Here is a 211,662-nt window from a genome sequence, read left to right as displayed (position 1 = left end):
GGTTATTTCCAATTTATCTTTGCTTTGTTCCCATCTGTGCGTTGGTTATGGACGCCCTCGATCAGGAAAAAAATCCACAAAATAAGTTATCCAGAAATTAGTTGTAAGGTTGAAAACTTACTTTTTATTTTATTTTTATGCATACGTAGGCAGATTCTTCACCTTATTTAAAGTCGCCCGCGTGGCGCAGTGGTTAGAGCATTCGCTCTAGAGTCGCGGAGTAAGGAGTTGATCCTTACGTAGCGGGTTCAAATCACACTGTGGGGCGTGGAGACCGGTCCTTCGGATGAGACCGTATAAACCGAGGTCCAGTGTCGTAGTAGGTACTGGCACGAAAAAGATCCCTCACTGCTCATGTCCTCTTGTGGAGTAATTCAGTGTCGATCGTCTTGGTAGATGACTGTGTTCATAAATAAAATGATTATTTGTTTCAGGGATCGACTTTAATAACAATGAACACAGTCATCTGAAACAGTAAATAAGAATTGTGAATTCAATAAGTACAAAATGATGGAATTATCAAATGATATGTAAGTAAATGTGTATACTATGCACACATGTACCTCCTAGATAAAATAAAAGATACATGTAGAACCAGTATTAAGCATAATGTAAATTCCGGGAAAAGTCCGATAATCATCTTTAAAATTATAAAGAATTATAATAAAGTCATAATCAATTAATAGTATATTGCTGTGTAGCCATACTTGATTCAAAGTTACTTTGTCATGGTCACTATTATTTGAAGGAAAAGATTACATGTTTATCTACCCCTCTTTTTTGTAACACCCCACTCCACACCCCAACCCTTAACCCGCCTCCACCCGAAATAAAAAAGAAACACGAAAATTTTGAAATATAAGGGGACATATGGGTAGGGAAATATAAAGAAAATGTGACGCCTTATCCTTGTGCGATTGTAAAACCTCACATGCCTCTTATTTCTTCGATGAACTTGTTTCAATAAAAGGTGTCAATTACTCAGACAACAAAAATTTACATGCAAATATAAATTCAGTGTTCGAAAAGCTTTAATGACCTAAAAGTGACTGATTTATCATGTTTTATAAATGATTTATAACTGATCAATATTCTCCATGATCCAGATGTTTAACAAAATCCTGAATCTAGATCTGCTTTTGATGTTTCGCCTCTACATTGTTTCAGGTTCTCAAGAAGTGTTTTCATAACAAACGAGAATTAAAAATTTTCTTGAATTAAATGATATGGCTAAACAGAGGGTTTCTTTAGATAAAAAATGCAAAGCGTTTTTTTTAAATAAACATAATTATACTGATAAAGGTTGCTTTCAGATGGGTTCACTTGAACAGAAGCAAGACCAAAGTATCTAGTCTATTGATTTGAACAATAGACTTTATTTCTATTATCTTTCTGGTTCACATGAAAAATTATAAATAAAATTTGAAAAACGGTTAAGGTTAAAGCAAGATTTAATTCAGGAAAACAAAAAGAAAAAAGAAACAAGTGAAGCAAAGTAAAACTGTTTTGATCTAAACACACTTCGAAAGTTGTGCAGAGAGAATTAATTTCATATGATGAAAGAAAGAATATATTAACAATCAAACGATTAACATTCAACAGCGCGTTGTCTTTATTTACAGTTTCCGTAGGCTTCGAACTGCCTACAGCATCATATGATTGGCGCCTTTCGTTGCTCTATCCATTGTTGATCGAAGCATTTTCAGCAGTTTCCAGCAGGCGTGTTTCATCTGATTTGGGCCCTGTGGGGCTTTCCTCAATTTCATTTTTATGCAGACATGATTCAATGGTAGGACTTCCATTATCATAACCAACAGCTTCCCGGAAAGTTATATTTCTTAGGATTTCTAACTTTGGGGTCGAAGGTTCAAAATAAGCTGAATTCTGAAAGCAAAATGTTTCCTTTGGGTTAGATTTGGACTGCGATTTCTTTGAGTCCTTTATTTTTGCCAGATCATTTTTCACTGAATTAAATGGGTCTGATTGTTCGTCATCCTTGGAATTTTTGTATTCAATTCTGCAAGAAAAGAGATTGAGAAATTATAATTAGGTATATGTAACTGAGAAGCAATCGTCTTGGATATTAATTGTTTTTTTTTTCTGAAAGCTCGTCGGCATAAATTATACGTGAACAATCAAGAACATAAAGAATTTCAAAAACATATTTCATCTGGAAAATTTATTATTTTTTCTTAAATTAAGCCTCACATTGTCAAGATACACTGTGACGATGTTTATACTGATAAGTTTTCTACTTTAAATTGTGATATCTTATTAACATTCTCATATACATGTATTTCAACATCCGATTTGAAAATATGTGTACGAGATTGAAAAGATCAAAGGAAATTGAACAATTACTATGATTAAGCACAAAAATCTTGTGCTTTGAAATACACTGAAGCCTCGTGAATCTGAACAGTTGTAATTCAAAGCAAATTGTTAGGATTAATGAAGCGTCTGGATTAATGAAATGAACAATTTAGCATTGGTCAATATAAATATAAATTATGTTCCCCATTGTTCATCCTGAAAATGAAGTATCCAGACGATGGAATCCAGATTAATGGGGCTCCATTGTGTATGAATAGATGTCAAATTTCAGACAATATGACACAAAACGTTTAATATCATTTGGATTACAGAATAATAGATACTCACAAACTAACAGTGTTGTTGTCACTGAAAAGAAAAGGAAATTTGGAATGGTTCAATACATGATAAAAAAAGTTACTGAAGCATTTAATGAAAATTTCTAGAAAAAAGTACATGTACTTACAAGTCATCAAATGATTCATCTTGATCCGGTGGCAAAGGAGTTGTTACCCTTAAGAAAACATATATACATGTATTAGTTAAAACAATTTAACATGACAAGAAATTATCAAATATGTTAATCAAGACAGAATGTGAAATTTAAACAATTACCTATATGATTTTGTTTTGCACCTGAAGATTCGATACAAGATGACAACTAGAATTATGAACAGTATTGCAGCAACTATCAAACAAGCTACCTCTGGTTTGAGAACACATTCATAACTATTGACTTTGTCTTCACAGTTGAAAAGATCACCACAAGGTTGTTGCTGACATTCGTTAATTTCGTTTTCACACCATATACCCGTGTATCCAGGATGACATGTGCATTTATAAAAATCAAAAGAATCAGCTCTGGAAATGTCTTGGCAAGATGGAGAGGTGTTGAATTTAGGGGAACAAAAACCATAGACACAAGGAGACCAAAGGATGAAAATATGAGTTTCCAAACGCTCGGTATAATACCTGTGACTATCAAAACCAAGAATGTAGTAATAGAAGTCACCGTGGAAATTTTTATTGATAACCATGTCTGCTTCATATTCTTGAAGTGACCTCATATCCTTCTCACCGAATCTGTCATTTAGAAACCATGCATTATCGGTGCGCGTTATAGTTATATTGACATCCTTGGTGTTAGTGAGGGTTGATATGAAAGAAAGAGTTTCATTGTCATCAACATCTGCGAAACCAAAGTTGAACAGGTGATGGGATGTTGAATTGCCTTCGAAAATTAGGGTTAAACTTTTATTCTCCATAACGTCATATGAAGAATCATTATTATGGAAAGCGAACATCGGCATGTCATTTATTTCATTGACTTCAATCCAAATTATTTTCTCGACAGTTGCTGGATATTTAGCATTGTCTGTTAATGTCATCCTAATGCTATCCTTGCCAAAGAAATCTGTTTTAGGGTAATAGGTCAACCTACCATTCATGGTCAGGTTTGCAAATCCAATATCAGAATTTTGAAGAAGATAAAATTGAACAGAATCCATTTCATCATCGTGGTAAGGTATTTGGAAATCGATTATTGGCGTATCTTCCATTGTCACAATAGTGTCAATATCGACTTCTGGTGGTGAATTATAGAAGGACACATTCATGACTGTTAATGTAAATTGGTAAGGGTTTGTAACTGTTACTGCAGCAGATCTTTTACGTCTTGTTAACATATGAAATGTTCCTTGGCATATCTGTAACAAGCAATAGTAATATGAAGACCAGTGAGACTATCGTTTGTGTAATGTTAGACTGATTTACATATTTGATATTTTCTGGAGAAAATGTTACCTTTGTTTTATAAATATCTCTTTCTATAGTTGGATTTTTTATATCTCCTCCACAGTTTTCCCCCACGTGTCGCCATATACCGTATGCTGTCGGAAATGATAATAAAAATGTCAGTAATAATTGTTATAATACGGTTCCAGATTTTAAACTTTTCTAAAGAAGAAAGAAAAATGCTAGAAGCTTATGGGTTTGGGTTTTTTTTTGTCTACAGCTCATTAATACACACCAATAATTTTATTATGAAATATTCTATATATACAACTCTGTGACAAAATAAAATAATCTCCCTTGATTCAAATGCACATGTATTATGAAATTTGAACTACAAAGGTACATGTATTTCTATACTTCTCGTTTCGGAGTTGAACGTGTATGTATCCCAGGTTAGGAGAGCAGGAACTGTAAAATTATCGAAGTCATTCAAATTTATTCTGATGTGAACATCGATAAATTCCATATCTATGGTGGGGGTGGGTGCAATGAAAAAGTTGACTGCAAGAGGTCTTATAATCCTACAAAATAAATAAAGCATGTATATGTATGGTTTCTGGAGAAAAATGGAATTGATAATTTTGAAACATGCAATCTTTTTCAATGTTTTTCTGTATAATTTCCTTCTTACTTGTCGCTGGGACAGTTTTATTTCCAAATATCCATTACCTATTTCGAATTTCACGTGTTGATGGCCAATTTGTGGTATTTGGATTGATAAGATAAGACATGAACTCAAAGGATGATGCTGTTCCATACTCTGCCTGCAGATCAGATTTGGATAAGGAACCAATGGAAACGCCACTTATTTGACCTGAATGATAATTAAATAAATTCCACACAACAATTCTATGAATAAAATAAATGGATAACATTGAAGTAAATTCAGATTGCTCAATGCAAACTTCATATAACTTATTTCATGTTTTTAGAGGAATAAGTACCTGTTATAATTATAACAATTTCTTCCTTTCCATTTATGCGCTCGACTTTCTCTACTCTGTTTTTAGGGAGCCATGCAACTGTTGTTATATTATCATGTTGATTACTTAAAAATAGGTCGTTGTCCTTTCCTGGATATTAGAAATTTGATCGTTTTATTTTGATATTATATAAATTGCAGTTTCATTGAATATAATTTAAAGCATTTTTAAGTAAATATACTTTATGTTTATACCAGTGTTAATCAATGTATACCACTCATTGTTAAATGCAGTTCCAATATGAAGTGTAAAATTCTTGCAATAATGTTTTGCTATGTATAAGAGTCCGAGATATTAAGAATGTCAACAATTAATTTAATTATAATTAGGCGATTAATGTAGATGGACGCACGTTTAAAACATATTCGCTGTGATGAAATATTTGCCTCTAAGTTGGAATATCCAACAGCAATAAGAGAAAGAAATATGCATCGTCCAGGTTCCATCCGGAAGAGGAAGTCACTTTCCGTTTCCATTATTTCTGATTTAGTTAAGTTTTTCCAAGTTCCGGGGTTGAGAGATGCTATGGATTTACCAGTTTCTTTGCCGTTCAACCACAGTTCACCGCTTACAACTTCTGCTGACCCTTCTTTTGTAAGACCTATTACAGTTGGTGGTATAATATCTCCTCCTCCTTCATATGTTCCCGCTTGCCACTCTTCAAGATAGAGAAATATCATGTAATGTTATCTTAATGGGATCCACATTTATTTTACTCATTTGAAGTAAACTTACTGTAGTATTCGGTATCATTTCCTCTGTTGTTCCAGCTAATCCCTATTCTATCCAAAGAGTCTGCAAAAACTGTACCTGTCGCTTGATCTCTCTCAGATGAAAGCAAAATTTTCGAATCTACATCCGAAACGTCTGGTGGAGTAAGAATTGTCGATACATTGCAACTATAAACTGTGGAAAGTCCGGCCTCATTAAAGATTATGAGGTTGAAAAAATACGTTTTCTTGTCTTCAAAGTAAACGTTATCATCCAAAGATAATTTGATTTTAGAAACTGCGCCTACATCTTTTCCCGAAACCATGTCTCCGTCTTCTGTATACTCTTTATTAGTTTTTTTGGTTCCCACCTTAACATAGGCTTTTTTAATTCCACTTATATTATCTTCACACAACCAGTAGGCTCCAATGGTCTTATTAGATCCCAATTTGTTTGTCGGTGCATCCATTCCAGTTACGTCAGGGTCCAAACAGCGAATATATTCACAAACAGGTGGTGTTTCGTCGATAATGACTGGATTTGTAATTGTGGAAACTGTCTGTCCAGCAAAATTAACCATCTTTACGTTAACATAATATTCGGTCATGTTGACGATTTCTGTCTTTGCACTTGCGTTTAAGCCATCATTAGAAACGATTGTTGTCTTCAGATCTAGATTGTCTAAAGTGAGAGGAATAATATCAAATTCTGACAGACTTTTGTCAGAAAGAGAACAGTTTACATCACAACTGAAATTGCATTCGAATAAGCACGGTGTACACATCTTTTTATATAATTGCATTTTCCTGACATTTCCAGAATTATCTACGTTGTCAGAAATTCCCGTCCATATTTCTGCTATTCCACTTTCACCATCATAAAAACCTTTTCCATTTAAGCAATCAATTGTAGCATTAGTAGGTATTTTTAGTTTTGATAGTACAGCCTGAGACCGATACGGATGAATTGGATCAGTAATTGGTTCTTCGTAGTCTTCGAAATTCCAAGTTTGGATGAAAATGTTTAAGTCGGTAGTTTCAAAAGATAGTCCATAAATATTGGCCTTAACTTCTCCATTAATTAAGAACACTAAGTCCCACACTATTTTGTTTTCAGAAACCCTTTTCTTAGTGTGAACACCATATGTCTGTTCTTTTTCAAATGGGTCATTCTCTACCTGGGCCCATCTATGAAACTCTTCATTATTATCTTTTGCCCAAAACAAACAATCCCATAGCTTGCTTCCTTCTTGCTGATCACCTAATACTTGAAAACCAAATCCATGGGACACGTCCGTATTAATCGTTTTGTAGGAAGGTCTGGTCACATTAACCATGAAATCAACAGAGGACCTAGCCCTTTGCATTGTTGATGTCGGATTTTCGGTAGAGCTGATGGGATACGAATCGTTCAAATTTTCATATCCTGTTTCAGAAAAATTGAAGCTGACTCTGTCAAAGTTACTAGATTGTGGTCGTGTAAAATCGCGTGGAAAATTAGGATTTTCCTTTGAGCATGAAATTGTCAATGAAGTGGATATTTTTTTCCCCTTTGCCGCCGATAATATACTTGAATATATTCCTTCCCGCAATGTTCCTATCCAGCCTGAAATTCCACTTTTCAGTACTTTTGTCAGGGGAATATTATATCCAATTTTCAAAATCAATCGATTTTTTTCATTTATGACATTTTCTGTTGAGAAATCTCCTGAGAAAGGGGACCATGTAAAGTCTTTTTCAGAGGGGAAGAGGGTTTGTGTATTATCACATTCGTATGCATCTTCTGTTCTTGCAATTGCAGTCCAGGCTGTGATTCTTGATGTCGAAGATTGATAAAATGTCTTCTCTCCCCATTTATTTCCAACAATAGCCGATCCTACATATGGTGAGCCAGTATCGAGTAGCATTACTGGGCATACCAATTGCGATTCCAGACCAGCGTTGTTACTTGCTGTTATATCAATGTAATAATACTGCTTGGATTCTAAATTCAAACTTGCCATGCTCACTTTTGTATCGTTTTTGGCGCGTATTTCTTTCACCACATAAGAAGATCTAGTCTGCGAAGCGGGACAATCCAAATATTGATTTAAACGAAAAGTAACTGTATTTATTCCACTCTCAGGGTCGTTTAAATTAAGAAGATTAATGTCTATTCTATTCGGATTTGTCACGAAAAACTTTTCTCTTCCGGTTACATTCCAACCATTTACCATGAAGGTCACATTACTTAGAATTGGTGCAGTAGTATCAACAAGAATAGGCAAACTCTCTGACGAGGAACATTTTCCGATTTCATCACTAGCAATTACACTTACATAATAAGACATTCCATGCCTTAGAGACAGGTTTCTAAGAGTTTGAATGGTATCCAGTCCTATTATCTTTGGTGACATTATGTCAAACCGAGAAGAAAATATTTGAATATCGGAACATTGGTATGTTTTATTGCTTTTTATTACTGGTGTATTAGATAGAGCTACGTAATATCCCTTGATACCAACATCAGAGTAGAATCCACTCCATGAAACTGTCATTTCACTGGTACTCGATTGTATCCCTTTTGCTTCTATCATTCCTGGTATTATATCTAGTCGATATCCAACTTTTACGCCATTTGAATAGCTTTCTTCGAAGGCACCAGTTATACTATAACCTCTAACCGTGATATAATATCGTACAGTTTTCGATGTTAGGTTTAAACCCAAAAATGTGTAGCTTGTATGTAAGTCGACATTTGTAAAGTAGTGTATGTTAGTTCGTGTAATATGGTCTCTTGTATCATCTCCGATAGAAACTTCGTAATGATCAATTTTCTGTGTAGGATCTCCAGAAGCTTCATTACCAAAAACATCCCAGTTTGCCGAAAGTTCCGTAAGAGATTCCTGGTATTTGATGTCCTCTGAACCAAGTCCATCTCTAACGATCCCAGAAACAGGCGGCTGAATTGTAACAGTAATACCATCCGATTTTCCCTCTTTAGTGCGATTTAGAGCGTCAGTTATTACTACTTTAACGAAGTACAGGTAATTATTTTGCAAAGTTAGTTGGTCGTTGTAGAAGAAAAACCCATTTCCAGGTACAGCGGTGTAGTTTTGGATGACTTTTCCCGTAAGATCTTCTACCATCCATTCAGCCTTTATGACCGGACAATTATCAGAGTACCTATAAGACCCTGTTACGAAAAAAAATATGAGCATCCGTTTTTGTCAAATTAATAATGGAAACCAATGTATTTTAAAGCCATAAATAACAGATTCTTAAAGAAAATAAAAGCACAATTTCAATTCGAAATCATCTTTGTTTGTTTCATAAATCATATAGAAACGTCAACTTCCACAAATTGAAAGTATATATATATATATATATATATATATATATATATATATATATATATATATATATATATATATATATATATATATGTTTTATTAATCATAATCGTACCTTGAATTACATTTAAACTTGCTTGGAAATCAGCATCTCTGTCCCCTTTTCCGTCAACAACATCAATTCTGGGATCTGGGCTGACTATTATGGGTTCCGAAGTCAAGACACTGTAGAGTCCAACTTTGTTGAATGCCCTTACAGTGGCGTATAACTTTGTTCCAGACGAGACGTAAATGTTATCGATAGTCATATAATTGTTTTCCATGTCTTGATACGCCTTGATATTTTCTGTTGCTGGCTCGCTTCCTAGACAGATTTCAGTCCTAAAATCAAGATAAAAGGATCATCCTTTTCAAAAAGGTCTATCTAGAAGGGTGGTATAGATATCTGTTTCAAACGTTTCAAAGGAAAACTTATCTAAACCGGCAGTCTTGCACACTGACAAAAAATACCGGATAAGAGGGGTGGTCGGTTTTCTGAGAATTCATTATGTAATGATGGTATGTTTCAGATATGCTTGATGATGAATTTGGCATACTAGTAGTATTTATGTTGAATTTTAGCTTATTTTGTAATAAACAATGCACACAAACATCTACGACGGTGTATCAAAACCAATTTTCAAGCAAAAAATTTTGTTGATTAGTTAAACTTTGAAAATAAAAATACAAGCCGTATCAGTATCTTGCATAGGGTAGATGCACAGTGCAGGCACTGTTCACTTATTCTAGTGATATATAATCGGCGTATTTTATAAAGATCAATCGACATTTAATTATCGGCTTGTACCTAATTTATACATAATGTAAGAAATTCACCTCAATTATTGTGTTATAAGGGATAATTCCAACACTTACTGTTCATTTTTTTTTAAATTCCAAAATAAGAAGAAAAGAGAAACGAAGAGTAGCGCTTCATCCCTTTGCCTAAACACCATAGATGTAAATCGCTTTCATCGTTCAGAATTTTGTTTAAATGTTGTGCAAATTAATGATAAAAAAAATTATGAGGAAAATTTAAGTTCTTTAAATCCTGAAAGATGTATTTTGATACACAGTGTTATTTTTTTCGGTTCCTATCTGTTTATTTAAACTTCATGTTTAAGGCCGCTTATATCCATTAAAAGTATGATTCAATAATTAAGCATACATACGGTTTTTCATAAGGCATTTGATACCAAATTGAATTAATTTATGAAGCTAAATTATGTGTACACATTTAGATTCATCTTTTAGACCGGTCAGGTAATTATTTATCCCTTGACAGCAATGGCCAATGTGTCTAGTTTTCAGGGTTGTCTGTTTTATGAGAATTTATATTTAAAAGAATGTTAAGATTTCTGACAGGACTTTAAAAATTGGCCTATATTTAGGGAGAACCGGTTTTCAGGGGAAGGGGGTGGGGTGTTGAGAAGTTTCATTGTACCAGGTTATACCATTATCTTAACATTATATAGTATAAACTTAATGTTATTAATAAAAGCTCAACCATTTGTTTACCTTTCTATTTCGGATTCTTTGTCCTCTATAACAGACACTTTGACATCTACAAAAGACCATGGCAGCTGACAAATTTGCTTTACACTTTCCTTAATAGGGTTTGTCCACGTGACGAATTGTACGTTTTCTATAATTGGTGCTGTGGAGTCGATTTCAATTTTCAAAGATTTTGTTAGAGAGAGATCAATCACGTTTGAAACAGAAAGAGAGACATAAATATAAGAAAGACTCTCAAAGTTTGAAAAACTCTTCACATCAACAGTCCACTTGCTTTGATACGTAGGAAGAGTGACGTTTTGAATCAGATCTTCCAGAAGTTCTTGGGACCCAACACGGAAAGATATTTGTTTTACTTTACTTTCTATCTCCATAATTGTCCATGAGCATTCAATAGAAGATTTTTTAATTGATATCGTATTTGTGCATGTGAAAACATTAATTGTCGGTGGTGAAATATCTGCAATAATTGGCAGTGAAGTTGAGGAAGTTGAAAATCCAACGTTATCCTTCGCAAAGACATTCACAAAGTATGTTACACCAGCCTGTGGTGAAAGAACACCTGGTGGAATTTTCGACTCTATAGGTACAGATGAAGACATGACATTGTTTGTTAGTGGCAACGACCCAACTGAATAATTTTCAAATTGTAATTCGGACTGATCAGTAACATTCCATTTGTATTCGAAAGAATCGACGTACGACTGAAAGAAGCACTGAGACACTGAATCAAAAAAGTTATTTTCGGTGTTTACTGGTACTATATTTGAGATTTTGGGAGGGCTAAAGTCAGTGGTAATTCCATCTGATGTTGACACAATGAATTCTTCGTGACAGTTATGTCCCGTCTTTGCTCTGACTGTGATATGATATGCTTGATTTTCGTTCAATTGCACATGGGTTTGTGCTTTGCCATGGGTTTCATTGTGAACAATGCCATATTCTGTATATTCATTTATATCAGAATAATAAGGTTTTGATCCGATCGCCCATTCATACTTAACAATATTACATAACTCACTTGAAAACCCTTGGAAATGCATAGCAATACTGAATCTGTCGTTTGTATTATCTTCATCACTGAAAGGCTCTCGGCCATCATAAATAACCCCTGGCACATTTTCCTTCAAAATCTTTATTGGCCTTGAATATAGTGGCAATGATAGAATACCGGCACCATTTTCAGCTTTGACAACGACATAGTATATTTCACCAGATTCATAAAAAGTTAAAAGAGAGGCTTTGATATCTGCAGATGTTTCTGTTTTCATATCAATATATCCATTAGTTGCGCTTACGTCTCCTTGACTTGTTCCTATGGCAACATAAAATTTTTGTATGTGACTCTCTGGATCATCACCAATCCAGCTTACTCTAATAGAATGTAAATTAGCATGCTGCACATATCCATCCTCAACTTCTTCTTCCTCATCCAACAACCCTATGTGTACCTTAAAACAAAATTTTCAGAACACACTGCAAGATTGATAAATTGACTAAACAAGGTAAAATTAACAAACACTAATGCTGGATAACCTCTCCATTAGGCAAAGTATTTATAACCATATTTATAAAGCATCAAATACCAGTTATAAATATACATATAAAAATAAATTTCACCTTTGACATGATTGGAGGAGTTGGATCTATGGTTACGCCTTCTGATTCGTGTTCTGTAGAGAGATGTGCTACATTTATGGCTGCCACATGAACAGAATAGGTAGCACCTGTTAAAAGATGTTTATCTAAATCTATAGCAGTTGTACCAATGCTGGAATTGGGAAAAACTGTCACATACATCTCTGTCTTTGGCCAAAAACGTTTCTTCATTCCATGCAAGGATTCCAAAACTGCATAACGATATTCTTTAATCCCCGACTCCTCATCTTCAAATTGCCATCTCAAATTCAGAAAGTTATCATAAGTCTGATATCTTCTTTGGTGAATATTGTCTAGGATGAATATCAAATTTGGAGGCGTGTGGTCAACAATAAATCCATCTGTAAGAACATTCTCCGAAAGTCCCGCTTTGTTGAAACTGTCAACCTGGAAATGAACTTTATCTTTGTGATCCATGCTGATTGAATGATCTTCGAAAGTTGTCTTTATTGAAGCGTCGAATGTTTTAATCTTCGCATCGTTTATGTAGACAGTTACGGTGTACTTTTCTACTCCAGACTCTGGATCAGTAAAATTATCCCATGTGACAATTTTGGTAGCTGTCTCTGATGAGAATGATATGTCCTCAGACAAATCAGGACCATCTACTGCATAACTCGAAAGTGGTGGTGTTGTGTCAACTAACACTAAATACCAGGAAATAAATGGTATATAAGCGCATTTTAGTCTTGAAAACGACAAGTACTTCTATACGTATAGCGAGTACATTAAGTATCACAAAAGGCAAAAAATTATTATTTCCGCTAAAATAATTATAGTACGTTTCCAATATATATAAACATTGAAAGGTAAGGTTTTTATTTTCAACTTGCCAAATATATATTACCTCCATTGGATGTACCATTAGAATCTTTGGAATTCAAGGCAGCATTGTAGACAATGACAGTGGAATAGTACTGTGTATTGTGCTGAAGGGCAATCTCAACACAGGAATGCCTCGTGTTGTGTGAAAAATTACGAAAATTCATTATATCGTCTTTTCCAGGAAAAGTTCCTATCCCCCATCGGAAACTAAATTTAAAAAAAACAAGAGCAAGTTGAATTTTGACATTCAACATCATATCTTAAGAGCTCAATACCTTTCCAGCTCGAGGAATTTTTCATCTGTAAAATCTAATACGTCGCTTTTATCTCCTAAATTCAATAATTGTTTAATAATTCTTCAATGAATGTATGGCGAATACAATCCTTATTATGAATCTCAAACAATCTGATTGATTGATTGTCTCTATTACGTCCTTTGCCAGAATTTTTCACTCATATGAAATGTCCCAAAATACCGCTGAAAGTCTTCAAATTATGACCTTTCCTCGGCACTCAGGGCCATTCAGCAGTGAGGCTTCTTTATCGAACAAATGCCTTGTGTGACAGGGACCTTTCAAGGACACTAGACTACTGCGACGGTCTCTTAAACAGTTTGAAAAGCTTTTATATAGAATAGTATTGGCATATATCATAATTAAAACATTGTCAATTAAGGTTTAAATGTTTAAAAAAATGAGTTAAAAACGTATTAATTGGGAAAAAATCGATTCAATCAGACTCTTTTGTATTATTACAGGTAGGGAATTTGGACATAGATATCACATAATCTTGTTTTTTTTATCAATGAATGAAAAAAAAAGATTAGTTAGAAGTATCAAAGTGGAAAATCGATTGATGAAATCGATAACATGAGGAGATAATTAAAAAACTCAAACACAATACATGGAACACTAACTGGTTAATCCCTGACTCGGGGTCGTAAAAACCTGTCCACTGGGCACAAATCTGCTTATCACTTGATTGATATGTCAAATCATGATGTAAGATATGACCATCCAGTACTCTTCCTGCCACAGGAGGTGATCTGTCAATCAAAATGGGCTCAGGACCACTGCCAGCTTTAAACAACCCCACTGGAAGAAAATATTTCTGATCATTTTGTGAAGCAAACTTACAGCGAAATGATATAAGAAGCATTAACGAACCAAAACTTTTATCAATCATATTTTAGAAAAGGTATGTTGCGATAATTTCGTTCGTCTAACCTCGTCTTTACGTGCGAGTAAATAGATATCAAAAGAAATAAAACTTGCCAGAAATTGAACTATTTATATTTATTTTCACAGATGTAACACATTACCGCCATTATCAACTCGCACTCGAGGCCAAACAGGGACTCCTTCCTCTAAATCTAGCTCTTCAATGACAAAGAACGGATCATCATCCCCGTTCATTGGCACGTGATATGAATACTTTCTGACAAGAACGTCATATTTTGTTTTCCCAAGTCCGAAGTCTACGCTCCTAAGTAAAGACTCTTTATCACCAGCTTTATAATAAATAGCAAGCATATCGAAGTGCTCATCGAAATAGATTTGTTGAACACCATTAAAGAAAGGTGGTGTTGTGTCCACGATGAGGGGAATGCTGTGACACACAGTTGTCACCAGTGAACCACCAAATACCACGTTGTTGACACACTGGACTGTCATGAAGTATTTCCCATCCTTAAACCAGACATATGTATAGATTGCAGTTAAGCACAGTAAATTAATTTTGAAGAAATAGTGCATAAGAATTTGATTTTTTTTTAAATTTTGAATAAAGGAAAACCATACCTGTAAAAACAGATCTTTCTCATAGCCACTATGTGTCCAGTGTTTAGCACTGTGAAGAAATTCGTGTGGATCAGAAAAAATTACCACATCTTGATTACAAACTGATTTACCAACAGCCCATGTATACTGGTAAATACCAGATTCGTCATCATGAAAGCCATCGAAATTGACTGGAAAAAAATGTCTTATTTCAAGGCATACATTTTTGGCACATTTGTTTACCATGAATCAATTATAAAGACACAGCCATGTCCATTTAATGTGAAATAATCATCTATCCAACATCATTTTTTTTTAACTATCTCCATATTTTGTATTCAGAATGAGATCAACGTAAATGTTGATAATTTAAAAAAAACGATTTTTAAAAATCGCATCTAAATATATATTAAGTACAGATGATACAAACAAAAAAAATCAATTCCTGTATTGATATATATCTTTTTCGGACATAATTTGGTTGTAATAATACGAATATAAATATTACTTCCTATGTTGTTAAAAAAATCTTCCTTTCTGCCTTCATCTTTTTAAATATATGCAAATATTTATGACTTTTTATTAGGACCTTATTGTGAAAATTGAATGAAAAATTTAGCTTTTTGTGGCTGAACATTCATTTCACATATTTAAGGAGAAACAGGACCTTGAGCTGAAAAAATCTAGTCAATCAATCAATTCTTTTCATATTTTGTGTATTACATATACTCATTTAGTATGCTCTTCATATCTTAAAGCAATTCTGTCATCAAATTTCTTGACTTAATTATTTAATAATCATCGCCGCACAATTTTTTTCTCTCTTCAGTGTCTGTATGAGTTCTGATTCCTCATGTTTACTGATCCACTGTTGAGTCTATACTGAGAATTTTTTAAGCTAGAATTAAAAATAGGTATGATGACATGTACCTCTTCGAATATTTTGCAATATGAGTTGAGTTTAAAATTCTGAAAACTTTTTTTATTACACTGTGCTGCATATATATGGATTAGATAATTTGCGCACTTTCAGATAATTAATCAACTGTAGCAATGTCGAAAAGTAAAGCTTACCTCAGTATTGTACAAGGCATTGTTGAACAAGATATACGGTAAGCGTGATAAAACGCTCTTTATCCTTTTAAACTTTTAAACAGTAATTAATTGTAACTGTAATTAAACTGTAAACAGTTTCAAACTTTTATCCGAGTTAATCCGATTTTAGCTTATAATTTGATTTCAAACGCGTATTACATCATTACCCTATTGACAGGGAATCAGGAATAATGATGGGCCCCTTTCTGAAGTTAGGGCTATTTTGGTGATGTAGACTCCCATAGACTTATAATTTGTTGCCTTGTCAATAAACTAGCTGAACTCAAGGGTTTTTATCAAAGCAAACAGTTCAGGGGAAAATTATCTACTGATCTAACCCATTTGAAGGTGTAGTGGTTCTGGAGGTACCGGGCACGGATTGCCGTTGCTGCAGGCGGTGGATAGCATGTGGAGTTCCAGGAGGATGCCTAGGTGTCAGGGTCAGTATGTCAACGAGTTGGTGAGTGAGGGCCAACGCCCTGTAACACATGTAGCTTGCTGGTCGAGTTAGTCGGAGGTTGTGCGACATACTCGTACCGGGAGGAGCCTCTCCCGGATGACGGTAATCCGCGGTGGGTAGTAGCCCAGGGGATCCCCCCAGGAGCCGCGGACTTGATCCTTCAATCCGACATGACCCACGTAGTCGGGCATTGTCGAGCTAAGAACTGGGTAGTAGGAGAGATTGGTCTGCATTACTCCGGTTCAGCCACTTAGATGCATCAGAGGTTTATACTAGCGGAATTATTCCACCAGATGACTTTTAGCACTGGTATGATCTTAGTTATTTGGTAACACGCGGCATGACATTGTGGACGTTTGTGCCCACCTTGGTGCCGTTGTTCTTGTGAAGTTTTTCCGGAGGACCGGAACAGGTGATACTCTGGATAGATTCGGGTAGACCCGTGTTCTTCGGGGTCAGAGGTAGTATCATGAGGATGTCTTGGGTGCAGTTGTCTGGCGTGCGCGTCATCCCTGCCGACAGGTTGCTGGTTGAGTCGGAGAGTCCCGACTCACCATGCGGAGTTGAGTATCCGATGGGCCCTTGGCACATCTGAGGGGTGTATCATCAAGTGGCCGCAGTTAGGGGAGAAGATGTCGCCCGACTCGCGGGACGTGTGTACCAAATTTTTAGGGTGTTCTTTGGGTCCCATTTGAGGGGTTTTATGTAGATGATTATTTTCTTACCTGTAATCCGGGATATCCAGATCCCGGAATTATCCTTTAAATTACCTGAGATTATGGTCACACAGTAGTGGCAGGGCTTACCAGTGTCGGGATGGAGCATTCATGACGGAGTCATGGATGTGGTATCAACGTTAGATACCATGTCTGTCCTGGGTGTTTGTGGATGTCCTGTATGCAAGCTGAGAGGATGATGACAACGTTGGACGACAGGAGTCTGATCAGCGAGGGACCACGTAGTGGACCGAGACGACTCGGGGTGTGATTACGATGACTGTGGTGTGAACTGTGTAAATCTTATACTATTTTAATCATGGACAATAATACGTAATTGAGATTGATATTGTGTGCTTGCATGTTTATGTGTAAATGTGTGGTAGGACCTGCTAGGTGTTAATTTATTTTACTTCGATGTATATTATAGTTTGTCCCATTGTATTACGGGCTGGGACGCCCTTTATCAAAATGGGGAGAAGTGTAGTGGTCCTGGAGGTACCGGGCACGGATTGCCTTGCTACCTCCGATCAGGTGGTACTTTGCGAACCTGTTGTGACGTGTACCCACACTCTGTCTCTTTATGCTGTGAACCCTGAAGGTGTCAGACGCATATTCTGTAAGTATCATCTGTGTTGATGTATGATTGATTGATTGATTGATTGATTGTATGTTGTTTTACTTCCTATTTGAGAATTTTTCACTCATATAGAGACGTCACAATATACAAGTGAAATGCTTAAAATTTTGACCTTTAGTCGGCAATTAAGGCGATTGAGCAGTGAGGGATCTTTATCGTGCCAACGCCTGCCGTGACACGGGGCCTCGGTTTTTAAGGTCTCATCAAAGGGCCCACAACTTTCACTTCAAAGTCCCGAGCGCATGGCGAAGGAACAGTTGCTACCCATTTTTTATCGACTTAGGTCAGTGGAGGCAGAGATTCAAACTCACCGCCCCCCGTTCACGGAACGAGCGCTTTACCAACTGAGCTACCGTGAACGATGTGTTGATATATAGCCGATATAGCTAAGTTGAAATGTACGATTTTACTCAAAAGTATTTTCTCTGTTTTCCGCCATCACAGTAGTAGATGTAAAGCCTAGAAAAATACTATAAAAGCTTTTATCTAGGTATTTTGAAATATAATGGAAAAAGTGATAACCTTGGTACCATTTGGCAGACTATACTAGCTGTATTGATAATAAACGGGACAAAGGACAGACATCGATACCCAGACTTTTTTTCTGGAAAGTGTCGGTATAAATATAAAAACAGATCATTAGCAATATTACTGAAAGAAAATGAAGCTCTAACAAGTGAAATGTAAACTCTTTTCTCTGCGTATACTGTACAGTATATATTCTACAGAAAAATTACCTGATATATAGTGATTAGATCTTGTATACAGTTTATCCCTCAATGGTGTGTGTCCATTGAACACAGTCGATGCCCCTTTCCCATCAATTATGTGTCTAAAACACAATTCAATTACGTGATAAACAAAGATCGTTTAACAGACTTTTTAAAATAATATTTCAACTAGCTAGCCAAGGTACATGTACCAGGAAAGATTTATCATAAAATACTTTTAGAAATCGACAAATTGTTCATTACCTGTGGTTTTCCTTCCACGTAACTTCAACACAGCGTTGTGCAACTGAAGCTTTGCATCCATCTGCAGAAAACGTTTCATTAAATTCTGTGCCTAAAGGTCCAGTACTTGGTGGAGAAAAATCGACCATTGTTCCATGAGAATGCAAGTATCCAACATATCCAAGAACATTAGTTATCCTGGCATTGATATAATAAAGAGTGCCGTGTTCCAAGGGAAGCTTTTCATATCTTTCAAATGAATTGTATCCAACTCCAAGTCTTTCATAATTCACGAAAGTACCACTTCTTCTTAATTTTGTGCTCGGACCATGTACAACATTTTGCAGTTCACACGATTCTGTGAAGAAATCATAATCAAAGGAAACACATTTCTTTCCTGAATTTATACAGTTTGTTGCACAGTCCTCGGGTGTATGGGTAATGTTAACAGCAAAGGGTGTACTTGTAAGTTTGCCAGTTTTAGGAACACTGAAGTGTTTCAAATCATTTGGAATTCCTGTTCTATATGTGGATAAATCTAAGGAAAGATTCTTCCAAGATACTATTTCGCTTCCATACATACCGGAGGTATATCCCAAGGCCTGACTATGAATTTGCTTTAATTCAGAATCTTCAAATACATTTATGGTAGCAGTCAAGACGCTTGGATGAGAGCTGTATATATACGAGGGCTCGACTCGTCCTTCTGGTACAGTATTGTCATACGTAGGGAGCATGCAGTACACTCGAGCATCCAAGCCTTGGCTGTTGACTGCTTTTACAGTCCAATATAAAGGGGTTCCATTTGGCAAGTCATTTGTTTCTACATGCACAGAAAAGCCACCCATTTCTGTAAAATCTAAAACATTTGTACCTCCCTGTTGAGTCCCAATGGCATAATATAGTTTTAAACTGCTTTTGTCATCGTCAGCAGCGATCTGTAATTCATATGCTGGGATTTTATTATTTCGACCTGGAATTTGTCTTATCATACATTTTTCTGTCGTTTTCCTTTTTGTACGACTCTTCTGACCAGGTAATTCAGGTTCAGAAAAAACTGGAGGAGATCTGTCTTCTTCATCTTTTATATTTGTGAAGATATTTGCTGATTCTGGTTTGACAGAATATTCCCAAAGCGTGCCTTTTAATATGGGAATGGTAAATTTTAAACAAACAGTAGGAAAAATGCAGACTTTAAATTCCATATTGCAATATGCTTCCAATATTAGACGAAATGGGGTGATTTTAACATCCAGACTTCCTCTGAAAGGTAAAGAAGCTAGAAAAATTCTTTTGAAATTACTATAAGGTGTTTGATGAGATGTTTTACAGACTTTAAGAAATGCTCTGCAGCTACAGCTTCCTGAAAGACGAGAAAACTTTAAGTAGATAGCAGGATATTGGGAAATTCAACACTGTGTCTTCAAAACAAATAAAAATGATATATACAGTATAATAACTACATTTCTATTTGATAACCATTTTTTAAGTTAAGTGTACTAATTTCTTGACATTTACAACTGAATGTAAATTTTGCCAAATGAAAGGTATTTTTTAAGCAATCTAATTAAAATGATATGTTCCGAATCCGCTACCGCTTCTCAAACATCTAACAACGTCCCATTCGGGGTCACGTCAGAGCGACCTTTCGATTATGAATAAACATGAACATTTTGGCCAATCAGATTCGAGCTTCTGTATACGATTCTAAAATTAGTTCCACGGCTATATCTTAACAATAGTCTGTTTTGCGTTGAATTAAAGTAAGTTTGGTATGAATTGAATATATAATCCGCCAATCTGGCATTCTTACCTGAATAACGCAAACGAAAATGCACAAACTATACAGGGTATCCCGCACGTCACATTCATACATAGCACGGCCTTTGCCATGCGTATTTTGTTTACTACGAAATTCCTCGGGCGTTTAGGTTTAGCTGTGAAAATGGAAACCCATTCGAAGTATAAGTCAAGATTTCGGAGACAGCGATTTCATTGGCTATTCGAAAGGTCTCCCTGACGTGATCCCGAATGGGATGTTGTTAGATGTTTGAGGAGCGGTAGCGGATTCGGAACATCTTAATTTAATTATATTTTTTTTTTAAGTTTAGTGTATTAATTTCTTGACATTTACAATTAAATGTTAATTTTCCCAAGTGAAAGGTAAAGTGTCTGTCCATGTCAATTCCTCGGCTGTCATTTTGTCTGACGTCAGTGGGCGGGAACTATGGAAATTAATTTGAATGTTTCTTGTATTTAAATTCTATTAGACATCATTTTTTTTTTATTTAAATTTACATTTTTATTTCACATAAAATTGTAATAAAAGGAATCACTGTCTTATCATAAGTTTGTTCGGTATGCCAGGGATATTAACAGTTTCAAACGTGCAGTAATTTATGCTTATCGGGCTTCCCTATATATGTACAAATAAACAACAAATACAAAAATGTAGAAAGACGGACAGATATCATGTTCCTATAAACACGTTAGTCTTTCCCGTCTGTCTATTTGATGTAAATTTAGTCGACTGTACATCACATTGACTAAAGATTAAGATAAATATATGTAATAATTACCTCACGTCAAGTGGAAATTTGTTGTATGATATTTCTGCTCTTATGGGGAACTCTGTGTTCAGGAGATAACCTGTAAGTTTTATTCCTGCTTTAAACATGAAGAATTGCACAAATGCTCCACCCCATGCTTTAGCAAGCACCAAGGGATTAAGTGAACCCTGTTGTAAGAGATACAGTCATAAGAGACAGCTGTCATATGATATATATATATATATATATATATATATATATATATATATATATATATATATATATATATATATATATATATATATATATATATATATATATATATTTCAAAAGTCCCTTTTTTGGTAATAGAATTAAAAAAAAACCTTTTTGAAATATTTCGACCCTGTTACCGGCCTTCATCAGTCGTGTTTTTAGAATGTATAGCAACTCAACATCGAACAACGTATCATGACGTCACAACGAACATGCAAACTGAGAGGCAACGTCATGTAATAAAATTGAACCAAAACATCTGCAAATGTTGCGAGAGTAAATATTATACTTGCGTAATACTTGTTGATGACATTATATAAATAGTGCATGTTTTTTAGGGTAACAGTTGAAATTGACACCCAAGGAAAACCATTGTCAACCGACGCGTCAGCGGAGGTTGACAATGGTTTTCCGAGGTGTCTCAATTTCAACTATTACCCTCAAAAACGTGCACTATTTATTTTATTATACTGAATGTCTTATTGATTTCGGATGTCATAAAAAACTTCATAGATCGTCATTAAGTTCATGCTTAGAAAGCTTTCAATCTCCCCGCTTCTATTTTTCTCAATAAGAAAGCTTCTGAAAAGATTTACCAACGTCTTTATTGTTTGATTGCTACTCAAAAAGTCCTTTATCATCTAAAGTTTGCACTCGCAAGGATGTTTCGTCTGTCTTTGTTGTTTTCAAGTAAGCTATATCGGACGCAATCTTTTATTGACCTCGTTTATTCGCACAACTGACGTTTTGAAAATTCTACGGTGAAACGTACGCGCATGATTGAACGCATGTGACATTTTCGTAATGTTATCCGTTGTCAAGTATGTTGCTAACGCTGAGGGTAACATAACGGATTGTTAAATGCCTCTAAACCAATCAGATTTTAGTATTTAATATGAAAGTATAATAAAAGTATAATATTTACTCTCGCAACATTTTCAGATGCTTTTTGGCGCAATTTTATTTCATGACGCTGCCTTTCAGTTTGTATGTTTATTGTGACATCATAATACGTTGTTCGATGTTGAGTTGCTATGCATTCAAATAAACACGACTGATGAAGTTCGGTAACGTTGTCGATATATTTTAATAGGTGTTTAAAAGTTTCTTTAATATATATATATATATATATATATATATATATATATATATATATATATATATATATATATATATATATATATACATGTATATATATTCTTACCTTAGCCTTGTTGCTCACTATGCAGATTCCAATTTCTATTTTAAGACCCAGTGATGCACCAATTCCATACTCTGATAATTCAAAAATTAAAAATAAAATCGTGATTTTAGTAGCACTTTAAATAGTTACACAAACTTTCAAAAAATTTTAAAGTAAGTCTTTTAAGAGGAAATCTTTTCAAAACCAAGAATAAGAATATTTTCCTTAACTAACTCTTCGAAACATCAGTTTTGTAATTGTTTCAGCCCCTTATTATAGATCTTCGCTGATTTTCTCGCAAATTTACGACGTTAGAGAATGTCAGACAAAATTACTGACCTAGTGTCCACATACGATGAATATGTTGTTTTGTCGTCATGAAAAAAAAAAAAACTCGTCCGAGTCGAAGTGTTTAATGATCCTAGGATAGTCGTATTACCAACGATCGTCGGAAGAGAGAAAAACATTCATACGATATTCCTGCAATGCTTAGTTAACGTACAGCTATAATGCGACATGTCCATGAATATCATACGCGTAGCGACGACATCCCTATGATCATGTTCATTACAGTCGCACGACTGTTGTACGAAAAAGAGTTTACTAGGTGATGGGATTTACCTACAACTTTCGAAAAAAAAATGTATTCTAGTGAAACATTAATATAACTCTCGTACATTTCCCGTTTGACAAATCAAGAATTATCGCTGGATATTCTGAGAGCCTCAGATAACCAAAATCAAACAAAATTTGTAGGTCTGACTCGATCAGTATTAGCGCATATCTACATCTAACTAAAAAAAATGGTAGCTGCTAGAAACTTTTGAACATGTCATGTAAATTGACAACAAAATTTTGAGTCTAACACAATGGTACTGCATGTCTACGAAAATTAAGTCTGACTTTAAAAACAATTTAAAGATTTCAAAAAAAAAAAAAAAAAAAAAAAATGAACATACCGGGTATTCAAAAATCAACAGCAAAAGGGTTATAATATTTTTTATGCAATTTCATTATTGTAGAAAGCATTTACACAAACGTCCATATGTGCTAAATACATTATTTCGAGTTAACTTAGCGTTGGGATTTTTTTGAAATATTAAATTTGAAAAAGATATTTAAAATATCGGCGTTTAATATTTTGACATTTTCCGCCAATTTTAGCGTAAAATCAAACAATGAATCAAATGAAATAATAACATTTATAATCAAGCCATCATTACATTGTACTCGTCATATTTTTTTCTATTTAATAAAATGGAGTATCTTTAATATTTTTCTCTTTAAAAAAAATCAAGTTGTAATAATTTTCATTTGATAAATTAATTCAATGCTATTGTCGGGTAAAAATTGTTCATTTATAAGAAAAAAATGATTTTTTTTCCCCCAATAAATAAATAAAATGAAATGAAAAATAAAATGAAAATTAAAAAAAAAAACTGCTGTAGCGCGCAAAAGTTATTATGATATTCTTTTAACCAAAAACCGAAACACTCCGTAAGTCGTAGATCATGGAAAGCGTTTTCTGTTTCATTTATCCGGAAATTCGAATTCAGCATCAGGATTTCTTCTAAAAACGTAATATTTCACTGAAAAATGACTCGTTTATCCGAACGGTAATTTTTTAAGGAAACCACTTTCTCAGACATATCTTGCAGTAGGGATAATCGTTGTAAAAACATTGGCCTTGCAGTTAGTTTGAAGGCGGTTACTTGTGACCTTCAAACAATAGCGTCTATAAATAACGTGTGTTTACCCAAAATAAAATACATGTCTATTATGAAGCTGGAAGAATTAAGCTTATACTGTGCATTAATTAAGTAAAAATCCGTTCAAAATCATATTGCTAACGGTATATTAATTCATGAACACATTTATGAACTATCACATTTGGATAGTTGTAAATAGAATGATCAATAAATCACGAGCGATTTCGGAGTTGTCACGAGTTTAGCAAACAACGATTTTCCATTAATCAGAACTGATACATATTTGAATCACATGAGCTTGAATTATTACAAGATATGGCGAAATAAAATTGAAGCTGATCAAAAATTGGTCAGCCCATGCAGTCACACGCAAAAGAGAAAGCGAGTAAAATTTTTTTGTGTTAAAGAAGTTTCCCGAATATTCAATGTGACGTTATTGCATTGTTGCTAACGTCATTACCATAACATTTAACGTCAAATGTTTAAAGTAAAACGTCTCAAAATTTGAAATGAAAGCTCTAACGTTTTACAACTTGTGTTGTCGTTTTTTTCTTTATATATGTGATAGGGTGATTTATTTCATATATTAATTATTATATTTCAGAATTAAATTAATTCAGTTAAACTATCATATTTATTTCTTTACAGCATTTCATTTATTGAATAAAAACACATGGAATTATTTACATCAATCTGTGTTTATTGAGTTATTTTTAGATGTATGACATCACAGTGGTCACTTAAACCCCTGTCCCTTTTCTATATATATCTTGTGTAGTGTCCAGGCCAACTTGGATTTCATTGGTTGGTTTGTTTCCCTCTCTTTTGGTTTTACCTAGTTAATGACTTTTGTTTGAGATCTTGGTCTGAGCAGACATATTGGTTTCTTCATATTTATTTGTGTATGATGACTGAATTATGACAATGACCAAGACAGGACAGAATGTAAGTTAACTTTTACTTATTTCATTATCTCTATTTAATTGTTTATCTGCTAAATTCCCAAATAATAATATTCTAATATAAAGTATGAAAGTTCAGTTTGTGTGATTATTTTATGACTTTGTAAATATTCTGAGTAATGAGTATATTTTATATCTGTGAGAATAAGTGTGTAATACAGTAAAGTTATATTTATATTATTCATACACAGATCACTGAAAAGAGTACAGCTGTGTTCAGCTTTATATATATTGGAGTTATGGCTCTATATTACATATAGGTATGATGTATATATTTTGAATATTGTCTATATAATTATATTATTCTGGAAGAGTTCAGTATAATTTGATCTCATTGTTTTATCTATATATTCCGGAGTGTTTATACTTTGTACATATTATTGATTAAGAAAGATAACTCTTAATGTTTTATTTATGAGCACAATTAAAGGGAAATAACTCTTCATTTGACCGTGCCATCTGGCAATTAAGTGATCTACATGTATGTTTTGTTATAAACTATTTATGATTGTTTATATATATTTCAGAGCTGTGATAATACTGATTATTTTGAGAGTGAATATATTTATCAACAACGACAGCATGGTCATTATTTTCATATAAACGAACCCCATTTCACACACACACACACACACCTATATATATATATATATATATATATATATATATATATATATATATATATATATATATATATATATATATATATATATATAATTTTGCACCTTATGTTCCTTAGTGAACAATTTCAAGATGTTTTCTTTTAACTCTCATGTTAAACTTTGATCCCCAAGGGGTCCTTTCAAATCCCGGGGACCAATATTTTTATATTCTCAAACCCACACTAATTTTGGAAGCAGAAATCATATAAATTTAAATTTGACCTTTTTCTAGATCTGCTTAAATGATTATTTAGAGTAAATGTTTTGAAGAATAAGTGATAAATTTATTTTGTTCTTTTTCAAAATGACGTGTATGTTGAAGAAATGATTTTGAATATCGTCTAGTTTTAACTTACCAAGAAAGACTGGAACTGGGCCAACCATGATCAATGGTGGAGGCGACCCTTCATCGATAGATACTTCTATTGTTGGAAATGGGATATCTGCAGATGCACAAATATCGATCTTTTTTGGAAACTCTTCGCCCATGATTTCAAGTAAGTTCCTGGGTTGGTCAATTAACTGAAAAAATCAAAAGAATATATAAAAATGAAGGATTTTTACATATTTCTTGAATGGAAAGTAAAAAAAAAAACTAACATGAATAATAGAGAATATACTCTTTTTGAATGGAAAAAAATTCAAAAATACATAAAATATGCACTGTTCAGGGAGTTTATGGAATGACTTTTATGTAGTATTGTTCTTGTTCTCGATACTTATGTATGAATAAGGTGATTTCAGTAGAGTAAATAATAAACTTCAATATTGAAAAATCATAGTCCTACTTCGTTCATCATAGCTTCTCTGATTGTGTCTAAAACTTTAAGAATGCCAGGATCAAGTATATTATTTTCAGACAGTTCCGCAATAAACTCTCCAACCGTCATTCTATCCATACTTGACGACATGTTGTTGCTGCCAACATTTGCTGTAGGAGAGAAATTGAATGATAAAATAGAATCCTAATTACCATAGCTCTTGTTTAACTTATCTACATGGACCGTGATAATTCTTTCCAGTGTTGAAAAAAGCAAAACAATTTTCCTCTTACGTGAAGAACAACCTGCATTAAGTTCAAAGTTAAGCACCACTGGTATGGTATGCAGGCATGTTATATAATCATAAACACAAAGTTCTGCAGATATGGAGATCACCGAAGAGAATTCTTTAGTAGAGACGGACACAACAAGTAAGGCAGTTATCAGGCCAGAAACATTTGCCAGGAAAACTCTATCCTGTACTTCACCTCCTAAAAGACATATAGATATATTTTGCATTTATACGTGTAACCTGAATATGTGTGAGATGCAAATTTCGTCATTTTCTTGTCTTTATCAATAAAAGAGAAAAAGTTTGAAATAGTTAGAAAATATTTTGCCATGAAAATATATGTACACAGATAAGAAGTCAGCATTATAATATAATTTCTAAAGTTATTTCAATCTTTAAAATTTCATACTTATACCTAAGTTAAAGTATTTGTCAAAAAGGGAAAAGAATTGTGTCTCAAAAATCCATTGCTACCGAAGTTTGTTGTCCTTTACTTATAACTTTTGAAAGAAACAAGCATAACTTTCTAAAGTTTACTCACTGTCTTTGAAATTGATAACAGCTGGAACTGATTGTGTTATTACGGTTACTTGTTTTAAACAACCATCCATTTTGATATCAACGTTTTCCATGATTCTATGATTGGCATAAGAAAGTAAAACAGCACAAGAAAGTTCATTACAATTACGATGTGTGAAGCAAACATTTCCAGATCCTTTTGAAAGTTTGTTTTGAAACATGGGACAGTCTGAAAAACAAGATTAACCATAAGTTATCTTTTCCTGGATGTCCAGAAACCTAAAACAATTTCAAGGTACATTATACTATATATATATATATATATATATATATATATATATATATATATATATATATATATATATATATATATATATATATATATATATATATAAAAGAAACTATATATACTCTGTATATACGAGGGGTGATCAAAAAGTTCGCGAACTATCTCTATAGAGAACAAACCACAATTCAGATCAAAATGAAATTTGGCACACATATAGTCATACACATGTTCTATAAATAGCAGATGTTATGTAATGTTTTGCTCCATGTTTGTGACGTCACAGTGTGAAAATGACGTCAATATGTAGGTGACTTGTGACAAAAAATGATTGACTCAGTCGTACAAGAGCAACGAACGGCTGTATCTAGGAAATTCAATTGCAGTAGCACATAATAATTTGTACAAGGTTTATGGAGACAAAAGACTTGCCAGTTGTTCAATCATTAATTGAATTGATTGTTTTATTGAAGGAAGGGAGATGATTAATAATGATGTTTGTTCTGTTGCCGAATGAAAGCAAGCTGGGGATGAGATGTGTCCTTAGTTGAGCAATTTGTTATAAAATAATGCCAAGTTACAGTTTGAAAAAAAGTTGAATATCGTAACAATAATATGATTATTGAATCCCTAAAATATTGTTTACTTTAAACTTTAAACATATCAGATATGATAGAAAGAATGCGCTCATACCATATCAACATTTGAAAAACTACGCTCCCAAGACAAAGGACTCGGGTTTAGATGGTCCCAATACTCATTTTGGGAAAGGATATCCTTATCCAACCATCCTATTGCCGAGATTTGGCCATTTCTGACAAATAAACTGTTCTTATTATAAAAAATAACTTCCATGGTAAGAAAAATAAGACTCAGAAAATTCTTTTAGCTTCCGTGAACAGACTGCTGCGGAGCATGTCACGTGATCGCCTCGATCACGTGATTCGTGCATGGGCAGAACGGTGGCAGATGTGCATTAAAATCGGAGAGGACTACTTTAAAAAATAAGGAACACTAAAATTTAATTTCTTTTATGGAAATAATTCAGTTAGTTCGCGAACTTTTTGATCACCCCTCGTATATACTATATATACTCTGAAATTATGACATTTTATTGTCTTTCATAAAGGTATTTAGTTTAATTTCTCAATACTTTGCTAGTATTTCAAACTGTATATACTCTGTATATATATACTATATATACTCTGAAATTATGACATTTTATTGTCTTTCATAAAGGTATTTAGTTTAATTTCTCAATACTTTGCTAGTATTTCAATAAGGGATAAAAAAAAAAAACGTAGTTAAGATATCTTTTCCCTTCATAACATATTCATATTTATTTTGAAATTCATGAATATTTATCAGATTTATTTCGGTAAAAATATCCCGAATAGATTCTTTATGGGTTTTTGTTTAAATTCATACACATAGAAGGTTTTTAGTTCATATTTTTGTCGATTATTTAAAATCAAATAATAAAATGTGCATTTTCTATAAGAGCAAAAATCATTAATTGATATTTTATGAAGAACATCGTCGCATGCATGGCGCAATGGTTAGAGCGTTTACTCTAGAGTCGCAAGGAGTTGATCCATACGTTGCGGGTTCGAATCCCACTGAGGGACGTGGAGACAGGTCCTTCGGATGATACCGTATAAACCGAGGTCCCATTTCGCAGTAGGTACTGACACGATAAAGATCCCTCAATGCTCAATGGCCCCGAATATCGAGTATAAGTCTAAAATTTGCAGCCCTCTACCGGCAATGGTGGCGTCTCAATATGAGTGAAAAATTCGCGAAAGGGACGTAAAACAAACAAACAAATTACATGTAACAACATTAAGAAAAGATTTATTGGTATTCACGAACCATATTCAGTTGTGCCGAGAACTCTTGACATCATGTTTGATTTTAATCCATAAGTTGCTTTAAATGACACCGGACGTAAAATCCGGAGTTTGGAGATAGGCAATCCTTCAAGATTTTGAGCTCTCATTGATGAACGAAGTTCTGTAAGTTTACCAAAAACTATATTCATCTCTGTTTCAACTTTCCCTCCTAGCAGCTCTTTAATCCTACCAAGTGTGTAACCGTTCACACCCAAAATATCACAAAGATTTGGATCAGTCCTGTAAATATATTCTTAATAAATTTGGATATATTATATAAATGAAAATTATAGAAGTTTATCTTTGTATGATAATGCTCTTTAAAAGATAAACATTTAATGGAAATACAAAGTCCTAGCCAAAATTTCGTATTCTCAGTTAAACCATTTGTGTCTTACTTTTAATATTCAGAGAGTAAAATCAAAGTGAAAAGATAAACAGGACAAGATTCAATTCAGCATGGAATCTTGCTAGCAAGTCTTTCATCGTTTGATCAAGAATGTATGATTCACAACGCCAAAATTAATTTTTATGAGTAAGTTGCATATCCTTACTTTTTTGGATTTTCCAAAGTTGAGTACTCATATGAGGAATAAAAGCTAATGTTAAAACGCCTTTATCAGATATTTTTTTTTAAAAAATGATATCTGCATATAATTTAAAAATTTCATCAACCATATGATATTGTCATTATATATCTTACCTGGTAGATGAAGAAGCGAAGAGTTGCATGGATATACCCTTCAAGTCTGTAACTGACTTTTTAAATTCATTTCTTAACTTGTTCCATGCCATGACAGCACGCGAATCATTTAAAGATACAGTATCAGATTTAAAAGGAGTATAGTGGTACTTAAAGGCCGAAGATTTTATTGTTATTTTTGTTTCTTCAAATTTAGGCCTAGGTATTCCCGATGGAAATTTCTGCATTCCCCTTTTAATAGCATCAGCTGATACCACACTAAATTGATGTATATAAGTGTAATCTTTACACTCCCAGATCCATTTTGGAGTTGGAAGCAGGTGGTCCAAAAATGGAGTCGGATCGATGTAAGTGTAGTCAGAATCGTTTTTGTTAGTTGGACTTCTCTTGCGCACTGACACATGTATGCAGTTATATTCGCAGGGTGATCTATCGGCTTTTCCGATGACATCTTTACCTGCCGTAAAAAATTTTCCATTTGCCAAGACTGGAATAATATTTTCTATTACTATTTCAAATTCTTTAAAATCGTCATCAGTAGGCAAGATCCGCAGTCTTTTGTTTTCACTGAAGATGAAACCATTCACTGGACTTCGAATCTGCAAATGAAGTTAAATTATTATTTTTTGAAATACAATTCATCATTTTAACAGTTTGATTGTATGTTGTTTTACGTCAGTGAAGGTTCTTTATCGTGACAACGACTACCGTTACACGAGACGTCGGTTTTTAAGGTCTCATCCGAATGATCCGTGACTTGCACTTCTATCTATATATACATTTTAGGTTTGACAAATGAAACTCAAACCAGGGCCTTCCGGTAACGAAGCGAACGCCCTACCGCTAGGCTGCTGTGACCAGTCCCTTTTTAGAGATGATCAAATGATAATTTTACCCAAAACACAGTTTTGAAAAATAGATTTCATCCCATTGTGTCACTTCGAAAGAATTCGGGGCGACTTATTGTTATTTCTCCAATTATATTTATCGCAGAAGGAAGTTCTCGTACATGCAGATGGTTGGGGTAGTCTTAATAAAACTTCACTGAAATAATAAGCATCAGGTCTAATCGTGTATTAAATATTAAAAACTTTCCAAATGACGTCTACTGCCATGGAAACAGCGGAAACATGAACATTTTCAATTATAAAGAATGAGTTGACTTAAGAGTCCCGAAAAAAGCCAGAAATTGAAGTTTTATTTATTTCTAATATATAAATGACCGATATCTTTACTGTGTATCTTGATACATATACGAATTTAAAAACTTCTTAAAAAACCTAAATCCCTAAGATTTAATAATCAGGGTCTCGCTTTTTTCAACGTATCAATGCATGGACAGTGCATGTTTATCGGCCATCGTATCATCATCATCGCGCTTTCGTCATCGTCATGGCGCCATAACTTCATTGCCATTGTAGCATCCAAAATTGCGCCATCGACCCTTTAGTCGATGCTCGATGGTACGATACTGAACATGATGTGTAAGGAATCAGGATACGGCCACAAAGTTCATTATTTATTCATCGTGCAATCGAGCTTTGATGGGGATGATGCAATGGCGAGATAACGATAATGCAATGGCGCTGTAATGCGATGACGATGTTGCGAAAGCACAATGGAGCGATAGTGCGATGTCGCGATGGTACAATATGATGCTTAATGTGCAGACGATGACACCATGATGATGAAGCCGATGTTCGCTATCGCTTTATCGCGCCATCGTCATCGCACTATCCAACCGTCGCATATCATAATCATTGCATCATAGCTTCCTCGTCATTGCACTATCGAGTTATCAACCTAGCAGCCGATGTTGGATGGTGCTGTGGTAAACTACTTGGCCCTATCCTGATTTCATTAGTATGGGATACAAAATATGAGGTTAAATCTTTCTTTAGAAGAATTTGCCTTGTAGAGTACTATAGAAGACAGCATTCAAGAAAAATACTAAAATATTTACGTCAGAGTAAAATGAAGCGCGCACATCAACTCCCTTTGTCTGATATATGCCATTCATTGTGGAGGGCCAGACACCAATACCACAAGAAGGATCCTCATTTCTTCGTCTTTTGGGAAATTTTACATGAAATTTGGATCCAAACACCTTTTGCACGATATCCCTTGTCTTTATAAATCTACAATGATTAATAGCAGATACATTCTATCCATGGTATATCTTGAAAGTAAAAGAGATTTGAAACTAGCGTTCTTAAAAAATATTTTAGCATAGCTTGTTATAAAATTTGAAAGACTGATGCAATAAAAGCTTGCATTTTTATATATTCTTGTATATACGTGGGGTGATCAAAAAGTTCGCGAACTATCTCTATATTTACAAAACCACAATTCAGACCAGAATGAAATTTGGCATACATTTAGTCACACGAGACAGATGACAGATGACTCGGGTTGTGATGGTCACCATTCATTCTGGGAAAGGATATCCTTATCCACCCATCCTATTGCCGAGTTTTGACCATTTCTGACAAATGGACTCTTCTTTATAAAAATAAATTGCATGGCACGAAATTTAAGACTCGGAAAAATCTTTTAGCTTCTGTGAACAGAACGTTAGGGAGCATGTCACGTGACCGCCTGGATCACTTGATTCGCGCATGAGCAGAACGGCTACTTCAAAAAATAATGAACACTGAAACCTTATTTTATTTCTTTTATGGAAGTAAACTTTTTGATCACCCCTCTTACATTTAAAAACAATTATTTATGTACATAATACCTACAAATAACATTGTTCAAATTATGTCCCCTGTACTCAAGTAAGAAATATAATTACACGATGAATATTTTATTTACAAAATGTTTAGAACACTAGTTCTTAAAAATGCTATATAATTATAATGAAGTATTATGTTTGATTAAGTTCGACCAAACGGTATGACTATCAATTTAGCACTTAATGAATTCATTCTCTCAAGATAGATGTGGACCAAATGTTTCTGTTATAGTAGCTGTAAACTCATCAGTTTGTCAAAATCCGAGTTATTTTTATGCACTTGCAGTCTTTGGTAGTTGTTGGTTTTTTACTCATAAAATGCATACCAACATGTTATTAATGACACTATCAGTTCTCTAGCAAATGTTAAAAAGAATTACACGTACCCATTTGAAGTATAACAACAATGCTACAGTGTTACAATATTCATAAAAATACCACAGTTCTTCTATCTGATTGGAATGGTAGTAAAAGCTATCAATTGTTGGAAATTTTTTATCGTGTGAAACAACTGAAAGTGTTTGCTTTTACAGTGATTGACATACATATTTCTAACAGAACCATATCCGGACTTGATTTCTTTGACAGCATTCAAAACAGACTGAAAGGCATCGAAAAATGATGATACTAAATCACTCAATGTACTCTTAAATTGAGCTGTTATGTCTCCGAATGAATTCTGCATTTCTTCAATGAATGAATTGGTTTCTTCTCTCTGAATTCCAAATTTAAAAGAAAATTCAAAATTCAAGACAACATGTATTAACATCTTCAAATGTTTTCAGTACAGTCAAACATTTTTTAAAATGTATTTCAATTGAATGGATGAAAGAAATTGCAATTTTCCTTTATATGAATATAATATTTCAATAAAAGAGGTTCATGCAAATTTTTCTTAAAATGCTATAATGCATCTTCTTCACCGTATCTAAAATGCCATCCGTAAGTGCTGTTGAGAGTCCATCCTCAGATGACAGATTCAATGCGCTTTCTTTTTTGTCAGATAGAAGACGAAATAAATCTTTGACATCTTCCAGGATCTCCTTAAAATCTTCCCAGTAATCGATCCAAAATGGTGCAGCACCTAAAGAGAAAACAATAAATTGATAACATACACGTATATGTAAATGCATGTACATGTAATATGTTCCCTTTAACACACACCAAAAACTCTTGATCTGTACAATATAACGGGTACTTTTAGGTTATGTAAATTTTTACTATTTTTTACATAGATTATGAATCCCTAAAATCTAACGCATAAATATTCACAACAGTAAAGTTAAACACATAAAAAGTGTAAAGATTTGCTTAATCCTCATATGAATGTACATTTATTTTGCGGCCCACAGTAGTGTCAAGCTTCCTTCGTTTGTGGCGAACATAATTTTGACTATAGGTTCAGGGAGATCACTTTCCCACCATGGTACATTGACTATTGGATCGTTGAAGCGATGAAACACTGATGCAATGACACTGAAGCGATGCTGCGATGACGAGATAGTGCGATAGCACCCTGAATAAAACGCAGCGGTGCGTTTTGCGATGATGATGATGCTACAATGACCATGACTTGACTGCGATAGCGCATTAAGACGATGCTATGGCGCGATAATGCGATGACGATAGTGCGATAGAACGGTAGTGAACATTGCTTCATCGGTATCGCAATATCGCATTATCGCCATCGCATCATCTTGTCATTGCAACATCGGCCTTCATCACATTATTGCGCCATCGATTCATTGTCATCATTCCTTCACGTTTTCATCCTCGCATAATCACCTAAAACTAGATGATTTTTCATTGCGGTAAACAGATTTTTGACAAGAAATTTTTATTTTGAGTGCTTGTTTGTTTTGAATATATAACCAAATATGGAGATAACGAACAGTAATCAATCTCAAAAGTCCATAGAGGAGTAAGCATAATGCGATTTCTTATGAAGTACCAAAATTTACATCAAGCATTGATAATTTTTTTTTATTTTGATATTGGGTCTGTCCAAAACTTATGAAAAATATTATTTTATGAAAAACTGCGAATAGTCTTTAAACGATAGTATTGTTCTGTCGACTACCTCTAAGTTAAGTTTTCAAAGGCTGTGTTTTAAAAAGTTTTGTTTTTTAATGATTTTTCATATTCATATAGATATTTATATGAATTTTCGAAAAAAAACAAAACATATTTGATTTGGGAAAACAAAGAGAGATAACTCTATAAATTTGGTTAAACTTGTCTTTTTCATTATAAAATTGAAAGCATTTAATTTCTGTAAAACAATTGATTTTGATTGGATAGAAAATTCTTTTGATAACCGCATCAATAGAATCTGGAGTTCATTTGCACTAAGCAGCCGAAACTAATTTTCTCTAGAGTGCAAACTTCACCTTTCAAGTTTTAGCCCTATTCATAGAACGGGAATTTCCAAATAAAATTATTCACATTGTTTTCGTTCGTGTTTGTATTCAATTTATTGTTTGCAAGTAAAAATTAACAAATAAATAAAATAGATCGTAAAACAAAATTTAAAAAAACCCGCATATTGATGACATAAAAATACATCCTTTTTCAATATATCGTCTGTTTCACGATTTCGATGAATCCCTAGCTCCTACCTTACAGTTGAGGAGCTAGGTGACATTGAATCTAAAAAGCATTTTTCGGCAACCAAAGCAAAAAAGGGCCTACAATTAATATACATATTAAACAAACTAAAAATACAAATGAAAATAAAACAAAATGAAATGAAACAGTGTTTGCAATTTGAGATAAAGCATGTCAAATTAATCATTAATATTTTTAAACAAATATGTAACATATAAAAGATCCTTGGAATTAAATTATCAAAACATTTTTTTTTTCATTAGATAAAGATGTATTTTTTTAAAACCAATTTGAAAGATAAATAACAGATAAAAATTAAATCAATTAAATATTAAATTACATGTAAAATGAAAAAAAAAAATGGAGGTACCTGAACAATAGTTCACCCACTTTAAACTGAATAAAAGATATTTGACAAATATACAGAAGAAAAAAAATAAAATAAATAAACAAAACACCAGCCAAAAGCAATGTAATGCTTCATAAATAAGCCTAATTAAATTGAAAATTGGAGTTTAGAGAAATTTGGTCATCCTCGGGATTTACAATCAATTTCATGCGAGGAACTAAATAATCATTTAAGATTTTACGCTGAGGTCCAACCAGACCTGGAAAACAAAGTATCACAGGCCCTGGATCACAAAAACAGATCATTAAAAGTCATACAGTCAGCAATCAACCGCCATCTTAGTGACATTGGCAAAATCTTGAAATAGTCTTGAAAAAGATTTTAAACAAGCACATGGGGCCCTAACTGGAAAGGTTAAACAAAACATGAATCTCGGGTTGTCTAGACCTACTCAACACAAGGCCCTGGTGTCACCAGATGATCTTTCTAGAATGTCTACCTACTTAAACCTCCAGCTTGGGGCCTGTTATTCTGCGTTATCGAGTTTGGTTCAATTTGTCACTTTGTGTCCAGGGATTAGAAATTCCACCATCAGCTGAGTTCCAAGTTATTTCTCTTCCTCAAAGATGAAATGATATGGAATACGTATCTTTTTCACAGAATTGGCAGAGAAGACTTGATAACCAGGAGGCACCCCAGGAAAAGCGCATGCATGCAACAGGCAATGTACACAGCCCTGTTGCATCACATAGAAAGGATGGATTTCTATAAGGTCATTTTCCGGCCTACGATAAAATCACTTAAAAATATGATTTATGTAACTTTAATCATTTTATTTTATGATTCTGTTTTGCAACATCGATCACCCAAGTCACGTGATTTAGAAAAAACAAATGGTGGTCAAGTCATGAAACATTGAGGATTGGTCTGTAAACATCAGGTTTCTATATGTTGTTTCTAAACTTAAATGATCAAAAATTGTTTATTTATTTCGGACATATATCAAACTAAAGTATCAAATACAAAAATAGTTTCATTTAAGGATTAAGATAATTTTTATGACGTGAATTTTGATTCATTCACACTCTGCATATTTTGAATGTAAATCTTTACAAAATGCAGACAGTATGATGTTGAAAAAATGTTTAATCACCATTTAATTTAAAAATATTATTTCATTTAAGTTTTATTTGTAATTGTGTATTGTTTTTATAGATGTGCTACCTATTTTACGCATGAAATGCTCATATAAGAAATTTAGTTTCGAAGTATCTATTGAACTAATACAGTTGTGTATCAAATCTTGAAAACATTGAAGGACTTTGTTTGTGACTGAATAAAAATTGAGTTGGTATTAATAAAAAAGATTCTAAATGAACAAAAAATATTAATGCAAGTACACTGTACATGTTGATTAATCATATAAATAGTGAGTTTATACAAAAACTTAGAACGGCTGTATTAAAAATACATACCGGTATGTAAAATGAGTTAATATCATAAGAATTGATTTGATTTCATTTTATTTCGCATATATAACAATATATTTAATTAAAAATACTATCAAAAATATAATACACAAATGTACACATAAAACTCCCCTTTTAACGACACTTCATAAAAAGAGGAAGATTTTCAACAGCTCCTTTCACTATTCATTTCAAAAGTTTTAGCATATCCATGGACTAACATCCCAGGTACAAAATGGACCCTAAGGGTTTGACGCTTGTTCAATTCTTGTTCCCAGTGCCGCGTCAAAAACTAAGGAATTTAACGTGGTTAGTGACTGTTCCTTTAATTCTTCAACGTTAAAAGTAAAAGTCATTAGTCCTTTTGATATTACCTTAAAAAGGAGGTCGCGTCAATAATGAAACCATGCATATATCAAAATTGTGACACTTCACCGACAGCGGATAATCTCTTCGTTTGGGTGAAAAATTCTAAAATAGCGTAAAGCAACATTCAATTATCAATCATATATGACCTTAGGGAACTCCTCTCCCCCTTGGCATTTCAAGACAAAACTGCTGTTCTTGTAGCTAATAACGCTATCAAAATTGTGTGTTGCTTCCTGAAATCCAAATAGATTGAGTCCTCTCAACACCGAGGTATGTACATTAATGTTGAATTAAATGTATGTATAATGTAGAAGGGAATCGAGAGTTAGTGTGCCTAGTTCTTTAAACTTTGAATCACAGACATTCAACAAACCATAAACTGTAAAATCAATATTTCCGGGGGATTTAATTTTCGTTGTTTACGTGGCACATGTATGAAGAGACCCATATACCTTCCTCAAAATGTAAAATCTTCATAATACAGAATGATATTTTTTCTTTAACCACGAAATCAAATCCTTTCAAACCAATATTTTTTCCTCAAATCATGGAAATTTGAACCCTGAAACATTTCGATTTTACAGTATCACTTGGCCACTTCGTTGAATGCTTCCTTGTAAGTTTCAGCTTTTCTGGCCCAGTGGTTCTTGAGAAGATTTTTCCTATATATTTCAATGTAAAAATTTTGATTCCCAATTGTGGCCCCGCCCTACCCCGGGGGGGGGTAAAATTTTTTAATAATTTCGAATATTCACTAACTCAGGATGCTTCCATAAAAAAATTAGCTTTTCTGGCTAACCGGTTCTTGAGAAGATTTTTTAAAAGGTTTTTCCTTTATATTCCAATGTAAAACTTTGATTCCTCATTATAGCCCCACCCTACCCCCGGAGGTCATTATTTGAACAATTTAGAATCTACACTACCCCAGAATGCTTCCATGTAAGTTTCAGCTTTTCTGGCACACTGGTTCTTGAGGAGGATATTTTTAAAGATTTCCCTATACATTTAAATGTAAAATTTTGATTCCCCATCGTGTCCCCATCCTACCCCCAGGAGTTATGATTTGAACAATTTAGAATTTACACTACCCTAGGATGCTTCCATGTAAGTTTCAGCTTTTCTGGCCTAGTGGTTCTTGAGAAGAAGATTTTTTAATGCAAGAGCATGATCTACGTTTGAAAAATTTCTAAAACGAGGCAAGCCATTGACAAACAAGTTGATGAAACAAGGATATCAACAGTCTCGCTTGAAGTCATCTTTTAAATTTTGAGGTCCTTGTTTGCTCTGCTCCAAAATTGTATCGTTTCATCTTTCGAGATTGAATACTGTCCTTTATCTTCATATTTCATGCTTCCATTTAAATATGACTAGTCATGGCTTTGCTGTACTTGAGAAGAAGATTTTTTACAAGATTTTTCCTATGTTTTCCTATGTAAAAATTTGATCACCCATTGTGGCCCCACCCTACCTCCGGGGGTCATGATTTGAACAAACTTGAATCTACACTACCTGAGGATGCTTCCATATAAGTTTCATATATTCAAGCACAGTGGTTCCTGAGAAGAAGATTTTTAAACGATGCCATTAATTTTTCACGAATTCATAATTATCTCCCCTTGGAAGAAGGCGTGGCCATTCATTTAAATAAACTTGAATCCCCTTTACCCAAGGATACTTTGTGGCAAGTTTGGTTGAAATTGGCCCAGTGGTTCTTGAGAAGATGAAAATGTGAAAAGTTTATGACAACGACGTGAACTAGGTGAGCTAAACATTTCTGTTGTTTGCCAATGTTGCTAAATTTTTAATATCGTAAAGAAATTTCAAATGAACATGATTTAATCTGATCCTATCTTTTTAAAGAGCACACTTCTATATAACCGCTGACCAACTTTTAAAGGCAATGGTTTGGTCCTAGTTTCAAAATTTCCAAAATTCAAATTTTAACTCTTCAAATTTAACTCTTAAAATGTCGCCCGCGAGGCGCAGTGGTTAGAGCGTTCGCTCTAGAGTCGCGGAGTAGGAGTTGATCCTTACGTCGCGGGTTCGAATCCCACTGTGTGACGTGGAGACCGGTCCTTCGGATGAGACCGTATAAACCGAGGTCCCCTGTATAGGTGCTAGCACGAAAAAGATCCCTCACTGTTCAATGGCCCAAATTAAAGTGCCGAGTGTAGGTCAAAATTTGTAGCTCTCCACCGGCAAGTGATGGCGTCTCCATATGAGTGAAAAATTATCGAGAGGGACGTTAAACAATAAACAAACAATTAACTCTTAAAATAGAGTGCTGCTATAGAAATTAAAAGAAAAAAATATGCATAAAAGGCGGAAAATATTTTGTTTCCTTGGGTACGCATCCATGTATGTAGATTCCCAAAGCTAACCTGACTTTCAATTTTGACTACCACACAATCTTTAACTGGATGCAAGAAGTTACCACATTGGGTTTAATATTGCTTCTTGGTACATGTAACCATGGGTGTCATTTTTTAATCAAACTTTAACAATGATGATATCAATGATATTCAACTTTAGTTCTATCGGAAAAGCACAATTCAAAGTGACTCAAGTAATGTTTCTTGATTAAAAGCAGCACAAAGTCACTAGTATACGTTTCCATGGTTACACTACAATGTAGCAATTAATCCCAATTTTTCTTATGTTTTCTGTGTTACAAGGTCCTAACGAGGTATATTTGCCAGTCTTGGTTTTCCATGTTTTTATTCCTTAAGATAACAGCATTAACCAAAACTAAGCAACACATTAATTTTGAGTGGATATACTGTGTTACCATGGCAAGTATGAAAATTATTTTCAGAATGATATTGCCAATACCTTATTTCTTAAGGTCAAATATTTTTATTGTTTTTCTTGTGTTGTTGATGGAGTTTGATCATGTAACCTATCATTAGTGAACATTGAGAGTTACTCAGCATTTTTCAGAATTTAAAATAGACCCATTGTTACCACTTATTTAGAGCTACAAATTCTAAATAGTTTCTTTATAGCATTAGAGGCAACAAAGTGTAATTTTTCGTGAGAGTGTTTTTTGAAAATTATTTTATTTGTCTTATTTATTTAAACGTAATAGTTTTACAACGCAAGATCAGTAAAAACATATAATAGTGACTAAAATTTGCAGTAAATATATGTTATTCCTAGGCTCCTAGCCTTATCAGTTATTTCACGTATTTCCTAAAACAGCCAGTACATGCAAGCATTAACTGAATGCTTAAGGAAAAGCGTAAATATTATTCTTTTTTCTATTCCGAGCTTGAGAATATTATACCTTTTAGAAACGTCAGTGTTTCCATTACTTTTTTCTTTATGTCCATAAACGTGTGAATTGCGACCTTAACCCTGAAAAGCATGGAAAAAAGGCTCAGCAAAAATGTTTATGCAAAACACGAAACAAATACAATGTACCTTAATATGTTCTCAAAACGATTTAGAAATACAGGTATATATTCATAAATCTTACTCTAACAATGATTTTCCAAAAAATGTAGTTGACTGAACAGGATTTGATAAAAACTGCCTCACAGCTGAAATAATTGCAGCTGTAGAATCGAATAACTTCTTTGCTACGTAAGGAAGTGTAACTGTTAAACAGTCAGATATGGTCTGAAAGAAATGAACTAGAGACTATGTTAATTGGAAAAATTGCCCAAAATATGGAAGTTATTGAAATAGAGTGATCAATATTGTATATGTTGTAAGTAAAATCTAAATAATTGCTTACGCTGTAGAAATCTGTGAGGTCTTCCTGAACGTCTTCCACAAAATATCTGGCTTTGATAATTATTTTTTTTATGTGGTAAATCCAACAAGCACCTCCATACTCAGCTACCTTCATAACGGCCTTGATAATTTTATCAACAATATTCTCTAAAAGGATTGGGAAGCTTTTCATCACTCCGATAATGTTGTTGACAATGATTTCAATACCACCATCAAACGATTGAATAATATTTTTGAATTGTTGAACAACTGTTATTATAGGATTCATAACGGTTTTGATAATTCTGTCAAATATATTGGCCAAGCCTTGAATGCCATTAATTCCGAAATGCTGAAATATAAGAGTAGATATATAATAACTCTCTTGTCTGCAGTAGATGTATATACATTTTATTTATTTTCGATGTATGAGACAGCAGTCCATTAATAGGGAAATAGTATATAAAAATAACAGGTTATCTTAAAAACACCCCACTCATTTAAGAAATTTTAAGAGTCATACATTTTTAAAATGAAAGAGATGAAATTAAATGATGTACACATTCATAGAAATCTACTACATGTAAATATGTTCTTTATTTATTATCAAAATCATTTCCTTTGATAAATACATTAATGGGGACCGACCCTCTGGTAAGAGAGATAACTTTTCAAGTAAAAAATCCTAATATTACTCACAGTATATTTTACCAGAGGTTAATAATTTAGACCTTTGAGTGATCAATTCGATCAAACTTGACATATGATGGAAATACTAACTTCTGTTTCCTTTTGTCTATACTTTTCAAATTGTTTTATTACATTTGACAAAAAACATTTAAATCCAATTTTAAAACCCTTACAAATTGTATAAGTTCTATTTTTGATTTTATGGACCATTTCAAAATGCTTTAATATATCAAGTACCATATGTAGAATATTTTTTTCCATTGAAAAAAAATATTTATAAGAAAGATAACTCTTACTAATGGAGGGTATTGTTTTCTAACAAGCACATATTATATTGTGATATTCTGACTTAGGAAGCAGCGCTTTATTATGTTTTCTAATATGAATTTAATAGGTATGACACTAAATATTATTTTCATATACACCTCCTATTTTAAAGTTTATGTTGGGATAATAAATTATTACTCTTTCTATTCTCTGTGTTAAAATGTCTGTTAACCCTAAAAAGGTTACATCTCAATCGGATGAGTAGTTTCCGAGAACAATCGCGTACAAAAAGTACCGGAGAAGAAATTTTTAAAAAAGAAATTAAAAATAATACGTTTCCAAACTTCGTTTGGGGAACGTAATTACATATCCCCCTTACGCCGGTAATTTGATAAATATCGCCTTTATCAACAGAGATCAACCAATGAATCGAACAAAATTTTGCCATAGTTCGGGTTATGTAGCATATGCTTTGGGGATATTAAACATTTTGTTTCAGTTCAACGCTCGAATTCCTGGTTTTGCACATTAACAAATACTGTCTGAAAAAAAACTTATTGAGCTAATATTTTATTATATTCTTTGATCTTTTTTATATATATATTTTGCACCTTCTTTGAGAAACACGAGTTTCTACCCCTAAATACTGTTTTTTTTCTTTCTTTCTTTTTATTTATTTATTTATTTTTATTTTTTATTTATTTATTTATTTATTTTTTGTTTTTTTGTTTTTGTTTTTGTTTTTTTTTTTTTTTTTGTATTTTTTAACTGATAAATTATTATTTGTAGTTTTGCGTAAAATGCTTAACAAAACTCAGTTAAGAGTTTTATCTCAACTTGCCACTTAAAGTTCAAATGTAATATCTTTGTCCGATCTATGCTCAAAATACCAACTTCTAATTTTAATTTTACATATAATCAAAAACATCGGCATTATCTATCGGAAAAAAATGTCGAATTTCTCCAATATACACGTATACCTTTCAAGTCTGATCCATTGTGAAATCACCGTAAAGGAAAGGCCCAGACATTAACATTACAATTTCCAATATTTTTTTTAAGAATTAATTTTATATTCTGAATGAGCTTGAATGGATTTCGATAGTTTTATAAATGGAATTATATATTTCAGCCTTTCTTTAAATTCAGGAACAATGAATTTATGAATAAAATCTAAACGATTCTTTTTATATATATTTATTTTCTTTATCTAAAATATGATTTATGTATAATACCTTAAGAATGTTGAGATCGTATCCAGCATGTCCCCTATAACAAGCATAGGCTCGAAAGAGGTATTTTTCCACTCCAAACCAACCAAGCATAACTTTAGCGTAGGCATCGTCGTAGATATTTAGCATGACATGAGCACTGAGAGGTCCTAACGGTTTTCATTATAAAAACAACTTTAAATTATTTTACTTGAGCTTCAAAATTTTGAAATAGGTAAAGAGAGTTTTTTTTTTAAGTATTTCTGAAATGTTAGATAATTATGTAAATAATTATGTAAATATATGCACATTTTACCATGTGAAAGATAAGTATACTTTTTGCAATTATCCATGACAACATACTTATTTCTATTTCAAATTCATTCGATAAAACGAGTCCAAAGTCCGCTCCAAATGAACTGTCTCCTAGTCGTTTATTCCATTGTATGCTGGGAAGTTTTAAATGAAAAAGGAATCCGTCTTTAAATTGTACATCTAAAAAGCCCCTCTTCACACGCATCAATGTTTGATAACTGTAGTCTCGGCTACAAGAAGGAAAAATATTTGGAAATAACTAATAAAATACCCCCATGATAGGTATAATTTTTTTTACGTCCTGCTCCATCATATATTCTCTCAAAATATATGTGAAGACGCAGATGTTTGCACAGAATTTAAAGGAAATTCTAATTACAAGCATCGAAAATAGTTTCATGTTTGTCACTCGTTCATCATAAGTAAACATAGACAAGTTGACCTGATATCTTAACTTTTGCTTAAGCGTTTAATATTGCCAAATAAATTTATTCAGTAACTATCACCAGAATAAAAAACTTAAAATAATAGGGGCATCACTTTTATGAAGATTGATCCAAAAGTTCATTGAATTTCTTAATATTTTATTAATTTATTAGTGGAGGTGATTGGAAATTACAGATGAAAATATGCACGCTTGTTGAATTTTCTTAATAAAAAATATTTTAAATATTCATGATGATAACACTTTGGCAGTTGCCATTTGAAAATGCGGTGGAGACATTTATTCGTTCATTTTCATTTCAAATCTTAATACTCACTGTGAGAAAAAAACCCGCACTAAGTGGTATATAAAACGAAAACGATGTCATAATTACGATTGCTTGAACTCTTATAAACATTCGTGTGAAAGTTTAATAGCTTTTACTGGATGTTTAGTTTTTCAAACTGATGATTTCTTGTTCATCATGACATCGTTAGATAACGTCGAAATTTAGTCAGGTTGTAAGTTTTGTGACAATCTCGAAAACACTACGATTTAAACGCATATATTAATGATATTGACAGGACAAAAGTGCAGTAAGCAACTGGTTTTCAATTGGCGTGAGAAATTTAAGGAAAACAGAACTTCCGTGGAAGATGATAAAAGGTATGGCTGCCTATTGAAAGGTCGTTTTTCCTCATAGACAAATTCAGAGCGTTAATGGACGTGGACCGCCGATGTACTGTGCATGACATTGTTACTGAAATCGGAACATCATACGGAACGACGGAGTGTATTATGAAAAATGATCGTAATATGAAGGAAGTGGGTGCGAGATGGGTACCCATGCTTTTCCCGAGAGCAGAAATGAAGAAAAGAATGCAGTGTTTTGTAGAATTTCTAGGTCGATTTGAACGTAAGGGCGAGATTCTTCTAGAACGTTACGTTATATACCTAACTTCCCGGAATTTTACAGCCGTCCATGTTTAGAAAGCTCACGTGACCTTAATGGTAATTGGTGAAATTTTCCAGTATTGCTGCACAATGGCTCTTTTTTATAGATATGTCTTTTGTTTGCTTTAATCACATAACAGTAAAATTTTAGAAAGAAAATCCACGAACTTTTGAATTAACCCTCGTATTTCCCTCAAGGGATTCTGTTTCCTCAAAGCCGACTACATTAACAGAAGATTCGACAATAAGTCCAATTATTATACTTTCATGTTAAATACTAAAATCTGATTGGTTTAGACGCATTTAACAATCCGTAATGTTACCCTCAGCGTTAGCAACAGACTTGACAACGGGTAACATTTCGAAAATGTCACATGCGTTCAAATCATGCGCGTACGGTTCACCGTAGAATTCTCAAAACGTCAGTTGTGCGTTTGAAAGAAGCCGAATAAACGACGTCAATAAAAGCTTGCGTCCGATGTAGCTTACTTGAAAACAACAAACGACAGACGAAACATCCTTGCGAGTGCAAACTTTAGATGATAAAGGACTTTTTGAGTAGCAAACAAACAATAAAGAGGTTGGTAAATCTTTTCCGAAGCTTTCTTATTGATAAAATAGAAGCGGGGAGTTTGAAAGCTTTCTAAGCGTGAACTTAACGACGATCTCCTATTTTTTTTAATGACATCCGAAATCAATAAGACATTCAGTATAATAAAATAAATAGTGCACGTTTTTGCGGGTAACAGTTGAAATTGACACCCCAAGGAAAACCATTGTCAACCGACGCTGACGCGTCGGTTGACAATGGTTTTCCTTGGGGTGTCAATTTCAACTGTTACCCGCAAAAACGTGCACTATTTATATAATAATACACTTGTTTAATCAATAAAAGATAAATGCCTGTGTAAAATTATCAAACATTTTTATCAAGCTGATGCCTTTTAAAACAAAATCTTGGGATAAATTATAATTCTTTGGCATTCTTCATGCATACTCTACACTTGCCAAGTACAAAAGAAGACTCTTACGGTATATCTGGTAATTTGGCGAGCTCGAGAACATATGTGATAAATTTGGCGATAAAATAATAGCGAGTATTATCGCAATTTATTAAGTTCTTAAACAGAGTATGGAAGTGAAAATCTGCCAAAATATTATAAGACGTCAATGTTTCAACTCCTTTTTGATATCAAATTTGCCAAATATTCCAGGTTTGATTAAAATCAGATCTTTTGATAGCTACACAGGATCTGAAGAAGGCCCCATCAGGGTCATCTGCTTGTGACCTTTGCAACATAAATATTCATTTAAATTTTGACCAATCAGAGAAATTGTAATTAATCGACATTCGGGAAAATGGAGGTATCAGTAAAAGTAGCTGTAGAAAAGATCCAAACGTTTAGTACAAACCAGAGAGCTAAAACAGTTCAAAAGCAAATATTAATTGCATTTCTGCAAAGAAAAAGACATGTGTGGACATCCGAAATACAGGCTAAAGAAACCATATAACTGTTGCCCTTTCTTATATCATCAGGACTAATCCTTTTGTATTTGAATTTCAAGATACTGTCAGATTCTTACCAGAAAATGCTTGATTGGATAATTGAAAGGTCACATGGAAATGATCTTGAATGGAGTTTCCTCAGATCCTTGTGTAACGATCAAATGATCTGATTTTAATTAGATTTTAATTAGATTCTCGACCCAAAATTACCTGATATACGGTACATCCTGCACCGAATATATGTATATAGATTACAAACTCGGAAATATGTGTCCGCGTAAGAAGCATATGGTTTAAGTGTTATTTATCTTAGGGATATTCTTTTTTTTTTTTTACCTCAAAATGATATCTCGATGTTGTGAAACATTTTGTTTTGACAAAGGATGCCTTTCAAAAAGATCCATTGCCTGCTGTCGCACTAAAGAATATTCGTCGTTAAGAGCCAGTAGAAGTAAAGCAGCTGAACTCTAAAATAAATGCATTCTCATTATTTATACAAAGTACATTCAAGGTATATATAATATATCGAACCCACATCATGGGTAAAATGTTTACTGTCTTCCTTATTATGCTTTCTTTGATGAAATCTTACTAGTATGTTAAGTTATGGAATACCTCTGTGCAGTTAAAATGCCTCATTCCTAAGATAGCAGCCCTTCTCCAGCTGTTGTCTCCTTCGCCAGGTCTCATGTATGTCAGGAGGTGGTCTCTAGCGTTTCCGGAATTTCCCAAGGCATGGATTAAAACCATTTTGGAGTACGTATAATTATGAAGTTCTTCATCAAACCAGTCTACTGAACGGCGCTGTCTCCATTTGACTTTGTACATTTCTTTGTATTTTGCTACAAAAAAAAAAGATTACCTTCATGTATTATGTATGTGTATAACGTACAAAATTGATCAAATAATGTGTTGATGTTCATTTCAAGTTCTTTCTTTAAAGATACCCTTTTTAAAACTTTATACTGTACTGTAGAATAGTTAAAGCAATAATAAATTTAGGTAATTTCAAGACTATTTTGGTTATCATGTGCTTCAGTTGTCAACATTTAACATTAAATTTCTTACTTTGGTTATGTGGAGCCAGCCAATTTTGTAAGGATCCCAAAAGGCTTTCTGTCTTAACATGATGATGGGAATTTGTTTTAAGCGTTCTTATCAATGTTCCAAGGGCCAGACAAGCATGTTTTTGGATGTTTGTCATGGTGATTAAACCTGTAAGGTTATGAAAATATATATTAAAAAATTCCATTATAACGGGTTTGGCTACTTTATAAATTGAAATCGTTAGATATGATAAAGATTTTTTTCCTTTACTATAAATACCTATGTTGGTATGATTTTGCCCTAAGCAAAGTTCCTCAACAGCCTCTATAAATGCCTTCAAGAATAAAAAGTACATTCACTAAACACTAATTTTGTGGGCTGGTTGTAAAAAAAATGAAACATTATCCATAATATTTCTAGAAAATATACTTGAAAATGTGTAACAAATTGCAACATTACCATTGATGGGGATTTTAACTCCGATATATGGTAAAAAATTCTAATAATGTTCGTTTCGTTGGTGTTTTTGCTTTTTAAAAAATATTTGATAATAAGCTTTTGTGTAAGGTTGGATCCCTCGCTGAATAAAAGATCAATGAAAACATTTACTCGACCACTGCACATTGAATCATTTGATTTGCACTCTTTTGATAACTCGCTTAAAGCGACTTTTTCGTAATCAGCTTTCTCAAGATGATTCATTATCTGCACGAGTTCAACAAAACAATCCGTTCTACTTCGGTTACCTAAAAAGTAACGTAAGAGAATATTATTGCAACAAATATTTTTCTGGAAAACCCATTTTTTATTCTTGAAAATATTTTTAGTTTTTATTTTCCAGTCAGCCAACATATTATATCGAAATCTTTCTGAAGTCGTATGAAGAAAGATATTAAAAGATAATTTTATTTGGAAAATTCTGACAATGTACGTAACTAAGAGAAGAGATAGGATAATGATAATAATAATTTTACATTATGTTTAATGATTATGACTTCATTACCTTCGTTTCTGAAAGACTGAATACAAGCAACGTTGGATTCAATATTTTGTCCAACTTCAGACAAGCCAACTTTTTTACTTTTTTCCTACGAATAATGCAAAATAAGAAAAAAAATAAAATGTTATTAGTAAAAGGCATAAATAGTTTGATTTAAAGAATTTTTTTCACCTGCTGAACGACGATGCTTTCTTTTATTTTCACATTCTCCTTCAATGGGGACATCGAGTTCGTTGTTTTTAATATTCTGATATTGGAAAAAAATTGAATTATTTTTGGGGTACATGTTTCTTTCAACAATTACATTTAAAAACGGCTTTTGACTCCTTTTGTCATAAGCCTTGACTTTAACTTTCTGCTTGTTTGACTAGCAAGGCATATTTCCAACGAAACTAAATTATTCCTTGTCGCCCGCGTGGCGCAGTGGTTATAGCGTTTGCTCTAGAGTTGCGGAGTAAGGAGTTGATCCTTACGTCGCAGGTTCGAATCCCACTGCGGGACATGGACACCGGTCCTTCGGATGAGACCGTATAAACCGAGGTCCCATGTCGCAGTAAGTGCTGTCACGAAAAAGATCCCTCACTGCTCAAAGGCGGTAAGTACCGAGTACAGGTTTAAATTTGCAGTCCTACCGGCAAGTGATGGCGTCTCAATAATGAGTGAAAAATTTAAACAAACAAACAAATTTATCCTTATAATTCATTAATAATAAGTAAACTTGACTTCAAAATCATGTAATTTATAAATGTTTTTGATCCTGATCAAATACCCTCTGGATTTCACAAATCTTTGCGTTAAATCAAATGTAATTTTAAGGTGTGATTGCTACTGCACGAAACAACAATTTAAGCAAATCAATAGCATTCAATTTGGCTATACAATATTTCCTTCAAATCTAGTCCTTACCAAGTCTTTGATATTTTTAGTTTAATCAAAAGAATGTTCATACTGTAACGTTTCTGGGTTCGAGGATTCGGTTGCTCTGTCTGAGCAATTAAAGGAATAAATCAAATAATTGTTAGAACTTCTCAATCAAGAATTTTAATCAAATATATTTACAACTATCCAATTCTGTCCTGGAGCGCCTGCGCTTCCTAGCTAAGCAAACAAAAATATTTACCAATTTGCTGAAAAACACAACAAAGTCTCGAAAGCCTTATACAGGCACATAAGACTTTATTAAGCAAGTTTATGTTCCTCACCTTAACTGAAAACCAACTGACTTCTCTCGACTTTAGTCTGGAACTGACTAAGAGCTCTAATATCGCTGCTTATACCCTACACTATCACGTGATCTCTGAGAATCAAAAAGGTGAACTAAGCAGGAAGTAATTATCACAAAGCTTCTAGAGGACAGAATGGGATAAATCAATTTGATTCCTAGTTTCGTTTCAATACCACAAGAGAGTTCAATTTATATAATACTTTTAGGAAGAATATTGTAAGAGTTTATTTATATGGCAAAGGGTGAGTGGGCGTAGCTTTGAACTTAATTTTGTCCAATATGTAGATGACTGACAAAAAAATGAATATGGTATGTTACCTTCTGTATTTATGCACTTACCGAGGTCACAGAAAATTGATACCTTTTCTCCTTTCTTGCATTTTTCATCAATTTTGTAACCATTTGCATCAAACTCCGAACTTGCTCATTTTTTAGTTTTAAACATTAAGATATATTTATGTGTTTTGTTTACTCAGGTACAGTGTATATACATTAATACATGATAAACAAAGTTAGACACGGTTATTTCACGTAGGTTTACGCAGCCTCATCCTCCAAGGTATGTTTTAGAACTTTAAAAAATATTTAAGTATTATAAACCCACATATTTAGTTTTTTAATCAAAATGTAATATAATGGCTTCATATGATATTCACGCAATGTGAAAAACGTTATGAAGTAGACGTCACAACGAAGCAATAATATGAATTAAAAAATATTATTTTAAACCTTATAATTCAAAAACTTTCTAAGCAGCTTGAATTTTGTGAAATATACTTACATTTTGTTAGTAAGTTGTACTTCCGTTGACGTGTTTGATTCGATGTCTTTGACTTCTAATTTCATAAATAAACTTGGGTTACTCAAAATGGTTAAGATACATGTATGTACATGCTTGAGTTGTTTTTATTTCCATGAACTCAAACACGATTAAAATAAACCAATGTGCTTACCGTCAGTAATGATTTAAATAATTTAAGTAAGATATGAAGATTATTTTTCGGTTTAAAAGACTTGAAAAATAACTTTTGTATCAGTTTTATATTCAGTAATAAAAAAAGATTTTGGGATTTACAGTAGTAATAGATATCGGAGAAATTCAAAAAATCTTTGTGACTATATTTTCATTTAAAAGTTATATTTGCAAATTATATTTTTACGGAAAATGCATCGCACCAAATCTGTTTCATACTGTTTTCAAAGCATAACACTGCAATTTCTTTCTGTTCACGATTATTCATAAATTAAGTATAGATATATCTAACTGCAGACTTATTTTCCTTAAACTTCGATGAACTTCATTTTCACCACATAATAAACAAAATCCTTCTAATTACCACTTTCATCAAATTAAATTCTCCAGAAGTATTATAATAATAATAAATAATGATAATAATCAATAAATGGGACAAAAAACCCCGCAATTTTGAAAAAAAAACACCCACCCACCCACAAATCCCTCATAAGCATGCAAATAATTTACAGAATTATAAGTGTTATTCTGTACCTTATTTAAAAAAAATCATTGATTAATTTGTTGTCCATGAGTAAAATCTGTTCAAGTTAGTTATTTTTTAAGAATGCTAGTGTAAAACCTTTGTACTACTGTGGTAAATACCTCATTTTAAATCATAAGCTTGGAATAGAATAGCACAAATCTGTAGCACTCTGATTGAGAATATTCGAACAGACAATCAAGAGACATACAGATCCAACAAATTGTAAAAATCTTCGATTTACACCCCCCCCCCCGTTTTTGTTGCACGCCCCGGGTATTGTTTCTTGTATTATATGCCCCCCCCCCCTGCTAAAACATGGTGTCTATTAATTAACCATATATTTTAATCCAAACTTTGTTACTTTATTTACCTTTCAATGGTCCCAATCTGCCTTATTTGGCCTTGGAATATCAGTTACTAAAAATTGCATTCAGACATCCATTTTGCGGACAGGCTGTTGGGGCCGTTGAAAGATAAATAAAGTATCAAGATTATGAGTGATATATATCTTAATAAACTTGTAACATGCTTTTGGCAGGAAAAATCACACAAATAATAATACCGAAGCGTAAAAAAGAAGCCATAAATCGAAGGTTTTGCAATGCTTGGATCTGTAGCACTCTGGTTTTTCTATCCGAATTTTCTCAACCACAGAGCTACAGTTCTGCAGCAAGATAAGAAATAGAAGACCATTTAAAATTTACCACCGCTTGTTTCCACCTTGATTTCTTTTTCGGCCGGAATGGAATGCCTGTGGATCAGTAGAAGAAAAAATAAATATTAATTTTGGCTTCTCGTATTAGAGGTAATAATTCAAAATAGATTTTTTTTTTATTGAACCCTTCTTTTAAATATATGCAAGTTTTGAAAATCACTATTCTATAAAAGCAATTTACTTTTTTCTCTCAGAGAATGAAATATTATGATGATGTACTCCTTTCCTTGGCGATCTCACAAATACCTTATAAATGAAGTTTAACACAATGAAGTACAAACCAGTACCCAAAGTTGCTTGAATATCAGGTGAAGATATTTGAATGTTATCGAATGCTGAAAATAACTGCTTTACAAAGCATAATACTTCAGTTTTAACATCCCCGTCAACTAAGGTAAGTTCGATCTACCCTACCCACTGGATTCCAAGACTTAAAAAAAAAATCCTTACAAACAAACATTGCCGGGTCCAGCAAATGCTCTACCAATCCCCTTTCTTTACTCCAAACAAAAATATTAACTGCTGTAAAGGAGGAACTTTAGACCTACTGTGCTACAGCATACTAGTATTCGAGAAGTAGTATAAATCAAATGTTGATTCTCAAAAACCCCAAAGAACTTTTAGAAATTTAGAATAACACTTTTTTTCAAAAGTCAAAAACATCGAATACATTAACACTTTAACAACCATTCCTCACACTAGGATTTTTAAATTATAGACAATTGCTTCTCAATAAAAATGGAACTCGGAAATTTTCATATCATGTGAATAGTCATCAACAAAATAACTTCGTTAAAAATCACTCTGATTCTAAACACAAGTACACTGAAGTTAATATTAAATGGATGCTGGAGTTCCTCATTGAACCTATTTGTAGAATAAACTGTTGGAATTCCGATGGGCACTAATTGTGTGCCTCTTTATTAGTGACCTGTTTTACATTCCTATAAAGCCGAATTTATTTAAAAACTTTTACATGAAAAGAAGAAAACATTTGCCGTGGCCTTCAACTCGTCATTCAGATATATCGACGACGTTTTATCAGTCAACAATAGTTGCAAAATTCATATGTTGACTCGATATATCCTAGTGAAATCGAAACTGAAGACATCACAGAGACTACCAGGTCTGTTTCATATTTGAATGTTTTACTGACTATAGACGATAAGGACCAACTAACATTTAAATTGTATGACAAACCGAGATGATTTCAGCTTTTCCATTGTCAACTTTCCTTTTTTAAATAGTAGTAATCCGCCATCAACTACATATTCTGTTTATGTCACACAAATTATTCGGTACTCAAGAGCATGTTTTGAGTACGATCAATACTTTATCCGAGGTAGGCTACTGACATATAAGTTGATGTTAAAAGGATTTCAAAATCCACGTTTAAAGTCAGCATGGCGTTAATTCTTTGATCGTTATAATGACCTTATTAAGAAATATAACCTATCATTGGGTCGTATTTTGACTGCCATATTTCATACTAATTGTTAGACTTTTTTTTTGTTTTTTCACTAAATAGTCCTCCTATCTGATCAATAAATAGGGATCACGGTCGGTATGAGCGGTCGACAGGGGAAGTTTACTCCTCCTGGCTATAGTCACCTATGGGATTATTTGGTAGGGTTTTTTAATCTTTTTTTTTTTAATCGATCACTGTTTCTTTTTCTTTACCTTTTTTCATTATATTGCCCTCGTAATGATCAATACAATCATGTATTTTGATATATAAGTAAAATTGGTTTATGATAAGAACTGCAGAAATTACCTTGCTTCAGGTGGTTTATGTTTGTTTTTATTTTGAATAATAGCTTTATCGTCCGCTTTGACATATTCAATTACTCCATCATGGCTATAATGCAGAACCTGCAAAATATGACTTTATAACGGAATTTCCTATAGCACTCGCTCTAAATAATCTGAAAGAAATAGTGACAAAACCCATCATCAACAATCACAGTACATTGGGTTTTCCTGAAGTTGTGTTGAGAAAATACTCAAATTATTAATCATACAAATATTGAATTGTATTTAGCAGGTGTATCAGTAATGTGTCTTGTGGAGTTTTTACAGTATAGCAGAGACGATTAATTCAAACCAAAAATATGAAATGACAAGTTTCTAGCAGTCTAGGACATTCAATTTATTAAACAATCGATGTAAACAGTGTGCACAAAAAACCAAAAAGTGTTTCAATCCTCATCTTTGTGTTTTTGTCAAAAGGAAGAAAAACCCTGATGCATAATTTAACTCCTTCTAATGTGTTCTTTGAATTAAGTTTCCGTAATTGCGAAAATCGCTGAAACTTTAGCTCATTATCAGAAGATATATACATGTAATTTACATGCATGTATATAGTCCGTACATGTATGCATATTACATGCTTACTATTATTAAAAGGAAGAAGAATTAATTCAATCTGATTTCATTGAGAGTTTGTAAATTGTGTAATACATACTTATTTACGGAAGCCCATTTAAACCTAATATCAAAAAATATTTTTGAATTCGATTTAACGAATGGTCTTTGAATTCATTATAACAAATTAAAAAATTCGTAATAAGAAATTAAAAAATTAGTTATAACAAATTCAAAAATTTGTTATAACAAATAAAATTCATTTAAACGAATTCTAAAATTTGTTATAACGAATTAGATTCGTTTAAATAAATTCTCAAATTCGTTATAACGAAATATTTACATTTGCAAATGTTTTCCTTTATATAAAACTATTAAAAGCAATGTGTATCTATATCCGTATAAACACGGGTTCCTCGCGTCATAAACGCAATCAATAGATCAAACTTGTGCCGTTGAGTTTGAAAAAAATAAAACATTTCACGCGTTAAAGGTTATAATCAGGCTAATAAATAATATGAATAAGTCACAAATGTAAATATAAGTAATAAGGTATAATTTTAAAACGTCTATCGGGATATAAATACGGGTTGGTTCGAGATCAAATTTACCATAAAGCCCTTCGGGCTTTATGGAATTTGATCTCGTGACCAACCCGTATTTATATCCCGATAGATGTTTAAAAATGATACCTTATTTCTTAATTAAATTCGTTTAATCAAATTCAACAATCAGGGCCTATAGGAAAATATATATGATTTCGATATAACGATTTGTCGAATTCTTTTCAACGAGTTTAATTCGTTATAATAAATGAAAGAATTCGTTAAAGTCGTTATAACAAGTTTTAGAATTCATTTAAACTAATTTAATTTGTTATGACAAATTAAAAAATTAGTTATAAAGAGTTCAAAAAATTTGTTACAACAGATTTAATTCATTATAACGAATTCAAAGAAATTGTTACAACGAATTAAATTCGTTATAACAAGTTCGATAAGTCGTTATATCGAATTCAAAAATATTTTTTGATAGATCCTAAATAGGCTTCCATACTAATTTTATGTTATTACTTGTTTAAAATGCCTAAATTGTAGTTTAAATTGACGTTGTTTAAAAGAAAAGTATTCATTGATAAAAAATATTTTGGATTGGCAATTAATAATCTACTATCTGAAATTTATTTTGAAATCATTGTTTAGCACATAACAACCAGAAGTTAAGACTGTAGCTCTACTTGTGCGTATTTGGTGTATCTTAGTATAGGATAGTTCTAGTGTGTACCAAGTCTTAGTGAAATCAGACTGAAACTGTAGGAGGAATAATGCTTTGAAAGAGTTTCTGAGAAAATTCTATTTTTTAATTAAACATGACAACACTGCTTGTTGAAAGCAAAAACCAATGTAAAGAATTATGTACCTAAGTATAGTGAACAAGCTGCAAAGTCTTATTGAAATTGGCCATAAATTGTAAGAGGAGTAGCGTATTGAAAGAATTTCACAGAAATTTCTTTTTTGAGTTACCACCGCAACAGCGTTTGTCGAAATCAAAAACCAATGTAAGAATTATATATCCTAGATATCCTAGTAGATTGTACGTAGAATGATGTACCAAGTCTTATTAAATGGACTAAAAGTTTAGATGAAATAGCATTTTAACAAATATCAAAGAAAACTATTTTAAGTAACAAAGGCAACACCATTTGTCAAAACAAAAAACCGATACAAAGGATTATGTACCTTGGTATGGTGTACTTGTGTACCAGGTATAACTGAAATTGGACAAAAACTGTAGGAAGGGTAGAATTTTGAAAGAATTTCACCGTAATTTCTATATTTAGTAGCAATGGCCACACAGTTTGTTGAATTCAAAACCTGATAAAAAGAATTATCTACCTTAGTATACACTGTAGGTTTTTGTGTACCAAGTCTTATTGAATAATAGACTAAAACTGTACGTAAGTTAGTGGCTGTATTTTGAAAGAATTTCACAAAAATTATATTTTTAGTAATCATAGCAACACCGTTTGTTGAAATCAAAATTTAATATAAAGAATTATGTCTTATTATCTTGTATCTGACTTATTCATTTGCTCCTATTCTTTTGAATAAAGTTCTTGAGAATTTTGTTTTCCTCTGGTACATGTAAAGAAAAATAAAGAAGAACTTGAACAGGAAAACAAAATTTGCAAATTTTCAACAGTTGTATCCACAGTTATGAAAGCGTTCCTGCCCGGCAAGACGAAAATTCAGAAGAACTTCTGTCTGCATATGGTACTTGTGTGTCAAATCTTATTGAAATTGGGCCAAATCGGTAGGGGGAGTAGAATTTTGAAAGAATTTCACAGAAATTTCTATTTTAATAAACATGCCAACACAATTTGTTGAAATCAAAAACTGATATATAGTATTATGATCTTAGTACAGTGCATTGTGTACCAGTATTATTGAAATTGATCCAAAACTGCAGTATAGAAGTAGCATTTCATAATAACTATGGTAACAGTGTTTGTCGAAATCAAAAACTGATTTACCTAATTATGTGTCTTAGTATAGTATAATTGTGTACCAAGTTATATTGAAATTGGACCAAAACTGTAGGAGAAATAGCGATTTGTAAAAAAACAAAATGTTTACGGACGAACAATGGACACCTTACTATTTGACAAGCTCTTCTAGTCTCTGATTAGTACAGTAAAACTGAACCTTGGTTTAGTCTCTTTTGGTGGTAGGTTTTATTACAATCTGGCTAAAACTGTAGGAGGAGTAGCCCTCTAAAGTTTTTCTTTAAAGATTCTATTATTAGTGACAAAATAGATCATCAAAATTAAAATCAATTCACAGAATTATGTATCTTAGTATGGTCTACTTGTGTATCAAGTTCTAATCCTTAATGGAAGAGTAGCCTTTAATGAATTTAACATAAATTTCTTTTTAGTAACCATGGCAAAACCGTTCATCAAAATAAAAATCGATAAGCAAAATTGCGTATCTCATTATAGCCTACTTGAGAAGAAAGTTTTATTGAGATTAGAACAAAACAGTAGGAGAAGTAGCATTTGAAAAAAAATGTCACAAAAAGAACGACTGTATAACTGTGTAACCATGGCAACACTGTTCACTGAAATCAAAAACCGATAGGCTGAATTATATATTTTTGTGTAGTCTATTTGCATATCAAGTTATACTGAAATCAGACCAATATCGTAGGAGGAGTAGCATTTTTAAAAATTGTTTACAGACAAACAAATAGACAGACGGACGACGGACATCTTACTATCGCATTATTTCTTCTGGTCTCTGAATAGTAGAGATAAAAATACACTACCTTCGTGTGCTTTCTGTAAACTTGATTCGTGCTCTCGTGGAATTTCTTTATCCTGTAACCTTTCTTTGTTCTTTGGATTGCGTAATCATGTAGTAAATAACCTTTTAAAAGTATGAAAAGTTAATTTTGCAATACAAGGAGACATTAAGTAGGAATTTAACCTAAACTACAGACACTATATTCACAAAGCTGACAATGAGATGTAGATGGAAATGAATGAAGGAATGTGAAGGCAATTAAAAATCTGGAAATAAAGAAAGAGGTCAATAAATACGTCCGATTCATGTGCTTGGTGCAAAATGTTTAAGGTGACATAATCACTTGTAAATTCCTGGATATTTTTCCAAATATTTACATTTGCAAATATTTTCTATAGATGAACTCATTTAAGGTAAATGAATTGAAATGTTTGAGCTTATTAGGGTCAGAGGTCATAGCGTAACCAAATCATTCGGCGTAATGATTTATCATATATTTCTGTTATAGTGGAACTGGCTTCGAAATTTCTAACTAAACAGCAATGACATTGATTTTTTTAAATTTACATATGCCCATTAAATATTCCTTTGTTGTGAAGAATGGTTTGAATAATAGCATTAATATGAGTCACCAAAAAATCGTGCTTATATTCCGGGAAATCCAAAAAAAGTTCCGAGTTAAATCAGGTTACATTTAAATAAATTTTGCGGAATGCCTCTAGAATTTAGAACTGTTTGTATACATGTAAGTGGCCGGCGGAACTTGTCGTTTTGAATCCGGTTTTACAATATGCACCTGGTTCCGGGAAAGCGTCGAAGCAAAATTTGAAAAAGTGTTAAAGAATCATATATTAGGAATTATTTGCATGACTTGAGGGGTTTTACGAAAAGTAATCAATATTCCAAGATCTCCTGTGCGTAGGCGCAGCGTTATTTTCAAAGAACAAGCCATGTAAACAAGCGAGTGGATCAGACGCCTTTACGGAGCCTGCATACCTTAAAGTTGAATCTTTTAACAAATCAATAGGATACATATTTATAAACCAAAACCTAAGTACCTGTGGTGCTTACTTTTGTAAAACTATACACGCTATAACTTGTGTCAGTTAAAGATGCAGTTGGAAATTTATTTATTTGGTTTAACAAAAAAAAGTTACGAAAATGCTGTAAATTACACAATTGAATTCGAACGCGTTATAAGGATGTCAAATTTTCCTACTAGGAAAGTATTGCCTCTATTTGAATTAATGTATCACCTGACACCGTCGCTACTTATTGATTGATAAACAAGAATGACGTCGAGAAAACGAGGTAGACTACTGTACTGTTTGGTATACAACTACATTTAACATGAATGGCAAACGTCTTTCTCTTAATGACAGCTATCTCTTAAAGCAACCGGTAATAACCATCTACTCTGTACAGTAATGACAGATATTTAACCTTTTTTCATAATCGTACTCAAAATTCAACGTACCTCGTGGTCTGTGATTTCCCGCGGACATGCGTGTTTAGATTGTTTACGCACTTCCTTCATCAATATTCAGGAAAAGGCAGCAATTTTTAATTGCGATCTTTCTTAATTGCTTTGTAATTACAACGACTTAATAAGTAAAATTTTGTGGAAAAACATTTTTTCCATTACACAACGTTTTTCAAATAATTTAATCATTTTGTTTCATATGAAAAAAACGGCGTTTCTATATAATTATAATAGCGTGTAAGGCTTTAACCAAAAATTCCTTTGAACCTACATTGTATGTGTTGCATGTAACTGGAACAAACGTTTCTCGCTGAAATACCACCGCTTTCGACTTCACATTTAAAGGCCTCATAAAATAGTAGATCTAATATCATCTATCAATTTATTATCAATTTAATTATAGATTTCCAGAATTTTATTGTTAATCCAATGTAAACATTCAAATGTTGGGGCTAGGCGAACTTTCATAACCTAACTTCTATGTCACTGCGTGTCACAACACAGTGATACGACGGGTAATTCTTGTAATATTTTTATTCGAACATTCGTCTCAAATGTAAATTAAAGTAATCAAAAACAGGTGTAAAAAGTTCACGGGGAAAAGATGTTGGTTCAGGTTTGTATGGGATCAAATTTACTGAGAAGGATTTTTGATCCTATGACCGGCTAAGTTCTTTTTTAACTTTGATCTTTATTTTCTCAATTAAAACAAATTCAAGACTTTGAATATTTTATTTCTATCCATGTTCTAATAATTGCCATTAGATGGAATATATTTTTTCATAGAACATTTATGCAAATATTGAAAGCTGTAAACTGTTGGAGAGCACTTACCGGAATGATCGTGTTCCCAGTTACTAAACGTCAGCTTGTCATTAAGCCCATGCTAAAAGAAAAAATATAATTGACGCTATTCTTCGACTACATGTAACTTAAAATCCCTTTTTCGAGCAAAGATAATGTCTGTAACACTTTCATTTTTAGGTAATTTAAAAATTTTGTTTTCAAGGTTTTATGAAATTTTTACTTGTTTGATTTATTTGCATATAAAGAGCATGAATTAAAATAAATTAGGTACATGCTTTAACCTCTCGAGCTCGCAATCTCCAAAATTACAGCCGGTGTTAAAAGAAATTGTTTTCTTGGTTCAGTACATATGTAATTAGGTAATTAATCACTATGAGATTTGATGCTCTACTTTTAGAATTAAACCTAGGTTAAACTGATGGAAGTGGATTATTATTTACATTTTTTTCTTTTTCTTTTTTTCTGCTAATCGTATTAGTAAATAAAACTAAAGTCAAAACAATTGAGGCTATACAAATTGAGAAAAATAACCATGGTTTCATATTATTCTCCATTGAAATACAACTATTAAAATGTTTTTTAAAAAAAACGCCCATATTTTAGAAGGATTGAGATGCGATAAAATATTAATAACTTTCATTGTAAATTTCACATTGTGTACACGTGACTAAATACAAACCTTTCCCTTTGCTGACAGAACGCTGACAAGGACCTTCTTCAGATTCAATACGTCCATCTTTTCTTCACGATGGCGTGCTATTTCTTTAATCAAACCATCCTCGGATATAGAAAATTCGAACCTAAATTTTTGATAGTTCAATCTTACAAAGAATTTGAAAAATAAATCTCCGAATTGTTAAAATTGAAAAAAAATAAGAAAAGGTAATAATTTTATATCAATTTGATACCATAAAAATTCACAAAGAAAATACCCTTTTTTGAAGTTATATTCTACTGGATTGGTCTTTCCTGAAATTTTGAATTAAAATAAACAAGGACACTCACTAAATACTATTAAGTAAAAAATTAAAAAAAAAGAAAAAAAAGGCGTTATCTTAAAAAAAAAAATAAGTTGAAGATGATTCAATATTTTAAGATTAACTGATATATACATTGATGTATGTATTAAATGCAACAATTACTGTTGCATGTTTGATATATAATAGAAAACTATCATTCTGATAGATTATAATTATAAATACAAATACTTCTCCCTCCTGCAGACTGGGTGAAGCTATCCACAAGTAGTTGACAGATAAGAGAACCGTTCCTTCTTTCTTCTGGTCTAACACGGAACTGTTTAATAAAAAACAAAAGCATATATATATATATATTGGGGTGGATGGGGTGTCATTTTGTACATGTAGCATACACTGACAGTTATATATCATTTTAATCACAAACTTAAAGAAGTAACGCCAGCGATATTACCGGTATATGCAGAATTGCACTGCAGATATTTTCGCACCGTGGCACATGTCATCGGCGACATTAAGTACACGTACAGCGTGCCAATTTTCGCCTTGTTTTTCCACTGCAGAATAGGTGACAATGTATGTAAGACACGTTATTTCCTACATAGAAATGTCATGAGCACATAACAAAGAAAAAAAGCTCCATCCCAACAGTAGTGTAGAATGACCACAGGAAACAAATGGCTTTGTTAAAAAATATTGCAATATTCAAGTTGGCTGCAAAAAAGTTAACATGAAACTAGTCATACGATATCATCCTGAAATATGATTACAAGATTTCTCGATCTATTGTGTTATTTGTAATAGAAAGGAAGAAACGTATCTTGTGAAAACTGATATATATATATATATATATATATTTTTTTTTTTTTTTTTGCTTTACACTTCCAATTCTATTGACTTTGAACAATGAGAAATATACGTTTATATATAAATTATATATATATCAAGATTCAATTGTTGTATTGAAAGGAAATATTTTCATGCATATGAAAAAAAGAAATAGTTCCTTAAAATAATGTTGTTTTTTTCAAGTTGGTAACAACAAAGTGTGTAAGTATTATATCTTCCTAGTATTCAGGAAACTTATGAACAATTTAAATTGCTAATTTTAAGACCGTTTTTCTAAATAGGTACATTGTACTAGATATTTTCCTGACTAATATGGAAGAGGAAATTTATTAAAATTTTAGCTTGAACTTACAAGCAGAATTATTCAATTTACTAGTATGATATTCAAATGTGGCCCCTGAACTAAGTTTATCTTTGGTTGGATTTCTCATTATGCAAATCTTGATCCCTTTTTTATCAGTCGGTAAACAATTAAGATTGACTTTTGAATTAGTAAGATTCGTTTTTTTTTTTAAATCTATATTTATTTTTTAAAGATCTGTTTCATGGCTCTTCAATCAATGTAACGTAAATTTACGCATAAAGAGTACAATATTGTACTTACTTTCACAATTTCAGATGAATATGTTTAACCAGATATGAATATTTACAATGAACAGTTTTTCTTTTGTTGTGTATACGAGAACAAAATCTTGCAATTTTTGCAAAAACAAACAAACAAAAAATGACAAAAACAAACAAACAAACAAACAAAAACAAACAAAAACAAACAAACAAACAAACAAAACAAACAAAGGAAAAACAAGACGAAAAAAAAAAAAACAAACGCTTAACCGTTAATATGCATTTCTCTGCTTTGTTGCAACCGTTCATTCTGGTTTTAAACTGAAAGCATTTTAAATTTTAATATAATCGGATTTGATCTTTCTTCAACATTCTGAGTGAGACTTTACACAATATTTGTGGTTAAATTAAGTTTCTTTATCGTCCATCCTAAAATATGTGACTGTGTTAACGTCAGAGGGCATGGACATAATTTTAGTAAAAAATTTACTAAGATACTGTATAAAACATAATGACAAAACCAAATTTCAAAAACTGAAGCAAAGTTTTTATGACTTCTAAAATTCATTTTCAAACAAGTTTACGTTTACGTTTTTGACTTCATTGTCACCTGACTGATATGTCACTAGGGTTGACAGCTTTGATGAAGAAAGCAGATGTGCCAAAATCGAAGCGAGACAATTAACATCGAAAATGCAAAAGACCAGAAGAGCGAACTAAATTCAGAATTTAATAAAGGCAGGATCATATGTTTTTACCGCGTGGACAAAGGTTACGGTCCTTTAAAATAAGTGGAAATTCGTCTCACTGTGGATGTAAACAGGGACGTTGGGAGTAAGATTTATGTAAATGCAGAGAGATTTGTATGTGAAAATATTTTTTATCCCAACATTAGATCTTTACTCCTACAAAAAAAATTGCTTAGACATAAACAGATTTCTTAAATAGATGTGATACCGGGTGATGATTTTCTTTTTAAAAAAATTCGTGAAACTTTTTTTTTCCTTGGTGGCGCTTAAAATCAATATGAAAGAAAAAAAGTCAGGAAATTGATAAAGAAATAAAATGTACGTTTTATACTAAAAAATATGATCGGACAAATAATTAATAACATGCACTAAATTTACAGGCTATGTAGCAACTGCTAATGATAAAACGCCTCTGAATGATAGAAATATCTTTAAGCGGTTGTCAACAATTAACATGATTAATGCAATAATTTATGACATTAAGCATTGCATTGCAACGTTTAATGATATTTCTATCATTAAGCGGCGTTTCATCAATAGCGGTTGCTACAAGGCTATGTGAATATTTGTTTTGTCTCACTATATGTCTCTTGATATTGGCAAATATCCTGACATATATTTGATTGATATCTTGAGTGGTAAACAAGTCAGGCCCAAAAAACATGCTAAAAATGTAAGAAGTGCAACACCTTTCTGTGACATAAAAAATTCCTATTTTTGAAGATCTGCGAAATAAATAACAATTATGGTGCATGTTGAAAATAAAGACTTTTCTGATAAAATTCAATATATTGAGCATAAAATCTAGACAATAGTAACTTAAGTTTGTTTTTAACTAGATGTTGAAATAAAATGTTATTCCATGACAGGATAAACAAAAAAATGTTTTGTTGCCAGAAAACATTATTTTTTAAAAGAACTTTTTGACAATAAAGGGAAAAAAATTGAAAGTGTAAAACAATAATTGATATACCGTTTAAAGGCTTTGAATGTTTTATGAATTACAAGCAGCATTTTTAAGACTCCAGTTATTTATGTATACCCATTTATGTCAGGAGTGTAACAATTGATGATTTGCTCCCCAACTTGTAAAAACTTTCATCAGTGTATATTCTTTTTCTTTCTGATATATTTCTGATATAAAAACAAATACCCAGATAACATATTTATTCTATAATTATAAGATCTCTCTGCGTTTGAGATCCATATTTCCCCCTGTCAGGAGTACAAGACCTTTTTCTTAAATATTCAAGTCTAAAGAGGAATTACTTTACATTTATTCATACTAATTATTTATAATTTGATCAATTAGCTGCTTTTTAATTGATTAAAAACTAAACTAATGCCACTGCCATTATTGGAAAGAGTTACTACCTCAGTTTTATCAATTCATAAGCGGTTATACATTTTCTTTTAATTCATTAAATTTAGAAACAAAATACTGAAAAATTGTTATAAATTTAAAAACTTTAATTTAATGTAACAAACAGAGCATGATTTGATGTAACTTAAACGTCAAATTTCTTTTTTAAAGTCTTACATTTGCATGGTCAAAAGTGAATTATCAGTGATCAAATTATAAATACTGAACAAAAAATGAGGAATAGTTCCGGTAATGGCGCCCGAGCGAATAGGTCGCATTTTGTGACAGAGCGGTGGAGTGGCCGTTCTAGTGCATATTTGAAGAAGTTGGGTGTTTGGATGGGATGTTTTGTGGTCAAGGTCCGATCTCAAAAAAAAAAATCTCAGACTCCACAGAACAGTAGTCAAAAACAGGAGAAATCAGAAAAAACGTCAGAGGAAATGCTGTCAATTCAGACGCAACTCACTGAAATAAAAAACGATCTAAAAAAATCAATCAAAGTTGATGACATTAAAGATATCATCAAAAATGTCGTAAATGAGCTATTCTCCAACTATTTAGGAAAATTTGAAAAGAAAATGAACGATCAAATTTCGCAATTAAAACAAGACAATCACAAGCTATCACAGGGTATTGAACAGCTAAAAAAAGAGAACTCGGAGCTTAAACGGGAATTAAATGAAAGAGACGAAGCGCTAAATGATGTACATAACAGAGTAGAGGAAAACGAAAAGTTGGTCAAAATTGCTGCTGCAAAAGCGAACTATAACAAACAATACTCTAGAAAGACAAATATCAAATTTTATGGTTTTCCCGAAACACAGGGTGAACACTTAATAGAAAAGCTTAACGAGGCATTAGGAGAAGTGGGCGTGGCAATATTGGAAACTGACGTGCTGGCTATTCACCGCATTCCATCAGGACAAAAAGACCAGCCTCAACCAATAATCGTCAAAATGCGTAACCCTGAAGCCAAAGCGAACATAATGAGGAAAAGATCCGAAATAAAAGACCTGAAAAAGGGATGGAGAGTCGCTGACGATGTGACGCGGGATAACGCTATCCTAATATCCAAACTCAGTGAAGACCCAAGAATCACCGCGGCGTGGTACTTTAATGGTGCTGTATACGGACGATGTGGAAAACGTAGAATCAAGTTTGATATTTTTGACTCAATAGATGAAAGAATTCGGAAAAAAATGACTTTGATCGAAATTGGTTTGCAACATATATGTATACAGTCAAGAACACTTCCGGTGATGAGTGACATACATGTAACGGCTGGGTAAAAATGCGCTATCAATGAGCCGCTCAGGTGTCTACTGGAATTATGCTACTTTATTTTTTCGTATTTTTGTGTTTGTCTTTGTCAGTGTGTGAAAGATGTATGTGTGAATTAGGTTGGACTAGTATCATAGTAAAGTGTACCAAAGTACATGCACTAAGTCAATCATTTTTTAGATACCTTTTACATATACCTCCCATTGTCTGTACAGTACACTCAGGGTGGATATTAACTGAAAAATATTGTTTACTTTGTCTAAAATGTACATACTTTTAATGAGCTTTAGCATTATGTTTTTAAACTGTAGAGGTCTTGGGGGATTAGAAAAAAGGAGAGATGTACTTAACTACATTAAACAAAAACATTTTTCTGTTTACTTTTTACAAGACACACATTTCACTATGAACGATTACAAGTTGAAGACGAGTATCATTTTATTCTGGTTTGTCCGTTTTTTTCCGATGTTAGAAAAGAGTATATTAAGAAATATTATCACCAAAAACCATCTACCTTTAAACTTGTTCAATTGTTGTCGACAAAAAATGTAACAGAGTTATGTAAACTAGGAAAATATCTTTCTAAATGTACAAGATTGAGAGCAGAAGTTAACTCACACTGATATAACGAGATTATCCTCACTATTACTACATGTATTACCAACTTTTATTATGATGCTTTTGTCTGCTTTATGAACTAATATATATTATGGTGCTTTTGTCTGCTTTGTGAACCAAGAATGAATAGTATGCAAGATCCTTTACTATGATCCTGCTTTACTTAATGTACAAATGGTAATGAAATGTTATATATATATAATGTACAAATTGATTCATGTATATACTTTAAACCTATGAACTGTATGGTTCTTGGTAATAAACAATACAATACAATACAAAGATTTTAGATCTTTATGGGGTTATGATGTTTATTTATCTCCTGGGCAGTCCAATGCCAGAGGCACTGCAATCTTGTTTAATAATACTTTCGAATACAAAATCATAAATGAACATATAGATCAAGAAGGTAATCTGTTGGTACTATAACTTAATGTGTTCATGATATCTTATTAGTTAACATATATGGTCCAAATACAGATAATCCAAATTTTTTTCAGTCAGTATAAGATATAGTTTCAAATTTTCAAGGCGAGTTTGTAATTATGGCTGGTGACTTTAATCTGGTTCAAGACACAAAATTGGATTACTATAACTATATTAATATAAATAATAAAAAGCTAGAGATATCGTCATAAATATGAAAGATATTCATGGTCTGACTGATCCTTGGAGAGTAAAACATGAACAGAGAAAAAAGGTACACATGGTTTAAGACTAACCCTACAAAAAAAGCGAGACTTGATTTTTTTTAGTTTCTAATGAATTGATGGCATTAGTAGATAAGGTGGATATAAAGTCAGGGTACAGGTCTGACCACTCATTGATTGAACTCTACATCAAATTCACTAAATTTGTAAGAGGAAAAGGTTTTTGGAAATTTAATAATTCTCTTTTAAATGACCATGTTTATATCAATTGTGTTAAGGAAACAATTCAAAAAGTAAAGTTACAATATGCTGCCACTCCTTATAACCCCTTAGCAATTAGCTCTGTGGAGGACAAAGAATTATGTTTTTGCATTGATGATCAACTTTTTTTTGAACAGTTATTATTATGCATAAGAGGTGCAACAATATGTTACTGCTCTAGAAAAAAGGAAATAAAAAACAAAACTATTAAAGCTCTTGAAGAAGAAATTAAGTACTTAGAATCCTTAAGAAATGAGATGAGTCACATGAAATAGTTGAAAAATTAAATAGAGCCCAGAATAGGCTTGAAGAATATCGTAAAGAATATATTAAAGGTTTATTTGTTAGAACAAAATTAAAATGGATTGAAGAGGGAGAAAAACCTACTAAGTATTTCCTTAGCTTGGAAAAAAGAAACTATGTTAATAAAACTATAAGCAAAATTTCTCAAAGCAATGGTAGTGTTATTACTTCCCAATCCGAAATATTATCAGAAATTGAAAATTTTTACAAAAACCTATATACATGCGACAACAGGCTAATTGATGTAGACTTAGAAACCATTATCAATAAAGAAGATATATATACTTTGGACGAAAACTTGTCTAATACATTGGAAGGTATCATAACTCAAGAGGAAGCCCTCTCTGCTTTAAAAGATGTGAAAAATGATAAAAGTCCAGGTAGCGATGGTTTCACTACAGAATTTTTCAAATTTTTCTGGAAGGATCTAGGAAAGTTTTTAATAAGATCAATAAATTTAGGTTTTTTAAAAGGAGAGCTATCAGTAACCCAGAAACAAGGTATTATATCCATTTTACCAAAAGGAGATAAACCGAGAGAATGTCTTAGTAATTGGCACCCAATATCTCTCCTTAATGTAACATATAAAATTGCATCTGCATGCATTGCAAATAGACTTAAAAAGGTTCTTAACTCTTTAATTGATCAAAATCAAAAAGGCTTTATCAATGGTAGATTTATTGGAGAGAATACACGAATGATTTATGATGTAATTAATACAGTACATGAAAAACATATTCCTGGTATGTTTTACTTATTGACTTTGAAAAAGCATTTGACTCCATATCATGGAAATTTATGTTTAATACTTTGAAAATTTTTAAATTGGTCCTGACCTTATTAAATGGGTTTCAGTATTATATAATAAAGCTAATCTATGTGTTATTCAGAACAGTATTTTTTCAAAATTTTTTGAAATTGGTAGGGGTTGTCGTCAAGGTGACCCAGTATCTCCTTACCTCTTTAATCTTTGATAAGGAGAATTTTAACAACTGAGTTAAATTGGTGTAATATTTTTTCTGAAATTACAGGATGTAATATTACCAAGTTATTTAGTGTTGGGTCTGAATACAGTAAACAAATGGCAAAAATCACACAAAATATTTTTTGGAAAGAAACTCTATATTATTTTGCAGAATTTTTAGAAAGTTTTAATTTAAATCCATTGTGTGAACCTCTGTGGTATAATAATAAAATAAAGATTCAAAATAAATATGTACTTTGTAAGCAAATGTTTGATAAAGGGTTCCACATAGTACATGACTTATTCGATATAGAAGGTAATTTTATTAGTTATGAAAGTATCACAAATTATTATTTAGTAAAGTTACCATTTACCACATATGAGGGTCTGAAGCAAAGTATTTTGAGTGCATGGCCAAATATCAAGCAATTGTCATATAATACTAATGTCAAACCATATCAACCTGAATTTATAAAAATACTTTGTAAGAACAAGAAAGGATCTAGAAATATTTATGATTATTTAATGTCCAAAACACAGCACAAACCAATTTGTGAAAACAAATGGGCCACTGATCTAAAGTTAGAGTCAAATTTCAACTGGAAACATGTTTATGCAAACTTTAAATTGATAACAAAAGACTCAGGACTTATGTGGTTTAATTATAGAATTATTCATAGAATATTAGGTACTAATAAGTACTTATATTTGTCTAAAATTAAAAATTCACCACTTTGTTCAATATGTAAATTAGAACCAGAATCAATTAAGCATATATTTTTCTACTATCCACAGGTTTCTATGATTTGGCTAGAATTGTCAGATTGGATTTTTCAAAAGTCTGGTAAAAGAATTGAATTTGATGTGAAAACTGTTATTTTTGGTTATCTGGAAAAAGATCACATGGTAATAAATTTGATAATCCTGTTGGTGAAGAAATACTTATTTCAACAATCAAGAAAAAACAATAATATTGTCTTTAATGAAATTTCAAAATATTTAAACAATTACTATACTTTAGAAGAAAAAATGTCAGAAAATACATTTTATGAAAATAGATGGTCCAAGTGGAAATGTCTTTTTAATGTGTCTAATAGTAACTCTTAATACTATGAATGATTATGTATTGTATATCGGGTATTTATGTTTATTTGTGTATGTATATATATATACATATATATATGTATGTGTATGTATCTCTCCAGCAGGTATGAGAGTGGGAGAGAGAGGTGTATATGTTTTGCAATTACATAAACAAATTAAAAAAAAAAAAAAAGGAATAGATTGTTTCTAGTTTGCCTCATGTGCTACGAGGTTTCTTCCATGAAGTAAAATGTCCTATAACAGTATTCCAGCTAGGATGGTGCAAGAGAAGGACACTTTTTCGCAACGTACCGTTTGTCGTGAGCTTTTGATACATTCATGTAGGAGTATCTAATGCCATTACTTAACCATTATAAAACTGAAAACCTTCAGATTTATTAACTCATTATACAGTGGCGCCTCGTTAATCCGGACGCCTCCGTCCCCAACGAAATCGTCCGGATAAATGAATCGTCCGGATAAGTGAATCACTTCTTAAAAGACGTACCCTCTTAAAGCATGTACATATGAACATAGTGGTATCAAATGTGAAGGCAAAGAAAACACCTTTATTTTACCTTGACTTATTGATTTCATTTTTATAGTTTTAAAAGAAATAATAAATATTTAAAAAAGAAAAAAATTAAAATGTAATTTACACGATGAAAAATGGATGGGCAGTTTTATGTTGAGACTTCCTTTTCTAACACAGGAAACTTTACTCGCCTTCTATTTGACGTGTAGTTACATGGGCTGACCAAATTTTGACCTGCTACTGTTTTATTTCGGCACTTTTTTTATATTAATTTATTCAAGCTCATATTAAGTAGAACTGTTCATTATCACCACTGAGATTGTTCAAATGACTAACCGCGTATATTCACTAAATAGGGAAGTGAGTAACTAAATACTGTAATCAGTGTACGTGTTGCAAACATTCAACGTAAACACAAGCCATATTCAGGATTATCAATACTTTTTCTATAAACTCTAAGTTATATATCTTGAAAAGACGTGATCGGCATTTATAACTAACGCCAGTTACGTATTTCTTAGTGCATTAATAGAAAAAAAATTTTCTTGAATTATGTATCATAATAAATTGTCTTATGAAAAGAATAAAAAATGTTTCAAATAATGTACGATCGTATTTTGATAAACTTACGTAACTCGATACCACAACGAAATCTCGTGATTTATTATTCAGTAAAAATTTTATTTACAACTCTCCAAAAATTCTCATAAATTTATACACCGTTAGTAATTTAATTAATGCACAGTATAAGCTAAATTCTTCGGGCTTTATAATATAAAAGACGTGTGTTTTAGCTGAGGTAAACACACGCTAATTATAGACGCTATTGTTTAGAGGTCACAGGTAACCGCCTTCAAGCTGACTCCATGCACAATGTTTTTACAATAATTATCACTACTGCAAGAAAGGTGTGAAAAGTCGTTCCTCGAAAAATTACCGTCCGGATAAACGAGTCATTTTTGAATGAAAGATTGCGTTTTGTAGTAGAAATTGACCGTCCGGATCCGGAACGCGAATTTCTGGATTAATGAGACAGAATAACGTGGAAAAAATCGGTTCCCAAAAAATATCGTCCGGAAGGTGAAGCGTCCGGATTATTGGCGTCCGGATTACCGCGGCGCCACTGTATCTAATTAAGTTGAAGGATTAAGACAAGCATTAATCTAGTATATAAACTTATAAAAAGAATTTAAGAAAAAAAAAATCAATAGACAAATTTCACTTTCTTCAAAAGTCATTTTCTATTCCTACGTAATTTTCAATGAAAACTTCAAAATTCATGAACTGAAGTACATGTACTTAGAAGTTAAGAATTTAAATATATATAGTTGTAGTTCATAGGTGACATATGCTTTTAAGTATTTAACTTACAAATGAAAGCCAATGTTTTTTTTTTTTCCTTTTTAAAATTTGTGGCAGATATATTGTAAATAATAAATTCCAAAAACGTTTTAAACTTCTGTAAATATGACTGTTTTTATCTAAATGGAACCCAGTATATCTTTACTTATAAATGAATAATTTTTGCAAATAAACACCGAAACGAATGCACAAGAGAACGTACTTACTCCTCGAATATTATAGTAGAAATGAGATGATGTCCAAAAACTATATTTACGAGGGTTGTCCGGTAAAATCGTGGACAAAGCGTTTTTCTTGAAAAATAATGGGCGCACTAAGCTGAAATTTTCAGCAAATGTTTACACATCATATTTAAGTGCATCTTAATTTTTTTTTTTTATAAAATATAGACAAAAATAAAGATTTTATTATGCTTGAATGTGCACAAGGTACGGTCCTACGGCGCATGATCAAAAAGCCAGGGTTTCATTAGCGAATACACGAGTGTTATTTCGAAATAAAAGTATTAAATAGATAAGATTGAGGTGAAAATTATCCTATTTTTAATCCACTATCTATTATGTCGTCTTTTGTAAAATATCAAGGCATTCGCTTAATTTTTGGCAGTTTCCCGAGCATTTGAAATGGGAAAGTGGTAAACGCAACACACGAAAAATGGCGACGTTTGGTGACGTTACGGCGCACCGGAGAGCAGTTCAGTTTGATTTAGATGTAGTAATGACGCCTTAAGAAACTTTAAATGACTACAGAAGAAAAAAAATATAAAAATATCACTAGGTCTTTAGTATACAAGTGAAATGGGAGTTTTTTAAGCGGAAGCTTTTTGATCGGGTCCCCGAATAGAACAAAACATACGGACAAACAGCTACTAGCAATAGCAAATGACGCTGTCACTGTAGACCTGTTTAGTTGAATGATAGTGATAGTACTGTCCATAACTTACTAATAAATCTTCAGAAGGTCCCAGCTGGTGTGTGCGAGATTGGTTCCTCGACTGTTTATGGAGGAATAAAGGGAAAATCAAGTATGTGCATCAATGAAATCCCCGAATTTACGTGGGGCTTATCCAACTTTTACTTAGCAAAGAGGAAACGTGACGCTGCGTTAGAGACTTTGACGTTATCATCCGTGCGCCATAAGGCGATACCATACATAACATAAAGTCTCATATTTTGTTTATTTGAGCAGATATCTATTTGAAATTTGCTAGGTATATTGATGAAAAATGTACTAAAAGTAGTGAAAGTTTTAGAACGCAGTGATGATTATTTTTCAATCTAGACAACTTGTCCACGATTTTACCTGACAACCCTCGTAGATTTCACTTGCATAGTAATAATCGTAAATTTGATTAAAAGTCTACCTTTTGTTTTCGATAAACAGCCGTGAAATAGCAAAACAAGAGTAGGTGGTGTTTATGATTGGCGGATATAAGTTGGCAATTTTTAATGAAATTAACAACAAGCAATCGTTTGAATATATTATAAAACGTCATTAGTGATTTAATCAATCAAAACTTTATTTCAGTGATAGTGAGGAAATAAGTTTTGATAACTGATTAAAAAACAAAGTGTGTAAATCGTTTATCAGTGTCCATTCTATATAGAAAGATCTTAAGACTGTTTTTGCATGTATGGATGAAGTGTCTTCTCATTTACTCTCCACTTATTCATTCTAATTTTCTTTTTTTTTTTAAATTACTTTCGGTGTTGATTTTTGGTTAGCTTATGTTATGTTTTTAAATTTCATTTCGGTTTTACCCTCAACGACTTTAGATAAAATCACAGAACCTTCAGCTATACATGTAGTTCGTTTAATTGTTATCATCTCAAAGGAGCGATACACACGGTAAATGAAAAGTTTTGGTATCCAAAGTAAGAGAAAACATGTTAACTTTAACACGCTAGTTTCCATTTCTTATGTTTAAGATTTTATGAAAGCCAAAGTTATTGTGACGCTAATAAGTATGCTTTCTGGAAAATCGGGTAAATGCAGTTGGGGGACTTCGACAAATCTACAATGAGGCATGGACAGAAAGCCGCTTTAAAAAATTGAGAAATGGCAAGATTTTAAATCTTTTTTAAATCTGGTTTAATGCGGCTCAGAAGATTGGTATGTGGTGTCATGAAAGGTTCAGTTTTTAATATTTCATGAAGTCTTTCTTTACCAAAAAGCTTCTTTATGATATCCCGATGCAAGTGTCAAAATGAATGAAAAGTCTTTTATATAACATTTTCAAACCCCAATATAAGCAATAAATGAATCTGCAAAAATTACGGACCATATGACTTTTACGTTCCTTTTTTAAAATCAAACTTGTGAGTATATAAAATATTTTGATATCATCAAAATCTATAAACCACATTACCTTAATGAAAGTAAGTACTCTGAAATTTCCAAGAACCAAGGATTCAGCTTTGTAGGTATAACGATATTCGTATCCTATATCATAATTATATCCAACAGTTTTTCCAAAAAGACAAATCATTAAAAGACTACCTAAAGTGACCAAGTCTTTGTTAATGAGAACCATCATAGTTTGATCACAAGTGATTAATTCATTTTAAGGAGTTGGCAAAACTAAGGAGGAAGTTTTTTAGTATGCTTAAAATATAAGCAAGATGACGGTTGCGCAAACCACTGTATGCAACCTAAAACTATTTGTTTAATGTTTTGTGTTATAATATTACAAATATTTGGTTAAAAGATTATGGATGTTTAATGCAGCTATGCATGCACATCATGAGCTTAAAAAATATTCCTGTTTGTTTGAAATTTTAATCATAACTTTGTATTCGTTTCTATATTCACGGCAAAGAAAGCTACTACATGTAAAAACTTACTAAAAATCTGGATTTAAAGAAAAAGACTATTGTCAAAATGCCAGAACTCACTGATTTTTTTTTTTTTTTTTTTTAGAATTTCTTAAAGTATTACAAATATAATCTTTTTGCTATGTTATTTATTTAATAGGTAGACATTTTCTGAATTGTTGCTTTACACTGCATTGTTATATATTACTGTAATTATTTTCTTGGTTTACTACCTCGAGCATTCTTTCTCAGTCTCTTATGAAATATATGGAAATAACGAACAGTATTCATGCTCGAAAGTCCATTAAAAAATACAAATTTTGGAGCAGGGCAAACATGAACCTCTAAAACATAAGAGGTGGGATCAGGTGCCATGGAAGAGCGAGCACCCCCTGCCGACCGGTCATTCCCGCCGTGTGCTCCTTGTCATGAAATAACGGAAAAATCCGTCGACAATTTAGTGTGTAAATAATGCCTAACAATTAGTATGAAAAAGTCAGTCAGCATTTGACTTAATGATGAATTGTATTTGCTGATAAGGTCATTGTATAGACCATAGCACTTACATGTACGAAATGACGACTTTAAACGAGACTGCTTATATTCTTGTCTCAACAACTTGTTTGTCAACAACTTACCTCGTTTAAGAAATTACTCATACGTAAAGCATGCTCTTGCATATCGAATCAACTGAGAGATATAAAACCCGTATGCAGGTGATGAAGGTATATTGATGAAGAAATAGACTTGTAACGTCATTGTTCTGTTTTAGCGCTCCATTATTTTTGAAAATGGAGAGCTGTAAATAACACGGAGAACAAATATTTACATTATGTTCGCGTTCTCCCTCCCATGCTTCTCGATGCTAAGATTATAATAAAATAATAGAATGGGAATGGTGGGTATGGAACCCGCCACACATAGCTACTGAGACAGCGATTAAGTATTCTGATTTGTATGTTTGTATAAGTAAAACAAACGGTATGTTTAGCCGCATAAAATGTAATGCTTTCAATAAATGCTGGACAACTCGCCCCCAAGACAGGTCGCCCTCCATTTAGGACAACTCGCCCCCAAATCAGGACAGCTCGCCCCCATTTAAGACAACTCGCCCCCAGTTTAAGAAACCAACAAATTAATATTAAATATATTATATAGATATTTGAATTTAAAAATGTTCCTAGAAATTTAAAACAAACAACTGAAAATAAAATTTCTCAATTTTATTAAAAATAAAACACAGCACAAATAATTTAACACTCATATCTATTATAATAATATTGTCGGTACTGGCACTTTTTTGATATATCTTCACTAAATTCACACATTTGTTTACATTTTCATCACAAATAAAACTAAATATATGTAATTTGCAGAGCTTGCATGCTTTAATTCTTCATCACGTTGAAGCTGCTTCGGAGCTTGGATACGGCATGCTATTTTTTTAAACAACTAAATATACGTATAATTTTCGGAGCTTGCATGTTCTAATTAGTCGTCACTTTGAAGTATCCAAATTAATTGTTAGCTTGGGGTGTCATTAAATTTTTGTCTGATGTTTTCATTTAATTAGTAATAATCATTATCAAAAGTTTCTTAAAGCCGTCAGTTAAACTTTAATATCGTCTTTAATTTATTAAGATGTTTTAATACTTAGGACAATGTGCTCTTTTAAAATAGACATATTTTATAAATATGAATTTAAAAAATGATTAAATCAAAATGCATTTATTCACTCTATTTCATAAGAATCAAATTTAAGAAAGCATGGATATTGTGATAAATCTTTTATGCATACATTGTGTTTTTACACAAAAACATGATGTAAATGCATAAAAAAAAACCCAGCTATATTACAATCGTAAATATTGATTATAATTTAAATTTGCATGTAGAGTATACATAATTGAATAACAGTTATTTTTTCCCTTGCAATTCACATGAAAAAATAATGGGGACGAGTTGTCTCTATAATGGGGGCGAGCTGTCTTGACTGGGGGCGAGCTGTCATTAATAGTGTTGGGGGCGACTTGTCTTGGGGGCGAGTTGTCCTGATTTCCTTTCATTGCATTAAGCAGAGAAGAATCATTTATTTGCGTGTTCTTATGTTTCAATTTATTTCATCTCATAGTTTTTATCTGTTCATTGAAAACATTTTCTCAAAAAGTAAACTGTTACAGTATTTTGTGCATTTTTAGGTGTATTTAATTACAATTATATTTGTATGCATATGTGATTTCTTAGATGTTTATAACATGCAATTTTAGCAAAAAAAGAGAAGATATTTCAGGGTTCATCCATGAACAGGCAACTGAAGAAAATTTTCTTTAATATCCGCTATGATATTTTTTCCAAGAGCACGGATGCAACTGATAGCTCCGAAGCATTATTAATATTTCTTGATCAGAAATCAAGATTTTTCTTCCTCTTCAGTTTCTGAATTAAATTTTCTTTATCTATAAATGATTTTTTATTCGTTTGAAAAAAAAGTAGGATTACTTTTATTGCTCTAGCAGATACATTGTCAAAATACTATGCAGCTTGGACGAAAACTTCTCGAGTACGTTCTACATAATTTATACTTGGCAGAAGTTTTTCTTGGCTCAAGTGACACGTATGCAGGTTGTTTTAATCTTTTTTTTTTTATATATATGCATGCAAATTGGTAAAAGCTTATGAAAAGGAAAATACTTCTGATATAAATTTTCTATGTATTCACCATCTGATAAATCAGGCAGATAGTTCATCTTTGTTTTGATTACCGCGTTATGATACACGTTAATTAGGCTTCAATCATTTTAAAGAAGAATACTATAGTTTTTCTGTCTTTTTCTTCCACTGGACAAAGTTTGTTATTTTAAGGTTTTTTTTTTTGTTTTTTTTTTTTTGTTTTTTTTTTATACATCTAAAGACCAATAAATATTGTGATTTAATAAAGAAAAGCTGTTTGAGTTAATAAACCCAATAAAATAAAAAAATTTGCAGAACTAGTGCATATTTTTGCACAAACTAGATCCTAGATTTGCATTCGAATTCTGTATACAGGGTTATTTCCGCCCCGTGTTATTTTCGCCCTTTCGCACTTGCGACAGATTTTTCCCCGTTTTAAATTCGCCCAGTCACAGTTCTGTTTAAAGCGACACTGTGACGCACACACGGGGAAATTTACAACCATAGAATTTTTACATGACCCTTGCAACTTTTGTTCAATTCCTGAAAGTATTAGGTTTCAGAAAATTACAGTTTTCGGAACCTAAAAAATCAATTTTTATGGAAAACAAAATAATTTCTGTATGGCCCAACACGAAAATATTGCCTTACTATTTCCTCCTTATTGTTCGCGTGCGCAGAAAAGTTGAAGAAGTTACCATAGTTTCAAGTACCAACAAGAGGCCCGTGGGCCACATCGCTCACCTGAGCACATTAGCTAGACACAAATCAGTTCAGTATTGAAAAGATTACTGGGGGTTGGGGGGGGGGGGGGTTGAATTTTAAACTACCTGATGATGCTTCCATGTCAATATAACAAATGGCTTTGTTGTACTTGAGAAGATTTTAAAAAAAATTTCCCATACATTCCTTTGTAAAATTTTGATCCCCCATTGTGGCTCCTCCCTATCCCAGAGGTCATCATTTGAACAAACTTGAATCTACACTACCGGAGGATGCTTCCATATCAAAATGACTAAACATAATTTTCATTCTTGAGAAGAAGATATTTTCCAATATGTTCCTATGTAAAAAAAATTTTGATCCCCCATTGTGGCCCATCCCTAACCCCGGGGGTCATCATTTTAACAAACTTGAATCTACACTACCTGAGGATGCTTCTATATTAAAATGACTAATCATGGCTTTGCATTTCTTCATCAGAAGATACCTTCCTATATATTTCTATTTCAGACATTGATCCTCCATTGTGGCCCCGCCCTACCCCAGAGGGTCATGATTTGAACAACTTGAATCTACACTACCTGAGGATGCTTCCATATAAATATGACTTATCATGGCTTTGCTGTTCTTGAAAAGAAGATTTTTGAAGGTTTTTCCTATATATTTCTATGTTAAACTTTGATCCTCCATTGTGGCCCCGCCCTACCCCCGGGGGTCATGATTTGGACAAATTTGAATCTCCACTACCTGAGGATGCTTCCATATAAATATGACCAATTAGGGCTTTGCTGTTCTTGAGAAGAAGATTTTTAAAGGTTTTTCCTATATATTTCTATGTAAAACTTTGATCCTCCATTGTGGCCCCGCCCTACCCCCGTTGGTCATGATTTAAACAAATTTGAATCCACACTACCTGAGGATGCTTCCACATAAGTTTCAATTTCCCTGGCTTTGTGGTTCTTGAGAAGAAGATTTTTAAAAGATGCTATTAATTTTTCACTAATTCTTTATTATCTCCCCTTGAAAGTGGGCGTGGCCCTTCATTTGAATAAACTTGAATCCCCTTCACCCAAGGATACTCTGTGCCAAGTTTGGTTGAAATTGGCCCAGTAGTTCTGGAGAAGAAGTTGAAATTGTGAAAAGTTTACGCCAATGACAACGACGACGACAACGACAACGGCGACAGACAACGGACAAATTTTGATCAGAAAAGCTCACTTGAGCCATTGGTTCAGTTGAGCTAAAAAATGAATGTTGGTAGAATTTTGATACAATCTTTAAAAAAGATTATTAGAACATAGTTCTCACCTTTGCATGCTCCGATTGAATGTTGTTTACAAGTTTACGCTAAAAATAAAAGTGGCGTGACCTTGACATGCATGATAACAAAGAAACGGTAGATACAACCTTAAGTTTGTTTTTCCGGCACTTTTATTATGCAGTCTTTTCCTGCTTTGCAGTGCAGTTTAGTTGTCATATCCTCGCTATACTCCAAATTTTCATTAATCTTTCGCTTTATGATACTGATATCTTAAAAGAAACATGATTTTGACTCATTGTGTAACTTTAAGAAATTAAACTGTGTTCTTTGAATTCGCCCCGTTTTCAATTCGCCCACCTGTGATAAAGGCAAAAGGGGCGAAAATAAAACGGGGACGAAAATTTCCCTGTATGCAGTAATTTTAAAATTAAGTACTTTCTTTACAAAATGTCAATTTACTGCATTTAACTTTATTTTCATATCACAGCTTTGTAATTGTTTACTGTGTTTTATTGAAAAGAAAGGTACAGAAATAGCCAGAATGGCCAAAAATCATTTGACATCTATACCTGTGTTAACAACCCCTCCTCCTGATACTGTTAGATTACTGAGAAACCTAATACTTGCCTTGTTAACCATTTTCACCCCTCCTCCAGGTCCTATTCTGACATTCGTCACCGACTTGGTATCTTCAATGGACATGTTACACCTCTCACAAGGCAACAAATCACCTGACAAAACGGAAAAACAGAACGTTCAACAGAAATGTTTCAAAATATTATAGTTCATTACTTGAAAAATCCATCGGTAAAATGAAAGAAATTTCGCTTTCTTAGTGGCATATGAATACACCATCGAAGAATGTTGCCTCTTGTCTTTTACATTGTTGCGGGGTAAGTTCCAAAAACTTTACTAGATGTATGACAAACTACTGCATTTGTTCAATTAATAAATAGAATATGACATCAGCATTACCTGTCTCTTCTGTAAATGAAGTTCCTATAGTGCACCATACTTTAAATCAAATGAATTCACTCAACCGCAAGTGTTTATACCAGGGTTCTCCATAACTTCAAATTTTACTGTGACAAGATTCGCGAAGTGTTTATATTTGCGGTCTTTTCGCGACAGAATTCGTTAACCACTACATTTTATAAATTGAAATCAGAGGCAACAGTTTAATAAACAAAAGGTTATAAATTACAGTCCCTGAAACGTTCTACTTTCCCACTTGAACGGTGAGCGAACGCAGAGCGAACGGTGAGTGAACGATGTGTAAACGATGTGTGAACGCTGAACGTAATTTGGTGAACGGTGAGCGAACGCAGAACGCGAACAGAGCGCAAACGCGAGCGCAAAGTGAACGGTGAGCTCAAGATGAACGATTTATTCGGAATGTCTCCAATCTTTTCCTTACATTGTATGCATTCTATTTTATTCTATTGTTAGGTGCAAAAACATCAATACATCTCCTAAATAAATTAATTTTGGAGTGCCGACATTAGCATACCATGTAAAAAAAATGTTCTGAACACTTCCAGAACAAATGAATAAACACAGGATGAACTTATGCCATTCAGTCAACTGAATGGTCACTGAAAGATCTGGAAAGGTCATTGAATGGTAGAGCTCTGTCATTCAGTCACCTTTCAGTGGACTTTCAGTCACCTTTCAGTCAACTGAATGGCAGAGTTGCATCCTGTGAAAATAAATAAATAATTAAAAATAAATAAATAAACGTTCCCACATTATCGTGAGAAAATGATATGCACATTAAGTACGCCTATTAATTGTGTTGTTACAATTTTTTCTGCACATATATATTATGTTTAAAATAAGCTGTTCAGTCACAAACGATTTATCGCTGTTAAACATTGTTACTAATACATAACTCTGTAACCAAAGTAGAGAAAATTACAAGGATACATGTGTTTCCATACTGAGGCGATTCCGTGTAAAGTAATAAAAAAAAGATTAAAAATGTTTTACAAAGGTATGTGGATGGGTTATATAAATACACACGTATTCTAAAATTTTCTTGCAATTATATATTTATGTGACATTTTTAATTTTAACGATGCTTTTTTTTTTAGCAGACTTCTACTTTAGACACCTCACCCCCGCCCCCTTTCCTGCCCATCATGACATGTGGACAAGAGGATACAGAGGCATTCATATTAATTGTTATAGATTTGAATTTCAGTAATTGATATTTTAGTAATGTGCTGCCATACTTATATATAAACATACAAATTATACAGAGAGAGAGAGAGATTTTCCGTCTTATCCCCCCTCCCCAAATGCATGTACCTGTACAGTGTACCAAGCAAAAATTCCGAAGTTTTATTTTTTTAAATATATCAGGCAGTGAAAAAAGCAATTCTTTATCAACAAATGAATTTGTTTGGCAGTCATACTCGGTTTTTTTTTTCCTTCTTCAAGTTCACACGAAGTCCACGTGCTTGTCCTGTCAATCAAAATCATTTGACACAGTGCTGCCGTAAAAAGTCTCGTCACGCAGAAGGCGAAGTTCTAGTGAACATTTCCAAGGAGTTTAAAACATTTTTTTGATCATTTCTAGATCTGATTCCAACAATAAATAAATAAATAAATAAATAAATAAATAAAATACATTGGAGATAAACACTTGGAATAATTAAGCTGCATGAATTTGATCCTTGCCAATTACCGTCGGCACGTGTATTTTTAACACCATAATGTTGCTTAATGACTATCTTAGATGCATGAACATTTATAAAATGAAATTATAACGTCACAAAACGCATTGACTTCCTTTTTAATGTGAAATAAATTATACAGAAAATACTGACGAAGTGGCAGATTCAGGAAAGGGGGGGTCTCTTAACTATATCGAATGGTAAGTATATATATATAGTTCCAGTGGTGATTGATTTTCCCCCTCTCTTACAATTAATAGACTCTTCTACTATATTTGTAAAGAAGAAAACCTTATACCCTTCTTGCTCCACCAAAAACTTGCTTTTTTTATTTATTTATTTTTTAAGTGTATTACAATTTAAGAAATAAATTTTTAACCACACTATCAATGTACATCGCTCCTTAAATATTTAATCCATAAAACAGAAATAGTTGTAACATGTACATGTATTTCTATAGTAACAAGACGAGAAAAACATGTTAGATATGAATATTTTGGTAATTATTCAGCTGTTGGTTAATGAAGCGACCTGGATTATCATCTCCATATCAATGATTTGTGGTCTTTGACATAAAATCAAAAATTTTACCTGTGTAACAGTCTACGTGAGCGTTGCATGCAGTCTTTGTTTATATAGAAGTAACCGGTCGCTTCTATAAAAAGTAGAAGTGACGTGCCGGCGCTTTGTTTCTTCTGTGGGCGCTTCGGGAAGTCACTCCAGTGTTAGAAGCCCCATTGATTACGAGGCAGATTACTAAATTATTTTGTTTATTTGCGTGCTAGGGAAGCACCCAATATATGTATATATTGTTAATGTAAATAAGTTCCTATCAAATAATCAATTACCTCAGCACAAGACCCAGAGGAAAATTATATACGTGTGAGGCAAACACGATACAAATCTATTCATAAAATGTGTGTTCTACGCAACAAAGCATAAAATTGTATAAATTCACTTTACTCAGTGTTTGGCGCGTCAGTTGAAACTCTTTTGAAAAGTATTTTAAACGCATTTTACATGTATATTCAATTCTGCAGCATAAATATTGGATTATTTCAGATTTTGAAGCTTTTCAGTTTTTATTGGTTTTTCTTTCGATTTCATTTTAAGCATTTCGATCCCGATATTAAATTACCAAATTGGCCAATATGATTTGTAAAGGCATTCAATGGATAGATCGGGAGAGACACAGCTAGCTTTTCCTGCTACATTCTATTTAGCTCACCTGAGCTGAAAACTCAAGTGAGCTTTTCTGATCACCCGTTGTCCGTCGTCCGTCTAGCTCTTTGTCCGTCCGTCCCTCTGTAAACTTTAAACATTTCCAACTTCTTCTCAGGAACCACTGGGCCAACTTTAACCAAGTTGATGCAAAGCATCCTTGGCTAATAGGGAGTTAAAATTTTTAAAATATAGGGCCAAGCCTCTTTAAGGGGATATAAGAGATAAGAGGGGAGATAATCAAGAAAAGACAAAAATAGGGTTTGGTAATTAAAAAAATCTTCTCAAGAACCACCGAACCAGAAAAACTGATACCTATGTGGAAGCATCCTGGGTAATTGTAGAATCTAAATTGCTCAAATTATGACCCCACCCCCACCCCACCCCCACCCCCGAAGGTAGGTTTGGGCCACAATAGGGAATCCAAGTTTTTACATTGAAATATATAGAAAAAAGTCTTTAAAAATCTTTTCAAGAACCACTGGGCCAGAAAAGCTTAAACTTACGTAGAAGCATTCTGAGGTAGTGTAGATTCTACATTGTTTTAATCATGACCCCCGGGGTCGGGTGAGGCCATTATAGGGAATCAAATTTTACATTGAAATTTATAGAAAAAAAATCTTTAAAAATCTTCTCAGGAACCACTGGGCCAGAAAAGCTGAAACTTATGTGGACGCATTTTGGGGAAGTGTAGAATCAAAATTGTTCAAATCATGACCCCCGGGGATCGGATGGGGCCACAATAGGGAATCCAAGTCTTACATTGAGATATATAGAAAAAAATCTTTAATATTTTCTTCTCAAGAACCAGGTTCTCTGGGTCAGGAAAGCTGAAACTTATGTGGAAGCATCCTGGGGTAGTGTAGAATCTTAACTCTTCAAATCATGACCCCGTGTGGTAGCTAGGATGGGACCACAATATGTATTACAAGGAGGAAAATTTGGTGAACAACAGCAGGGCTAAAGTTACTCAGGTGAGCGTTGTGGCCATGGGCCTCTTGTTTTATATTTGAATCCTTATTTGTTCGCCTGTCCATTATTAATTTAGAGTATTATGCTGTGGAAATTCAGGTTGGCTTGTAATTATATAGTTATAAGCATGATAAGATTTTTAATAAATCTGTACAAGTGTTTTATTTTATTTTCAAATTCTACATTATTTCAAATGTCAAGTAAAGCATTCAATTTAGTTAGGTAAAATTAAAAAAAGTCGATAGACTAACATATAAAATAAAACGCAAAGTACAGGCTCTAACGAAGCTTATATGTTACATGCATGATGCCTGTGTTGTTCAGTAAATATTTATTTTTGTATTCTAAAAGTTACAAGATTTAAAATTTTGCAATTGTCATTTATTTATTATCTTAGTTAGGGGGTTCAGTATGACTGTTAAGGATAAAGGTGTCTCCTCCTTTGTCTGGGTGCAGTTGACCGAGACAATCTCTACCAGAGAGCACTTTGCAAGTTTCACGAACAACAGTTAAAGAACTTTGCAAAGCTTCTTCTGGAAGAAAATGCCGACGTGAACATCAACGCTCTTTTTCCCTAAATACATGTAATAATGAAATGATAGTTTGAGTAAACGTCTTTTACAAGATCAGAGGGCGGATCCAGATGGGTGGTGGCCCAGGGAATTCAGACTTATGAAAGTCTTAAAATCAACGAAAGTTGTCCCAAAAAAATTAAATAGAAAATTAATTGTAAAACTGGCCTACAGAATGTTACGTATTAAAGCAAAAGTAGTGTAAATGGGGTGCGAGGTTAGTGTAGGGGGTTTTAAAAGCTGCTGTCTTTCTGACATACTTTCTATTTATCAATAAAAATATGCATTATGACAAAGACAAAGAATTCACAGTAGTACATCCAGTAAATTTAGCTTTACTGCAAGAATTTTTTGAAGAAACAAAACTTTCACATATTTTTGGTGACAGTGTTTTTCCTACACCTGTAAATTTTTCAGTGCCAAACTTCCAGTTTTACAATCATTCTTTCAATCAATTTTTAGTCGCAGATGAGAAGGCTCATTTGAATTTAAAGAAAATGGCAAAAGCTGCTAAAAAGGATGAGAAAGTTTTTAAATCACTAACAGAACCACTTCTTGATGGGAAAATTAATATTGAACAGACATGGCCAGATGTTAATGCAATTTTAATTTTTAGTGGTATAGGATTAGCTATCATTTCATTTGGATTCAGTATATTTTTGTTGTGTAAATACAGAAAATTAGCCTTAGCTTTAACAATTATTCAACAAGTTCAGCAAGTCAAATCACAAACAGTCCCAACTTTTATTTATCAAGCACCAGCTCCTACAGTGTCTACCAAAAGTCATTTTGATTTGTGGTTGGGATCAGAATTAACATGGGTTCATGCTTCAGCCACTCTTTCGGCCATTTTGTTACTCATTTTGGGACTCATTTAAATTTGGGTATGGAAATCTAAATCCTGTGGTACTTATATTTCAGTTGAATTAACCTCAGGAGGACAATGTGTTTTAGTTCCCTTGATGCATTTGTCATTGTGCCCATCAAATTACTTGGTCCAGATTCCTAAAATTCAAGATGTTACAATTTCTGGTTATTTTTCATGCAAATTATCTCTTCTTTGGACATCTTCTTCAGTAATTGATAAAAGAACTGATGTTTCAATGATTATTCCTCGGGTGGTAACTGTAAATCCTTTCACTTTGTATAAACTAAAGAAAATTTTGGCCCAACCTTTCAGTGCCCTCATTGTTCTGGTTCATCAAAATTATGCTTATGTTTTACCCAGACCAGTTGATAATCAAGTTAAGCCCTTACTTCCAGTGCCATGATCACATTTTTTTTTCTTTTTTAAGCAAGATTGGCTTATTTAACATAGTTTCATTTCAAAATTTTTTAATTAGATCTTCATGTGCTCTACTATGGTATTAAGAGTTGCTATACTCAGCATATCATGTACATTTTTTATGATTCTGATATCAACTATTGTTTTTTTTTTCTTTATGATTATTGTCTTAATTTTTCTGCATTAATGATCATATGTGATTACATTTTGATATACTCAGGGACTTTCTTGCTCATATACTTATGACTATGGAACCCAGGATCCGAAAAATTCATTTACGACAATTCGCGCATGAACAATTCATGTCAACCTCGTCGATACTATATGGATGTGAAATCATGGACATTTAATGTGACTTTTAGAGAGTGAAACACTTCTGAGTGATTAGGGACTTTCTATACAAACACTTTGAGTAATTGAATATGCAGTTGTACATAAATGAGTTTTGTTCATTTTCCATTTGTATCAATGATGATTTGTGTTGTGTAAGAATATTAGTTTTTTTTTACAGGTTTAAGTAGTGATGTTAGAATTTTTTTCTTTTTCATATTGTAGCGAATAGGTTTTTGGTAGTCAATAGTTTTTATTTTGTATATTTTTACATTTTTCCTTCTAAATTTGAGCTTCCGGGGTCGAAAGCAATTACAGCAGGGGGGAAAGTAGTCATAATGCATATTTTTATTGATAAATAGAAAGTATGTCAGAAAGACAGGTCATGTTGTATAATGTTAAAAATGAATTTTTAAATGAATTTTTTATATTAATGATTTGAAATTTTATTTTATTTCATATAATTTACAAAAGATAGATTTATTTTACAATAAAAAAAAATGAATAAAAATGCAAAGAATTTTGAAGACAAACTTGTCAGCTTAATCAAGTACAAAAGAAATTGTTAAATGTTTTTACATGTCAACAGATGTACTAAGTTTTGCTTGATTGCAGTGTCCAGTCTTTTGTTGTCAAAAACCTTTTTGCTAATTGACTCTGGTCAACAAGTAAATAATTTAATCTCACATAAAAGAAGGGAAATTGACTTTCTGGCATAGGTGTTATTTCGGTACTTTTTGAGCTTTAGTGGTCAGCCTAAATTGTTTACATAAGTATTTAGCAATTTACCCTCTTGGCTATCTTTTTGTTTAATTGGTTCTCGGGTAAGGACAAAGAAACCGAGTGCGCATTCACTTTTGCGCATTACCTACCTTTTTGGAAGTTTTTACTTATATGGTTAATTTTCACACTTTTCGGACAATTTAGTTTTTAATTCTAAATTCTGATTAGCTAATATCTACAACCCGCAGTGTGGGTCTCCGTATGGAAAGTGGCCCGACTCTCGGTCATTCCATGCAGAGACGCCACTGAATAAAGACTTAAACTTATATTTGAATCATTTTCATTTGGGTTGTAGGCAGTTACACTTTTGAGTGGTCCTCCGACACTCGTACAGGACTTGTGTGTCTTATAAGGAAAAAAGACGCACCTGTCACTGCCTAAACGACTTAGTGGGGAAAACGCCCCCCCCCCCCCCTCGCCTTTTCATTAAATCCTAGATCATCCTGATGTGAGCGGCTACTGACTTTTGATGGAATTATGGTATATAAATTTGAACATAAATAATTAAACTTTTCGTTTTTTTTTTTATTTCAGTCACAAAATAATGCGAGAACCTGCATTCATGGGGTCGTTTTATCCCCAAACTCTCCACTCCCATGTTGAAAAACTATCAAAACGTATGGATCAACTGGCCAAATCGGTTAAAGATAATGCTGAAATCCTTTTCTTATACAATATTTCGGTTTCCCTAATGCTTTAAAATGTTGCAGCCGCTAAAATTTTTACCACTCCGAGTACTTGCGCCTACTATCCTTCGCGTTGCATCACCAAGGAATGCCCAGTTGCACAGATGTCTATTAATTGAATATATATATATATATATATATATATATATCTACACCTATCGAATCTCATATAGACTATTTTTATCCTGATTGAAAATAATTTTCAAAAACATTAGCAGTAAGATTCTTCACCACTTGGTTTTAATCGAAAGTTAAAAACAAACCCTGTTGAATGCAACTCGCTTGATTGTTATATGCTTTTTATCATATGAAATTAATTTCTCTCTTCACAATTGTCGAAGTCTATTAAAGATCAAAGTAAGATTTAATTCGGTAGAACAAAAAGAAAAAAAAACAGTGAAACAAAGTAAAACTGTTTTGATACAAACACACTTCGACAATTGTGAAGAGAGAATTAATTTCATATGATAAAAGAATATAACAATCAAGCGATTAGCATTCAACAGCGCGTTGTCTTTAACTTTCGATTAAAAAGTGGTGAAGATTACTGCTTCAAATGTTACTAAAATAAATTTTTTCACACCCTCTCAGTGATCAAAACATGTCGTCTATGGAGATTCCGATAGGTGTAGATGTCATATATCTATCTATTTCTTCATCACTATCAGACATCTGTGCAACTGGGCATTCCTCTGGTGATGCAACGCGAAGGATAGTAGGCGCAATAGTACTCGGAGTGGTAAAATTTTTAGCGGCTGCCAAACCTTTTGTAAATCGTGGGAAAACTTCTGTAGGCTTCGAGCTGCCTATATCATCATATGATTCGCGCCTTTCCGTTTCTTGTCCATTGTTAATCGAAGCATTTTCAGCAGTTTCCAGAATGCGTGATTCGCCTGATTTGGTCACTAGGGGGCTTTCGTCAATTTCAGTTTTATGCAGACATGTTTCTATGGTAGGACTTCTATTCTTACCGTAACCGACAGCTCCCTGGAAATGCGTATTTCTTTGGATTTCTACTTTTGGAGTCGAAGGATCAGAATAAGCTAAGTTCTGAAAGCAAAAGGTTTCCTTTGGGCTCGGTTTGGACTGCAATTTCTCAGAATCTTTTATCTTTTCCAGACCGCATGTTTTATCTGATTTTGGCACTGTGGGACTTTCGTCAATTTCAGTTTTATGCAGACATGTTTCAAAGGTAGGACTTCTATTCTTAGCATAACCGACAGCTCCCGGGAAATTCATGTTTCTTTGGATTTCTACCTTTGGAGTCGAAGGTTCAAAATATGCTAAATTTTGAAAGCAAAAAGTCTCCTTTGAGCCAGATTTGAACTGCGATTTTTCAGAGTTTAATACCTTTGCCAGATTATTTTGCGCTGAATGAAATGGGCCAAATTGTTCGTCATCCGAGGAATCATTTTCAGAGATGTCTGGCGAGTAAGCAGCATTGTCGTGCTCAGATGGATACAAAAATGGAACCCTTTTCATTGGTTTCTTCTTTTCTGAATTTTGCAATATCTTTGCATAGAAAGGTTTTTCTTGGTATAACAGCTTCTTATTAGTGTACAAATTATCTGTATGACCGGTGCTTCTAAAATCATTTCCTTCAATGTTTTTCTTGTAATCTTGACCATTGTTATCCCCAATGAATGTGAATGATCCTTTTCTTGAAGTTTCCTGTGATGTTATGAAAGAACTATACGGTGGCATTTTATTCTCGGTGTTTTGAAATTTGCAGTCAGTGGCAATTGGCGCTGAATTCTTGTATTCAATTCTGCAACAACAGAGATTGAGAAAATATACTTAGGTGTACAAATATGTAACCAAGAAGAAAAATCGTCTGAATAATTGTTTTTGAAAGCTCGTCGGTATAAATTATACGTTAATAGTCAAAAATATAAAGGACTTCAAATGCATATATCATCGGGAAAAAATGATAACTAGTATTTTTTCTTAAATTGAGCCTCATATTGTCAAGATAACGATGTTTATATTGATAAGTTTTCTATTTTGAATTTTGACAATATCTTAACATTCTTATATACATGTACACGTGTATTTCAACGTCCGATTTCACATGGAGATGTGTAAAAAAAAAAAAACGAGAAGACATCAAAGCTTAAGTTTATTAAAAAATCATTCTGATCAAGCAAAAAAAAAGTAATAATAATCATGTGCTTTGAATACAGTCGGGCTTCGTGAATACGGACAGTCGAGTTCAAAAGCAAATTATCTAGATTAATGAAACCTCTGGATTAATGAAACGAACGATTATGCATTTATGGGTATGAATATAAATTATGTTCCACAATGTTCATTCGGATTAATGAAGTTCCACTATATATGAATAATATCAAAAGGTATAAATTTCAAAGTCGGCATTGTGGCACAAAAAGTTAATATTGTTTTGGCTACAGAATAATAACTACTCACAATTTAGCAGTGTTGGTGTCACTGAAAAAGAAAAGGAAATTTTAAATGGTACAATGCATAATTAAAAATAACTGAAATATTCAGTGAAAATGTCTAAAAAAAATTACATGTATAATTATGTACTTACAAGTCATCAAATGATTCATCTTCATCCGGTGACAAAGGAGTTGTTACCCTGAAAAACGCATACATACATGCCGTAGATAAAACAATATAACATGACAAGAAATTTATTTTAAAAAATTATATAAAGGCAGCATGTAAAATTTAAACTCATTTACCTGTATGGCTTTGTTTTGCACCTGAAGAATCGATACAAGATGACAACCAGAATTATGAACAATATTGCAGCAACAATCAAAGAGACCAGAGCTTCTGGTTTGATGACACATTCATAACTGTTGATTTTGTCTTCACAGTTGAAGAGATCCCCGCACGGTTGTTGCTGACACTCATTAATTTCATTTTCACACCACATACCCGAGTAACCGGGATCACATAGGCATTTATAAAAATCAAAAGAATCAGCTCTGGAAATGTCTTGGCAAGATGGAGAGGTGTTGAATTTAGGGGAACAAACGCCATAGACACAGGGAGACCAAAGGATGAAAATATGTGTCTCCAAACGCTCGGTATAATAGCTGTGACTATCAAAACCAAGAATGTAGTAATAGAAGTCACCGTGGAAGTTTTTATTGATAGCCATTTCTGCTGCATATCCTTGTTTTGTCTTCATCTCTTTATGACCAAATGTGTCATTTAGGAACCATGCATTATCGGTGCTCGTTGTGGTTATATTGACATCTTTGGTGTTAGTTAGGCTTGATATGAAAGAAAGAGTTTCATTCTCATCAACATCTGCAAAGCCAAAGTCAAACAGGTAATTGGATGTCGAATTGCCTTCGAAAATTAGGGTTAAACTTTTATTTTCCTTTACGTCATATGAAGTGTAATTATGATGAAAACCAAACATCGGCATGTCATTTACTTCATTGACTTTAATCCAAATGATTTTCTCGGTCGTTGCTGGATATTTTGCATTGTCTGTTAGTGTAATCCTAATGCTATCCTTGCCAAAGAAATCTGGTTTAGGGTAATAGGTCAAGCTACCATTCAAAGTCAGATTTGCAAATCCAATATCAGAATTTTGAAGAAGATAAAATTGAACAGAATCCATTTCATCATCATGGTAAGGTATTTGGAAATCAATGATCGGTGTATCTTCCGTTGTCAAAATAGTATCGATATCGACTTCAGGTGGTGAATTATAAAAGGACACATTCATGACCACTAGTGTAAATTGGTAAGGGTTTGTGACTGTTACTGCAGGAGATCTTTTACGTCTTGTTAACATCTGGAATGTCTCTTGGCATATCTTCAACAAAGCAAAAATATGAAGTAAGGAGTAAGATGCAGACCACTCAGACTATTGCTTGTGTAATGAATATACACTTTAAATTGATTTTATATGGTTTGATATTTTCTGGAGAAAACGTTACCTTTGCTTTATAAATATTTCCTTCTATTGTTGGATCTGTTATATCTCCTCCACAGTTTTCCCCTACGTGTCGCCATATACCGTGCCCTGTTGGAAATTATTATTAAAAAGTGCATTTATCGTAAATATATATGATAGTACAAGATTCGTTTTGAACGTTTATAAAGAGGAAGTAATAAAAATATTAAAAATCTTAGTGGTTTGGTTTTTGATGTCTACTACTCATTGATTACTATCAACTAAAACAAACAATATTTTTACTATTAGAATGTATCAATCAGTGCCTCATAAAACTATCTCCCTTGATTCAAGTGCATATCTTCGATAAAATTTGAACTACGTTTTCCATACTTTTTGTATCTGAGTTGAAGGTGTACGCATCCCAAATTAAAAGAGCAGGAACTGTAGAATTATCAAAATCATTCAATTGTATTCTGATGTCAACATCAATAAATTCCATATCTATGGTAGGGGTTGGTGCAATGAAAAAGTTGACTTCAAGAGGTTTCACAATCCTACAACATAATTAAAACTTTTATATAAAGAATAGTTTCAGGATAATACTGGTACTTCTAATTTAGAAACATAGAGTCTTTTTCAAGGCTTTTTTAAAAACTTTCTTTCTTATGTTTTCCTTGAGACATTTTCCCCCAAATACCCATTACCTATTTCGAATTTCACGTCTTGATGGCCAGTTTGTGGTATTTGGATTGGTAAGGTAAGATCTGAATTCAAAGGACGAAGCTGTTCCATACTCTGCTTGCAGGTCGGACTCGGATAAAGAACCAACGGAAACGCCAGTTATTTGACCTGAATGATCATTAAACTAATTAAGCAAAACAAATCAGTAAATAAATGGATAAAAATGAATCAAATAAAGCAATTTCTCAATGCAAAATTCATATCAGTTTTAAGAGGGATAAATACCTGTAATACTTATAACAATTGCTTCATTTCCATTTATCTGTGGTATTTCCTCAAATCTGTCATTAGATAGCCATGCAACTGTTGTTATATTATTATGTTGATTATTCAAAAACAAGTCATTGTTCTTCCCTACAAATTAAAAAAGTTTTATTTCAATATGAAAAAGCTGTAATTTTACTAGTAAAAATTCAAAACATTTAAAATTAAAATTATGTTACCCCTTTATCAAAGTTAATCATTTTTTTTTCAGATATTTTCCGAATATAAAATGTAATATTATGACAAAAGGGTCTTGTTTTTCCAGAGGAGTTCCAGATAATATGTAGCTGTATAGTAAGAAACTTTCTAGCAATTATATTTTTCTAAACAGGTGATTAATGTCGAAGTAATTACGCTTAAAACACATTCTTTGGGATGAAATATTTGCCTCCAAACTGGAATATCCAACAGCAATTAGAGACAGAAACACGCATCGTCCAGGTTCCATCCGGAAGCGGAAGTCGCTTTCTGTTTTGTTTATTTCTGATTCAGTTAAGTTTCCCCAAGTTCCTGGGTCGAGAGCTGCTAAAGATTTACCAGTTTTATTGCCGTTCAACCACAGTTCACCGCTAATAACTTCTGCAGTCCCTTCTCTTGTAAGACCTATTATAGTTGGTGGTATAATGTCTCCCCCTCCTTCATATGTCCCCATTTGCCACTCTACAAGACAGAGAAATACCGTGTCAAGATATTATCTAAATGGAATATAGATTGATTTTAGCTCGTCAAAAGGAATACTTACTGTAGTAATCGGTATCATTTCCTCTGTTGTTCCAGCTAATTCCAAACCGATCTAAAGAGTCTGCAAAAACTGTCCCTGTCGTTTGATCTCTCTCAGATGAAAGCAAAATGTTCGAATCTACATCGGAAACGTCTGGTGGAGTAAGAATTGTCGATACATTGCAACTATAAACTGTGGAAAGGCCGGCACCATTAAATATAACGAGGTTGACAAAATACGTTTTCCTGTCTTCAAAGTAAACATTATCATCCAGAGATATTTTGATTTTGGAAACAGCTCCTATATCTTTTTCCGATGCCATATTTTCGTCTTCTCTGTGTCCACTATCAGTCGTTTCCGTTCCCACCTTAACATAGGCTTTTTTAATTCCACTTATATTATCTTCACACAACCAGTACGCTCCAATGGTCTTATTAGATCCCAGTTTGTCTGTCGGTGCATCCATCCCTGTTACGTCAGGGTCCAAACAACGAATATATTCACAAACAGGTGGTGTTTTGTCGACGATAACTGGATTTGTAATAGTTGAAACTGCCTGTCCAGCAAAGTTAACCATCTTCACGTTAACATAATATTCGGTCATGTTAACGATTTCCGTCTTAACACTTGCGTTTAAACCATCGTTGGAGACAATTGTTGTCTTCAGATCTAGATTGTCTAACGTGAGAGGAATTATCTCAAATTCCGAGAGACTTTTGTCAGAGAGTGAACAGTTTACATCACAACTGAAATTGCAATTGAATAAGCAAGGTGTACACATCTTTTTATGCAATTCCATTTTCCTGACATTTCCGTAACTCTCTATGTTATCAGAAATCCCAGTCCATATTTCGGAAATCCCACTTTCACCATCATAAAAACCTTTTCCAATTAAGCAGTCCATTGTTGCATTAGTAGGTATTTTCAATTTTGATAGTACAGCCTGAGACCGATACGGATGAATTGGGTCAGTTATTGGTTCCTCATAGTCTTCAAAATTCCATGTTTGGACGAAAATGCTTAAGTCGATGGCATCAAATGAAAGCCCATAAATATTTGCCTTAATATCTCCATTAATGGAGAATTCCAAGTCCCACACTATTTTGTTTTCAGAATTCCTTCTCTTCGTGCGAATACTGTATTTTTGCTGATTTTCAGATGGGTCATTGTCTATTTGGGTCCACCTATGAAATTCTTCATTATTACCTTTTGCCCAGAACAAAACATCCCATCCCTTACTTCCATTTTGTTGATCACCTAATACTTGAAAACCGAAGCCATTGGACGCATCTGTATTGAGAGTTTCATAGGAAGGTCCGGTAACAGAAACCATGACATCAAGAGTAGAGCTAGCCAATGGCCTTGCTGATGTCGGATTTTCGGTAGAGCTGGAAGAATATGAATAATTCGACATTTCATGTTCTGTTCCAGAAAAATTGAAGCTGACTCTGTCAAAGTTGCTTGGTTGTGGTCGTGTAAATTTTAAAGGAAAATATGGATTATCTTTTGAACTTGATATGATCAGTGCAGTAGAGATGTTCTTTCCTTTTGCTGCCGATAATGTACTTGAATATACTCCTTCTTGTAATGCTCCCATCCAGCGTGAAATTCCACTTTTCAGGACTTTTGTCAAGGGGGTGTTATATCCTACATTGAAAATCCATCTATATTTTTCTCTTATCACATTTTGTGTCGAGAAATCTCCTGATAAAGGGATCCATGCTAGGTTCTCTTCCGAAGGGAAGAATGTTTTCGTATTATCACATACGTATACATCTTCTGTTCTTGCAATTGCTGTCAAAGCTGTGATTCTTGATGTCGAAGATTGATACGATGTCTTCTCTCCCCAGTTATTTCCAATAATGGCTGATCCTTCATGTGGTGATCCAGTATCGAATAGCATTACTGGACTTACCAAGTGCGATTCCAGACCAGCATTGTTGTTTGCTGTTACGTCAATGTAATAATATCTCTTAGATTCTAAACTTAAACTTATCATGTTCACCTTTGTGTCGTTTTTAGCGACCGTTTCTTTCACCACATGAGAGGATGATGACTGAGTTCCAGAAGATGGACAATCCAAATATTGATTTAGACGAAAAATAACTGTATCAATTCCACTCTCAGGGTCCTCTAAATCAAGAAGTTTTATTTCTATTCTATTTGGATTTGTCACGAAGAACTTTTTTCGTCCAGTTACATTCCAACCATTCACGAGGAAGGTCACATTACTTCGAATAGGTGCAGTAGTATCAACAAGGATAGGCAAACTCTCCGACGAGGAACACATTCCGATTTCATCTCTAGCAATGACAGTCACATAATAGGACATTCCATGATTTAGAGACAGGTTTTTAAAAGTTTGAATAGTGTCCAGTCCTACTTCCTTTGGTGAGACTATGTCAAACCGAGGAGAAAATGTTTGAATATCGGAACATGGATACGTTTTATTACTTTTAAAGACTGGTATGGTAGATATCGCTGTGTAATATTCCTTGATACCTATATCGGAATCGAATCCACTCCATGAAACTGTCATTTCACTGGTACTTGATTGTACGTCATTTGTTTCAATAAGCCCTGGTATTATGTCTAGTCGGTATCCAACTCTAACTCCATTGGAATAGCCTTCTTCGAAGGCCCCAGTTATACTATAACCTCTTACCGTGATGTAATACCGCACAGTTTTCGATGTAAGGTTTAAACCCGAAAATGTGTAGCTTGTATTTAACCCGACATTTGTAAAGTAATGTATATTAGTTCTTGTTATATGGTCTCTTGTATCATCTCCAATAGAAACCTCGTAATGATCTATTTTCTGTGTAGGATCTCCAGAAGCCTCATTACCAAAAGCGTCCCAGTTTGCTGAAAGTTCCGCCAGAGATTCCTGGTATTTGATGTCCTCTGAACCAAGTCCATCTCTTACGATTCCAGAAACAGGTGGCTGGATTCTAACGGTAATACCATCGGATTTTCCCTCTTTTGTCCGATTAAGAGCGTCCGTAATTTTTACTTTAACAAAGTACAAATAATTATTTTGCAAAATCAATTGGTCGTTGAAGAAAAAAAGTCCATTCCCAGGTACAGCTGTGTTATTTTGGATGACTTTTCCAGTCAGGTCCTCTACCGACCATTCAGCCTTTATTATCGGACAATTGTCAGAGTAGCGGTATGACCCTGTAATCAATAAAATCCAATTTACACGATATTCAAAAGTAAACTACTTTATTTGAAAAAAAAATCTTGTGGTTTGTATTTTAGTTTTATAAATAATAACTATCCTACCTTGAATTACATTTAAACTTGCTTGGAAATCAGCATCTATGTCGCCTTTTCCGTCAAGAACATCAATTCTAGGATCTGGGCTGACTATAATGGGTTCCGACGTCAAGACACTGTGGAGTCCAACTCTGTTGTACGCCCTTACAGTGGCGTATATCTTGGTTCCAGCCGAGGCGTAGATATTATCAATGGTCATATAATTGTTTTCCATGTCTTGATATGCCTTGATATTGTCGGTTGCCGGCTCGCTTCCTAAACAGATCTCAGCCCTACAATAAGGATAAAGAAATAATTTTAATTGAAATTAGCTCCATCTCGAGGGATTGTAGATGCCCGCATTAATTTACTTTTATCTATATACAAAGGCAAACTAATAGTTTACCTATCTATTTCGGATTCTTTGTCCTCTATAGCAGACACATTAACATCTACATAAGTCCAGGGTAGCTGACAAATCTGCTTAACATGTTCCTTAAGAGGGTTTGTCCAGGTGACGAATTCTACTTTTTCTATATTTGGTGCTGTATAGTCGATTGCAATTCTAAACGTTTTTGTTGAAGAGAGATCCATCACGTTTGATGCAGTCAGAGAGACATAAATATATGAGAGATTGTTCAAATTTGAAAAGCTCTTCACATCAGTAGTCCACTTGCTTTGATATGTAGGAAGTGTTATGTTCTGAATCACGTCTTCCAGAATTTCTTGGGATCCAACACAGATAGATATTTGTTTTAACTTACTTTCTTTCTCCATAATTTGCCATGAGCAATCAATGGAAGACTGTTTGGTAGATATTATATTTGTGCACGTTAGATTATTTATTGTCGGTGGTGAGATGTCTGCAACAATTGGCAGTGAAGTTGAGGAAGTTAAAAATCCAACGTTATCCTTTGCAAAGACATTCACAAAGTATGCAACACCAGTTTGCGTTGAAAGAACACCTGGTGGAATTTTCGACTCTGTAGATAAAGATGAAGGCAGTACATCATTTGTCAGTGGTTTCAATCCAACCGAATAATTTTCAAATTGCAATTCAGACTGATCAGTAACATTCCATTTGTATTCGAAAGAATCGACGTACGATTGAAAGAGACACTGAGACTCTGAGTCGTAAAAGTGGCCCTCATTGTTTTCTGGCACTATACTTGTAATTTCAGGAGGGCTAAAGTCAGTGGTTATTCCATCTGATGTTGATACAATGAATTCTTCGTGACAGTTATGGCCCGTCTTTGCTCTGACTGTAACATGATATGCTTGATTTTCGTTCAGTTGTACATGGGTTTGTGCTTTGCGATGGGTTTTGTTGTGAACAATGCCATATTCTGTATATTCATTTATATCAGAATAATAAGGTTTTGATCCGATCGCCCATTCATATTTAACAATGTTACACGCTTCACTTGAAAATCCTTGGAAATGCATGGCAATACTGAATCTGTCGTTTGTATTATCTTCATCATGGAAAGGTTCTCGACCATCAAAAATAACCCCTGGTACATTTTCTTTCAAGATCTTTATTGGTTTTGAATATAGTGGAGAGGATAGAATACCGGCACCATTTTCAGCCTTGACAGCAACATAGTATATTTCACCAGATTCAGAAAAGGTTGAAAGAGAGGCTTCAATATCTGCAGACGTTTTTGTTTCCATGTCAATATACCCATGCGTTACACTTACGTCACCCTGACTTGTTCCTATGGCAACATAAAATTTTTGTATATGACTTTCGGGATCATCGCCAATCCAACTTACTCTGATAGATTGTGAATTAGCATGCTGCACATATCCATCCTCAACTTCCTCATCCTCATCTAACAAACCTATGTGAACCTTAAAGAAAAAAGATACTTTTAGATTATCTTGCAAAATTGATAAAACTAAAACATTCCAAAACCAATGCTTATCCTTCAGTAAATATATTAAAGTATTGGTAGCTAGATTAAAATAAATGAAATATCAGTATGTGTGTTATAAATTTCACCTTAACCATGATTGGAGGAGTTGGGTCTATGGTTACGCCTTCTGATTCGTGTGCTGTGGAAAGGTGTGCTACATTTATTGCTATCACATGAACTGAATAAGTAGCACCTATTAAAAGATGCTTATTTAAATCTATAGCAGTAGTACCCATGCTGGAATTGGGAAAAGCAGTTAGGAACGTCTCTGTCTTTGGCCAAATACGTTTCTTCATTCCATGCAAGGATTCCAAAACTGCATAGCGATATTCTTTAATCCCTGATTCCTCGTCCTCAAATTGCCATCTTAGATTCAGAAGGTTTTCATTTGTCTGATACCTTCTTTTGTGAATATTGTCTTGAATGAATATCAAATTTGGGGGCGTATGGTCGATGATGTATCCATCTGTGATAATATTCTCGGATAGGCCAGCTTTGTTGAAACTGTCAACTTGGAAATGAACTTTATCTTTGTGATCCATGCTGATAGAATGATCTACAAAAGTTGTCTCTTTTGTAGATTCGAATGTCTTAATCTTGGCATCGTTTATATAGACCGTCACGGCGTACTTTTCTATGCCAGACTCTGGATCAGAAAAATTATCCCAGGTTACAAATTTAGTAGCTGTCTCTGAGGAGAATGATATATCTTCAGACAAATCAGGACCATCAACTGCATAACCCGAAAGTGGGGGTGTTGTGTCAATTAACACTGAAAATTAAAAGAAAATGAATTATATAAAAACTTACTGTTACACTAACTTTTATACTCAAAGATATAACTCTCAGGAAAATGTATGCAAACCCGAGGTTTGACATTAGAACTTTAATAATTTCATCTTTCTTTTATTTGAGTATAAAGACAATGGGAGCAGATGCTTTTATAGCGTGTTTTATTTCAAATAATAACATAAGATACCTCCATTAGAAGTACTGTTAGAATCTTTGGAATTTAAGGCTCCATTGAAGACTATGACAGTAGAAAAGTAGCGTGTATTGTGCCGGAGGGCGATGTCAATACAGGAATGTCTTGTGTTGTGGGAAAAATTACGGAAATTCATGATGTTGTCTTTTCCAGGAATGGTTCCTATACCCCAACGGAAACTAAAAATAGTAACAATAAGTGTTCAAAATGTATCTGATGAACTCAATTCTTTATAGCAAGGAAGCTATATCATCTTTTATCTCCTAAATTCAATGATTGTAATATTGACTACTGATTTAACAATTTATAGAATTAAGGGCTAATTAAAATTTTAAGCATAAAATATAAAACACAAACTGGTCAATGCCAGACTCGGGGTCATAAAAGGCTGTCCATTGGGCACAGAGCTGTTCGTCGTTTGATTGGTAGGTCAAATCATGATGTACGATATAACCATCCAGTACTATTCCAGCCACAGGAGATGTTCTATCAATCAAAATGGGCTCAGGACCACTGCCAGCTTTAAATAAGCCCACTGGAAAAAAAATTGTTCCCCTTGTAAATCAAACTTTAAAGCATATTTATTTGTATAAAACGAACTGTTATTGTTCAATCAAAAAGAGTATACCCGTTTGTTTAAACGTTATTTTCTCTTCTATAAAAATAGATATCAAAAGGAATAAAACGCGATAAAAATTGACAGGGTAAAAATATTAATCTGGATGTTGTGGGTTCCGAAAGCTTGCCGACTAGGAGATAAATTTCTAATGCTTTTCTTTGAATCTAATTGTTAAAAATGTGCCTAATCCAAAAATGTTATCTAATTTTGCCAATTTCTATGGAGCAAGTGTCCAGATTAAACAAGTTTTATTGTTTTAATTTCTATATTTAACACATTACCGCCATTATCAACTCGCACTCGAGGCCAAGCCGGAACTCCCTCCTCTAAATCCAGCTCTTCAATGACAATGAACGGAGCATCTTTCCCGTTCATTGGCTCGTGATATGAATATTTTCTGACAAGAACATCATATTTTGTTTTCCCAAGTCCAAAGTCGACGCTTCTAAGTAAAGACTCATTATCACCAGCTTTATAATATATCGCAAGCATATCGAAGTGTTCATCGAAATAGATTTGTTCAACTCCATCAAAGAAAGGTGGTGTTGTGTCCACGGTGAGGGGATTGCTGTGACAAACAGTTGTAACCAGTGAACCACCAAACACCACGTTGTTAAGGCACTGGACTGTCATGAAGTATTGTCCATCCTTAAATCAGATGTAACAATTGCAATTATATTAATTTACACACAAAAAAAAAGAATGCACAAAATTAAAATCATTTTAGGGAAACCATACCTGTAAAAACATATTTTTCTCATAACCACTGTGTGTCCAGTGTTTAGAGCTGTGAAGAAATTCGTGTGGATCAGAAAAATTAACTACATCTTGATTACAAACTGATTTTCCAACAGCCCACGTGTACTGATAAATCCCAGTTTCATCATCATGAAAGCCGTCAAAATTGACTGAAAAGTATATTCAAGGCGCAGGTTATACCATGACTTCCAATATTTAATTTTGAATTGATCATCCATCAACCACCGATAGCTTAAAATTGTCTACGGCTTTTCCTACTTTAATTTGTTAAAAATAGGATTACCAAAAATTGAAAATTTTATTATTTTGAATTTTTAACATCACATATACAGACAACTTAAGTAGTTTATTTTCAGAAACCAGTGAAATTTGCAAATCGAAGGTATTATGAATAATTCATTTAAGAATAAAATACCCTTTTAAATTTTTAATCCAATTTGAAGTTTGATTTAACCAAAAAAGTGAATGAAGATCTATCAAATGCAACATAAAAACCCTTTCCTGTGCATGCTTTAATTGTGCACTGTTCAATATAGATATGAAAAAACTACCTGATATATAGTGATTTGATCTTGTATACATTTTATCCTTCAAGGGCGTGTGTCCATTGAATACAACTGATGCCCCTTTCCCATCAATTATATATCTAGAAAAATAATAGGTGATATGATTAACAGTCTCATATAATCTTAAAATAATTTAAATTGGCATAATATTTTTCATACCTGTGGTTATCCTTCCAGGTTACTTCGACACAGCGTTGTGCAACAGATGCTTTGCATCTATCTGCCAAGAACGTTTCATTAAATTCTGTGCCTAAATTTCCAGTACTTGGTGGAGAAAAATCGACCATTGTTCCAATAGAATGAAGGTATGCAACATAATCAAGAACGTTAACTATCCTGGCATTGATAAAATACGTAATGCCGTGTTCCAAGGGAAGATTCTCAAATCTTTCATAGGAATTATGTCCAACCCCAAGTCTTTCATAATTCATGTATGTACCACTTTTTCTTAACTTAGCACTCGGACCCTCGACAACAGTTTGCAGTTCACAAGATTCTGTGAAGTAAGCATAATCAAACGAAACGCATTTCTTCCCTGAATTAATGCACTTTGTTGCACAGTCCTCTGGTGTATGCGTAATATGAACAGTAAAGGGTGTACTTGTAAGTTTGCCAGTTTTTGGAACACTGAAGTGTTTCAGATCATTTGAAATTCCTGTTCTGTGTGTGGACAACTCCAGAGAAAGATTCTTCCAAGGTACAATTTCGCTTCCATACATACCGGAGCTATATCCTACAGCCTGGCTTTGAACTTTTTTCAGTTCAGAATCCTCAAATACATTTATGATAGCAGTCAAGACGTTTGGATGGGAGCTATATATATAAGAGGGGTCTACTCGCCCATCTGGCAATGTGTTATCATACGTAGGTAGCATGCAATACACACGGGCATCAGTGCCTTGGCTGTTGACTGCTTTTACAGTCCAATATAAAGGTATTGCATTTGGCAAATCATTTGTTGCAATTAGCATAGAAAATCCACCCATTTCTGTGAAATCTACAACATTTGTACCTCCCTGATGTGTCCCGATAGCATAATATAATTTCAGATTACTTTTATCATCGTCTGCAGCGAACTGTAGTTCATATGCCGGGTCTTTATGGTTTCGCCCTGGAATTTGTCTGAGGAGACATTTATCTGTTGTTTCTCTTTTTCGTCGATTTCCTTGATTAGAAACACCAGGAGCAGAAAATTCTGGAGGCGAGGTGTCTTTCTCATCTTTTATATTTGTGAAGACATTCCCATTAATTGGTCTTGTGGAGTATGTCCAAAGCGTTCCTCGGAAAATTGTGATAGTTTTTTTAAAGCATTTCCAGAAGCAGATTTTGATTTCTAGAACGCAGTATGCCTCCAGTTTCAGACGCACTGGATAAAGAATAAGATCCAAGCTTCCTCTATAAATTGACAAATTGTGCTTTTATTTTCAAACATTGATACTTGTTTCCAATTTTAAATATGAAACTCTGTTGTAAAATGAACTTCTAAATGCAAAGGATTTTTTTGGGGAGAACAGTTTTAAAGATGTGTTTTACAGATATGTAATACAGAAAAATAAAAAAAAATCTTTGTCATTAGTTCAGTTTAATCGACATTAAAATTGCAAATATAGCCAAGCCAAATTTTGCAAGAAGAAACTAAGCCTCTGCCAATAAATTCTATGCTGTAAACTCATTGCAGCTAGGTTGTAATTTTCAATGAAATTGAAATGATTTATATCCAAACGTACTTTTAAAAAAGAAAAAAAGTGTTATAAATGTGCCTAATTTAATATATCGTATTTATAAATTTTGTTACTTATTGAAAATATCTCTTAAACCTTCAATCTTTACATTTCGTATGGTAAATTATTAAATAAAAAAATTATTGAATGTGATCAAATTGATATAAATTCAATAAATATATGTGTTTTGTTTGAATCTCTTCACTCGATTTATTTTCCTTCATCAGTCATAGTTTCAGAAATGTTGCCCTGACGGTCATTATATAAATTACAATGAATTTCGATATTCCTTCTGAAACGGCAAACATTACAACTTTTAAGAATAGCTTAATAAATCATTTATCCTACCCATTTCTCAGGAATTGTTTAATTTTTAGTTCAGCTCATCTTTAGAGATGGCCTAAGAAGATATATCATCATTATCTGCAAACTTGTCTGAATTTAAATGCATGTTTAGCTTTTAAAGAAATGAATTGCCTTCCAAGTGGACATTGATTATATACTCACTTTACATCTAGAGGGAACTTGTTATATGTTATTTCTGCTGTTATCGGAAACCGTGTCTCAAGTAGGTACCCTATTAGCCTTATTCCAGCTCTGAATATGAAGAATTTTACAGCCACTCCACCCCAGGCTATTGCCCCTGACCAGGGAATAAGTGCTCCCTGTTATTAAAAAAGAAGTTATAATAAGTGTAGAATTAGTTTACCAAACCTTACATCAAAAATAAAATACGAGCATATTTTTGGTTTATTGATTAAAGAAAGTGTTTATTTGTTAATTATAATATACAGTAGATTCGGGTTCCTTAAAATTTGCAAGAAACTGCTTTTAATCATGAAGAATTGCGACAAAATTTTTGAGATCAGTTTTATTATTTTTTTGGATACATTTTTTAACATATCGAATACAAAGTCAACATACAAAAAGTATTGCATAAATATCATTATTCTCTGTATTTTACTCATCTTATTCCTCCTTTTGAAACAAGAGGCCCAAGGGCCTTAACGATCACCTGAGTACAACAATTTAGAGGATCCATAAACTCATAAACGAAGCTTTGTTGCCCAATAGCAAGGAAAATAGTACGATTAAGATCACTAAGCAATTAGTTGAAGATTTTCAAAGAATTCACACATTTTCACTATATAATCAAAAAGAGCCCCCCCCCCCCCCCCCGAGAAACAACAGAACCCCTGGGACCACAAGTTTTAAAAAAAATTGTAAAAGCATCCTTGCTCATCATAACTATACACTTGTTTCTTTGCTTTATAACCAGGAGTAGAAAAAAATATTTTGAAAGAAATTATGAATTTTCACTATATAATCAATAGAGCCCCCCCCCCCCTTCACCAGAACCCCTGACCCAGGGGCCATGAAATTCACAATTTTGGAAGAGGCGGCCATGCTCATCATAACTATGTACTCAGTTAGTATATTTCATACCCAGGAGCAGAGAAGAAGATTTTCAAAGACTTAATGCATTTTCACTATATAATCAATAGAGCCCCCCCCTCCAATACCAGAACCCCAGACCCAGGGGCCATGAAATTCAAAATTTTGGAATAGGCAGCTATGCTCATCATAACTATGTACTTAGTTAGTTTATTTAATACCCAGGGGCAGAGAAGAAGATTTTCAAAGAAATAATGCATTTTCACTATATAATCAATAGAGCCCCGCCCTAACACCCAAACCCCTGACCCAGGGGCCATAAAAATCACAATTTTGGAAGAGGCAGCCATGCTCATCATAACTATGTACTCAGTTAGTATATTTCATACCCAGGAGCAGAGAAGAAGATTTTCAAAGATTTAATGCATTTTCACTATATAATCAATAGAGCCCCGCCCTAACACCCAAACCCCTGACCCAGGGGCCATGAAATTCACAATTTTGGAAGAGGCAGCCATTCTCATCATAACTATGTTCTCAGTTAGTATATTTCATACCCAGGAGCAGAGAAGAAGATTTTCAAAGACTTAATGCATTTTCACTATATAATCAATAGAGCCCCCCCCCCCCAACACCAGAACCCCAGACCCAGGGGCCATGAAATTCACAATTTTGGAAGAGGCAGTCTTGCTCAACATAACTATGTACTTAGTTAGTTTATTTAATACCCAGGAGCAGAGAAGATTTTCAAAGAAATAATGCACTTTCACTATATGATGTATATAGCCCCACCCTAGCACCACAACCCCTGACCCTGGGGCCATGAATTTCACAATTTTGGTAGAGGGCTCATTGCTTATTACAATCATGCCAACAGTTTGACTGCTTGATGTCCAGGAGTAAAGAAGAAGATTTTTAAAGATTGCATGAATTTTGGTGGTTTTAGCCCCACCCCTCAGGCCCCAGGGGGGCAGGGACCATGAAATTCACAATTTTTGTTCCCCTTTACCCATAGGTGCTATATGCCAAAATTGGTTGAAATTGGTTGAGTGGTTTCAGAGAAGAAGCTAAAAATGTTCAAATGTTAACGCACGACGCACGACGAACGACGAACGACGAACGCCGACGGACAAAAACGGATAGCAATAGGTCACCTGAGTGACTCAGGTGACCTAAAAAACAAATGATACCAAAATTTTGTTTTATAACATTTATGTTTTTCTGCCGATTTTTTTTAACAAACCACATTTATATGATAAATATAACAACAGTATATCAACATTCTCGTTTGAAGTCATCTTTTCACAAGTTTTATGGTCGATACAATGACCTTGTCAGCACATACAAGCTATCATTGAGTCAAATGCTTACTGACGTTTTTCATACTAATTGTTAGGCCATAATTTATTCACTGAATTGTCTACAGATTTTTCCGGGGTTTTTTTTCGATCATGACAAGGAGCACACGGCGGGTGTGACCGGTCGCCATGGGATGCTCATTCCTCCATGGCACCTGACCTCTAAATTTTGAGGCCCGTGTTTGCTCTGCTCCAAATTTTTATCGTTTCATTGCATTTTTGAGTTTAAATACTGTTCGTTATCTTCATATTTTATTTACTGATTTCACAGATTAAGTCAAACAAAAAATATAGTATCTATGACAAGCAACTCTTCACTTGTAAGCCAATTTTATAAAATCTAATAAATTTTCTTTATTCTGTATATTACTTTTGGAAATATGACTGCTTATCAATGTAATGGAAGATGAACAAGAACTAGCCTTCCCAATACGAAGGATATTCAATAAAAGTTATCAAACATAAAACAAAGGTCCAGGATAATGTCCCAGAAAGGTCAATAATGTTACCAACAATGAAAAACAAAATCAATTGGTATAATTTAGAAATTAGTTTCAAAATAAAGGATTATCTCCTTTATGCATAGCTTTGATCCTTGGACATATTTGACTCCATTCTTTGGCACTCCCTTTTCCAGCTCTTCATGTTTTTTTTTTTGATATTTCGGATTTCCAACGTTTTGGCATGAGCATCACTAAAGAGACATAATTTTCGAAATGCGCTTCTGGTGCATTAAAATTGGTACTGTATGATTTAAGTGCGGGATACTTTTCAGTGCATTGCATGATGATGCACAATTTTATTCAAAAAATCTTTCTCTAGATCTTAAGTAAGAACTATCAATTTAAATTAAAAATAATAAAGAAAATTAAATTCTGTCTACTTACTCTTGCTTTGAAACTTAGAATGCAGAGACCGACTTGTATTCTCAGGCCAACAGATGCCCCAGCCCCTAACTCTACAATAAGTTGATATATATTATGCAATGATATATAAAGTAAATCATGCTCATTGCAAAGTGCCGGGAATGAACAATTCTGGATTGTTTTAATAGTAATTTGTTATAAATTAATAATTCGTTTTTAAACTACAGCGAATGAAAAATCACTTCACTGTAAGATTGAATTCATTATAGCCGCTTCGCGGCTTTACTATATAACTTCACTAAACTAGCACATAAACATATACATGTAGTACATTTATTGATTGCGAGGGAGATAAAAAGATGTTTTAGCCAACATTGATGCAACAAAATGTATACTAAATGATGCCAAATTTTTTAAAAGCAACACAGTCTTTCACATTCGGTTCTATTTTGAGCCTGGTTAAAAATGACCCGAAGGGTCATATTTCAAAGTTTAAAATTGAGTTCAACGGTGTTGATTTCAGACCGTAGTCCGTTGAAAATTGAGCTGCATCGAGGAATTTCGATCAGCAAATCTGGTTTATCTTTTTTCCTCCGTCACAATCATGTAAATGATTCATATTTGACAAGTGCATTACCTGTGGCAAAATGTTTCGGAGTGTGCTATAAAATTGAACCCCGTGACCTTGACCCTATTTTCAAACATTTTATCAGTGTTGGAAACTTTTGAAGGAGCGAAGAAAGGGTACTCTTATTGACACTTGCATTACCTGTGACAAGCATTTCCAAATGTTCTATGTTTTTTAACCACATGACCTTGACGTTAACATTATTTTCTAAAATTTAAATTGCTGATAAATTTTGATTGAGAGTAGATATGACAGTTACATTTAATATATGCATACCTATTTCGAGGCCTTTACGATTATATAATCTGGTTTTTGACCTCGTGACCCTTACTTTCAGTTTAAGCTACAGTCTTTTTTTCAAATAAATTTTACATTTGAAGGAACTTTTGAATGAGAGAAGATAGGGCTGTCAGATTTCTACATTTACATTACCTATGTCAACACTTTCCAGGAAAGTTTATCATTTTTGACTTCATGGCCTCTACCTGGAAGTTTGACCTACTTGTAAAATAATTTAATTGATTACATTTTCAACAGTGAAATACTGTAATTTATTTACTGAATAAAAGTGATATTCTGACAGCGTGAAAGGATATCAAAATGGTATTCTCACAGTGTGAGAATATCAGTAGTGCGGCAAAACTTAAGATTTTCCTTCCCTTCATGAAGAATTTTTTTTTAAATCCCCGGCCTTCTATAAGATAGAGTTTATGTGTCATCCTGACAGAGACTAATAGTAATACTGCCAAAGTTTTTCCAAATATGTCGTTAAAAAATCCATGTTTACAACGTTTTTCAATCTCGCAATCGCTTAGCTATGACGTCTCAACCGCTCAACTATGACGTCACAGCCTATGACACTGTGTTACGAAAAGACAGAGAAAAGGGAAAATCTAAGAAAATGTAATAAACAGAATATTGACGATTGTATAATCTGGTTTTTGACCTCGTGACCCTTACTTTCAGTTTAAGCTACAGTCTTTTTTTCAAATAATTTTTTTCATTTGAAGGAACTTTTGAATGAGAGAAGATAGGGCTGTCAGATTTCTACATTTACATTACCTATGTCAACACTTTTCAGAAAAGTTTATCATTTTTGACTTCATGGCCCCTACCTGGAAGTTTGACCTACTTATAAAATAATTTAATTTATTACATTTTCAACAGTGAAATACTGTAATTTATTTACTGAATAAAAGTGGTATTCTGACAGTGTGAAAGGATATCAAAATGGTATTCTCACAGTGTGAGAATATCAGTAGTGCGGCAAAACTTATTATTTTCTTTTTTACAAATAAATTTTACATTTGAAGGAACTTTTTAATAAGAGAAGATAGGGCTGTCAGATTTCTACATTTACATTACATGTACCTATGTCAACACTTTCCAGAAAAGTTTATCATTTTTGACTTCATGGCCCCTACCTGGAAGTTTGACCTACTTATAAAATAATTTAATTTATTACATTTTCAACATTGAAATACTGTAATTTATTTACTGAATAAAAGTGGTATTCTGACAGTGTGAAAGGATATCAAAATGGTATTCTCACAGTGTGAGAATATCAGTAGTGCGGCAAAACTTATTATTTTCTTTTTTACAAATAAATTTTACATTTGAAGGAACTTTTTAATGAGAGAAGATAGGGCTGTCAGATTTCTACATTTACATTACATGTACCTATGTCAACACTTTCAAGAAAAGTTTATCATTTTTGACTTCATGACCCCTACCTGGAAGTTTGACCTACTTATAAAATAATTTAATTTATTACATTTTCAACAGTGAAATACCGTAATTTATTTACTGAGTAAAAGTGATATTCTGACAGCGTGAAAGGATATCAAAATGGTATTCTCACATTGTGAGAACATCAGTAGTGCGGCAAAACTTAAGATTTTCCTTCCCTTCATGAAGAATTTTTTTTTAAATCCCCGGCCTGTTGTAAGATAGAATTTATGTGTCATCCTGACAGAGACTAATAGTAATACTGCCAAAGTTTTTCCAAATATGTCGTTAAAAAATCCATGTTTACAACGTTTTTCAATCTCGCAATCGCTTAGCTATGACGTCTCAACCGCTCAACTATGACGTCACAGCCTATGACACTGTGTTACGAAAAGACAGAGACAAAGGAAAAATCTAAGACAAGAGGCCCAAGGGCCTTAACGGTCACCTGAGTATAATACAACAATTTAGAGGATCCATAGAGTATAAAATGAACTGAAAGGTGAAGCTTTGTTGCCCAAAAGCAAGAAAAATAGAGTGATCAGGATCAAAAAAATAATTAGTCTAGCATTCATTCACAGTTCATAAATTAGGTTCTAATCTGTTCCTCATTTAACACTTTCACCATACAGTAAATTAACAAAATATCACTGCTTCTGTACCATCTTAATTCCTTGTTGAAATCTCTTACACTGGCCTCTCTTGATCTTTGATGAACATTTAATAAGACAAGTTATTTTTGTCTCATTTTTATTTATCTATTGCTTACAAGTCTACCTGATCATTAAAACTATGAAAGTACTTTTTGTATTATACAATAAAAATTCTTGCATAATTCTCTTATTCTATTAACCTTTCAAGTACATTATTTACAGTGATTAATTATCAAAAGTAAATGGCAAAGGGGAATAACTCCTCTTAGTAGATTACAAATTAATAGTGCCCTAGCTAGGACCAGAACACTTGACTAAATGGTCCAGCTGTTCAAATATCTGGTAAAAATAACCTTCCTTATTAAAACTTTTACTCTTTTTGCCTCTGATATGCCCAGGTGCAGAGAAGATTTTTAAAGAAATAATGCATTTTTACTACAGATTCACTATATTATCAATAGAACCCCCCCCCCTCCATCGAGAAACATCAGAGCCTCTCACCCTGGGACCAGAAGTTTGCACATCATAAGTAATCACTTTGTTTATCTGCTTAACACTGAGGAGCAGACAGGATTATTTAATAGAAATAATGCATTTTCACTATATTATCAAGAGCCCCACCCTTGCACCAGCACATCTGACCCTGGGGTCATGCAATTCACTACTCTGGAAGAAGCACTCTTGCTCATCATAACTATACACTAGCTTCTTTGCTTTTTAACCAGAAGCAGAAAAGAATGTTTTCAGAAAAAAATTGCTTTTTCACTATATAATCAATAGAACCCCCCCCCCTTTTCACCAGAACCCTTGACCCTGGGGCCATGAAATTCACAACTTTGGAAGAGGCATCCTTGCATATCATAACAATGTACTTAGTTTGTTTAAATAATACCCAGGGGCAGAGAAGAAGAGTTTTAAAGAAATAATTCACCTTCACTATAGGATCTATATGGCCCCACCCTAGCACCAGAACCCCTGTCCCTGGGGCCATGAATTTCACAATTTTGGAAGAGGCATCCTTGCTTATCATAACAATGTACTTAATTTGTTTAAATAATACCAAGGAGCAGAGAAGAAGATTTTTAAAGCATTAATGCATTTTCACTATATAATAAATAAAGCCCCACCCTAACACCAGAACCCCTGATCCAGGGGCCATGAAATTCACAATTTTGGAAGAGGCATCCTTGCTTATCATAACTATGTATTTAATTTGTTTCAATAATACCCAGGAGTAGAGAAGAAGATTTTCAAAGAAATAATGCACTTTCACTATATGATCTATATAGCCCCGCCCTAGCACAAGAACCCCTGACCCTGGGGCCATGAATTTCACAATTTTGGTAGAGTCACTCTTGCTTATCATAACTATGTATTCAATTTGTTTCAATAATACCCAGGAGCTGAGAAGAAGATTTTCAAAGAAATAATGCACTTTCACTATATGATCTATATAGCCCCGCCCTAGCACCAGAACCCCTGACCCTGGGGCCATGAATTTCACAATTTTGGTAGAGTCACTCTTGCTTATCATAACTATGTATTCAATTTGTTTCAATAATACCCAGGAGCTGAGAAGAAGATTTTCAAAGAAATAATGCACTTTCACTATATGATCTATATAGCCCCGCCCTAGCACCAGAACCCCTGACCCTGGGGCCATGAATTTCACAATTTTGGTAGAGTCACTCTTGCTTATCATAACTATGTATTCAATTTGTTTCAATAATACCCAGGAGTAGAGAAGAAGATTTTCAAAGAAATAATGCACTTTCACTATATGATCTATATAGCCCCGCCCTAGCACCAGAACCCCTGACCCCGGGGCCATGAATTTCACAATTTAGGTAGAGAACTCAATGCTTATTACAATCATGTCAACAGTTTGACTGCTTGATGTCCAGGAGTAAAGAAGAAGATTTTTAAAGATTGCATTAATTTTGGTGGTTTTAGCCCCACCCCTCAGGCCCCAGGGGGGCAGGGACCATGAAATTCACAATTTTTGTCCCCCTTCACCCACAGATGTTATGTGCCAAAATTGGTTGAAATTGGTTGAGCGTTTTCAGAGAAGAAGCTGAAAATGTTTAAATGTTAACGCACGACGCACGACGGACGACGGACGACGCACGACGACGGACAAAAACGGATAGCAATAGGTCACCTGAGTGACTCAGGTGACCTAAAAATGTAATAAACAGAATATTGACGATTGTATAATCTGGTTTTTGACCTTGTGACCCTTACTTTCAGTTTAAGCTTCAGTCTTTTTTTTCAAATAATAAATTTTACATTTGAAGGAACTTTTGAATGAGAGAAGATAGGGCTGTCAGATTTTCACATTTGCAGTACTTTTACACACTTTTCAGAAAAGTTTATCATTTTTGACTTCATGACCCCTACCTAGAAGTTTGACCTACTTATAAAATAATTTAATCTTGACCATTACCTTTATGTTCCATAAGAGACAGGGCTTTCATGTTTTTTTTTTCACATGTGCATTACTTGTCAAAAGACATTTCGGATGTATTATGATATTTGACTTCATGACTTTGATCTTGAAGTTTGAAATAGTTTTGAGAAGCTACGATCTTTGCCATAGCTGTCATAAATTCAATAATTTATGTCTTTTTTGTACGAAAAAAAGACACAGAAACTAGACAGTAACAATATGCCATGGTATTCCATCCTCTAAGACACCGAAAGTGGGGGACCACAATTTTTTTCATTATCATTGTTATTTGTAAAAGAAAAATATGCCATTGATCTTTGTAAGTTTTTTTTAATGATTAAATTAAGAAAATTTATCATAGTAGAACTCACCAAAATATAATGGAACAGGACCAACCATGAAGGGGCCCACATCCTCATCGACGAACACGAAATCTTTCGTAGGAAATGGGATCTCTGCCTCTGCGCAGAAGTCTACCTTCTCTTGAAACTCTTTTCCCATTATTTTTAGGAGTGTCCTCGGATCGTTGATTAACTGTGTAAATTACAAAAGGAAATCAGTAATAATAAATAGTTACGCTGATTATCAACGCTTAGGGTTCTAATCCCCTCTGTTTACTTATGTAAAATACTGCTACCGTTATGATTTTCCAGTCGAAATATTTCTTATAAGTAAAATGGAAACAATTTTACCATAGCTTGAGGCAAAATTGAAAAAAAGACATTTCAGCTTAACAAATTTATAGAGGAATAAGAGGCATTTATGCCATTAAGAGTTACCTTTCTTTATCAGAGGGTCAATGAACCATAATTCATTAGAGAAAAGGTTAAGAAAACCGGATGTGAGATCACGTACATTCTTTTAACTGAATCAGAAAATACAACCATGTTCTCTCCTGATAAAGTAATTAAAAAAATCAAGAGACGACATTTGAGTAATCGTTTAAAAAAAACTTCTTCTGCAGTAGCACAGGGCTTGTTCATAGCATCTGTGTTGGATACACAAGTGTCAATATTACCCTTTTAAAATACTTCAAAATAATTTTCATTATCTCAGGGTCACCTGCGTTGCGCAGTGGTTATAATTACAGAGTAAGGAGTTGCTCCTTACATAACGGGTTCGAATCCACATCAGAACCTGGAGACCGGTTCTTCGGATGAGACCATATAAACCGAGGTCAGGTTTCCCAGTAGGTGTTTGCATGAAATAGATCTATCAATGCTCAAAGACCGTAAGTGCCAAGTACAGGTCTAAATTTGAGCAAAATATTCATGAAGGTACGTAAAGCAAAGAAAATTTTATCGGGTCATACCTCGTCCATCATTGCTTCCCTAATGGTGTCAAGGATTTTGAGAATTTCTTTATCAAGTAGATGGTTTTCAGAGAGTTCTGCTATGAAATCTTGAACGGTTATGCTATCCATAGTAGGCAAAACAGGGATATTTCCATCGTCTGTCGTATGTCATGAATAAAAAAAATTCAATGAGTATAAGTCCAATTTTTCAAACCTTGTCATAAACTCACAAGGTTATCTTTTATTTTAGAATATTTAGTCGATACTATTATCTTATTTTTTTAATTTAAAAATCCTTTAATTTGGCATTAGTTGTAATAAGACTATGTGCTTATACTCCTCATTTCTATCTTTCATTAAATTCTCAGGATACTGTTAAAGAAACTGGCAAGGAAATTTCAAGTTATAAAACATAAATGACCTGATGAGCATGTCGAATCAACTTCGTAGTTCAACAACACTGGTACCGTATGCAAGCAAGAAATGAAATCAGATACACAGAGTTCTGCAGAAAGGGAGATAACTGCTGTTGACCAGTCAAATGTTATAGAAACAACTAAGTTGGCAGACATTAACCTAGACACGCTTACTACAGGAACCCTTTCTTCTATTTCAACACCTGAAAAGAAAATACATATGACCCTTTGTATTTAAAATACATGTATTTCAAACACCAGTATGCGAAAAAAAAGGAATATGCCAAAATGTGTTTCTTTATTGTGAATGAATTTTCAACCTCGATTACACTCAAATATCTCAAACTTCTATTTGAGAACTCGAATTGTATTGAGTTTTGACTATACTTGATAATTAATGGGTTTTTTTTTAATCTTTTTACAGATATGCTTCATCTAGGATGATTGAACGCTGGATTGAACCAATATGCTTTTACCAGTAGTGGTAATGTACGTGTGTCATTTAATTTTTTGAATGGACAATTATTTTATTATGTAAAAAAAATAACTTATTTTTCCTTTTATTTTCTTGTCCGATAGATAATTATGTATCTATATACGTTATAAGAAACTGTCCTGTAATTCTAAATATCATATTAATCTCAAACCTATTAAACATCAGTTGCAAGACCTTCATATTAATAATAAAAACTGTAATTGTTTCATTTTTTTTTAAATTTAATCTTGTTGTTGAATAGTACATTATCCAACTGTTTTCTTTTAATCTTTCAATTGATAAAAGATAGGAAAATCAGGACATGTTAACACTATGTTGTTTTAAGTTTTTGTTGTTTTATTATTTTTCCAAAGAAACAACCATGTGTTCTTGTATATCGATAGTAAATAATTTGATATTTTATCGTATCATATTTACATTTCAACTTTTTTTCTCTGTGATAACTCTTTGATAATTTTAAAGTGTGTTGATTTCATGATTATTTCAACTGAATGTTATTTTCAGGAAGTGAAAGATTAAGTGCCTGATACAGATGTCAATTTCCCGCAACTGTCAGTGCATGTTCCTAACGTCAGTGTGCGGGGACTACGGAAATTAACATGGAATTCCTCGTGTTTTTTCATATCCATTACACAGAATCTTTTAATTATATTTATATTTTTATTTCAAATATGAATGAAAGTATACGTTTCTTGGGTATAAAAGGGGCCTTAAGACCAATTGGAAACGTGGGATAATTTATGCATAACTGGCTTTGTCCGTTTTACAAATTATCCCACGTTTACAACTGTCGTTAATGCCTTGGTATATCCAACAAACTAGTTATTGATTCCTTAAATATTTTTCTTTATATACATTATTGGTATTTTTCTTGCAGAATGATAGACAAGATTCTATTTTCTAGCATTTTTACATGATTTAATGTAGATACGTATAGAAACTAAAATTAAATACTCACCTTCTTGAAAATTTATTACCACTGAAGTTGACTGTGCTGTGACGTTTACTTGTTTCAAACATCCATCCATTTTGATATCGGCAGTTACCATTATTCTGTGATTGGCATGGGAAAGTAAAACAGCACAGGAAATTTCATTGCAGGTACGATGCACAAAACAAACATTTCCAGGGCCTTTTGGAAGTCTGTTGAGAAACATCGGGCAATCTAAAGAAAAGGATATACGTGTATTTATTCATACTCGTATAATAAAAAGTAAGCAACTGAATGATATGACTTTGCAAAATTATTTATAAAGCTTTACTACTTTTCTGTTGTTTATGTTTAATCTTAAAAAAGTATTGCTATGAACAAACCTTTTTCAGTCCTAGTGAGAATTCTTGATACCATGTTTGATTTTGATCCAGATGCTGTACTGAACGATGCTGATAGTAAACCCCGGAGGTTTGATATTGACATCCCCTCAAGATTTTGAGCAGAAATGGACGATCGCAGCTGCGTTAGTTTCTCATATAGAATTTTCATTTCAGTTGCAACTTTATCCCCTAGTAATTCTTTAATTCTTCCAAGTGTATATGAATTAACATTCACCAGATCAAGAAGATTAGGCCCAGTCCTGAAATAAGGTCAGAATACAAATCAAAAATTATAGAAAATCGAATACGTTAGATATTTTGAAAATATTTCATTCCTTATATCGAAATTAGCAAAGTTAATTTGTTTTCCTGCCAGCACATCTTCCTTATATCTTTTTACATAGTTTACAGAGTCTGGATTTCACGATAAAACAAAATATATGACCTGTTATTTGAAAAATCGAAAAGCTGTTTCGCAATGTCCTTGAAGTTTGAAACGAGACCCTTGAATCCTTCCTTGAACTTGTTCCACGCACCAACAGCAACTGGATCATCCGGAGAAGCCACTTCGAACTCTGGAGGGCGATAATTAGGTTCTTCAGGAGGAAATTCGTTCCCAAGATCTTCAGCTCCTTCGAAGCGTGCTCTAGAAATTTTATCTTTCAATTTCTCGAGTGTTTCTCCAACGGCATCAGCAGAAACAACACTTAGATAATTAATGTAAGTGTAATCTTTGCATTCCCAGATCCATTCTGGATTGGGAAGCAGATGATCCAGAAACGGAGACGGGTCTATGTATTCGTACTCAGAATCTGACATTCTTATCAGATTCTTTTTCCGCACAGATACATGAATGGAATTATAATCGCAAGGTGATTGGTCGGCTTTTCCAATAATGTCTTTACCCGCTGAGAGAAATTGACCGTTTAATGGGATTGATGGATTGGGAATAATATTTTCTATTATTATTTCAAATTCGATGAAATCTTCATCTGTAGGCAAGATCAGTACTCTGTTATTTTCTCTAAAAACTTCGCCATTCACTGGACATCGAATCTGAACAAATTAAAAAAGTTTACTTTGTTCTTAAAGAGCCGAAAGGTAGACGATCTGTATGATTCTGTATATCTTTATTTGAAAACGAATATTTCATAATCAGAACGCACATACGTTTTTCTTTTTAAATGTTTGTGTTTTATTATGAAAACGCATGAGATATTAATTTAATATCCTACTGTCAAATCATTTTCAAAGTTACAGAAACCGTTCATAAACATAAGTCAAATAATCTTACGTCAGCGTTGTATCCAATTCGGACATCAACGCCTAGTGTTTGATATCTCCCATTCGTATTTGTGGGCCAAACACCTACTCCACAAGTAGAGTCCTCAACTCTTCGCCGCTTCGGAAATGTTATGTGGAATTTGGAGCCAAAAATCTTTTGTATAATATTCTTTGTTTTAATGAATCTACAATAATTTGTGCAATTATTCATCTTTCTTCGTGAGAAAAGTTACATCAATAAATAATTCGTACGTTGCTCTTTTCCAAATAAAAGAGTAAAGTAACAAATACAATGTCTTACATATCTCTAACCGAAGTATATCCAGACTTGATTTCTTTGACTGCATTCAAAACAGAGTGGAACGCATTGAAAAACGGAGAAACTAAGTCACCCAATGTGTTTTTAAACTGAGTTGTTATGTTCCCAAATGACTCCTTTATAGCTTCTATAAAAATATTGGTTTGCTCTCTCTGCAAAACAGTTAATAATTTTTAATGATTTTATAATTTGACTTCAGATAACAGAATACGATGAATAATTAACATCGTAATTAGAGAAATCTTTCCATTTATTATAACAAGATTTAGACAAATGAGAAATGTATTGAGTAAATATCCAATACTAAAGGGGCAATGTAAATCAATCGGTTTGGTTTTTATCAGTTTACCGTCATTGAAATGCCATCAGTAAGTGCAGTGGAAAGTTCATCCTCCAACTCTTCGGTGGACTGACTTTCTCTTTTATCAGAGAGAAGCACAAGTAGGTCTTTGACGTCTCCTAAAATCTCCTTAAAATCCTCCCAGTAGTCCACCCAAAATGGCGTACCACCTATTGTTAGAAACGTCGTTAAATTAATAAAAAAAAAAAAAGGACATGATATTTTTTTAATGTAAATAAAATTCATGAAAGATTTAAATTTTTAAATGTATTCATATCCAGGTTACCCTCATATTTTGTTTTTAATCAATGAAAGAATATTTTGTAACACTATTTTTTCAAAAGGTTCCAATTAAGATAAAGCTGATAAAAAGACATGCACTTCGATTTAATATATACGATAACATTTTTTCAACAGAAATGCTGAGGAATTCCTAAAAGAAAAACAATTGTTTCCGTCTTTTCATTTACCAAGTGCATTTTTTTTTCACTCTATACAGATAAACAAGTAGTACCTTTCAGAAACGACAAACTCTCTACAACTTTATTTTTCACATCTAGAAACATTCCAATTGCAAGCTTGATACTACAAAAGAAAACTGAATCTAGAAAAAAATACCAAAATAAATGTTAAAGTGTAAATTGTAATTTATTTTCAAAAATGTACATGTCGACGAGACTATGTAAATAAAATTGTTAAGTTCATAAAAATGTAATATAAAATGTTCATAAAAATGTAAAAATGTAAACTGAACTAACTCTAGTACAGATTTTCCAAAGACCGTTGCAGACTGAACCGGATTTGACAAAAAATTTTTCACTGCTGAGATTATTGTTGCAACTGAGTCAAACAACTTCTTGGCAACATAGGGCAAGGTCACTGTGCTGGCATCAGCTATAGTCTAGAATGACGGAGGAGGACATGTAATACACAATAACATTGATAAAATTGTTCAACAAATAATTTTGAAAAAAGAGAACGCATTAATATAGTCTATATTTAAGACTATATTTTGTAAATATGGTAAAATGAAGTGTATAATCATTTGATTAATCATCAAAGGACATATCCATGAAACAAAGTTCCTTACACTATAAAACTCTGTTAGGTCCTCCTTAACGTCTTCTACAAAATATCTGGCTTTAATAATTATCTTCTTTATTTGGTCAATCCAAGGAACCCCTCCATACTCAATGACCTTCATGACTGCTTTGATGACATTTTGAATGATGCCTTCTAAAATAAGTGGAAAGTTTTTCACCAGCTCAATAATCTTGTTGACAATGTATTCAACGCCATTGTCAAATAACTGAATAATGTCTTTGAAAGCCTTAACAGCGTTTTTGATTGGAACGACAACTTTTTTCACGATTCTGTCGAATATTGTTGCTAAGTCCTGTATGCCATTGACTCCAAAGTCCTGCAAAAAAATTGAGGAAATTAATAATTTTCTACGTGTATTTTATTGTTTTCTTGTACCCTGTTTTGTTTTAGGGATATTAAGGCACAAAGATCTTACACATTAAGGTTAGAAGACAGGTTTGAGATCCTGTTACATATGTATATGTGCGAGTCATATTTGCCAACCTTTCAATAAACTTTTCACTAAGTCTTATTGATTTCATAGTTTGCAATGCAGAAAATAACAACTCTGTGTTGATAAAGGGGGAATTTATAAACGAACGAGTAATTTAACAAACAAATATAAAAAGGTTGTCGAATTAAGGACTAATGACCCACTGCTCTTAATTTTACAATTTCTTTTTAAACTTCCAAACATTAAATTTCATCTAGATCTATAGCATTAGATTCAAATGGAAAATAATATGAAGTATGGAGAGTTGGTTATTTTTTCATGATATGAAGAAATTTTTGCACAGAGATTTGGGAGGAGAAAAATTTATTATCACAACACAAAATTAAAAATAGGAGATATGTAAGAAAATAATATTTAGTGTCATACCTATTAAATTCATATTAGAAAACATAATGCTCTGGATGTAAATATCAAATGTTATAAAAAAAAAAATCTGAAAAAAATATAGGCAAAATGAAATAGAAGTCAATGTTTCCGTTCTTTGTTGGGTTTGAATGTATTGAATATTCAAATGTCTCCATTACTAAACGCTTGTAAGATAAACTATGGGTAATATTAGGATTTTTTCTTTGGAAAGTTATCTCTTTTATCAGAGGGCTGGTCCCCCTAAAACTATTTAATTTATATCATCTTCTACGATAAAAATATTCCTTTAGAAAAAAAGGGAAAAAAAACATAAAAAATTCTTTAATGTATAATATTACAAATTATCCTTATACTGATTGAAGGGAGACTGGTATTGTACAGCATGAGTTACATATGTATTTCGTATCTTAAGTCTCTCAATAAAGCCCAATTTTTCCGAATCTTTTTCAATGGAAATGTTAATTAGAAATAGTAAAGTATACCTTTAGGATGTTTATATCATATCCCGCATGCCCCCTGTAGCAGGCGTGAGCGCGGAAGAGATTCTGTTCTATTCCAAGCCAACCAATCATAACTTTTGCATATGCATCGTCATAGACATTCAACATGGCGTGTCCACTGAGTGGTTCTGAAGTTTATCATAAGAAACGAGAATGAATGAAAGCTTAATACATAACATAATTTATCTAACTTTTATATACATAAGAATCGTGTCAGATAAACGCAGACGTCTGAAAAATGAATATAATATGTAATATGTTTTCAGGCTCTGATTGATTATTTCACATAGATTTATTCATTGTTGAAGTAAACATTTTAAACACAATAGTATCTTATTTACAAATGGTATTCTTTCCTAGCGTACGCTTTGTGAAAAGGTCGTTTATGTTACACTTCACGTACTTATTTCTATTTCAAGTTCATTTGTCAAAATAAGTCCAATGCCTGCTCCAAGGGCACTATTTCCCATCTGTTTATTCCATTGTATACCAGGAAGTCTCATTGCAAAAAAGAAGCCGTCTTTGAATTTTACGTCAAGAATACCTCTCTTAACTCGCATCAAGGTTTGATACGTGTAGTGTCGACTAAAAAGAAGTTATGGATATTAGATTAATTTTAATGAAAAGATTATAGTATAAAAACACTTTATTGAAAATTGTTATGCAATCTTTTAAATTTTATAGATTTTTTTCCCTCGCGTTTCTTAAAAGTTGCACGTAGCAGGCAATCTATATGCATTAAAAGATCTATATTAAGCAAATGCCATTTACGTTATAGATATCAAATAAGGGCAATCCCTTATATGAATTCTTCTCATCAAAACTTTTTGAATTATATTAAAACTTTTATACTATGCATGTACCTTAAAATTATGTCTCGATGCTGTGGAATACTTCTTTTCGATAAAGGATGATTTTCAAAATATTCAATGGCTTGTTGTCGAACTAAGGAGTGTTCATCGTTGACGGCCAAGTCAAGTAAAGCAGCAGAGCTCTATGAAAATAAATTGAAAAATAGAATAATAGTCATCTGATATGCCTTTGAACACTTGCATCTCTAAATTTTCTTATCCCTGAAATTCGACAAAATATAATACCTCTGTGCAGTTAAAGTGCCTCATTCCTATGATAGCAGCTCTTCTCCAGCTGTTGTCCCCCTCCCCGGGCCTCATGTACGTCAGGAGGTGGTCCCTGGCGTTTCCGGAGTTTCCCAAGGCATGGATTAACACCATTTTGGAGTAAGTGTAATTATGGAGTTCACCATCAAATCTGTCCACTGATCGGCGTGGTATTTTTTTACTGCACATTTCTTTATAATTTGCTGAAAATACGTAATCTCAAAACAAATGAACAAGGGCAAAATAAAATGCCATGGGGCACATCGCTCATCTGAAAAATCTTAGCCCTGTTGGTTTTTTTCAGATTTTAAAAAGAATTAAATTGAACTTAGATGATAAACTTTGTAAAGATCTTGCAATATTGGAATTAATAGATGACAATGCTGCAAGTATAGTTGCTAAAATCACGTGACTGCCACATCACATGACAAGTCTAAATAAAAATCTAATCGTCCACAATATTTAGTATTTAACAATATTAGTAAAGAACTAAAAAGAATCGCAAATCCTTGCATAGAATGTATTACCTTAAAAATCGCCGATATTTCCATTTCGCACTTAACTGTAATGCGCAGGGTCAATAATAAGAGCATAAGTTCGGATTGTTGTCAAATAGTGATTGTTGATCTCAATAAGATTTCTAAAGTTTTTTTCCCGATATATTCCAATATAAATATTATCCTATATTGTATCCCCATTTGAGAATGCATGCATATCAGTTTCACTATACTCATGGCACTAGTATATACATCTTCCCATATGTTCCCATATTATACTATTCTGAACCCGTCCCACTCTATCCTCGGGGGTATGGTTTCAACAATTTAGAATCTAAACTGTATTAAGAAGCTAGCATATGTGTTTAATCTTCCATGACCCAGTGGTTCTTTAGAAGAATTTTGAAGTTTACCCACTCTATATTTCACTGTAAAAGTTGGATTTCTTATGTTGGCCCCATCCTAGCCATATTTAGAGCAAAATAAAATCTTCGAGAGGCCTGCACATAAATTTCATAACTTCTGGCTTAATGGCTCTTCAGAGAATTTTTTTTTAAATTATCTTTATTCATATTTTTTGCCTCTTCTTGTTTATCTCCCCTTTGAAGGAGGGGGTTGCCCTTTTTAATGAACAATTTTGATTCCCAAAAATGCTTTTTGCCATCTTTGGTTAAAATTAGCCCAGTTTTTCTCGAGAAGTCGAAAATATGCAGAGTTTACAGAGGGACGAAAAGACCGACAATTGCAAACGGACGAACAGACGCCGGACGACACTTGAGCTTTTAGCGCAATTAGCTAAGAAGACAACATTCACAGCAAATTAATTCAGTGAACAAAACTTATTATAGTATTAAGCATTCTTTATGCTTGGTTTTTAATATACATGTATTGTGTTATTTTTTTTTCATGTTTACAAATGTTTGAACAAAATTAACTAAAATGCAGCTAGCCTGGGTTTGAAGACAAAGCATATTTTTCTGTATTCCTTTGCAATGCAAGCAAGAAAATTTAAAAATACATAATATTTCCTTACTTTGATTGTGTGGGGATAACCACTTCTGAAGGGAATCGAGAAGATGGTCTGTCTTTTCATTATGCTTAGAATTGTTTCGAAATATTCTTATCAATGTCCCAAGTGCCAAACAGGCATGTTTGTGGGTTTTGGTCATGGCAATTAATCCTTCAAAGATCATAAATATCAACTCAGATAACATTAACTATAATCCAAACACGTTGTACAATGAACGTAATCTTGCATAACATACATATGTAAAATTTAAGGGCATCTATCTGAATCTTAGAATATGAAAAAATTATTGATATTAGAGAATTCAGTCATATTTTCAAAAAAAATATATCGTAAGATTTTTTCCAAATTTCAACGAGGATCAAGATGTTCGAGATAATGTTTTGAAGTCACGTGACTTAATGTATGCTAGGTATCCATGCTTTCAAAAAAAAATTACATAAATTACAATAAAGTAATGAAAGTTAAAGGATTCATTGGTTTTCCTGAAAGAAACATTCATAAAATAGATAAAATGCATTTATATTAAAGAGCAATTTCAAGCTTTAAATTGAAAAATAACACGAAATTATCAAATGGATACAACCTACAATTTTAGTAGTCAAAATAAAAAAAAACAAATTATTATACATCTTTGTTACCTACATAAATTTTAATCTTTTTTTTTGGGATGGATGATAGAGAAACATGTTCGATCACAGTAAATATGGACATAAATTCCAATCCCATTATTGTATTTAGTTTTAACTAGATGTAATTTACAATAAATTAATTGTCAATAATGATCAGAAGACTTGAATTTATGAAAATACGATGCTACCATAGGATCGATCTCAAATTTACTTTTATTTCCAGGATAGATGACGTTGAAAATAAATTCGATATGTACCTATATTTGTATGATCTTGACCGAGGCATATCTCTTCCACAGCTTCTAATAAAGCCTGCAGATATATATATATATATATATATATATATATATATATATATATATATATATATATATATATATATATATATATATATATATATATATATATATATATATAACTATATATATAACTCTATATATATATATATATATATATATATATATATATATATATATATATATAATATTACAAAAATATTATATTATATTATATTATTTATAAAGAATCATGTTTTAAAATACATGGAGCCATGTATCCATAATATGCTCTATTAAAATATGTGAAGTACAAAGACGTTTTAAGAAGCTTGCAAAATAAATTACCATTGTGGGTTTTTTCATATCCGCTATATGGAAAAATATTCGAAAAATGACAGTTTCATTGACATCTTTCTTTTCTAAGAAGTGTTTGATAATCAGATTTTGTGTAATATTGTGTCCTTCTTTGAATAGAAGATCTATGAATAGATTTTGTCTACTGGAGCAGCTTGTGTCATTTAATTTGCATTCCCTAGCAAACTCGCGTGTTGCTAATTTTGCATAATCCTCCTCCGGAAGACGATTAATAATCTGCACAAGGTCTGCAAAACAATCCGATCTGTTTCTGTTGACTAAAACAATAAAAAAAAAATGTATTGTTTAAAGAGTGACATGAAAAAGTAAAGTGATCAAATCTTTTAGGACATATTGCTTATTCACCTTCCTCTTTGTAGGACTGAATGCATGCTACATTTGATTCAATATTGTTGTCAACTTCTGATAAAGCAGTCGTTTTTCGTTTGTCCTGTAATCAAACCATAAAAATGATTTCTTTAAGATACATTCCTCAAACAAATTTTCTTATCTTCACCACAGAAGAGTTACATTGCTATTTTTTTCAGTATTTTTTTTCAACCTAAATCTAATAAGAAAATTTAAATTGTGTAAAATGTAAAAAGAGACCTTTAAAGGGTTCCCAGAAACTTTTCAGTACGAAAACTTTTTAAAAAACTTTTCAAATATTATATTGAACTGTTAAGTTACTTAATTTTTCCCACTTTTCGCCAAATCATGTGCTTTTGGTCAAACATAAAATTGTTTTACTAAAAGATATCACCTCTTTAGTAAGAAAGGTATCTATTTAAACAAAGTTGGAATTCAACAATGTATCTTACCTTTTGCACAACAATGCTGCCTTTAACTTTCAAGTACTTGTCTAATGGCGATAATGCATCAACTTTATCAAGTTTTCTGTAATTCAATTTGGAAAAAAATCCATTATTATCGCAATAAATTAAGAGTGTTTTCATTTTGAGAGCAAGATCATATAGATTATATATTTACATTTCTAATTACATGCTATCTTTGTGTTATCTCTTTGAAAGTTAAGTGTGTTGATTTCTCGATAATTATACAGTACCAACCAGACCCAACCTGACACAAAGCAGTCCCAGAGCAGTCCCGGGGACTGCTTTCTGGGACTGCTAAAGCAGTCCCAGAGCGGTCCCAGAGCAGCCCCAGAGCGGTCCCAGAGCAGTCCCAGCGGTCCCAGAAAGCAGTCCCAGCAGTCCCAGAAAGCAGTCCCAGTGGGCGGGGTTAATTAATTTAATGGGCGGAGCTTACTCAGAATGAGATTACCAATAAACAATGTAACTATATAAAAAGCAGTTGAAATTGATGAGCAATTCTTTCTGAGAAGTATCAACAAATATTTACAATTCTTACGCGACAGTCATTTCTGAACTGTTAAGAAAATCACAGTACGCGTATAGAAACAAATTATAATTATTGAATGAAGAAGACGTTCACACCTATTAATAACATGAATTTTTAAACACAATTATTTTGTATATTAATTTTTAACCAAAATAAACCAATTTCTTCATTTTTTGTGATTGATATTGGTTTTCATATTTATTTTTTATATAGAAAATTAAACTTGAATTGTTTATTTTATACCAGAATTAGCTTTTAATAGATAATAATAATTATAGAGCAAGGTCGATTCCCATACTATACTCTGAATGCATTTTTCTTAAGTATTGGAGCTTCTGAAAAATTCTTTGTTAAACATTGCCGAGTATTATATTTCAGTCATGATTATTTTCAATGACTTCCCAATTTAATTATCTTTAGATTCTCAGTTTTAAGTGTTTTATTATATAAATGTTCGAGTGTACATCTGCAAATTATGCAAATGGAACCCTCAGATTATGTACAAAATTAATTAATCCCGAAATAAATTTATACACAATTATTGAAACTAAGATTTTTTGCAGGACATAGATTGAAATTGGTGTCAATGTTGACCAGCGTGTTCAGTGATGTGTAACACTGATACCCAAATAACATGCATTGACTTTCTTATTATGCGCAAAGGCGATTGAAACCTCAGGTGTTGACACCATTTTATACAATCCCATTGTATTAACCGACCAGGTAAACACAAACAAAAGAAAAAAGAAACAAGTCACAATTCCCGATATTTTCAAATGTTTATTTTTTAAATAAATGTACTCTTTTAATGACTTGTTTATAAATTAAAAACTAATTCATAAATAAATCCCTGAATAATTGTTCACATTGTTTATTTGACAGAAAAATGGTAGAATAATTTTATTTCATGGTCATTAAATAAATTATTAGGTTTTATTTGAGGGTGGTAAAAAATAGCATGGAGTGCTCTTTTTTAAGCATGGTATTAGCTTTTTCAATTAAGAAAAAAATCCAGTACAGTACGTTCCTCTGAATACATGTATCTTAAAAAAGTTACTGAAATGACAAGTTTGTTTGTTTTTTGTTTGTTTGTTTTTTTTAAATAGTGCTAATGCAAACTTTGAGTACATATGTAATTTAACAGCATTAATTTATTAAATAGGCCCAGATAATTTTTTTTTCAAACACCTGTATTGAAGTTTAATTTAAGGGATAAAAATTATCCCCTGACTTCCCTTTTTAACTACTTTTATTTTCTTAAAATTAATTCTAGACTACAATTGTGTAAATTTACAGCCCTCTGAAGACATTTAGTAATTACATGTATAACTATCTCTAATTATTTAATTTTTGTAAGAAATTAATACTTGTTTTTTTATATTTGCTTTTATCTTAAATACCTCTCTGCAGAAAGTAAACAAAACAACAACAAGGAGCTGCAAATTTAGAATACACAAGGGGCGGAGCTATCATGTCACTCAGAACCTTTTTCACGCATGAGTGAACAAAGCAGTCCCAGAAAGCAGTCCCAGGGACTGCTGGGTCTGCTTTCTAGAGCAGTCCCACAGCAGTCCCAGAGCAGTCCCATAGCGGTCCCAGAGCAGTCCCACAGCAGTCCCAAAGCAGTCCCGGGGACTGCTTTCTGGGACTGCTTTGGTGTCAGGTTGGGTCTGGTTGGTACTGTAACTGAATGTAAATTTCGCCCTAAGTGAAAATCAAGTGACTAATATGCATGTCAATTTCTAGCGGTTCTTTGTGTCTGAAGTCAGTGGGCGGGGACTATTGAAATTAACACGGAATGCTTCGTGTATTTTAAATCTATTAGACAGCATATTTAATTTATATCTACACTTTTATTTTACATATAAAGGTAAATAAAAGGAATTACTGTCTAGTTGTTGGGTATGCCAGGGACATCAACGACAGTTGGAAACATGGGGGCAATTAATGCATAGCGGGCTTAGTCCGTTTTGTATAAGTTACCCCACGCTTCCAACTATCGTTGATGATCTGGCATACCCGACAAACTAGACAGCGGGTCCTTAATCATATCCTAATTCATATGTGAGGACACATATACAATCTCAATAGAGTGTAGTAAAAAGAAAGTTTCAGAAAAGTTATCGAGTACTCACATTTTCTTGACAAGTCTTACTTCTGTTGAAGTGTTCGACTCAATGTCTTTCACATCTTTAAAGATTAAGAGAAAACAAACTCAATGATTGATATACATGTAAACCTTATATGACCAGTGATATCCTTTTCAAAGTTATGGTAAGCCATCATCAAAAATTTTTCGTACTTGAAAAACGTCTTTCTTTTTTTAATTATTTCATGAAAAAAGTCATTAGATATATGTAATCCTTAAATTAATGTTATAATAACTGAAAGTTTTGTTGACAACTTTTTTAAAAATTAATTATCTCTATGAGAAAAAGAAATGTTCATTTCTGACAAAACGCAAGAAAGTGATTCCAAGCATTTTTCTACAAATTGCGAAAATTATTGAAAACAAAATTACAAAAACAGAACACCAAAAGTGATTATTTGTATAAAAGAAAAGTTGATATGAAATTCTTTTCTTAAGTTTAAAGTGTTTCCAAGAGGAAATGATGTTGTCAAAAGAAAGAAAGAGACATGGTAAACGGTGTATGAGAGATTTTTCAAGTCACTAAGTCTTGCTTTTAAACTTAAGCTAGTAGAGAATATTTACGCACTACATAATTAACTTTGTGAAAGATGATAGAAGTGAACTTATGAAAAGTTCAACTAATTTCAACGCGTTACTGTGAACGGAAGCTGGCTTTAGAGATATTCAAAGCCATGAAAAAAGAAATACGTGTGAGGAATTCTATAGGTTTGTGGATGGACCAACAATGAGATCTGAAAAATTACGGGTCATAAAAGTCAGTAACACTGCGTCATGTGCGAATGATGTAAACTTATTATGAGCTTATTTTCAAAACGAATTTAAATGTTCTACCAATCCAAATGAATTTTCAGACAAATCTTAGAATAATCCTTGTGGTAGCAATTAACAATTGGATGTAATACGTTATACATGTACTATAATACAGAAATTAAGAAAATGAAAAAAAAATCCCATAACTTCATTCGCATTTGCAATCATGCAGTACGAGAGTAAGGATTGATGAATAGAGAGATGAAATGTGTCTTTAATAATCGGTCAATTTCTGCATCTCATTTAACATGAAGCAAAATGACCATTATACAAGCCTAAAAAACAATAGACTTTAACACTCAAGAGGGATACTTACTGATTAAAAAAAAATCTTAAGTAAACTTAAATCTATTCATTTGTAACGCTGATTATAATTATCCTAACCATGTCTTAAAAATCTTGTATACAAGTTATACTGATATCGTTAATAATGATATTTTTATTTAAATTAGCAGATTATAAAATTATTTCAAATTTCATTTGAGTAAAGTTTGGATACTGAATCGTCCGACGATAAAACTATTAATATCAAAATATACTACCTCCACTTTTTTCTTCCTCTATTTCTTTTTCGCCGAGAACTGAATGTCTGTAAATAAATTAGGGAATACTTTACGCGTCGCCGGTAAAACTAAGTTTGTGACCGTTAAATCAGCATTAACGGTCGCAAATACCAAATTAGAAGATAGTTATCCCCATTCTAATGCAATTTATGCCTTTTGTTTGATGTTTACGTCCTATTTTGTTGAGTTTTGTAATATGAAATACGTAACGGAGTGTTGTCTTTTTTGCGTCGCTCTATTATGACATCACAAAGGCTTTCCCTCTCGTTAATGCTTGTTTAACTGCTTCAAACATCATTGCATTATCCAATCAAAATTCATTTTACAAAACAATTGCGTTAGAATGCTTCATCATTTCAACTCATGACAAAATAGTTCTTGGACTAATGAAAACAATTTCTGTGCAATATCTAACTCTCTTTCTAATTAAACATAATATTAAATTTAAATATAATAATAGAATAAAAAATTGTTCAAATATACTTTTCATACTTGCACTTGCGTTTGAATTGTCAAAAATTCCCCACAGACGATCGAGATTACCTTGTTTCCGACAGTTTGTTTTTGTTCTGAAGAATGACTTTATCATCTGCTCTGACATATTCAATAACCCCACCATGGCTATAATGAAGGGTCTGAAAAAATACGTAATAAACACTCGAAACACCTTGATAATTAAAAACCAAATATATTTTTCATTCATCAACGATCATTATAATTATAATCATAAGCAGAACAATGAACAAGAAGTACAATTTATCTTCTTTCAAGACATCTTTTATTTAGTTAGTACAAAATGATGCCTGTTATTTGAACTTCAGAAAAAAAATAATCTGAATTAAGGAAAGTACCATCAGTCATTTGATTTCAATAAAACCTGGCCTAAAGACCATAAATTGAGAACAGACCTCAGTCGAGAGAATGGAGGCGTACAAGGCGAGGGCAATCTCCCGCTCAGAGAAAAGACATTTCTCAATTCTAAAAGTTTATGAATTTTTTTTTTTCGAAAATTGTATTGTCAATATCATCTTTTACACATTTGCTTCCTTTATTTCACACATGTTTATAATAACTTATTGATAAATAATTTATTTTTCACTTATGTTTATAAGTTATGTGAAAAAAAAACTTCACACATGATTCGAACTCTTTCCAAAGCTCACTGTTAGGCGTGAGAATGAACACGTTAACCACTACGCTACGAAGTCATCATGTCAGAGATGTTTATCAGTGATTTAATAAATGAGTTTGTTATAGCATATAATTTTTTTTCAGAAATGTTCGATTTTCATACAGAATGGGTTCAGATTCCTTTTTTTTTAAACATAAAATAGATTTTATATTTATTTTTCCGTCATTTAAGCGTTAATTAAGAATGCAGGCTTGACCCATTCATATTAAAAAATCATTTTTCTTGGCTTAAATAAATTTTCTACTAAATATGCTTAACTGTCAACTTTAAAAACAAATTGTCAATCAATAAGTCACTCGATAAAATATATGATTCAAATGTGTTGAAGGTAACATTACTGAAAACATAACTTTAAAAAAAATAAAAGCTTTTTCGTGAAATTCGAAAATTGAGAAATATATTGTCTCTGAGTCTCAGGGCTCAGAAGTGTCCTCGCCTTGTATGCCCTCTTCCTTTAGATTTTAAATAATTTTTTTTTAATAATAATTAATATTAATAAATTTTATTTAACAAATAAGGTTCAATAGTTCCAAATTTGTATACTGTTCAATTGCAAACCCATGGTAAAAATATTTTGTTTTTTAAATATCATTTCAAAAGTTATACTAATTTGAAATTCTGGCTTAAGTGTGTTCTCGATTTATGGTCTAGGGGCCGGGAAATGTATTTACCTTTGCATGTTTTCTATACACTTTGTCTGTGCTCTCATGAAATTTATGGACTCTATAGCCTGAGCTTGTGCTCTGAAGGACATAGTTGTGTGGCAAATAACCTGCAAAATATTCTTTTATTTTATGGGGAGTATATTTTGTTCGTGTAGAATATATAGACAGTTGCTACAAATATAGACTTGAAATATAGGAGGTAAAACAGATTCTCTTGATTTAAAGAGAAATTAAATTGTGAAAGAAGTTTCCTTTTTTACTTTTATTACCGTGCCATCCTGTACACGCACGGAATGAAATTATATTATTATTCCAAGAAATCTTAAAATCTTACCAGAATGGTCGTGTTCCCAGTTGTCAAATGTTTGTTTGTTTTTAAGACCAAGCTACAAAAAACGAGACAATTACTTATTTCATGGACATTTCAAGTTACATTTTATGATGTAATTAATTTTGCATGAATGGAACTAAGTACTTGAACACTAACACATTTTATAGAAAATATTTTGGACAACAGATGTCAACAATAACTATTTGATGTTGATTACTAAAATCTGTATCAATAGAGCTATGCTTTGAATGGTTTCAATGAGTCGCGTAAATATTATCCCAAGATGCGGTATGTTTTATTTTTCATAAGGAAAATAAAAGACAAAGGCAATTGTCAGTAAATAACTGTATTTCCAATGTGTAAGAGAAGCAGTTATAATAAAATGTCCCGGTACATTTAAGTTTTCTAATGACTGACATTTACAAGGTTAGCTATTTTTTCCATAAAGCTTTATAAAAACAAAGATCAAAATAGAACTTTTAAATATATACAACATGAACGGATAATTAAAATGTGACATATTTCAATATTTGATGGAAAACATTTACTAATATTTGCAAATTCTAATCAAGTTAATTATTAATATGATATAAATTTAGGAAATTGTTTTGTATTTTTGAGTTTTCTTAAAGGATCTGTACTTAAATTTAATATCATTTAATTGAAATACAAGAAAAACTAATCAACAAACCTTTCCTTTTGCAGATAGTACGCTGGCAAGAACCTTTTTTAGATTCAATACGTCAGTCTTCTCTTCATGATGATGTGCTATTTCTTTAATCAAACCATCCTCAGAAATTAAAAACTCGAATCTGATTTTTAACAAAAAAATATCACAGAATTAATCTAAAATCAGGTTTGTATTAGGCTATTCTAGCATTGCTGTCAACTAAAATCAATTCTAAAATGACAGATCTTTTATGATTTTCAGACATATAGTATAAAGGAGTTTTTTTGTTTGTTTGTTTGTTTGTTTTTTTGTTTTTTTTTTGTTTACATATTTGTTTTTTTTAATGTTGTTATTCATTAAGATGAATATACAGGTATACATTGCTGATAAAAATGTATTTGACCTCAATGAAGCAATTTCCTTCTTTATTCGCAATGTATCTTTAATTTTTAGAAATTAAATTAAAATTATATTACGTGTGTTAATTTTTATGTAACAAATGTGAAAATTTACAAAATAAATATATATACCCATTATCGAAGTTCCATCCCACGGGATTGGTTTTTGCTAAATGACAGTAAAAAAAATCAATTAAAACACAAAAATAAAATTGATATCCCAAATTATTCTATCAGTATTTTTCATTTCTCTTAATTTTAAAATAATGTTTTTTAAAAAAATACAAAACACATTGATCGTGAAATGAATTATAAAATAGCCTTAGATAATATTTACTTATTCCACCAGCAGACTGGGTGAAACTGTCTACATGGAGTTGACACAGCAGTGAATTATTCAATCTTTCAACTGGTCTTACACAGAACTGTAAGTAGAGAGATAGTAACAATGTAAATTTTGAAATTATCAAACAATGATTACAAATTCTCTCTCTCTCTCTCTCTCTCTCTCTCTCTCTCTCTCTCTAAGTATTTTTAAATATATAGATATATAAGTTCTGTCATTTTTAACAAATGTTTGCTTTAAAAACATAATATAAAGTTATATTTCTGTTTTTGTTTATCTTAATCTCTGAATTTCAATTATCCTGTTTATTTCCTGACTTTAATTTGTCATTTGAGAAACAAAAATATACTAGTCAAAATTGCTTTTCTTTTTTTTTCTCAATCATCATATTTTTTTTAATGTTTATTTTGACATTTAAGTACCACTTTAACTACAGGCAATATTTTTTGACTTACGTACATGTATTTAAAAAAAAATTTTTAACCAAAATCCCTAAACACTTTAGCCATATTACCCTAATTTAAAATAAAAGGTAGTAAAACAGTCTTTTTTTCGGGAAATTTTGTTGGTTTGCAGAATAAAGATTGGAAAACTTGTCTATCATTTTTAGCTCACCCGAGCTGAAAGCTCAAGTGATCTTTCCTGATCACATTATGTCCATCGTCCGTCTGTAAACTTTTTACATTTTCATGTTCTCCAGAACCAATGGGTCTATTTCAACCAAACTTGTCACAAAGCATCCTTGATTAAAGGAATTCAAGTTTTTTTTTCCAAATGTAGTGTCACGCTCTCTTTCAGGGGAAGATAATTAAGAATCAGCGAAAATTTGGTTTTACATAGGAATATATAAGAAAAATCTTTAAGATTCTTCTTTCTCAAGAACAGCAAAGACACGATTAGTCATATTTATATGGAAGCATTCTCAGGTAATGTAGATTTAAGTTTGTTCAAATCATGACCCCCTGGAGTACGGTGGGGCCACAGTGGGGGGATCAAAGTTTTACATAGGAATACATAGGAAAAATATTTTAAAGACTTCTCAGGAATACTAGTCTTATTTAACGGGAAGCATCCTCAGATAGTATAGATTCAAATTTGTCCAAATTATGACCCCCGGGGGTAGAATGGGGCCAAAATGGGCAATAAAAGCTTTACCTAGGAATTTATAGGAAACAATCTGTAAGAGACTTCTTAAGTACAGCAAAACCATAATTAGTCATATTCATATGGAAGCATCCTCAGGTAGTTAAGATTCAAGTTTGTTCAAATCATGACCACCTCCCCTGCCCCCCCCCCGGGGGGGGGGGGGGAGGGGGCACTTATATATTTAACTTTTTTAATACTTAGCCGCTCTCTGCTTTTCTTAAGCCAAGTGCTCAGGTGAGCGAGGTGGTCCATGCGTCTCTTGCTTTTTTTTTTAATTTTTAATCTACTTGAAGGAAATATATAAAAATAAAGTAATTATGTTTCAAGAAGAGTTAGTAAGCATGCTTTATATTTATACGATTATACTGTATATGTTTGCATCCATATACAGTTTTGCATTTACGGCCAACTATTTTTTTTTCTTTTTGTCTCTAGATATACAATTCTTGATTAATTTAAATTAAATTCAAACCTATTTGAAGTATTTTATGAGCATGAGCAGACAAACTGGATTACAACACAGATACAATGAACTTTATTTTAACTATGTCAGTGATGTACATTTATTGGTATCAGAAATATTCATCTTCATTTTAGGCTGAATATTGTCATAAACTTGTTTTTAAAAAATTAAAAATTAAACTGTGCAATTTTGAAATTAAAAAATAACATTGAAATCCGAACTCCCCATAATTTCTATCTTAAAATTTATTGCTGCAAGATGCATTGCTTCACTATAACATAAATAATGACCCTTTTCTGCAGCAAAGCAGCGAATTTCAAGAAAAAATATTCTTAAAAAAAATAAACATTGTCTCAAAAACTTCCTTGACCTACTTTGGCCTGCAATGATTAAATGCTTGTAATGCTGACTGCATCTACTACTGCTTTCTAAAAGTTTCCTTTGAATGATAGAACTTGAAGCTAATGCTAGTGATTTAAAATGCTTTTTATACACATGTTGTGGATAAGTCCCTTGTGTAATTTCTTAATTTTACTGAGGGACACTATTGTATCATACAAATATTATAATTGGTCGCCGAATTTGCCAGATGTCACCGACAATCCATACATTTCATGATCTTAGCCATGCAATACGTCAGAAGTGGCAATCTTGACCACAGCATCAAATTCAACGTTTGATCATAGGCTAAAACGTATGCTTCAAGTCCGTTATTAATATATGATCTGAAATTATAATTAAACACTGAAAAAAATGTTCAGTGTGTTAAGGTTACAACATGTTTATTTTATTTAACTTTATTTCATTCACAATAAACTATTCATTGCATTTTCTAACAAATTCCATGTTTTATTAGTTTTGAAATAGAATGAAAATGACTAAATTTAATAATGATGTTTCTACCTTTTTTTAATCAAATGATGTTAATAAAAACAAAATGAAGCATGAAAACCTTTATTAAGTCGAAAGTGTAAAATTAATCATCATACTTTGGCTAAGGGAGAAAAAGCTTGTGTTGCGATACTTTCCAAACTGTCCATCTTCTTTACGAATGAAAAATAAGAAAAAGTTCAGTGCATTTTTTTTTAGAAAAATTGTATCATAGAAGAGTAAAAGTTCTGTCTTGTGTTGTCATAAATTTTATTGTTTTAAATCAAAAACTTTGATATTTTTATTGCTTTAAAATTAACACTTGAAATTTCCGAATAATGTATCAAAAAACAGACCGATCTATATCTCTTTTAAAATACCCTTTTTAGACAGCAACAGTTCATGGGGAATCAGAATTGTGTGGATGTTGAATAGTATAATAAAGGGGCATAGACTTTAAAAGCCTAGCTGAAAAAGGTTTCGTCCGGTTCAATTTCAAAAACCAAGGTTAGAAAAGCAAGTCATACATGCATGAGTCATTTTCATACTTTATCAATATATCTTGATTATAATTTTTTTTTTTCTATCTTTAACTATATTTTGCTTTTACTTTTATGTATACTTCAAATCATTTATGAAAATATATCTTTTGGTGTTTAAAGTATAAAGAAGATTAGAGCCAATATCCATTTTCCAAGTCTATATGTTCACTCTGAGGTACTTAGAGTGATTGTTGTTTAGAAATAAGAAAAGCAAGTCGCCAAATAAATTATGTCTTTCAGGGATAATGTTCTCATCTTGCTTATCAGGAAGTGCAAATGGGGTTTTATCTTTAAAAGTGCTACTAAGTTGCAATCACTTTATTTAAACTGCTATGGAAATATATATATATATGTATACGAGGGTTGTCCGGTAAAATCGTGGACAAAGAGTTTTTCTCGAAAAATAATAGGCGCACTAAGCTGAAATTTTCAGCAAACGTTTATTCATCATATTTAAGTGCATCTTAATTTTTTTGATAAAATATAGACAAAAATAAAGATTTTATTATGCTTGAATGTGCACAGGGTACGGTCCTACGGCGCACGATCAAAAAAACCTGGGTTTCATTAGCGAATACACGAGTATTATTTCGAAGTAAAAGTATTAAATAGATAAGGTTGGAGTAAAAATTATCCTGTTTTTAATCCACTATCTATTATTTCGTCTTTTGTAAAATATCAAGGCATTTGCTAAATTTTTGGCAGTTTCTCGAGCATTTGAAATGGGAAAGTGGTAAACGCAACACACGAAAAATGGTGACGTTTGGTGACGTTATGGCGCACCGGAGAGCAGTTCAGTTTGATTTAGATCTAATAATGACGCCCTAAGAAACTCTAAATGACTACAGACGAAAAAAATATAAAAACATTACTAGATCTTTAGTATACAAGTGAAATGGGAGTTTTCTACGCGGAAGCTTTTTGATCGGGTCCCCGGGTAGAACAAAACATGCGGACAAACAGCTACTGACAATAGCAAAAGACGCTGTCACTGTAGATCGTCGATATAAGATACATTGTAGCCTGTTTAGTTGATTGATAGTGAGAGTACTGTCCATAACTTACTAATAAGTCCTCAGAAGTTCCCATGTGTGTGCGAAATTGGTTCCTCGACTGTTTATGGGGGAATAAAGGGAAAATCAAGTTTGTGCATCAATGAAATCCCCGAATTTAAGTGCGGCTTATCTAATGTTTATTTAGCAAAGAAGAAACGTGACACTGCTTTAGACACTTTGACGTTATTATCCGCGCTCCGTAAGGCGATACCACACATAACAAAGTCTCATATTTTGTTTATGTGAGCAGATATCTATTTGAAATTTGCTAGATATATTGATGAAAAATGTACTAAAAAGTAGTGAAAGTTTTAGAACGCAGTGATGATTTTTTTTTTTCAATCTATACAACTTGTTCACGATTTTACCGGACAATCCTCGTATACATATATCTTTCACCCTCAATGACCGTTTAGTGTATGGCAGCGCCGCGAAAATTCCATCGGCATCAAAAGAGAGTATTTCGACAAGCCCTCGATGACCGAGCGGTCTAGCGCGCTGTTCATGTACTGCTAGGAGACAGATTCCGAGATCAAGAGTTCAACCCTGGGTTGGATCGGACATTGGTATCCTTATAAAAGTGAAATTGTATGTGATTTCTATATATATTAATATTTCTTCATTTAGGGCAGGGGCAGTTACAGTAAGCATCTTTTATAACGTATCTCAGGGGACTGTGATAAATCCTACGTTATAACCGGTGTACGTTATAAACGGAGACCGGAAGTACACAGTACACCTTTATCGTAAGCACTTTCCAAACCGCTAGTGTCTTATTGATATTTTAAAGTTTTTTATAGTATGTAAATAAATGATTTACGGGTATACTTAAGAGCTGTACAATCTTGATGATCGTCAGATCATATAAAAAGTCCGTAATGTTTGTTTGTTTGGCCTGACGACATTTATTTACAAAAGTCTCCAGAGTTGCCAGAGTCGTGAAAACTTCGGACTTATGCCCTTTGATCGTCTGGGTAGATGGTATGCACGTGTCAGGCATGACCTCGTCGTCCTCGCTGTCTACTGATATTGAATCAATGTATTTTTCTTTCACAAGTTTAATTATATCATTTTCGGTTATATTGCTATTTACTGACTCAAAGATGAATTTTTATTCAAACAATTTTGAGTACATCTACTCGATGAACTTTATTCAAACAATTTATTATAAAAATATACATCTACCTGAAACAACAAAGAAACCTCGTTAGAAAAACACCCATACAGAAAAGCTATAAAGTCAACAAACCGTGACTAATCCGCAGTCATTGCTCTGGAAAGGTGTGAAACCATGTGTCAGAATACGTTATAAGAGGTATAATTATGTAACGGGACCAAATTTCTAATACTTTATAAGCGATACTACATTATATACAAATACGTTGTAAGCGGTGTTTTTTCCGATGAAATATATAGACACGTTGCCGGGACTACGGAATGGCTACTTTACAGCCGGAGATACTTTATAACCGAGTACGTTATAAAAGAAGTTTACTGTATGTTAGTTTAAGAGTTGTTGTAAAAATGTGCATATATATATATATATATATATATATATATATATATATATATATATATATATATATATATATATATATATATAAAACATTAGGTTTCTAGATTTCTAAATATCGTATTATACTGTTGATGTAAATGATTAATTATTAAAACGTAAGTTGGAAGAATGGGCTGGTTCTACATGTACATGGTAATTCCTTTTCAAAACCTTTTAAACTTTAAAGCCTTGTTGCTGCCAGTGCTTTCTGAAATTGCCTTAGCGACTTATATTCTGCCCAGACTTGCACAGGAATGATTCTGTTCCTTCATATATATCAGTTACAGTGGGGATTTAAATCGCTTCAACCTTGCACGATACACTTCATTAAGAAAGCAACAAATAGTTATATTCTCAAAAGCATTTCAACATTCATACCCACACTGAGTTTTTATATATTTTCAATCATCTACATTATCTATCAATTGCATTGGTTGGTGAGAAAAGAATTCAAATTCAATAGAATTAAATATATTATAGTACGCAAAAATGGGTACCAGAAAAATATACTTTGCAACATTTATAATATTTTTTTTTTCAAACAATAATTTTTTCTACTGAAACTTACTAAAAATAACCAAAATTACATTGTACATGACACTAAAGTAAAAAAAAATCATGATTATGAAGTATTATTTAACTTTTTGAAAAAGGGGTTGATACAAAAGAATTCTTGAACAAGAAACATGTACCGTAACAGTGGAAACTGACGATGTGGAAACGTTGACAAATTTCTAATAGTCGTTGAAGTTTCCACTCACCATTTTTATATATATCGAAATCGTCAAACTTTCAACCCTTCAATATAACCGCTTTAACAATATATTTTTTATACAATAAGTAAACTATTAAAACTACGGTACCTTGACGATGGTAGTAATTCTAAAATCGCCCAAAACCACTGACTCTGCCTTGTAGATGTACCGATAATCGTATCCTATGTCATAATTATAACTGACAGTGCCTCCAAAAAGATAAACCAATAAAATACAAATAGAAATAACCAAATTATGACTGATGAGAACCATCACAGCTTCATGAGAGCGACTTTCTCATGTTAAAACTCCTGTATGTCTAATTTGCATAAAATCAGGAAGTAAAATAGGTTGTAAAGTTTTTAAGAACCGGTCTCTCGGACCTCTATTCAAAGTTTAAATCCGATTATTGTCTCTTTAAACTTATGTGTGCTATAAAGGTTCTACAGAATATAGTCGAGTTATTTACTTAAATTTTAAAAGCACCAAGACAGGAAGTTTAAAAGAATCTTTGTTTGGAATTGGGAACTGTTTTATATTCGTGTCGGATTATGTTTTTGTACCAAATCCATTTACATTTCGACCATTTGTGAGCTTAGAACCAGGAGATGTTATTGTTACATATACATACATTCCTGTTTTGCTTGTGTCTGTTGGGGAATGTTTGTGGAAATGAATCTTTTACCGAACAATACAAAACAATAGAGGAGGATTCCGGGAGGGAACTAACGGTATCCACTCAAGGACGACTACGAAAAATACTGGACTTGGATGATAAGAGCACCGTTGCGGTAAGATTTATACTTTAAGTATTGATAGGTTTACATGTTACAGTCATTTGATTCTTGTTGAAAGTGGTAATGGCATTTCCTGTTAAGATATTTTTCTTTTTTTTTTCCTCCATATTATACCGATAGATTTGCAATTAACTATACGCAATCGATACAAAATCAAATATAATTCTTACACCATGGGTCCAGATGGTCCATAAAATTATGTAGCTAATCTTCCTGCAGTGTGTTATACGAGGAAATATATTTCTGTAAACTCAAAGAAAAAAAAGTGCAGTGGGATTTAAAAATTATCACATCCCTACTTTGAAACATCGACAGTTGGTGTTACTGATCTACAGCTTTAGGTTCTTTCTCCATGGAATGACCTTATGTCTGTTGTTTAAAATTTATTTCTTCATGAGCTTTATGACTCTATTCAGAACTTCTTTTTTTGCAGGTATTATTCAGAACTTTTTTTGAAGCTATTTAGAAAGACGTATTTTTATAGTTTTAACCGAATTCTTTCTTCTTTTTCATTTTTACAGATTATAAAGTGATTTATTTACTTTATTGCTAGAGGAAGTCTATATGTATAACTGTATTTATATATTTATCCATCTAGACACGTTACCTCAGATAGTTTTCATCTTAACTATTTCAAATTTTGTACAGTGGATTCTGCCATAAGAGAAAGACACACTGAATTTTTGGTCCATCTGTCTATCTGTTCATAAACGTGTACACTTTTGTTGTGACGCAAAACCTCCAGCAGTCTTAATGGCATGAATTTCTGTCTCTCAATATGTATGCAAGTTCTTTTGTCCAATCTTACAATATTAATAATTTTACCATATACATGAATGACTATTGCATTTCACCTTCCTTATGTGCTTTGTGTTGTTCTAAATATTACCGTGTTAAGTAAAATTGTCACTTTCCTATTACAGCCCTTGGCAAGGCCTTCTATGAATGTGTCAGTTTGCTTTTTTTGTTCAAAGTAAATTAAGATTTACGGAATATTTTAGTCTTCACTTACCTGTTCACATTTATATTTACTGCTTACATTCAAAAATTTTTTTTTTCAGGAAACATTTTTTTTCTTTCAATCATAATCTGATAATGTGAAAAAAATTGCATTCCCTACTGACTATGGAGAAAAGATTGATTTGAAATTTCGACGTCATCGTTATTATAGTAATTAAAAAAAAAAAAAACAACAACACATTGATTGCTTACGAAAATCGTAACAATTTATTCTGTACAAATTAAATGACGTGTGCAATGTTTTTCTTTAGTCTGGCACAAAACTAAAATGATTGATTTTAAGCTTCTATGTTCTTTCTTTTTTTCATAGAAAACGATGTGCAGAGATAATTTAATTAAAGTATCCTTAGTCTCTGTAAACTCTGGAAGTGAATGGAGGATAGGAGACGTAGTTGTGGGTAGTGCATCCCTCAGATGTCAACTCAAGTTCACAAAAGCGGGGGATGGAGTCCTTGGAAAAATTGTATATATTGAGGAAAAAAGAAAAGGACTCTTGTATATTACGGTAGAAAATGCAAGGTTGGTATCCTCAGTCTAATTGTTAACGATGATACTTAACGTTTGAATCTAAAATACAACTTTTGTTAATTAGTACACTGGTAAAGGTATTTCTATTTTCTATAGCCCATTGGATATACTAGAAGAGGCTGACTTATCTGTTCATGTGAGACACCGCTCAAAAAGAAGCAACACGAATTTTCTGTCGAACATTTTGGATAGCATCAACTGGGAAGAAAGAACAAATACAACGGTTGAATTAAACCCAGAAAGAAAGCCTTTCTCTCTGCTGAAAATGGCCGATAACCCAGAACCGGAAGTTCTGGTATTTAATTCAGGAAGCCAGAATCAAAGTTCAACAGGGGCAGAGTTCAATTTTACGTGTTCTACTTGTTTTGGAAAGATTGATTTATCATACCATTTGTAAGAACTGCAAGAAAAATATTTTCAATTAATCAGTTATATATTTCTATAGCATTATTAGTTTTTGTTTTTTTACCTCAGTGAAATTAAAAATGAAATTACACCATCAAAAATATTTTCACAGAGAAATGAGAATAAGAAGAGACCAAACAACCAACAAACCTATTATAAAGTCCTACCTTTCTCAGATAGAAGGCACAGCTACAAATTACTATCAGTTTACAATTGAATCTCAGAGAGAACTGACTCTCAAGTTAGAAAGGAAAATTATGGATACAGCTCCTACTTTTCTTCATCCGATACAGCTAGCAACATTTAAAAGATTTCCCACAATACATCTGGCTATCAGCGTCCAATCCATTACTAATCTGTCTGCGGATGTAATATCAATGTCTTCACAGGAGATAAAGGTCGACGACTCCTTCCAAACATCGGGAAAATTTGTCGTATGTGAGTATACATACTCAAAAAGGATTTATTAAGATTTTCTTTTGAAAGTTTTTAAATAACGAAGCAATTTGAAAAAAAAAATCTTTGTCATTTATCGTAAAACAAAATATTTTTAAGATATATTAAATATAATTTTTTCAAGCAGTAAAAATTATGTTTCATAATCGTTATAAAATTCATAAGTTAATGTAAACCTCAGGCCGTTTGGTTCAACATTAAACCTGTTGAAAAATGACTTCTTACGTATTTCGTGTTGCAGTATACAATTTCTTTTTTATGCATTGGATACCATAATTCGGATAGCTATAAAAGTAAACGTTACTCATACAACATGAAAATAATTAGATATATAATTTATTTATTTTTATCTCAATGCATCATGCATTTAGATTTTTTTAGATTAACTGCTGTCATAGAATTTTTTTGTTTCTTAATCACATTTACAAAAAGTCAAGGTCATTCAAATCTCGAAGGTTTCAATGTCATACAAGGCCAGTCTATCTCTCCCTTGATCTATTTACAGGCGACCTTATGCAATGAAATTTTATTAGAGTATAATTTATTTTTTTATTTTTAATTGACAGTATTTAGATTCTTTCAACAGATTCCTATATCTTTAATTGTTTTCTTTGTAAAGTTATTGATGACTTTTCAAATCTCAAAATGAATTTCATTTAAATTCCATTTTGAAAGAAGCAGGCGAACTATGAAGATCTTAATCACTGTCAAAATAAGACAATGTATCGGGTTGCACGTTTTGTGTATTCTGTCCTTTTACAGAAACAAAAAAAAATTCTCAAAAATGATCAATGACTGACGGTGTACCTGATTTGTATTGTTTTGTGTGTCAGTCCTCCAAGGTCAAAGTTGACGAAAAGAATATTCAAAATATTTACACGACAGATATTGAAAGAATTTAATTTAATTTAATAAATTATGACAGACCTTTACGGAACTGGTGCTTCCTTGGCACAGAATTATCAGTGTTCACGAACATTCTTGTACACATTGAAAAGAGAAAGATGATTTTAATTTTCTTTACTTTTGATAAAATAAAAAAATTAATTTTCTTTTAAAAATATAATTGCAATCTTCAAATTAAAGTTTCTTTCTTGAAATATGCAATGCCACTATTCTAAGCAATGCATTTGATGTAGATGCAAATGTTTTTCTGGGGGAAAAATCAGATTAAGTGAGTTTTTTTTTTCTACATCTAGCCAATCAGCACAGTCAACACAATGGTCCACCAACAAATCATCTCACGACATCTGATTGGCAGATACAACACAGCCCACATGACGGAGTACTATCCAATGATTCATTTTCTATCCATATCAATCTTTCTCAGGAGGTATGTATGCGATGTATATTGAAAAAAAGGTTTTCAAGCTCTATTTTGTTTATATGCACCAAAAGATTCTACTTATGTCTGTATAAAAATGCTTTTTTAATCAGATTTTCATAAAACCCTATATTGAATGGAGAGAGCGAGATATTCTATTAGATTTTGGATCACCTTTTAGCGTAAGGTTAGTCATTTTGACATGTATTCATTGTACTGGAATCTTGAGTATAAGTGTATTTTTCTATCACTTTTTCAATAAGTCAAAAGTAGTATTTGAGGAAAAATCATTAATTTTGTAGATTAAATCAAAATCTGGATGTGATATCATCAGTTTCCGATGTATCTCTGTGTACAGATATGACAGCTCAGACTACAAGTGTGTTCTTCACAGGAAAGAATTCTTTGGTGGTAGATGCATTTGGGATTCCAATATGGTACTTTCAACTTACCTTGATTAAATATGTCCCCACTCTACACTGATTATTTTTCTATCATTGCTCTCGGTTATAAAAAAGTAATTTGTTGCGCCAATATGTCTTCTAAAAAATGCATTGAATGCATTTCATTTTAACAGGGGAGACATTTCAACTTTATCTAAAGCTCAAGTGACGAATTCCTCTTTGATTCAGCAAAATTTATTCAATAAATGTCGTGCGCATTGCTTTGGAAGTCAACAAATATCTACGACGACGATAAGCGCTTGTGGTTCAACAGATGACGTAGTACTCCGAAATTCGTCATCATTTTCTTCGTATGTATACCTGATTTAACATTTATAATTTCTCAATTGTTCAGCACATAAATTCAAATCTTATAGTCTCATCTTTTTCATTTTTCAGCACAAAATAAATGATGCTCAAGTGTGTAATGTTATTTCTTATCCAATTTGTTTCATTAATTTAGTTTGCGAAAGTTATTTGGGGATTCTATCTTATTCCTGTCGGAAGAGTCCAGCGAATCGTCGTGGTGTGGATATCCGGGAAATCCTTGTACCGACTGTGCGGACTATTTTCAAGATGATAACATCTGCTCCGATAGATACGTCACACCTACACTTGCAGAAGTTTTAACAAAATTATCAAAACTGGTTGCCGCTGAATGGCCGGACAGAAAGCTTTTGATTTTGGAAGCTTGGGACGAACCTACATCCGCACATCCGGATGGAAGCCATGGTAATCTGTCATTGTTTTACACTGGGAGAGCAGCTAGAGTTGCCCTTAGCAAAACCCTTTCCAGTAAAGAACCTGAGACTAATGAAGATATTTTCCAAAGATTCAAGGAATTAATTCAATGTTCCGATGTCGATTTTTTCGAAATATTCACCAGAAATTCCATAGTTGACATGTGCATTTCTGATGATTCGGCGTCTTTATTTACAAACCAGGACAAAAAGAGAAAGAAAAGAGCAGTGAAATCAAACAACATCGCTCAAGTCAACACCTGGAGAGAGGAAAAAGACAAATATGATGATCATTTATTTAGTCTGGGTATGTTTCTTTATTATAGAATAATATTTTGATACGCCCGTACTGATGATTTTTAAACAAAAATTATATTTGTTTACAAGAGGAATAAATTTCTGTACCACTGAAGTATGCTGTGAGTTTAGTCATTGCAATGATACGCATTTCTAATTTAATATGTTGTATACATGTATTTTTAAGTAAGTGCAAAGACTCTAGGATCTACTTCAAAGGACTTCTTTGGTAGTGGGAAATATTACCCACAGGGTAAAACTGCACAAGATGTATGTGGAGAAGCAGATGATATATATAGCATAGAAAACCTAGAACAGATGCAACGGTGAGTATTATTCCATCTTCTCTTCCAATAGTTTGGACAGCCAGATGTTTGTGATAGACAACAAGATAACACTATCTTTACTTTTCAATCTTAGGATACGATGTTTGTAACATCAAACTCGGTGAAATTTTTCCGATTTCTTTCTCAGGTGTGATATGTACATTTTATGTCATTAAAATTCGGTATGACGTAAAAATAAGCATGTTATTACATGTACCTACAAAACATCAAAAAAAATATGAAAGGCGACGTTTCAATATAATATTATTGAATGATAATCTTTATTCATACTACAGTAGTAACTGTGTTACTGAAAACTTTTTTAACGCATTCGACAAAGAATGATTTTTGATTGAATTATTCACAGATTAGTTCAGTATCCACTACAGAACGTTGAGTTTGAACCAGAGGGAGCAAAGACGTCATCTTGTGGAGCGTTGACCCGGGAATGTAATCAGTGTAAAGATTATAAGGACGTTGATAATCCCTGGGATTGGTGCTTGACTCGGACCATGAATACTAGAGCTGTCACGAGATTACGGAGGCTAGTAAAGTTGATAGAAGATGAAACACAGAGTGAGTACATGTACCATTGTTAGCCTTTTTATTAATGAGAACTGTAGATTGAGAAATTAGGTTATAATATTTCTTGATATGTGCGTATATGTAGCTTTTGTAATTTTTTATTCTTAAATGATAAACTAAGTTAGCATTTCAACAAAAATAGATGTCAAAAATACATTCTCATTCTGATAAATCTAGTTTTTTTAAACTTTTTATCTTTCACCGAAATTGATATTTTGAGATGTAAGAACTTTAAGGTCCTGATGATACATGAGATATGACAAACATATTCATTTGACATAACTTATCCTCATATGATGTGATTTGTGCGTTCCGTATTTTAAGCATTTTCAAGTAATCAAATATAAAGTTTGGAAAAAAATGTTAACCCTTACAGTTCATTGTATATGATCGAAGTATTTAAAAGTAGGAATGATATGATGAATATTATGTACATGTATTTTAAAAGGATCCTCACTTGGAATGACAGACGAAGAACTCGGTGTTTGTCGATCCGGAGTGGTGCTGTTTCAGGATCTTCAAAAGTGTAAAGAACTGATGCCAAGCTCAACCTCCGACAAAGAAACTAAATGTGTTAGTAATAAGTCTGACTGTCGTATGTATTTTTGTCTTAAAACCATCGACATTTGTCTTGTATTTAAATATATCTGTTGTTATAATTGGACATAACCATATCAAAGTAACTTTTATGTTTAGTCAAAAGCAAATCTTGAAATTTGCCTTAAAATACTGATAAACATTTTTTGTTGACATTTTAGTACAACTGCATAAAAGATACCCGTTGCTGCTATCTCAATGACAAAATAGGTTGCATGAAAAACGATTGTTCTGGAGACCAAAGTGCCAGTGTGTGGACTCCAATTACATGTCAAGGTACGTTCAATAATGCATTATTGGAAGTATGTACGTGAGCATTCCATGGTGTGTTTTTTTTCAAGTAAAGTGTTATGCGTTTTTCTTATCAATAAATTTTGTCAGTTTTTTTCAAAGCCTTCTCTAATAAAGCTGAGGTTAGCTATTTTCTATATGAACTTTGCAGTGTTCATAATTCAATTTAATGTTGTCGTTAAAAATAACCAATGAATGAAGCCAGTTTTTTATTTAATATTTGCTTTTAAAAATGCATTATGTATATTGACTATTTAATGAAAGAAATAAAGACAGTGCACGATTCTACATGTGTAATTTCATAATTAAACCAAAACACACATCATTTTTTGTAAGAAAAATTGAAGCCGCATGCTTTATATTTTTACTCTTCTGTAGAACAAAATCCATTCGCTCCTGGTGTTACTATCCCTTCAAATCCAGGTAAATTTTACACTTTTTAGAATTACTTAATAATTAATATTTCTCAGACCTTTGTACTTTGCAATGTCTAATTATAATAAATACACCATATGTATATGTTAATGAGTTCAGAATGTTGTACAGAAGCAAAATACAACTGTATATATTCTCTTCCTAGCTTGTAATCAAGGTGACGATTCGAAAATGATTCTCTACGGAAATGTATGCTCAGGTAAGCACAAAGTTCAACTGGAAATTAAAAACGTTATATTCTGTATATTTTGGACGCATTATGGTTACTTCTTACGGATAAATATTTTTTTAACAGGCGATCCTTGTCAATTCTTCACTGGAAAAGAATATCATTTACTACTCAAAGTAATAATGATATTCGAAGTTTGTTCTGGGAAATGGGATCAGGCTACAATGGATTCAGACATTCAGAACCTGAATGTCAGAGACGGGAATCTGATGACGTTCTTGTCTTCATGTATGGGCAGTGATAATACTATCCTCAAAATTCACAACCCAATTCCTAATGATCCAACTATTGGTATGAAAAATAAACATACATTTCCATTACGATATAAAGATATAATTACGAAACGGACAATTTTGCTTCGTTATAAGTGTAATTCGTTAAATCCGTTAACTTCACAATATATTTTGAAGCCACAAATAATGAAAATTATTTTGCTGTTAGTATCAATTTATCATACGCGTTTCTCTATAAGTTGTTTTACTGTACATGAAACATTAACTTAGTGACCGGTTTTAATCTATTCATAAACAGGCTATAATAAAAAATTATTTAAGTTTAACATCTGTAAGATTTGTAAAACCAAATTGATATATTAAAAACCGTATTTAAATGTTCTCTTATTTGAAGTTGGAATTCATCTTTTTGAAGTAACGAAAGAATGTTTTTATGCGGACAATGGCTAATGGGTTATCACAATAATTTTAAATCTCTTATAATTTGATAAAAATGAATAAATAATTTAATCTTTAGGAATCGGGTACAGTCTTCGTGAAGCAAAAGATTCGACAGAAAAGAAAGATTTTCTATTGGAAACAATCCCAAGCCTGGATTATAACAAAATAATGAATGGGGAACAAAGTTTAACAAAAGAACAAGCACTTTTCCTATACGATGTAAGTTTTTATTATTCTGCAAAGAAAAACACACTTGTTCCAACAAGTTTTGTTAGAGTTATGAAAATTTTGTACCCTGAATTCTAATTTTACATTTATAACCCGTTATTTAAAAAACTCACTTACATAACAATAAGCAATGCATTTAAGTACTACACAAAACATACATTAGCTACTATTATAACGTATTCAAATATTATTTGCAATTTAATATTTTGAGAGATTGTTTTTAAAAGAGAACAATGAGAAGGCACATTATAAGAAGCATCAACAGTATCGTTCCTTTTAAAATATTCGTACATTTGGACACGGCTACGAAAATTGCCATCATCAACGCAAGATATAGAGGGGAAATTTCTGGAACTCTTAAAAAGAAGTTTAACACTGCTGTCACCAATGGTCAGTGGGCAAATGCGGCAGCCATTTATCTCAGCCATCCAGAATACAAGACTAAATACAAATGCACGACAACCGGCAAAGGAAGTATATGCACTAGAATGAAGTGGAATGCGGAGCAGTTCCAAAAAGAAGTTTGGAAACCAGGTGCAACCAATTGATAAATTTCAAAATCAATAAATAAATAATCTCGATTTAAATCACTGTGTTTGGAGAATGCTAATAGATTTTATTCATTTTATGATATCCGATTCGTAATGTTTGAAGAAATGTTTTATTTGTAAATTCTATGGTCGTTATAATGACCTTGTTAGTATATATAACTTATCATTAGGTCGAATTTTGGCTGACTTGTTTCACACCAATTGTTAGGGTTTTGTTTTTATACTTAATTTGAACACGAAATGTTCCGTTTACCTGATCAATGCATAGGGCTTATGGCAGTTGAGACTGGTCAGCAGGGGATGCTAACTCCTGCTAGACTCTGATACCACCTGCGAAATTCCCAGTAGTCTGTATTTTATGCTCTCTTTACATATTTGTATTTCTTATAGATTTTTTGTGATCGAACACTGTTTGTTACCTATACCTTTTACATTTATTGCATATCAGTGAAGGTATCCAAGACTGATCCGCCGCGAGGAAAGAGATCAACTGGGACGACCTTGTCAGCTGTTGGGAGGTATGGTATTTTTGGTATTATATTGAACCCAATTACTAGCATAACAAAAACATCTGGCATCGTAATTATTTTTTAAATTATTTGTGAGATACTACTCTTTGAAAATTAATATTAATTCATTTGTGACATAATTAGCCATATCAAACAATACTGCTATTTTATTTCGCAGATCATTGAAAATATCAGTAAACACAGGTGTGTCACTGAGCAACAGTAAACTGGCGAATCTCGCCGTTCTCGCGGGATTTGATCACGTGACAAAGGAATCCGATCACATCATAGTTAGCGTTCGACCAGCTACTGGCGTTAACACTGTCATAGTGAATTATCCAAACCTGAACATGCATGAAACAGAACCCCCAGCTAAGGACACAGTAGAATACGAAATACCAGCAGAGGCAGATTATAGCTTAATGTATCCCCTTCTTCTAGATGGATTCAATGATTCAATAAAACTCTCAGATTGTTATAGAATAGCCGATTTAAAAATTCAGAAATATAGGTACTTTAGATTTGATGTAAAACTGTTAGAATGCTTGGAGGAAGCCAGTAGTCATTATGAGGGATGCATCAAAGTGATACCTGGTTCTGGATATCGTGTAAGGTCAGATAACAATAGAAATATTGAATTAAGACATTCAGAAGAAAAATGGCGGTTTTCAGTAGGCCAAGCAGTAGAAGTTGGACAAGGATTGTCACTGAAAGAGTTATCAAATCTTGGATTAACAATTATCAGATCATGTGTAAAAAATCTTATTCCTAAGAGGTTAATACTAGGTATTGGGGCTCACTCAGATAGGTTGTATGTTGATATAAGGGAGTCAACCCCAAAAGAGGAATTTATTAAAGTTTGGGATGCAGGATTTCCGAAATTGTACAACGAGCTGAAAGAAATAGAGACGGGATTTAATAAAGGTTGGTAAAAGGAATTACTGCTGATAATTAAAATATCGATTAAAAATTTTCCTGTACTTTGCGTTTGCATTGTCAAACTTCTTAATATAAGTAATTTGATTAACTTAGGTGGTGCTTTCATTGATCCAACGAATAGAACAAGAGCATGCCAAACTCCACCCCTAGGATCCAAAGCATATTACATAAAATATTCCAACGAAGAGTAATTATTTTTATTTTGTCAGTAACTCTTTCAACACTATTAACATTATTTTTCATAAAAATATGGTACAATGTACCAATTATCTTTTTGCTTTGTTGGCATTTAAATGTATATATTTATAAATAGAATGAAGAAGCTTATCTATTTGCTATATCTGGATTAATAATCTCTCTTCTGCAAGTTTTGTTGAAATGAATATTTAAATATTGTCAGTAATTCTGATTTTGATGGTTTTATATAAATTTCGAATTTATCTTATAGTTTTTCAAATCATACTTGCTAATCATAATTACAGTTCTTGTAATTCGGATTCTGGGGTTTCCGCTGTTTGTTTTTCAACTTCCTCTGATCGCCAGAAGTCAGCTTCTGATCTTTTTAAACGATTGAATGAAGTCACTGGAAACGGGCCGCTAGATAGGGCGACACTTAGAGATAAAGTCAACAAATGTCTGGTGTCAATGTGTGGTGGTTGCATCGGAAAAGGTAACCTTCCAAATAATAGTAATTTATATTAGTTTAAAGTGTCAGATAATTGGAAAACCTTTCAGACGATAAAAAAGGTAGCATACTTTCTTCCTTGCCTTCGATAAAACCACAATTGTTAATGAGCTTTGCTTTAAGGGAATTAAAGGCAATGTTTTCTTTTAATATTTTTTACGCAGAAGAACCACAGCTACCTCCAATTTGCAGGAATGTTTATGTATTGCTAATACTGAAAAGGTTCAAATTATTATCCTTTATTCTAGGGTGATTTATTCGATTGATTGATTTTTAGGTCACCTGGGTCACTCAGGTGACCTATTGCTATCTGTTTTCGTCCGTCGTCGTCCGTCGTGCGACGTGCGTCGTGCGTCGGTCGTAAACTTTTGAACATTTTTAGCTTCTTCTCTTGAACCACTGAACCAATTTCAACCAATTTTGGCATATAGCATCAACAGGTAAAGGGGTACAAAAATTGTGAATTTCATGGTCCCTGCCCCCCTGGGGCCTGAGGGGTGGGGCTAAAACCATCAAAATTAGTGCTATCTTTAAAAATCTTCTTCTTTACTCCTGGACATCAAGCAGTCAAACTGTTGGCATGATTGTAATAAGCATTGAGCCCTCTACCAAAATTGTGAAATTCATGGCCCCTGGGTCAGGGGTTCTGGTGTTAGGGCGGGGCTCTATTGATTATATAGTGAAAATGCATTAATTCTTTGAAAATCTTCTTCTCTGCTCCTGGGTATTATTTAAACAAATCAAGTGTATGATAATGATGCACAAGGATGATTCTTCCAAAATTGTGAAATTCATGGCCCCAGGGTCGGGGTTCTGGTGTTAGGGTGGGGCTCTATTGATTATATAGTGAAAATGCATTAATTCTTTGAAAATCTTCTTCTCTGTTCCTGGATATTATATAAACAAACTAAGTGCATGGTTATGATAAGCATTGATGCCTTTTCCAAAATTGTGAATTTCATGGCCCCAGAGTCAGGGGTTCTGGTGGTAGGGCGGGGCTCTATTAATTATATAGTGAAAATGCATTAAGTCTTTGAAAATCTTATTCTCTGCTCCTGGATATTATTTAAACAAACTAAGTGCATAGTAATGGTGCACAAGGATGCTTTTTCCAAAATTTTGAAATTCATGGCCCCAGGGTCAGGGGTTCTGGTGCTAGGGCGGGGCTATATAGATCATATAGTGAAAGTGCATTATTTCTTTGAAAAATCTTCTTCTCTACTCCTGGGTATTATTGAAACAAATTGAATACATAGTTATGATAAGCAAGTGTGACTCTACCAAAATTTTGATATTCATGGCCCAGGGTCAGGGGTTCTGGCGCTAGGGTGGGGCTATATAGATCATATAGTGAAAGTGCATTATTTCTTTGAAAATCTTCTTCTCTACTCCTGGGTATTATTGAAACAAATTGAATACATAGTTATGATAAGCAAGGGTGACTCTACCAAAATTGTGAAATTCATGGCCCCAAGGTCAGGGGTTCTGGTGTGTGTGTGTGTGGGGGGGGGGGGGCTCTATTGATAATATAGAGAATCTGTAGTAAAAGTGCATTATTTCTTTGAAAATCTTCTCTGCACCTGGACATATCAGAGGCAAAAAGAGTAAAAGTTTTAATATAACAAAAGATTTTTGAACATCTGGACCATTTGATCAAGTGTTCTGGTCCTGGCCAGAGCTCTATTAATTTGTATTCAACTGAGAGGAGTTATTCCCCTTTGCTATTTACTTTTGATAATTAATCACTGTAAATAATGTACTTGAAAGGTTAATAGAAGAGGAGAATTATGCAAGATTTTTTATTGTATAATACAAAAAGTACTTTTATAGTTTAAATGATCAGGTAGACTTGAAAGTAATAGATAAATAAAAATGAGACAAAAATAACTTGTCTTATTCAATGTTCATCAAAGACCAAGAGAGTCCAATGTAAGGGAATTGAAATAGTACAGAATCACTGATAATTTGTTCATATACTGTATGGTGATAGTGATAAATGGGGAACAGATTAGAACCTAATTTATGAACTGTTAATGAACAGTAGACTAATTATTTTGTTGATCCTGATCACCCTATTTTTCTTGCTTTTGGGCAACAAAGCTTCACCTTTCAGTTCATTTTTTACTCTATGGATCCTCTAAATTGTTGTATTATACTCAGGTGACCGTTAAGGCCCTTGGGCCTCTTGTTGTACTTTTAAGTCATTCACAAGATGATTTCACTCAAATGCCAGCAAAGGGCTTCAAATTTAAACTTTTACTCGGCACCTAGGGCAATGGAGCAGATAGGGTTTTTGTCAACACATTCCATATTATTATACCTCATTATAATTATTCTATACAACATGTTGTCTGATTGGTTCTAGATTATCAAGTGACAGGGCCATACAACTTCATATTTCCCTGTCGTCGTCATGCTTTTCATCATATTCAACCTCTTCGGAGACCTAATGCATTTTCTCGCAATAGTTATCGTTCGTTGAAACTCCCGAGAGTAGTAGACGTCACAATAGCCTGGTTTACGTCACAAAGTTGCTGATTGACTTCTGTGTTTCAGTAACACTACGTTAAAATTGAAAGTGAATTTAAGAGCGGTGCCTAATTTGAAAGTTTATGTTTATTTTTAAAGTTTTTGCTTGTTTCGGTATAATAAACAATTTATTGCATGAATGTTCGGGAAACATGATTTATTCAGCCAAGAAATATCATATTCCCCTCGGGCGAAGCCTTCGGGGAATATGAATTTTCTTGGCTGAATAAATCTTCATATTTCCCTCACGATCATGTAATAATTGTATAATATAACATTTTTGAATAAGTTTTCCTATTATGTCACAAATACGATATTTTTATCCATGTGCCCTGAAAAACTGCTGAATCACGCCGGATATAGTTATATTACACCGGAAACCGTTATATTGCCCTCCCGAACACCGTTATATTCCCTCGCGTGCAGTCATTCTGTAATATTGATTAAGTCGGGTTCGAAATTCACAGAGGCAGTTGCTAAGCAAACGTAAACAGTTCCGCGAAAATTAAAAATGTCCGGACAACGTCTGCGTTTTGTTCATTTGAATTCAGAGGAACTTGATAATTTAATTGAGGAGAAAAATTCCGTAAATACAACGAAAGTTATCAACACAAGTGTCAGCGTGCTGAAAACATTCTGCAATGAAACAGGACGGGATATTTCGGAATTATACTCGACGCCCAAGTCAGAGCTGCAGGAATTCCTTAAGCTATTCTATGGGGGGTTGAGAAATTCAGAAGGGGAAATCTATGCAAAGAGAAGTATGATTTCAATAAGGTATGGCCTACAAAAACATTTTTTCAAAAAAAGAAAAGTTGACATCGTAAATGATATCGATTTCAAGGAGGCGAATAATGTGTTTCTTGCTGTGTGTTCAAAGATAAAAAAAGAAGGTAAAGGAGCTGTTGTGCACAAAGATCCAATTACAAGATCGGATCTTCAAAAACTATACACTTCCTTCAACTTAGAGGAAGCCGAAGGACTACAGAATAAAGTTTTCGTAGATTACATGCTGTATTTTTGCAACAGAGGTAGAGAAAACCTTAGAGAATTAAAAATTAGTGACTTCTCAACAAGTACTGACGATGAAGGCAGATTTGTATTCATTGCAAGAGATCATGCCACAAAAAACCACAAAAATGATGAAATTCACAGCCAAGGAGGGAGAATGTATGAACTGAAAGACAGTCCGCTTTGTCCTTATACTTCGTTTATGTCTTATATTGATAAATTAAATAAGGATCTTGATGTACTTTGGCAGAGACCCAGCAAAGGAAATGAACTTAAGTATGATAAAATAGCGGTGGGGAAAAATACTCTTGGGGATAAAATGAAAAACCTATCCAAAAAAGCCGAACTTTCAAAGATGTACACTAACCACTGTTTGCGCGCAACGTCAATAACAGAACTAGATAGATCTGGTTTCGAAGCTCGGCACATAATGTGTATATCTGGACACCAGTCAGAAAGCAGCATAAGAAGCTACGCAGCCCATGTAGACGACAGAAAAAAACTAGACATGGCCATGACAATCTCAAAGGCAGTAACAGGAGACTCTGTTCTCGGTATGTAAAAAAAAAATAGTATATTTTAAAATAAAATTAATTAAATAAAGTTTAATTTTTCAAAAAAAAAAAATTACCAAGTTCACAGATAAGTATTGTATTAAGCAATTTTTCTTATAATAAATTTTACAGTTGAGAACAAAGCCGCTGCTAGCAAATCTCCCTCTCCCCCGTCACCTCTACATGACGAACATTTATGCTTTGAAGGTAAATAACCGAATCATAGATTTCTTTCCTTAAATTTAACTTTTAACTGTGGTTACAATGGTTCCATCTCTTTACAGATATGGACTTTCTTGATATTACAAACTCACAGGAACGAAGACTTCTTGAAACAGTTTTTACAGAAGAAACAAAAACACTAGACTTGAACCTTTATCAGGGAAAAGAAAACGGTTTTCAGAAATTTCTGCCGGCGCCAATTATGCATTTTAACAACAGCAGTGTTAATGTTCATTACCATTATTATTGAAACAAACAGTGCCAACGAATCAGCTATTTATTAAACAATTAATAGTTTTTTTTCAGATATGTACATGTGTACATAGTGTTCAATAAATATGTTCGATAACCGATTTTGGTTATTTAAAAATGTTATATACCATATATTACATGGCTTCTCGGGCAACAATACCAGAATATTTGCCCCTCGGTAACAGGAAAGCCCTGGAGTGTTATGTCGCCCTCTGCCTTCGGCATCGGGCGACATAACACTCCAGGGCTTTCCTGTCACCTCGGGGGCAAATATTCTGGTATGCTGCCCTCGAAGTCATGTAATATATGTATAATATTGGGCCTCGTTACTTCTACTTGTCAGAAACCAGAAGAGCTCATGCGATAGTAAGGAGTCCGTCGTCCGTCTGTACGGCTGTAAACATTTTTTTCCAAATTCTACTCCTCCTACAGTTTTGATCTGATTTCAACATAACTTAGCACACAAGTAGACTACACTAAGATACATAATACTTTCTATCGGTTTTTAATTTCGATGAACGGTGTTGCCATGGTTAGTAAAAATAAAAATTTCTGTGAAATGCCCTCAAAACGCTATTCCTTCAACAGTTTTGGTCTAATTGCATTAAAAAAAAACTTGGCACACAAGTAGACAACACTAAGATACATAATTATCTGTATCGATTTTTAATTATGATGAACGGTGTTATCATGGTCACTAAAAATAGAAATTTCTGTGAAATACTTTCAAAATACTACTCCTCCAACAGTTTAGTCTGATTTCAAGCGCTCTACCAACTGCTTTGAGAAATATAACATAAAATATACCTTTTAACATTATCTCGAAGAAAAAATAAATTTAATCGTCAATGTTTTACAAGAGAAGCTATTAACTTCTGCAAGAACTACTATTAAGTTACATCAATTTTCATCTCCTTTAGTTTACTGAAGTTTTTGACTTTATAAAGTCAAGCAATTGTTTGTTTTTTGTTTGAATGTAATACTTTAAAGTTGCATCTATTCTCAAAGGAAAAATATGGAAGGAAAAGACGATGGCATGCTTTGACCTTATGTCTTATTTTTTGGACGGATCCTCCACTCCATTCCCAGACCTTAGAAACACCGGGGCGTTTTACAATACAGAAAACTCAAAATCAGAGGTTCACTCTTTGGCGTGTCATGACGGAAGTGCATGTATCGAAAACGTTCAGCTTCATTCTTTTCTACGTAAGCCGAATAAAATGTTTAATTTATTGTATCCAATTCTAATTGAAGGAGAAAATCATTTATGTTGATTATAAATACCATATGAATACCCAATCTTATCTTTTTCCTCTGATCTTATTTTGGTTATTTATTTATACTTTTTAATATTTGTTAAGATTTTTAGATTTAGTGAGTTTTTCCGATCAAATGGTGTACGACGTTCGTCCATCGTCTGTCTTGTCCTCTCTTAATTTTTCATATTTTCGACTTCTTAAGAATCACTAGGCCAGTTTCATCAACTTGCCACAAAGCATCCTTTGGGTGAAGGAAATTTAACTATATTCAAAGGAAGGGTCTTGTCATCTTTTCAGGGGAGATTTAAGAATTAGTAAAAATTTAGTGACATCTTTTAAAAAGCTTCTTAAGAACCACCGGGCCAGAGAAGACGAAAGTTATTTGAAAGCTTCATTTAATAGTGTGGATTGAATTTTGTTCAAATCATGTACTTGGGCTAGGGTGGGTCCAAAATAGGTGATTAAGATTAACACTCAAATATGTAGCAAAAACCTTTATTAAAAAATACAGTAAAGTCATGATAATCATTTTGTTATACAAGTATCCTCAAGTACTATATATATATTTAAATTTGTTCAGATCAGGGTCCTAGAGAAGGATTTTAGAATACAATAAGAAACAATTATTATTAATAATTAGCAAAATTTATCTCAAATGTGTGATGTAGATTTGTTTAAATTATGAAATCTTGGTAAAAGTTGTCCCGAAATCAGATATCGATCCAAAAATTACTTACGCAATGAACAAGAAAAAAACTTTCCAAAATACCAGTACCGTGTTGATCTTATTGATGTAGATAAACCATTCCAATGTTTTGCTGATTTAAGTTTGCAAAAATGTAGCTCCAATAGGTCTAGATTTTATTCCTTAACATGGAGTCAAAATATTAATATAAAATTAAAAAGGGAAACAATCTTCTTGACTAAAGTGACTCGGGTGAACGTTGTGGTCTATGGGCCTCTTATTTAAATTGTTTCTTATATTCTCATTTCGTTTTTATTATGTTAATAATTGTGTGTGTATGTGTTTTGTTTTGTTTTGACTTTGTTATTTTTTTAATGTTCTTTTCCAGTAAAATTTTACTTGTGTAATATACATGTTAATTCCTTTTTAGAGGAAACATTAACAACTAAATACAAACCAAAACCTTCAGAGACGAACGAAGAACTCTTGTACGATCCCGCTGACAATCCGTCTCCTTTACTTGATATTTTAGAACAGGAAATGGCAATGAGGGTTTCCGGAAACGTGTCAGTTTATATTGAAAGCAATGGAGATGTTTCAAAACTAAATCACATACTAAAGGTTAACTCTTATACAATCTCATTCAAAACTTCTATTTCTACGGTAAAAATCCTTATTATTCTTAGTTTTTGGTACTCATGTGGACATTCTTATAAAGACCCTTGATTCCAATCATCTGTATCTAATCAAATGAATATTACTGTCCTGTAATCGACTATAATTATATTTTCTATTGTATTTTAGATACTTATGGTTTATAACACAAAGGTCTCAAACGTTCTTTTCCATCTGACAAAATCAGTGAGGGAGAATCAGGCAATGGCAGCTATTCAACGGAAACTTGAGCGATGGGCGTTTTCCATGTGTCCAGATAGAACACGTGTTGTAGTAGCTCCATACACTGTTCAGAAAATAGACCATGAAAGACACAAGCGAAGTATTGATAGAAGCAAAGACAGAAATGTAGTGAAACAACTGAGAAATAACTGGGAACTGGAGTGGTTAGCAAAAACGTGATTCTCTTTGGGGGATGAAAGCCGTTTGTACAATTGTGATTCTAATAATTTTCCCGTTTTTTGTTTTGTTTTTTGTTTTGTTTTTTTTCTACGGAAGCCCATTGAGGCCAGTTCAGAGAAAGAAATATTCTTTATTGCGTTTAAACGCAATAATTATTGCGTTTAAACGCAAAACATTGCGATTATTCGCAAAAGTATTGCGTTTAATCGCAAAAATTATTGCGTTTTATCGCAAAAATTATTGCGTTTAAACGCAAAAATATCATTGCGATTAAACGCAATGATTATTGCGATTAAACGCAATGTTTTGCGATTTAACGCAATAATTATTGCGTTTAAACGCAATAAAAAATATTTCTTTCTCTGAATTGGCCTCAACGGGCTTCCGTAGTTTTCTGTTTTTATTTTATTTTATTTTATTTTTGGTCTTGTTTATCTTTCATAGTAGTTTTCTAATCAATCAAAGACCATTTAATTAGTTATCTTCTGTAAAAGTTTAAATAGCATGTGGACTAAGATATTATTTATATTTGTTGATTTTTAAGTGAATGTCTTTATTTGAAAATTATAGTACAAAATCTTTTATAATTTTTATTGTAAAACCCAAAGTTTTATAAAAGCTAATAACAAACAATGTGAATTCAAGTTTTATATAGAATCATCCAATGCGTCTACTAATAAAATTTCATAAGGGATAAAGAACTCTTCATTTGATTTAAAACTCATTAACCACTGTGTCAGAAAAGTCGAATCGTGGATGAATGCTTCCTTATGTAATATACTTTAATTTTTTTCAAATCATGGCAACCAAGGATAGGGTGGGACCCAATAGGCAATCAGAGTTTTATGAAGAAGAAAATGCAGGATAAAAATTAATAATAATAAAAATAATAATAATAATAATAATAATAAAAACAAAAACAAAAAAACAAAAAAAACACTTCCTCACATGAAGAACAAGGGTATGACTAATGATATTAATACGTTAGATTTTTTAGGTTGTGGTTGTGCAGAATAAATGTTCAAATCATGGCCCCTTGGGGTTTGTTTGGATCACAATATGGGATCGAATTCTTACATTGATTTTTAAAGAACAAATTCTTTAAAAATAATTCTAAAGAATAGGCAAGCTTTTTATGCAAGCATCTTTTTTTTCATATCGTGCCTATGGGGGCAGGGTGGGTCCACATAATATAGAACGAAGTTTTACATATGCATATATAGAGAAAATATTTGAGACTTTCAAGATCTATTGGACCGTGAATTTTCATAATAATAAACAAGGTTCTTCAGATAGTGCAGACTGAAATTCGTTCAAATCATGGTCTCCTGGCAGTAGGTTGGGCCAAAAGAAGGGTCAAAGTTATACATTGAAATGTATAGTAAATTTATTTTAAAAAATCTTACTTGTAGCAGGACAACACTAAAAAGTCTAAATCATAATAAAATACAAACATTCATAAGTTCAGACTTCAGAATGTAAGTGTATGTGTTCATGTTTTTTTTCCAAGTGTCTGACCCTGGGATAGCTAAGATGAGGCTAAAATTTAGGAACAAATTTAACTTAATGCATGTTTACAGGGAAAAAAAATTAAATTCCCTCCAGAACAGTAAGATCATTTTAGGCATTTCGATATTGAAGAATTCTCATGTAATGTGGATTCAGGTTTGGTAATGCATGACTACTTGGGGCTAGAAAGGGGTTACATAAGCGGTTAAAAAATTATTTTCAAGTAAATGAAAGGTGGAAAAAAGAACTGTTGGAGAGCAGCAGAGCCAAAATTACCAAGGTGAGCATTGTAGCCAAAGGTCTCCTTATTTGGTGTTTTTCAGAGCATTTTAAAACATACATATACTTGTTGTGGTATGGGAATATTGGGGAAAAGTATTAAAACACTTTTTCTGAAAATCTGCCTGCCATTGTCTTGCTACAGTTTTCTGCTTTTTCCTTATACACATTTCTGGGAGGCAATTAGAACTTTTGGTAGTAAGGGGCATTTTGGGTACGACAGGGTGATAAAATAGATTCCTATCTTTGTGAATGTGAACACACAAGGAGTAATAACTCTAGAAGTTTTTACTGACTTTGGGTAGGAAAGTTTTAACTAGTGTATACAAAAGGTCTATACCACAGCACTTTTTAAAGGAATAATCTGTGTAACTTCAAGTGGGTCCTCATTTAAATTTCGTCCAGCTCCAAAGCTTCAGTAACTAAAAGCTAACACTTTAAGCTACGCAAGTCAAAAACCAGAAAATAAGCAATAGTAGAGCGTCCTTTATTCATTTGTCTATTAGTGTGTCTATAAGCAAGTTTTTTAAATGTACCTACATCGTCGGTGTGATTCCCTGATCCATTTCTCTAATTGTGTGTCTCTAAGCAAGTTTTTAAATGAACTTTTCCTACATCGTCGGTGTGATTTTCATAGAAGCTGCTACACAGGTAGACTTCACCAAGATGCATAATTTAGAATAGTTTACAATCATTATGGTGGGGACAAAGGATATTGCAATGGTCACAAAACGGACGTTTACTGACTTCTTATTTCCTTGTTGAATTTATACCCTCAAAGATGTCAATGAACGAAACTTTGAATTACTAAAAAAATTACTTGTTTTTACCTGATCACATACTTCATAATCCTGTGCCTGATACCCAGTATAAACTTGGTCCTGGATCTGCCCTTGATTTTAAATCTTATTTACGGACATCAACGTGTTCCTATAGCAAGGTTATCAATGGGTACAGTTGAGTAATTTTACAACTACGATTTATAAAAGGACCTGTGCTCTTTCGAATTTTCTTCATTTAAATACTATGCTTGGCTGAAAGAGGTTTTTTTTTTAAATATTGAATTATTGACATACAGATAAGCCCATCCCTTGAAAACATAAAGTATCATGAGTGAAAAAACATGCATTTAAGCGGATTCAATTGGTGTCACAAATAAAGGTCGAGGACAAAAGGTGCATTCTGATGATCGGTCTGTGAGTTCTGCTATACCCAAACATTTCTGAAAAAGACCTGACATACGATGACTATATATCAGGGTTAAATCTACAAAACAGAAAAATACAAAAATATGCCAGAAAAGATTGATAAATCAAAAAACTAAATTAAGCATTTTTGTTTTTAACATACAATTATTTTTTATCTATTAGTTAATTCTTTCACATGAACTTAGTAATCAAAATCCGTAGACATTCCGATGGGTGTGGATATCATGTTCCTGTCTTCTTTTGTGTCATTATCAGGCTTCCGTGTAGGAGGATATTCTTCCGCTGATGCAACACGAAGGATTGTAGGCTCTGTAGAGCTCCAAATAGTTAGGTAATTTTTTGCGGCAGCCAAACCTTTTGTACAATAAGTGGTAGCTTCTCTAGGCTTTGAGTTCCCTGTTGCATCATTTGACTGGAGCCTTTTGCTATTCTGTTCGTAGTTGATCGAAGCATTTTTAGCAGTTTCCGGCATATGTGTTTCATTTGATTCCAATAATTTGGGCTTTGTAGGGCGTTTGTCATAATCTATTCCATGCAAACAAGATTTCATTGAAGGATTGCCACTGTAACCATTATCATCAGATGCCTCAAAATTAATATTTCTTTTGATTTCTACCTCTGGAGGTAAAGTTTTCAAATATGAAGAATTCTGGAAACAAAACGTTTCCTCTGAGATAGATTCGGAATGCAGTTTTTCAGAGGATTTTACCTTTGAGAAATCATTTTGTGCTCTATTGTATGATTCAAAATGTTTGTTATCTGCGGATTCGTATTCTGGAGAATAAGCAATATAATCGTGTCCGAATGATGGATCTAAGAATGGAGTATCCTTCATTGATTTCTTCTTACCAATCTTCTGCCCTGCATTGACAAAGAACGTGTTTTCTTCGCCTGCCCAGTGCTTATACGTTTGTCCTAGAGGATATGTATGAATAAATTTTGTGGAAATATCTGTGTTACTTTTTTCATGGTTATTGCTCCCATCACTGAATGAACGTCTTTTCTTTGGAGTTTCTTTTGGTGTTTTAAACAATTCACACGGTTGCAATGTGTTCTTGATATGTTGAGATTGAAGGTCAGTTGCAATTGGTGGCAAGCTTTTGAATTCAATTCTGCAACAACAAAATATGAACAAAATCTGGTCAGAATATGTACATGTATTTTATGTATTGAATATATTAGAAACCAAGCTGTTATATATGTTTAAAATGTTATTTAAAGTGAACAAGTTAAATATTACGGCACTACCTCTCATGGCTCGAAGTGTGAAATGTAGTTTTACACTTTGAAATATTTTTGAGATATTTTTTCATATAAATAAATATAAAAAAAAATAATAACTTAAATATTGCCAACTCGGCGTTAAACAATAAAGATTCAATCAATTCATCATGTAAAGCTTCAATTTAATAGTATTTGAAGAGCAATTACTCACAATTCAACAGTGCTGTCATCACTGAAAAAGAAAATTGGATAGAACTTTGGAATGCTTAGAAAAGAAATAAAAAGTATTTGGAGCATTTAATTAATATCGTTTCTTTAAAGTACTTACATGTCCTCAAAGTATTCATTTAGATCTTCTGGCAAAGGAGATGTGGTCCTAATAAATTGCACGTTGTATAAATTAAAATAATAGAAATCATCAAAAATCATATTTAATTTTTACATAAATACAGTATGTGAAAATCAAATTTCAATACCTGTTTGTCTTTGGTTTGCATCTGAAGATTCGATACAAGATGACAAGAAGAATTATGAATAATATCGCAGCAAAAATTAAACTATATAAAACCTCCGGTTTGATGGTACATTTATAACTATTGATTTTATCTTCACAGTTAAAGATATGACCGCAAGGTTGTTGCAGGCATTCGTTAATTTCATTTTCACACCACACACCCGTGTATCCGGGATGACATCTACATTTGTAAAAATCAAAAGAATTCGCTCTAGTGGTATCTTGGCAAGATGGGGAGGTGTTGAATTTAGGGGCACAAAAGCCATAGATACAAGGAGACCAAAGAATGAAAACGTGAGCCTCCAAACGCTCTGTATAATAGCTGTGACTGTCAAAACCAACAATGTAGTAATAGAAGTCACCGTGAAAATTTTTATTGATAACCATGTCTGCAGCATATCCTTGTTGTGTCTTCATCTCTTTATGGCCAAATGTGTCGTTTAGAAACCATGCATTATCGGTGCCCGTTGTGCTTATATTGACATCCTTGGTGTTAGTAAGGGTCGATATGAATGAAAGAGTTTCATTGTCGTCAACATCTGCAAAGCCAAAGTCGAACAGGTAATGGGATGTTGAATTACCTTCAAAAATTAGGGTTAAGCTTTTATTCTCCATAACGTCATATGAAGACTCATTATATTGAAAACCAAACATCGGCATGTCATTTTCTTCATTGACTTCAATCCAAATGGTTTTCTCGACCCTTGCTGGATATTTAGCATTATCTGTTAATATTATCTGAATGCTATCTTTTCCAGAAAAGTCTGCTTTTGGATAGTATGACACACTACCATTTGAAGTCAGATTTGCGAAACCAATATCCGAATTTGTTAGAAGATAAAATTGAACAGAGTCCATGTCATCATCGTGGTAAGGTATTTGGAAATCGATTATCGGCGTATCTTCCATCGTCGTAATAGTATCGATATCGACTTCAGGTGGTGAGTTATAGAAGGACACGTTCATGACTGTTAATGTAAATTGGTAAGGGTTTGTGACTGTTATTGTGGTTGATCGTTTACGTCTTGTTGACATTTGTAATGTTCCTTGGCATATCTGTAAAGCAAGAGTTAGATTAAGACCAATAGATAATTGCTGAGGTAATCATTATCTTTTTTCAAACTGCATTGTGTACCATTTTGATATATTTTTGCTTTCATACGCAGTTTACCTTTGTTTTATAAATATCTCCTTCCAATGTTGGAGTTTTGAGATCCAAGGCACAGTTTTCCTCCACGTGTCGCCATATGCCATAAGCTGTAGGTAATAATGGCAAATAGCTAGCTATAGGTTACTTACAATTTTAAATATATGATACATGTATCTCCATTGTTAGAAATCCTTTATAAATACATTGTAGAAAATGAGAAATATTGGGGATTTACTGGTCTCTGAGAGAAAGCGATGTGTTTTTGATTTTGTTAACCAAATCTCATTTCTTTATATTTTTTTTATTCAAAAACATTGTCTTCAGTAGAAGTGTCAGAATAGGATAAAATCTCTCTTGATTCGGGTGCACATGTATAAAGAAGTTTTAAAAGATTTTCCTTACTGCTTGTATCTGAATTGAGCGTGTAGCTATCCCAGATTAGGAGAGCAGGAACCGTGAAATTATTGAAATCATTCAAGTTCACTCTGATGCGAACATCAATAAATTCCACATCCATTGTTGGCGTGGGTGCGATGAAAAATATAACCCCAAGAGATTTCACAATCCTAAAATAACAATAATAATTTAATGATTTCTTAGAGATAACTTGGACTCTTGGAACAAGCTATTTATTGGTTCATTTTAGTTTCTTTCGCATATTTCTCTGTTGCAGTTGTTTTTATCAATTACCGATTTCGAATTTCACGTGTCGACGGCCAGTTTGTGGTATTTGGATTGATAAGGTAAGACCTAAACTCAAACGATGAAGCTGTTCCATACTCAGCCTGCAAATCTGACTGGGATAATGAACCTATGGAAACGCCACCTATTTTACCTAAAAGATAATTTTTAAATTAAAGAAAAGACATATCCTATAAATAAATAAATAATAAGAAAACTGAGACTAAACTGCTCAATGCATTCTTCATATCAGTTGTAAGAGGTATAAATACCTGAAATACTAATACCAATTTCTTCATTTCCATTTACGTATGAGACCTTCTCAAATCTGTTATTAGATAGCCATGCAACTGTCGTCACATTATTATGTTGATTATTCAAAAGCAAGTCTTTGTCCTTTCCTACAAATTCAAATTTGGACATTTCACTAAATAATATTTTTATAAACTTTAATTCCACCAAAAGTGGTTCAACCATTTCCAAATATATGCTATACGTATACATGTGTACTGCGAATAATCAGAATTGCTGTTCCACAAAACAAAATAATTGGCGATTTTAAACTGCATAAGAGTAATGATCCACATCAAAATTTACCACTGCATTCATTTCTGTCGCTATTTAAATCTCACACAAATATATGATTGATTTTATGCTGTTTTACGTCCCGTTCGAGAATTTTTCACTCATTTAGAGATGTTACTATAAACCGGTGGAGGGCTTCAAATTTAGACCTTTACTCGGCACTCAGGGCCATTGAGCAGTGAGGGTTCTTTATCGTGCCAACACCTACCGTGACACGGGGCCTCGGTTTCTAAGATCTAATCCAAAGAACCCGCGACTTTCACTTCAAAGTGCCCATCGCTTGGGCACTTTGAACAGTTGATACCTAATGTTTTATCGACTTGGGTCAGTTGCGGCCGTGATTCGAACACACGACCTTACGATCACGGAGCGAGCGCTCTACCGACTGAGCTTCCGTGACGGCCCACAAAAATATATAAAAACATAATCAAGACAATAATCGCAATGCACTTGCAGACATGGCGTCATCACGTAAAATTTGAAGCATTTTATGTACAGTGAGAGGCGGGCCAAGAACAAATTTCAAATTGAAAAATGCATTTTATTATTAAACAGAATATCATTTACAAATGTTAGATAGACCATGAATACCAATGCGAACCCTTTGTGTAGTGCCAAAATTTAATTATCATCGAAAGAATACATTGAATTAATTTTACCGTGTTTTTGTGTACAGAGTTGGTATGTTAAAAAACGAGGTGCCTCATTCATTCGCTTTTTCGCAAGGGCATGCATAAAATTGACCTTGATCATTTCTGAATATAAATAACGAAAATATTCCTGAACTTGAAAAGTACTGCTGCTTTCGTGAAATCGAGAGCATTAATTTATAAATACATAAAATACTCGGTAAAGAACAGGTATTTCAACTTAAACCTTATTTCTTGAAATTTTGATTTAAAAAATGTGAATTCTCATTAAATCAGCAGCACTTTCAGAAACTGAATTTGAATTATGGCATGTCTTTGCGATATTGAAATATGTTTATAACCTCCATGCAGAACATATTAAATGCATTATTTTATCACGTGACTGTTAAAGCAGGTGATTTAAGTAAATTCAAAACAGAGTGGGGTATAGCATGTTATTTCAAATAATTTAAAGTCATGTGATAATATAATAGCTTTACAAAAATAATTTCAGTATATAAACAGGTATCTATTTGTGCATTTCTAGGAGTATATTCCGTTGAATTCTTTAGAGTACGCCTTAACAGTGATGCTTTTCCAGATACAGATCCAATATGCTGTTTGTAGCTGTACATTATACATCACTGAGTTCAATACATAACAGAAAACTTTCAAATAGGTGATTTATTTATTACTCTCTGTTCATGTTGTTATACTTACGCTTAAAACATATTCGCTGTGATGAAATATTTGCCTCCAAGTTGGAATATCCAACAGCAATAAGGGATAGAAACACACATCGCCCAGGTTCCATCCGGAAACGGAAGTCGCTTTCTCTTTTGCTTATTTCTGATTCAGTTAAGTTTCTCCAGGATTCCGGCGTAAAAGCTGCTAAGGATTTACCGGTTTTATTGCCGTTCAACCATAGTTCACCTCTAAGAACTTCTGCCGTCCCTTCTTTTGTAAGACCTATTATAGTTGGTGGTATAACGTCTCCCCCTCCTTCATATGTCCCCCATCTGCCACTCTTCATGATAGACAAATATTGCAACGTTATAATCTCAATAGAATATTGATTTATTATACTCATTTAAAGCATTACTTACTGTAGTATTCAGTATCATTTCCTCTGTTGTTCCAGCTAATCCCAAATTGGTCTAAAGATTCTGCAAAAACAGTTCCTGTCGCTTGATCTCTCTCAGATGAAAGCAAAATGTTCGAATCTACATCAAAAATGTCTGGTGGAGTAAGAATTGTCGATACATTGCAACTATAAACTGTGAAAAGCCCGGCGCCATTAAAAATTTTGATGTTGACAAAGTACGTTTTTTTGTCTTCAAAGTAAACATTCTCATCTAGAGATAATTTGATTTTGGTAACTGCTCCTACATCTTTTTCTGGTACCATGTTTCCGTCTTCTTTAGACCCGCTATCAGTCCTTTCCGTTCCCACTTTAATATAGGCTTTTTTAATTCCACTTATATTATCTTCACACAACCAGTACGCTCCAATGGTTTTATTAGATCCCAGTTTGTCTGTCGGTGCATCCATCCCTGTTATGTCAGGGTCCAAACAGCGAATATATTCACAAACAGGTGGTGTTTCATCAACAATGACTGGATTTGAAATGGTTGAAACTGCCTGTCCGGCAAAATTAACCATCTTTACGTTGACATAATATTCAGTCATATTAACGATTTCTGTCATTGCGCTTGCGTTTAAACCATCGTTGGAGACAATTGTTGTTTTCAGGTCTAGATTGTCTAAAAGGAGAGGAATTATCTCAAATTCTGAGAGACTTCTGTCAGAAAGAGAACAGTTTACATCACAACTGAAATTGCAATTGAATAAGCAAGGTGTACACATCTTTTTATATAATTCCATTTTCCTGACATTTCCAGAAATCTCTATATTATCAGATATCCCTGTCCATATTTCGGCAATACCACTTTCACCATCATAAAAACCTTTTCCATTTAAGCAGTCCATTGTTGCATTAGTAGGAATATTCAATTTTGATAGCTCAGCTTGAGACCGATACGGATGAATTGGGTCAGTTATTGGTTCTTCGTAGTCTTCAAAATTCCACGTTTGGACGAAAATGCTTAAGTCGCTGGTATCAAATGAAAGTCCATAAATATTTGCTTTAATGTCTCCATTAATTGAAAATTCCAAGTCCCACACTATTTTGGTTTCTGAAAACTTTTTCTTCGTGTGAATGCTATATTTCTGATATTTTTCAAATGGGTCATTTTCTATCTGGGTCCATCTATGAAATTCTCCATTATTATCTTTTGCCCAAAACAAACAATCCCATATCTTGCTTTCTTTTTGCCGATCACCTAATACTTGAAATCCGAATCCAGGCGACTTATCTGTATTCATTGTTTCGTAGGAGGGTCCAGTCACATTAATGACAACAGCAGCAGTAGGACTAACTGTTGTTGCTGATGTGGGATTTTCTGATGAACTGGAGGGAAACGAATTGTTCCAAATTTCATGCCCTGATTCAGTATAATTGTAGCTGACTCTGTCAAAGTTATTTGGTTGTGGCCGGTTAAATTTTATGGGAAAATATGGATTTGTTTTTGAGATTGATAATAGTAAAGATGTAGAAATGTTTCTTCCTTTTGCCGCCAATAATGTACTTGAATATTTTCCTTCCTGTAATGCTCCAATCCTTCGTGAAATTCCACTTTTTAGCACCCTTGTTAATGGAACATTATATCCAATTTTCATAATCAATCGATATTTTTCTTTTATCACATTTTCTTTTGAGAAATTTCCTAATAAAGGGGTCCATGTTAAATCTTCTTCAGAAGGAAAGAGTGTGTTTGTATTAGCACATTCGTATGCATCTTCTGTTCTTGCAATTGCAGTCCAAGCTGTTATTCTTGACTTCGAAAACTGATACCTTGTCTTCTCTCCCCAGTTATTTCCAACAATGGCAGATCCTACATGCGGTGAGCCAGTATCGAATAGCATAACTGGGCTTACCAAGCGCGATTCAAGTCCAGCTTTGTTACTTGCTATAACGTCAATGTAATAAAACCGCTTGGATTCTAATTTCAAACTCGTTATACTCACTTCAGTGTTGTTTTTAGCGACTATTTCTTTCAGCAGATGAGAGGACTGATTTTCAGAGGCTGGGCAATCCGAATATTGATATAATCTAAAAGTAACTGTATTTATGCCACTCTCAGGATCTTTTAAATCAAGAAGCTTTATATCTATTCTAATCGGATTTGTCACGAGGAACTTTTCTCTTCCGGTTACATTCCAACCATTCACCATGAATGTCACATTACTTAGAATTGGTGCAGTAGTATCAACAAGGATAGGAAAACTCTCTGAAGACGAACATTTTCCGATTTCATCACTAGCAATTACAGTTACATAATAAGACATTCCATGCGTTAGAGACATGTTTCTAAGAGTTTGAATGGTATCCTGTCCGATTGTCATTAAAGAAACTATGTCAAACCCAGAAGAAAGTCTTTGAATATCGGTACATGGGTAAGTCTTGTTACTTTTTATGACTGTTGCAGTTGATACTCCTAATAAATATTCCTTTATACCAATATCGGAATCGAATCCACTCCATGAAATCGTCATTTCACTGGTGCTGGATTGTACGTGATTTGCTTCTATGATTCCTGGTATTATGTCTAGTCGGTATCCAACTCTAACGCCATTTGAATAGCTTTCTTCGAAGGATCCAGTTATACTGTAACCTCTTACCGTGATGTAATAGCGTACAGTTTTCGATGTTAGGTTTAAACCCACAAATGTGTAGCTTGTATTTAAGCCAACATTTGTAAAGTAGTGTATGTTAGTTCGTGTAATATGGTCTCTTGTATCATCTCCGATAGAAACTTCGTAATGATCCATTTTCTGTGTGGGATCTCCAGAAGCTTCATTACCAAAATCGTCCCAGTTTGCTGAAAGTTCGTTCAGTGATTCCTGGTATTTGAGATCCTCTGAACCAAGACCGTCCCTTACGAGTCCAGAAACAGGCGGTTGAATTCTAACAGATATTCCATCCGATTTGCCCTCTTTTTCACGATTTAGAGCGTCCGTTAATTTTACTTTAACAAAGTACAGGTAATTATTTTGCAAACTTAATTGATCGTTGTAGAAGATAAGTCCATTCTCAGGTACATATGTGTAATTTTGGACGACATTTCCCTCAAGATCTTCTACCATCCATTCAGCCTTTATGATCGGACAATTATCAGAATAGAGATAAGAGCCTGTAACGAAAAATCCAAGTACATATGTATTTTTCAAATTTACAGAATTGAAACCATTGTTATATAAAGATTTTAAAAAAACATTTTCTTCAGATAAACATCAAATTGCATTTATAGGATTCACAACGGGGATGACCGATCGATAGGGGATGCTTACTCCTCGTAGGCAACTGATCTCACCTCTGGTATTTCCAGGGGTCTGTGTTTTATGCCCTATTCACGGAGATGTATTGTTTGTGGATTTTTTTTAATCGATCACTGTTCTTAATCTTCACCTTTTTCATTTGCATAATTTTATTTAGAATTATCATATTGACAACTGGAAAAAAAATAATCTGTTGTTTTTCAATTTTATAAACAATGCTCCTACCTTGAATTACATTTAAACTTGCTTGGAAATCAATATCTTTATCCCCTTTTCCGTCAAGAACATCGATTTTTGGATCTGGACTAATTATTATGGGTTCTGATGTCAAGACACTGTGGAGTCCAACTTTGTTGTATGCCCTTACAGTGGCGTATACTTTTGTTCCGGACGAGACATATATGTTATCGATGGTCATATAATTGTTATGTAGAAATTGATATGCCTTGATATTGTCCGTTGCCGGCTCGCTTCCTAGGCAAATCTCAGCCCTAAAATAAGGAAAAAAGATTTTTGTTTTTAAAAAAGGTCTATTTAGAGGGGGGTATAGATGATTGCTGCACAAGTTACATTAACCATTAACTCTTATTTTTTATGAGCTTCTATTCAAAAGGCTAGATAATTTGCTTACCTATCTATTTCTGATTCTTTATCCTCTATAACAGACACACTGACATCTACATAAGACCAGGGTAGCTGACAAATCTGCTTGAAACGTTCCTTTACAGGGTTTGTCCACGTGACAAATTCTACGTTTTCTATAACTGGTGCTGTGGAGTCGATTTCAATTATAAAAATTTTTGTTAGAGAGAGATCCATCACGTTTGATACAGTAAGAGAGACATAAATAAAAGGGAGACTGTTCAAGTTTGGAAAGCTCTTCACATCAACAGTCCACTTGCTTTGATATGTTGGAAGACTGATATTTTGAATCACATCATCTAAAAGTTCACGGGATCCAACACGGATGGCTATCTGTTTTACTTTACTTTCTTCTTCTATAACTACCCATGAACATTCAATAGAAGATTGTTTTTTAGATATGATATTCGTGCAAGTAAAATTATTAATTCTCGGAGGTGAAATATCAGCAACAATGGGAAGTGAAGTTTCAGAAGTGAAAAATCCAATTTTATCTTTTGCAAAGATATTTACAAAGTATACGACACCAGCCTGTGGTGCAAGAACTCCTGGAGGAATTTTGGACTCTTTAGATAGTGATGAAGGCAGTACATCGTTTGTCAGTGGTTTCAATCCAACCGAATTATTTTCAAATTGTAATTCAGATTGATCAGTGACACTCCATTTGTATTCCAAAGAATCGACGTACGACTGAAAAAAGCACTGAGACTCTGAATCGTAAACGTGGCCTTCAATGTTTTCTGGTTCTATACTTGAAATCTTGGGAGGGCTAAAGTCAGTGGTTATTCCATCTGATGTTGACAAAATGAATTCCTCGTGACAGTTATGGCCAGTCTTTGCTCTGACTGTTACATAATATGTTTGATTTTCGCTTAATTGCACATGAGTTTGTGCTTTACCATGCGTTTCATTGTGAACAATGCCGTATTCTGTATATTCATTTATGTCAGAATAATAAGGTGTCGATCCAATCGCCCATTCATATTTAACAATGTTACATGCTTCACTTGAAAATTCTTGGAAATGCATGGCGATACTGAATCTGTCATTTGTTTGATCTTCATCATGGAAAGGCTCTCGACCATCAAAAATAACCCCTGGTACATTTTCCTTCAAGATTTTTATTGGCTTTGAATTTAGTGGGGATGATAAAATACCGGCACCATTTTCAGCCTTCACAGCGACGTAGTATATTTCACCAGATTCAGAAAAAGTTAAAAGAGAGGCTTTAATATCTGCAGAAGTTTCTGTTTCCATATCAATATATCCATTAGTCACGCTAGTGTCTCCTTGGCTTGTACCTATAGCAACATAAAAGTTTTTTACAAGACTTTCTGGATCACTGCCAATCCAACTTACTCTTATCGATTGTGAATTCACATGCTGCACATATCCATCCTCAATTTCCTCTTCCTCATCCAACAACCCTATGTGTACCTTCAAAAGAATATTATTTTTAGAACACTTTGCAAGATTGTTAAATTGACGAAAATTCTGTACTATTAACAACAAAAAATGCTTGATTCCCTTTCCTAAAGAGGAATTTTTGTTTCCAGATTTAAAATACATCAAATATCAGTGTATTTGTTTAGCAAAAAATGCTAGTAAATAACACCTTCAACATGATGGGAGGAGTGGGGTCTATGGTTACACCTTCTGATTCATGCGCTGTGGAGAGATGTGCTGCATTTATAGCTGTCACATGAACTGAATACGTAGCACCTGGTAAAAGACGATTGTTAAAGTTTATGGCAATCGTTCCTGTGCTGGTATTGGGAAAAATTGTCAAATACATATCTGTCTTTGGCCAAAAACGTTCCTTCATTCCATGCAAGGATTCAAAAACGGCATAGCGATATTCCTTAATCCCTGACTCTTCATCTTCAAATCGCCATCTCAGATTCAGAAGGTTGTCATAAGTCTGATATCTTCTTTGATGAATATTGTCTTGAATAAAGATCAAATGTGGGGGCGTGTGGTCAACAATATATCCATCCGTAATAACTTTTTCATAAAGGCCTGCATTGTTGAAACCCTCAACTTTAAAATGGACTTTATCTCTGTGATACACGCTAATAGAATGATCTATAAAAATGTTTTCTGTCATAGATTCGAATGTTTTGACCTTGGCATCGTTTATATAGACGGTCACAATGTATTTTTCTATACCAGACTCTGGGTCGGTAAAATTATCCCATGTGACAATTTTGGTGGATGTTTTCGATGAGAACGATAAGTCCTCAGATAAATCAGGGCCATCTACTGCATATCCTGGAACTGGTGGTGTTATGTCGACTAACACTAGCAGGAGATAAAATTATGAAAAACATATCTTGAGACTTATTCAAAATTTAGGAAAGAAACAAGATTTTAAAGCAAATTTGAATTTTATGTTTAAGTTTAAAAATGTCATAAGTTCAACTTAAAAATTGTTTGATGTCATGTTACTTATATCAGAACGTCTTGACATTGATAGGTAAGATTTTATTGGTGGATTTTTGAAATTTTGATATACATTACCTCCATCGGATGTACTATTTGAATCTTTGGAATTTAATGCTCCATTGAAGACAATAACAGTGGAATAGTAACGTGTATTGTGCTGAAGGGTAATGTCAACACAGGAATGTCTCGTGTTTTGTGAAAAATTACGAAAATTCATTATATTGTCTTTTCGAGGAACAGATCCTATACCCCATCGAAAACTAAAAAGATATCAGAAGAGTAAGGTTTTAAAGGTATTGTTACTTGATGTTCTCATTCTTTTAATTCCCAGTATATACTGTACGTGTACTTTTAAAGGGAGGTCATATTTTAGCGGCTCTGGCGCTGACAAAAATGCACTTATTGATGATTGCGGTCAATTAATAAATAAATCAAAAAGGAGAAAATCAAAGGCGTTAAAAATTGCTTGATTCAAGCCTTCATACTTGATTGTAATTTTATACAATTATTGCTGGTTTTTGAGGTCAATACGATGTTTTAGACACCCGAGGCATACAATATTCACCGAGCCCGACTGGCGAGGTGAATATTGTACTTCGAAGGTGGGGTATACAAACAGCAATAATTGTTTTATTATATGATTCAATGATTAAACGACACACACTCATTACGCAATCCGTGCCATCTTACTTGTTCACATCAACTGAAGTACTAGCCGAACATAATGAGAGAAACGGGCTTTAAAAAAGTTGTGTTATTTTGGAATTTTTAATTCTAGTTTAGGTGCAATGTAGAAAAAATAAATGTCAGGCACATACATAGGATTGATTTTGAAAAAGGGGGCATTAAAAGGAAAAAAATTGACAACTTACCTGAAAACAAATCTTTGACTAGCCCCCCCCCCCTCCTTTTAAATGAAAAGAATTCTCCCAAATCAAAATTTTATTTGGTGGGATGTAAAGGTCCATAAACTTTTTGAGGGGAGGGGGCTTTCATTGAAATTCTTTATTCTTAAAATTTAACATTCTCAAAAGGTGGGGAGAAGGGCAGGCCTCCTGCTAACCCCCCCCCCCCGACCCCTCACCCAAGAATCTATGTGCCTTAATGTTATGTTCATATGAGTGGATGTCAAGTGCAAGTGAAATAACTTTCCAAAACAATTTTCATTGATTTGGAATTTCTTTATCTATTTTTGGTCCAATGTAGAATAAATAATTCCTTATATTGACCTGGAAGATCACGTGCAGGTCAATATAACGTGGTATTTTTCTAACATTGTTGGATCTCAGCCAATCAGAAAGATTGGAATTATTCAATCATATAATAATATTTTATATTTACTTTTTGTGTAGTGTAATATTCACCTCAGTTTAATATCTATATTTGTATAAGATGTTTATTTAAAAAAAGATATTATATAGTCTATAAATAATCCCTATTTAATCTAAACAAACACAAACAGTTACTAATACAACATACTCACTGGATTTGAAGCCGTATTCACCGGAGGGTCAGTGACGTCACAATCAATATTTCAAACGACGTTGAAAACAATGTTTGCAATGGCCGGAGCTCAGCTGTTTATCTGAGCATTCGAAATATAAGGCAAATCTTTCGCAGGATTATTTTCCAAATATTTAGATGCCTTACACACAGCGAAAGGAAAACACGGATGTTATAAATTGTAATCTGGGCATTCTTACAAAGAGGATGGGTAATAAAACGCATTGCTTTTAGACAGTAGATTTCTACCTATTCAGAAACAAATTTGTCCAGGTTAGCAAGCTCAGTTGTAAAGTGATGTGCCTTACAATTTTCGTGAAAACTATTTTTTTTTTCAAAAACCTTAATCAATTTCCATTTTTATAAATCTTTAGCGGTGAATTAGCACTATTCTTGATTAACGACAACCACTCATACCTATATATATATATATATATATATATATATATATATATATATATATATATATATATATATATATATATATATACGCACAGTATATTACCGTTTCAAGTAAATCAAATGTACATATCTCAATTATCACATTTGTACTCCTTTATACACTCCTTTATCTCATATGAAATCGTTTTCTTATCAACAGTTGCTTAAGGTTCCATTTTTCTTTTGCGTAAAAGTGATGAAGTCAAATGAAATACATTCACATATAAAAAAAAAAAGTGTGAAACATGTGATAAAAAGAATGCCCATTTGTTTGTGGTTAGATATAAATTTTCTCCGACTTATTTTGTGTGTTTCTATCCCATCATAGAGGCTCGGGAAAAGAAAATAAAACTTGTTGGATAAAATTCATATCCTTCCACAATCCATGGGGGCTAATATATATGAACATATCTCTAAACCTCAACCAATCTGATGACTTCTTTTAGTACAGTAGTAGGCATTTTTTTTTAAATTTAAAAATGGCTTATTATTGGTAAAAAAATTACTAAGAAGTGTCCAAAAATGAGCTTTAAAAAACAGTGCAGACAGACTTTTTTTTATAAATTCATTTCAACACGTGGATATTCGGATATATATATATATGATCACTGCGTCATAATACTCACTGGTCAATTCCAGACTCTGGGTCGTAAAAACCCTTCCACTGGGCACAAATCTGCTTATCATTTGATTGGTAGCTCAAATCATGATGCGCAATATTACCATCAAGTACTATTCCTGCAATAGGAGGCGATCTATCGATCAAAATTGGCTCAGGACCACTGCCAGCTTTGTACAGTCCAACTGGAAGAGAATATTTTTATTCATCGATTTTAAAAAAAAAACCTCAAGCAAAATAAGTAGTTTTCTTAAATTATCAGATGTTGATACATTCATAAAATTGCAATAGAGTTTGGCTTCCTGCATCGTGTTTTCTTCTGAGAAGATATTTCAAAAGAAATAAAAATTGCTTCAAAAGAATTATTTATATCGATGATCGTATAATTACCTCCATTACCAACTCGCACTCGAAGCCAAGCCGGAACTCCTTCTTCTAAATTCAGCTCTTCTATGACGATGAATGGAGCATCATCCCCATTCATTGGCTCGTGATATGAATACTTTCTGACCTGAACATCATATTTTGTTTTCCCAAGTCCGAAGTCGACGCTCCTAAGTAGAGACTCATTATCACCAGCTTTATAATAAATGGCAAGCATATCAAAGTGTTCATCGAAATAGATTTGTTCAACACCATCAAAGAAAGGTGGTGTTGTGTCCACGGTGAGGGGAATGCTGTGACAAATAGTTGTCACCAGTGATCCACCAAACACCACGTTGTTGAGGCACTGTATTGTCATGAAGTATTTTCCATCCTAACACCAGAAATCAAGCATGATTCGCAATTATACTAAAGATATTCATTGAAATTATAATGCAAAAAAAAAGTCAAATTTCATTTAAGAAAGCAGTACCTGCAAATTAAGATTTTTCTCATAGCCACTGTGTGTCCAATGTTGAGCACTGTGAAGAAACATGTGTGGGTTTGAAAAGTTAAGCACGTCTTGGTTACAAACTGATTTCCCAACAGCCCACATATACTGGTATATACCAGATTCAGCATCATAAAAGCCATCAAAATTAACTGAAAAAATAAGTAATATATTAGTATTTAAGCTGCATGAAATGTGAAAATTACGAACAGTGATCATTCTTGAAGGAAACAACTTTATGTTAATTAGAACCACACAACCATGCCTATTTTGTGGTAAAGAATTATCCATCCAACACCATACACATTTTGTTTACTTGTTTTTCATTGAGATTTGCGAACAAGTGGAAGGCATTAATATAATGATTATAAGAATTATATTTACTAGCCAAGGTTATCCATGTAGAACTTAGATCACATGCACAATGATTTAAGAAATTCTTCCCTTGTCGTCAGAATTGCTGGAGAAATAGACGAGAGATTTTGTTAGCAAATGAGACACGAGCCCGAAGGTCGAGGTTTTTATTTGCCAACAAAATCTCGATACTGAGGGGTCCTCAACAATTCCAACGACAAGGGAAGAATTTCTATCCTGCTACGACGAATCTTTAAACTCCTGTACAAAGAAACGGAGAAGTAGATGTCGAGGTCAACATAAGTTGCTGAAATTCGTTACAATTGAATTTTACTTCTCGTTTATTTGCACTTCACGCATTAGAAAAAGTACGGGGTCATCCTAGTTCCAAGTAACCTTTTTCCCCACTAATATGCATCACAATCAAAAGAGGCCTTTATTAGTCCTTTTCCTAGTAAGAGCAGTCAAAATAAGAGGAAACCGATTTAAAGTTAGTGATAATTTGTCGATGACATTTGCAAATTATTGGAGAATAATGGCCGCTGCATTTCTTTAATCTTTGCAATAACTGTAGAAGAATTGCAAATAAAAGATACTTTGAACTATTTTTCAAGGAAAAAACTCATTTGTAAACATTCTTGACCAATGACGTATACAATGTATCCCATAGAGTAGATTGAAATTCGTATTTTGAAATTGTGGTCACCATTTGATAAAAAAAGATGTGTGTCCTTTGTGTGAAGCAAGTAGCAACATACATGCAAAGTCGGTCACTGTTCGGCTTTTAGTCACTTGGGAATAACATTTCAGAAATTGTAAGTTGATCATTCATCTAACAAATTTAAGAAAACATCATTAGTAATATCCATCCCAAGAAAGGCCATTTGTGCAAGTTTGATAAATAAAGAATATGGAAAAAAAACTTTAGATTTTAAATGTTCTAGGTAATGCACAATCATATGCAGAGTATTCATAATTTTCGAAAGCATTAAAAAAACAAAAAAGAACAAAACATGTACATAATATGGCTTATGTTATAAAAAAGTTTTAAGCTGAAATATATATAAGCTTCTTCTTGGATGTACAATGAGTTAATAATTCTGATGACAAGAAGTGTACGTGACAGTCGGATGAATAGATGGAGTGAATAAAAATATCAAACAGTTTTAAAAAGCAGATTTCAATTTTCAAAACAAGTTCTGTCAAATGCTTAACCATTTTCTCCAAGTAAACTTAGATATTCGGTTAATACAAGATTGAAATTACCTGATATATAGTGATTCGATCTTGTATATATTATATCCTTCAATGGTGTATGCCCATTGAATACAGCTGATGCCCCTTGTCCGTCAATTATGTGTCTAAAATATGAGTTTAATAATCAACAAAGCTTGTCTGGATAGACTTTCAACGGCTACATAAAGGTACCAACAAAGTTACAAGTATATCATCAAATGCTTTCAGAAATCGGTCATTAGACATATTTTCCGTTACCTGTGGTTTTCCTTCCATGTAACTTCGACACAGCGTTGTGCAACTGACGCATTGCATCCATCTGCAGAAAACGTTTCCGTAAATCTTGTGCCTAAATATCCGGTACTGGGTGGAGAAAAATCGACCATTGTTCCATAGGAATGGAGGTATCCAACATATCCAAGAACATTAATTATCTTAGCATTTATAAAATACAGAGTGCCGTGTTCCAAAGGAAGATTTTCATATCTTTCATAGGAACTGTATCCGACTCCCAGTCTCTCATAATTCTTGTAGGTACCACTTCTCCTTAACTTGGCGCTCGGACCTTCGACAAAATTTTGTAGTTCACATGATTCTGTAAAAAAATCATAATCAAAGGAAACGCATTTCTTTCCTGTATTAACACAGACTGTTGCACAGTCCTCTGGTGTATGCGTAATGTGAACAGCAAAGGGTCTACTTGTAAGTTTGCCAGTTTTTAGAACACCGAAGTGTTTCAATTCACCTGGAATTCCTGTTCTGTGTGTGGACAAATCTAGAGAAAGATTCTTCCAAGGTACAAATTCGCTTCCATACATACCGGAACTATATCCTAAAGCCTGGCTCTGAATTTGCTTTAATTCAGAATCCTCAAATACATTTATGGTAGCAGTCAAGACGTTTGGATGAGAGCTAAATATATAAGAGGGGTCTACTCGCCCATCTGGCAATGTGTTATCATACGTATGTAGCATGCAATACACACGGGTATCAGTACCTTGACTGTTGACTGCTTTTACAGTCCAGTATAAAGGTACTGCATTCGGCAAGTCATTTGTGGCAACTACCAATGAAAATCCACCCATTTCCGTAAAATCTACAACATTTGTACCACCCTGTTGTGTCCCAATAGCATAGTATAATTTCAGGTTGCTTTTATCATCGTCTGCAGCGATCTGTAATGAATATGCAGGATCTTTATGATTTCGCTCTGGAATTTGTTTGAGGATGCATTTGTCTGTTGTTTCTCTTTTCCTCCGACCCTCTTGATCAGTTAAACCAGGTGAGGAAAATTCGGGAGGAGTTGTGTCTTTCTCACTCTTTATATTTGTGAAGATATTGCCGGAAATTGGTCTGGTGGAATATGTCCAAATCGTGCCTCGGAAAATTGGAATGGTAATTTTAATAAAAAAGAATTTAATTTCTATCACGAAGTATGCCTCCAGTTTCAAACGCAATGGATTGAGTACAAGGTCCAAGCTTCTTCTATTAATTAAACAAATTGAAATAAATTTCAAAAAGTTGATTGTATGAAAGTCTGAAATGTGAAAAATACTGTAGAAACATCGTTCTTCATGGGGGATCATTGCTCGTTAATTTTGTGGCCTACCATTAATCAAGAATTTACATCCCCAGTTACCATTATTGAAATGTATCCGTTCATTGATTTTATATGAAATTCCTACGAAATTTCGCTCCCATTAAATATTAAATTCTTTGTTGCCCACGAACATTCAAGAATCAAAATTATTCCACAATAAGTTGTGAATTTAGTTGACATTTTTCAAATAAAACATGGTCTTTTTGTTGAAACTAATTCAAATATCTCCAACTTCTTTTCAAAATTTTCAAAATTTTATTAAGTATACATGCACGTCTATCATAAACAAAGATTAAGAAAGTTTATGCGCGATCCAAGAAGATGTGTTGTTATTGTGGGTCTATAAAGTATCAATTTAAACGTACGATTGTAGAGAATCAAATGCATTCCTCTTGCAAGACTTTGGTTAAATACTTACTTTACATCTAAAGGAAATTTATTATATGTTATTTCTGCTGTTATCGGAAACCGCGTCTCTAGTAGATACCCCGTGAGTCTTATTCCAGCCTTGAATATGAAGAATTTAATAGCAGCTCCACCCCAAGCTTTAGCTCCGGCCCAAGGGATTAGACTTCCCTGTTAATTTAAATTTAGAAATAGAAAAAGTATGCATTTCTTTCAATTAATCTTTATTATACAAAATAAACGATTTATTTGCAATTATTGACTTGTGAAAATTACACTTTTTTCATTTAGATTATTTTTCTTTGTATACTGTGAAATTACTTATTTTCGTGAGGATTAATTTTCGTTGTTTTGTGGCATGAATAGTCCCACGAATTTATGCCCTCCTCAAAAGTTAAATTTCAAATATTTAATAGCCGAATTTTTTTTTTTTCAACCACGAATCTTACTCCTCACGAACCAAACTATTTTCCCCACAAACCATGATAATTGACCCCACCAAAATTTGAGATTTTATAGTTTTCGAGAATTTGATTTTAAAAGAATATCTCCTTCAAAATATCTTACATATCACTTCCTTTTTTTTTTTTTTTTTTTTTTTTTTTTTTTTTTTTTTTTTTTAAATTTTTGCTATTAATGTTTATGGTAATATAAAAGATCTCTTAATAAGAAAAGAAAGGAAAAAAAATTTTAAAATTGAAATGCACTCCTGATCATAAGTTTATAATTCATTTATATATTTTTACTTATTAACTTATTTATTTACCAGTTCTTTTTTTTAATAATGCTGAATTTTATAATCACCCACTGTTTTTATGTTTTTATTTCCTAACTTTCTGGAAACAGAAATAACGTTTTCCTGTATTTATATATTTAATCGAAAAAGTATAGTATTTGTATATTACAAGACTTCACTTCTCAACCAAATTATTCATTTCTAAATGGTAAAAAAAGATTAACGCAATCTTGTTATCTTGTTCACTTACTCTTGCATTGAAACTAAGTATACAGAGACCGACTTGTATTCTTAGGCCAACAGATGCTGCTGCTCCTAACTCTATGATTAAATAAATAAATAATAATAATAATGTATTCATGCAATTAACATCACTTTAACAGCACTAAGTAACACATTAAATATAGTATTGTTCTAAAAATAAAGCAACATTGCATATCAATGTAATGCAATTACAAAAATCGTATAAGAAGTGATGTATCATATTTTAATAATATGTTTAAGGATCAATGTTTTTATAGTATATATGTCTACATTCAAGACAAGTCAGTTACAAAAATACGTGTAACATAATTACACATTATGCGGTATCCTACGATTACATTAACTAGCCCATTAAAAACTTTTCAATAATCAATAAAAATTGAATACGAGCTGCTTGAAAAATATTATTTATATGTCTTATTTTTATATTTGTTTTCCAAAATATACATGCATTTGTACATAGTGTTGACAAACTATTTTCTCAAATCGAACACTTTGGAGTTAAACAAAAGAGACTAGCTATTAAATGTACATGTCTGATAACCGAAGGGTAGTTTTTAAATTCAACATCGTAATCATTTGATATCGATGCATTAAAAACAAAACTACGATAACTTGTTCGAGCTACATAAAGGTAATAAAAATTTATTTTTAAGAATGATTCACTTTTAAAAGTTAAAATATGCTAATAACATATTAGTAGAACTTACCGAAATACAATGCAATTGGGCCAACCATGAAGGGGCCTATTTTCTTATTGATAAGCACGAAATCTTTTGTCGGAAAGGGGATGTCCACATCTGCGCAGAAGTCCACCTTATTTTGGAACTCCTTGCCCATTACTTTAAGTAATGTCCTTGGATCATCAATTAACTAAGGTAAATTAAAAAGACAAAAGTATTGCATATAACCAATGATACAACTGGATCGGATGTTAAGTTGTTTTTTTTTTTACCATTGATCAAATAATTATGTATCAAATATTAAAAAGAGTTTGGCAATCTCGGATACAGTAGCCATGACTTCATATATCATATCATTTTCATTGTGAATATTAATAATATCCGTTTAAATGGCTTCACATTAATATTCTTTTACATTAAAACAGGAAAATCTTACCTCCTCTATCATTGCTTCCCTTATGGTGTCCAGAATTTTTAGAATTTCTTTATCAAGTAGGTGATTTTCTGAGAGCTCTGCTATGAAATCTTGAACAGTTATGCTATCCATCGTCGGCAAAATGGGGTTATTTCCATCACCTTATGTTTGACAAATAAACCATGACCAATATACATGTATATGCATGTCTTGTTTTTGCCAAGAATTTTTTGACCTCAACTTTTTGTCAATATTAAGCAGCGTTTATTCATGTTATCATCAATTTGGTAAATTACATTAGAAATAGAAATAATTTCTTGTTATTATTTAATGATTAAGAAATAATTTGTTAAATTAGATTATGTTCTTAAATCCTTTAGTTTTATCTACCTGTCGGCATATCGTAGGAGACATAGGCTATTATAGAAAATGCAGTCATGTTTGACAAAAGTTATGTTTATTACCTAAAGAACAAGTCGAATCAATTTCGTAGTTCAACAACACTGGAACGGTATGTAAACAGGAACTAAAATCAGACGCACAGAGTTCTGCAGAGAGGGATATAATTGCCGTAGACCAGTCAAATGTTATAGAAACAACTAGGTAAGCAGACATTAACCTAGAAACGTTTAGCAGAGGAACCCTCTCTTCTATTTCAACACCTGAAATGAAAAAAAGCCCAACCTTTCATACTCATCTGTACTTCAAACTTCTGTCTCTCGAACGCAACGGATATGAAAAAATGTGTCCACTTAATTATGAATCAACTGTATTTTTGTATCCCTAACTTATACTGCCTTAATGATACGAAGGTATTCATATAAAATAATTTTATTTTGGATTGACCCGACTTCTGTTTACCAGTTTTTCACTTTTAAATGGACACTTGTATAACAATAAGAATAAAACTGAGCATTTATTTTCTCTTTTAATGTTTGGGGGATCATTTTGTACGTATATAAGTATGTATTTATAAAGGATTGCCAAGTCCCTCTTATTGTCATAGATGTAGCATTGATTTATGTTATCAGAATACATTAAGACTATTTTTGCTTATTTTAGGTTATGGTTAATGTCATTCATTTAAGATTCTACAGACAAGTACCCCTAAGTTGATATTAATTTGATGTTTGAGTTTCTGATTGACATTATCTGTGTAGTTTATTAATGTATTGGAATTCCTATGATATTAATTGCGCGCCATTATTAGCGGACCTGTTTTTGTATTCATATGAAGCAGAATTTATTCAAAAACCTTTCCCTGAAAAGCAGAAATATCTTGCTGTGCCCTTCAATTCGACAATTTAGATATATCCACGACATTTAATCAATGCACGGTATTCATTATCATTCCTATGTTATTCGATATATCCGTTTGAAGTCGAATTGAAATTCACCACAGAGTCTGATACATCTGTTTCAGATTTGAATATTTTACTAAAGAAAGACTTTAGCAACTTAGCTTTTTTTATAAACGTAGTAACTTAAATTTTTTCTATCGTCAACTTCCCTTATTTATCTAGCAATATACCATTATCACCTGTATATGGAGTTTATGTCTCCCTGTTGATTCGATAAGCAACAGCATGCTCTTCGAACGGATAATTTCTAAAACTAGGAGAGCTTTTGACAAATAAGTTTATGATACAGGATATCAACAACTTCAAAGTCAACATTTCGAAAATTCTATTGTGGACAATGACCTTTTTAGCAAATAAAATCTTTCGTTAGGTCGAAGTGTAGGCCATTTTTTTTACACTGGGTTTTCAGTTAACCCGATCACGACAAGGACCACAAGGCGGATGTGACCGATTGACAGGGGATGCTTACTCCTCTATGGCACCTGATCCCACCTCTGATGTATTTATAGGTCCCTGTTTTCTCTGCCCCGTATTTCTTATAAAAAGGGTCTAAGTAATTTGAAAGCAAATTGTGTTTATTGCTTCAAATAGACAGAAAATATTCAACTGATGTAAATACCTACATATATTCTCTGTGATGATATAGAACAATTTATTACTCACCATCTTGAAATTCTATGAGGACTGAAGTTGACCCTGCTGTGACATTGACTTGTTTTGAACATCCATCCATTTTGATATCAGTAGTGACCATTAGTCTGCGATTCGCATGGGAAAGTAAAACTGCACAGGAAATGTCATTGCAACTTCGATGCACAAAACAAACATTTCCAGGACCTTTTTGAAGTCTGTTGAGAAACATCGGGCAATCTAAAACGAGAAATATTTATATATCATAAAAACAAAGACCTTCTCTCTCTGTTTTGAATAATTAAGAAAACTTCACGTGTAATTATACATTCTGCCCTAGTTTCATATAAAATAGTATTATTGTTTACTGGAGCAACACATATTCTCTAATGACTTAAACAACGTCATGCCATGCAAACTTGCAAAAGTGCAAAAAAAAAAAATGAAATTAATGATGTCTTGTAAGAATAGCGTGTTTTGAATCTCAAAATTTGAAGTTCATGGAAAACAAAATTGTTATCGATATGATGTTAATAATTAACAAAAGCCATAAGAGAAAGGGGGTGTTTATACTAATACGTGTATCTCTGAAAAAAATCCTGGCCCCGCCGACACCAAAATTCCTCTTCCTCAACCTCAATACTCAGCCTCAAATTCTTGAGGTTCACTCAAGTGAGGAAATTCCTCAAACCACCGTCACCAAACCCTCTGAGGGTTTCCTCAGTTGAATTGTATAAAAATGTACTCAACTCAGTTGAGTCGAGACACAAAACTATTCGTGCATTTTCGCGGATTTTTTAACGCTATTGTTTAAGCAATAAAATTTGTCGTCTGATGTAGAAAATATGGCAGAAATTGACATTGCAGCCTTACTGACAAAAACACGTTAGAATTCGTTAAAGGTACTGATGAGGTTATAACTGCACAAAAGGAAAAAAAGGGGAGCTAATTGATCGGCCGAAGAAGAAATTCATTTGATAGAGGAAGTGTTAAAATGAGTTATTCCTCTTGTACATATTCTTAAAATGAAAGTAAGAAAGAGCAGACGCTGAGTGACTAGTTACCTGCGATCTTCAAAAATCTTGTTTTGTTTGTCTGGCTGTTTGGTCCCTCGGAAACATGATAAAGTCTTGCCGAATATCGTTGATGGCCTGGGTCACAGAACGGCACCATCTACCGACTGTGCACTCAGAAACATATACACTGTCCCCGATCAATTTATGAAAAGCACCCGTAGCCAGAAAACGCAAACAAAGCAACAGCTGCAACAGTGGAGGCAAGGCTTGATTTTTTGTGGTGTTTATTAGTTTGTGTTCAATCAGAGTCATCAAATAGACGATGGTAGGCCATCAAAATGGAAATCGTTCATAAAGTTCGTCGTCTGTGTACACTACCATGGGATTTAGACGATCTTTTACTACCCTACGTTCGGGTCTTTCTCTCATCAGTAAAAATCTTCTATATTTTCGTCGTCTTCTACGCCTGTCCGCCATTTAATTTCCTTGAGTAAGCTTTTAAGGTAACTATAGATTTATACTTAAATATTTGAGTATTTACTCAAGATTCTGTTGAGGAAAACTCAATTTTTTCGTGGTGACGGTGACTTGTGGGTAAGGTCATAAATTTGAGGGAAAACCCCGGAGTTGAGGCTGAGTATTGAGTTGAGGGATGTTGGTGACGGCGGGGCCTGAATCCTTTAAATTATGCTGCTTTTGTATACAACAGTGTATCAAATTAAGAAAACAACTATATATCATGTATTTTAAATCAACTTTCGAGAACAAAGATAATATTGATGGATGAATGGATGGATGGACAGAAAAAGAGACACTCAGGCAGATAGGTGGGAAGACCTTCGTCTGAAGAGAAGATTTACATGTATCTTAGACTACAGACACCTGTCTCTGTAATAAAAGTTTTCACTCATAAAATTGCGATAACGCAAGATATACAACTCCAAATTATATGGAGTTTGGCCATCCCAAAAATTGCAGTCTTTTTTTTTTTACTTTCAGAGAAAACGCGGTTGAAACGTGTTTTCTAGTGTATGCATTCTTTTCTGCAATAACATATCTATAAAAATATGTACGACAAGTTTGCTTTTATTATACTTCCAAGGTTATCCTTTATTTGAAATTCTTCTGTGCATTATATTACGAAGTGCAAAATATTCGCTGTTTTTGCGACCAAATAAGCAACGGAACCACATCCCTGTATAAATTACCTAATATTCATTGATTCGATACACAAATGGTATGATTTTGCAAATTGAAGATAATTAAAAGATGAAAGAGACACTGAATATTGCATCAACATGGTGCATGTTAATAAGAATACTTATATTTTCTATGCATACTCCAAATATAAGTACACGTTTAAACACTACCCGGCCCCCTCCCCTCTTTTCCGTCAGTCACACACACGCCTTTAGGATAATGAATAAATATAAGTATGATTTCAAAAAAAATTATACAATACTAGTACCAATATTTAACATATAAGTAATGAAGCTCATTTTAAAGATTTATTTTTGGAATAATAATTTCATTTGGTAAATTATACACATACATGTACATTGAATGCAGAGGAAATACTGGTTATTCTATCTCACAATTTAGCTATCTGGACTGGACATTTGCCATGTTTGTTTTCAGTTGATAAAGGGTCGAAGCAGTGAAGGATTGTATCGTACAATCGCCTTACGAGACTCTGGACCTCGGTTTTTTGGGTCTCATCCGAAATACTTTCATTCTAGTGTTGGTCGCTTGGGGAAGGAATAGTCGCTATTTATGCAAAACATCTTAGCTTTGACGCGGCGAGGGACCTGAACTTCCCGATCATGAAACGAGCGCCATACTACTAGGCTAGCTGTTAAGGATTGACAATTGGAAAAGGTACCTTTCTCAATGAGAGTTTTAGTAAGAAAGGATGTATGTTCCTGATAGGCTAGGATCACACTTTGGCGTTATTAATAATTTACTGTAGAGAGAAAAAAGATTTTTGTGGTGCATGCACACAGTTCAAATGCTTCGGGAACCTTGACTTCTCTGTGTTAACAGCATGCAAAATTCCTCGCCAGCTAGAAAATATGTCTGCAATACGATTTTCTAGACTAAATATGGACAGAATGAAGCAAATTAAATCAATTGAATAATTTGGATACAATTCCTAAAACAAGGTAAGTTATTGACAAACAAGTTGATGAAACAAGAATATCAACAGTCTCGTTTAATTTCATCATTTGGTAAGTTCTATGGTCTATACAATGATCTTGTCAGCAAATACAATCTATCATTAAGACATATGCTGACTGACGTTTTTCATACTAATTGTTAAGCCATTATTTACACACTGAGTTGTCGACGGATTTTTCCGTTATTTACCGATCATAACAAGAGGCACAAGGCCAGTGTTACCCGTCGGCAGGGGATGCTCACTCCTCCATGGCACCTGATCTCACCTCTGATGTGTTTGATCTGCTCCCTATTTGTATTGTTTTAATGGAATTTGAGCTTGAATACTTTTCGTTATCTCCATATTATATAGATAGATAGTTTTTTTTAGATTATAAAATAAAAATTCCAGAAACAATTTACCACTGCGTCTTCGCTGAAAGCAAAACAACCTCACATTTTGTGGAAGATGGAACTCCATGAAATGTGGATTAAAATACTTTCCTGTCGTTATTATACTATGGGGTAAACTCTTTCACGGATTAAAAGTGTATTTGCATAAAAACAAAGGTCGAATTTCTATGTTGCCATATACAAACCGTTTTCAGTTCTTGCAAGAATTCTTGACACCATTTTTGATTTTGATCCAGACACTGTGCTAAACGATGCTCTTAATAAACTACGAAGTTTTGATATTGACAACCCATCCAGGTTTTGAGCAGAAAAGGATGATCGAAGCTGCACAAGTTTATTATAAACGATTTCCATTTCCGTTGCAACTTTTTCTCCAAGTATTTCTTTGATTCTTCCAAGAGTATATGAATTAACATCCACTAGATCAAGAAGATTAGGCCCTGTCCTAAAATAGGGTCAGAAAACAATATCAAAATCTAAACAAAAAACGAAGACAGTTGTTATTTTATTATATTAAAGTCTTTCCGTCATAATTTGCAAAAATTATTTTTTTTCCTTGCAAAAACATCTTGCCTATTCATATCAGAAAAAAACTAACAAAGAATTTAGCTGTAATGACATATCAATATACATAACCTGTTACTTGAAAAATCAAAAAGCTGTTTAGCTATGTCCTTGAAATTCGTTGCTAAACCCTTGAATTCTTTTTTGAATTTATTCCACGCGCCAACAGCTACTGAATCATTAGGAGAAGCCACTTCGAACTCTGGGGGGCGGTAATTTGGTTCCACAGGAGGAAATTCGTTCCCAAGAGCTTCGGTTCCTTCGGAGAGTGCTCTATAAATTTCCTCGTCCAATTTGTCAAGTGTTTCCCTAACTGCATCAGCCGAAACAACACTGAAGAAATTGATATAAGTGTAATCTTTGCATTCCCATATCCATTCCGGATAGGGCAGCAGATGATCCAAGAACGGAGACGGGTAAATGTATTCATATTCAGAATCTGACATTTTTATCGTAGACTTTTTTCGAACAGACACATGGATAGAATTATAATCACAAGGTGATTTGTCTGCTTTTCCAATGATATCTTTACCCGCTGACAAAAACTGACCACTTGATGGGATTGATGGATTCGGAAGAATGTTTTCTACTATTATTTCGAATTCGATAAAATCTTCATCTGTAGGCAAAATCAGCACTCTATTGTTTTCTCTAAAACTTCACCATTGACAGGACAACGAATCTGTACAAATTTAAGGAAAATTATAAAGATCTTTAAAAAGTCCAAATGGAAACAGTGTACATGTTATTATTTATTTATAGCTGAAATAGATATTTCATGATCAAAATGCATTTTTAGCTGTTAAGTTTGTCCTTGTACCTGTATTTCCATTTTAAATTTTAAAATATATGGAAAAATATCAATTTTTATACTGGTGTTTTTATTTATTCATTTATTTATTTATCTATTTTTCTTAAAAATGTACGCTATCAATTTATTGATTTTTAATTATATTATGAATTCACCCGGTCACGTACTCTAGTGATTGGGCGATCGTTCGCTTCGTGATCGGGTGTGCCGCGTCAAACCTAAGACATAAACATAGGTAGTAACTGTTCCTTCGCCAAACACCCGGCACTAGAAGTGAAAGTCACGGGTCTTTCAGGAGAGACTTTAAAAAGCAAGAGTCGTGTCATGGTAGGCGTTGGCACGATACAAAACCCTCACTGCTCAATGACCCTGAGCGCTCAGTATAGGTCTAAATTTGAAGCCCTTCACCTGTATATGGTGAAGTCCCTATATGAATGAAAAATTCTCGAATGGGACGTCAAACAACATATAATCAATCAATTATATCATGAATAATGAAGATAACGACCAGTAATCTAACTTAAAAGTCCATCGAAGCAATACAGGAGCGGGATAAAAACAGGATAAGGTGTCATGAAGGAGTAATCACCCCCTATCGACTGGTCGCATCCGCTGTGTGCTCCTTGTCATTTTCAGGCAAACGGAAAATCCATTAACTATTCATTGTAAAAAAAAAAAATAGCCTTACAATATGTATGAAAAACACCACTCAACATGCGACTTAACGATTTATTGCATATTTGTTTAAACCAAAGAATTTGCAAAATGTTGGCTTTAAACGAGATTGTTGATATCCTGTATCATCAATTCATTTGTCAATAGCTTGCCTCGTTTTAGAAATTGTTCGCACTTAGAATATGCTCTTGTGTATCGATTCGACTGGGAGACATAAACAACATATGTAGGCGATAATTGTACATTGCTACAGTTATAAATGAAGCTGACGATGGAAAAGCTGGAGTCATCTCCTTTATCATAAAGTTTACTACATTATAATATGATGAATGGGGATTGGTGTACCTCCATTTAAAATATACAATATCTTTGCATGTTATACCATCAACGCATTTTCAAAATTAAATATTTCAAAACTCAAGTATACAGGTATAATTTATAAAACAAATTATCTTACTTCAGCGTTATATCCAATTCGAACATCAACACCCAATGTCTGATATCTCCCGTTCGTATTCGTAGGCCAAACTCCTACTCCGCAGGTAGAATCTTCAACTCTTCGCCGCTTTGGAAATGTTATGTGGAATTTGGAACCAAAAACCCTTTGTATGATATTCTTTGTCTTTATAAATCTACAATAATTTATGCATTTATTAATTCCTATACACGAGACAAGTGGAAATGTTCTTTCAGATGAGTCTTTCTGTCAGAAAAAAACAGAAATGCAAAAAGGCCTTACATATCTCTAACTGAAGAATATCCAGACTTGATTGCTTTGAATGAATTTAAAACTGAACGGAAAGCATTGAAGAATGGGGATACTAATTCACTCAAAGTGTCCTTAAATTGAGTTGTCAGGTCCCCAAATGACTCCTTGATAGCCTCTATAAATATATTGGTTTGCTCCCTCTGCAACAACGTTCATTCATTTTTATAAATTTATAATTTGAATTCAAATAAGTGAATACAATAGATATTCAGTAATCGTTTAGAGAAATCATTATCATTACAAGACAGCTAGCATTTAAAATTTTTCCAATAAGTATGTTTAATGCTTAAGAGAAAATGTAAGTGAATAGTTTGGTTTTTAGTCTACCCTCATTGATATGCCATCCGTAAGTGCAGCGGAAAGTTCATCCTCGAACTCATCGGTGGACTGACTTTCTTTCTTCTCTAAGAGAAGACCAAGTAGGTCTTTGACGTCTCCTAAAAACTCCTTAAAATCCTCCCAGTAGTCCACCCAAAATGGCACACGACCTGTTGACAAAACAGATAGTGTAGCAAATCAAACATTGTAATACACTCTATAAGGTTTTTTAAATGAGGAAAGATATGAAGACATGAATATCTAAATTTATTTTCAGAGCTGCATGTGTCATTTTTTTCTAGATGCCTCTTTATTGTCTGTAAGTAACATGCTTTCAAAAGAATCTAATTATATTTGTTTCACCAGGAGGTATTTTTTTTACTCTGTAAATATAAACGAATAGTACCTTTCAGGAGAGCCAAAGTCTCCACTATTTTGTTTTTCACGTCTAAAAACATTCCGATCGCGAGCTTTATGCTGCAAAAAATGAAACTTACATTAACTAGAAGAAAAGAACTGAAATTCCTTCTTGAATGTGCAAATGTACATTAGACATATCAGATTAAATATAAAATTATATATAGAAGCTACTTGTTAATTGAACTTACTCCAGTACAGATTTTCCAAATACCGTTATTGATTGAACTGGATTTGACAAAAATTGTTTTAATGCTGAAATTATTGTTGCAACAGAATCAAACAACTTCTTCGCAACGAAGGGCAGGGTCACTGTGACAGCATCAGCCATAGTCTAAGGGATGGTGGAAAATTAGGAAAATTTCATTAATATTTCAAAATTAAATCCATAAAATACATTAGAGTTTAATGATAATAAATGAAATAATACGTGAATAAGTAAATAAGAATCCCTATTTTTTTTAAGCAACGCAATTTTAAAAATATAATTAATCTGTTAGTTTATTACATGGATGAGGCATAATTGAAAATATTTCGTTTGATATTTACATAACAATTACGTTTTTGATGATTAAAAGTCCATGGTATTTTCTAAGGATCACCAATTGATGTTTTCGTTAAAAACAACTCTCTTGTAGATTTTAAAAATCATTGTTTCCTCATATTCGTGTATAGTTTACAGAAAAACACTCAATTTACATACACTGTAAAATTCTGTAAGATCTTCTTTCACATCCTCCACGAAATATCTGGCTTTGATAATTATCTTCTTTATTTGGTCAATCCATGGAACCCCTCCATACTCAATGACCTTCATGACTGCTTTGATGATTTTTTGAATGATTCCTTCTAATATAAGTGGAAAATTTTTTACCAGCTCAATAATCTTGTTGACAATGTATTCGATACCTTTGTCAAATAGCTGAATAATATCTTTGAAAGCCTTGACAATGTTTTTTATCGGATCAACCACTTTTTTCACGATTCTGTCGAATATCGTTGCTAAGTCCTGTATGCCATTGATTCCAAAGTCCTGTAATTAAAGGTTTGAAGAGGAAATTCATTTCTTGCCAATATATAGTCATTAAAACGCAAATGAAACGAGATAACTTTATCCTTAGACCTTAGCTAATAATATTCAAATGTTTGTTTACATGATTTCATCCCTGTACGCACGTGTTTATCTACATAGTTGATAAAACATACTTTAACTTTTCAGAACTATTATGTATTTTAAGACAGAGGTTTATTGAAATACTAAAAAATGTTAAAATAAGTATAATATTTGACCCGAATTTCCAAACATAAATCGAAGTAAGAAGTTCCAGATTCTGGTAGTCGCTATCGTTGTCGAGGTTTACTGTATCACAATGCCGATAACCAGTGATAAAGTTTACCTTTAGGATATTAATATCATATCCAGCATGTCCCCTATAGCAGGCGTGAGCTCGGAAGAGATATTTCTCTATATCAAACCATCCAATCATGACTTTGGCGTACGCATCATCATAGACATTCAGCATGGCGTGTCCACTAAGTGGTTCTAAAATTGGATATCTCATAAGAAATTGAATACTCAGTACATTGATTATTTTTATCTTAAGTCCTACGCTTTTAATTTCACATAGACACAGATGTTTGCAAGCATATTAACATATTTTGAGAGATTTATATGAATATTCTATAAAGATATTTCTCTTTCTTTAAGTAATTATTAATTAATAATTCATTTTTATTACAAATGTTATATTTCAGTTTTTGCTTTCAGAGAGGCAGATTTTGTTATCTATTACATACTTATTTCTATTTCAAGTTCATTTGTCAAAATAAGTCCAATGCCTGCTCCTAAGGCACTCTTTCCTAGTTCTTTAGTCCAGTGTATTCCAGGAAGTTTCATTGCAAAGAAGAAACCATCTTTGAATCTTACATCAAGAATGCCTCTCTTCACTCGCATCAAAGTTAGGTATGTGTAGTTTCGGCTGCAATGAAGTGAATGTATTTTAGAAGGGTACTGAAGAACAAATGATTATATGCATAAGCATTATTATTTTCTTCTGAAACAATGAAAAGCTAAAGATAAGGAACAATGATCGATCTAAGAAAAAAACACAAACAATACAAATCAGAGTATTCAAGAGTAATCAAGAGTAACTTGTTAGAAGTGTCCCATATATTTTGTATGGATATATCAATTATAACGTAAACACTAAACGATATGGTTATTCATAGATATGGTAAGATTTACAACAAAATATCTTAATGCTTAAAAAATAGTTTCTAATGAACCTTAAAATGACATCTCGATGCTGTGGAATACTTCTTTTCGATGAAGGATGCTTCTCAAAATATTCCATAGCTTGTTGTCGAACTAAAGAATATTCGTCGTTGACGGCCAAGTCAAGTAAAGCCACAGAACTCTACATGAAGTACAGAAGGTATATTGAAAAATAAATTATACAACTACAGTATAGTTGAACTTTTACAGCATCTTATTCCTTAGCTTTGAGAAAATGTTATACCTCTGTGCAGTTAAAGTGCCTCATTCCTATGATAGCAGCCCTTCTCCAGCTGTTGTCCCCCTCCCCAGGCCTCATGTACGTCAGGAGGTGGTCCCTGGCGTTTCCGGAATTTCCCAATGCATGGATTAACACCATTTTGGAGTAAGTGTAATTATGGAGTTCAGCATCAAATCTGTCCACTGAACGGCGTGGTCTTCTTTTACTGTATATTTCTTTATAGCTTGCTTGAAGCAATAATATAAAATTAAAACATAAGAAAACAACACAGGCATAAGACACACGAAAAAAAAATAATTCAGTTGTCTGAAATTCGTACTTTGTACCTTTCTTTGATGTTTCAATATGTGCAAAACATGCAGAAATGAAACGCAGCTATAGTGATATTTATGATAAATATATTTAGCATGAATTATTCCTTTGTAAACATAAAGATCTTAATACAATTTCTTACTTTGATTATGAGGAGTCAACCAATTCTGGAGGGAATCAAGAAGGTGGTCTGTCTTTTCATCACGCTGAGAATTGTTTCGAAATATTCTAATCAATGTTCCAAGTGCCAAGCAAGCATGTTTGTGTTTTTTGGTCATGGCAATTAACCCTTCAAAGATAATTAGCATAAAATGTAATCATATGAAAAAAAGCACGGATTCAAGACTAAAATTATTAATTACTAGAGATTGTTAAAGGCATACAGGCTACAATTTTACTGTATGAAAATAAAAACAAATGGTAATTTTTTTGTAAGTCACATAATTTATAACTGCTTGGTAATAAAAAATATATATTTGATCACATAACATATTAATACTGAGTCAATATCATAAAATACTATTTTTCACTATAGGAAACTTTAAAAATATTTTCTGTTACCACTGATTAAAACATGGATTCATGAGTAAACCACAATTATTTCTTTTTCATAATACAAGACTTGTAAGATTCAGTATACCTATATTAGCATGATCTGGACCAAGACAGATTTTTTCAACAGCTTGTAATAATGCCTGCAGGAATAACAAAAAAAATTATATAAGGCAGATATTTCGTACTATTTTTTTAAATGAGTAAGCTGCGTGTAAATAAAAAAACATAAAAAAATATCTGAGAGGCAAATACAAGGAACTAACCAGTGTAGGTGTTTTTATATCAGCTATATGGAAAAATATTCGAAAAAGGGCCGTTTCGTTGACATCTTTCTTTTCTAAGAAGTGTCGGATAATCAGATTTTGTGTGATATTACTTCCTTCTTTAAAAAGAAGATCAATGAATAAATTTTGTCTACTGGAACAGTTTGTTTCATTTGATTGGCATTCCCTGGAGAACTCGCGTGTTGCAAATGTTACATAATCGTCCTCCGGAAGGTGATTCATTATCTGCACAAGGTCTGCAAAGCAATCTGATCTGTTTTTGTTGACTAGAACGATGGAAAAATAGTTATTACAAAATGACATCAAAGGGAATATTAATTAAGGATCACCATTCTTCTGTGCACTCTGTTAAATTTTTGCTCAATCGCTGATAATTTTTCAAAATAAATAAAGGTATACATTTTCAGGATTCCAAGCGGTACAAAAAATAACAGAATCGCCTTTTTATTTGACAAATTAATAAAATAATTAGAGTTATTTAGCCCCATATGAGTTATCTTTCTTATAACAGGGCGGATGAACCTTAAATCATATAAGACATTTCTTAATTACCTTCTTCTTTGTAAGACTGAATACAGTCTACATTTGACTCAATATCGTTTTCGACTTTTGATAAGCCAGTTGTTTTTAGTTTCTCCTGTAAAAAAAGTCAAAGTGAGTAATTTTTTTTCAAAAAAAGTACTGTCATTTTATTATCGAAATTCAACAGAAAGTAATGTGCCTTACCCTTTGAACAACGATACTGTCTTTAATTTTCAAATACTTGTCCAAGGGGGATAAAGTATCAACTTTATTCAGTTTTCTATAATTAAAAAAAAGCAAATGGTATGGATAATACCTTATCCTAATGAAAAGGCAAGTTGTTTTATTGTACTGATTGTATTAAAATGTTAAATGTAGAAAAAGTGAGTTTTAAAGAGATGACTTATGTACTCACATTTTGCTGACGAGTCTTACTTCTGTTGACGTATTTGATTCAATGTCTTTCACTTCTTTAAAGAAAAAAAATTAAGACATTTAAAATTTCCATACCCAATTTTCAATAAGAAATATTCAAAGGTTTTTACTATTTTGAAGAAAATAAAAGTAAAACTGTTGTTCAAAATTTATCCGAAACTTGTCTAACAAAAAAGATATGACACATACAACTTGGACCTGTCCTCGTTCGTAATGACGTTTTTTCATATTTACATTCACATATCGTTCAAATCTCAACAGTTTTGGTAGGGTTTATTTATATGTAATGAACAGTCTAACACTGAAAATGTACTGCGTATAAAAAAAATACCTCCACTTTTTTCCTCTCTAATTTTCTTTTCTCCGGGAACTAAGTGTCTGTTAATAAATGTTTCTTCGTTTAATCAACAATGGGTAAACAGCAATTCTTTAACTTATGTTGCTATCGATCAACAAATTTCTGATTCATCTTACTGTCTTTAAAATTTCATATATACAATGCAAAACATAATGGAAAGATCAAACGTAGAATTCTTCTCAATGTGAATTTTGCATTCCTTGGAAATCATGTTCACTGTATTGTAATAATTTTCCATACCTTGTTTTTTGCATTTTGTTTTTGTTCTGTAGAATAACTTGATCATGGGCTTTAACATATTCAATAACCCCACCATGACTATAATGTAACGTCTGGAAAAAATGCATGAAACACACTCAGGATACGTTTTGTTTTGCAGCTTAAAGACAAATATATATACAGGTGTATATGTCTCATAAATTTTCATTCAATATGATGGTATTAATAAACAGAGCAATATAAAGGGCATTCTTCTGCTTTTTTTAGACCTTAATTTATCCATTGAACAAAAGATACTTGATCTTAAAAACTGATGTCAATTTTTTAAAGAAAAGTATTGCAACTGATTTGATTTCAAGGAATCCTTACTTTAGCATGTTTTCTGTAGACTTCTTCCGAGCTTTCATGAAATCTATTGACTCGGTACCCTGCAGTTGTGCTCTGAATAACATACTTGTGTGGCAGATAACCTGTAAAATACTCTTTTAGGTGTGATTTGCAACTTGTTGTAGAAAAAAGTATTCTGGTTGATTTTTTAAAAAATTGTTTACTAGTTAAGCACAAATTTAAGAGGATATATAGACAACAAAGATAAAAAGATATTAAAATGGTTAATAAGTTTAAACAAAAATATACTTTAGCCGCCAAGTATATCTGGGATACAAACACTCATGGTATCATGAATTCGGTTGTGTAAAAGAGAAATTTAACTGTTAAAACATCCCATGGCCCCTTTTCTTAAAGTTTCTATACTTACCCTTCTAGTACTTTACTTGAGTTTACGATAATGATATGCTGGTCATGAAACATTCTTTAAAGATTAATTTGTAATATTTAGAAATTTATTTCAAAATTATGGATTATCTCCCTCATGCATAGCTCTGATCCTTCGATGTATTTGGCTCCAGTCTTTGGCACTCTTTTCAGCTCTTTCAATTCTTTTTATTTAAACTTTGGATTCCCAACCTTTCGGTTTGAGCATCACCGAAGAGACATAATTTGTCGATATGCGCATTTGGTGCATCAAAATTGGTACCGTATATGATTTACATTTTTAAGCTTTTTGGGTTTGAAGAATCACACATACTCTATACACATACACAGCTAACATTTCATTAGTCATTTACATATATGCAGATCTTACCCCTTCCCAGTTGTAAAACGTTTGTTTGTTTTTAAGACCAATCTACAAAAATAGACACTGAGAATTTTTTCATGGGTAATTAAAAAGAAACCATCGAAAATGTTAATTTTCATTGATTTTTATAATATATATATAGAAGTCAGGACATAACCTTCCCTTTACCATGACAGATTAGTCCACTAATTTATATAATTTGCATTTGCAAGGTAACAAAAATTAAATGAATTGTAAATTTATTGAGATCAGAATGCACTTTTTAGATTATTGCCAAAGTTAACACACTTTTATATTTCTTTTATAAGGTTTTGAGTAAAAAGAAGAGAAGTACAGGTGACTTATTTAATCAAGAACATTTCATTTTAAGCTGCCCCCACCCCTCTACCTTTTTTGCCTGTTTTATTTCGCCTAATTTTTATGTTTCTTTAAAGTGCATTAATTGTGAAAGTGGTGTTTTTTTTAATGATCTTATTATTTCATTTTTATGATTTGATGATGTTATCATTTTTCCTCGGAATCTCTTAAAATACCTTAAATCTGTGGTTTCTTTAAATTATCAAATAAATAATTCTATCGATTTTAATATTTATCATTGTGTTTTAAATAACATTTATCTTCATCAATAACTATCACATTAGTTGCAAAATGCAGTACATCTATTAATAATTGTTTGTTAGCTCGGAAATATAGTTTTGTGGGGGTAGCTTTTATTTTGCTTTGCAGAATACTTTCAAGTTTACCTGACTTAATAAATTTTATGATATAGATTCAGCAAATTTGGATTTTGCGCTGTCTAAAATATTATAAAAAAATATAATTATCAAACCTTTCCTTTTGCTGATAGAACGCTGGCAAGGACCTTCTTCAGATTTAACACGTCGATCTTCTCTTCATGATGGTGTGCTATTTCCTTGATCAAGCCGTCTTCTGATATAAGAAACTCGAACCTGAATTTAAAGCAAAAGATCTTACAAAATTAATTCTAAAATTAGGTTGACAATTAAAAGAATTTTCCAATGAACATTTCTTGTCAATTGTCAATCAATTCTATTTTATCTGAAACAGGCTAATGAATCGACCTTTTTTAATTCAGATATTTCGATATTTTTGCTCAGTTAATTACTTTGCTTTTTTGTATGTTAGTTTTTATTCAAATTTATTATAATTATAATCCATTTATCTTTTACTCTAAAGATATTTTACTTCGATTCAATTACATGTAGGTAGTCTGTTTTATTTCATACTTAATATATTGCCTTGTTTGTAGACATCAAGTGAAAAGGATGAGATTATGTAAAATAAGATATAATAAATGTTGACTTTTCAAAATACATCTTCATATATTTCAGCTTTTATGTTTTAAATATAAACGTTCATAAAATAATATATATACCCATTGTTGAAGTTCCATCCAACAGGATTGGTTTTTGCTAAATTTTATGTAAAGAAAAATCAAGTCAAACACAAGTATCAGACACAATTTTCTTAGTCAGTAGATCACAATTTTTATATATTTATTTTTAATATATTTTTTTTTAAATAATATGATTTTCTAAAAAAAAAATCAGAAAGTCAATTCAATAAATATCGTTTCATTTATCAATACAAAATACACAATTAAGTATGCCAAAAAATACACTAATGACGACATTTACTTTTCCCACCGGCTGACTGAGTGAAACTGTCAATATAGAGTTGGCACAAAAGTGAGTTATTCCCTCTCTCAACTGGTCTTACACGAAACTGTAATTGAAGAGATGGTCATAATTTTTGTTTTAACATATAACGAATTTGAGTCTCTCTCTCTCTCTCTCTCTCTCTCTCTCTCTCTCTCTCTCTCTCTCTCTCTCTTAACATACACATACACATACATAAATACAAGCGTGCATTCTAAAATTATTTTTTTATATAAGGTATTCTTGTTGTATCCATCATAATTTTTTCTTAAAGAATAAAACCACAAGATCAATTATTGAGTACGATTTCACTTTTATTCAAGGTACTGTAGTATTACGAGTCATTTCCGTCCTTGCTTTTTTTCTTTCATCGTTGAATAATTTAATTCTGGTTGTAACACGCCATTACATTGGAAAGAAAAATTCGTCTATATCGTATATCCTGTGTTGCCTATGTCACAATGACTGACGTCAAAAACATATCAATCCGCTAGACGCTACATTTAAAATCTGAAGAATTTGAAGGCCTTTTTGAAAAGAAAATTGTCTTATTTTTTACACCTAAGGACATACGCAACGTACCTTACCTACTGATAATTTTTCAAGATATTCTTAATTTATGATTATAGTGCCATCAGATGTTCATAGACAAAAAATCAGCATGCATAACCAGGGGTTTTGAAAAGATATCAACTGATGAAAATTCTTGTATAATTCAAAGAAAAATATGTAAAAATTACTAAACTTATATTCTATATGTTTTTTTATCCAAACTTGTTTTAGAAGAAGTGTACAACAGCATATATAGACATTCAAATGTAGCACACAGTTCCTTTAAGTATTGGAACTCTTCAACTCCAGGGGAAAAGACAATAAAGTTCAAACTACATTGTGTATGTCCTTAATGATAGAAAATTAAATTTTAAGAATATATTTAATAGCTACCCAAATTATAGTTGTAGAACCTGGGTTGGAACACTTTACGCTTTTTAACTCACCTGAGCTGAAAGCTCAAGTGAGCTTTTCTGTTCACCCGTTTTCCGTCGTCCGTCCGTTCGCCTGTCTCCGTTGTAAACTTTTCACATTTTCAACTTCTTCTCATGAACCACTGGGCCAATTTTAGCCAAAATACAAAGCATCCTTGGGTGAAGGGGAGTTTAAATTGTTAAAATAAAGGGCCACGCCCACTTCCAAGTGCAGATAATCAAGAAAAGACAAAAATAGGGTGTGGTCATTAAAAATATTCTTCTCAAGAACTACAGGGCCAGAAAAGCTGAAATTTATGTGAAAGCATCCTGGGGTAGTGTAGATACCAAATTGCTCAAATCATGACCCCGGAGGAAGAGCGGGGCCACAATAGGGAATCCAAGTTTTACATTGAAATATATAGGAATGAAATACATGAAGATAACGAACAGTATTCAGGCTCAAAAGTCCATCAAACAATACAAAATAGGAGCAGAGTAAACACGGACCTCCAAACATCAGAAGTGGGATCAGGTGCCATGGAGGAGTGAGCATCCCCTGCCGACCGTTCACACCCGCGGTGTGCTCCTTGTCATGATCGGGAAATAACGGAAAAATCTGTCGACAATTCAGTGTGTAAATAATGGCCTAACAATTTGTATGAAAAACGTCAGTCAGCATTTGACTCAATGATAAATTGTATTTGCTGACAAGGTCATTGTATCAACCATAGAACTTACGAAATGATGACTTTAAACGAGACAGCTGATATTCTTGTTTCATCAACTTGTTTGTCAAGAATTTACCTCGTTTTAGAAATTGTACATACGTAGAGCATGCTCTTGCGTATCGAATCAACTGAGAGATATATACCCCGTATGCAGGTGATGAAGGTATATTACTGCATAAGTAAGGGAAGTTGACGATTGAAAAGTTAAAGTCATCACGTTTATCATTAAGCTTGGTTGTTAGATTACCATTAACGTCTTTTTCAAGTAAAATATCGAAATATGAAACAGATGTGTCAAACAGATGGGCCAGAAAAGCTTAAACTTATGTGGAAGCATTCTGGGGTAGTGTAGATTCCAAACTTTTCAAATCATGACCCCTGAGGGTAGGGCGCGGCCACAAAAGGTTAATCCAAGTTTTACATTGAAATATTTGAAAATATCTTTAAAAATCTTCTCAAGAACCACTGGGCCAGAAAAGCTCAAACTTATGTGGAAGCATTCTGGGGAAGTGTAGATTCTAAATTGCTCAAATCATGATGCACTGGGGTAGGGCGGGGCTACAATAAGGAATCGAAATGTCACATTGAAATATAGAGGAAAAATCTTCTTCTCACGAACCACTGGGCAGAAAAGCTTAAACTTATGTGGAAGTATCCTGAAGTAGAGTAGATTCTAAATTGTTCAAGTCATGACCAATGGGGGGGGGGGGGGCACAATAAGGAATCCAAGTCTTACATTGAAATACAATGTAAATAGGAAAAATCTTTTTCTCAGGAACCACTAGGCCAGAAAAGCTGAAACTTATGTGGAAGCATCCCGAAGTAGAGTAGATTTAAAATTGTTCAAATCATGACCCATGGGGTTAGGGCGGGGCCACAATAGGGAACCCAAGGTTAACATTGAAATAAATCTAGATCTTCTTCTCAAGAACCACTGGGCCAGAAAAGCCGAAACTTATGTGGAAGCATCCTGGGGTAGCGTAAATCATAAATTGTTCAAATCATGATCACCGGGATAGGACGGGGTCACAATAGGAAATCCATGTTTTACAGTTTATGTTGAAAATATCTTTAAAAATCTTCTTCTCAAGAACCACTGGGATAGAAAAGCTGAAACTTAAGTGGAATCATCCTGGGGAAGTGTAGATTCTAAATTTTTCAAATCACGATCCCTGGGGATAGGGTGGGGCCACAATAGGAATTACAAGAGGGAATCATGTGTGGAACAGCATGGCCAAAGTTACTCAGAAGAGCATTGTGAGCCTCTTGTTTATAAACCGCTTCACGGTTTATAAAGCGTAAACTACCCCAACCCAGGTTATGCAGTATAAGTTGGGAGCTATTAAATTCATTCCTTAAATGTATAAATAATGATTTCCAGTTGTGACTCAATCGTTATATCTCTTTTGTTCATTTTTACTTCATTTTGCTATTTAAGGACAGATGTTACAAACAAACAAAAAATGGATGCCTGGATTGGTATATATTTTTGGACCTATTTTGGTTGTAAATAATGCAAATAATAACTTTCTAAAATATTGAAAAAAAAATGTAAACTTCCATTCATGTTCAAATTCTACCTTTCTACAAACATCCTTAATAATCTATGCAACTTTTTGTCATTTTAAATCCCATTATTGTGAAACTTTGATTGAAAAACTTGTTTATTACTTCTATTAAGCACACCAGTTCCGAAACGTGCCAAATTCATAAAAAAAGATTAACGAAATAAAAGAAATTATGAAGAGTGAAAAATAGAGAATATAAATATAAACTAAAGCGAGGTATTCAATTTGTCGGCACGGCCAGGTGCTATTATAGGACCGACGATATCCAAAAATAAGAAAATAAGAATTCAATGCTTGAATTAATATGACTTAAGTTATTTTCCAAGATTTTTGATAAAAAAAAAAAACAACTTGTTTGTATCATCTGTCCTTAGGTAGCTCTTTTATTACGGGATTTCTTTCATTCCTAAGTCATTTATTTACGAATTTGATATAATAAAACATTAAATGATTAAGATAAAATGTCCCTACAATTTAGTCGTTTCTACGTTAATTTGTACATGTAGCTAAAAAATACGTCCGTATGTGCATTTTAATGTATTATATATATTTTCCTTGGGCTAAGTTTGTTGTTGTTGTGGGTTTTTTTTTTTGGGGGGGGGGGGGCATTTTGTGGACAGGCAGTTTTTGATGCTCCTTTTTTACACATGTGTTTACAGTAGGGGGTCTGAGGTGTGTTTTTGTAAATGCGTTGCATAATCTTTCTTGTCCTTTGGTCCCCTATCTCAGTTTTTGTTGTTTGGGGTAGACATTTATTTTCATATTTGTGTATAATAGGGGGTCGTGATTGCATTCAGCACCACATGTAGTATATATAACTATTGTAATATTTTCTTTATGTCTATGAATGAAACCCCTAATCTGTAAATCTTTTCGTCATTTACCGAATAAATGACATCATTCATTTTTATACAAGTGTCCTGTTTTCGCCTGCCTTGAGCAAAAAATGAGCTTTTTAATATTCTTCTTGGCGAGGTTATAAGAACGAATGATTGATTGATTAAATGTTGTTTCACGTCCCGTTCGAGAATTTTTCACTCATATAGAGAAGTCACCATATACCGGTGAAGGGCTTCAAATTTAGACCTTTACTAGGCACTCGGGGCCATTGAGCAGTGAAGGTTCTTTATCGTGCCAACGCCTACCATGACACGGGGCCTCGGTTTTTAAGGTCTCATCCGAAAGACCCGCAACCTTTCACTTCAAATTGCTGAGCCTTTAGAACAGTTGCTACCTATTTTTATTATCAACTTAGGTCAGTCGCGGCCGTGATCCGAATACACGACCTTCCGATCAGGGAGCCAGCGCTCTACCGACAGAGCTACCGTGACGGTGTTATACAAACGAAGGACCATAAATAAGAAAAACTTATAGATTATTGACATCAATACAACATTCTTACATGTAAAATTTGAACCTGTTATAGTTCAGTAGCACGCCCAACGTCAGTAAAGTTGTGTCTGGCAATGACCATGAAAAAATGTGCACTTATACCCACTAGTAGTTTTATGTATTATGTGAACTCTTAATGAATAAATATTTGGATGAACGATGTTATTATAAATATTAATCACCAACAAGAAATTCAGCCATGGATAATATAATACGAATCAAATGTAACATAAGGAACTGTAGCGTTATTCACAAAATAGAAGATTTTTTTTTAGCACTTTTAAAAAAATTTAATTATTCTGAAATAAATTTACTTTTCTTCTTTGAAATAAAACACCTTTCTTGCATATTAAGCACTTTGAAATTTCTTTTTGGTTTATGTTAAGAAAATATTATAATTGGCACAACTTGGACGAGAAAATCTCTCAGCAGTAAATTTCAATGACGACGTCCTATAAAATGGAGGTTACAATTTGAATGCGTTTGTTTCATGTCTATCAGTTTTATCTCCATTTGAAATGCATTTTTTTCTTTTATTGGTACATATAGTAGAAAACTCGTAGATGTATTTGCAATCATGTGTAACCAGTCTTTAATCTTTATGCACACTGAAGGTTAAAGTCAACTTTTGAGGTTTAAAGTCAAATATGATGAGGTCATTCAACGATTTCATTTTTTTTCAGAATCTGTTAAATTTTCCGAAACCTTGAATGATACATTTTCTTGTAAGAGAAAAGTATTAACACAAGTGTAGCATATTTTACTCTTGGATTTGCTATACAAAATTAAGCTTTGTACATTCCATTTTTATGCCCCCGTATCGAAGATTCGGCGGTACATAGTTTTTGCCCTGTCCGTCCGTCTGTCTTTCTGTTTGTCAGCAAAAACTTTAACATTGCCCATAACTTTTGATTGGTTGGAGATATGGTTTTCATATTTCACATGTGTATTCCTTGTGACTAGTCCTTTCTTTGAGTACCACCTTATTTGACCTTTTGACCTTGACCTTGAAGTTTGACCAAGTTTTGCAAAATTTTTCCCAACTTTAACCTTGGCCATAACTTTTCAACGGTTGATGCTAGGGCTTGCATTCTTCACATGTGTAATTCTTGTGGCAAGACCTTTCTTTGGGTACCACCATATTTGACCTTTTGACCTTGACCTTTAAGTTTGACCTACTTTTGAAAAACTTTAACATTGGCCATAACTTTTGAACGGTTAGTGCTAAGGCCTTCATACTTAGCATACGTAATTCTTGTGATAAGACCTTCCTTTGGATACCAACAACTTTGATCCTTTGTTCTTGACCTTGGAGTTTGACCTACTTTTGTAAAACGTTAACATTGGCCATAACTTTTGAACGGCTGTTGCTAGGGCTTTCATACTTCACATTTGTAATCCTTGTGACAAGACCATCCTTTGGATTCCAACAACTTGGACGCTTTGGCCTTGACCTTGGAGTTTGACCTACTTTTGAAAAACTTTAACCTTAGCCATAACTTTTGAATCGCTGATGCTAGGGCTTTCATACTTCACATATATAATCCTTGTGACAAGACCTTTCTTTGGATATCAACAACTTTGACCCTTTGACCTTGACCTTGGAGTTTGACTTGCTTTTGGAAAACTTTAACCTTGGCCATAACTTTAAAACGGTTTGTGCAAGGACTTTCATACTTCACATATATAATCCTTTGTGACAAGACCTTCCTTTGGATACCAACAACTTTGACCCTTTGACCTTGACCTTGGACTTTGACCTACTTTTCGAATACTTTAACCTTGGACACAACCTTTGAAAAGTTGTTGCTAAGGCTTTCATATTTAACATGTTTTTCTTTGTGACAAGACCTTCCTTTGGATACCAACAATTGTAATCCATTGACCTTGATCTTGGAGTTTGACTTACTTTTGAAACACTTTAACCTTGGTCATAACTTTTGAACAATTGGTGCTTCATCTTTCATATTTCACCTGTATATTTCTTGTGGGAAGGCCTTTCCTCAGGCACCATTAATTTTGACCATTTGACCTTGACGTTTGAATTACTTTTAAAAAACTTTAACCTTGGCCATAACTTTTGAACAGGTGCTTCTAGGGCTTTCATATTTCACAGGTATATTCCTCGAGACAAGACCTTACTTTGGGTACCAACATATTTGATTTGCATTTGAGAAAGTTAAACCTTTGCTATAAGTTGCCATACGGGGGCATCAGTGTTTCACAAACACATCTTGTTACATCAAAATGCACTCAAACATATCATAACGCTATTTTTGAAACTATGTGGGCAAAAACTGTGAGGTTATATTTATTTCGTATCATGCATAGTAAGACAGAGGGGTTATATGTTTCCTTGAACAAAATGTTTTTAAAAAAATGAATGTGAGGAATTGTAAAACATATCTGTCGTGTGCTGCCTTAACACCTGATTTGTAGGATTTCTTCAGCAATAAACAGACCAATCTTTATCCCTTCTTGATAAATAATTGTGACGTTCATGTATGTGTCTGAATTCATCGAGTATTAGAATTGTGTAGTTGTTGAATATTCATATACAATAGTACACATTTAAGCCATGTTATTATCTTTTTTTAAATATGACACATTCATAGAAGAAAAGTAAAGCATATATTTCTTTTTTCCCCTTTGGTATTTTTTTTAACTTTGATTACTTCAAATCATTCCTTAAAATAAGGTCTTTTGGTGTTTGGTGTTTACAGCATTACGCAGATCAGATCAGATCAAGCGTCAGTTTTCCAGGCCTAGTTGTTCACATGAGGTATAATTTATACCGTGTAGAATTTAACTGGGCAAATCGCCAAATAATTAAATTATCTTTGAGTAACTTATTGAATTCTTGCCTTATGATTAAACTAATTGCCGATATCTTATATTTTTACAACAATTGAATCTTGTTTCATATCTTGTTTTCAATTGCGTTGGCAAAATGCAATGTACTTTAGATTTCTAAGTATAATTTCTGCAAATGATGTTATTCTTTAGACTTAAGGGCTGGTATATGGAGAGGGAATTCCCTTGTCAAAATTAATCTTGTTCTTGCCAGTGATTGCTTTGTGAAAGTCAAATCAACTTACTTGCTTAGGAACGCAATCTGTACTTTCATTAAAGTAGAGATTTAAATCACAATAATCGATGCACAATTTTCTGTCTCAATAAACAAGCATATAATAGAAAAAAATCTTAATAATATTCTAAAATTCAAACTGATCACGTCCTTTTATCAATATCAAATATTATAAATGATGACTTCAATAAATACAATTGAATCTAAATTTGAAAGAGATAGTTGCATACATGTATATTATTTTGGTTTTACGTTATATAAACATAAAGAATATTTTATTGTACGCCAACTAATGCAAATTAATTCAGAAACATACATAAACACATTAAGTAAAAATATCACCACTTGAAATTCAAATTAAAGAAAAATTTAAATTACCCCAAATGAATACTCGTAAAGTGCCTCGATGGTAAAATGAATTGAAAAATAAAATTAGAATTCTGAAGAAATTATGACACGACACATATTCTTAATAACCAGTATAAGATTTTAAATGAACAACCATATATGAATAGCGATGCATATAAGTAAGTCAATAATCTTCGAAGTTGTACATTTAGTATATATATATATATATATATATATATATATATATATATATATATATATATATATATATATATATATATATATATATGACAGATTTTTAATGCAGGAAAGAGTATAAACTACGGTACCTTAACGATGGTAACAACTCTGAAATCGTGCAGCACCACTGAGTCTGCCTTGTAGCTGTACCGGTATTCGTATCCTATGTCATAATTATAACCAATATTGCTTCCAAAAATACAAAATAATAAAATACCCGAAGTTACCAAATTGATTCTGATGAGAACCATCATAGCGTCATGAGCGCGACTACCTCATGATAAGGCGCGTTTGTCTATTTGGACATCAAATAGGAAGTAAATATTTTATGAACCGCTCTTCCCGCACCTCTGTTCAAGATTTAAATTTAATTGGTTCTCTGTGAATTAGCAAAAGCATATGTTTGAATTTAAAAGTCTCCAGAGGGGGATTCAAAGAATTTTGACTGGGATTGCGGCTGATTTATATTCGGTTGGGTTAGATGTTTTGTTTTTTTTTCCGAACTGCATATATATATATATATATAGATATAGATATAGATATAGATGAAATTACCTTAAGTCTATAATTTCTTTTGAAAATCCATTTTTTTATGACCTTTTAGCCTACAATCTGAAATTTCTTTTTCACAAAGCGTATTTTCTGAGTTGAAGACTACTCATTCTTATAATAAACTGAGTTTCTCATGTAATGCAATGCTGTTTGAGCCCATAAAAGTTACCATAAATGATAGCAGTTTGACAAATCTTGGCGGATTTTCTTTCTGCAATATCATTTAGTTGAGGTCTTGACCTTCAAACTAGAAAATAGTCAATCTCATTCAAACCTTGTGAGTGTCAATGTCACACAAGGTCAGATGTCTGAATGTCTGTCTGTTTGTTCAATGATCTACCTGTTATTAATCTGGATCCGTATGCAAGCACATTCTATGACTATCAAGATAGAGTTCTATTCTTTTTTAAATCAACATTTATTGAATTCTTTCTACCGATTACTGTTTTTCAGTCAAATAGAATGTACCCATATATATTTGTATCTTTTTATCCAAATATATCTCTTTGCTTGATTGTAGACGACTTTTCAAACCTCAGATTGTATTTCATTTAAATCCAATCTTTGAATAAAATAAGTCAACTTTAAAGTTCTTAATTATGAACATTTTTTTAAAAAATGCATCGGATTACATATTTTGTGTATCCTGTAAATTTATTCATTGTGTGTTTCCAAATAAAAATATTTAGAAAGAAAACGATCAATACCTTAAGATCTGTATCATTCGGCATTGTGTTTCATTCCTCCAAAATTTAATGTTGATATAAAGATAATTTGAATTTTCTGAAGGATTACGTTTATTCGGGGTTTATAGTTGACGGAAATGGATTGCTATAAAGTGCAATATCTTAACTCAAAAATTGTTTCAAACGACAAAATAACCATGTGATGGCAACTGAGCTGCGAGGGAAATTTATCGTGCCAACGCCTACCGTGACATAGGAACTCGGTTTTTAAGGTCTCATCCGAAAGACCCACAAGTTTCACTTGGAAGTGCCAACGGCTTGGCGAAGAAACAGCTGCTACCTTTTTTTTCGACAGATGCAACGATGTGTAAAGTTGTCAGCATGCATTCGACATTAATGTGGGCATTAATATATACATCGAGATTTGGAAATGCAATGTCTCTAGACGTACCCATGCACTTATCGAAAATGATTCGAATTTCCTTTAAAGGGGCATAGACACAGATTTGAAGTTAATAGTTTCTAAATTTTTCTGTATTATATCATGACTTATATGTTGCTATAGCATTTCACACAGAAATATAATAAAAAAAACTTATTTTATCTGGAAATCATTGAAACTACGAATTTCGGGACGCGTTTGATCGACACATCCTTGCACTTTCACAAAGTAAACTATATCTTTAATACTTAAGAAAAGTAGAAATTTTGTTGTGTATTAATGAAAAAAATTAAAGATATAATCCAGAAAATTCAGATTAGAAGTGTGAGAAAGGAAAACCAACTAACCAGTATTGTCAGTCCGTGCTCAGAGATGTGTGCAGAGTTTAACAAATTGAACACACCCGGTGGAACGTAAACTGTTTTGTACACAGGGCACGAGCTCTATTATTGTCAATGTTTACGTTTCACCGGGTGTGTTCAATTTGGTAAATATCAATTTTATTGATATATACTCAATACAAGCCATGATATTTTACAGCAAAGAGCTAGGTTCACTTTATGCATAAAATGGCCCTGTGCTTATATCAATTAATTGACTATCGCCCTCTGTCCCATTTCATATATCAGAATAAAGTAGAGACTTTGTGCTTTCATTTCCTTTAAAAAATTTCTTTTTAAGAATCCAGGTATTGGAAAACAGGCTTTGAGAAAATGCAATGTTCTTGAATTTTGCAGAAAACATGCGTATTTGACTACCTTCAACATAGAATTAAAATATGAGCACAGCCCACGATCCAAAAATTAAAATATGTTTTATGATCTTCTGAAACAGATCTTCCATTATGTAATTGCATATTTTGGATCAGAGGTTGTGCTCTATATGAAATATTGAAAAAATACTTCAACTTTTGGCAATTTTTAAAGGAATTTTCACTATATGGGGAAAATGACGCATCTTATGACGTCATAATACATTAACTAGAGAGAAAATTACGTCATTTTCAATAGATAAAGTGTCACCAAGGGTCAAAGTG

At 33.0% G+C, this 211,662-nt stretch overlaps 4 protein-coding genes across 4 annotated transcripts; 1 reads left to right on the top strand and 3 right to left on the bottom strand.

The window, feature by feature from the left end:
* Positions 1-1,489: 1,489 nt before the first annotated feature.
* On the bottom strand, positions 1,490-80,374 carry LOC133178171 (uncharacterized). The gene is made up of 52 exons (XM_061312918.1): positions 80,242-80,374; positions 74,574-74,704; positions 61,855-61,942; positions 61,579-61,615; positions 61,326-61,446; positions 60,674-60,725; positions 58,379-58,479; positions 54,462-54,559; positions 52,677-52,723; positions 51,255-51,309; positions 49,420-49,495; positions 49,252-49,336; positions 48,708-48,994; positions 48,528-48,582; positions 48,270-48,416; positions 47,817-48,043; positions 47,538-47,668; positions 44,365-44,546; positions 44,026-44,171; positions 41,856-42,185; positions 41,595-41,737; positions 41,403-41,473; positions 34,246-34,406; positions 33,868-34,037; positions 32,549-32,723; positions 30,586-31,184; positions 29,863-30,122; positions 27,727-27,933; positions 27,199-27,384; positions 26,921-27,063; positions 26,489-26,654; positions 22,821-22,891; positions 21,392-21,549; positions 18,834-20,075; positions 18,597-18,691; positions 14,970-15,139; positions 14,492-14,858; positions 14,087-14,264; positions 13,193-13,377; positions 12,307-12,992; positions 10,690-12,137; positions 9,248-9,513; positions 5,826-8,975; positions 5,443-5,748; positions 5,052-5,180; positions 4,777-4,921; positions 4,465-4,628; positions 4,117-4,202; positions 2,929-4,019; positions 2,780-2,827; positions 2,662-2,682; positions 1,490-2,017 (listed from the first exon to the last, which is right to left on the bottom strand). The coding sequence occupies exons 1-52, from the start codon at positions 80,372-80,374 to the stop codon at positions 1,678-1,680; spliced, it is 15,156 nt and encodes a 5,051-aa protein (XP_061168902.1). The 3' UTR covers positions 1,490-1,677.
* An 8,170-nt stretch (positions 80,375-88,544) lies between these two features.
* Positions 88,545-139,695, bottom strand: LOC133178169 (uncharacterized). The gene is made up of 51 exons (XM_061312917.1): positions 139,531-139,695; positions 133,028-133,115; positions 132,823-132,859; positions 132,314-132,434; positions 131,626-131,677; positions 131,298-131,398; positions 129,978-130,069; positions 129,414-129,460; positions 128,045-128,099; positions 125,369-125,444; positions 124,914-124,998; positions 124,539-124,825; positions 124,173-124,227; positions 123,290-123,436; positions 121,739-121,962; positions 121,505-121,635; positions 121,045-121,226; positions 120,624-120,769; positions 119,269-119,598; positions 118,937-119,079; positions 118,693-118,763; positions 118,188-118,348; positions 117,821-117,990; positions 117,530-117,704; positions 116,681-117,291; positions 116,236-116,495; positions 115,880-116,086; positions 114,431-114,628; positions 114,028-114,167; positions 113,087-113,249; positions 107,275-107,349; positions 104,146-104,299; positions 102,077-103,312; positions 101,903-101,997; positions 101,331-101,500; positions 100,874-101,240; positions 100,331-100,508; positions 99,968-100,152; positions 99,075-99,760; positions 97,476-98,923; positions 97,097-97,362; positions 93,833-96,988; positions 93,445-93,750; positions 93,052-93,180; positions 92,790-92,934; positions 92,476-92,639; positions 92,126-92,211; positions 90,908-92,001; positions 90,754-90,801; positions 90,627-90,647; positions 88,545-89,967 (listed from the first exon to the last, which is right to left on the bottom strand). The coding sequence occupies exons 1-51, from the start codon at positions 139,693-139,695 to the stop codon at positions 88,794-88,796; spliced, it is 15,903 nt and encodes a 5,300-aa protein (XP_061168901.1). The 3' UTR covers positions 88,545-88,793.
* A 1,860-nt stretch (positions 139,696-141,555) lies between these two features.
* On the top strand, positions 141,556-159,245 carry LOC133178168 (uncharacterized). The gene is made up of 24 exons (XM_061312916.1): positions 141,556-141,758; positions 141,864-142,160; positions 142,285-142,610; positions 143,828-143,961; positions 144,066-144,139; positions 144,255-144,389; positions 144,530-144,706; positions 144,859-145,442; positions 145,620-145,758; positions 146,126-146,334; positions 146,792-146,916; positions 147,102-147,216; positions 147,610-147,654; positions 147,812-147,865; positions 147,962-148,186; positions 148,646-148,788; positions 149,025-149,331; positions 149,797-149,866; positions 150,036-150,781; positions 150,890-150,983; positions 151,279-151,466; positions 157,058-157,255; positions 158,424-158,614; positions 158,798-159,245. Exons 1-24 carry the CDS (start codon positions 141,556-141,558, stop codon positions 159,068-159,070), a joined length of 5,052 nt encoding a protein of 1,683 aa, XP_061168900.1. The 3' UTR covers positions 159,071-159,245.
* A 3,002-nt stretch (positions 159,246-162,247) lies between these two features.
* On the bottom strand, positions 162,248-209,197 carry LOC133178167 (uncharacterized). The gene is given in 52 exon segments (XM_061312915.1): positions 162,248-163,178; positions 163,619-163,666; positions 163,767-164,860; positions 164,976-165,061; positions 165,357-165,520; positions 165,645-165,789; positions 165,908-166,036; positions 167,570-167,864; positions 167,866-167,876; positions 167,956-171,102; positions 171,467-171,738; positions 171,879-173,326; positions 173,505-174,190; positions 174,410-174,594; positions 176,905-177,082; positions 177,288-177,654; positions 177,754-177,923; positions 179,392-179,486; positions 179,620-180,846; positions 181,380-181,537; positions 182,353-182,423; positions 183,077-183,239; positions 183,486-183,625; positions 183,929-184,126; positions 185,489-185,695; positions 189,228-189,487; positions 189,679-190,264; positions 190,267-190,288; positions 191,550-191,724; positions 191,832-192,001; positions 192,189-192,349; positions 192,586-192,656; positions 192,788-192,930; positions 193,300-193,629; positions 193,994-194,139; positions 194,394-194,575; positions 194,883-195,013; positions 195,116-195,339; positions 195,567-195,713; positions 196,065-196,119; positions 196,243-196,529; positions 196,816-196,900; positions 196,990-197,065; positions 197,201-197,255; positions 197,552-197,598; positions 197,819-197,910; positions 198,167-198,267; positions 199,679-199,682; positions 199,765-199,885; positions 200,332-200,368; positions 200,594-200,681; positions 209,036-209,197. Coding segments are annotated over 52 exon segments (15,573 nt in total).
* Positions 209,198-211,662: the final 2,465 nt, after the last annotated feature.

This window comes from Saccostrea echinata, unplaced genomic scaffold (genome assembly GCF_033153115.1).
Source record: "Saccostrea echinata isolate AGI-Se365-2 ecotype Australia unplaced genomic scaffold, CSIRO_AGI_Sech_v1 ptg000002l, whole genome shotgun sequence".
Lineage (NCBI taxonomy): Eukaryota > Metazoa > Mollusca > Bivalvia > Ostreida > Ostreidae > Saccostrea > Saccostrea echinata.
The sequence above is the reverse complement of the archived record's forward strand: the minus strand, read 5'-3'. Positions and strand labels throughout refer to the sequence as shown.

Bases quoted from the DNA above. Each gene is read 5' to 3' on its own strand.
- LOC133178171 (XM_061312918.1), bottom strand. From the start codon at position 80,374: ATGTCCATTGAAGATACCAAGTCGGTGACGAATGTCAGAATAGGACCT. The intron at 44,547-47,537 runs GTAAAAAAAAAA...TCCTTCTTGTAG, and splicing joins CATCGAGATATCATTTTGAG to CCGAGACTACAGTTATCAAA. The intron at 27,934-29,862 runs GTTCGTGAATAC...CTTGTTTTTCAG, and splicing joins TCTCGGCACAACTGAATATG to ACTGTCCCATGTTTCAAAAC.
- LOC133178169 (XM_061312917.1), bottom strand. From the start codon at position 139,695: ATGGTTCTCATCAGTCATAATTTGGTTATTTCTATTTGTATTTTATTG. The intron at 117,991-118,187 runs GTAAACTGATAA...ACTGTTTTGCAG, and splicing joins CTGATGGCATTTCAATGACG to AGAGAGCAAACCAATATTTT. The intron at 92,935-93,051 runs GTATTTATCCCT...ATGATCATTCAG, and splicing joins AATTGTTATAAGTATTACAG to GTCAAATAACTGGCGTTTCC.
- LOC133178168 (XM_061312916.1), top strand. From the start codon at position 141,556: ATGTGCAGAGATAATTTAATTAAAGTATCCTTAGTCTCTGTAAACTCT. The intron at 145,443-145,619 runs GTATGTTTCTTT...TGTATTTTTAAG, and splicing joins TGATCATTTATTTAGTCTGG to TAAGTGCAAAGACTCTAGGA. The intron at 145,759-146,125 runs GTGAGTATTATT...AATTATTCACAG, and splicing joins AACCTAGAACAGATGCAACG to ATTAGTTCAGTATCCACTAC.